This window comes from Aquarana catesbeiana, linkage group LG02 (genome assembly GCF_042186555.1).
Source record: "Aquarana catesbeiana isolate 2022-GZ linkage group LG02, ASM4218655v1, whole genome shotgun sequence".
Classification (NCBI taxonomy): Eukaryota; Metazoa; Chordata; class Amphibia; order Anura; family Ranidae; genus Aquarana; species Aquarana catesbeiana.
The window spans coordinates 742443850-742732207 of record NC_133325.1 but is presented as its reverse complement, the minus strand read 5'-3'; the positions used below and the strand labels follow the sequence as shown (position 1 = coordinate 742732207).

The 288358-nt window shown below is 43.7% G+C and overlaps 1 protein-coding gene across 1 annotated transcript; it reads left to right on the top strand.

Annotated features, from left to right (window-relative positions):
• The first annotated feature begins 59371 nt into the window (after nucleotides 1–59371).
• CYYR1 (cysteine and tyrosine rich 1) lies at nucleotides 59372–222302 on the top strand. The gene is given in 6 exon segments (XM_073617087.1): nucleotides 59372–59904; nucleotides 59906–59998; nucleotides 60000–60165; nucleotides 147565–147667; nucleotides 216860–217014; nucleotides 221775–222302. Coding segments are annotated over 6 exon segments (687 nt in total). The 5' UTR covers nucleotides 59372–59868; the 3' UTR covers nucleotides 221909–222302.
• Nucleotides 222303–288358: the final 66056 nt, after the last annotated feature.

Here is a 288358-nt window from a genome sequence, read left to right as displayed (position 1 = left end):
TATCTACTCACTGACCCAAGTTAACCTAACCAAATCCCCACAACAGGCACTACTGGGAAGTCCAGTGGAAGGTGTGCCTCGGTACATGAAAAAACTCATATCCTTTGTCTTCACAGCATCTAGAATTGCGATTGCTAGATCCTGGAGAAAACCTCTGATCCCATTTGAACTGGTAAAAGCTAAACTGACATGGATCATGATTAATGAACGCATGTCGGTGATCCTTTCGGATAAACAACAGGCTTTCGACAGGATCTGGGAACCATGGTTGACATACCTATCTGCGGGCTTTGATAACTAATGGATCTCAGAGAAGATCCCTAGGGGTGCACTCAACCCCAATTCTTCCCCCCACCTCTTCTTTTCTTCTTCTTCTGCCCCCTTGCTCTTTAATTTTTCCTCTCTCCACATTTATTAGTTTATGTAGGTTCTCCTGTCTGGTGTTATTGCCCTCGCAATATTAGCAAAGAATCAAGAAGCGATAGTAGCATAGCTGCTTGAAAGTGGGGGGGATTTGGGGGTTGGGAGCCTCTCGTTCGCAGAGTAGATCCCATCTGGGGTGGACGGGTGGGCTCCCGGCGCCACTACCTCTCTACAAGGAATACATAAGTGATAAGGTAACGATTCTGGGGCAACTAAAATGCAAGGACAGACAGATGTAGAACTGATATACTCACCAGTAAAAATGTTACATTTTGCTATATGTACTGTGTGTAGGCCATGTTGGCCGAGTTCTGTTCTCTTAGGCCCCTTTCACACTGGGGCGGTGGGGGCGTCGGCGGTACAACAGCGCTATTTTTAGCGCTGCTGTACCGTCGTTCTTGCAGCGGTATTCGGCCGCTAGCGGTGCTGTTTAAACCCCCGCTGGCGGACGAAAAAAGGTTAAAATCCCTCGTACAGCGCGGCTATAGCCGCGGTATTGCCGCAGTATAGCCGCGCTGTCCCATTGATTTCAATGGGCAGGAGCGGTGAAGGAGCGGTGAATACATCGCTCCTTCACCGCTCCAAAAAAGCGGTTTGCAGGACTTTTTTTACCGTCCTGCCTGCGCACCACTTCAGTGTGAAAGCCCTCGGGCTTTCACACTGAACAAACAGCGGAGGCTGTTTAGGGGCGGTTTGCAGGCGGTATTTTTAGCGCAATACCGCCTGCAAACCGCCCCAGTGTGAAAGGGGTCTAAATCTCTTCTACATTGTTGTTTATATTTGAGCAATATGTATTGTATATTTTTTTATACACTATATTCAATAAAAATATTGGAAAGAAAGATGTCAACCTGGGAGCAAAGTTTATAAGTGCAGTGCACCTTAAGGTTAGGAAGAATATTGTTCTGGACTGCTCTTTCACCTTCAAGAAGTGCTTGGGAAACATCCTTGCAACTTGCCACATCTTCAAAAAAACGACACTGGATTTTTCTTCATTTCTTCATGGTGAATTGAATACTGCCTGTGAATTCTGCCATCTCAGCATATTGTCTTACTGTCCATAGAGACTGGGTAGGAGGTATATTGAATTGCATATAGTGGAGGTTGAGACTCTGCTGGTATCCAGCACTTCTGGGTATGTTTATTGCCTTGTCCCTCCCGGTATATTGTGGTTTCACCTGCCAGCCACTACCTCACTACCGCTGTCAGAAATGGAACCACAGCAAGAATCCAACCATACTATAACCACAGCCTGTGACCCAGGACCAGGCATTCAAAACTCCCACAGATATGTCAGGTGCTGAAGAAGCTTCTACAGCCATCATAGTTCTTAACCTCTTTCCACCCACCATAGGCGTGCACACAGGGTGTGCCAGGTGTGCCTGGGCACACCCTAATCAACCCGTGTGTGTCCGATTCCTCCAGCTTTCTGGCGCCTCCTGTCTCCCATCTGCAGTACTACCAGCTTCCCTCCTCTCCCAGGATGTTTCAGGATGGAGAGCGGGAAAAGGGGACGGTAAATATTTCATTTATCGGCCTCTTCCTTTTATGAGTAAACACAGTGAGTGAAAGCCAATTGCTCCTGTGTTCATTCTTAACTGAAGCATAGAAAACTGTGTTTTTATGCTTCAGTTTGTGAATGAACAGGAAGCCACTCAGCACAACACTTCCCATTCATTCACTGTCCAGTGCAGCTAAGTCTGCAGATTAAGGGACTGGGAAATCTCTGTCCTCAGTCCCTTTCTCTGTCTCAAAAGTGAGTCATCAGGGAGGGGGCTCTTAAGACTATTGACATTTCAACAAAGCCCCCCAACAGGGCTGCTAAAAATAAAAAAAATTAAAATCAAAAATAAATATTTAAAAAAATAATAAATAAATAAAAACTACTGACACCATCCACTGCCCTACTGACACCAATCTATGCTCTACTGAAATCGTCCATGGCTCTGCTCATATACATGCATGTCTGTTTGTGATTTGGGGTGCACACCCTAAATGAATAGGCTGCGCACACCAATGCCACCCACCTAGCACTTTACACCCCCACGCCATACATATATGACCATGGATGACCAGAGAGTGCTGCCAGAAGTGACCTAGGTGTCAGACAGCTCTTGGTCTCTCATTATGATTGGACATTGGGGGAATGGGCTCCCAATCATGTGACCCCTGGGACAGCCAATGGCAGTGGTTGTGCGATCGGGAAGTCTATCCCGCCCCCGGGTGTATAGAACCACTTAGAGGGATGCTTGGGCTGGGCAGGAAGGGGCTAATAATAAAATGAATTAATGAAATAATATTAATATACAAATAAAAATAAGTATAATATTTAATGAATAAGAATAATTAATATTATTATTGCTATTATTATTAGTTCTATTTTAGTGTTAGTATTATTATTATTTTAGCATTATATACAGTGGGGACAGAAAGTATTCAGACCCCCTTAAATTTTTCACTCTTTGTTATATTGCAGCCATTTGCTAAAATCATTTAAGTTCATTTTTTTCCTCATTAATATACACACAGCACCCCATATTGACAGAAAAACACAGAATTGTTGACATTTTTGCAGATTTATTAAAAAAAGAAAAACTGTAATATCACATGGTCCTAAGTATTCAGACCCTTTGCTGTGACACTCATATATTTAACTCATTTGCTGTCCATTTCTTCTGATCATCCTTGAGATGGTTCTACGCCTTCATTTGAGTCCAGCTGTGTTTGATTATACTGATTGGGCTTGATTAGGAAAGCAACACACCTGTCTATATAAGACCTTACAGCTCACAGTGCATGTCAGAGCAAATGAGAATCATGAGGTCAAAGGAACTGCCTGAAGAACTCAGAGACAGATTTGTGGCAAGGCACAGATCTGGCCATGCTTAGAAAAAAAATTCTGCTGCACTTAATGTTCCTAAGAGCACAGTGGCCTCCATAATCCTTAAATGGAAGACGTTTGGGACGACCAGAACCCTTCCTAGAGCTGGCCGTCTGGCCAAACTGAGCTATCGGGGGAGAAGAGCCTTGATGAGAGAGGTAAAGAAGAATCCAAAGATCTCTGTAGCTGAGCTTCAGAGATGCAGTCGGGAGATGGGAGAAAGTTGAAGAAGGTCAACCATCACTGCAGCCCTCAACCAGTCAGGGCTTTATGGCAGAGGGGCCCGACGGAAGCCTCTCCTCAGTGCAAGACACATGAAAGCCGCATGGAGTTTGCTAAAAAACACCTGAAGGACTCCAAGATGGTGAGAAATAAGATTCTCTGGTCTGATGAGACCAATATAGAACTTTTTGGCCTTAATTCTAAGTGGTATGTGTGGAAAAAAACAGGCACTGCTCATCACCTGTCCAATACAATCCCAACAGTGAAGCATGGTGGTGGCAGCATCATGCTGTGGGAGTTTTTTTCAGCTGCAGGGACAGGACGACTGGTTTTAATTGAGGGAAAGATGAATGCGGCAAAGTACAGGGATATTCTGGACAAAAACCTTCTCCAGAGTGCTCAGGACCTCAGACTTGGCCGAAGGTTTACCTTCCAACAAGACAATGACCCTAAGCACACAGCTAAAATAATGAAGGAGTGGCTTCACAACAACTCTGTGACTGTTCTTGAATGGCCCAGCCAGAGCCCTGCCTAAACCCAATTGAGCATCTCTGGAGAGACCTAAAAATGGCTGTCCACCAACGTTTACCATCCAACCTGACAGAAATGGAGAGGATCTGCAAGGAGGAATGGCAGAGGATCCCCAAATCCAGGTGTGAAAAACTTGTTGCATCTTTCCCAAAAAGACTCATGGCTGTATTAGATCAAAAGGGTGTTTCTACTAAATACTGAACAAAGGGTCTGAATACTTAGGACCATGTGATATTTTAGTGTTTCTTTTTTAATAAATCTGCAAAAATGTCAACAATTCTGTGTTTTTCTGTCAATATGGGGTGCTGTGTGTGCATTAATGAGGAAAAAAAATGAACTTAAATGATTTTAGCAAATGGCTGCAATATAACAAAGAGTGAAAAAAAAAATGTAAGCGGGTCTGAATACTTTCCGTCCCCACTGTATTTAGTATTTTAGTATTATATAATAATAATATAATAATAATAATAATATATAGTATTATATAAAAAAAATAACAGAAAAATAAAATAAAAATAATATGAATTACTTTTCTTCTTAGGGGGTTAAAATTTGTGTTGGGAACAAAGATCCGTGACATGCACAGAGGGACAAGTACTAATGTACCTTTTTTTATACATTTTTTTTTTTTTAATAACTTGATTTTTTGCAACAGACTGGCTTTAATAAAAATATAAAAAAAAAAATAAAAAAAAAAAGGACAGCATCTCTTTAATGTGGAGATTGGGTAGCTTCTGATATGCAGGCCATTTTTTATTTTTTCTTAATATAAACAAGCACATTTTTCAGTCTAAGCAGCTAAACCTGAATTCAGTCGGTCAAACATGGATTACATACATTATGATAATAAATGCATTTGGGGTGATTGCATATCCATAGGAATATGTATTAGAACAGTGTAATCTGTTTCAGGTCCAGATAAGGGCCTGGTACATGGAGACATCCTACATACTGTATATGTAAAGAAGATTATGTGTCATGCTTAGAGTCCATGCTGAGCCTGGCTGAGAGATGTAAAAGCTGCAGAGTAGAGAACGCGGATACAGAAGCCGCCTAACATGTAGCGTTCCGGTGGGAGCTGCAGATAGAAGCGCAGCCCTAGGCACTGGAACTGCATGAGCATCTTCCTTTAGATGTGGTTAACCTCGTTTTTCTCATATAATCACAAGAAATCTTCCGGCGATGAACGTGACAAGTTAGGTATAAGTTCTGAATTCCCCTGCCTCCATCTTTACATGCCTCGTTTCATTTGAAATTGCCTTTTTTTCCCCCTCTGTACATCAATTTCATTTTTCATACGTGTGCCAATGAAGCAAAAGGACAGCGTAGTTATAGAGAAGCAGCATGTGCTTTATAAAAAAGCACCCTGTAATTTTGTGGGGGGACGAGTTCTGTAAAGCCCCAAGCTATCATTATCTTTTCCAAGGAGATTTGCTCACAAAGCTACTAGTGCTAGGGGTAAGGTTTCATCTACTTTGATTTTCGCTTAATTTAAATATTAAGATATAGTACTTAACCACTTCAGCCCCGGAAGAATTTACCTCCTTCCTGACCAGTGCATTTTTTGCGATTCGGCACTGCGTCGCTTTAACTGACAATTGCGCGGTCGTTCGACGTGGCTCCCAAACAAAATTGACGTCCTTTTTTTCCCACAAATAGAGCTTTCTTTTGGTGGTATTTGATCACCTCTGCGGTTTTTATTTTTTGCGCTACAAACAAAAAAATAGCGACAATTTTGAAAAAAAAACGCATTATTTTTTACTTTTTGCTATAATAAATATCCCCCAAAAATATATAAAAAAAAAATTTTTTCCTCAGTTTAGGCCGATACGTATTCTTCTACATATTTTTGGTAAAAAAATCGCAATAAGCGATTATTGATCGGTTTGCGCAAAAGTTATAGCATTTACAAAATAGGGGATAGTTTTATGGCATTTTTATTAATTTTTTTTTTTAAATGGTGGCAATCAGCGATTTTTATCGTGACGGTGACATTATGGCAGACACATCGGACATTTTTGACACATTTTTTCTGTCCAGTGTCATTTATACAGCAATCAGTGCTATACAAATGCACTGATTACTGTGTAAATGACACTGGCAGTGAAGGGGTTAACCACTAGGTGGCAGTGTAGGGGTTAAGTGTGTCCTAGGGGCGTGTTTCTAACTGTGAGGGGCATGGCTGTGTGTGACACGTCACTGATCTCTGCTCCGATGACAGGGAACAGAGATCAGTGACACTGTCACTAGGCAGAACGGGGAGATGCTTGTTTACATTAGCATCTCCCCGTTCTTCCTCCCCGTGAGGTGATCGCGGGGATCCCCGCGGCGATCGAATCCGCGGGACCCGCGACCCAACTCACGGAGCTTAGCGCGCGCGCCCGCTGGCCGCCTCTTAAAGGGTAACGTACAGGTACGTGATTCTGCCTCTACGAGCCCTTCTGCCAACGTATATTGTCGTGAGGTGGTCAGTAAGCGGTTAACTGAAAGCGGTATTAAACACAAAACCCAAATTTCTATATATTGCAGCGTACCGATCATTAGATTTGGTGGCTGCATTCGTTTTTCCGTTTTTAGGCTGTTTTCACTCTGTTTTCACCTGGTGATCTGGCCAGTAACACACCTCCTGTCAGGGTCGTCTTTAACGCATGGCAAAAGGGGCAGCTGTCCTGGGCCCAGTTATTGTTATGGGGCCCAAAGCAGCTACCCTTCAGCGCACGCTACCAGCAAATATTTGATAAGTGGGTGTGGGGGGGGGGGCAAGAAAATGTATGCCGAGGGTCCAATCATTATTAAAGACAGCGCTGCCTTCTGTATTAGGGTGTAACCACTCTGAATGAGCACAGGAGGCACAGCAGACAGCAGTATTGTCAGTCTGGGGTTAACAAATTGAAGCCAAACTCCAGCTCATACATTATAATCAGTTACAGCAAACATTTTTTTTTCTTTTGGGATAAAGGTTTTACATAAATAGATAAAAGCTGGTCATTTTAAGCACTCCTGCCAGTGCTTAAAGTAGAGGTAAAGCCCTTACACAGTGGAAAAAATAATTATTTGATCCCCTGCAGATTTTGTAAGTTTTCCCACTTACGAAGAAGTAAAGGGTCTATAATGTTTATCATAGGTGTATTTTAAATGATAGAGACAGAATATCAGCCAAAAAAAACAAAAGAAACACATAAAACAAATGCTATAAATTAAGTTGCGGTTTAGTGAGTAAAATAAGTATTTGATCCCCAAGCAAAACATGACTTAGTACTTAGTGGATAAACCCTTGTTGGCAAGCACAGAGATAAGACCTTTCTTGTAGTTGATTACCAGGTTTGCTCACATCTCAGGAGGGATTTTGGTTCAGTCTTCTTTACAGATCTTCTCTAAACCCTTAAAGTTTCTTGGATGTCTATTGAAAACTCGAATTTTCAGCTCCCTTCATAAATTTTCTATAGCATTAAGGTCTGGAGAATGACTAGGCCACTCCATGACCTTTATGTGCTTCTGATGAAGCCACTCCTTTGATGCCTTGGCAGTATGTTTTGGGTCATTGTCATGCTGCAAGACCCATCCACGCCCCATCTTCAGTATTCTGGTCAAGGGAAGAAGGTTCTCATCCAATATTTTACAATACATGGCCCCGTCCATTGGCCTCTCGATTTGGCAAAGTCGACCTGTACCTTTAGTAGAGGAATAGCCCCAAAGCATCATGTTTCCACCTCCATGCTTGACTGTAGGGATGGTGTTCTTAGGGTCATAGTCAGCAATTTTCTTCCTCCAAACACTGTGAGTCGAGTTAATGCCAAAGAGCTCAATTTTGGTCTCATCTGACCACAGCACTTTCTCCCAATCCTTCTCTGAATCATTTAGATGTTCATTGGCATGGCTGTACATGTGCCTATTTGAGGAAGGAGACTCGCCATGCTTGGAGGAAGAAAAATGCTGACTATGACCCTAAGAACACCATCCCTACAATGAAACACGGAGGTGGAAACATTATGCTTCTGGGGCTTTGGGGCTGTTTCTCTGCTAAAGGTACAGACTGACTTTGCTGCATTGAGGGGCCAATGGACGGGGCCATGTATTATAAAATCTTGGTTGAGGACCTCTTCCCTCAGCCAGAACACTGAAGATGGGTCATGGATGGGTCTTCCAGCATGACAATGACCCAAAAAATACTGCCAAGGCAACAAGAAGAATCACATTAAGGTCATGGAGTGGCCTAGCCAGTCTCCAGAACTTAATCCTAAAGAAAATGTATGGAGGGAGCTGAAACTTCGAGTTGCCAAGAGATAGCCAAGAAACTTTAAGAATTTAGAGTAGATCTGTAAAGAAGAGTGGTCCAAAATCCCTCCTGAGATGTGAGCAAACCTGGTAACCAAATACAAGAAACGTCTTATCTCTGTGCTTGCCAACAAGGGTTTATCCACTAAGTACTACAGTGTAAGTCAAGGAAGCCCGGAGCAATATCAGCAGGAGAATAAGCGTAGGGCGGGCATGACGGGGTTAACAGGGATTTAACAAATTTTCTAATGGGTGGTGAGTATAGAGCCGAGGGGGAGGGGCTGGAGGAGCTTTGATAAGGGGGGCCCCGCCTGGGATGAGTCACCAAAGCGTGGTGGAAAGTTAGTGAGAGCAGCAGCATGGCAGAAGTGGACAGAATCCTGGCCCAGCTTAGAGAGGAGGCAGCAGTGCGGGGGCCTGAGTGGCTACAGGCGGCGTTAGGATCGGCACTCAGGGGTACAGATGCGGCGCCTGCGCAGGCGGCCAAGAGCGGCACCAGAGCCCGCAGGACCAGACCTCCAGAGCGGTACTCGCCGGAGCGGCGGGCGGAGGTACGGCGGCAGGCGGGGGGGAGCAGGGGAGTATCTACAGCGGGCCCACCTCCCAAACGTACGGCCAGGTTCCCCAGCTGCAGCCCACCCAGAACAGATACCCGGGAACCCAGAAGAGGCAGCACCAGGCCAGAAATAGACAGGGCCGCACTGAGGCCTGGCAGACGCGGGGAGCGCGGGCGCGCTGGCCCCTCCCCCAGGCTAACTGATACAGAGCGGGGACAGCTGCAGAGCGGGACCACAGATCGGAGCTCCGGGCCTCCAGCGGCAGGAGACACACAGCGCCCTGACCCAAATCTGGGGGGGCAGAAAAAGGGGAAAACAGAAGCCGCCAGGACTGAGGTACAGCACACCGGTCCTGGTAAGGCTGTCTCAAAGTCGCCACACGGACGCGCTGCTCGGGGGAGGGAGAGGATGCCTGAGGCAGCAACAGCCAGCGGGCCCTGTGGGCTATCATCCGCGGAGGAGGAAGATTTGGTGCTGGACCTTGCGGACGATCGATCGGAGTCAGAAGAAGAAGAGGCCCTGCGTTCAGGGAGGACAGCAGAGGTGGACGGCAGACGATCGGCTGATGGGGAGTCACCTATGCAGCCCGGTAAGTCAGCAACTATTGTAACATGTTTACCAGAGTGCAGTGGGCCTAGCAGAGGGTCAGGGTCGGGGACAGAAAGGGGGGGGACAGGGGAGACCTCCGGGGGTACAGCAGGTTTGTTGGGCTTCTTGGAGGGAATAAAAGATCTAGTTCGGAAGTTTGAACAAGCAGGTAAAACAGCAGCGGGGCCAGCGGCAGCTTGGGTCCCGTCGATAGCAGGAGTGGGGGAAAATGCAGGGGCAGGGGTAAGCACAGAGATGCCGGCGGTTGCAGCGGCCGGCACGGTGCCAGCCAAGGAAGGGGAAGGGACGGTCGTTGCGCAGGGGACAGGCAAGTCGGCCGTGGCCAGTGAAACGGTCGCGAGGCAGGATATAGTTAGAATTGCGGATGCTGCAAAATGTGAAATATATGTGTGTTATGAAGGGCCGTTAGGAGCACATCTGAAACAGGAAGTCCGAGAGAAGCTGTGGAAAGGTGAGTATGTGGAAATTTTTTCCTTACTCCCTCTGGAAAAATTCAATCTAGATAGAGTAAAACCTGACGATTCCAAAAAAGAGGACGAGGAAAAAAGGAGATACCGTTTAATCCCGCGTACATTCAGCAATTGGCTGCAGGCGTTCGCCATAATGGCAAGTGTTATAGGTGAAAAACAGCCCGAACATTGTTCGGCGCTGTTTTGTTATCAGGATTCTATTGGGGAAGCATACAGGGTTTATGGTGGGACTGCGTGGCTGAGGTATGATGAGCAGTTTCGGCAACGGAGGGCAGTCCGAAAAGAGCTGCGTTGGGACCACAAAGACATCAGCCTCTGGATGCGATTAATGACGTCTGCGCGGGCACCAAACCAGTTTTTTCAGGGGGGGGCCGGCGGAACTTCAGCACAAGGACAGTCGGCCGGAAACAAAAAAGGGGTGTGCTGGCAATATAACTCAGGGATATGCAAGTTCGGAAGCTCATGTAGATTCAAGCACGAGTGTTCGGGGTGCAACGGAGCCCATTCGGCAGCCAGATGCTTCAAGCAAGCAAAAGGTCGGGCAGGGGAAGCTGGACACAAGAGGGAGGACTCCGGTGAGAGTGGCAAGGATGCGGCCGTTTCTCGGTAGGTATCCGGACAGGACTGCGGCAAAATTATTGGAAGAAGGTTTCTCAGTGGGCTTCCGAATACCCTGTGCACTGACGGTAGTTCCTCCCTTTCCACCCAACCTCCGGTCCGCTTTGCAACACCCGGACGTAGTTAGTGAAAAACTGCGTAAGGAGGTTGCAATGGGCAGGATGGCGGGGCCATTCGCGTCGGCACCTTTGGCAGACCTGGTGGTGTCACCACTGGGGGTAGTGCCTAAGAAGGAACCCAACAAATTTAGGCTCATCCATCACCTGTCCTTCCCAAGGGGGGGGTCGGTGAATGACGCCATAGATCAAGAAGCATGCTCAGTGACATATACGTCGTTTGATGCAGCCGTAGGGTGGGTGCGCCGGTACGGAAAAGGGGCACTGATGGCCAAGGTGGATATAGAATCGGCTTTTAGGCTGCTACCAGTTCACCCTGAAAGTTTTAGGCTGCTGGGATGCCATTGGGACGATGAGTTCTACGTCGACCAATGCCTACCGATGGGTTGCTCTATATCATGTGCGATATTTGAGCAATTCAGCTCTTTTGTAGAGTGGGTAGTAAGAGAGGTTTCGGGTGTGAATTCGTTAATTCATTACCTGGACGACTTCCTCTGCATAGGACCGGCCGATTCTAGGATATGCGCGATGCTCTTGGCGACGCTGGAACACATAGCAGACAGGTTCGGCATTCCATTGGCGCCTGAAAAAACTGAGGGACCTTGTACGGTCATCACGTTTCTAGGCATCGTTCTGGATTCGGAGGCCATGGAATGCAGATTACCGGAGGCAAAGTTGGCGGACCTAAAAACAGAGATCGCGAGGCTGATTGGATTGCGAAAAGTGCAACTGCGCTTATTGCAATCGGTGTTAGGCAAGCTTAATTTTGCTTGCCGCATTTTACCTATGGGGAGGGTGTTCAGTCGGCGTCTGGCAGCAAGCACGAGCGGTATTAAGTCCCAGAGACATTTTGTTCGCTTGGTCAAGGCACATAGGGATGACCTGAGGGTATGGCATACCTTTTTGGAGTCATTCAATGGCCGAGCGTTGTGGATGGCAGGACCGGTCAGTAATTTCGACCTGGAGCTTTTTACAGACGCAGCAGGGTCTTCAGGTTTTGGAGCCTTCTTCCAGGGACAATGGAGTGCGGGCCCCTGGCCACAGTCCTGGATAGCTGCGGGTTTCACAAAGAACTTGGTGCTGTTGGAATTATTTCCGGTAGTGCTTGCAGTGGAGTTGTGGGGAGCATCGTTCAGGGATCTGAAGGTGCGCTTCCATGGGGACAATTTGGGGGTGGTGCAGGTAATCAATAAAAACACGGCGTCTTCTCCGCCGGTTATTAGATTACTTCAACATTTGGTGCTGAGATGCTTACAACTGAATGTTTTCATTCACGCTGTACACCTGCCAGGAGTGGAAAATGTGATAGCTGATGCATTATCTCGCTTCCAGTGGGACAGGTTCCGACAGTTGGCGCCGGAGGCGGAGCAACAAGGAGTGCCTTGTCCAGAATGGTTGTGGGAGATTGCATTGGAATCATCACGGGATGGATAAAGCGGTCGGTAAGTGGGTCTACGTGGTCAGCGTACAAGAGGGTTTGGAAGGAGTGGTTGGCGTTTGTGCAAGAAGTGGGCGAAGAGCCGAAGGGGCGAGCAGGACGTTTGCTCGTTTTATATTACGTAGCCAGGAAAATGGAAGAGGGGGTGTCGGCATCGGTGGTGAATGCACAACTGTCAGGTCTAGCCTTCCTGTTCAAATTACAGGGGCGGCCTGATTTTACCAAAGATTTCTGGGTGCGACAGGCCGTTAAAGGTTACAGGAGATCGGTGGTTCGGAAGGATACCAGGAAGCCCGTGACATTCGAAATTCTCGAGGGTATAATAGCTAAATTGAGGGAGGTGTGTGCATCGGAATTCGAGATAAAATTGTTTACAGTAGCGTTTTTGTTAGCATTTTTTGGGGCATTCAGAATTGGGGAACTGGTAAGTCCTTCAAAAAAAGTACATGGGGGAATTGGAAGCCAGGAAGTTGAGTGTACTAGGGGCAGGCTGTCCTTGTGGTTAAGAAAATCAAAAACAGATCAGGAGGGCAGGGGGAAGCTGGTACAGGTGTTTCCAATTCCGGGTTCGCCTTTATGCCCACTGGATGCGGTAAGGGTTTTTATGCAGGTTCGCCCGGCGGGGCTAGGCGCTTTTTTGATACACGAGGATGGAACGCCATTGTCACGTTTTCAGTTTGGGGCTATATTTAGAAAATGCCTGGAGCGGTTGGGTTTAGAGGGAAAAGCTTTTTCATCCCACTCATTCAGGATAGGAGCGGCAACGGAAGCAGCGAGGCAAGGGATGGATATGGAGGCAGTGAAACGGATTGGGCGGTGGGAGTCCAACAGGTTCAGGTCTTACGTTAGGCCCCACCTGATAGTAGGTTTGTGAGGTAATCAAGTGGGCAGGACTCTTCAGTCTGCCCGGGTATGATGTTTGAAAATGATGGTCATGTTATAGTGTATGTTGTTTTTCCTCTTTTGATTTCAGGTTCGGTGACCGGGATGGTATGGATCATGGGCCATTCCTATGTCTGTTGGGGGGCACGGAGAGGGGACGTGAGGTACGATGGTAGGCAGTTGGGTTTTGATAGAAAGGAAGCCTACATTAAATGGTTTGGAGTCCCGGGAATGCTATGGGGCCGGGTGGTTCCTGAGGTGCAGCGTTATGCAGCCAGGGACAGACCGCCTGATGTGTTAGTACTACATGTGGGCGGCAATGATTTGGGGATTAGGTCCATGTTGGACATTACACGAGATATCAAATCAGATATTGACTGCTTGATGGAGCAATTTCCTGATATGATCGTGGTATGGTCAGATATAGTGGCGCGCACGACATGGCGAATGGCCAGATCGGTGGAAGGTATTAATAGAGCCAGGAGGAAGATTAATAGGGAGGTGACCAAATTTATGGTACGGAAGGGAGGTTTAGCAATACGTCATCTAGAGTTGGAATTTGAGACCTGGAGATACTTAAAAAAGGATGGGGTTCATTTAAACGAGGTAGGCATAGACATGTGGGCTTTGGGCCTTCAAGACGGTATACAACGAGCACTTCGGGTGTGGAGGGGCTTCCAAGGGTAAGGGGATTACCCTTGTTTGCTGTGGCGGACGTTGGTCTGGGCAGGAAGAAGATATCAGAAGGATGAGATCGGGACTATCGTTGGAGGGGTCCTGATGGTGGTTCCCGGTTGACGGAGGTCAGCCGGGAAGGGATAATGGGCACTGCGGTCAGGGGTAGTCTTTGAGCCAGCTTGTCGGCTTGAGGCAGTGATAATACATTTGAGAGGGACTGCAGTGCAAGAAGGTGTATTAACACAGAGGTTTATTGAGTGCCTGCTCAGACCAACGTTAGATTTCAAAGGTTTTTTATAACAGATATGTTTTTTCCATTTAAACGTTTTTATATTTTTGATATTTGAGTCATTATATTTGTTAAATAAAGTAGGCTGCTACGGCCTTTGTTACCCCAAGAGTACGGTGTGGTCTCGGTTACTGAATACGGTTAGAAGGGGGGTAGTAGTTCATGGGAGTTAAACACATCTGTTATACAACAGTCATGTTTTGCTTGGGGATCAAATACTTATTTTACTCACTAAACTGCAACTTAATTTATAGCATTTGTTTTATGTGTTTCATTTTGTTTTTTGGCTGATATTCTGTCTCTATATTTAAAATACACCTATGATAAACATTATAGACCCTTTACTTCTTCGTAAGTGGGAAAACTTACAAAATCTGCAGGGGATCAAATAATTATTTTCCCCACTGTGTGCAATCCTGATCACCAACTACGTCCAGAAACGTCTTACCTCTGTGCTTGTCAATTAGGGTTTCTCCACCAAGTACTAAGTTATGTTTTGCTTGGGGATCAAATACTTATTTTACTCATTGAACTGCAACTCAATTTATAGCATTTGTTTTATGTGTTTTTTCTGGATTTTTGGTTGATATTCTGTCTCTATCATTTAAAATACACCTATGATAAAAAAAAATCATAGACCTTCATTTCTTTGTAAGTGGGCAAACTTAAAAAATCTGCAGGGGATCAAATAATTTTTTTCCCCACTGTACATGCCATATTTGCTTATTACATACTCCTACATCCTGATTTGCAGTGCTACACAATGGTTGTGGTTTTTTCTTGCAGCTCCTTCCATTATCTTAGTAAACAAGGTAAAACTGTGTACACTTTGAAAAGGAACTTTGGCCCTGTTTTAAAAAAATGACCTTCTGAGGAAGTCCCGATTTGATGATATGTGTAAGGGGCGAAGCCCTGATGATGTCCTCATGCTGATTGACATCTTTGAGCGATCCCCATAGAGTGAAGTGGCAGCTTTAAGATTCTGGTCTGGTATTCCTTCACAGCTCTATCTCTGGTCTGCCTTTATGCTGTACTGTTTGTTGCAGTCGGCTCATTTTATAAGTGCTTTATTTAGCGGCATTTGCGTCCCATTAAATATACAGTGAGCACTATTTTCTCTGGCTTTTCTGTTTTCTTACATGGATGTCGTGCCACATGGAGTAAAAAAGAGGTAACCCTTTCCCACCATTGTGCCCATCCTTCATGAAGCTGGATGTGAGTTCATTAGATCATCCCCCACAGTTTTTTACCCTTTTGTATCACTTGACCCTCCCTCCTAGATTGTAAGCTCTAACGAGCAAGGCCCTCTGATTCCTCCTGTATTGAATTGTATTGTAATTGTACTGTGTGCCCTAACATTGTAAAGTGCCGCGCCAACTGTTGGCGCTATATAAATCCTGTATAATAATAATAATAATGTGAGTTCATCTCTTATAATAACAAAGCGCAATTAGACCTCTTATAACTTTTGGGGTCTAACTAGAAGGTGAACAGTTCACCTTATTTACTAAGCTAATGGAATATTGCCCTGCAAAGTGAACAGCTTATTTGTCTTTATGAAATTAACCACCATGTGTTGGGAATATTTTATCTCAACAGATGTAAAGAAAGGGGGCAGAGTGAATGAAAATGTGATTTAGCTTCCTCTAGTCACTAATCTGCAAAGCTCTGTATTTAAAAAATAAAATTATGAGAGAGCAAGCGTGTAAATCAGTGTCCCAGCAGTCACATCAATTTTTTTTAAAGGTAAATAGTACATTATTAATTCAAAATATGCACACACTGAACAAGCACTATACTTTCCCCTTTCAAATTAAATTCATTTTAAAACATAAAACATTCTCGCTTCTACATTATGTATATTTTCTTGTTGCTTCTACATTATGTATATTTTCTATTATGCATATTTTCTTTTCAATAATTCTTTCCTGGATTTCCCAAATAAATATTGCAGCCATCCATAGGAAAAGATGCAGCTTGAAAGTGTAATAGTGTAACCAAGTCAGCGGTGTATAAGAACAGGTCTAACAAGGCGCATAGCCAACATAGTAATACGTGAGGATGTTCTGTAGTAACAGCCATATTATTAGCTACAGTAACAGTAACGATCCCAGGGATTTTTTATCCCACGGATCGCATAGGTACCCGCTCCCCCCCCCCCCAAAAAAAAATGTGCAGGGGAGGAGGGAGTGCTTAACCACTTCAGCCCCGGAAGATTTGGCTGCTGAATGACCAGGCCATATTTTGCGATTCGGCACTGCGTCGCTTTAACTGACAATTGCGCGGTCGTGCGACGCTGCACCCAAACAAAACTGACGTCCTTTTTTTCCCCACAAATAGAGCTTTCTTTTGGTGGTATTTGATCACCTCTGCGGTTTTTATTTTTTGCGCTATAAACAAAAAAAGAGCGACAATTTTGAAAAAAAAAACATATATTGTACTTTTTGCTATAATAAATATCCCCTTTTTTTTTTTTTAAATAGCAATTTTTTTTTCAGTTTAGGCCGATATGTATTCTTCTACATATTTTTGGTAAAAAAAAAATCTCAATAAACGTATATTGATTGGTTTGCGCAAAAGTTATAGCGTCTACAAAACAGGGGAAAGATTTATAGCATTTTTATTTATTTTTTTTACTAGTAATGGTGGCAATCTGTGATTTTTATCGGGACTGCGACATTATGGCGGACACATCGGACACGTTTGACACATTTTTGGGACCATTGGCATTTATAGAGCAATCAGTACTATAAAAATGCACTGATTACTGTAAAAATGTCACTGGCAGGGAAGGGGTTAACACTAGGGGGCGATTAAGGGGTTAAATGTGTTCCCTAGTGTGTGTTCTAACTGAAGGGGGGATGGGACTGTCTAGGGGAGATGACCGATCGCTGTCCATACTTTGTATGAACACACAATCAGTCTCTTCTCCCCTCAGAGAACCGGGATCTGTGTGAAACACACACAGTTTCCGGTTCTCGCTGTGTCACGATCATCGCGCTCCGGGGGCGAGCAGGGGGCGCGCTTGCACCCCTTGTGGCCACAGGGCAAAGCGACGTAACGTAGCGTCGTTTAGCCCAGCCGTGCCATTCTGCCGCAGTAAAACTGTGGTGGCTGGTCGGCAAGTGGTTAAAGCAGAACTTCCTCTTTCAGGTGGAGCTCTGCTTTAACCACTTGAGCTCTGGAAGATTTACCCCCCTTCACGGCCAGGGCATTTTTTTGCGATGCAGCACTATGGCGTTACTTTAACCGCTTGTGGACCAGCCGCCATTGTTATACGGCGGCAGGTCGGCTCTCCTGCGCAAATTGCCATAGCCGTATGCCGGCTTGCGCAAGCGCGATTATGGGAGCAACCCGCGATCGCAGTATACAGAGGCAGAATGGGGATCTGCCTTTGTAAACGAGGCGGATCCCCATTCTGACAGGAGACATGACAGAGATCTACTGTTCCCAGTCTTCTGGAACAGTGATCTCTGTCATGTCCCTGCCAGCCCCCCTACAGTTAGAACACGCTGAGGGAACACATTTAACCACTTGATCGCCCCCTACTGTTAACCCCTTCCCTTCCAGTGTCTTTTTTACATTGATCAGTGCATCAATGTAATAATGTGACTGGTTCCCAAAAAGTGTCATTGGGGTCAGATTTGTCTGCCGCAATGTCGCAGTCCCACTAAAAATCGCAGATTGCTGCCATTACCAGTACAAACAATAAAAAAAAAAGTCCCTAAATCCATCCAATAGTTTGTAGACCCGAAAAGTTTTGCGCTAACCAATCAATATACGCCTATTGCGATTTTTTTTTTTTTACCAAAAATATGTAGAAGAATATATATATCTTCCTAAACTGATGAAAAAAAATTTTTTTTTCATATTTTTTTTGGATATTTAGTTGAAGCTGAAGTGGAGCCGAAGTGGTTAACTAATAATTGCGCGGTTGTGTGATGCTGTACCCAAAAAAATGTATGTCCCTTTTTCCCCCACAAATAGAGCTTTCTTTTGGTGCTATTTAATCACGTCTGCGGTTTTTATTTTTTGTGCTATAAACAAAAAAAAAGACAGTCAATTTTGAAAAAAAACAATATTTTTTACTTTCTCCTCTAAAACATATCCAATAAAAAAAAATGTAAAAAATCTAATTTCCTGACAGACTCCATGGCAGCATACGTATGGGTTAATCCTGCCTCTCATACCTCATAGGACCCCACTCCCATAAATCTTTGCTCCTAGCCAGAGGCCGTGTTCCTTTTTTGTCCTCCTCCTAGGACCAAGGTGTATCTTACCTTATGGATTTATCTACGGTCCGGTCCTGTCCTGGCGTGCACGATTGTCCTGATGGCGGTTCTGGAGTCCAGCATTCCCGGCTATTAGCAGGGTGGAGACGGGCTATACATGCGATGCCATGAAGAGCTTCTATCCTCGCCATTGGCAGGCAAGCGGCATTGGGCCAAACGTCCTTGCTATTAGCAGGAGGCCCCCCTTACTGAAAGCCCGGTCGTGCAATGGATGGTCGTTCCCAACCAGGATGGACCAGGATCGTGCTGGGTGGTATCGTATACAGCCTTTGCCTTGCATATTTTGATGGCAGCAGTGTCTCTGTGTGTTTTGTTTGTCTTCCTGTATTCTCCTGTTATGGCGGCTGGAGCGCATCTGCGTCTCAGTCCGCCGGGTACTTCCGGGTTCTGTGCAGCGGCCAGCCTCGTCTGAAAACGAGGCTTGGTTCGCGCACGCGCAGTTCCAGGGATAGAACGGCGATCGCGCATGCGCGCGAGTTCCGCTGGATGACGCTGGGGGGCGTGGTGACGTCATCATCGGCGCCAAGTTTAAATAGCTGTCAAAATACAGCTATTACTTGGGATGATCTGCAGATGATACGGCGGCCTCCCGGTGCAGTGATTTGTATCTGCCAAGGTAGGAAGCTATGCTGCTGGCTGTCCAGCTCTCCTGTGTCCTCTGTTAGTGTTTCCTTGGCTGATTATGGATTTTCACTACAGGTATAGGTTTCTACTATGGACGTGTCACCGCCCCCCAGTGGCCAACCCTTGCGCTGCAGGTAGGAAATTTACCTTTCCTTCTGCTTGTATTCTTTTCTTTTGGGTTGCTTTTCTATGGATTCTATTTTTTTCTTTCCTTTTCTTGCTCAGCCCTTCTAGGTCTGAACATAGGTCCTCAGCACGCGAAGATACGGATCGTTCCAGATCACATCACCAACAATCTTCATCTAGTTCTAGACGCCCTAGTTCAGCTTCTAGGCGTCATAGCGAAGAGCCCAAGTCCACGTCCGGGCGTCATTCCTACCGCCATTCCAGTCGCTCTGAGAAGAGAGCTTGCTGGGGATGTAAAGCTCAGGTCCCAGAAGGTAAATCCCTCTGTGAGCTATGTTTTTCCCGAGCTGCAAAAGAAAGGGGAGCAGAAGACCAGCAGGTAGAGGCCCTGGTCCGGAAAGTGGTTCAGGAATCTCTGATCAGAACGGATCCCATCCGCACAACTATTGCTCCCTCTGCTCCTACATTGGCTCCCGGCAGGGACGACCTTGGGGCTCCTGGTCCCTCCAGACGTAGTCCCTCTTTGAGTGAATCCTCGGAGAGTGAGGTTGAGATGAACGATCCTGGAGTGGGTTTTCATTTTTCCCTGGTACCACGGTTGGTCAAGGCTGTGAAGGATGCATTGAAATGGGAAGATCCAGTAGAAGCACCCTCTAAACAGAGGAAATACTTCAAACATCTTAAAAAGGATCGCCCAAATTTTCCCTTCCTGGGGGAACTCGGAGAAATCATTTCTGAGGAATGGGTTAAAGTCGAGAGGAAAAACTCGTTGATTTCAAAAGTGGCTAAAATGTATCCATTCAGGAGTGAAGAGGTTAAGCACCTAGAATCGGCTCCGCTCATTGATGCTGCTTTGATGAGGTTGGTGAGACATGTCACTCTCCCTCTCGAGGATACCGTCTCATTCAAGGATGGTCTAGAGAGGAAAATCGATACGGATCTTAAACATATCTACATCACGGCAGGTATGGCTTGTAAACCAGCCTTAGCCCTTGCAGCTTTGTCTAAAGCCATGGAATCCTGGTCGGATGATGTGGGTGCAGCTTTGGCAAGTGTCTCTGAAGATTTGGTTAAAAACTCACCGATTCATGAGCTGAAACTGGCGTCAGTCTTCTTGGGTGAAGCATCCCTTGACATTATTCGCCTAGTGGCACGTGTCATGCTCTCTTCAGTCACAGCTAAGCGCGCCTTGTGGCTACGCCCATGGGTGGCGGATCCTGCCTCTAAACAGGCCTGGTGCAGAATTCCCTTTGAGGGTTCTTCCCTCTTCGGGAATAAGCTGGACTCCACCATCACCCGTGCTACAGGGGGTAAGTCAGGGTTCTTACCCCAGGACCGTCGCCTCTTGGGTCAGAGAAGACCTCAACCCAGGCAAGATCAAGAGCGTTCTAGAGATGCCCGCCGCTACAAGCCCGGTCGTGAGTTCAAAAAGAACTGGAGGAGAAATCAGCCTTCTGGTCAGAAGTCCTCTAAGACAACCTCTTCTGGTGGACGGGAGGCTTCCAAGTCCTTTTGATATAATGCCTGTCCAGGCGGAGCAAGTTGGGGCTCGGTTACTCCTTTTTCAGCACGTCTGGGCAGCTTCGATCAGGGATTACTGGACAATCAAGACAGTCTCATCAGGTCATTCATGGGTGTTCAGCAGCCCACCCTTACACCAGTTTGTCTCCACAGTCCTTCCTCACCTGGAGGAGAAGAAACAAATTCTTCTATCATACACGGACTCACTGATAGCTCAAGGTGCGGCCATCCCGGTACCCTCGGAAGAGAGATTTCAAGGGGTGTATTCCCCCCTTTTTATGGTCCTCAAAAAGAATGGCTCCTGGAGGCCAGTCATCGACCTAACACACCTGAACTCCTTCATCAAGAAGGAGAAGTTCAAGATGGAATCTCTATTAACAATTCGCCAAACAATTCAACCAGGCGATTGGATGGTCTCCATAGACCTGAAAGATGCCTACTTTCACGTACAAACGTACGTTGCAAAGGACTTCCAGAAGTATCTTCGCTTTGCAGTAGATCAGAGGCATCTCCAATTTACATGTCTCCCATTCGGGCTTACAACATCGCCTCGAGTGTTTTCGAAGCTCTTACTGGCTGTCGTGGCTTTAATCAGGGTCAAGGGTATCCGATTACACCACTATCTAGACGATCTACTCCTGCTTTCACAGGACAGAGAGCATCTGTTATCGCACCAAGATCAAGTCATTTCTACTCTGAAGGAGTTTGGTTGGCTGTTAAACAGGGAGAAAAGTCATCTAGACCCGACTCAGTCTTTGGTATTCCTCGGAGCCCAGTTCGACACGATAGAGAGCACCATCTCTCTGCCTCTGGAGAAAATCCCGTTAATTCGGGACAGAATTCATCGTGCAATGTCATCGCCCTTACTCAGAGCTTCTCAGTGTCTCAGGATAATCGGCACCATGGTAGCAACAGCCCCCATGGTGAAATGGGCACAGTGGAAGATGCGCCCCTTTCAGAAGGGTTTTCTTCAGCAGTGGGATCCGGGATCTCGAGACCATCTGGTCCGGATAACCCCGTCCATGCGGGAGAGTCTCCCTTGGTGGCTACAGCGGAAGAACCTCCTCAACTGTCATTCCATAGCACCCGTTTCCTGGATCACAGTGACAACGGATGCCAGCAGCAGAGGCTGGGGCGCTCTCTGTCTAGCAGAGGTAGCCCAAGGCAAGTGGGACTTTCCATCCCGAGGTGTAGTCTCCAATGTTCTGGAACTTCGAGCTGCCTTCTGTGCTCTACGAGCCTTTCTCCACTTAACTTCAGGAGCCTCAGTCCTCCTAAGGATGGACAACACGACAGCGGTGTCCTATATCAAGAGACAAGGGGGCACACGCAGTCTCTCCTTACTGAGGGAAGTGGGTCCAATCATGTCCTGGGCTCAGACGAGCCTGACAAATCTGACGGCTGTCTATCTTCCCGGAGCTCAAAATGTCCAGGCGGACTTTCTCTCAAGGTTTGCTCTGGACAACAACGAGTGGTCTCTCCATGCAGAAGTCTTCAGTTGGATTCTATCCCTGGGAGTTACACCGGAAGTAGACCTGTTTGCATCCCCTTGCAACTACAAAATAGGGAAATACTATACGAGGTGTCGTTGTCCCCAGGCCTTCGGAGTGGATGCCCTGACGGACCAGTGGAGATTCCACAGGGCTTATGCCTTTCCTCCAGTTCCGGTCATTCTACGCTTTCTGTTGAGGCTCAGGTGGGAAGAAGTCGAGATAGTGGCAGTTGTTCCATATTGGCCCAACAGGCCGTGGTTCCCCCTCTTATTACAGCTCAGCTACCGGAATCCAATTCCTTTCCCATCCAGGTCAGATCTCCTATCACAAGGGGCATCTCTTCACCCATGCCCATCCCAGCTCCATCTGATGGCTTGGTTCTTGAGAGGGAAAGGTTGGAAGCCCTAGGATGCCCAAGTGCAGCTATTTCAACTCTACTAAATGCCAGAAGACCAGGTACCAATAGAGTTTATCAGAGAATTTGGTCAAAATTCGCAGATTATGTTGCCACCACTGACGGTTCCTGTACTGACCAAAGGATTCAGGATATTCTGGGTTTCTTACAAAAAGGTCTGGATCTATCCTTATCAGTAAGTTCTCTACGGGTTCAGGTTTCCGCAATCTCTGCCTTCACAGGTATATCCTGGGCCAGACATCCCCTTACAAGGCAATTTTTCAGAGGAGCAATAAGGATCAGGCCTCAAAGAAAGCCGAGGTTTTCCAAGTGGGATCTTGTCCTGGATTTCTTTTCTGAAAAGGAAATACGACTTGTGGATCAAGCAGCTATTGAAGATCTCTCTCTAAAAGCTGTATTCCTAGTGGCTATAACATCAGCCAAGAGGGTCTCCGAAATCAGTTCTCTAGGATGTAAAGAACCATTCCTTACCTTCTTCCCTGACCGGGTGGTCCTAATTCCTATGCTAGGAGCAAATCCTAAGGTAACATCGGTATTCCATGAGAATCAGGAGATTGTTCTGCCAATTTTCCAGACGACTGAGGACTCTAGCATTCACCCTTTGGATGTGGGAGAAGTTTTAACCACTTGACGACTGCCTCACGCCGATGTACGTCGGCAAGGTGGCACGGACAGGCAAAATCACGTACAGGGTACGTGATTTGCCTTCCGCGGGTGGGGGGTCCGATCGGTCCCCCCCCCGGTGCCCGAGGCGGTCGCCATTTCTTCCCGGGCGATGAGAGGTGAGGGGGAGGCCATCCATTGTTGGCCACCCCCTCCCGATCGCTCCCGGCGAATGAAAATGCTTCCTTTCCCTCTGTAATGTAAACAGAGGGAAAGGAAGTGATGTAATCTCTCCTCGAGCGGTCTTTTCGTCGCCGCGCCGAGGAGAGAAGACATCCAAGTAAGTCTGCACAACACTACACATTCAGTAGAACACGCCAGGCACACTTGTCACCCCCGATCACCCCCCGATCACCCCCCGATCACCCCCCTGTACCCCCTGTCACTCTGACACCAATAGCATTTTTTTTTTTTTTTGCATTGGTGTCAGTTTGTGTCAGTTAAAAGTTTTAGGGCAGTTAGGTTAGCCCCCTTTAGGTCTAGGGTACCCCCCCTTAGGTCCAGGGTACCCCCCTAACCCCCCCTAATAAAAGTTAACCCCTTGATTACCCCCCGTCACCAGTGTCGCTAAGCGATCGTTTTTCTGATCGCTGTATTAGTGACACAGGTGACGCTAGTTAGGGAGGTAAGTATATAGGTTCGCTGTCAGTGTTTTATAGCGACAGGGACCCCCATATACTACCTGCTAAAGGTTTTAACCCCCTGATTGCCCCCTAGTTAACCCTTTCACCAGCGATCACCGTATAAGTGTTACGGGTGACGCTGGTTAGCTAGTTTGTTTTTTGTAGTTTATTACAGTTTATTATAGTTTTAGGGCACCCGCCGTTTATTACCCTATAAAGGTTTAACCCCCTAATTGCCCGGCGGTGATAGAAGTTAAGTTTTTAGGATCAGATAAGGTCTGCGTCGCCCCAGGCAGCGTCAGGTTAGCGCCAGTACCGCTAAAACCCACGCACGCAGCATACACCTCCCTTAGTGCTATAGTATCTGAACGGATCGATATCTGATCCGATCAGATCTATACTCCCCAGCAGTTTAGGGTTCCCTGAAACGCAGTGTTAGCGGGATCAGCCCAGATACCTGCTAGCACCTGCGTTTTGCTCCTCGGCCCAGCCCTGCCCAGCCCACCCAAGTGCAGTATCGATCGATTACTGACACTTACAAAACACTAAGCACACATAACTGCAGCGGTCGCAGAGTCAGGCCTGATCCCTGCGATCGCTAACAGTTTTTTGGTAGCGTTTTGATACAGTCGCCAACAGTCAGGAGCTTTTTTGCCTGTGAGTCTCACTAGTGTACCCCTAAATTTAGAGGCCAAAATGGCAAATCCAAGGTACACTAGTGAAGAGGCCTACAGGATTCTGAGCATGACAGATAGTGAAGAGGAAGTCACTCATCTGTCAAGTTCAGGCTCAGAATACGAACCTGTAGAGGACAGCGGCTCCATGACAGATAGCTCTGACGACAGAGTTGTGGTCCCTGCTAGGGTCAGGCGTACCAGACCCCGAACTTATGCTGTCCTTGAAGTGCAAGAACCGCAGGGCTCTCGTATGGAGCAGAGCAGTACTAGCGCCGCTATTCCTTCTGGTGAACTGGCAAGCACCAGCGGCCTAGTACACCCTGGTCGTACATCCAGCACTGCAGTATCACGTGGTGACGTGGCGAGTCCCATAAGTGCAGTTCAAGCTGGCGAGGTGGCAAGCAGTAGTAGTGTCCCGCTGCCACCAAGAAGACAAAGACAGGCCCGTCGTGCCCATAGTGCCCTTCCTGCTGCATTGGCCAATCCGAATTGGGAACCTTCCACTTCTGCAGCACCCGTACTTCCCCCTTTCACTGGCCAACCCGGAATTCAGGTGGAAACAGTTGACTTTATGCCACTGGATTTTTATTCACTGTTTTTCACCGAAGATCTCTATAGATCTATTGTGGACCAAAGCAATTTGTACGCTGGTCAACACATCGCCGCTAATCCCCAGTCCTCCCTTGCCAGAGATTGGAGACCAATTACGGTCTCCGAATTTAAGACCTTTCTGGGCCTTTCCCTCCTCATGGGGTTGTTCTCTGCTTCCATGACCAGGGCACGATACGAGCAGATTTTGCGGTTCATGCACTTCAACGACAATGAACTCTGTCGTCCTCGTGGAGACCCTGCATACGATCGGCTCTACAAAATTCGGCCCCTCGTAAACCACTTCAACCAACGTTTTGCAGACTTGTTTACCCCCCATCAAGTTGTCTGCATTGATGAGTCCCTGATTAAGTTTTCTGGCCGCTTGTCATTCAAACAGTACCTTCCCAGCAAGCGTGCCAGATACGGGGTCAAGATGTATAAGCTCTGTGACAGGGCCACAGGCTATACATGTAGATTTATGGTTTACGAGGGAAGAGATAGTCACGTCGAGCCGACAAACTGCCCTGACTACATAGGAAGCGCTGGCAAGATAGTGTGGGACTTGGTGTCACCCTTATTCGGAAAGGGGTACCACTTGTACGTGGACAATTATTATACGAGCGTGCCACTTTTTAGTCACTTGTTTGATCAGCAGATTGGAGCATGTGGCACCGTGCGACCTAATCGCCGGGGCTTTCCCCAGCGGCTTGTAGATTCCCGTCTTAGGCTGGGGGAGAGAGCCTGCTTGAAGTATAATAATTTGCTCGCTATGAAGTGGAGGGATAAGAAGAATGTTTTCGTTCTCACCTCCCTTCATGCAGACACGATGACCCAAATTTCTACGGCGACTGGTGTTGTGGAGAAACCCCTCTGTGTCCACGAATACAACCTTAATATGGGAGGGGTGGACCTCAACGACCAGTTGTTGGCGCCGTACTTAGTTGCCCGTAAGGCCAGACGCTGGTACAAAAAAGTGTCTGTATACTTATTTCAATTGGCTTTGCTGAATGCTCATGTGCTATACAGAGCTTCAGGACAGACTGGATCCTTCCTTAAATTCCAGGAAGAGATCGTCAGAGCCCTTCTGTTTCCAGACGGTGCTCTACCTCACCTTCCCCAACCAAATGCAGTAAGCCGGCTGCATGAGCGGCATTTTATTTATGCCATCCCGAGTACCCCTACCCAACGAGCCCCCCAAAAAAGATGTCGTGTCTGCAGCAAGCGCGGATTTAGGCGTGACACCCGGACTTATTGTCCCTCCTGTCCTGGCAATCCTGGTCTTTGCATGGGTGAATGCTTTGAACGCTACCATACATTAGTTGAGTATTAGCGTAGGGTTCAGCACTGCACAGACTAGGCACACTAACACAGGGTCTCCCAAGATGCCATTGCATTTTGAGAGACCCAAACCTGGAACAAAAGTTACAAAAGTTAAAAGTTACTAAAAAAAAGTGTAAAAAAATAAAATAAAAAAAATTAAAAAAAAATAAAAACACAAAAAAAAATATAAAATAAAAAAACCAAAAATAGTTGTTGTTTTATTGTTCTCTCTCTCTCTATTCTCTCTCTATTGTTCTTCTCTTTTTTACTCTATTCTATTCTGCAATGTTTTATTGTTATTATGTTTTACCATGTTTCCTTTTCAGATTTTTCATACTTTACCGTTTACTGTGTTTTGTTGGTAACCATTTTATTGTTTTCAGGTACGCCATTCAGTTGCAGCGCGGATTTATTTATCTTGACAGCAACAGCGTTTGCTCCCACGATATATAAAGCCGTGACTCCAACGCTGTCGGAGGTGATTTCACCACCACAGTTACATACTTCAGCATATATGCCGAAGCGTGGGGGCAGAAGTGGGTGGAGGAGCGATTTGCTCCTGCCTTTTGCGGGAGGATGCCCCCATGCTTCGGCATATATATATTTTAGGCACAGGTTGCGTTAAATGTTTTATTTTTTACTATTTTTTTTTTTGTATTTGCTTTGCAGGTATGGTAAGTCTTACTGTTATACTGTAATGTTGCTTTGTTTTATTGTTAACCATCATTTGCTTAGCAGGTACGCCATTCAGTTGCAGCGCGGATTTATTTATCTTGACAGCAACAGCGTTTGCTCCCACGATATATAAAGCCGTGACTCCAACGCTGTCGGAGGTGATTTCACCACCACAGTTACATACTTCAGCATATATGCCGAAGCGTGGGGGCAGAAGTGGGTGGAGGAGCGATTTGCTCCTGCCTTTTGCGGGAGGATGCCCCCATGCTTCGGCATATATATATTTTAGGCACAGGTTGCGTTAAATGTTTTATTTTTTACTATTTTTTTTTTTGTATTTGCTTTGCAGGTATGGTAAGTCTTACTGTTATACTGTAATGTTGCTTTGTTTTATTGTTAACCATCATTTGCTTAGCAGGTACGCCATTCAGTTGCAGCGCAGATTTATTTATCTTGACAGCAACAGCGTTTGCTCCCACGATATATAAAGCCGTGACTCCAACGCTGTCGGAGGTGATTTCACCACCACAGTTACATACTTCAGCATATATGCCGAAGCGTGGGGGCAGCAGTGGGTGGAGGAGCAATTTGCTCCTGCCTTTTGCGGGAGGATGCCCCCATGCTTCGGCATATATAAATGGTGCATGTATGCCTATCATTAGAAGTGGGTGGATGAAGGGAGGTATTCTAATGGTGGGCATACCCACCGATCAATATCTTTTTTTCGTTCAGCCCACAGGCTGCATGAAAAAAAAGTTTACAATATATGCCTAACAAGGACCAGCAACGTACTGGTATGTTGCTGGACTTTGAGTGGTTATACCAGAATGATGCCTGCAGGTTTAGGTATCATCTTGGTATCATTCTTTTCAGCCAGCGGTCGGCTTTCATGTAAAAGCAATCCTAGCGGCTAATTAGCCTCTAGACTGCTTTTGCAAGCAGTGGGAGGGAATGCCCCTCCCCCACCGTCTTCCATGTTTTTCTCTGGCTTTCCTGTCCCAACATGGAACCTGAAAATGCAGCCGGTGATTCAGCCAGCTGACCATAGAGCTGATCAGAGACCAGAATGGCTCCAAACATCTCTATGGCCTAAGAAACCGGAAGCTACGAGCATTTCATGACTTAGATTTCGCCGAATGTAAACAGCGCCATTGGGAAATTGGGAAAGCATTTTATCACACCGATCTTGGTGTGGTCAGATGCTTTGAGGGCAGAGGAGAGATCTAGGGTCTAATAGAGCCCAATTTTTTAAAAAAAGAGTACCTGTCACTACCTATTGCTATCATAGGGGATATTTACATTCCCTGAGATAACAATAAAATTAATTAAAAAAAAATAAAAATGAAAGGAACAGTTTAAAAATAAGATAAAAAAGCAAAAAAATAATAAAGAAAAAAAAAAAAAAAAAAAAAAGCACCCCTGTCCCCCCCTGCTCTCGCGCAAAGGCGAACGCAAGCGTCGGTCTGGCGTCAAATGTAAACAGCAATTGCACCATGCATGTGAGGTATCACCGCGAAGGACAGAACGAGGGCAGTAATTTTAGCAGTAGACCTCCTCTGTAAATCTAAAGTGGTAACCTGTAAAGGCTTTTAAAGGCTTTTAAAAATGTATTTATTTTGTCGCCGCTGCGCGTTTGTGCGCAATTTTAAAACATGTCATGTTTGGTATCCATGTACTCGGCCTAAGATCATCTTTTTTATTTCATCAAACATTTGGGCAATATAGTGTGTTTTAGTGCATTAAAATTTTAAAAAGTGTGTTTTTTCCCCAAAAAATGCGTTTGAAAAATCGCTGCGCAAATACTGTGTGAAAAAAAAATATGAAACACCCACCATTTTAATCTGTAGGGCATTTGCTTTAAAAAAAATATATAATGTTTGGGGGTTCAAAGTAATTTTCTTGCAAAAAAAAATTATTTTTTTCATGTAATCAAAAAGTGTCAGAAAGGGCTTTGTCTTCAAGTGGTTAGAAGAGTGGGTGATGTGTGACATAAGCTTCTAAATGTTGTGCATAAAATGCCAGGACAGTTCAAACCCCCCCCAAATGACCCCATTTTGGAAAGTAGACACCCCAAGCTATTTGCTGAGAGGCATGTCGAGTCCATGGAATATTTTATATTGTGACACAAGTTGCGGGAAAGAGACAAATCTTTTTTTTTTTTTTTTTTTTTTTTTTGCACAAAGATGTCACTAAATGATATATTGCTCAAACATGCCATGGGAATATGTGAAATTATACCCCAAAATACATTCTGTTGCTTCTCCTGAGTATGGGGATACCACATGTGTGGGACTTTTTGGGAGCCTAGCCGCGCACGGGACCCCGAAAACCAAGCCCCGCCTTCAGGCTTTCTAAGGGCGTAAATTTTTGATTTCACTCTTCACTGCCTAGCACAGTTTCGGAGGCCATGGAATGCCCAGATGGCACAACCCCCCCCCAAATGACCCCATTTTGGAAAATAGATACCCCAAGCTATTTGCTGAGAGGTATAGTGAGTATTTTGCAGACCTCACTTTTTGTCACAAACTTTCGAAAATTGAAAAAAGAAAAAAAAAATACATTTTTCTTGTCTTTCTTCATTTTCAAAAACAAATGAGAGCTGCAAAATACTCACCATGCCTCTCAGCAAATAGCTTGGGGTGTCTACTTTCCAAAATGGGGTCATTTGGGGGGGGGTTTTGCCATCTTGGCATTTTATGGCCTTCAAAACTGTGATAGGTAGTGAGGAGTGGAATCACAACTTAACGCCCTTAGAAATCCTGAAGCCGGTGCTTGGTGTTCGGGGCCCCGTATGCGGCTAGGCTCCCAAAAAGTCCCACACATGTGGTATCCTCATACTCAGGAGAAGCAGCAGAATATATTTTGGGGTGTAATTCCACATATGCCCATGGCATGTTTGAGCAATATATCATTTAGTGACAACTTTGTGCAAAAAAAAAAAAAAAAAAAAAAAAAATTGTCACTTTCCCGCAACTTGTGTCAAAAAATAAAATATTCCATGGACTCAACATGCCTCTCAGCAAATAGTTTGGGGTGTCTACTTTCCAAAATGGGGTCATTTGGGGGGGTTTTGTGCCATCTTGGCATTTTATGGCCTTCAAAACTGTGATAGGTAGTGAGGAGTCAAATCACAACATTATGCCCTTAGAAATCCTGAAGGCGGTGCTTGGTTTTCGGGGCCCCGTATGCGGCTAGGCTCCCAAAAAGTCCCACACATGTGGTATCCCCATACTCAGGAGAAGCAGCTAAATGTATTTTGGGGTGCAATTCCACATATGCCCATGGCCTGTGTGAGAAATATATCATTTAGTGACAACTTTGTGCAAAAAAAAAAAAAATTGTCACTTTCCCGCAACTTGTGTCAAAAAAGAAAGTATTCCATGGACTCAACATGCCTCTCAGCAAATAGCTTGGAGTGTCTACTTTCCAAAATGGGGTCATCTGGGGGGGTTTTGTGCCATCTGAGCATTTTATGGCCTTCAAAACTGTGATAGGTAGTGAGGAATGAAATCAAAAATTTATGCCCTTAGAAATCCTGAAGGCGGTGATTGGTTTTCGGGGCCCCGTACGCGGCTAGGCTCCCAAAAAGTCCTAAACATGTGGTATCCCCATACTCAGGAGAAGCAGCAGAATGTATTTTGGGGTGTAATTCCACATATGCCCATGGCATGTTTGAGCAATATATCATTTAGTGACAACTTTGTGCAAAAAAAAAAAAAAAAAGTGTTACTTTCCCGCAACTTGTGTCAAAATATAAAATATTCCATGGACTCAACATGCCTCTCAGCAAATAGTTTGGGGTGTCTACTTTCCAAAATGGGGTCATTTGGGGGGGTTTTGTGCCATCTTGGTATTTTATGGCCTTCAAAACTGTGATAGGTAGTGAGGAGTCAAATCACAACATTATGCCCTTAGAAATCCTGAAGGCGGTGCTTGGTTTTCGGGGCCCCGTATGCGGCTAGGCTCCCAAAAAGTCCCACACATGTGGTATCCCCATACTCAGGAGAAGCAGCTAAATGTATTTTGGGGTGCAATTCCACATATGCCCATGGCCTGTGTGAGAAATATATCATTTAGTGACAACTTTGTGCAAAAAAAAAAAAAATTGTCACTTTCCCGCAACTTGTGTCAAAAAAGAAAGTATTCCATGGACTCAACATGCCTCTCAGCAAATAGCTTGGAGTGTCTACTTTCCAAAATGGGGTCATTTGGGGGGGTTTTGTGCCATCTGGGCATTTTATGGCCTTCAAAACTGTGATAGGTAGTGAGGAATGAAATCAAAAATTTATGCCCTTAGAAATCCTGAAGGCGGTGATTGGTTTTCGGGGCCCCGTACGTGGCTAGGCTCCCAAAAAGTCCCACACATGTGGTATCCCCATACTCAGGAGAAGCAGCTGAATGTATTTTGGGGTGCAATTCCACATAGGCCCATGGCCTGTGTGAGCAATATATCATTTAGTGACAACTTTTTGTAAATATTTTTTTTTTTTTTTGTCATTATTCAATCACTTGGGACAAAAAAAATAAATATTCAATGGGTTCTACATGCCTCTCAGCAATTTCCTTGGGGTGTCTACTTTCCAAAATGGGGTCATTTGGGGGGGTTTTGTACTGCCCTGCCATTTTAGCACCTCATGAAATGACATAGGCAGTCATAAACTAAAAGCTGTGTAAATTCCAGAAAATGTACCCTAGTTTGTAGACGCTATAACTTTTGCGCAAACCAATAAATATACGCTTATTAACTTTTTTTTTACCAAAGACATGTGGCCGAATAAATTTTGGCCTAAATGTATGACTAAAATTGAGTTTATTGGATTTTTTTTATAACAAAAAGTAGAAAATATCATTTTTTTTCAAAATTTTCGGTCTTTTTCCGTTTATAGCGCAAAAAATAAAAACGGCAGAGGTGATCAAATACCATCAAAAGAAAGCTCTATTTGTGGGAAGAAAAGGACGCAAATTTCGTTTGGGTACAGCATTGCATGACCGCGCAATTAGCAGTTAAAGCGACGCAGTGCCAAATTGGAAAAAGTCCTCTGGTCCTTAGGCAGCATAATGGTCCGGGGCTCAAGTGGTTAAGGCAATACCTTGAAATCACTGCCTCTTTCCGAAGATCCGATTATTTGTTTGTTTATTTTCAAGGAAAGAACAAGGGTTTGCGTGCTTCCTCCAGAGTCATTGCAGCTTGGATCGTTCAGGCTATACAAGGGGCTTATGCAGCCAAGGGTCTGGCTCCTCCAGAAGCGGTGACCGCTCATTCTACCAGGAGCGTTTCTACGTCATGGGCAGCTTCCCGTCATGTATCTCCGGAAGTGATCTGCAAAGCGGCCTCTTGGTCGTCGATCAACACGTTTATGACGCATTATTGTGTAGAACCGGCTTCCTTGTCTTCGGTTAATTTTGGTTTGCATGTCTTGTCTGTTGACGGTGCCAAATAAACCTTTTTTCTTTAAACCAGCAATTTCCCACCCGGGAGTGTATGGCTAGTCATTTCCCATACGTATGCTGCCATGGAGTCTGTCAGGAAAACGGAAAATTTATATCAAATACTTACCGTAATTTTCCTTTCCTGATGGACTCCATGGCAGCAGGAGTTCCCTCCCATTTGCTGGAGTAGGCTAAGTTACGGAACACGGCCTCTGGCTAGGAGCAAAGATTTATGGGAGTGGGGTCCTATGAGGTATGAGAGGCGGGATTAACCCATACGTATGCTGCCATGGAGTCCATCAGGAAAGGAAAATTACGGTAAGTATTTGATATAAATTTTCCGTTTTCTTCATAAATTTAGGCCAATATGTATTCTTCTACGTATTTTTGGTAAAAAAAATCCAAATTAGCGTATATTGATTGGTTTGCACAAAAGTTATAGCGTCTTCAAATTATGGGATAGAGTTATTAAATTTATATATTTTAAATTTTTTTTTACTAGTAATGGCAGCGATCAGCGACTTATAGGGAGACTGCAACATTGTGGCAGAGAAATTGGACACTAAGTGACACTTTTTGGGGACCAGTGACACCAATACAGTGTTGGATGCTAAAAAATATGCACTGACACTGTACTAATGACACTGGCAGTGAAGGGGTTAACATCAGGGGCGATCAAAGAATTAAATATGTTCCTCGGGAGTGCTTGCTCACTGTGGGGGATTTTAGGATATGTGATAGGTGATTTTACTGCTGATAGGTGATAGGTTAGGATAGGTGATTTTACTGTGAGAAGTCAGAGATCTGTGTTCCTGCTTAGCAGAAACACAGGATCTCTACCTCCCCTTCTCACAGAACGACAATCTGCTCTGTTTACATGGGCAGACCGCCGTTCTGTCTCTCTCAGGAACGATCGCCAGACCCGCTGATTGGCTCCCGCTGTGTCCAATCACAGCAGGAGCGGGTCACCGGCGGCGTGCGTCCGCGCCCCAGACCTGGAAGTGCAGACTCAAGTACAGGTACGTGATTTTGCACAGGGGAGCCACCTTGCTGCCGTATATATACAGTATACGGACGGCAAGTGGTTAAAGTGGAACTATACTCCCTCAATCAAAATGAACTATGTTTAATCTCTATGCCGCTAGCATTAGTAAATTGATAGTAAATATAATATACCTTCCTATCTCGTATGACCAAAATGATGTCATACATCCCTGGAGTCTTCATCTGCATTTCTTTTTCTTTTATATGGCAGAGAGGCTTTCTCAACTAAACACACCCTCCTGTCTGCATGCCTGAGCTAAGGGCAGATTGATTCCAGGAAGTAAATGCTACATGAATCATCCGCCCTTACTCAAGATGGCTAGAAATGTTAGAGGGCGTGTTTTGCAAAGTGAATTCTCAACCAAAAAAAACATGAAGGCATGGATGGATGGGGGGAGTTTACTTTGAATATTAAAAATGAATAAAATAGCATTTTCAGTTTGTGGTGCTCAGACACAGTTAAGTTCCACTTTAATAATATTATAAAAATTGTTGAATGAGGACCCATTTCTAGAGTTGTGAATTAATCTTATTTTTTTTCTGTTATATATATAACATTGACATATTTTACAGGTATATAGAGAGAACTGAGCCATTCACATTTAAAGTGGAGTTCCACCCTATTTTTTCACTTTGGCCCCAGGCATTGCTTACCACGATTCCATCAGTGTTAGGGAATTTTTTTTTTTTCCAAAGTTGAATTACCTTTAGGTTTCCTGAAGCGCTGCACTTCCATAGCGGTGAGGTATGTCATATCCTCCTGCCCGTTGGCTTCTGGGATATATGTGTCATCAATCTCATGAGTCAGCGGACATCCTCTGCGACACGCCGAATTTGACTGCCTGAGAGGTGCATGCTGGGTAGCCAGCTGCACCGCATCCCGGAAGAAAGTCTGACCGGGGCTTCAGATTCCCACACTGAGGATGGAAACTTACAGGATGGAGGGGATAGTGAGTAACATTGGATTTACAAGGAACACAAGCAATTACATATGCAACTTATGCCAATTTGTGTGGCATAAGCTGCGACTATTACAGGGGTGCTTTAAAAAAAAAAAATTACTGGAGCTGCGCTTTAAGGCAAAAAGCTAACATGCCGATTGGTACGATTCGTACTCCCAACCACCCCACAGAGAAAACAGATCCCCTATGAAGAGTCAAACTCAGGTCTGTGTTAAAGAGTAACTCCATTTTTGTTGAGAGGAAAAAAAACATTCCCCTTGGGATGATCTACGTACATTACAAAGATTTTAACAAACTTTGTTGCAGATTCCTACCTTTTGTTATTCTGAAGAATGACTGTGTCCATGTGCAAAGTGAATCTGAATGGGAGTGATTTTGTAATTATTAATGGCCTGCTGAACTTGCAGGATTCTAATGAAGAAAATGGCAGGGTCTGCATCCAGCAAGGGGTGTTTTTTTTTGCCCTTGCTTCACCATTCCTTGCTTTGTTTGATTTAATTTTTTTTCCTTCCCTTTGAAAAGCGAGTGATTTTGGTTGCTTTTCGTTTTTTTACATTTATTTATTTTTTTTTTCCCTTTGAAAAGCAAGTTATTTTGGTTGCTTTCTAGGGTGGTTCTGTGTAGAATATTTGCGATGTATATGCATTTATATACACAATACTTTGCCTCCGCATGATTTATATAATATGTGGACATGGTTGATTTTCATGTGTATGTGCATTCTTTCCATCATGTATGTGGTTTCCTCTTATCCTTAAACAGTTTTTAAGAAGTCTTTAATAATAAGTATTAAATCACACAATTAGACTTAATTTGTTATACAGTGATATATGTGATTTATATTGGTATATATACACATGTTTTTTCGCTCATTTTTCTATTTTTATTTTTAATACATTTCTTGTTTACATGTTTACAATGTCTATTTTTTTATTATTTTATGATCAGATGTTTTAGCATTTAAGAAATGTTTTTATGTCGGTGAAGTTTTGTGTTGATTGCTCTTTAACTACAGGTGTTTTTTGTTAGGTGTTTGATTTGATATACAACTTTATATAGCTTGTATTGTGAGCATTTCAGTTGTGAACAAGCACGGTCCTTTTCATGTGAAACGCATCAACTGATCACCATTGCAATTTTGTCTGGCTCATGACAATAAAGAAATCTCTACAGCATCTTTGGATTCTAGTGTGCAATAAATCTTTACTTCTCGATATTGCCTACAGAGATGAGCCAGGATTAGCACCTTGGACCGGGTGTGTGCATTTTTGCCTGAAGCGGTGTGTGCGCCCTTGTTCTGTCTGCATCCCTTTAGATGTGATTTCCTTTTTTGAGTATCTCACTAAAACTGACATTTTTGTTGCTGAGGATGCCCAAAATTTGACTTGTATCTTACTGACTTCTGGAAAAATCAGTAAATCAATCACACAAGCAGGTAATTGTAAGCTCCTTGAGGGTAGGGACTGATGTGAATGTACAATGTATATGTAAAGCGCTGCGTAAATTGACGGCGCTATATAAGTACCTGAAATAAATAAATAAATACATTTCTTGGGGGCATTCTGTACACATTCTGTGTACAGAACGCCTCCAGGCTGCCATATTGCATTGCATTTTTTAGAAAATCACGGCACTGCAGATTGAAAAGGAAAGGTCATTTTTAATAACATTCAATCACAATATGACTTGTGTCCCAATTGTATACACTATATTATTTTTTTTTAATTTGCTATTGTTTTCCCACGAAAGTGGAGTTACGCTTTAAATAACCCAAAATTAATATACCAACATGTTTAAGCTCATGTACAATTTTAGGCATATAAAAAAAACTTCAAACTGCAGTTGGAAGCCTCCTGGCTTCATCTGTGGTCAGACTATTTGACCGTGGGAAGGGAATTAGCCATGGTTGGACCTAGAATCACTTTGAAGCCCCTGCAATCACTGTGGCCATTTGTATCTAAAGCTGAAGGGAAAGGATTAGACAGAATCGCCAGCAACATGAGATACAGATTGATTCTACTGTGCACGTCCATAGATGATTCTCTGAAGAAGCAGATAATAAATATGCCATGAACCACGTCAGTTATTAAAGATATGAAAAAGTCTACTATCTCACACCGCCATCTCTATAAGGACAAAAATAGAAAAAATATGCTATTGTCATTTATAATGAAGTGAATCATAAAAAATGGATCTAAAAATGTATCAACGGTAATAAGAAAAATGGTTCAAATCCATGGGCTGTTTTTTTTTCATACTTATCAAAATGTCTTTATACAGACAATATGGGGTTGATTTACTAAAACTGGAGATTGAAATATCTGGTGCAGCTCTGCATAGAATCCAATCAGCTTCCAGACCACTTCCGGACCGCCCACCGCAGATATATGTCACTATTTTGCCTCTAAATACCAGGGTTATGGCAGCAGATAGTTGCCATAACCCCAGTATTTTTTTTAAATGGTGGGGAGTCCGCTTTAGCATAAAAGTGGTCTCAGTGTCAGATTCGCCGCAAGATCACTTTTATGGGCGACAGGAGAGGTACCCCCTGTCCCGTGGTCTCCGCCGCTTACTGGAGCCGTGGGTAGCAGTGGAAAGGATCCGATCCCTTGGATGGATGGGCAGAAGGTCGAGTGAGGGCAAGATGGCCCCCACTCAACTCCATGCTCTTGGAGGATCAGAGCGACATCAAACGTCACTTCCGCCCTCTGGCCTTAAAGGGGTTGTAAACCCTCGTGTTTTTTCACCTTAATGTATCCTATGCATTAAAGGTGAAAAAACACCTGGCAGGGACCGGCCCCCCAGCCCCCCCGTTTCACTTACCTGAGCCCTAGAATTCCACATGCCGGAGATGCGCTTTTCCATTGCCCGGGGGTTCTCGGCTCTTGATTGGATAGATTGATAGCAGCACAGACATTGGCTCCCACTGCTGTCAATCAAATTCAATCACTCGGCGCCGTGAGATCACTTCCTCCTCCTGCTCAAGCTGCTGATATATACTACAGGCTTATTTATAAAGCCCTTAAGGTGAGGGTACACCTGGTGGAGGGTGCGTGCACATTGCATGAAGACACTATTAGCAACCATTATCACCTATTTTATGCTATTACATAGCTCCCAACTATCCCTGATTTCGAGGGACTGTCCCTGATTTGGAGTAATGTCCCTCTTTTCCCCTCATTTGTCCCTCATTTTGGTCTGATCTATATAGTTGTATATAAAATGCACTTTTTATCTTTCAAAAAGTGTTTCTCAGTGGTAAACCTTTCATCCAAAATCTAAATTCTAAATTGCTTCATTTGTAAATGTTAAAAGCCAATATAAAGGAATGGGAGTTGCAAAAAAAGTCCTTGTGGATTTAATTAACCTTTTTTTGGGTTAATTCTCCTTTAAGGGGGTGTGTCAGGTGGGCGTGTCCTATGCCTACATACGTTTGCAAGTAGGTGTCCCTCATTCCCATCTCAAAATGTTGGGAGGTATGCTATTATAATGGACTGTTATTGTTTGCTATAAATACATCACTAAGGGTTGTGTGCAATACATGGAGCACTTTGCACTTTATTTTTGGACTATGTATTTTTATTTATATATTTTTATTTTATTATTCATTTTTAATTTTTATATATATATATATATATCACAGTGGTGTAGTGGGTAGCACTCTCGCCTAGCAGTAAGAAGGGTCACTAGTTCAAATCCCAGCCACGACACTACCTGCTTGGAGTAGTTTGCATGTTCTCCCTGTGCCTGTGTGGGTTTCCTCCGGGTACTCTGGTTTCCTCCCACACTCCAAAGACATGCTGGTAGGTTAATTGGATCCTGTCTAAATTGTCCCTAGTATGTATGAATGTGAGTTAGGGACCTTAGATTGTAAGCTCCTTGAGGGTAGGGACTGATGTGAATGTACAATGTATATGAAAAGCGCTGCGTAAATTGATGGCGCTATATAAGTACCTGAAATAAATATACACATATATATATATATATATATATATATACACACATATATATATATATATATATGCACACACACCTATATATGTATTTGTCACTTTATATTCGTATTGTAATTTGTTATATATTGATAAGCAATTAATTGTTAGTAGCACCGCACATTGTGTTTTTTAAATTTGTTATTATCACATTTGGGGAAGTGTGGGGAGTGTTGGCTGCTGTCTTTAGTTTAGTTCTATTAGCACTTTAGTTTTTAGCTCGGCAGCTCACAAGGTTTTTACATAAAGGTGAACTTAGCCTTTAAGAATAGGATTTTTTGCCAATTTAAGTAAGAAGCTCAAAAAAGTGTCAGAAATTATATGTACAATAATCAAGCGATCCATTTTTAATTTTTTAAGAAATTAGGTCTATAGACAGTTAAAGAACGTTGCCCATACCCACTCCATTAACATGAAACATCCACTATAACATTGACTGTTATGTTTCAGAAATCATTTTTATATAACGGTAAGGGATGTGTGCTGTGTGGATTGCGTCCAGTATATTTCATAGCCGCCACTGAAAATAGCCCCTAGTAATCCCATTGTTGGCCCTGGGAACTGTGGTTATATTAGGTCAGAAATGGATTGATCTCAATTTAATTAAAGCAGCATGAAGGATGTGCTGCCATTTCTCAGCAGAATTCTCTCCCACTGACATCGAGCCGCTTATTGCTGCCAGTGCTATTGTGCAGCTATTATGCCACTCGATAACCCCTAAATGAATAGTGTGCAATCATATTTACAATGACTTTCATTTTCACCCTCCAGTATATTATTTTCATCTGCCATGCGGGCTCTTAACGATTTACAGATCCGGAAATTTGCAAGGTTCACCATATTTTTCATGGGCTGTATATTGTCACGGCCCATATTTATCAAACCCCAATGTCAGGAACTGTTAGTATAGGTGTCTTGTGTGTAGTTAAAGACCACTTTTACTATTTTCTTGATGTGCATTCTTCAATGTCTCAGTCATACCTACACAAAACTACAATATCCGTAAAAATGTATATAACCATTATCATTCGTATGCATGGCATTTTGGGATTATAGGGTCCATCTATAAAGAATTAATTGGTACATTTGCCATATTTATAAGACATCTTTGTTGTATATTCCCTGGTTGAATACCCATCAACATCTGTTTTTCGATGAAAAATGTGATTGCTGTAATGTTTTCCGTATTTATAACAAGGTGAATATTACACATTTGTCATACATTTGTTGGACATTCATTGGAAACACTGTAGCATAACATTTGCCAGGCTGAGATTGCAAAATATTTAACATTCTGATTAAAATTGTAGATACATTTTGCCTATGACTCTCTTAAAGCGGTTGTAAACCTAGGGGAAAAAAAAAAAAAAAAAAACCTGCAAGACAAAGGCATAATGTGCTAGTATGCATCACATACTAGCACATTATGAAAAATTCACCTTAGAACGAAGCCCTTTTCGCGGCGGCTGGTCACCGCTGAGAGGGCTGACCTCTTCTCCCGTACTTTCTTTGGGGATCGCTGGCTCCGGCACTGTGAGTGGCCAGAGCTGCAATAACCTCACTCCCGCGCATGCGCATGGGAGCCTTCGTTTGCAGCAAGAAGCTCTGAAGTTCTGACATGGTAAGCCGGACCTTCAGAGCGCAGGCACCGTTGATGTCAGTGGCTGAATGTAGGGTGAATATCTCCTAAATGGTTCATGTTTAGGAGATATTCATTTTACCTACAGGTTAACCTTATTATAGGCTTACCTGTAAGTAAAAATCACCAAGCGGGGTTCACTGCGGCTTTAACCACTTCAGTACTGGGCACTTTTACCCCCTTCCTGCCCAGGCCAATTTTCAGCTTTTAGCGCTGTCACATTATGAATGACAATTGTGTGGTTCTTGCAACACTGTACCAAAACTAAATTTTTATCATTTTGTTTACACAACTAGCTCTTATTTGGTGGTGTTTAACCACCTACGGACCGCCCACCGTCATTATACGGCAGCATTTTGAAGACGAATATTGTTGTTATGGCAGCATTTAGCTGCCATAACTCCGGTATACACTTCTTCAGCAAGCGGTCCGCTTCAAGATAAAAGTGGTGACAGCGGCGGATTCGCAGCGAGATCACTTTATCGGTGGTGGGAAGGGGCCCCCTTCCCGCCGCGCTCCGGTGCCCTCCACCGATTACTGGAGCCGCCGGCAGCAGCAGAGGCAATCGGGTCCTTTCCCCTGCTTGGCATGGAGCTGAGTGAGGGGAAGATGGCCCCCACCCGTCTCCATACCATTGCAGGGTGGAAGCGACTTCAAAACGCCACTTCTCTTAAAGGGACTTAACAACATTTTTTTAAATTATTTTTATTATTGCATTTTGGTATAAATATGAGATGTGAGGTCTGCGGCGGATTTGCCGTGAGATCCCTTTTATCGGTGGCGGGGGAGGGCCCCCCGCTGCGATCCGATGCCCTCCGCCGCTTACCGGAGCCATCGGCATCGGCGGAGGTGATCGCGTCTTGTCACTTGCTGTGCATGGAAACGAGTGAGGAGAAGATGGCCCCCGCCCGTCTCTATGAAACTGCAGGGCGGAAGAGATGTCAAAACGTCACTTCCGCCCACAGCTCTTAAAGGGCCTTTTTTTTTTTTAAATGACAATTTTTTTTTTATTTATTACATTTTAGTGTAAATATGAGATGTGAGGTCTTTTTGACCCCAGATCTCATATTTAAGAGGTTCTGTCATGCTCTTTTTCTATTTCAAGGGATGTTTACATTCCTTGTAATAGGAAAAAAAGTGACACAATTTTTTTTTTTTAAAAAACAATTTAAAAATAAAAAGTTAAATAAATAATAATTAAAAAAAAAACATTTTTAACGCGAGCTTGCGTGCAGAAGCGAATGCATAACATGAGTAGCGCCTGCATATGAAAACGGTGTTTAAGCCACACATGTGAGGTATCGCGATCATTAGAGTGAGAGCAATAATTCTAGCCCTAGAACTCCTCTGTAACTCAAAACATGCAACCTGCATAATTTTTTAAACGTCGCTTATGTAGATTTTTAAGGGTAAAAGTTTGTCGCCATTTCACGAGCGGGCGCAATTTTGAAGCGTGACATGTTGGGTATCAATTTATTCGGCATAACATTATCTTTCACCATATAGAAAAACATTATTTTAATTTAAAAAGTGTATCTTGTCCAAAAACTTGTGCACTTGTAAGACCGTTGCTCAAATACGGTGTGACAGAAAGTATTGCAAGGGCCGCTATTTTCTTCTCTAGAATGTTAGAAAAAATATATATAATGTTTGGGGGTTCTAAGTAATTTTCTAGCAAAAAAAAAATTATTTTAACAAGTTTGAAAAATAGGCCCGGTCCTTAAGTGGCTAATAACCACTGGGTTTTTTATTTTTTGCTAAATAAATGAAAAAAAAAAACTGAAAATTGTGAAATAAAAGTTTTCTTAGTTTCTATTATAAAATGTTGCAAATGTGCTACATTTCTTTGGTGAAAATAACCCAAATAAGTGTATATTATTTTATCTGTAGGAAAGTTATAGAGTCCACAAACTATGGTGTGTATATATAGCTGAAAATTGATCAATCCTGATGTACTGACAGACTCTTTTCTTGAGGCACTAAAATGCCAGGGCAGTAGAAATACCCCCAAATGACCCCCTTTTGGAAAGTAGACAGCCCAATGTATTTAGTAAGAGGCATGGCAGGTTTTTTGTAGTCACTTTTTAAAAAAAAAATTTATACATACTGTCACCAGTGCAGTACAGAGTAATCATATAACTGGTGTGACAGTGATCAGGGACTGGTGACAGTACAAAAAAAAAAAATAAATAATTTTCCTTTTTGATTTTTAAAAACTTACTTTTTATTACATTTTTTTTCTTCTTTTACGTTTTTTTTTTTTTTTTTTTTAACACACTGTGACAAGAGCAATATAATGTTGCCATAGTTGTGATATTAACAAGCATTTCACTGAATGAAACTGAATCATTCAGTTTACTTTGTTGTGATTAAGTGCAATTGGTCAAAGCTAATCACATGGTACAGAGGGGCTCTGATTGTGATCAAATTGACCAATCACAGCTAGCAACACAATTGTACACAATGGTTGGCATGAAAGGAAGCCATTCATTGTGTACAACTGTCATGTGACCTGCTGTGATTGGTCACGGCAGTCACATGGTACCGCTGTTCTATCGAAAAATGCATCCCGTCAGATAATGCCTCCGACGGGTCTCCACATGCGCAGTACGCAACGTCACTCCAGCTGATATGTTGATCAGCTGGCGTGACGTCAACACAGCGCATGCGCAGATCGTCTGAGGCATTATCCGACGATCTGCAAAAAGCCAAAAAGAGAACGTACTTGTCAGATCATGCTTCGTTGTTGCAGGGTGTGTTTTCTGTGTGCTGCAGGGCAGGTTGTGTGTGTTGCAACCGGCTCTTAGACACAGGCAAAACCCGCCATTCAACACACTAAACTCACCCTGCAACACACACAAAATGCTCTCTTCAGCACACAGAAGACCTGCCCTGCAACAGTGAAGAAGAATCTGACAAGTACATTCTCCCCCCGCTGTTTGCATATCATCGGATAATGCCTCGGTACACAGCGCATCTCCAACATCAACATATCAGCTGGAGTGACGTTTGGGTCTGCGCATGCGCAGACACATCGGAAGCATTTTTCAACGGGAGGCAGTATTCAACAGGACACCGGCAGCGAGCCAGTACACTGATTAGTCATCGGCTGTGGACTCAGCCAGTGACAGATCACGCCACTACGTGGCCCTGCGGCCACATGATCGGCGCTTCCTGACAAGACGTCATATGACTTCCAGTCAGGATTGGAAAGCACCCGCCTGGTCATCAGTTGACTATAGGCTGGGCGGGAAGTGGTTAAAGCATCTAAACCCAAAAAACAAAATGTAATACAGTGCGACTTACAAATCCTTAAGGCTAAATTCACACCTTAGACGGATGTGGCTCACAGCAGGGATCCGGTGGGTCCCTGTTCTCCGTTTCAGGGACGAATCAGGGCCAAATTTTTGCCTGAATTTGGGCCTGAAATGGAGCCAAAGATGCACACCGTTCCTGTGCAAGCCGCTTCGCAGCCGCAACAGAGATATGTGAACCGGCTCAATAGAGAGCCGCATCCAATTGGCATAGGTGTGAACCCAGCCTATAGGTGGTGGCTGCATTCATCATTTTTTTATTCTTTATTTCCTTTATTTTCACCTAGTGATCCGTCCAGTAACACACTTCCTGTCTTAGGGCTTCTCCTCCCTGTAGAGCTGCAATGGAGCCTTGGACTGTCGCATTGTCAGTCTCTGGAGAGGGTAGTGTTATGCCTAGTACACAGAATGAGAATATCACGTGACCTCGGCCGCCATATTGGGTCAGCACAGAATCTACTTAAGATTCCAAATCCCAGGTTTGGCACGCTTTATGTGAGAGGCTAGTGTAGGGACAGGTTCCCTGTCTGGCAGGCACAGTGCATAGCAACAGTGAAAGTCCAGGGACTATGCAATCTCTGTGTAGGATGTCTCCTGTTTGGGTGTGGACCAGCCAGGCTGCATTCCCACACCTCGTTGCAGAAGCTTTTGGCATTACGATCCTCTGCTACTATTTGTAAGAGGCTCTGGTCAGCTGTGCTCTCAACTTTGGCTGGCAAACAAGACCAGTAGAACCGCTTTCTCATTAACTTGAAAGTCCCCTTGCACAATGGTCATCATGCAAGGCAGCTAGCACAGATTATGTATGCTTCTCTGGTAACAACATTTGCCACTTGTCTTTGGGAAATCCCTTTCAGTAGACCACCCCATCTACTGAAGTCAGTCCCACATCTTGTGGACCAGACGTGCTTCCTTAGGAGAGTTCTCTAGCAACAGCTCTGAGTGACCACTCTCCAGGGCTTTCAGGGCCATACTGCAAACAGGGTCTTCTATCTAGTCCTTTCTCAAGTCTTTCCTAGAAAGCTTAGGCAAGCCTCCATCTCTCACTTGAATGAGGTCACAGTAGAGTGGGGGAACACCTGCAGTGATTCCAATGGCTTCAGTGCTTGACGCTCCCTGGACACAATGCTTAACTACTTTCCATAGCTTGGACCCCTTCTGACATTAGTCAGGTCCACTCTTCTGTGGGAGTCTCATGGTCATAGGGTCTCCGTGATAGGGTGTCAACATCTCTGTTTCTGACCCCTGGACAATACTTCAGGATTAAGTGAAACCTCAGAGCAGCCAACCAGCCAGTCCAGCTTGGTTGTGGTGAGTATGTAAGTGAGTGGATTATTGTCTGCCTTGACGCTGAAGTCCACATCATGAAGATAATCTTTTAACTTGTCCACCACTGTCCACTTCAAGGCAAGGAATCCATTCCTCTTCTTCCCTGTAGCCGCTGTTGGCTGACCCAGGGAGGACGGATCACATGACCGGACTTGAGTTGGCTGAAAATAGGCAAGTATATACAGTGTGTTAAAGTATTCATACCCCTTGAAATTTTTCAAATTTTGTCATGTTACAACCAAAAACGTAAATGTATTTTATTGGGATTTTATGTGATAGACCAACACAAAGTGGCACATAATTGTGAAGTGGAAGGAAAATGATAAATGGTTTTCCACATTTTTTACAAATATCTGAAAAGTGTGGCGTGCATTTGTATTTAGCCCCCTATACTCTGATACCCCTAACTAAAATCTAGTGGAACCAATTGCCTTCAGAAGTCACCTAATTGGTAAATCGCTGTTTCTGATCACCAGGAACAGCAGATCTCTCTCTTCTCCCCGTCAGAACGGGGACCTGTTTGTTTACATTGACAGATCCCCGTTCTGGCTCTCTGTGGAGCGATTGCGGATGGCCGGTGGACATCGTGGCTGCCGGCCACGTACATCGGCTCCGGTGCCACTCCTGCTATTGCTCTTAAAGCGGCCGACATACACCTACAGCGATTCGCGCAGCCGAGCCAAACTGCCGCAGTATGATGGTGGCTGGTCGGAAAACGGTTAAAGCGGGGTTAGATTATTAGAAAATATCCCAAGCTCTGAACATCTAACGAAGCACTGATCAATCCATCATCCGAAAATGGAAAGAGTATGGCACAACTGCAAACCTACCAAGACATGGCCCATAGCTCCCAACTGTCCCTGATTTTGAGGGACTGTCCCTGATTTGGAACAAAGTTCCTCTGTCCCTTTTTCCTTCTCATTTGTCCCTCATTTTGGTCTGATCTATATAGCTGTATATAAAATGCACATTTTTATCTTTCAAAACATTTTACACAGTGCTAAACCTTTCATCTAATTTCTAAATTGCTGTATTTGTAAATGTCAAAAGCCAGTATAAAGGAATAGTAATGGTAAAAAAAGCACCTGTGGGATTAACTCATTTTTTTTTTGTATAATTCTCCTTTAAGTGGGCACGGCATGGGGTGTGTCCTATGCCTACATACTTTTTCTAATGGGTGTCCCTAGTTTCCATCTCAAAAAGTTGAGATGTATGCATGGCCGTCCACCTAAACTGACAGGCCAGGTAAAAGAGAGCTTTAATCAGAGAAGCAGCCAGGAGGCCCATGGTAACTCTGGAGGAGCTGCAGAGATCCACAGCTCAGGTGGGAGAATGTCCACAGGACAACTATTAGTTGTGCACTCCATAAATCTGTCCTTTGAGGAAGAGTGGCAAGAAGAAAGCCATTGTTGAAAGAAAGCCATAAGAGGTCCCGTTTGCAGTTTGCGAGAAGCCGTGTGGGGGACACAGCAAACGTGTGGAAGAAGGTGCTCTGGTCAGATGAGACCAAAATTTTACTTTTTGGCCTAAAAGCAAAACGCTATGTGTGGCGGAAAACTAACACTGCACATCACCCTGAACACACCATCCCCACCGTGAAACACGGTGGTGGCAGCCTCATGTTGTGGGGATGCTTTTCTTCAGCAGGGACAGGGAAGCTGGTCTGAGTTAATGGGCAGATGGATGGAGCCAAATACAGGGCAATCTTAGAAGAAAACCTGTTAGAGTCTGCAAAAGACTTGAGACTGGGGCGGAGGTTCACCTTCCTGCAGGACAATGACCCTATACATAAGGCCAGAGTTACAATGGAATGGTTTATATCAAAGCATATTCATGCGTTAGAATGGCCCAGTCAAAGTCTAGACCTAAATCCAATTGAGAATCTGTGGCAAGACTTTGCTGTTCAGAGACGCTCTCCATCCGATCTGACAGAGCTTGATCTATTTTTCAAAGAAGAATGGGCAAAAATGTCACTCTCTAGGTGTGCAAAACTGGTAGAGACATCCCCAAAAGACTTGCATCTGTAATTGCAGCAAAAGGTGGTTCTACAAAGTATTGACTCCGGGGGGCTGAATACAAATGCAAGTTGCACTTTTCAGAGGTTTGTAAAAAAATTTAAATCCATTTATCATTTTCCTTCCACTTTACAATTATGTGCCACTTTGTGTTGGTCTATCACATAAAATCCCAATAAAATACATTTACGTTTTTGATTGTAACATGACAAAATGTGGAAAATGTCAAGGGGTATGAATACTTTTTCAAGGCACTGTGTTTTTTTTTTTCACAGATTAATTAGCATAGGTGTTTCATTTTTAAGACTAGTTAGCTTGAGGCTGGAATTCTACTTTAAGCCTGGTTCTAGGCAGGTAGGCGGTGCCTCCTCTGTGTATTTCATGGCTTAATTTTCAATTTTGGCTATAATGTACTTCCAAGTTTGTCTCATGACTATATGAGCAGCATGTAGAAAAAAATGTTCAATTTGAAAACACTTCAGCATGAAATGTTAATAGACAATCATCGGCACAAACACTAGTCATTCCTCCTCACTGCAATAGTTTCTGTGTTTTGAATTTTAACACATTTTTTTCTTTTTTTTTTTACATAACCAGTGCAGAGACTGCAAGCGACTATTGAAAAATGATCACAGAAACACTTTTAGACACAGCTCGGCTTAAGTATCCTATTAATTTTAATGTATAAACCTCTTTGGGATATAAAATAATTTTCATTCTGATTCCTAAGTCGAGAATCACTACAAATTCTATGCTAGAAACTCAGTTTTTTGGTTGATGTTTTTTTGGTTGTAGAAATTATTTCTTTTAAACCGAACCCCAGCCAAAAATAGCAAGATAACAAGGAATATCCCATTAAAAGATAACATAAAACAACCAGTTTTTGCTGCAATATTCACTTTCAGTCCTGGGATTTCTCCCTCTGTATTTTTTTTCTGCTGCTAGTTGTCCCCAGTCAGATGACCAGCATCAGTCCACTGATTTTCCCCTGAGCCCAGGCTGTCCTGGAATTAGCCCACCCCCTTGACTGGATGGTGAAAAGAGAAGCAGCACAGTGATTAGCTCAGCTCTCCTTTACTCTGCTTTCTCCTCCTATCAGCACGCTCCTAGGCAGCACATAAATTGATTGGCTCTTTGTGCTGCTTCTTCCTCTCACACTCCAGCTCTGCTGTACAGGGTCTGCAAGAGTCTGAAACCAGGTCACATTCAGGTACTTACACTGCCTACGTTTAAAATTATTTTAATACTGGAATAATAATTACAGGGCTGCATTCATTTGCAATGGTGGCCGGTGGAATTTTTTTTGGGGGGGGGGGGGCGGCAAACAGTATGCCCCCCCCCGGGGGTCGGTCTGTAGCACTTACCCCATCACCAGCGGCTTCCCCTGCTTGGCAGTGGCTTCACCTGCTCGGTGGCCTCCCGTTCTCCTGTGGCCTCTCGTTCTCCGGGTCATCGTCATCCCTCCTCCTCAGCGGCCAATCGGGAGTCTCCACTTTTCGGCCAATCAAAAAACGGGTCTCACATCTGCTTCTGATTGGCCGGATTGAGGATCAGTGTTTCAACAGAAAATATTCATTCGCTGTTGTAACACACCTGGGTGGGATCGGAGCGCATCCTCTGCGTCCCAAGCCCACCCGATTTTGAAGCCTATTAGAGCCCCTGGCTCTAATCAGGTGCCTAAAAAAAACCCTGCGGCTGTATTTCATGTGCTCAGTGCCCTGAAATCAGCTGGACGCATGAATAGGGAGTGGCCACGGCGGCCATGGAAAGATTCATGCTATGCATGAATCTATCCATTGCATATAGGGGGTGGAGTGGAGAGAGGGGCCGGCGCCCCTAATGGACGGGCTGCCACTGATTATTTGCCACCTTCTATCTAGAGTGCAGCTTTAATCACTTGGCAACTGCGGTAACGTATTTAGGCATGAGCAGGAAAAGTGGGCTTGAATGTCCAGCACATATGCATCCATGGCAGACTGAGTCTGTGTGCTGAGAGCGCACTCACTATGCACCCTGAGCATACAGCTCTTGTAGGTGTCAGGGAAGGCATGTCCGTAGTACAGACGGAGTTTCGTGGCACACATACATATGCGCATGTGCAGACCAGTACATGGGCGGGCAGATGTGCATAGTCGTGGGCTTGGGAGCGAGCGTGCGCATTCGTGCAACAATGTGCATACCTGTCACTAATGCTGGTGCCTAGCGGGCTATTTAACCACTTGCCGACTGCCTTCCGCAAATATACTGCAGCAAGGTGGCTCGGCTGTGCAAACCTACGTACTTGTACGTCGGTCCGTGCATTAGATTGCCGGGGGGGGCGCGCGCGGGTCCGGCGGACTCAATGTCCGCCAGCCACCCGTGGTCGCAGTGCAGAGAGGCAGTACAGGGATATGCCTATGTAAACAAGGCGGATCCCCATTCTGACAGGGGACAATACTGAGATCTGCTGTTCCAAATGATCGAGAACAGCGATCTCCATGTTGTCCCGGGCAGCCCTTCCCCCACACAGTTAGAACACACCCAGGGAACATAGTTAACCCCTTAATTGCCCCCTAGTGTTAACCCCTTCCCTGCCAGTGTCATTTATACATTGATCAATGCATTTTTTTAGCACTGATCACTGTATTGGTGTCACTGGTCCCCAAAAAGTGTCACTTAGGTCAGATTTGTCCGCTGCAATGTTGCAGTCCCGCTAAAAATTGCAGATCGCCATCATTAACAATGATATCGCCCTTCCTCATGACCACATGTATGTGTATGTGGTCATGAGGAAGGGCGATATCATTGTTAGCCCGAAACGTCACCCGACAATACCTGATATGATGTAATTTTTTACCAATAAATTTTCACCGTTTGTGCAGCAATCCTTTTCTGATTTTTTTTATATATATATATATATATATATATATATATATATATATATATAAAATCTGCTTTTAAGTAAAACAATAACAAGTGTATATGCTGACATCTCACCAAAGCCCCCCAAAAAATTATAAAACAAAAATTGTAAAAAATTTGTAAAAAAATTAAAAAGTGTAAAAAAATAAAATAAAAAACTACTGACACCACTCTCCCCTGCCCTACCAACACTGTCCACTGCCCCAACCCCCTCCCCCCAAAAAGCATTGTGAAAAAAAAATAAGAAACAAATTAAATTGTAAAAAAATCAATTATTAAAAATAAAAAAAACTACTGACACCGTCCACTGCCACATACCACCCACCCTCTTCCCAGAAGCACTGTGGAAAAATATTAAAAAGGTGATTTAAAAAATATTTTGCCCCTGAGGGGTTGCGGGCGCGAAGTGCCACCTCCCTGAAATGAGTTTTTGCAGGTTGGGATGTCTGCATATGTCTATAGTCAGTAGGAGGAGAAATTGTGCTCCATCATTGGTGTCAATGGGGCGGGGGATATCACCCTAATATTGGTTTTAGTAAGAGGAATTGTGTCTCTTCTTGTGTTAGTGGGAGGAATTATGCCCCACTGTTGGTGTTAGTGGAAGAAACCATGCCTCATATCAGTGAGAAGGGTGGTGCCACAAGGGGCAGATAAAGGCAAGCAAAGGCCTGCAGTTTGAAGACCACTGTCAGAAACAATCCAAGTGAAAATTCTCCTCTCCCCCTCCCTCCCCGCATTCTTCTGGGATCTCATATCCAGAAGACTGCGGGACCATCACAAAGCGCAGTTGCGGTTCGAAAATGTGCAGCCGGCTGTGAAACTGCAAGCAGCACAGCTGGCTGCTCACAGTTAAGATGCCAGTGCCGGGAACCCAAAGGCGAATGAAGAACTTAGCGCAGGTGAGGAAGTCGCTGGACCCCTGGACAGGTAAGTGTCCTGTTATTAAATGGTTACTAAAACCTCGTTTTTTTTTTTTTGATAACAAAGATATCACACTTACCTCCACTGTGCAGTTTGAGTCCAGCATTGTGTCCATAGAATGCTGGACTCAGCCCCGCCCCATGGCGCCCGCATCATTGGATTTGATTGACAGCTGCAGGAGGCAATGGTTGCGCTGCTATCAATCTATCCAATCAAGAGACAACGGGCAGAGAGGTAGATCACGTCCCTGGCATGGGAACGAATGGGATGCATTAAGGTGAAAAAACACAAGGGTTTACAACCCCTTTAAAAGTCAGTAGCTGCTGACTTTTTTATTGTTTTTTTTTTTTTTTTGCTATACTATATTTTACTCTGAGGCCTGCAGCATTGTTTAAATATGTCCTTTCGCTGTCCAGGATGGTGCAGTTTGGCCCCATGGCCTTCTATGGGACTGGTGGAAGGATCAGCTCCAGTCCCATAGAAGCCTTTGGGATGGTACTGCGCATGTGCAGATACCGGATCATAAAACCAGAAGAGAGATGTAAACAATGCCTCAGACCTTGGGGTGAGATGTAGGCAAGTATAGCAATTTGGGAAGGGGGGAGAGGGGTCTAGACTTCTTCAGGGTCATGGGGGGAAAAGGGTAAACAAAAATGAAAGTCAACATGGCATTTACACATATATTACATATATATATATATATATATATATATATATATATATATATATATATATATATATATATATATATATATACTGTATATAAACGTGATGACCACCTATGCACTCCTCCTCCCAGCTAACTGCCCCACACAACCTGCACCGGGTTGAGGTCAGGCCTCTGTGCAGTCCAGTCAAGTTCCTCCACCCCAAACTCACTCATCCATGTCTTTATGAACCTTGCTTTGTGCACTGGTGCACAGTCATGTTGGAACAGGAAGGGGCCATCTCCAAATGTTCCCACAAAATTGGGAGCATGAAATTGTCCAAAATGTCTTGGTATGCTGACACCTTAAGAGTTCCCTTCACTGGAACTAAGGGGCCAAGTCTAACCCCTGAAAAACAACCCCACATCATAATCCCCCCTCCACCAAATGATTTGGACCAGTGCACAGAGCGAGTTTGGGGTGGAGGAACTTGACTGTCCTGCACTGAGTCCTGACCTTAACCCAATAGAACACTTTTGGGGTGAATTAGAGCTGAGAGCCAGGCCTTCTCATTCAACATCAGTGCCTGACATTACAAATGCACTTCTGGAAGAATAGTCAAACATTCCCATAGACACACTCCTAAACCTTGTGGACGGCCTTCCCAGAAGAGTTGAAGCTGTTATAGCTGCAAAGGGTGGGCCAACTCAATATTGAACCCTACGGACTAAGATTGGGATGCCATTAAAATTCATGTGCGTGTAAAGGCAGGTATCCCAATACTTTTGACAATATAGTGTAATGCCCCGTACACACGGTCGGATTTTCCGACGGAAAATGTGTGATAGGACCTTGTTGTCGGAAATTCCGACCGTGTGTAGGCTCCATCACACATTTTCCATCGGATTTTCCGACACACAAAGTTTGAGAGCAGGATATAAAATTTTCCGACAACAAAATCCGTTGTCGGAAATTCCGATCGTGTGTACACAAATCCGACGCACAAAGTGCCACGCATGCTCAGAATAAATAAAGAGATGAAAGCTATTGGCTACTGCCCCGTTTATAGTCCCGACGTACGTGTTTTACGTCACCGCGTTTAGAACGATCGGATTTTCTGACAACTTTGTGTGACCGTGTGTATGCAAGACAAGTTTGAGCCAACATCCGTCGGAAAAAATCCTAGGATTTTGTTGTCGGAATGTCCGAACAAGTGTGTACGGGGCATAAGTATTGCTATTTCTGTAAAGTGGTGCACATGCTAAGGAGTAAGTTACTGAACGCAGCTAGTCTGGATTCGGGAACTTATGTCTATGCACAGGTTCCAATGTATGCAAGTAGCGGCACATAGCTGCATATAGCAGTCTGCATCCATTCATATCTATGGGTAGCTTAAGGCAGAACCAGGAACCCCTGCACTCAAAAATTTGTTTACTTTGTTTACACTTTAGAAGATAATGTGCCTGTGTGCATGAGCTTTTAAAGCAATATTAAATCCAAAAACAAAATTGTAATATATTGCAGCTCACTTGTTTTTAGATGTGGTGGCTGCATTTGTTTTTAGGCTTTTTTTTTTCTTTTATTGTCACCTAGATTAGTAAGTCTGTTATTTTTCAAGTTATTTTTATAGACCAAACTGTCCAGCAAAAGTGGCAGTTAGAAGGTTGAGACAACCCATTTACTACTGACAGGCATTCTTACAATGATCAGCTTTTATTCCTTTATGTGAAACCTTTATCCCAAGAGGTTACAAAAAAAAAAAACAATGTTGTTTTAAAGTCTTAGAAAGTGTTAGTTGAAGTTCAGCTTTAGGTCCATTTAAATATGCTAGTCTAACACCACCCTCTCCCCGACTGATAATACTGCTGTCCAAAGGTATCTCTGTTGCTTCTCCATCCAGAGTGGAGACGCCCTAAAGCCTCGTACACACGATCGGATTTTCCAACGGGAATTGTGTGATGACAGGCTGTTGGCGGAAAATCCGACCGCCTGTACGCTCCATCTGACAATTGTTGTCGGATTTTTTGCGGACAAATGTTGGATGGCAGGCTTTAAAATTTTCCATGGACATTGTCTGTTGTCAGATTTTCCGAGCGTGTGTACAGAAGTCCATCGGACAAAAGTCCTAAGTCCAAAGTCCAAACACGCATGCTCGGAAGCAAGGATGAGCTGGAAGCGGTCGGTCTTGTAAACTAGCGTTCGTAATGGAGAATTAACATTCGTGACGTGGCAAATTAATATGAAATCTCGAAATGCAGCGCACAATTCTCTTCTTCTTCTATGGGATAATAATGAAGCTGCTTTGCTGGTGATACTGATTGAGTTATTGCAAATGAATTTTCAAAGGCTTTTTTTTCTAGTGACATCAAGAATAATATTATTATGCTTTTTTTTTTTTTCCAACACCATTATCCCGTCGTTTTTAAGATCAAAGATACAACTATGTTGGTGTCCCTTGTCAATTTTACATTGTATTTTTTTAAATGTAACGGCATGCTTCCATTCTTCATTTGAAGTAAAACACATAGACAAGTATTATTCTACACAATTTTTTTTATTGTGCATTTAAAAAAAGAAAACAAATAAAATTAGACATGCTATCTGCCAAAAGAAATTAACTAAAAAGTGCATTCTATGCATCCAAAATTATAGAAAATTTAACAAATCAAATCAAATCATTATTCAACCAAAAAATAAAATAAAAGCCTGATGCATGTGTCCTGCTTCTTAATATAGAGGGTCAACAATGCCAAGAGTTGGTGAAAGCAGAGGTCCGTCATCCGGAGATAATTCCGAAAAATCATCCGGATTATTCTCCTGGAGCCCCCGCAGCAAAAGCATATGACATAATTGATCACGATTAATAAAGCGGCCAATTTTTTAGTCCAAGAAATCCTCCTGGACTGATTCCGCAACATGTCTGGTTGATGAACGACCGTCCAGATACGAACTGAAAAGTACGAAATGAAAAGCACTAATCAACACTCACCAACATGAAATTAGCAGAAGGAGCCCAAAGAGTGGCGCTAAAGAGCTGAAAAACCACGTAGTACGTCACTACGTTCGTGTTTGTTGGCCGACAATTCCTTGCCGTTTGTATGCAAGACAAAATCCAGGCACATGCCTTCGGACAAAAGTCTGAGGTTTTGTCTGTGGAAAATCCGATCGTGTGTACGAGGCTTTAGACATGAAGTGTGTTACTTGCCTGATCAATAGGTGAAAAAAGACTAAAAAAAGAAAACGAATGCAGCCACCAAAAGTGACACTAAACTCTGGTTTAAAAAATTAATTTTATATTCACATGTGTATTACCCTTAAAAAAAAGTCTATTCTGTTGATCTTAGCCTCCTCCAAATCTCAAATTCCTTTTTTTTTTTTTGCTGCTGTGATTCGACTCGACTGTTCGACTGTTAGAGCAGTGGTTCTCAACCTGGGGGGTCGGCTGACGATTTGCCAGGGGTCACCAAATCCTGGGCTGTTCCTGAAGCTTGTTTTCCCAGCTTTTTTGTGGCCACCCAGCTGAGCTGTTCCTGGAGCCCGCGACCGCCCACTCAGCCTCTTCCCAGCCGCTTATTCAGTTCACGGCATGGCTGGGGGGCAGAGACTAGAGGTCAGCTGACTGGTGAGGAATGTGACGTGGTAGGGCTTGGAGGAGACCCTATCTCCTGATTTCGGCATAGGTGTCACTGCTACGAGACATCACAGAGCTGGAGACACAGTGAGTAACACTACCTGTGATTATAGTAGTCATTAAAAGTCCCCACTACAGTTCTCAGATCAGCAGATGACCTTCATCAAGAGCACCTAAGTTGGCTGATCAGAACTCCCCCCAGCACTGCCAATAACCCCATTCCTCCCGCCCTCCAAGGAGTAAGAGAAGGAATAAAAATAGAGAATACATGGAAGGGAGAGGAAAAGAGGGGGAGGAACAAAGAAAAAGGGAGAGGAAAAGAGGGGGAGGAACAAAGAAAAAGGGAGAGGAAAGAATAAGAAAAAGACGGCTTGAGAGAGGGATGGGGAAAACAAACCAGAAATTAGGATAGAGAGAGATAAAAGGTAAAGAAAGGAGAACAAAGAGAGAGTGGTACATCCTAAAATGTACCATAAGGGGTTTAATACTGTACAAGTGGAAGGGACTCAGGGAGCACTAAATGTCCGTGGGTTAGGGGTGCAAATGACTTGTTTTGCCTTGGGTGCTGACAACCCACGCTACAAAAATAATTTTACTGTTAGGGGACCCCACAACTTGGGAAATTTTATCAAGGGGTCATGTCACTAGAGGGTTGAGAACCACTGTGTTAGAGGATGACTACATTTGTTCTCCATGGTTCACTGTATGTAGGAATGTAGCCACCCTGTCTTGCTCGCTCTCAAGATGGACTAAAGACTATGGACTATGATATTTGTACTGTGGATTGAGCAGAATACATGAACGCAACTAACATGCACTGCTCTTTCCAAATAAACAAAAGTAAGGGGGGGAAAGGAGGGGTTTGGGAGTTCACAGAGAATGCTACAAGGAGGCAAAAAAAAAAAACACAGTAAGAAATAATTTCATGAAAAATAGATTACAGGGCTTGAAGTGCAAAGGAGGGATTTGGGGTTTTTAGACACCGTATCCCTCCATAAAGAGTACCTGTCACTGCCTATTACTGTCACACTGGATTTTTACATTCCGTGTGGCAGCAATAAAACTGATCAGATTTTAAAAATAATAATAAATTATAATAAATTAGAAAAAAAAATTTAAGTGAGCCCGTCACCGCAAGCTCGCACACCAAAGAACACACATACGTAAGTAGCACCCGCAAATGTAAACGGTGTTCAAATCACACATGTGAGGTATCGCCGCGATCGTTAGAGCGAGAGCAATAACTCTAGCCCTAGACCTCCTCTGTAACTCTAAACAGGTTTATTTTTGAATTAAAAAAAATTATTTTTTCCCAAAAAAATTACATTTGAAAGACCGCTGCACTAATACCGTGTGACATAAAATATTGGAACAACTGCCATGTTATTTTCTAGGGTCTGTGCCAAATATATATATTAATGTTTGGGGGTTCTAAATAATTTTCTAGCAAAAAATACAGATTTTAACTAGTAAGCAACAAGTGTCAGAAATAGGCTTGGTCCAGAAGTGGTTAAAGAGGAGTTCCAGTCACCTGTGTAAAAAAATGACTGACTTTTAAAAAACAGCCACTCACCTGTCCCAGGATCCAGCGGTGTGCTCACCCCAGTCGGTCTCACCCGCTGCCGACATCTTCACTATTGGCGCCCAGCTGTTTATGGCCTTGGAAAAAATTACTGGAATTTTATTATCCCTTTTTTTATGATGGACAACCCTACCTGTCCAGCAAAAACATGTAAATTACACTCACCGGCCATTTTATTAGGTACACCTCTTCAATTGCTTGGTAACACAAAATGCTAATCAGCCAATCACATGGCAGCAACTCAATGCATTTAGGCATCTAGACGTGGTGAAGACAACTGAAGTTCAAACCGAACATCAGAATGGGGAAGAAGTGACTTTGAACGTGGCATGGCTGTTGGTGCCAGACGGGCTGGTCTGAGTAATTTAAAAACTGCTGATCTACTGGGATTTAACACACAACCATCTCTAGGGCTTACAGTAGAGTTGCCACCTCATCCCTTTAAACCCGAACACATATGAACTAAACAGGTTCTGAGGCTAATTTAACCGCTTCAGCCCCAGAAGATTTGGCTGCTCAATGACCAGGCCATTTTTTGCAATTCCGCACTGCGTCACTTTAAAGCAGAGTTCCACCCAAAAATGGAACTTCCGCTTTTCCGGTCCCCCCCCCCCCCTCCAGTGTCACATTTGGCACCTTTCAGGGGGAGGGGGGGGAGCAAATGCCTGTCTAATACAGGTATTTTGCTCCCACTTCCGGGCATAGATACTCGAGCCATCTGCGGGTATCTATGCCACTCCCCCACCGCTGTATTCTGGTGAGACACATGGGTCCCAGAAAACAGCAGGGACCAGTTGGATAGCAGGGAACCAGGAAGTGAAGCTGCAAGGCTTCACTCCCTGATTTCCTTACCAAGGATGGCGGCAGCAGCACCCGACAGCCGCGGGATAGATCGGCTTTGGGTGCCGACATCGCGGGTGCCCTGGACAGGTAAGTGTCCATATTTTAAAAGTCAGCAGATGCAGTATTTGTAGCTGCTGACTTTGCGCAAATGTTATAGCGTCTACAAACTAGGGGATAGATTAATTACATTTTTATTATTATTTTTTTTTTTTACTAATAATGGCGGCAATCTGCGATTTTTATCAGGACTGCAACATTATGTCGGACACTTTTGACACATTTTTGGGACCATTGACAATTATACAGCGATCAGTGCTATAAAAGTTCACTGATTACTGTGTAAATGTCACTGGCAGGGAAGGAGTTCACATTAGAGGGCGATCAAGGGGTTAACCGTGTTTCCTATGTGTGTTTCTAACTGTGGATGGAAGTGTCTAAGAGGAGAGAGAGATTGGTGTTCATACATAGTATGAACACACGATCTGTCTCCTCTCCCCTGAAAGAACCGGGATCGGTGTGTTTACACACACAGATCCCGATTCTCGCTCTGTCAAGAGCGATCACGGGAGCCTGGCAGTAATCGCACCCGGCGGGCACTTGAATCGGTTCTGGGCACACGCTGCAGGCCCTAGTGGCCAAAAGGCGAAGCGACGTAAGGTAACGTCATTTCACCCAGCCGTGCCATTCTGCTGCAGTAAAACTGCGGCGGCTGGTCAGCAAGCGGTTAATGCAGATAAGGCACTAAATGAGTTTAATTACCACCTTAATCAGTCACAGAACCTGTGTTATTAATACGTGTTCTGGTTTAAAGGGATGAGGTGGCAACCCTAGTTTAGAGAGAATGGTCCAAAAAAAAGAGAAAATATGCAGTGAGCGGCAGTTGTGTGGACAAATATGCCTTGTTGAGGTCAGAGGAGAATGGGCAGACTGGTTTGAGATGATAGAAAGGCAAAAGTAACTGAAATAATGACTCGTTACAACCAAGGTATGCAGAATACCATCTCTAAACGCACAACACATTGAACCTTACAGCAGCAGAAGACCACACTGGGTGTCACTCCTGACAGCTAAGAACAGGAAACTGAGGCTACAATTCGCACAGGCTCACCAAAATTGGACAATAGAAGATTGGAAAAACGTTGCCTGGTCTGATGAGTCTCGATTTAGCTGCGACATTCAGAGGGTAGGGTCAGAATTTGATGAAAGCATGAAACCATCCTGCCGTGCATCAACGGTTCAAGCTGGTGGTGGTGGTGTAATGGTGTGGGGGATATTTTCTTGGCACACTTTGGGCCCCTTAGTACCAATTGAGCATCGTTTAAAAACCACGGCCTACCTGAGTATTGCTGCTGACCATGTCCATCACTTTATGACTACAGTGTCCCCATCTTCTGAGGATAATGCAGGATAATGCACCATGTCACAAAGCTCAAATCATCTCACCACTGGTTCTTGAACATGACAATGAGGTCCCTGTACTCCAATGGCCCCCACAGTCACTAGATCCAGGGCTGGTGCAAGGATTTTTGACACCCTAGGCAAAACCTCATTTTGACGCCCCCCACCCCTGACTCTACCCCCTTTTGCCTGCCCATGTATACCCCACCTTTTTAATGAAGTGCCCATCAAATGCAGCCTCACCAGCACCCATCAAATACAGCCTCACCAAAGCCCATCAATGCAGCCTACCAGCACCCATTAGTGAATGTATAATAATAATGTTTGCTTGCTTCTATTAATTCTGGAGTCAGGACACAGACACAGTTCTCCGCCGCTGCACCCATGACACTATGTGCAAACAGGACGGTGGCTGCATGCTGATGCTGAGACTTAAGCTGGATACACACTATACAATTTTCTGTAGATTTCTTCCTTTCGATTTACTAAAACCATATAATAAGAGTTTCAGTTTGTATGCAATCAGGCAGGCCCTTGCACTACATGGTTTTGGTAAATCTAAAGGAAATCAGACCACAAACGTTGTATAGTGTGCATGGGGTCTTAGTTGCTTGCTGCAGAGAGAAGAGAGTAGGAACACCAGTGGCCGGGTGCCCTAGGCAGCAGTGCGCCCTAGGCGGCTGCCTAGTTTGACTAGTGATAGCACCGGCCCTGGCTAGATCTCAATCCAATAGAGCATCATTGGGAGATTGTCATCATGGAAGTGCAACTAACAAATATGCAGCAACTGAGTGATGCAATCATGTCAATATGGACCACAATCTCTGAGGAATGTTTCCAACACCTTGTTGAGTCTATGCCATGAAGAATTAAGGCAGTTCTGAAGGCAAAAGGGGGCACAACCCGATAATAGCAAGGTGTACCTAATAAAGTGGCCGGTGAGTGTATATTAGGACTGGCAACAAAGGGTACCAGGCAAGGGACTGACCGTAAATGAAAACCAAAAAAGTTCTGGTTTCTAGCAATAAAAAAAAAAATGTTCTGGCACTGAAGCGGTTAAGCAAAGTGTAACACTTTTAATGCAATGTCTGGGATAAGGAACTTTACACAAGAGATAAATCAGGCTGATATCACACACACAGAGCTGCAGTCTGTGAAAAAAAAAAAAAAAGTTCAGTGCCACCCACCATGCAGAGATGTGAAATCTGAGAATGGAGGCATCAGGAAGACCTATTGGGAAACAAGAGGAAGGAGAAGGGAATTCTCACACACAAAGAGGATCTGTGGGGGGGGCACAGAGGAGTCACAGCATTGTGCAGAGAGGAGCTGCTGATGACAACAGCACACATCACACTTCCATGAGGCTGGCTAAATTCAGAAAGTTGGACCTTCAGCCTCTGCTCATATCTTCGGGACACTCACAGCTCCGATTGCCTCCAAAGTTTGGATGGACACAAGCAGCAGCTCAAGTCTGTGGATTGCTCTTGTGCTCTCAGCTCTCAGCACAGGTCAGTACACAGCAATGATACTTCTTCAGTCTATACAGCAGACTTTCTCAACCTTTTTTGTCCCAGAGGAACTGTTGAATCAATCTTCAGGTCTCTGGAAACCCATACTAAAATGAATTAATTGAGATGGGTCAGTGGGAAAGATGCCCCTTAAATTGGTGGCCAGTGGTGGTCAGAATGTCCCCCTTACTGACAGCTGAAAAGATTTTTGGGTTCATACAACTTGTTCTGTGTAGGTCCCAGAACTATCCAGGTACCATCAGATGGGGGCAGTCAGTCACAGCTCAAGGATGGTGTCCCTTACATTAGTGGCCAGTGGGAAGAATGCCTCCCTTACAGGCAGCCTAATAGATCATGGGGTCATGCCGCTGGCTCTACCAAGTTGTGTAGGTCCCAGAACTATCCAGGTACCATCAGATGGGGGTCAGTAAGTTACAGCTCAAGGAAGCCGTCCCCTACATTAGTGGCCAGTGGGAAGAATGCCTCCCTTACAGACAGCCTAATAGATCATGGGGTCATGCCGCTGGCTCTACCAAGTTTTGTAGGTCCCAGAACTATCAAGGTACCATCAGATGGGGGTCAGTAAGTTACAGCTCAAGGAAACCCTGCTAATACCAACTCATTGGGGGGTCAGGGGAAAAAATGTTCTGTAGGTCCCAGAACTACTCAGGAATCATCAGATGGGACTCAGTAAGTTACAGCTCAAGGAAACCCTGCTAAAACCAGCTCATTGGGGGTCAGGGAAAAAACATCCCTTGCATTGGTGACCAGTGGGAAGAATGCCTTCCTTACAGACAGACAAAATGACCATTGGGTCATGCCACCGGCTCTGCCAAGTTGTGTAGGTCCCAGAACGATGCAGGCACCATAAAAAGGGGGTCAATCAACCACAGCTCAAGATACCCCTTCAAAAGATAATTCATTGGGAGTCACAGAAAAAATGCCCCATACATTGGTGCCTAGTCGGAAGAATGCCTCCCTTACAGACAGCCAAAAAGATCATCAGGCCATGTCGCTGGCTCTGCCAACTTGTGTAGGTCCCAGAACGATCCAGGCACCATCAAAAAAATGTGGTCAATCAGCCACAGCTCAAACAAAAGCTAATTAATTGGGGGTCACAGAAAAATCCACGCTTATATTGGCAGCCAGTGAAAGGAAATCCCCCCCTTACAGGCAGCCAAAATATCATTGGGTCATGCCGCTGGCTCTGCCAAGTTGTGTACGTCCCAGAACCATGCTGGCACCATCAGATAGGGGGTCAATCAGCTACAGCTCAGGGAACCCCAAGGACCTCTGGAGGAACCGTAGTTGAGAAAGGCTACTATACAAGGAGTTTTAATATAAACTTACAGGTGGTGCAGAATATGGGAAAACCTACATTGTAGCGGGATGCTGACACTAGCAAAGCATTTGCAGTCTACTGTGACTTTTGGAACGCTTTGATGTAATGCTGTTATTGAATTACACTGTATATGATATTTATAAATAATGTGACCAATTGAAGCATGGTTTCAGATAGCTTCCTAGTACAGAGGAAGAGGTGACCAATCCCAAGAGGATGGTTGGCTGAAAAAATTTTCAGTTTGCTGGAAAATCTCTGGATTGTGTTTATTCATTTACCATAGGAAAATGCAGAACTAGGATCCTTGTTTCGAATTTTTGGATACTATGGAGTACTATATACTGCATGGAGTTTGCATGTTCTTTCTGTGCTTGTACAGTATATCTGTAGTGTTTACTTATCTCTCTAAAGCCCTAGGTCCTGTGTCTTCTTGCTGCTCCCTTCCCATAGATTAGCAGAGAGCTTGTCTATTCACACCACAGCTCTGCACATTCCTTCCTTCCTCTGCGGCTCTGCCTATCTGGGGGGGGGGGGTGTGCCTTTCCTCCAATCACATGTCTCACACAGTGTATGCCAAGACTTCACTCCCAGTGCTGAACAGGAAGAAAAAATTCTAACACGATTCTAATAATATAGCAAGCTGACGACAGCAGATATACATGTAAAACTTATGTAGGAGGATTTGTTTCATCCCTGTGTATCATCTGAGGCTGATCACTTCACTGGATATATGGAAGGGTTTACATCCCCTTTAAGCATTCATGAACAGCTTGCTTTTGGTTGTAATCTGGGATTGGCTACAGCTATTCACATGGTACAGGTAGCCAGTACCATGTGATTGCCTTGGGCCAATCACAGATCGCAACAATCATGACAGGTTGTTTACCTTGTTATCATGTGATCGCTATGACCAATCATATGGACCATGCTTTGTGCACTGGTGTGCAGTCATGTTGGAACAGGAAGGGGCCATCCCCAAACTGTTCCCACAAAGTTGGGAGCATGAAATATTTCCAAAATATCTTGGTATGCTGACGCCTTAAGAGTTCCCTTTACTGGAACTAAGGGGCCAAGCCCAACCCCTGAAAAACAACCCCACACCATAATCCCCCTCCACCAAATGATTTGGACCAGTGCACAAAGCAAGGTCCATAAAGACATGGATGAGAGAGTTTGGGGTGGAGGAACTTGACTGGCCTGCACAGAGTCCTGACCTCAACCCGACAGAACGCCTTTGGAAAAAATTAGTGGAGACTGCGATCCAGGCCTTCTCATCCAACATCAGTGCCTAACCTCACAAATGCGCTTCTGGAAGAATCATCAATCATTTACATAGACACACTCCTAAACCTTGTGGACAGCCTTCCCAGAAGAGTTGAAGCTGTTATAGCTGCAAAGGGTGGGCCAACTCCCTACGGACTAAGACTGGGATGTCATTAAAGTTCATGTGCGTGTAAAGGCAGGTGTCCCAATACTTTTAACAATATAGTGTATATGTAAAGCACTGTGTAAATTGATGGCACTGTATAAGTACCTGTAATAAATAAGGTCAGCATTTTGAGCATCGCTTGCAACAGTCACACCATTTAGAGGTGCAGCAATTGTGCAAAGAGATTGTCTGACGACTTGGAGCCCAAGCTTTGGCCCAAGGGTCAGATGCAACCCTTTGGCACTTGTTGTGTTGCCCTTGGACCCCAGCAGTCAATGACTGGAGTGGGAGCATTAGTTAGGTAAGGAGTAGTCACAGTGATCTCTACTAGCCTCATTTAAACGCCCCAGCCTCTCACTACATCATGTCTAGGGTGGCCACCTCACCCCTTTAAAACTGAAAACATATTAATTACACAGGTTCTGTGGCTGATTAAGGTGGTAATTAAACTCACTTGGTGCCTTATCTGCAATGAATTAGCCTCAGAACCTGTGTAATTCATATGTGTTCGTTCGGATTTAAAGTGATGAGGTGGCAACCCTAATCATGTCTATAGTCTACAACCAAACCTACACAATTATTTCCTCCAATAAGCCTGACAGTCTTCTCTAGCACTACATATACTGAACATTATGTGCGGCCCTTTGGTAATTTTATGGGCCGCATTTGAGGCCCCCTATACCTAGAAAAATTACAACCCTGGTCTAACATGTTGCAAAATCTCTTCAAACATAGTATTTGTTCCCTCTTCATTGAACAAAGAGTAAAATAAAAAGAATTGTAATCTGTGTCTACCACATTGACCTTCTGGTCTGGACTAGAAGAAGGCCGGCAGATGTCTCCTCATAGTTCTGTGTGTGGTCACCTGTACATAGCCCCACTGTGATTTGGAGTTCCTTTGGATATCTTTATATTAGAAGTCAGCCGTATGGCACAAATTCTGTGTTTATTAGTAGACAGCTGTAACAACAAGCAGGACAAGGTGTAGTCGGAGATTGTGTGCAGGCCGGCCAGGTTCCCATGTGAGCGCTCTGATAAACACTGGAAAGCAGCAATACTGGCCAACTGTCATCCCAAACCTTTCACACCACACACCTTGTTTGCTGAACTTCTTTCCATGTGTTCAATGACTTTATGACACTCTGCTGCAGTGTTGCCAACCGCCAGTATTTTTACTGGCAGCCAGTAAAAAATGGGCACTTTTCTCCTGCCAGTAAATGCCAGTGAAAGAAAAAGGTTGTCAGTAAAAAAATATGGCTGTGACGCTTGGCTGAGACTATCCGAGTGCCTGCTACAGTGTGTTCGGACTGTGCCGACATTGTGTCACGTGAAGTCATGGTGCAAGGGAAAAGCAGCCGGAGCCTCATGTGCAGGTCTGTGGAATGGGAGGAAGACAAGCCGGTAGTGGACTGAAGGGACCACCTGGCAGGGAGAGAGAGGGTCACTGTGACTCAGGGGGGGACATGTCATGTTGGTGAGGTGCCATCATCATCTGTGCTGCTGCACATTGCTGTCAGTGTCACTGTGAGTCAATTTTATGTGTGTGTGCCACCCATTTTAATTTCTTGCCCTCTCAATTCCTGTCCCTGAGCTACTTATTTATTATATCGAAAATAAAATAAGAAATATGTTTTTGCCTTAATATCTACCTTAGATCACTTTTCTAATTGCATATTGTACCTGTGTGTAGCCTAAAAACTGAAATTTGCACTTAAAACTGTCATTTTGTAACTTTTGAATATGCCAGTAAAAACTTGGCTGTGCCAGTAAACTTTGGGTGTCGTGTCAGTAAATTTCAGTCTGGTAGGTTGGCAACACTGCTCTGCTGTTACAACAACAGGACGGAAAAGTCTAATCACGAACATAACTCTATACCACAGGGCCTCTTACCAAAATGTTGATGCCTCCCCATCTATGAAAAGCATTAAAGTAGTAAATACTGACTGAATGTTTTGTTTGCTAAAGCATTGTGTATCAAAAACAGTGGTATTTTTAAAAATAAAATATTATTTTTTTACTTTTTTTCAACCTTTGCTGCATCTCAGTGCTGCTGATCTCCTGTAGACTCTTTGTAGTCACTTATTGTCTACATGCACTTTAGTGATGACTACATGGGTGTTACAAGTTTCTCCCTGGCAGGTGATGTGGGATCGTCTGAGGCGCAGAGTCTAAGTGGCACCTTAGTCTTCGCCAGTGCACCCAGCAAGGACTGATGGGCTGGAGACCCTAGTGGCCCCTAGGTTACTTTGTTGCCATCAGGATCACCCCACCAAGGGGTTTGCAGGAACAGGATGAATACAATGTGAAGATGGGATAATGGCACTACAGCTAGTCAGGGTTCCAGCAGAGGTTAAGGCTGGCAGCAGACAAGAGTAGTCAGAGTTCAGACAGAGGTCGAAACAGGCGGCAGACGAGAGTGGTCAGTGTTCAGGCATTGGTCACTGCAGGTGGGAGTAATAAGTGTACAGGCAGAAGTCATCAGTGTCCAGGCAAAGGTTGAGGCAGGCAGCAGGTGACAGTACTCACTGTTTAGGCAGAGGTCAAGGGAGGTGAGAGTAGTTAGTGTTCATGTAGGGGTCAAGGTAATTGGCAGGTGAAAGCAGTCAGTATCCAAGCAGGGGTCAAGGCAGGCGGCAGGTGAGAGTAGTCAATGTCCAGGGAAAGGTCAAGGCAGGCAGCAGGCAAGAGTAACAGGAACAGCAACTGGGCAGGAGACACAGGGCAAAGTCAGGCAATCTGGTTCAGTAATAAGCAAGAAAGGAATTAGCAATATTGTAAATGAAGGTAACTGGCAAGGAGTCACTGCATCAGTGACCATAAGGGAGTTTGAATACCTTCCTAAACTTATGTGCATGCCCAGTGCAATGGACGCATGCATGCCTTTGACCTGCACCCGTAGCCAAAAGGCCACTCTCGCTGATGGAACAAAAAAATAAAAATATCAACATGTTTTTGGGGCAACTCCACTCCCCCTTCATCGGGGCTCAATGCAGGGGGTGGACTCAAAGAAAGCGGTGACTTCACAGGGTATGGTGGAACCAGTATTGAAATCTCCACATAGAAGAACAACTTGACAGCAGATGCTGAGTAGGCATACAGGCTCCATTGCTGTTTAATGTGTTGAGCCTAACATGCATTGGCTGTTTTTATATGACTTTTTAGACCAATAATTAAAAATCTTGAACTCTTTTATCTGGTTTTTGTCTGGCTCTCTTTTCTGCATTTCTATGGTTTGAGTTCTTCCCATTGGCTGTCCATCAACATAGTCCTCGTAAGTCCCTAAGACACAAGCCATGGTGTGATAACCAGGTCCAGACTGTAGAGCTGTATCACCAATCTCCACTAATGGAAAAAGGAGCCAATGAGGGACTCCTGGGAAGGGCATTAACATTTTTAAATATGACTTTTGAAATGATACAGACATTTGAAAGCTTATTTAAAATAATTGGGTTTACAGATATTTGAAGTAACATGTGGAGCACAATGTGTTTGGGATTTAACTGTATGGGGTATTCTAGTGCGGACACCTTACAACTTAAGTCTCCAAAAGATATATGGAGCCAGCAGGTGACCCAACTGACAGCAACCACACAAAACTGAAATAAAAGTTTTGAGTAGAGCAGGCCTCATATTTCAAGTTGTAGTATACTAAACCCCTTTTCAAGAAAATGTCTAAGTAATAAATTAGGCGTCACGATTATTTAGGGGAACATAGATATAGGCTTTAAATCATTTTATGGTTGTTATATATCATTCTGTCATACTGTTCTTGTTTCTTTTTCAAATATATTAAAAATGTAGCGTTTTATAACACCTGTATGCAAGGTGACACACAATTTATACATGAATACTGCAAACAATTATGTGCGTTTTTAGAAACAATTTTATCCCTGTTTTTATGTGTTTTAAATACATTTTTTTTTTCGCTTGTTCATTAAGCAAATTTAGGCGCACTATATACAGAACATTACAATCTCACCATACAATTTCTGTACAATCAACTTTAGATTTAAAGTGGAAGCTTAAAGTGGTTGTCAACCCTTACAGACCACTTTGACCTACAGGTAAGCCTAGATTAAGGCTTACTTGTAGGTCCAAGAAATATCTCCTAAACCTACACGGTTTAGGAGATATTTGCAAAAAGACAGGCACCGTGCTGTAGACAGCGGCGCGCAGGCGCACTGAGCATGCCGCTGCTAATGGCGATATGCCGTTAGTGGTGGCTCCTGTGCGCATGCGCGACGTCATCGCGGCTCCGGCCAATCACAGCGCTGAAGCCACGATACTCGGAAAAAAGATGGACGCTCTGTAGCAAAGGGGACAGCGGTGACATAGCAGGCTCCTGTGTCAGGTAAGTGACACATAATGGATGCATAGTAGCCCATTATGCTCCCCGGCCACTGGGGAGATCATGCTCTGCCCCCCCACCCCAAAACACCTTGCCCCCATATTGATGAGGACAAGGGCCTCTGCCCGACAACCCTTGCCAGGTTGTTGTCAGGGTCTGCGAGCAGGGGGCTTATTGAAGTCTGGAAGCCCCCTTTAACAAGGGGACCCCCAGATCTCAGCTCCCCACCCTATGTGTATGGGTATCGGGTACATCGTACCCCTACCCATTCACCAAAAAAGCAGTGAAAAGTAAAAAAAAACATAAGCCAGTAAAAAAAATAGCTCTGAGCCGCCGTCTCTCCCAATGTCGTCTTCTTCCTCCTCCTCCTTGTGTCGTAGCCGCCGCCATCTTCTTCTTCCTCGCCATCGCAGGTTACCCGCTAAAAAAAAAAAAAAAAAAAAGCTGGTCTTGTTGCGAAGCTATCTTCCTCCGTTCTTATGTTCCCCGCTGTCCGGCGCCTCTTATATAGGCATGGGGCTTGGCCATCCAATGACATCGCCCAGAGAGCCCGCCGCTTGTGACGTCATGTGACGACCGCCCTTGTGACGTCACAAAAAAAGAGAAGAAATAAAAAAGTAAAACGCAAAATGCATGAAAACTGCATGCAAAAATGCATAAAAAACGCTAGTTTAAAAACGCAAATGCACTGAAAAACTTGCCTGAAAAACACAAACACATCAAACACAGTTGCATAGGTGTGAACCTAGACTTAAGGAAGATTTACAATCAGATTGTAACATGTGTGGTGAACTTTAGGCATTCAGACTGGGATTGGACACAACGCAGATCATTAAAACTGCACAAGAATTCACTCTGCATTTACATTTCATTATAATGGGTCTGTGGTCCCCAAAAGACAAGTATGGCGCATATTGTTCTAAAGCTTCATGCTCGTTGTACACAGTATATAAAGGAATCGAATGGCCGTACACATGAAGATCCAATGACACAGACCAGAATAGTATAAAATAGTATCCCTGAAAACTGTGTTAATGTTAACCGTTTCACAAAGCCACAAAGTTTCACTGCGTCGCTTTAACTGACAATTGCGCGGTCGTGCGATGTTGTACCCAAACAAAATTGATGTCCATTTTTTCACACAAATAGAGCTTTGTTTTGGTGGTATTTGATCACCTCTGCAGTTTTTATTTTTGGCGCTATAAAAAAAAAGACCGACAATTTTGAAAAAAAAACAAACAATATTTTACTTTTTGCTATAATAAATATCCCCCCAAAAATTAAAAAAACAAATTTCTTCATCAGTTTAGGCCAATATGTATTAGGCCAATATGAACACTTTTTTGGGACCAGTGACATTTCTACAGCGATCAGTGCTATAAAAATGCACTGATTACTGTACAAATGTCACTGGCAGGGAACGGGTTAACACTAGGGGGCGATCAAGGGGTTAAATGTGTTCCCTGGGAGGTGTATCTAACTGTGAGGGGAGAGGACTGACAGGCAGTAGAGACAGATGGCTGTTCCTGATCACTAGGAAAGATCTCTCTCTACTCCCTTGACAGAATGGGAATCTGTTTGTTTACATTGACAGATCCTCGTTCTGGCTCTCTGTGGAGCGATCGTGGGTGGCCGGCGGACATTGCATTGGATCATTTTTTCTGAATTTTTTTTTTTTTTTTTTTGCAGTTTACTTCCGCTTTAAAAAAAAAAAAACGGTAGTTGTTAACCATGTTGATTTATCGGAGTTCTTGTTTGTTTGATCTGTCTGATTGGACGCAGTCCTTATTTTGGATGATGATTGATAAGACCGATTAATGGTGCTGAAAAGATGTTTGGAATATAAATCGTTTTTCTAAACAGGATTGAAAATAAATGTATTTTTTTTTTTATATATATAGAACTGAATGTTTTAGAAAATGCATTACTATCTAGCTATGAGAGAGTTATTTGATTTCTATTTCATTGTGATGACCCCATCATGAAATGTATACAAGCCTAGGGGCAGACTTCTCTGCTAGAAGATCCTCCATTCATCTGGTAACACTAGAAGCATTTAAATACAATTTGTCACTTTCCAGTGCCTTTCATATGGAATGTATTCTATTCTATAGAAGTGTTTAGAGGGAAGAGTCAACATGTTTTCCTGATTTCTCCTTTGTATGGGGAGATGCATTCCTTCCAGCTTTAAGACATCATGTGAACGTGGCACGTTCAAGGAGAAGTGCTGAACGCACATGCGTGGGTAAACATCTTTACAGGAGCCATCAGCGGGTTACCTGAGCACAGCTGCATACAGCCATTCACTTGTATTGGCTGCGAAACGCAGTGTGGCGAGTCTCCGAGAGCCAGAAAGCTGCCAAGTGTATATGTACATGAGTTCTTAACCACTTCAGCCCCGGAAGGATTTACCCCCTTAATGACCAGGCCATTTTTTGCAATACTGCAATGAGTTACTTTACCTGCCAATTGCACGGTTGTGCGACATTGTACACAAACAAAATTGACGTGCTTTTTTTCCCCACAAATAGAGCTTTCTTTTGGTGGTATTTGATCACCTCTGCGGTTTTTATATTTTGCGCTATAAACAAAAAAAGACCAACAGTTGTGAAAAAAAAAAACCTATATTTTTTAACTTTCTCCTATAATACATATCCCAAAAAATATACATAAAAACAATGTATTCATCAGTTTAGGCTAATATGTATTCTTCTACATATTTTTGGTAAAAAAAAAAACCAATAAGAGTATATTGATTGGTTTGCGCAAAAGTTATAGAGTCTACAAACTATGGGATAGATTTATGGCATTTTTTTTTTTTTTTACTAATAATGGTGGCAATCAGTGATTTTTAGCGGGACTGCGACACTGCGGCAGACAGATCGGACACCTAACTGACATTTGACACTTTTTTGGGATCCAGTAACATTAATACAGTGATCAGTGCTTAAAATATGCACTGACATTGTACTAATGACACTTGCTAATATCAGGGGTGATCAAGGGGTTTAATGTGTTCCCTGTTTGTGATTACTAACTGTATGATGGACTGTGTGACTGGGGAAACACACAGACCTATCTTCTTACTTCCTAACAGAATGGAGATCTGCCTTGTTTACTTCAGCAGATCCCCATTCTGTCTCTGTGGGGAACGATCGCGGGCGCTGATTGGCTCCCCCGCTGGCCAATTGGAGGGCGTGCGCGCCGCCGGTGTTGCACCTACGAATGCTAGTGCACGAATTGCCGTACAGGTACGGTGATTTGAGCAGCCAAGCCACCTTGTTCTGCGGCGGATGGTTGGCAAGTAGTTAAGGTGGCCATACACATACATTAACTATTTCATTTGTGATCGATCTTAACCAATTGGAATAGTCACTCTATAGTCAACAACTTATTTCATCAATATACAGAACACGGGAAAGTGAATTATGATCTTTGATTTCTTGATATACCTACTACCTACTTCTTCCTGACTGTGACGTTCCTGATCTACCTACTACCTATTGAATCTGACTTTCCTGATCTGTCTACTTCCTACTGACTCTGACTGTGCTGATCTACCTACTATCTACTGATTTTGACTTTTCTGACCTACCTTGTAAGCAGGTTCAGTTAGCTAGTCTGCCACTACCTACCCACTGACTGTCCTAATCTACCTATGACTTTCTGACCTGCCTACTTCCTACTGACTATGATTTCCCTGATTTACCTACTATCTACTGACTCTGACTGTCCTGATCTATCTACTTCCCACTGACTGACTGTCCTGATCTACCTACTACCTACCGACTTTGACTTTTCTGACCTACCAGGTAAGCAGGTGTAGTTAGGTAGGTGGCTCTGGCTTGGAACAGAGCGTGGTTACAGAGGATAGTGTAATTGGGTGCTAGGTCCCTTTTTGGTAGAGCGCTCCTGAAGGAGAGAGGGCTAGGGAGGATGGCAAAAAAGGCTTATAGGCCAGCCCAAGCATTCCCTGGAGTGAGGCTATGCCCTTGTAGGACATTGGGGAGGTGTGCCCATCTAGAGATGTCTGCAGTGATCCTATCTTAGAGGGACTATCTGCAAGGCACAGTGAGTGGACACAGAAAGCCTAAGGCCAACCAGAACCTCTAAGTGAGTACTAATGACCCCAGGTGGATAGAGACTGAGCTAGGGAAGGTGGCTTGCTATATGTGCTGCTGGATGCTTTCAAATGTGACTGCTGTGGATCATCTACTATATGTGATTGACAGTGTACTGTCAAGTGACCTTGGATAGTATGTCGATGTAATGTGACTGTATTTGCCATCTTTCCACTACCATCAGAAAAGTGCAGCAATCCTACATCTGTGTGGACATTCATTCCATTGGGACATAAAGGTTATTGGCCGGGAAGGATTCATGAGGAGGTCTCTGGCATGGAGAGGGCACAAGTTAGTGGAGGGTTAAAGCCTCAAGCAGGTGGGTTGTTGTTCTGGAAGGGAAGAAGCTGAGCAGGGACTTGTGCTCTTGGTGCCCTCACATGGCCATTCACAGGCTCCCTTACATCCTGATTTACCTACTACCTACTGACTGACTTTCCGGATGTACCTACTTCCTAGAGACTCTGCCTTTCCTGATGTACCTACTGACCCTGACTTTCCTGATGTGTCTACTGACCTCGACTTTCCTGATGTGTCTACTACCTACTGACCCTGACCATAGGTGTGCGCAGCCTAATGCATTACGGTGTGCACCCTTAAGCTCAAACATACATGCATGTGTATGTATCTACATATATATGACCCCGGCACATTGATCTCCCTGCTGGCACAGTGAAAGAGAAAAGGATAAACACTTCTCTTATGGCAGAGCAGGTAAGAGGGATATCTTTCCCATGTTCCTGTTGCTACACAGAACGATAACACTAATGCGCATGGGGGGATTAGGGTGTGCCTAGGCACACCCGGCACACCCTGTGCGCACGCCTATGACCCTGACTTTCCTGATGTATCTTCTGACCCTGACTTTCCTAATGTGTCTACTACCTACTGACCCTGACTTTCCTGATGTGTCTACTACCTACTGACCCTGACTTTCCTGATGTAGCTACTACCTGTTGACCCTGATTTTCCTGATGTGTCTACTACTACTAACCCTGACTTTCCTGACGTGTCTTCTACAACTGACCCTAACTTTCCTGGTGTGTCTACTACCTACTGACCTTGACCTTCCTGATTTGTCTACTACTACTGACCCTGACTTTCCTGACGTGTCTTCTACAACTGACCCTAACTTTCCTGGTGTGTCTACTACCTACTGACCCTGACCTTCCTGATTTGTCTACTACTACTGACCCTGACTTTCCTGATGTAGCTACTACCTATTGACCTTGACTTTCCTGATGTGTCTACTACCTACTGACCCGGACTTTCCCGATGTGTCTACTACCTGCTGACCCTAACTTTCCTGATGTGTCTACTACTACTGACCCTGACCTTACTGTTGTGTCTACTATATACTGACCCTGACCTTCCAGATGTGTCTACTACTTCTACTGACTCTGACTTTCCTAATCTACCTACTACTTACTAACTCAGTGTTGAAGCCAGAAAGTTAACATAGGTGCCAGTAAACAAGCATTTTCACAAAGAGTGAAGCAATGGCTCAATTTCAGGGTTTCAGTTAAAATATGGGTTGTTTTTTTTTTACTACTTTGAAGTTACTAACTGTAATTGTCTTTATTACTGAAGCCTACAATGGATGGAAGGTAGATTTGATCTCCAGCTATTTGATTACTTGCAGACTTCAAGCACAGGACATAGCTGGGGAGGGCATTATTTACAGTCACAGCTGTTGGGTAACGGATGGTAAGGTCAGAGGTCATTTCCTGTGTAGTGTCATTTCCTGCACTCAGATGTGTGCTTACATCCTTCATTCCTCCAATTACTTCTAAATAAAGAGCCTCCTAGTAAAATTGTTGAAAGCTGACTGAAGGAATTAAAGCTGAACACCAGGCAGTTGTAAAAAAAATACAGATTAGTAGATTTTAGTGCTGAAATCAAGCAGCCTGGAGCGTAATACAACAATGCATGCTGTGTCACAGTTTTTTGGGCCCAGGGCAAAGATCTCAGTGGTGGGGCCAATGCTGTCTATTCTTAGGAAAGCTTAACCACTTGAGCCCCGGACCATTATGCTGCCTAAGGACCAGAGGTCTTTTTCCAATTTGGCACTGCGTCGCTTTAACTGCTAATTGCGCGGTTATGCAATGCTGTACCCAAACGAAATTTGCGTCCTTTTCTTCCCACAAATAGAGCTTTCTTTTGATGGTATTTGATCACTTCTGCAGTTTTTATTTTTTGCGCTATAAACGGAAAAAGACCGAAAATTTTGAAAAAAAATGATATTTTCTACTTTTTGTTATAAAAAAAATCCAATAAACTCAATTTTAGTCATACATTTAGGCCAAAATGTATTCGGCCACATGTCTTTGGTAAAAAAAATGTCAATAAGCGTATATTTATTGGTTTGCGCAAAAGTTATAGCGTCTACAAACTAGGGTACATTTTCTGGAATTTACACAGCTTTTAGTTTATGACTGCCTATGTCATTTCTTGAGGTGCTAAAATGGCAGGGCAGTACAAAACCCCCCCAAATGACCCCATTTTGGAAAGTAGACACCCCAAGGAAATTGCTGATAGGCATGTTGAACCCATTGAATATTTATTTTTTTTGTCCCAAGTGATTGAATAATGACAAAAAAAAAAAAAAAAAAAAATATTTACAAAAAGTTGTCACTAAATGATATATTGCTCACACAGGCCATGGGCCTATGTGGAATTGCACCCCAAAATATATTCAGCTACTTCTCCTGAGTACGGGGATACCACATGTGTGGGACTTTTTGGGAGCCTAGCCGCGTATGGGACCCCGAAAACCAATCACCGCCTTCAGGATTTCTAAGGGTGTAACTTTTTGATTTCACTCTTCACTGCCTATCACAGTTTCGGAGGCCATGGAATGCCCAGGTGGCACAACCCCCCCCCAAATGACCCCATTTTGGAAAGTAGACACCCCAAGCTATTTGCTGAGAGGCATATTGAGTCCATGGAATATTTTATATTTTGACACAAGTTGCGGGAAAGTGACACTTTTTTTTTTTTTTTTTCTTTTTTTGCACAAAGTTGTCACTAAATGATATATTGCTCACACAGGCCATGGGCCTATGTGGAATTGCACCCCAAAATACATTTAGCTGCTTCTCCTGAGTATGGGGATACCACATGTGTGGGACTTTTTGGGAGCCTAGCCGCGTACGGGGCCCCGAAAACCAATCACCGCCTTCAGCGTTTTTAAGGGCGTGAATTTTTGATTTTACTCTTCACTGCCTAACACCGTTTCGGAGGCCATGGAATGCCCAGGTGGCACAAACCCCCCCCAAATGACCCCATTTTGGAAAGTAGACACCCCAAGCTATTTGCTGAGAGGCATGGTGAGTATTTTGCAGCTCTCATTTGTTTTTGAAAATGAAGAAAGACAAGAAAAAACTTTTTTTTTTTTTCTTTTTTCAAATTTCAAAACTTTGTGACAAAAAGTGAGGTCTGCAAAATACTCACTATACCTCTCAGCAAATAGCTTGGGGTGTCTACTTTCCAAAATGGGGTCATTTGGGGGGGTTTTGTGCCACCTGGGCATTCCATGGCCTCCGAAACTGTGATAGGCAGTGAAGAGTGAAATCAAAAATTCACGCCCCTTAGAAAGCCTGAAGGCGGTGCTTGGTTTTCGGGGTCCCGTACACGGCTAGGCTCCCAAAAAGTCTCACACATATGGTATCCCCGTACTCAGGAGAAGCAGCAGAATGTATTTTGGGGTGTAATTTCACATATTCCCATGGCATGTTTGAGCAATATATCATTTAGTGACAACTTTGTGCAAAAAAAAAAAAAAAAAAAAAAAAATTTGTCTCTTTCCCGCAACTTGTGTCGCAATATAAAATATTCCATGGACTCGACATGCCTCTCAGCAAATAGCTTGGGGTGTCTACTTTCCAAAATGGGGTCATTTGGGGGGGTTTTGAACTGTCCTGGCATTTTATGCACAACATTTAGAAGCTTATGTCACACATCACCCACTCTTCTAACCACTTGAAGACAAAGCCCTTTCTGACACTTATTTTTTACATGAAAAAGTTTTTTTTTTTTTGCAAGAAAATTACTTTGAACCCCCAAACATTATATATTTTTTTAAAGCAAATGCCCTACAGATTAAAATGGTGGGTGTTTCATTTTTTTTTTTCACACAGTATTTGCGCAGCGATTTTTCAAACGCATTTTTTGGGGAAAAAACACACTTTTTTAAATTTTAATGCACTAAAACACACTATATTGCCCAAATGTTTGATGAAATAAAAAAGATGATCTTAGACCGAGTACATGGATACCAAACATGACATGCTTTACAATTGCGCACAAACGTGCAGTGGCAACAAAATAAATACATTTTTAAAAGCCTTTAAAAGCCTTTACAGGTTACCACTTTAGATCTACAGAGGAGGTCTACTGCAAAAATTACTGCCCTCGATCTGACGTTCGCGGTGATACCTCACATGCATGGTGCAATTGCTGTTTACGTTTGACGACAGACCGCCGCTTGCGTTCGCCTTAGCGCAAGAGCAGGGGGCGACAGGGGTGCTTTTTTTTTTTTTTTTTTTTTTCTTTATTATTTTTTTGCTTTTTTATCTTATTTTTAAACTGTTCCTTTCATTTTTTTTTTTTTTTAAATCATTTTTATTGTTATCTCGGGGAATGTAAATATCCCCTATGATAGCAATAGGTAGTGACAGGTACTCTTTTTTGAAAAAATTGGGGTCTATTAGACCCTAGATCTCTCCTCTGCCCTCAAAGCATCTGACCACACCAAGATCGGTGTGATAAAATGCTTCCCCAATTTCCCAATGGCGCTATTTACATCCGGCGAAATCTAAGTCATAAAATGCTCGTAGCTTCCGGTTTCTTAGGCCATAGAGATGTTTGGAGCCACTCTTGTCTCTGATCAGCTCTATGGTCAGCTGGCTGAATCACCGGCTGCATTCTCAGGTTCCCTGTTGAGACAGGAGAGCCAGAGAAAAACACGGAAGACGGTGGGGGGGGGGGGCATTCCCTCCCACGGCTTGTAAAGGCAGTCTAGAGGCTAATTAGCCGCTAGGATTGCTTTTACATGAAAGCCGACCGCTGGCTGAAAAGAATGATACCAAGATGATACCTAAACCTGCAGGCATCATTCTGGTATAACCACTCAAAGTTGTGAATGGCGTACCTGAAGACAAAAAAATGGTTAACAATAAAGCACAGTAAACAATAAAGTATAAATAATTACATACCTGAAAAACAAACATGATAAAACATAATAACAATAACAATAACAATAACAATAAAACACTGCAGAATAGAATACAGTAAAAAAAGAGCAGAACAATAGAGAGAGAGAATAGAGAGAGAGAACAATAAAACGACAACTATTTTTTTTTATTTTATATATATTTTTTTTTTTTTTACACTTTTTTTGTAACTAACTTTTATAACTGTAACCGGTTCCAGGTTCGGGTCTCTCAAAATGCGATGGCATCTTGGGAGACCCTGTGAAAGTGTGCCTAGTCTGTGCAATGCTGTACCCTACGCTAATACTCAACTAGTGTATGGTAGCGTTCAAAACATTCACCAATGCAAAGACCAGGATTGTCAGGACAGAAGGGACAATAATAGCGGGTGTCACGCCTATATCCGCGTTTGCTGCAGACACGACATCTTTTTGGGGGGGGGTTCGTTGGGTAGGGGTACTCGGGAGGACATAAAAATGCCTCTCATGCAGCCGACTGCATTTGGTTGGGGATGTGAATGGGGGAAGTACGGGTGCTGCAGAAGCGGTGGGTTCCCAATTAGGATTGGCGAATGCAGCAGGAAGGGCACTATGGGCACGACGGGCCTGTGTTTGTCTTTTTGGTGGCAGCGGGACACTACTTGTGCTTGCCACCTCACCAGCTTGAACTGCACTTATGGGACTCGCCACGTCACCAAGTGTTACTGCAGTGCTGGTTTGACTACGACCGGGGTGTACTAGGCCGCTGGTGCTTGCCAGTTCAATAAAAAGCTTCCAAAAAAACTGTTAGCGATCGCAGGGATCAGGCCTGACTCTGCGAACGCTGCAGTTATGCGTTTAGTGTTTTGTAAGTGACAGTGATCGATCGATACTGCACTTGGGTGGGCTGGACTGGGCCGGGCGGAGGGGCAAAACGCAGGTGCTAGCAGGTATCTGGGTTGATCCCGCTAACACTGCGTTTTTGGGAACCCTAAACTGCTGGGGACGCTAGTATAGATCTGATCTGATCGGATCAGATATTGATCCGTTCAGATACTATACCACTAAAGGAGGCGTATGCTGCGTGCGTGGGTGTTAGTGGTACTGGCGCTAACCTGACGCTGCCTGGGGCCAGTGCTTGCTAGTTCACCAAAATGCTACCAAAAAAACTGTTAGCGATCGCAGGGATCAGGCCTGACTCTGCGAACGCTGCAGTTATGCGTTTAGTGCCTTGTAAGTGTCAGTGATCGATCGATACTGCACTTGGGTGGGCTGGGCTGGGCCGGGCTGGGCCGGGCGGAGGGGCACAACGCAGGTGCTAGCAGGTATCTGGGCTGATCCCGCTAACACTGCGTTTTTGGGAACCCTAAACTGCTGGGGACGCTAGTATAGATCTGATCGGATCAGATATTGATCCGATCAGATACTATACCACTAAGGGAGGTGTACGGTGCGTGCGTGGGTGTTAGCGGTACTGGCGCTAACCTGACGCTGCCTGGGGCTGGTGCTTGCCAGTTCACCAAAATGCTACCAAAAAAACTGTTAGCGATCGCAGGGATCAGGCCTGACTCTGTGAACGCTGCAGTTATGCGTTTAGTGTTTTGTAAGTGACAGTGATCGATCGATACTGCACTTGGGTGGGCTGGGCGGAGGGGCAAAACGCAGGTGCTAGCGGGTATCTGGGCTGATCCCGCTAACACTGTGTTTTTGGGAACCCTAAACTGCTGGGGACGCTAGTATAGATCTGATCAGATCAGATATTGATCCGATCAGATACTATACCACTAAGGGAGGCGCATGCTGCGTGCGTGGGTGTTAGCGGTACTGGCGCTAATCTGACGCTGCCTGGGGCGACGCATATCACCGCCGGGCGATCAGGGGGCTAAACCTTTATTAGGTAATAAACGGCGGGTGCCCTGACACTATAAAAAATAAACAAACTAACCTGCGTCACCCGTAACGGTTATACGGTGATCAGTGGTGAAAGGGTTAACTAGGGGGCAATCAAGGGGTTAAAACATTTATTAGGTAGTATATGGGGGTCCCTGACACTATAAAACGCTGACGGCGAACCTAAATATTTACCTCACTAACTAGCGTCACCAGCGACACTAATACAGCGATCAGAAAAATGATCGCTTAGCAACACTGGTGACAGGGGGTGATCAAGGGGTTAAAACTTTATTAGGGGGGGTTAGGGGGGTACCCTAGACCTAAAGGGGGGTAATACTCACTGTCCCAACACTGTAACTGTCACAAACTGACACTATGCAGTAATCAGAAAAAAAAAAAAAAAAAAAAAACCTGCTGGTGTCAGTTTGTGACAGGGGGGGGGGGTGATTGGGGGGGGATCGGGGGGTGATCGGGGGGGGATCGGGGTGTTTTGTATGCCTGGCATGTTCTACTGTGTGTGTGTGTGTTGTGCACTCACATTGATGTCTTCTCCCCTCGGCGCTGGAACGGAAAATACCGAGCCGAGGGGAGATGACATCATTTCCTTTGCTGCTGTTTAGCATACAGCAGCAAAGGAGTGTTCCCATTGGCCGGCGGCGATCGCGAGGGGGGGGCCACGAACGGATGGCCTCCCCCTCATCTCGGATCGCCGGGGAACAGAACGGGACCGCTTTGGGCACCGGGGGGGGGTCCGATCGGACCCCCCACCCGCGAGAGGCAAATCACGTACATGTACGTGATTTTGCCTGCCCGTGCCGCCTTGCCGACGTAAATCGGCGTTAGGCGGTCCTTAAGTGGTTAATGTAATGTTTTTGGACACAGCTGATCACGTGGTAAAGAGCCTCCGTCAGAGGCACGAGGGAGAGAACACGGAAGTGTATGTGTAACCACACAAATCCCTGCTCTGTTCTGAGAAGAGTGACAGATCGTGTGTTCCTATTAGCTAGGAACCACGATCTGTCACTTCCACTAGGTCAGTCCCCTCCCCCCCACAGTTAGAACACATTTAACCCCTTGGTCGCCCCCTAGTGTTAACCCCTTCCCTGCTAGTGACATTTACACAATAATCAGTGCATTTTTATAGCTCTGATCGCTGTATAAATGCCAATGGTCCCAAAAATGTGTCAAAAGTGTCCATTGTGTTCGCCATAATGTCGCAGTCCTGATACAAATGGCTGCCATTACTAGTAAAAAAAGAAAAAAAATAGTAATAAAAATGCTATAAATCTATCACCTATTTTGTAGACGTTATAACTTTTGCGCAAACCAATAAATATACGCTTATTGCGATTTTTATTACCAAAAATATGTAGAACAATACGTATCGGCCCAAACTGAGAAAAAATTTGCTTTTTTTAAAAAAAAAATTGGGGCTATTTATTACAGCAAAAAGTACAAAATATTGTGTTTTTCTCAAAATTGTCGCTCTTTTTTTGTATATATCGCAAAAAATAAAAACCTCAGAGGTGATCAAATACCACCAAAAGAAAGCTCTATTTGTAGGGAAAAAATTACATCAATTTTGTTTGGGTGCAGCGCCGCATGACCGCGTACTTGTCAGTTAAAGCGACGCAGTGCCGAATCGCAAAAAATGGCCTGGTCATTCAGCAACCAAATCTTCCGGGGCTGAAGCGGCTAAAACACGATCACAGATTGATAACATTTTTTAAGTCCCAATCAACGTTGATTATTTTTAAGCCTTTTGCTGCTATCACTAGTACATAGATAGGAAAATATATCACATTTGCTTGTTTTAAACTTTTTTTTTTTTTTTTACACTTCTTCAGTTACTTCCTGGTTTATTGCCTAGGCAAATGATGTCATACATCCCAGGAGTCTTCAGGAAGGGTTTTCTAAGCTAAGCACACTTTCCTGCATGCATGCATGCCTGAGCTAAAGGCAGATGGATTCCAGAAAGTAAATGGTACATGAATCATCTGCCCTTACTAAAGATGGCCGCGGCTAGATATGCTAGGGTGGGGCATTTTTCAAAGTGATTTCTCAACAAAATAAAGCATGGAGACATGGATGGATGGGGGAGTTTGCTTTGAATATTAACAATGAATTATATAGCGTTTTTTGGTTTGTGATGTTCAGATGCAGTGAAGATCCGCTTTAAGTTGATCTCCCCAAAAGATGTATAAAAAAGTTTGAAAAGTCTTTCCATTACTTAGAAGACCCCTGCAATATTTTGCAATGTTCCTTTCAGTGTGTCTGAAAGGTTTTGGACACATAAATTACATTTAATTACATCAAAGATGATTTTTGTCTTTATACAAAAATGTGATTATTCCTATAACCCGCCTCACTATAACCTGTCTGCTTGTACTTTCTAGAAATAACATTCCATTTAAATGTCACATTTTCATGGAGTAACTGGTAAGTAATGTGTCATTAGAGTAAATTAACTCCAATTTGCAATACCATTTACTTATTCTAGTAATTTAACGGTTTTATATTAGCCGACTTCCTTTAGTAAATAGGGACACAATGGCTAAGTAACACAGCAATGAGAAAATCATTAACTTTAGAACGGAAGTGTTTTTAGATTGCGGTTCTTGTTATTCAGAATTGCAGATGTCTAGGAACATATTGCTGATAAAGATTATAGGGCTGGAGTAATAAGTTAGTGTCAAGAATAAGAAATGGCTTTTTTCCCTGGGAACTATTTCCCCAATACGAGTTTTTTTTTTAAGTTTGTTGTATTGAGTGATATCCTATGATTGTGTTATAGGGAATGTTATGGGAAATAACAAACAGGCTTAAAGGGTAACTCTACTTTTGTAGAATAAAAATATAGCAAATAAATTGTAATAATATAGCATATACAAATGCTATTCAAGCCGTGTTATACTTTAACTACCTCCCATCCGGCCAATGCAGATATATGGCTGGATGGGAGCATGCCAAACCAGTCACCGTGTCCCTGATCACCACCAGACCAGTCACAGTGTCTCTGATCACCACCAGACCAGTCACCGTGTCCCTGATCACCACCACACCAGTCACCGTGTCCCTGATCACCACCCGACCAGTCACAGTGTCTCTGATCACCACCAGACTAGTCACAGTGTCTCTGATCACCACCAGACCAGTCACTGTGTCCCTGATCACCACCACACCAGTCACCGTGTCCCTGATCACCACCAGACCAGTCACAGTGTCTCTGATCACCACCAGACTAGTCACAGTGTCTCTGATCACCACCAGACCAGTCACTGTGTCCCTGATCACCACCACACCAGTCACCGTGTCCCTGATCACCACCAGACCAGTCGCAGTGTCTCTGATCACCACCACACCAGTCACAGCGTCCCTGATCACCACCAGACCAGTCACCGTGTCCCTGATCACCACCAGACCAGTCACCGTGTCCCTGATCACCACCAGACCAGTCACCGTGTCCCTGATCACCACCAGACCAGTCACCGTGTCCCTGATCACCACCAGACCAGTCACCGTGTCCCTGATCACCACCAGACCAGTCACCGTGTCCCTGATCACCACCAGACCAGTCACCGTGTCCCTGATCACCACCAGACCAGTCACCGTGTCCCTGATCACCACCAGACCAGTCACCGTGTCCCTGATCACCACCAGACCAGTCACCGTGTCCCTGATCACCACCAGGTCAGTCACCGTGTCCCTGATCACCACCAGACCAGTCACCGTGTCCCTGATCACCACCAGACCAGTCACCGTGTCCCTGATCACCACCAGACCAGTCACCGTGTCCCTGATCACCACCAGACCAGTCACCGTGTCCCTGATCACCACCAGACCAGTCACCGTGTCCCTGATCACCACCAGACCAGTCACCGTGTCCCTGATCACCACCAGACCAGTCACCATGTCCCTGATCACCACCAGACCAGTCACCGTGTCCCTGATCACCACCAGACCAGTCACCGTGTCCCTGATCACCACCAGACCAGTCACCGTGTCCCTGATCACCACCAGACCAGTCTCCGTGTCCCTGATCACCACCAGACCAGTCCCAGTGTTCCTGATCACCACCAGACCAGTCACCGTGTCCCTGATCACCACCAGACCAGTCACAGTGTCCCTGATCACCACCAGACCAGTCACCGTGTCCCTGATCACCACCAGACCAGTCACCGTGTCACTGATTACCACCAGACCAGTCACCGTGTCCCTGATCACCACCAGACCAGTCACCGTGTCCCTGATCACCACCAGACCAGTCACCGTGTCCCTGATCACCACCAGACCAGTCACCGTGTCCCTGATCACCACCAGACCAGTCACCATGTCCCTGATCACCACCAGACCAGTCACCGTGTCCCTGATCACCACCAGACCAGTCACCGTGTCCCTGATCACCACCAGACCAGTCACCGTGTCCCTGATCACCACCAGACCAGTCTCCGTGTCCCTGATCACCACCAGACCAGTCCCAGTGTTCCTGATCACCACCAGACCAGTCACCGTGTCCCTGATCACCACCAGACCAGTCACAGTGTCCCTGATCACCACCAGACCAGTCAAAAATTTGAAATTTCCAATTTTCTTATTTCCGAAATTTCCAATTTTACAAAATTTCCGAATTTCAAATTATCGAAATTCCAAATTTCCGAATTTCCGAAAATTCGGAAATTTGAAATTCCGGAAATTTGAAATTTGGAAATTTTGGAAATTTAAAAATTTGGAAATTTCAGAATTAACTAATTTGTTAAAATTCGTTAAAAAACTAAATCAGAACTAAACGAATTGCACATGTCTATTCCACATCCTTGCCACTCTTACAGTAAAGAACCCTCTATGCAGTTTAAGATTAAACCTCTTTTCTTCTCATTTTAATGAGTGGCCACGTGTCTTAATAAACTCCCTTCCACGGAAAAGTTTTATCCCTATTGTGGGGTCACCAGTACGGTATTTGTAAATTGAAATCATATCCCCTCTCAAACATCTCTTCTCCAGAATAAGTTCAGTGCTCGCAACCTTTCTTCATAACTAATATCCTCCAGACCCTTTATTAGCTTTGTTGCCCTTCTCTGTACTCGCTCCATTTCCAGTACATCCTTCCTGAGGACTGGTGCCTAGAACTGGACAGCATACTCCAGGTGAGGCCGGACCAAAGTCTTGTGGAGCAGGAGAATTACCGCTTTATCTCTTGACTTAATCCCCTTTTTAATGCATGCCAATATTCAGTTTGCTTTGTTAGCAGCAGTTTGGCATTGCATGCCATTGCTGAGCCTACCATCTACTAGGACTCCCAGGTCATTTTCCATCCTAAATTCCCCAGAGTGTAGATTGCATTCATACCCCCCCCCCCAATGCACTATTTTATATTTTTCTACATTAAACCTAATTTTCCATGTAGTTGCCCACCCCATTAATTTGTTCCAATCTTCTTGCAAGGTTTCCACATCCTGGGGAGAAGTTATTGCCCTGCTTAGCTTAGTATTGTCTGCAAATACAGAGATTAAGCTGTTTACCCCATCCTCCAGGTTGTTTATGAACAAATTAAATAGGATTGGTCCCAGCACAGAACCCTGGGGGACCCCACTTTCCACCCCTAACCATTCTGAGTACCCCCGTTTATAACTACCCTCTGAACTCGCCCTTTTAGCCAGTTTTCAATCCGTGTACTCAACCTATGGTCCATGACAACGGACCTCACTTTGTACAATAAACATTTTTGGGGAACTGTGTCAAATGCTTTTGCAAAATCCAGATACACCACGTCTTTGGGCCTCCCTTTATCTAGATGGCAGCTCACCTCCTCATAGAAGGGTAATAGGTTGGTTTGGCAAGAACGATTTTTCATTAATCCATGCTGATTACTGCTAATGATACAGTTTTCTTTACCAAAATCTTGTATATAGTCCCTTATCATCCCCTCCTGGAGCTTGCATACTATTGATGTTAGGCTAACTGGCCTGTAATTCCCAGGGAGGTATTTTGGCCCTTTTTTAAATATTGGTGCTACATTGGCTTGTCTCCAATCAGCTGGTACCATTCTCGTTAGTAGACTGTCAGTAAAAATTAGGAACAATGGTCTGGCAATTACTTGACTAAGTTCCCTAAGGACCCTCGGGTGCAAGCCATCTGGTCCCGGTGACTTATTAATGTTAAGTTTTCCAAGTCTATCTCAGATTCTGTCCTCTGTTAACCATGGAGATGCTTCCTTGTGATGTGTCATGAGGATAAACACTGCAGTTTTGGTTACTGAAGCCCCCCGATTCCTTCGTGAAGACTGAGGAGATAAATAAATTCAATACTTTCACCATCTCCCCATCCTTTGTAAACAGATTTCCTTCCTTATTCTTTATGGGGCCAATATGGTCTGTCCTCCCTTTTTTACTGTTTATATACCTGAAGAATTTCTTGGGATTTTTTTTTGCTCTCCTCTGCTATGTGTCATTTGTGTTCTATCTTAGCCGCCCTAATTGCACCCTTACATTTCTTGTTGCATTCTTTGTAAAGTCTGAATGCTGATGATGATTCCTCAGCCTTGTATTTTTTGAAGGCCTTCTCCTTTTCTTTTATATGCATTTTTACATTGGAGTTAAGCCATCCAGGATTTTTGTTCGCTCTTTTAAATGTATTTCCCAATGGGATGCACTGGCTCATGCCCTTATTTAATATGCTATTAAAGCAAACCCATCTCTCTTCCGTGTTCTTTGTTCCTAAGATTCTATCCCAATTTATATCTTCTAGCAAGGTTCGTAGTTTAGGGAAGTTGGCCTCTTTTGAAATTCAGTGTCTTTGTATTCCCCTTATGTTTCCTATTTGTGTGATTTATACTGAAGCTAATTGACCTGTGATCGCTGTTTCCTAAATTGCCCCTTATTTCCACATCCATGATCAGTTCTGTGTTGTTGGTAATCAGTAGGTCTAGTAACGCTTTGTTTCTAGTTGGTGCGTCTACCATCTAACCCATGAAGTTGTCCTGCAAGACATTTAGGAACTGGCAAGCCTTAGACGAATGTGCGGTTCCTTCCACCCAGTCTATGTCTGGATAATTAAAATCCCCCATTATGATGACACTTCCCATCCTTGCTGCTAATCCAAATTGTGATAGGAGGTCCATCTCCCCCTCCTCCCTCAGGTTAGGGGGCCTATAGCATACTCCCAGTATTATTTTCCCCTTTGTTTCATCCCTTTGAAACTGTACCCATAAGGATTCCACCTCCTCCCTAGCTCCCTTAGTGATGTAATCTCTCACATTCACTTGTACATTATTCTTGATATACTGGTATACCCCTCCCCCTTTTTTACCCTCTTTATCCCTGCGATAAAGGGGATACCTCTGAATGGTTGCCAGCCAATCATGAGAGCTGTTGAACCAAGTCTCTGAAATTCCCACAAAATCTAAATCCTCCTCGTACAACAGTATCTCTAGTTCTCCCATCTTGTCCACCAGGCTCCTGGCATTGGTGAACATACCACGTAGTTTAGACTGGTCGCATACTGTTCTCTTGTTGGGTGTTCCGAGATTGCAAATAGGACTTGTTACTATACTTACCTTGGGTTTGTGTTCTTTAGTCAACCTACCACTAATGCCCCCAATACTACCCTCTGGATTATGTTCCGTGCTGACAATCTCTACCTCTAAACCCTCCCCCCCGTCACCTAGTTTAAAAGCCCATGAGACAGATATATCTGTTTGAGATATACCTGTCTCAAAAAAGTACATCAAATTTATTTGGGTACAATGTTGCATGATCACTGAGTAATTGTCATTCAAAGTGTGACAGCGCTGATATCTGAAAGCGTGGACTCGAAGTGGGTGAAACAGTCTGAACTTGAAGTGGTTGATTACAAAATACTTTTCCTTTTTAATCTGCAGCTGCTGTAATTTTCTGCAAAAATCTATGTAATATAGCAACCTGGAGGCGCTCTGTAAAAAAAATAATCTGTCTTTCTAGGTGATGTTGATGCTGAGCTAATGTGGTCAAAAGCACATCATCCTCACCCCCATTCCCACTCTGTTTAGCTAAATAGCTAACAAAGAGATGAATAGGTAAAGGGTGCCCATTGACATTGCTTGTCTCAGACACGCATTTTCAGAAATGCAGAGGGGGCGTGTTAGCTAGATGGCTTACTTGGTTCATAGATGGCTTCATTGGTTGCTAGGATGAGGCAGCCTGTCTGCACAACCTTGTGCATTTCCATGATGCATATGGCCGAGCCGCCAGCCCCATGACAACCAAAGATAATGTACTGCCAGGCTGATCTCACCATAAAAATGCATGATGCTGTGCAACCCATCCTCCTGCATTCTAGCAGTGAAAGAAGCTGAATTATCAGGTGGCAGGTGCAGAAAAGCATGTCAGTGCTTGCAAAAACAGAGGAGGTGTAACAGGTGAACTGAGTGTGAGCTGTCTAGCTGACAAGCCCCCTCGTCCTACTTTCCTAGTGAAAGCGTTCGTCCTAGGAAAGCGTCTGGTGCCCAGGACAAGCACTGTCAGCCATTGCCAGTTTGAATCATGTAAGTAGTCTAACAGGCGCACTCAGCTAAGCTCTGTCTGTCTAGTAATACCCATTAACGGGGCTTCTGTAAGGGGAGGAGCAGAGAAGAAATCAATGGCTAAAGTAAAGAGTTTCTTCACAATTCATTAGCAGTTAAAGTGAAACTAAAGTCTTGTTTTTTTTCTATAAAAATAACAAACATGTTATACTTACCTGCTCTGTGAAATAGTTTTGCACAGAGCAGCCCAGATCCTCCTCTTCTCGGGTCCCTCTTTTGGTGCTCCTGGCCCCTCCCTTCTGTTGAATGCCCCCCACAGCAAGCAGCTTTCTATGGGAGCACCCGACCCGAGCCGCAGCTTTGTAAATCCATTCAGACATGGAGCCGCGGTTTGGCCCCGCCCCCTCTCTCTCCTCATTGGCTAACTGACTTTGTCTGACAGCAGGGAGCCAATGGCGCCGCTGCTGTGTCTCCACCAATCTGGAGGGAGAGTCCCGGACAGCCGAGGCACCCGTGGACATCGCTGGATCAAGAGGGGGCTCAGGTAAGGGGGCTGCTGCACACAGAAGGCTTTTTATCTTAATGCATAGGATGCATTAAGATAAAAAACCTTCTGACTTTAGAACCACTCTAATTGGAGAGGCTAATAAAGGTATTTAAAATATATAAACCTTTCATTGTAATGCCCAAAATATAACTGTGCAGGCTTTCTTATAGAATACATATGGGTGTCCATTTTTGGTGTAACTGGTAGTAAATAAGGTGTCATTAGAGTAAATTAACTTAAATTTTCAATTCTGCATTTAACTATTCTAGGTGGTATTAAATTGTTTTCTATTAGCCAACTTTCTTTAGAAAATAGTGAAACAGCGGCTAAGTAATGCACTGTATCAATGAGAAAGCCATTGATTTCAGAACGGAGGTGTTTTTATATTGCAGTTCTTGTTTAGATTTGCAGATGTCTAGGAACATACTGCAGAAAAAGATTATAGGGTCTAAGTAATAGATTCGTGTCAAAGAATGAGAAATTAATTTTTCCTTGGGAACTATTTCCCAATACAAAGCTTGTTGTATTATATAAGTGGATTATAGGCCATGTTATGGTGAATCAGACACGTTTAGGCTTATGCAAATTTTTATTCTTATAACTGTGCAGGAATGGGTTAGCCATGCACAATATGATTGTTTTTTTGTTCATCTCCCTGGGCTGAATGAGGGTGATCACTTGATTCCCCCATCCATGCTAAACAGTGTGGATTTATTTATCGCAGGTACTTATATGGAGGATGGGGTAAACAGTTCAATCTCTGTATTTGCGGACGATACTAAGCTAAGCAGGGCAATAACTTCTCCGCAGGATGTGGAAACCTTGCAACAAGATCTGAACAAATTAATGGGGTGGGCGACTACATGGCAAATGAGGTTCAATGTAGAAAAATGTAAAATAATGCATTTGGGTGGCAAAAATATGAATGCAATCTATACACTGGGGGGAGAACCTCTGGGGGAATCTAGGATGGAAAAGGGCCTGGGGGTCCTAGTAGATTATAGGCTCAGCAATGGCATGCAATGCCAAGCTGCTACTAACAAAAAAAACAGAATATAGGCATGCATTAAAAAGGGGATCAACTCCAGAGATAAAACGATAATTCTCCCACTCTACCAGACTCTGGTCCGGCCGCACCTGGAGTATGCTGTCCAGTTCTGGGCACCAGTCCTCAGGAAGGATGTACTGGAAATGGAGCGAGTACAAAGAAGGGCAACAAAGCTAATAAAGAGAAAAGGTTGGGAGCACTGAACTTATTCTCTCTGGAGAAGAGACGCTTAAGAGGGGATATGATTTCAATTTACAAATACTGTACTGGTGACCCCACAATAGGGATAAAACTTTTTTTTTTTTAACAAGACTTGTGGCCACTCATTAAAATGAGAAGAAAAGAGGTTTAACCTTAAACTACGTAGAGGGTTCTATACTGTAAGAGCGGCAAGGATGTGGAATTCCCTTCCACAGGTGGTGGACTCAGCGGGGAGCATCGATAGTTTCAAAAATGCTATTAGATAAGCACCTGAACGACCGAAACATACAGGGATATACAATGTAATACTGACATATAATCACACACATAGGTTGGACTTGATGGACTTGTGTCTTTTTTCGACCTCACCTACTATGTAACTATATAGCGCCGGTAATTGACATATTATATATTCACATCGGTCCCTGCTCACAAGGAGCTTACAATCTAAAGGTCCCTAACATACATTCATACATACACATACTAGGGCCAATTTACCTACCAACATGTCTTTGGAGTGTGGGAGGAAACTAGAGTACCCGGAGGAAACCCACGAAGGGCACAGGGAACATACAAACTCTGTGCAGGTAGTGCCGTGGTTGGATTTCAAACCGACGACCCTAGTACTAACCACTTAGCCACTGTGCTGCCCACAGTGTGGTTGGAGGGATCTGCACTGCCATCTGTTGTATTCAGACAGCCACAGAACCTGAACAGTTTTTGGATGTGGTCACTGTTTGGTTGACAATTTTCATGTTGGGCACACAAATAATTGGCAATCCAGGATAGGGAAATGCTAAGTATGACCTTGTGAAAAGTTGTGGAGAAAAAAATATCATGGGCAAAAGTCACAAAGGGCCAGTTCACACCATGATTTGCACAGGAGCGCGCTGTGCATTCCTGTATGATTCACATGCGATTGGGGTGCAGTGCGATTTAAGCCTATTAATTTAAATAGGCTGAAATTGTGGCAGGCTGCACCAGAAGTAGTGCATGCACTACTTTATGCAGCGCCCATAGGTGTGCGCAGGGGGTGTGCCAAGTGTGCCTGGGCACACCCTAATCACTATTTGCAGTGTCGATTCCCCCTACTGCCTGGGCTTCCCCCATGTTGCATCCCCCCCCCCCCCTCCACAGTACTGCTGGCTTCCCTCCTCTCCTCTCCCCCCAGCTACTGCAGGGGATGTTTCAGGATAGAAAATGGGGGAAAGGGCTAGCATATATGTAATTTACCAGTGCCTTCTTTTTCTAAATGAACACAGTGAATGAACACACTCACTCACTCACTGTGTTCATTCATAACTAAAGCAGAGTAAACTGTGTTTACTATGCTTCAGTTTGTGAATTAACAGGAAGGCGCTCAGCACAGAGCACTTCCCATTCATTTACTGTCTAGTACAGCTGAGGCTGTAGAGAAAGGCATGCGTGTTTGAGCTTTGAGGTGCACACCCTAAAAGAAATAGGTTGCGCACACCTATGGTAGCACCCCTCTGACACTACAAAGGCAGGAAATCATCTCCAGGGGTGCATACACTACTTTTTGTGTGCTATAGTGCATTTCCAGCCCATTCAAATGAACAGGGGGTGAAAATTGTATCGCACAAGAATTGTGCAGAAATGCATACTGCATCCTTGTGCTATTCAGGTGTTAACCAACCCTTAGTTCAAAATGACAAATTGTTAACTTCTTACAGTCTTTGCACGTTGCATGAATAGACATAAAAGAAGAAGCAGATACAGGCATAAGCCTCTAATATGAAGACAATTTCCTTTGTCTCACAGGAGCCAATCAGATTCATCCATCTATTATTTATCTGTCATTTTCCAGGGAAGGTCTGGATCATGTTAATAAGCGCCGTTCCAGACAGTTCTTAGACCGGTCACTTTGTTTAACCGCTTGACGACCAGCCGCCGTCATTATACTGCGGCAAGGTGGCACTATCCCACGAATTGCCATAGGTGTAAGTCGGCACGGGCTCTCGCTTTTGTGGGCGCTCCCATTGGCCAGCGAGGAGGGCATCAGTGTATACAAGTGTAAACAAGGCAGACCTCCGTTCTGACAGGGGAGATCACACAGATCCTGTCTTTCTACTAAGCAAGAAGATGGCTCTGTGTGTTTCTCCAGTCACACAGTCCCCCCATACAGTTAGAACACACACTGAGGGAACACATTTAACCCTTTGATCGCCCCTGATGTTAACCCCTTCCCTGCCAGTGTCATTAGTACAATAAGGCCCCTTTCACACTGGGGCGTTATTGCGCTAAAAATAACGCCTGCAAACCAACCTAAAACTGCCGCTGCTGTTTCTCCAGTGTGAAAGCTCGAGGGCTTTCACACTGAAACGGTGCGCTGGCAGGAGAGAAAAAAAACTCCTGCAAACAGCATCTTTGGAGCGGTGAAGGAGCGGTGTATTCACCGCTCCTTCACCGCCCCTGCCCATTGAAATCAATGGGGCAGCGCGGCTATACCGCAGCTGTAGCTGCGCTATGCGAGCGGTTTTAACCCTTTTTCAGCCGCCAGCGGGGGTTAAAACCGTACCGCTAGCGGCCGAATACCGCCACAAAAACGACGGTAAAGCGGTGCTAAAAATAGCGCAGTTTTACTGCCGACGCCCCCACCGCCCCAGTGTGAAAGGGGCCTAACAGTGCATATTTTTAGCACTGATTACTGTAATAATGTCACTGGGCCCCCAAAAAGTGTCAAAAATGTCAGTTAGGTGTCTGATCTGTCTGCCGCGACGTCGCAGTCCCGCTAAAAATCACTGATCGCCGCCATTACTAGTAAAAAAATAAATAAATAATAAAAATGCCATAAATCTATTCCCTCTTTTGTAGACGCGATAACTTTTGTGCAAACCAATCAATATACGCTTATTGTGATTTTTTTTTTTACAAAAATATGTAGAAGAATACATATCGACCTAAACTGATGAAGAAATTAGTTTTCTTACATTTTTTTGGGGATATGTTTTATAGCAAAAAGTAAAAAATATTGTTTTTTTTCTTCAAAATTGTCGCTCTTTTTTTGTTTATAGCGAAAAAAATAAAAAACGCAGACGTGATCAAATACCACCAAAAGAAAGCTCTATTTGTGGGGGGAAAAAAGGACATACAATTTATTTGGGTATAACGTCGCACGACCGTGCGAGTTAAAGCGACTCAGTGACGTATCGCAAAAAATGGCCTGGTCAGGAAGTGGGTAAATCCTCCCGGTCCTTACGTGGTTAATGAGTTTCTCGGCTCCCCAGCACTTGTGTTTTACATCTGTGATCTCACTCAGAAGCAGAAATGCTTCCCAAGTCCTATATTTTACCTTCTCCAACAATCAACATTTCAATGGCTTCATTTTGAATTCAGGATGATTTTGCCAACATCCTTAGTAAGGAGAAGAGTGTATATCTTCCAAAAAGACCATAAAAAGCCGTGTAGGTAATGAGGTTTTAAACAGGGTGTTGGGCTGGACCATAAATCCTCCGGTGTAGCAAGTTCATAATCGGGAATGTTGTATACAGACCCATCTATAACCGACATGTGCGCTGAATAACTTCTGCCCGAGAACATTTGTCCCGAATCCACAGGGACTTATAAAAGCGATGTGATAGAACCGCCATGGAATCACAGTATGGGCAAGATAAACAATATTTCCAAAGCTCCCGTTTGCTTTATATTGATAAATGACACATATTTTCCCATTGTTGGGGATTTTATGAGATTGTCCCAGAGGAGAACTGCTTGGAAAATGGAGGTGATGGAGGTGGATGAGAACATAACACTAATTTCATAATGTTGGCTAATACATCATCAGTTTTCATTTATCAATCTTTCTGCCTCCAAACCTTTTATTACACCTGTTAACCACTTAAGGACCGAGACTCTTTTTGAGATTTTTTGTTTACAATTTAAAAACATTTTTTTTTTTGCTAGAAAATTACTTAGAACCCCCAAACATTATACATTTTTTTTCTAACACCCTAGAGAATAAAATGGTGGTCGTTGCAATACTTTCTGTCACACCGTATTTGCACAGCAGTCTTACAAGCACACTTTTTTGGGGAAAAAATACACTTTTTTGAATTAAAAAATAAGACAACTGTAAAGTTGCGAAAGATAATGTTACGCCGAGTAAATTGATACCCAACATGTCACGCTTCAAAATTGCGCTCGCTCGTGGAATGGCGAGAAACTTTTACCCTTAAAAATCTCCATAGGCAACGTTTAAAAAAATTCTACAGGTTGCATGTTTTGAGTTACAGAGGAGGTCTAGGGCTAGAATTATTGCTCTCGCTTTACCGATTGCGGTGATACCTCACATGTGTGGTTTGAACAGCGTTTTCATATGCGCTTCACGCATGCGTTCATTTCTGCACGTGAGCTTATTTATTTTACCTTTTATTTTTTATTTTTACACTGTTCTTTTAAAAAAAAAAAATTGTGTCACTTTTATTCCTATTACAAGGAATGTAAACATCCCTTGTAATAGAAAAAAGCATGACAGGACCTCTTAAATATGAGATCTGGAGTCAAAAAGACCTCAGATCTCATATTTACACTAAAATACAATTTAAAAAATGGCCCATTAAGAGCTATGGGCGGAAGTGACGTTTTGACATCGCTTCTGCCCTGCAATGTTATAGAGATGGGTGGGGGCCATCTTCCCCTCACTCGACTCCATACCCAGCAAGAGGAAACATCCGATTGCCTCTGCACTGCCGACGGCTCCGGTAAGCGGCAGAGGGCATTGAAGCACGGTGGGAGGGGGGGCCCTCTCCTGCCGCCGATAAAAGTGATCTTGCGGCGAATCCGCCGCAGAGACCACTCTTATCGGAAAGCGGACCACCGGCCGAAGAAGAAGATGACGGGGTTATGGCAGCTAGCTGCTGCCATAACAACGATATTCCTCTTCAAAGTTAGGACATGCATCGGCGTGCGGTAGTCCGTAAGTGGTTAAAGAGGAACTGCAGTCTGCTCACAAAATTTGTAATAAAAACATCTTTGTCATTCAGAAGCTTCCATCCAACCAATTTGCATATTATTTTATATAGACTGTGATTCTGTACTTTCCAAATATTCTGCAGAAATCTCCCCCCCACTGATTCTGGCTGCAGTCATTTTAACTGTGGGCAGCTGAAGCTGCTGCCTGTTCACTTCCTGAATTGACAGAGACACACAGAGGCACGCCTCCAGCTCTGCAGCTTTCATTGGCCCTCCTATGACTCACCCCCCTCCCTTCCTGGCAAACTCTCAAGAGAGTGAGAGAGCTGTGCATGATGTCATAAGCCTAGGCTTTTTACCAGACAACAAACAGAAAGTGGGCTGTATAAGGTATTTACTGGTAGGAAAAAAATGTTTTACTATCCAAAGATAAAACGACAAGGGCAGAAGATTTAATAGATGAAAAGTTGAAAATATGACTGAAGGTCCGCTTTAAATGTAGAAAACATACTGATGGATACAAAATAGAGTATTACACTCTACTAACTCCTTCTTGACGGAGGTGAAATTAGGGATACACCGATGCCATTTTTTTTACGAGTACCAATACTTTTTTTTTTAGTACTCGCCAATACCAATTACTGATACCTACTGCAACTGTTTTGTTTACACTTCAGCTGTCAGCAATGGCGCAAAGCATTGAAAAATTATTTACAAATGAAATAAAATGTATTTTTTTTTATTTGCACTTTTTTTTTAATGTGAAATGTGTAAATATATGTTAAAGGTGTAAAAATTATTAATGAACAAAGCAAACAAAAAAAAAGTTTTGATTATGAATAGTTTATAAAATAGAAAAGAACAAAAAAAAAAAATCAGCAGGAAAATAATAATATTTTGGAGAAGGAGAATAGGGAGGTAATTAAGGCTAATTAGAGTAAATTAAGGGTTAATAAGAGGCTAAACAGAGAAACATTTAATACAATGGAAACTGACTTTATCTGTAGATTGAAGTTCATCCCTTTGATCTGTAGACGCAGAAACAGAAAGATACAAAAAGAAACAATGTTTCTTTTAACCTTTTTGTTACAGCGGCTGAGCAATGTTGATAAACATTGCCAGTTTTTTTTTTTTTTTTTTGACAGCTCCAATTGCTGAGACTTGGTTTTACACTTCAGCTGTCAACAAGGGAACCCCACTGACAGCTGAATAAATCATCCGTTGTTAAGGACACAGTGCCCCGCTCCTTAACAACCAATAATATTAGGCTTTTTTTTTTTCTTCATTTCAGCTGTCATTGGGGGAATCCCTTTCACGACAGCTGAAAGAACGGAGCTGAACCGAGCTGAAAGTGTCGGATTGAGGTATCAGAGCATTTGCACGAGTACAGATACTTGTGCAAATGCTTAGTATCCGTACCGATACCAGTAATGGTGATACCCTAGGTAAAATAAATCTTAACTCCTGAACACAGTTTAGCAACTTTGTGTTAGCAAAACTGTACATATCATCACAACTAAGTGTATCCAGGTGAATTATAACTTTTTTTCAGGTCAAATGAGGCTTTTTATTTGGCAGTAAAAAGTAAAGGATTTCTCACAATTTTTTTTATAATTATCAAAGAGAACTTGTTAAAAATAATTTTAAAAAATAATAATTTTTTTAATTTAGCTGTATATTTCTTGCTATTACCATACTCTGCCACCAAAAAACAGCCCAAAACCAATACTCCCCCTTCCGACGATCGCAGTGATAACATAAGTGTGTATGTTATTTGTTGAGTGTAGTCATAGTAAGGCCCAAAAATAATAGTGCACATTTTGCTTTTTTATGCTACCTAAAACACACTGATACTAAATAAAATACACTGACCCTGACCCTAAACGTAACCCTGGCACTGACCTAGATCAAACCCTGATCTAGCTTGTGTATCTTTATTTTTATTTATTTATTTACAATTTTTTCCTCTAGCAAGTGGAAGAGAGACACAGGTATCTTTTCCCCATTCAAGAGGAGAAAACAACACAAGAGTGGGCTGTACAGTGACTGGGAACTGTGGGGGGGATTTACTAAAACTAGTGCACACATAATCTGGTGCAGCTCTGCATAATAACCAGTCAGCTTCTAAGTTTTATTTTCAAAGCTTAAGTGAACAAGCTGAAGTTAGAAGCAGACTGGTTACTATGCACAGCTGCACCAGATTCTGTGTGCACCAGCTTTAGTAAATTCCCCTCCTGTGACAGCCAATCACAGGCTATCACAGTGGTCAGGTGATCAAGAACTGGGAAGTCGGGTTCCTGATCACCTGATCATTGTGATAGCATGTGATTAGACATTAGTACAAGACATGAAGCTGTTTACTGAATACCCACTGAAAACTGTTTGAAAACCCAGCAGTGCATACACTATATTGTCAAAAGTATTGGGATGCCTGCCTTTATAAGCATATGAACTTTAACGGCTTCCCAGTCTTAGTTCGCAGGGTTTAATATTGAGTTGGCCCACCCTTTACAGTTATAACAGCTTCAACTTTTTTGGGAAGGCTGTCCATAAGGTTTAGGAGTGTGTCTATGGAAATGTTAGATCATTCTTCCAGAGGCTCATTTGTGAGGTCAGGCACTGATGTGGACGAGAAGGCCTGGCTCGCACTCTGCACTCTAATTCATCCCAAAGGTGTTCTATCGGGTCGAGTTCAGGACTCTGTGCAGGTCAGTCAAGTTCCTCCATCGCAAACTCGCTCATCCATGTCTTTATGGACAATGCTTTGTGCACTGGTGTGCGGTCATGTTAGAACAATCCCCAAACTGTTGCCACAAAAGTTGGGAGCATGAAATTGTCCAAAATGTCTTGGTATGCCGACGTCTTAAGAGTTCCCTTCACTGGAACTAAGGGGCCAACCCAACCCCTGAAAAACAACCCCACGTCAGAATTCTCCTCCACCAAATGTTTTGGACCGGTTTCATGAGAATGCCACTCTCCAGCTAAAAAGAAAATACCGGGGTTATGGCTGACAGGCTAAGCCACTTGCAAACCACACTGTAATGCGTTCGGCAAGTGGCTATTTTCTGCCACCAATATATCAGAGCATCCCTATTCACAATGGATAAAGCCAGCTGCTCAGTACGGGGCCTGGGAGCAAGTGGAGATCAATGTAGTAGCAGTGTCTGCTTAATTTTCAGTTTCCAGGGGGATCAGCCAGGTATGGTATATACATAGTTACATATGTGCATTGTTCCAGCTTGGACCATGTAAAAATATACCTTTCCTGGAATTCTCCTTTAACGTTTCCAGGTTAATACTTCACAGGAAGGATGGAGAATTGGATGCTCTTCAATCTTTCCCCACTCACCAAGCTGAAGTGTTCTTGTGTTTTTGCCTCGGTTCTGGAACCAGGAGAAGCAAGTAAACTGTGGGGACATGGTCAGGTTGAAAAAAGACACTAGTCCATCAATTTCAACCAATTAAAAAAAAAAACACAAATAGAAAACTTCCATATACGCTCTCCTATACCCACTGTTGATCCGGAGGAAGGAAAAAAAAAAACAAATAAAGCATGATCCAATTCGCTCCAGTGGGCGAAAATAAATTGCCCAGATGAGGGGAGATCACATACAAAAAGCATAGTAGAAGCAGTTGGGCCACTTTATTGTCAATGGATCACTTCTACGTTATAGCTGGCAGCCTACTGCTATTGCGGCAGTGAGTTTGTTTACATGTCGCTAGTGCCACCACTGTATTAGTTATGTCAGTGGTAGTAAATGGGTTCATCTCTCCCTTCTTTCCCATCGAAAAACGAAAAAAAAATTGCCTTTAAATATAGTTTAAAATCTTTTTACGTTGCTTTTTTTATTGAGTTTTGGTTCTCTTTTTTTATTATGTCTTGTAAATGTTTGTCAGGATAGCCCCTTATAATGCTGTGTACCGCTGTCTGTCCATTTTCTGCCAGGGGGAGAAGACAGTTTATGTAGAGCGGAATCTTGACTCTTCTGTGGAGTCTGTCAGAGAAAACAGACAACAGAACAACAAGGTCAAAGAATCTTCTCTACATTGCTCACAGACGTTCATTGTGTATTTGGCTTATCACCAACGCAAATCAGCATAATGCTGGAACAAATCACCAAATACATTTATGATTTATACATTCCATTTCCTACTTAATACTTTTATCATACTAACGCTCTGCTAAAGGCTACTGAAGTCTTTACAATTAGACAGAGTTCTGTTCTCATTTCTGGCTTGCGATAAAGAATAAGTTAAAAAGGCATAGTCCACGTTTTGGAAAAATAACAAATGCACCAACAATATTTTTTTTTTTAAATCAGAAAAAAGGGTTTATTGTGCCAACAGAAACAAAAAAAAAAAAAACACATTACATACCATATCAAAAAGAATGTAATTTGTTACATCAGCAAATCATGCATTGTGCAAATAAAGATCAATAAAACAGTGGCACCAAAAGTGCTTGACACATCTTAACTAAAAGGGAAAGAAGAGCTGTGTCGGACTGGCAAGCATGGACCCGCCGACCCAACACAGCTGAACATAAGGCCAACGGGCCATCTAGTAAACTGTATTGCCCATAGTCTGCCCAATCATATGGACTCACCCCCTTTTTAGTTAGAGGGTGTGTACAAAGATTGCCTTGCCTATTTGGAGTATACTCAAATCAGATTCCGCCCTCCACTAAATCATAAGTACCCTTTATACCTGTAATAACAGATGCATAATCAGTCATGGGGCTGCCAACCCAGGGGTTTCCAGCCAGGGTTGCCATATGGAATTAAATTTCCGAACTGCGTTTCTATGCTGTCACCAACAATATTAAAATAAAAATGTGCATGTATTACATTTTTTCATTGAAGCCTGCAATGCACTGCAACCATCATCGTGTAGCACTACCCCAGAAGGGGCTGCTGTAGGTTCAGCACAGTGCAGACAGCAACAGTCCATTCACTCTGACTCACTGAACAGTGTAGGAGATATCTTTTTTTATTTGCTTGTAGAACTGGTAACAGGAGGGGATTGAGGGTGACGTGGGATACTCCAAAACAGGAGATATTGCTAGTGTAGCACTCTGATGTTTAGGCAGGGTTGCTATCAAATTTAGTTGCCAGGCAATAGTTGCCTTGGCCAATTGTTAGGAGATCAATTGATTCCTCTCTAAACCTGGACTTGCTGCACCCTTTCTCTTTTGTCACTGGGTGGCACTTTGCTAGTGACATTAGATAAGACGGGCTATTCAAGCTCAGACATGAATGGATGGGGTGTCTCAGCCAATGGAAAGGGTTGTTCTTTGGTCCCTTAGCCTGCTGAGAGAGCCTATTTATTTGGGTGGAGTCAGGTGATCGGGGTTCTATGCCCGGACGGCTGTCTGGGTGGACATGTGATGTGCTGCCCTGGGCTGCTAGGCCGGAAGCCTGAAGCCTATCTCGGGGACGTTTAGCTGCTAGGCTGCCTGCAGACCTTTCCAGGAGCAGGAGAGCAGCATAGGGTTGGGACCGCTGGCTTGTAGTCCAACCAGAAATAGTGGTTCTGCCGGACGGGGAAGCAGCTGTGGTGCGTAGGTAGAAGGGGAAGCTGTCACCACTAAGGGGCCATCCAGCTTGTTACCAGAAACCACTGTGAGTAAGCTGAAGCCAGTACCAGAGCAGTCTTCTCGCCAGCCGGGGATGGTGAAGAAGTGGGAAAACTTCAGTAAGTGCCAAGCCAGGGACCCAGCGGGACAGCAGGGGTGATGCTTGCGGAGCATCAGTGGGTGCCAAGCCAGGGACCTAGCAGGTCAGCAGGGGTGACGCTTGAAGAGTATCTGTGAGTGCCAAGTCAGGGACCCAGCAGGAAAGTGGGGATGACGCTTGAGGAATATACTGAACACTAAAGTGGAAAAGCGCAGGGGATCCGGTGGCTATTGGATCCGAAGTCTAGTGAAAGACTGAGAGTTCATTGAGTAAAGACCCACAGTGAGTGTCTGTGGAGTAAGCAGAGAGCTGTTTGTGTTGCCAATAGTTGAATACAACTACCATTAGTAACTGCTACAAGAGTGTTGCCATAGAAGACAGCGATCCTACCAATACAGAAGTGGTGTCTGGCTGGAGGCCTTCACCTGTATAGCTGTCTTCCTATAGAAGTCTTGGAGTCTGCTAATTATCATTGCATCAACTTAAGGGTGTCCTGGCCCTGACCCTCTCTCCCACAGTTCTGTTCAAGAGACAATAAATCTCTTTGCATTCAAAAAGTGTCTGGTGCCCACCTTTTTATCTTATAGTACACCCACCATGCCTTGTAACCCACTCTACACAGAAGGATGTCAGCTGCCCCTGACTCTGGAGGTCACCATTAGGCCTCTAGAGATCTCAGACCTTGCTACACTAGCATAGGATAAATCTCACTCAGTAACAGTAGCACAACTGCAGGTAAATTGGGACAGTCTACAGATTCATGGCTGGGGACCTTTAGCACAGGTAAAGGCAGACTGGAACAGTCTACAAAGTATATGCAAAAGAGGTAACCTCACTCCAATCTTCAAAAGTATAAAAATCCATGCATAACATCACTAGGTTTTGGGCTTGGCCCCTTAGTTCCGGTGAAGGGAACTCTTAAGTCATCAGCATACCAAGACATTTTGGACAATTTCATGCTCCCAACTTTGTGGGAACATTTTGGGGATGGCCCCTTCCTGTTCCAACATGTCTGCGCACCAGTGCATAAAGCAAGGTCCATAAAGACATGAATGAGCGAGTTTGGGGTGGAGGAACTTGACTGGCCTGTAGAGAGTCTTGACCTCAACCCGACAGAACACCTTTGGGAAGAATTAGAACAGAGACTGCAAGCCAGGCCTTCTTGTCCATATCAGTACCTGACCTCACAAATGCGCTTCTGGAAGAATGGTCAAACATTCCCATAGACACACTCCTAAACCTTATGGTTATCCTTCCAAAAGAGTTGAAGCTGTTATAGCTACAAAGGGTGGGCCAACTCAACATTGAACCCTACAGACTAAGCCTGGGATGCCATTAAAGTACATGTGCGTGTAAAGGCAGACATCCCAATACTTTTGACAATATAGTGTGTGTATATATATATATATATATATATATATATATATATATATATATATATATACACGTATATATTTGTATAATTATAAACCTGGCAGTGGGGTTTATAACTGAAAATAGTTGTATCCCTTATTTTCAGACTCTAGCTCCTCTTTAGTTACAAGTCTGAGAATGTTTCTGAGCAGCACCATAGCAGTACTTCTGCAGACATGAGGGTCTACACAGACAAGGCTGTTTTCGGGCAATCAGTAAATTATATTCCTGCGCGCCGTCTTCTGCATGTGAATATCTTGTTAGGAGTAAACGAGTAAAGAAAAAGTAGCAGCTACATGGGGTGGGGGTCTGGGTTCAGATATATCCCACAAATGGTAATGGAGGTTTTGTGGTCAGTCATTTGCACTTGACAGAACATTTCATTTTGCATTTAGCAAACTAATTAGCCTTCTTAATGTGTAAATGCACAGCACATAATGGAAATGCAAATGGCTGACAAGCTTTCGTTTCTTTATCAATCAAGTGCAAATTGAGGTCAGTGGAATCGGCGAGAGACGGAATAGTTTCAGCAGATGAATAAAATGAACATGATTGAATTGACATTTTGGAGCCTGATAGGATGGTATTATGAGCACAAATATGGGCAATCCTACTGGGCATTATATTGAAAAGTTTGCTGTTTTGGGGAAAACAATAGTGAGATCCAGAAATAAAGACAGATTGTTTTTACAAATCTTGACATTTCTTGTAAAAGTTAAAGAATTCCAGGTATGGGTATTTTATTCATAGATACGCTGGCCCAGCTTGGACCAATGTAGAGCTTACCCCTGGAGAAGCCGCTGGTGATGATGGGTTCTGTGTTCTGCCATGCACTCTTCTTGGTCCCCACTGACACCACATTGCAGGTTAGAGGCCATTCACACCTGTGTGGCGTAAACCGCAGAAAAAAAAAGTGGGTCTCCGACAGATCCAAGCCATAATGTGCTAGTATGCACCGACCACATACTAGCACATTATGAGACACTTACCTGCACATGGAGCCCTCCAGCGCTGTCACAGCTCCCTGGGTGCTTCCATCTTCCATCCTTCTCCAACAGGGCTTCCATCTTCCTTCCGGGTTCACGTGCTCCACAGATCTAAAAGGCCAGGGCCGCAATGACGTTACTTGGCCACAGCATGGCGCTCTGCATTTAAAGACATACTGTGTGCCGTGAATGTAGAGAATCACTGCGCATGCGTGGGGGACGTCATTTATTGATGTGGATATCTCCGGTGCATGTTTTGGTTATATTTATTGTACGTACAGGTAAGCCTGATTGTAAGCATACCTGTAGGCAGTGACGGGGGCCGGTGGTATATTTTCCTGGGGGGGGGGGCAAACAGTGCACAGTCAGTCCCCCCCCCCGGTAAGGGTTGGGGTTGGTCACCCGCAACACTTACCCCGGGGCAAGGCTTCCCTCTGTGCGAAGGGCGTCCGGCTTCCCCTTTGTTTCCTTCTCGGCATCACGGCGGTGTCCTTGCCGTGCGTCTCCTCACTCGGCCAATAGGATAGCTTCTCCTTTAGGCCAATTTAACCCACTTCCTGATTGGCTGGGAGGCAGAGTCAGGACCCACAATCAGGACCCACTTCCTGATTGGCTGGAAGGCAGAATCAGAGCCCACCCTTTTTTGAAGCCTATTAGAGCCTCTAGCTCTAATCATGTGCTTCGAAAAAAAAACACCCCTCCATTGGAATCCATGCGTCCGGCGTTCTGCATTTAGATTAGGGGGCCGGATGCATAGATGGGGGGCGGTGCCCGCGCGCTCCTTATGGACTGGCCGCCACTGCCTGTAGGTACAAGTTAAAATAGGGACTTCACTACCGTTTTATGTGTTAGTAAGTTACCACTCTATAGTAATAAACAGAAGTTAGGCCAAACAACTGTGGTTTAAATGGATGTATAAAGCAGGGCAATTAAACAATGCATAAATCATACAACAGGCAGATAAACAGACTGCACTGTACTGGGTAGATGATCACTGACCCATAAACTGGCACTCTATAGAACAGTAGCAATGTTAAATCAAGCTATAACTAGTGCAACTAGAATTTAATTAGTGACATAAGCTAACTCAGGAGAATAAAGCTCCTTGTGTGCACACTATGCATACAGCCCTAATAGTGGGTGGGCATATGCCCATCTTTATTCCTATTGGAGAAAATCTTGTTCCGTGATAACTGTTAGGTTATATTTAGACATGCGCCTAACCATGGCAGAACACAGAATCTTGCTCAGATTGCTTTTCATAGGCCATTGACAGATGGTGAGGAGGCGATGTGACGCCTCCTCATGGCCGGTTTTAACAACATCTTTGACAAATGTGTGTTTGCTGGGCTTTTACGGCACTTCCCCATTCGCTTGATAGGATCATGTTCAGCTGCAAATCACAATATGTTGGATAGTTTTTGTTGTGCCTGAGGCATGTTAACACCCCTGTCACCCCCCTCAGTCTTACTGGGAAAGATGTGAAGAAAGTCCTCTCAAATGAGTGAAAAGATAGCAAAACTCAACTCAACCTCTGTATACTCTATTCAAAACAAAAAACAGCATTGGCTGAAATTTTACTTGAGCCTTTATCCTCTGCAAATAACCAATTAGGAAAGTCTTTAAGCTTCAACGGGTCCAGATGGAAGATGAAAACCCCCGCGGACATCACTTCCCTAAATGAACATTCATATCTGCAAGGAGGCGTCCAGCAACCATCTCTGCAGGGCGAGGGGATGTAGAAGCTGTGCTGTTACAAGACACTACACAAGGAAATGCTTTGCAATCTTGACTTTGTACGAGGCATTTCATTTATTTTCTGTCTGCCTTAAAGGCCTTCTGGAATAGAAGGCTTTCTGTAAACTGTAAAAACAATCCCATATGTATAGCCTTTGTCACTGAAAGATTGCTACAGTTTCTTGAAACTTTTATTGTTTGTACATTTATATATCAAGGGGAAATGATATATATTTATATATATCTATCTATATATATCTATCTATAGATATAGATAGATATATCTATAGATAGATAGATAGATAGATAGATAGATAGATAGATAGATAGATAGATAGATAGATAGATAGATAGATAGATAGAGAGATATCTATCTATATATAGAGAGAGAGAGAGAGAGAGAGAGAGAGAGAGATACATATATATCTCTCTCTATATATATAGATATGTATCTATATATATAGATAGATATATATATATATATCTATCTATATATATATATATTTATACTCAAAGTAGAGAATCTAGTCCAACAGCACAGTCTTGTGAAGCATCCAATACTTTAGCAGTGCTCCTGTCAATCATTTAAAACGTGACTGACATTCATATGTTGATCATATGAGAAACATATGGCTGACACTTGGTGATAAAAGACCTGATAGTAGGTGAAGATCCTAGCTGATGTTAATTTCGCGTGCACCAAGATCCACACTGCGTGAGTCACACTCCCCTAGGGGTTCAAATTCACCATCAAGAAGTATATCACACGCTTTGAATAATCAAAGAGATCTCATCCGGTTAGCAAGGGTAGCTAGAGCTGCAAGTCACTCCATGGGTCAATCGTGCAAAGAAAAGCTCCACATAGCGTGATCCCGTTTAAAACATTTATTAGCAACCCAACCCCCTTGAAAACGCACTTACAAACAGTAAACAAGCATAACAAAATGTAAAACTGCGTTGTCACCAGTCAGTAGGAGTATCCACCATCTGCCATCCGCCGCACTAGCTGCGCTGATAGTTCCTGGTTGTTCCTTCCTGGCCATGGACACACACACACGTCACTTCCGGTCGCCGTATGGTCACAAGCTGACGCACTTCGTCTTTACGACTTCGTACGAGGGCGTGGCCATACTACACTGCGTCCCAGCATTTATCGACCCATCGCTAAGCCTGTTAACCCCCCCGTGTTAGCGGCAAAACATACACACAGGGGTTTACAACATATTAAAGCTGAACTGATAGGCCAACAAATCAGTGCATTTTCATGCTGCCAAAGCGGGATATTACTTTGTAAACACCCATTATTAAACCATACATGGTGAATTAAAATATAACTTAAAAGGATGTATAACAATTAAAACATTGATGCATAACATCATGTAATCAAATAGTCCTTATGATAAAATAAAACAATAAAATAACAATATGAATATAAAATTCATGATCGGAGACCTATATCATATAATCATCATTTTAATAAATATTAGGTTATAGGACAACAGTGAAAATGTACAAAATTAATAAATATATGATCAGAGACCTGATAAATACACAACAGCAGAAAGCAACAAAGTACATAACTGTTTTTAGTAATCGCTGATAAAACAATTGATATCAAACTCTTCCACATCCAAGACCCGTCAGGTTTGCAATTTTGGGGTGTTGATCGTATTAAATGTCAGAAATCATGAATCAGACAGAAGTACAGTTAAGTCACACTTGTTTAATAATAAAAGTAAATGGAACAAACTTAGTCAAAACATAGCCAAAGTCACAAACTTAGTCAAAACATAGCCAACGGATAGTCAGACAAGCCAGAAGGTCAGAGAGCCAGGGATCAGCATAGTGGAACAGCAAGCAGGATCTGAAGCCAGAAGGAATGTCAGCCAAGCAAGTCTTTAACAGGTGCGAAGGCAGAGATTATCTGGGCTGGATGGCTTAAATAGGCAGGACTGACAAGCAGGATATCATCAACAGGTGAGTCACTGTGGAGAGATAGGAGCTGGCAATTAGCCGACAGCTGAGCGGCCAGCTCAGAGAAGGAAGGGCTGAGCCCTGACATTAAACCAGTGTGGAGAGGTTCTAATATAGTGAGGGAATTATCCAAACGAGAAATGAAATGGATATTTCTTACAGTTACACTCATGCCGAAAGGGTTAAATGTAGAACTTGATAGCAATTTCACCCCCTGTTGCAATTGGCGGGCACTACCACCTGCCAAATTCATCCTATTCAAGTGAAAGGGGCTGTAATGTAGATCATAAATATTATATGTTGTGAAATAAAAGAAACAAAGAACAACTTTCCAAAAAGAACATTTGTTACATAAAAATGATTTGCTAAGCAGTGTGTAAATGATTGACAGCTGTTGTTGATAGACAGTTGTCATGATCAGGGGTCAGGCTTGGAGACCAGTAGCTTTAGCAGTACAGAGTCTTCCACCGACCAGTAGGATAGGTATACAAGCAGGTAACCCTGGTGGATGATGCGGGCTTACACAAGGTGCGGGGTGATGGGTTTTGCTGCGTGTTAGTACCAGGCCGCGGTCTTCAGGATTGTCCCACCAGGAGGTGAGCAAGGTGAGGTCCAGTAGCAGATATAGTAGGTTGGGATAAGTAGAAGCATTGTCAGTAAACAAGCCAAAGGTCAGTAACAAGTGATTGCAGGTAGGGATCAAGCAGAAGTGTGGTCAGTAAACAAGCCAAAGGTCAGTAACAAAGTTATTGCAGGTTGAGATCAAGCAGAAGCGTAGTCAAGGAACAAGCCAAAGATCTGTAATGACTGGTAGCGAAGTTACGAACGGCAGTGGGAGTAACAAAAGCGAGATATTGGCTGGAGAGAGCACAATAATCTGGCATACAGGAAGTGCAAAGGCATGGCTTAAAAAGGAAGTTCTTGGGAGGAGCAAAGTGTTCAAGATTCAAAAGAAACAACACATAAGACAGGGCTGTCTAAGCAATCAGGCAGGAAGCTGTCCAGCATCTCAGGTGGCTCAGCAAGAAGAGTTACTGCCAAACACAGCAAAAGTCCTGGCTTCAGATCCAGGCCCTAACAATAGTCCATGCTCCGGTGGTGTACTGTCCCTGGGCATCTTCAGGTCCAGTGTAGGGCTTTGGACCCTGGTTTGGACTTGATGACTTCTGGAGTGTGAGAAAGAAGACCCTGCAGGGATTTGTCTAGCTGTGGGAAGGAGCGGGCGAGGAGATCTTCTTTTTTCCCCTAGACCAAAATGAGCAGTTAACCCTTGCAGTGCAGGCACAGCACCACCGAAAGGGATCATTTTATAGTTGCCTGGAGTTGAGCATTAAAGCGGAGGCCCACTTCCTACTGCGCATGCGCGAGTCGCGCGGCGCTTTGTGAATGGACGCCTGTCTACTGGGGGACACACATGCCCATCTCCCAGGAGACAACGCGAGGGAGGACAAGAACCGCGGAGTAGGAAGTGGCAGATTAGGACGATCTGCCTAGCAACAGCCATTTCTGGAAAGTAAAAATATTTTTTTTCAAGTGTTTTAATGTATTTTAAGGAGGGGTGTTTATTTATTTAATTTTTTTAAGGGTGGAACTCCACTTTAAGCGGTTTTTAGCCAATCTCTGAACAGCACACAACATCGCAAAATGAGTTTGTGAAGCTTGTTCAGAGAGTTGGAGAGGAGAAGGGAGAAAAAAGGGGGGGGGGGTGAACACAGTGGGAGAGGTCTGCAGGGATGTACTGGTCATCGGGACTACCGGGAGATTCCCGGTGGGCCGATGGCTCAGTGGGCCAGTTTCAGAGACAGGGAAGGAGAGATACATAGCGCCAACTGTAGCATTAAAACAACTTTTAATCCACTTAAAAAACGTTACTGACAAAGTAGGGTGAAAGGCATTGAAACACTGGCAAGAATCCAGGCTTGTCAACAATTTGAATTAGGAGCGGCCACCGGGAACCGATCGGGCCAGTAGATGCAGAGCGCATCGGTGTGTACTACTACTTCCTGGTGGCGGAGGAATGATGGCCTGAAGGATGCGTCACCTCCCACATCTTGCATCATTTCCGGATGATGACATCACGTCCGCCCCATCATGCGTTCCACCGCTACCCGGAAGTAGTAGTACACACCGATGCTCTGCATCTACTGGCCCGTTCGGTTCCCGATGGCGGCTCCTAATTCAGATCACAGTGTCTCAATGCCTTTCACCCTACTACCTTTGTCAGTAACGTGCTTTAAGTGGAATACAAGTTGTTTTAATGCTACAATTGGCGCTGTGTATCTCTCTCTCCTCCCCTGTCACGTTGTGTGTTGGGGGGGTTACAGAGCTGGGTTGGAGGTGCCCATCAAGTCATGTAGTAGCACTGCATCTGCCATCTGGTGACAAGTGACTTGGCAGGATACAGGCGACGGGGCAAGTGATATGCGGCATCTGGTGGCAGGCGACGTGGCAAGTGACAAGCTGCCTCTGCTGACAAATGACGTGGCAAGTGACGTTTTGCATCTGGTGGCAGGTAACGTGGCAAGTGACATGTGGCATCTGGTGGCAGGCAATGGTGGCAAGTGACATGCAGCACCTGGTGGCAGGCGACGTGGCAAGTGACACGCTGCATCTGGTGGCAGGCGACGTGGCAAGTGACACGCTGCATCTGGTGGCAGGCGATGGTGGCAAGTGACATGCAGCACCTGGTGGCAGGCAATGTGGCAAGTGACATGCAGCATCTGGTGGCAGGCGACGTTTCAAGTGACAAGCTGCCTCTGCTGACAAGTGATGTGGCAAGTGACGTTTTGCATCTGGTGGCAGGTAACGTGGCAAGTGACATGCGGCACCTGGTGGCAGGCAACGTGGCAAATGACAAGCTGCCTCTGCTGACAAGTGACGTGGCAAATGACATTCTGCATCTGGTGGCAGGCAACGTGGCACATGACAAGCTGCCTCTGCTGACAAGTGACGTGGCAAGTGACATTCTGCATCTGGTGGCAGGTAACGTGACAAATGACATGCAGCATCTGGTGGCAGGCGATGTGGCAAGTGACAAGCTGCTTCTGCTGACAAGTGCCGTGGCAAGTGAAACACTGCATCTGGTGGCAGGCAACGTGGCAAATGACAAGCTGCCTCTGCTGACAAGTGACGTGGCAAGTGAAACACTGCATCTGGTGGCAGGCGATGTGGCAAGTGAGGTGGCAGGTGACACACTCAAGGCTCCCACTGATTCTGCATTATGGTGAGTTGAACTATTTCATGTTATATTACAATGTAATAATAGAAATAATGCGCTTCAATCATCCTGACACCATATGAACCATGGTGCCGAGAAGATTGAAGCGCCAACACCAGGTGTTTGGAGTAAAGTGGGCCGGTCTGGATGAAGTCCAGGGCCAAATTTTTGTCCCAGTCCAGCCCTGGAGGTCTGTGTTCTTACAAAAAAGTGGAATATTTGGAAAACATCAATATCATTTTAGTTTGTATTCTCAAATCTGTATGTCTGCAAGAAGTCCAAATAGAGGTTGATGTTGGAGCTTTTGAACATATCTGTGTTGTGCAGGTTGGATTGGTGGTCGTACTCAATGTTCAGGGTCTTTGGGATAATCCAGCACTGGGAGGTAATTGGATCCAAGTACAGAATAGGGTTGAAGTTTTTTGCCCACCAAAAAAAAAAAAAAAAAAGTGAGGTCAGCAAAGGTGCCCAAGTTGGAAGGAGATGCTTGAGCAATTATTTCTCCAAAAGGTACTGAAGATATATATTTGTCATACAGCAATCAAAAACAACATCAAGGCATTTTGTGGCATGGTAATGGTCACTTCTGTAAAACAGTGTATAGAACACTAAGTAGAAGATTAAAATGAAATGGAATAAAATAAAGCATACCGTATATACTCGAATATAAGTCGAGATTTTCAGCCCTTTTTTTTAGGCTGAAAGTGCCCCCCTTGACTTATACTCAAGTCACCGCCGTCTGCCTACATGATCAGCGTGTCATGCAGACAGACGGCGGCCAGCGTGTGATACATTACATTCCACTATTCAAAAGCCGCGCCTCCTCCTTGTCTGTGATAGGCAGAACACTCAATTTCCCAGCAGTCAGTGTACAGCCTATCACAGACATTCTCTCATCCTCGTCCGTGGTATGGGGATGAGCAGATGTCTGTGATAGGCTGAACACTGACTGCTGGGAAATGGAGTGTTCTGCCTATCACAGACGAGGAGGCGGCACGGCTTTTGAATAGTAGAATGGCTGCCGAATGTTATTTTTGACATGCTGATCGGTGGATATCGCCGTACGGTGGCTGAAGATTGGCACACGGAGGCATGCACAGGACACAGGTAGGTTGCACAGGACACATGCACAGGACACAGGGACACATGCACAGGACACAGGTAGGCTGCACAGGACACATGCACAGGACACAGGGACACATGCACAGGAACACATGCACAGGACACAGGTAGGCTGCACAGGACACATGCACAGGACACGGGTAGGCTGCACAGGACACATGCACAGGACACAGGTAGCTGCACAGGACACATGCACAGGACACAGGGAGGCATGCAGCTGCTGATGGACATTGTTGACCCTCTTTTTCCACCTACAGTAGCTGCTGCATTTATCGCCCTCGGCTTATAGTCGGGTCAATAAGTTTTTCCCAGTTTTTTGTGGTAAATTAGGGGCCTCGGCTTATATTCGGAACGACCTATACTCTAGTATATACTGTAATATAAACAATGTATACCACTAAAGTAGTAATAGATAATTATAACAGTCACTATCTGAATTTTGAATAAGTAGATAACAAAAAATAAATAAAATGATTTTTTGTACTAAAACCTCCATTCTGCTGTGCGAAGATATAGGGGGATCCAGCAGAATGGAGGTTTTATTACAACAAATCATTTTATTTATTATATTGTATATTAACTAATTTTCATACCATACAAACTAATCTTGGTCATTTGATGATAAAAAATGGTAATGGTAAATGGTAGTTCTAATTTTTTACAAAATGTTTTTTACATTTTGTAAAATAAAAAAAACAAACGATGATGATTATTATATCTTCACTTGATTATTATTTCTTTATCGTCAAATGACCATGATTTATTTGTATAATATGAAAATTATTGCTGGGAGTAACATATGGAATTCATTATTAAAAATGAATGTGCAGCAATTGTGTGATTAAAACTAGTGATTAATGTTTATACCATAGGGATGAAATGATAGTGGCTCATTAGTGGATAATTACCATGTATATAGCAGAGATAAGAGGATAAGAGCCGGTATGTTAGTAAATGTATGTTTTTTTTTTTAATGAATATATAAAATTTACTGTATATATATATGTTGCCAACAAATAAATATCTAAGGGTTAGGAGGGGGATGGCTGAAGATTTAATTAAGATGACATGCATTTCACTAGATGTCGGGCTTCCTGCACTCTGCGTTCCAGCTGGTGTGCCTACAGAAGAGGGATAGAGCAATACACACAAAGAGGTTAAAATGGAACTTAACTGTATCTGAGCACCACAAACTGAAAATGCTGTTTCATTCATTTTAATATTCAAAGCAAAGTCACCCATCCATACATGCTTTGTTTTGTTGAGAAAACACTTTGAGAAACACCCCCCTAGCATTTCTAGCTGTGGCCATCTTAAGTAAGGGCAGATGATTCATGTAGCATTTACTTCCTAGAATCGATCTGACCTTAGCTCAGGCATACAGGCAGGAGGGTGTGCTTAGCTGAGAAAGCCCCTCCTCCCACAAAGACTCCCAGGATGTATGACATTATTTTGGCCAAGGCCAGAAACCGAGAAGCAACTGAAAAAATGTAAAAAAAAAAGGTTTCAAACAAGTAAATATAATACACCTTCCTATCTATGTCGCAGTGCTAGCAGCATATGGATTGAAAAAATATTTAATGTTGATTGTGAGAGTTTAATTTCACTTTAAATGATTTATCCATACTGCCCTTTTTGAGCAACTGCAACTTTTTGAGATTGGAATGAGGGACACCTATCAGCAAAAGTATGCAGGCATAGGACACGCCCCTTGCCATGCCCCCTTAAAGGAGAATTGTACAAAAAAACAAGATTGGTTAAACCCACAAGTACTTTTTTACCACTACTATTCCTTTATATTGGCTTTTGGAATTGACAAATGCAGCAATTTAGAAATTGGATGAAAGGTTTAGCACTTTTGATAGATAAAATGTGCATTTTATATACAGCTATACACAGTCAGGTCCATAAATATTGGGACATCAACACAATTCTCATCTTTTTGGCTCTATACTGTACACCACCACAATGAATTTAAAATGAGACGAACAAGATGGGCTTTAACTGCAGACTTTCAGCTTTAATTTGAGGGTATTTACATCCAAATCAGGTGAATGGTGTAGGAATCACAACAGTTTGTATATGTGCCTCCCACTTTTTAAGGGACCAAAAGTAATGGGACAGATTAACAATCATCCATCAAAACTTTCACTTTTTCTTGTCAAAAGAAGTTTATTGAGTATACAATGTTATAAAGATACATAAAGAAAGTTTACAAGGATCTATAAAGTAAGCTCATTGTTTTACAGTAGGGTTTATATAGGTAAATATCATGAAATTTCAAATATTAAACATTGGGTTCACGTAAACCTAAATTAAAGATATATATCATTTCCTTAGTTACTTTTGTAGGTATTTAAATGATTTATACCTACTATACATATTGTTTACAAGTAGAGTGTATATAGGTCAAATAAATTCTGATAATGAGCTTTAATCGTAAGGTGGAGAAAAGGAAAGAGAAAGAAGAAAAAGGGTTGAAAGGTAGAGGTATGGTCCACAAGGTTGTCCCGCTCGTCAGTTTATTATTCTTTTTAGTTCTCTTTGAAGCCTTAGAATGGGTGTCTCTGTAAGTCATTTAATCTGTTACCATGGCAACAGGACAGAGTCATTGAAGTTTGATAGGAACTGTTGTTTTATCTAAGGATGCCAAAGTTTTTCAAATTTTGGAATTTGATTTTGATCGATGGCTACCATCTTAGCATGGGACATTGTATTATTCATTCTGTGAATTGTTTCTGCTAGTACCAATGTAGGAGATTTCCATGCCTTGGCCACTGTTTGTTTTGCAGCCGTTATTAGTTGGATCATAAGTTTGAATTGAGAGAGTGTTAACCATTCCGGTTTTAGATTAAGTAAAGTTAAATATGGATCTGGTTGTATTATTTTTTTAAATATTTTAGATGCAATCACGAAGACTTCCTTCCAGAAGGTTTGGATTACTGGGCACGTCCACCATATGTGTAAATATGTGCATATTTCTGGGCATCCTCGAAAACAAAGAGTTGAGGTATTAGGTGAATATTTTGCCACTCTAGCGGGTACAAGGTACCAGCGAGTTAGGACTTTATAATTTGTCTCCAGTGCTAAGATGTTGGGTGAAGATGACTTAGATGTGAGCCATATGTTAGACCAGTCCGTGTCTTCTAAAGTTCGTCCCAGGTCCTCCTCCCACCTCTGAACGTAAGAGGGTCTATTAAGATTTGCTACTCCATATAATTGATTATAAAGTGATGAAATTGTACCTTTAGCAAATGGATCTTTTGTACAGATTGATTCAAAAATAGATAATTGGGATAATGGTATATCCCCCTTTAGGAATGGTGTATAGAAATTTTTGATTTGGAGATATCTAAATATCTCAGAGTTTGGTAGATCATATTTTTCTCTAAGCGATGGGAATGAAAGGAATGATTTAGATGCTATGAAGTCATTTAGTGTCTGAATGCCTGATGTTGTCCAAGCTTTAAAAGAATTTGGGTAGATCCATGCCGGATAAAAGGCCGGATTTCTGATAAAAGAAAGGAGAGGATTGTGTGGAGATTGTAACTGATATTTGGTTTTTAGTTTATCCCAGAGAGATAAGAAGTGTTTAGTTATGGGATTATGAATTTTAAAGCGGTCTTTAGGATCAAGCCATAATAAATTTGATATTAATAGAGGGTCATTTTCTGAAGCCTCTATAAATACCCATAATGGGATTTCCTGTTTTGCATGGTATTTGGACAGACTGGCCAAATGTGCTGCTCTGTAGTAGTTAGTAAAATTAGGGTATCCCAGGCCTCCTTTATTTTTGGGAAGATGTAGTGTGTGTATAGGTATACGTGGTTTAGAAGAACCCCATATAAACGAAGTTGCTCTTTTTTGTACTATTCTCAAAAAATAGGAAGGAATTGGAATAGGGAGGACTCTGAATAGATAAAGCAATTTGGGTAGAATAGTAATTTTGATTGCATTAATCTTCCCTATCCAGGATAAAGGAAGTTGCGACCATTGTTTTATAAGATTTGTGATCTGTCTTAATACAGGAGGATAATTGGTTGAGAATAAGTCAGAATGAGATGCTGTTAAATGAATTCCAAGATATGGGATTGATTTTTCTGCCCATGTGAATGGGAGTGCAGCCCTAGCGGGGATCAATTCCATGTTTGTGAGTGAAATATTAAGCACTAGGCATTTCTTAGGATTAATCATAAGGCCGGATAGGGCTGCAAATCCATCAAGAGCTGGTATTAAGTTAGGACCAGAGACCTGTGGTGATGATAGAAAAAGTAATATATCGTCTGCAAATATACATAATTTGTGTGTAATACCTCCTACTTCAATGCCAGTTATAGTTTGGTTTGTTCTGATGTATTGGGCCATGGGTTCGAGTATAAGGGCAAATAATAAGGGAGATAATGGGCAACCCTGTCGGGTACCTCTTTCGATATTAAAGGCTTCAGATTTGTATCCAGCATATTTTATATAGGCTTTGGGTTTATTATATAATGCTTTGATCCATGTTAAAAAGTGGGGTCCAAAACCCCATTTTTGTAATGAATATTGCATATATTGCCAGGATACTGTGTCAAATGCCCTCTTAATATCGAGAGATAGAAAACATAAAGGGATTTTCCGTTTTTTTGCAATATGTGCCAATAACACTGCCCTGCGTATATTATCGCCTGCCTGTCTATTTGGCATGAAGCCTACTTGATCTCTATGTATTAATTTTCCTATAATGCTATTAAGGCGTTTTGCTATTATTTTTGCTAATAATTTAATATCGAGGTTTAACAGAGAGATAGGCCGATAATTCACACAGGAAGTATCATCAGAAAGGGGTTTTGGGATCATACAAACAATTGCCATTAGTGTTTCTTGCCGAAAAGAATGTCCATCTAGAAGTTTGTTAAAAGTTTCAGTGAGAATGGGAGAGAGTATTTCTGAGAATGTTTTATAGTATAAAGCCGAGTAGCCGTCTGGGCCTGGTCTTTTGTTAAGTTTTAGGTCTTTTATGGCGTTAGCAACTTCATCTATAGTTATAGGCTCATCCAAACTGCTTTTTTGATTCTGAGATAACTCAGGTAAGGTTATTTTTGAGAAGAAGGATTCAGCCTCTGTAGGATTAAATTCATTGTTTGTCTTGTATAAAGTTGCGAGATGTGAGTGAAATTTATGGACTATTTTAACTGGATTACAAGTGTAAACATTTTTTGATAATTTCAAACGTATTGGTTTGAAAGATTTGTTAGTTGAATTTAATGCCCGAGCCAAATATGTACCTGGTTTGTTTGTATTCATGTAGAAATTGTGTTTGGAGCGTTTGAGGGATTTATCAACTGACTCAGTGAGAAATAGATCGTATTCCAATCTAGATTTTTCCAGATGAGATTTTGTACTCTGAGATGGATTATCTTGAAATGATATGTAGGCTGCATTAAAATTGAGTTCTAGTTTTTTTGCTAGATTTTTGCGTTCCCGTTTAAATAGTGCCATTTGTCTTTGTATTGTACCACGCAAGACAGGCTTATGAGCTTCCCACAGTGTTATTGGGGAGATGTCTGTTGTATTATTAATTGATATGTATTCCTTTAAAGCTTGTTCAATGGCCATCTGATGTAGTGGGTGTTTGAGCATTATGTCCGGTAAGTACCACGTTGGGTCATGCGCTTTTGGTATGGCTGAGGCTATAGTAGTGTATACTGCATTATGGTCAGACCACGGAATCGGAATTATATCTGATGCAATAATTTCTGGTATCATTCCTATTGTTAGAAAAATATGATCTATTCTGGTGAAGGTTTGATGAGGGTGCGAGAAATAAGTGAATTTCTTTTTCATTGGGTTACTTTCTCTCCATGAATCTACCAGATTGTATTTGGAAAGAAGTTGAGAAAAAGGTAATCTAGAGGTTATTTTGGATGGTGTAAAAGGTGATTTATCTAGAAATGGGAGGAGGACCTGGTTCGAATCCCCACACATTATCACTGTTCCTATTTTGTGTGTATTAATCACTTGTAATATATGTGAGAGGAATGGTGTAGGTTGTTTGTTAGGAGCGTAGTAGGAAATCACCGTGATTGCTGTATCCATTATATAACCCATGAGTATCAGGTATCTACCTTCTGGGTCTTTAATTTCTGATGATAAGGTGAATGGTGTGGATTGGTGAAATGCAATTAGAGTTCCCCTTTGCTTGGTACAGGCAGAAGCCGTGTAAATTTGTTGATAAAAAGGAGAAATATATTTTGGAGTAGAATCTTTGGTGAAGTGTGTTTCTTGGAGGCATACTATGTGAGCCTTCTTGTTATGGAAAGTACGGAAGGCTTTGGTCCTTTTTTGAGGGACATTTATTCCCTGAACATTCAGGGAAAGTATATTCAGTGGTGCCATGGCAATAGATCAAATAGTTTTGACTTACTTTTTGTTATGCAGAGCTGACTGCGCAGATCAACCTGTGTGGACTGAAGAGATGAATAGATAGAAAAGAAACCAGTGAATTCTGGAGTAAAGAGTAAACAAAAAACATATGAGATTAGATGATACATTGTATAAATTATTTTTTGCAAGTAATCACAATTTACCCGTGAAAGAGAATAAATATCTCTCTCAGGGGAATAAGTGCCTTCGTCACACTCCCACATAATATGGTTGGGAGAATGAGGAGGGCTAATGGGGGTACACGGATCTTCCGCTTACAGGAGAGAAGTGCTATGTCAAAAGACATCAAAATGATGTTTCATTAATTGGAGTGCAGAATATAGTTTTTGTTGAAATTATTTATTCCAGGGTGGTTGTATATGGTTAGTCTTGCCCTAGGCTAAATAATTCATTTAGAAAGGTACTGTTAATAACTTTGGTATTGATGAAGATAGTTTGAATTATTTTGGGATTTTAACCCTTTTAGAGTAAACAATTACATATTTTATTCATATGTAACTGTTTAGATATGTTAACTCATAAAATTGAGGTTGTATTGCTTCAGATTAGAATAAACAAAAACATAATTCTAGGAACTAGTTAGGTAATAATATATTTGTTTTAAGAAAAGAAAGAAAAAGCTTCCATTACTTCTGGATTATTGAACATATTTGTCCCAAAAAGTAATAAATCTATTGTTATTACCTGATAATATATAACTGAACAAGAATTTCCTTATTTCACTTATATATTCTAAGGCTATATGAATCAGAAGTAATAAGAAATATAACTGGAATGTAACATGATCCCACACAGTGTGTGACTATCAGAATGCAGTTACATTCAGTTATAAATACAGGTTTTTTATAGAGAACCATCTCTTAGTATAATAAATGAAGAGATATCAGGAATTAGGATGTCAGTCCATTGAATCTTCTTGGTCCATGGATGATGTGGCATAACGGCCTCTTTTGTGAGAATGATGATTCCCATTTTGTTCTGAAATTTTCTGGGTGCTGCCTGAAGGTGAAGATGACGCCATTCTTCTGCGTGTGGGAGTGTTGCTGCTTGTGGGTTCTGTCAGATTTAATTTTAAAAGGGTTTGTTGTAGTTCATCTGCTGATCTGCTTCTGTAAATTGTACCTTGGTAGTTAAATCTGACTGAAAAGGAGAAGCCCCATTGATACATAATGTTGTGGCGTTGCAGTTCCATTAGTTGGGGTTTCATGGATCGTCTTTTAGTAATAGTAAGTTGGGATAGGTCAGCAAAAATTTGATAATTGTGTCCTTGAAAATTAAGTTCCTTTTTTTCTCTTGCAGCAATTAGTATTTGTTCTTTCGTTCTGTAATAATGAAATTTTGTGATTATATCATGTGGGGGTCCATCTTTCTTTTTGGCTGTGAGGGCTCTGTGTACTCTGTCCAGTTCTAAACGTTCAATAGGGATATCTGGCTTTAGTTCTTGTAATAGAGCAGTAATAGTAGATTGCAGGTCTGTCACAGTTTCAGGTATTCCCCTTATGCGCAAGTTTGAACGTCTGGCTCTATTTTCGTAATCTTCGAGCTTAGTTTGAAGTATTAAATTCTCTTTTTTTAATTGTTCCAATTCTGTTATATTTTCTTGGGTTGTAATTTCAATTTCATCCATTTTTATTTCTAAGGCTGCGGTGCGGTTTCCCAGCTCTCTTATTTCTTTGGTTAGGCTTTTTGTTATTTGGTCTGAGGTTTGTTTTAAAGCCTTATGAAGCATCTTTTCAAATTGTAATAATATTACTGGGGATACTGAGGAGGCTTGTGGAGAAGTTTGTGAGAGGATTTGTTCTGTATCTGACTCAAATGGAGAGTCTTGCTGTGACATTTTCTGTCTGTGAGAGCGCCCTGATGCTGTATCTTGTGAGGTGACTGGAGCTGCTTCAGCTGCAGTGAGTGCCTGTGAGCTCTTTGTGAGGTGATTTTTATTTCTGCCACGGTTTCCTCCCAGTACCATATTTCCTGCCCAATCTTTCACAGTTTGTTCCCTGGGGCAAAAAGGTTCAAATGGATACCTTTTGAGCCTGCAGGCTCCGCTTTGTCCTTCTCTTCTCTCCTCAGCGGTGTGGAGCTCTAACAATGCATGTCTGCTCTGCTAGGCTCCGCCTCCTGCCCCCCAAAACTTTCACTTTTTAATACTTGGTTGCAAATCCTTTGCAGTCAATTACAGCCTGAAGTCTGGAACGCACAGACATCACAAGACGCTGGGTTTCATCCCTGGTGATGCTCTGCCAGGCCTCTATTGCAAATGTCTTCAGTTCCTGCTTGTTCTTGGGCATTTTCCCTTCAGTTTTGTCTTCAGCAAGTGAAATGCATGCTCAATCGGATTCAGGTCAGGTGATTGACTTGGCCATTGCATAACATTCCACTTCTTTCCTTTAAAAAACTCTTTGGTTGCTTTCGCAGTATGCTTCGGGTCCTTGTCCATCTGCACTGTGAAGCGCCGTCCAATGAGTTCTGAAGCATTTTGCTGAATATGAGCAGATAATATTGCCCGAAACACTTCAGAATTCATCCTGCTGCTTTTGTCAGCAGTCAGATCCTCAATAAATACAAGAGAACCAGTTCCATTGGCAGCCATACATGCCCACGCCGTGACACTACCACCACCATGCTTCACTGATGAGGTGGTATGCTTTGGATCATGAGCAGTTCCTTTCCTTCTCCATACTCTTCTCTTCCCATCACTCTGGTACAAGTTGATCTTGGTCTCATCTGTCCATAGGATGTTGTTCCAGAACTGTGAAGGCTTTTTTAGATGTTGTTTGGCAAACTCTAATCTGGCCTTCCTGTTTTTGAGGCTCACCAATGGTTTACATCTTGTGGTGAACCCTCTGTATTCACTCTGGTGAAGTCTTCTCTAGATTGTTGACTTTGACACACATACACCTACCTCCTGGAGAGTGTTCTTGATTTGGCCAACTGTTGTGAAGGGTATTTTCTTCACCAGGGAAAGAATTATTCGGTCATCCACCACAGTTGTTTTCCGCGATCTTCCGGGTCTTTTGGTGTTGCTAAGCTCACCGGTGCGTTCTTTCTTTTTAAGGATGTTCCAAAAAGTTGATTTGGCCACAACTAATGTTTTTGCTATCTCTCTGATGGGTTTGTTTTGTTTTTTCAGCATAATGATGGCTTGCTTCACTGATAGTGACAGCTCTTTGGATCTCATATAGAGAGTTGACAGCAACAGATTCCAAATGCAAATAGCACACTTGAAATGAACTCTGGACCTTTTATCTGCTCCTTGTAAATGGGATAATGAGGGAATAACACACACCTGGCCATGGAACAGCTGAGCAGCCAATTGTCCCATTACTTTTGGTCCCTTAAAAAGTGGCAGGCACATATACAAACTGTTGTAATTCCTACACCATTCACCTGATTTGGATGTAAATATCCTCAAATTAAAGCTGAAGGTCTGCAGTTAAAGCACATCTTGTTTGTTTCATTTCAAATCCATTGTGGTGGTGTATAGAGCCAAAAAGATTAGAATTGTTTCGATGTCCCAATATTTATGGACCTGACTGTAGATTAGACCAAAATGAGGGACAAATGAGGAGGAAAGAGGGACAGAGGGACATTGTTCCAAATCAGGGACAGTCCCTCGAAATCAGGGACAGTTGGGAGATATGGGTTTATCTCAATCCCCCAACTGCTACTTTGTCTGGACAGCTTGGTCTGCTAAAGTGGTTATAAACCTTAGACTTAAAATATGAAAAATGATATACCTCCATAGTGTGTACTTCCTCTGCTATCACCATGACTCACTTCTAACAAGTTTTGACACCAAGAGAAAAAAAGATGGCGGGGGAAGCTCCAGCACATAGTCTGTGATTTACAGCCTCAGCACTGTTCCTGTGCATAGCTCCCAACTGTACTTGATTTTGGGGGCATGTCCTTGATTTGGAACTAAGTCCCTCTGTCCCTCTTTCCTCCTTATTTTTCCCTCATTTTGGTCTGATCTATATAAACTATATTGTCAAAAGTATTGGGACGCCTGCCTTTACACGCACATGAACTTTAATGGCATCCCAGGTAGGTTAATTGGATCCTGTCTAAAATTGTCCCTAGTATGTATGAATGTGAGTTAGGGACCTTAGATTGTAAGCTCCTTGAGGGTAGGGACTGATGTGAATGTACAATGTATATGTAAAGCGCTGCGTAAATTGACAGCGCTATATAAGTAACTGAAATAAATAAATAAATAAAAATAGTCCATAGCGTTCAATATTGAGTTGGCCCACCCTTTGCAGCTATAACAGCTTCAACTCTTCTGGGAAGGCTGTCCACAAGGTTTAGGAGTGTCTCTAAACAGCCTTCCCAGAAGAGTTGAAGCTGTTATAGCTGCGAAGGGTGGGCCAACTCAATATTGAACCCTACGGACTAAGACCGGGATACCATTAAAGTTCATGTGCGTATAAAGGCAGGCGTAGCAATACTTTTGACAATATAGTGTAGTTGTATATAAAATGCACTATTTATCTTTCAAAAAGTGTTTCCCAGTGCTAAACCATTCATCCAGTTTCTAAATTGCTGCATTTGTAAATGCCACAAGCCAGTATCAAGGAATAATAGTGGTGAAAAAAAGCACTTGTGGGTTTAAAGCGGTTGTATAGTCTTTTTTTTTACCTTTACCTACAGGTAAGCCTATAATAAGGCTTACCTGTAGGTAAAAAAAATATCTCCTAAACCTTCAGCCCGGGTTCACACCTATGCGAATTAGAGGTGCGTTTCCGCACCTCTAATTCGCATAGCAGGAGAATGTGACTGGCTCCCTATGGAGCCAGTTCACATATCTCCGGGGCGGCTGTGGTGCGCACTGCACAAAAACGCTGTGCGTCTTTGGCTGCGTTTCAGGGCCGAATTCAGGCATAGAATCGGCCCTGATTCGTCCCTGAAACGGTGAACAGGGACGCACAGCGCTCCTGTGCGATCCGCAGCCCGTTGTGGTGTGAACCCGGGCTTACGGTTTAGGGGATATTCCCCTTGCTATGCGCCGCTGACTGCAGCGGCGCATGCGCACAGGGGATTCTCGGCTGAAGCCCGGCAGCTGCCGGACCTTGCCGAGTAAGAAATCTCCCGCGCGCTCCAGCCACTCACAGGGCTGGAACCGCGATACCCGGAAGACACGCCGAGGCAACATGACAGCTCCCTCGGCGTGGACCAGGTAAGATACTGACGCCTCGTTATAAGGTAAGTATTTCATAATGAGCTAGTATGCGGTGCATACTAGCTCATTATGCCTTTTGCTTTACAGGGTTAAAAAAAAAAAAAAAAAATTGCGGGTATACAACCGCTTTAACTCTTTTTTTTGTATAATTGTCCTTTAAGTGGGCGTGGAAGGGGGCGTGTCCTATGCCTATATACTTTTTTTAATAGGTGTCTGTCGTTCCCATCTCAAAAAATTGGGAGGTATGCCTGTGTGCTGTGTGAAGGGGTGGGGGGGGGGTTTCCCATCCCTCCAATCAGCTCTCAGAGCTCTCCTCTCTGAGCTCCGCAGAGTGCAATTTTAGCTCTCCGCCCTCTTTTTTCTGACACCTTTAACAAGCTTTAGAAGTTCTGGACTTTGAACAGCTGTAGCGAAGAGAATACTGTAGATAAACAGGTACAACGTATGGGGGATTTGTCTCATTTCTGTGTATCACCTGAGGCCAGTCACTTCACTGGGTATATGTGAGGGTTTTAGCTTTAAGAAGGGGTGGGCTCCCTCCAGGCAAACCTGACCTTAATCTGCTACATGTGCTCCAACTTGGTAGACTCTGAAAATGATACAATTGGGGCCGCAGTACACAGCGTAGCCTTGACATAGGCACTGCGGCTTATGCATATATTTGTGTGCAAACAAAACCTTCTGTTTTTAACATGAATTGTTAGACAGGGTCAATTTGGTTGTTTTGCAGGCTGGCTGGTAAGTGTGCTGGGAAATCTTTGTTTGTGAAATATGTAAGGGTTTACAACCACCTTAAAGAAAAATAACAGAATTAATGGCTTATAAGGTGAAAATGAAGGATCAAGAGCCTAAAAAAAATAATGCGACCACCACATCCAAGAATTGGTGAGCTGCAACTTAAAAAAATGTTTTTTGGTTTGACACTGCTTCAAGGTAAACTCTGCATAAAAACATTTATACACACACACTGTTTATTATTCTATATATATATATTTTAAAGCACACATTTATCAACTTACCAGCTATTATCATTTCATCCTTATGATATAAATATTAATTACCTACTAATGAGCCACTATCATTTCATCCCTATGGCATAAACATTAATCACGAACTTTAATCATGCAATCAATGCTCTAATAAGAATCATTTTTCGTAATGAATTTTCTAAATATTTTATACATCATGCCCTGCATTAGCTAGTTTACATATCACGTAAACTATGTAAATTTAGTAATTTTGTGATTATATAAAAATAATAATCATGTAAGTGAAAATATTACGATCATCATGGTCTAATTATTTACAAAATCTATTTTATTATCTTATAATAGCTTTGTCCTAGCATAACACTACAATGGATATAAAAAGTCTACACACCCCTGTTAAAATGTCAGGTTTCTGTGAAAAAAAAATGACACAAAGATAAATCATTTCAGAACTTTTTCCACCTTTAAAGTGACCTATAAACTGTACAACTCAATTGAACAACAAACTGAAATCTTTTGGGGGGGAGTAAACTGAGGATGTAGCTGTGTTCAGAATACACAGTACACACCTGCCATCATTTAGGCCTGATTCACACCTATGCAGGTTGCAGTTTGCATATTGCAGGTGCATTTTGCGTTTTTCAATACACATCTTTAAACCATTGAAGTCTATGGAACCAAAAACCAGAAAAAAACCCTGGCCCTTTCCATAAAATGCACAGATGTGAACTACATCCATAGGAAACCATGTTAAATGGACCTAATGGACCTATAGCAAAAGCCATGGTCCTCAGAGAGCTTCCAAAGCATCAGAGGGATCTCATTGTTAAAAGGTATCAGTCAGGGGAATGGTACAAAAGAATTTCCAAGGCATTAGATGTACCATGGAACAGTCATCATCAAGTGGAGAAAATATGGCACAATAGTGACATTACCAAGAACTGGTCGTCTCTCCAAAATTGACCAAAAGACGAGAAGAAAACTGATCAGGGAGGCTGCCAAGAGGCCTACAGCAACATTAAAGGAGCTGCAGGAAAATCCGGCAAGTACTGGCTGTGTGGTACATGTGACAACAATCCCCCATATTCTTCATATGTCTGGGTTATGGAGTAGAGTGGCAAGATGGAAGCCTTTTCTTACGAAGAAAAACATCCAAGCTGGCTAAATTTTCCAAAACACATCTGAAGTCTCCCAAAAGCATGTGGGCAAAATGTGTTTTGGTCTGATAAAACCAAAGTTGAACTTTATAGGCCATAATTCCGAAAGATATGTTTGGTGCAAAAACAACACTGCCCATCACCAAAAGAACACCATACCCACCGTGATGCATGGTGGTAGCAGCATCATGCTTCAGGGATGTTTTTCTTCAGCTGGAACAGGGACCTTAGTCAAGGTAGAGGGAATTATGAACAGTTCCAAATACCAGTCGATATTGTCACAAAACCTTCAGGCTTCTGCTAGAAAGCTGAACATGAAGAGGAACTTCATCTTTCAGCATGACAATGACCCAAAGCACACATCCAAATCTACAAAGGATTGGCTTCAGCAGAAGAAGATTAAAGTTTTGGAATGGTTTTGGAATGGCCCAGCCAGAACCCAGACCTGAATCCCATTGAAAATCTGTGGTAGTATCTGTGATAGTAAAAAGTATTAGTTTAAGGATGTGCACACTTATGCAACCATATACATATACACATGATATACTGACAATCTGTCTCATTTCTTGAGACACTAACAAGTCAGGAAAGTACAGATACCCCCCAAATGACCCCTTCTTATAAAGTAGACATTCCAAGGTATTTAGTAAGAGGCATGGTGAGTTTTTTAAGTTGTAATTTTTTTCCCACAATTATTTGCAAAATGAAGATTTTTTTTTTTTTTTTTTCTCAAAAATTGTCATATTAACAGGTTATTTCTCACACACAGCATATGCATACCACACATGACACCCCAAAATACATTCTGCTACTCCTTCTGAGTATGGCGATACCACATGTGTAAGACTTTTACACCTCCTGGCCACATTCAGAGGCCCAACATGCAAGTAGCACCTCCAGGCGTTCTAGGGACATAAATTACACATATAATTTCCTGACAACCTATCACACTTTTGAAGGCCCTGGAGCACCAGGACAATGGAAACAACCACAAAATTACTAAATTTTAGAAAGCAAACACCCCAACATATAATCTATGAGGCATAATGAGTCTTTTGAACATGTCATTTTTTTCCACAGGTTTTTGTAAAATGTGGAGAGAAAAAAAAAACAAATTTTTTTTAGTTGTCCATTTATAAGATATTACTAACACATAGCATGTACATAGCAAAAATGACACCCCAAAATAAATTTTTTACTCCTCCTCAGTATGGCGATACCACATGTGTGAGACTTTTACACAGCCTGGCCACATACAGAGGCCCAACATGCAAGTAGCACCTCCAGGATCCACTGATAGCGTGGCACTGATGAGCACTCACTTATGGGCACTGATTTGCACTATTGGGCACTGTAGTGGCACTGATGAGCACTGTAGTGGTGCAGATGAGCACTGTAGTAGCGCTGATGAGCACTATAGTGGCACTAATGTGGTACTGATCGGCACTGTAGTGGCACGGATGGCACTGTAGGGCACAGATGAGCACTGGTGTGGCACTGATGGGCACTGTAGTGGCACAAGTGGCACTGATAGGCACTGTAGTGGCACTAATGAACACTGTAGTGGCACAGGTGGCACTGATGTGGCACTGTAGAGTACTATAGTGGCACTGGTGGCACTCTAGAACACTGTAGTGGCACTGTAGGGCACAGATGACCACTGTAGTGGCACTGATGTGGCACTGATGGCACAGATGAGCACTGTAGTGGCACTGATGGCACAAATGAGCACTGAAATGGCACTGAGGGCACAGATGAGCAGATGAGTACTGTAGATCACTGGTGTGGCACTGATGGGCACTATAGTGGCACAGGGGGCACTGATGGGCACTGTAGTGGCACTGATGGAAACTGTAGTGGCACAGGGGGCTCCGTTGTGTTACTGTAGTGGCACAGGGGGCACTGCAGTGGCACAGGGGGCACTGATGGGCACTGTAGTAGCACAGGGGGCTCTGATGTGGCACAGGGGGCACTGATGTGTCACTGTAGTGGCACAGGGGGAACTGATGTGGCACTGTAGTGGTACATAGGGCTCTGATGTGGCACTGTAGTGGCACAGGGGGCACTGATGTGGCACTGATGGGCTCTGTAGTGGCACAGGGGGCACTGATGTGGCACTGTAGTGGCATGGGGGGCACTGTAGTAGCACTGGTGGCACTGTAGGGCACTGCTGGGCACTGTGAAGCACAGTAAGAATCAATTAGACTTACTGTGCTTCACTTGATCTCTCTTCTCTCCTCGCACACTGTATCGATGTAAGGAGAGGAGAGAGCTGAACCCCTGCATGACCTGGATTATTTACATTGTGATCGCGTTTACCACGATTTGTGATACGCCGGGTCCGATGAACCCGGCAAGCATGGACACTTCCGCGTGTGCTCCCCAGGGGGCGCGCGGGAAGCGCAAGTTCGGGAGGAGGTCCCTGGACACCCTCCCAAAACTAGCTGACCGTGCTGTAGCTGTCTTTCGGCTATGGATCAGTAGGCAAATGGTTAAAGTAGTTGTAAATGATCACCTTGTAAAACAACCCATTCAGTTTAAAATAGAAATGAAAGGTAAAATATTTGTGTATACATAAAAAAAATTACAAAAACCTTTTTTTCTCTTTTTAATAAGTAATTACATACCCTGTATTTCCTCTGTTCTCAGCTGCATAAGCTGGGGGGAGGAGAAACAGCAGCATACTGAGATTCCCAGCGAATGGATGTGCATCGGGGGAGCAGGACAAGTCTGATCATTGGAGGAAAGCACACTGAGCTCCCAGCATAGCTAGAGAACTGACCATGGTGTGTTCTCCTGCTTAGTGTGGTCAGTTTTTAATAGGAAAGCCCTCTAGAGGGACTGGCAGAAAAAACAGTGAATTCACATAAAGGAAGCAATACAACAGACACATATCAGAAATATAAAATGTTATGCCCTGTACACACGGTCGGACATTGATCAGACATTCCGACAACAAAATCCATAGTTTTTTTTCCGACGGATGTTGGCTCAAACTTGTCTTGCATACACACGGTCGCACAAAGTTGTCGGAAAATCCGATTGTTCTGAACGCGGTGACGTAAAACACGTACATTGGCACTATAAACGGGGCAGTAGCCAATAGCTTTCGTCTCTTAATTTATTCTGAGCATGCATGGCACTTTGTGCGTCGGATTTGTGTACACACGATCGGAATTTAAACGATCGGATTTTGTTGTCGGAAAATTTTATATCCTGCTGAGAGCAGGAAATTCCGACGGAAAAAGTCCGATGGAGCCCAATTTCTGACAACACAATCCGATTGCACTTTTTCCATCGGAAAATCTGACCGTGTGTACAGGGCATTAGAGTAACAAACACATTCATGTTCTATATCCTATTCTAAAGAAGTGGCCATTATGCCCCGTACACACGGTCGGATTTTCCGACGGAAAATGTGTAATAGGACCTTGTTGTGGGAAATTCCGACCGCGTGTAGGCTCCATCACACATTTTCCATAGGAATTTCCGACACACAAAGTTTGAGAGCTTGCTATAAGATTTTCCGACAACAAAATCCGTTGTCGGAATTTCCGATCGTGTGTACACAAATCCGACGCACAAAGTGCCATGCATGCTCAGAATAAATAAAGGAGATGAAAGCTATTGGCTACTGCCCCGTTTATAGTCCCGACGTATGTGTTTTATGTCACCGCGTTCAGAATGATCAGATTTTCCGACAACTTTGTGTGACCGTGTGTATGCAAGGCAAGTTTGAACAAACATCCGTCTGAAAAAATCCTAGGATTTTGTTGTCGGAATGTCCGATCAATGTCCGACCGTGTGTACGGGGCATAACAGTGGTACGAAACGAATAGATGGTGTTTTTGATGGCTGTATGACAATAAATAGCTACATTCTGAAGAAAGAATGAGGCTGATTTACTAAAAGCAAACAGATAATTTGATCAGATTAATTTGCAAGGGAAATTGCACTTTGCAAGGAAATTTTCTCCCGAGCCAAATGAATAAGGGAAAGCTCTGCTGGCCTTCATCATCCAACCATGTGCAAGCAAAAATTCAGTTTTTTAAATTTTACTTGGACATGATTGAGTATGATTGGGTATTGTTTGCAAAATTAAGTTTCTACTCATTCATTGTTGGTGATTGGTATTCATTAAAGAGGAAGTAAACCCTGATGGGTTTACTTCCTCTTTGTTTCCTTGCAAAGGTAAAGCATAATGGGCTACTAGGCATTGCCTAGTAGCCCATTATGTGTCACTTACCTGACACAGGAGCCTGCGATGTCACCGCTGTCCCCTCTGCTACGGAGCGTCCATCTTCTTTCCGGGTATCGTGGCACCGGCGCTGTGATTGGCCAGAGCCGCAATGACGTCACTCCCGCGCATGCGCACGGGAGCCTCCACTAACGGCATACCGCCGTTAGCAGCGGCATGCTCAGTGCGCCTGCGCGCCACTGTCTACGGCGCATGCGCTGTAGACAGCGGTGCCTGTCTTTTTGCAAATATTTCCTAAACCGTGTAGGTTTAGGAGATATTTCTTGGACCTACAGGTAAGCCTTAATCTAGGCCTACCTGTAGGTCAAAGTGGTCTGTAAGGGTTTAAAACCACTTTAAGTTGTTGCGAAAATTCCCTTGCAAATTGAACAGCCTTATTTGCCTTAAGTAAACCAATTCCAATTTCTCAAGCATGTTTTTTTAATTGTGGTGCCTCTGCTGACCTCACCTCTAGTTTTTTTTCTTCTACAAAATGAGTTGTTCATAAATATGCAGCCATGGCAGCAAACAGCTATTGAAAAAAAATTGTGCACCTGCACATTGTGCACATGTCATAATGTGCTAGTATGCATTGTTTAGAAGATATTTACACTACCTATAGGTAAGCCTTATTATAGACTTACCTATAGGTAAAGAGATGGTTTACTTTCACTTTAACCACTTAAGGATCAAGCCTATTTTTTCCACTTGGTGTTTACAAGTTAAAATCATTGTTTTGCTAGAAAATTACTTAGAACCCTCAAACATTATATATATTTTTTTCACACACCCTGGAGAATAAAATGGTGGTCGTTGCAATACTTTATGTCCCACCGTATTTGTGCATCGGTCTTACAAACGCAATTATTTTGGAAAAAATACACTTCTTTGAATAAAAAAATAAGAAATCAGTTAAATTAGCCCGATTGATTTCTATATTGTGAAAGATAATGTTACGCCGAGTAAAAGATACCCAACATGTCATGCTTCAAAATTGCGCCCGCTCCTAGAATGGCGACAAACTCTGACCCTTAAAAATCTCCATAGGCGACGTTTAAAAATTTTTACAGGTAACCAGTTTTCATTTACAGAGGAGGTCTTTTGCTAGAATTATTGCCCTCGCTCTAATGATCGCGGAGATACCTCACATGTGTGGTTTGAACACCATTTACATATACACTTCTGCGCGTGAGCACGGAGGGATGGGGTGTTTTAAATTTTTTTTCCTTTTTTTCCTCTTTAATTATTTTACTTTTTAATTTTGTATTTTAATAACTGTCCCTTTAAAAAAATGTTTTGGGTCACTTTTATTCCTAGGAATGTAAACATCCTTTGTAATGGGAAAAAAGCATGACAGGGCCTCTTTAATGTGAGATCTGGGGTCAAAAACACCTCAGATCTTACAATTACACTTAAAAGCAATAAAAAAATAAAATAAAACAAAATGTCTTTTTTTTAATAAAAAAAAAATTATCCCTTTAAGGCCGTTGGGCGGAAAAGACATTTGACATCGCTTCCGTCATCCAGTGGCACAGAGTCGAGTGGGGGCCATCATTCCCTCACTCGACTTCCTGTCCATCAGGGAACAGCATCGGATCGTCTCCGCCACTACGACGGCTCCAGTAAGCGGCGGAGATGAGCGGGATGTGGTGGGAAGGGGGGCACCTCTCCCGCCGCCGATAAAAGTGATCTTGCGGCAAATCCGCCATGGAGACCACTTTTATCGTAAAGCGGACCGCCAGCCGTGAATAAAAATACTGAGGTTAAATCAGCTATCTGCTGCCATAACAACGGTATTTAACGTCAAATTAGCAACGTATATCCATGGTGGGCGGTCTGGAAGTGGTTGTAAAGGTTGAAGATATTTTACCTTAAAGTGATACTAAAGTCTTGCTTTTTTGTCTAAAAGTAACAAACATGTTATACTTACCTGCTCTGTGTAATGGTTTTGCACAGAGCAGCCCCGATCCTTCTCTTCTCGGGTCCTCCACCAATGCTACTGGCCCCTCCCTCCTGTTGAGTGCCCCCACAGCAAGCAGCTTGTTATGGGAGCACCCAAACCATTCAGACACTGAGCTGCGGCTCGGCCCCTCCCTCTCTCTCTCCTCATTGGCTCACTGACTTCGATTGACAGCCAGCGGGAGCCAATGGCGCCTGCTGTGTGTCTCAGCCAATCAGGATCCCGGACAGCCAAGTCTCTCATGCAACATCGCTGGATCGAGTTGGGGCTCAGGTAAGTATGAGGGAGCTGCTGCACACAGAAGGTTTTTTTATCTTAATGCAGAGAATGAATTAAGATTAAAAAAAGTCCACCTTTAGAACCACTTTAATGCATTCTCTGCATTTAGGTGTAACTCCCCCCTGCTCCCTTAAAGCAGTTGTATATCCGCAAAACAAAACAAATGAAAAACCAACCAAAAAAAAACCTGTAAGATAAAGGCATAATGAGCTAGTATGCACCGCATACTAGCTCATTATGAAATACGTACCTTAGAACAAGGTCCCTGCATCACATCCCAGTCAACACAGAGGGAGCTGACATTTTCCCCCCTGCTTTTCTTCCGGGTTTGCGGCTCTGACGCTGTGCGTCCTTCACTGGACCTTCATTGTGCATGCGCCGCTGACGTCAGATGTAGGTTTATGAGATATTAATTTTACCTACAGGTAAGCCTTATTATTACTGTGCCCATCGAATGCTGCCACTCCCCCCCCCCTGCCCCACCAAGACAGGGTAAGTGCCGGGCAGACGGCGGGCGGGGGCAGTGACAGCATTCGATGGGCACAGTGGGAGCATTTGATAGGCACAGTGGCAGCATTTGATGGCACAGTGGGAGCATTTGATGGGCACAGTGGCAGCATTTGATGGCACAGTGGGAGCATTTGATGGCACAGTGGGAGCATTTGATGGCACAGTGGCAGCATTTGATGGGCACAGTAGGAGCATTTGATTGGCACAGTGGCAATATTTGATGGGCACAGTGGGAGCATTTGATGGACACAGTGGCAGCATTTGATGGGCAGTGTGGCAGCATTTGATGGGCACAGTGGCAGAATTTGATGGGCACAGTGGGAGCATTTGATGGGCACAGTGGGAGCATTTGAGGGCACAGTGGCTGCAATTGATAGGCACAGTGGCTGCGTTTGATGGGCACAGTGGCTGCAATTGATAGGCACAGTGGCTGCGTTTGATGGGCACAGTGAGGCTGCAATTGATGGTTTTTTTTCCAGAATTTTTCAGTTTGTCTGTGCCCCCCCCAAAACAATTTTGAGCACCCAGCGCCACTGGTGCTGGCAGGGGACCCCAGAAGAGGAGGATCGAGGCTGCTCTGTTCAAAACCATTGCAAAGAGCAGGTAAGTATAGGCATGTTTGTTATTTTTTTTATATATATATAAAAAAAAAAAAAAAAGATCACTTTAATATAAAGATACAAGAGGCCAACAGATGATTGAACTGCAGATTTTCAGTTAAATCGATCAGGGCAAACGCTGCTCATCCTCACCTGCAGCCTCGGGTTATCCTTCATGGTAGAAGTTCACTTTCTTGGTTTCTTCCCTCAAGGCGTCTCTCTGAACCTTCCCGAGACAAGACACAGCTAATGTGCCCTTTCAGCATAATGTGACTTCGCTATTTCCAGATGCTGCAAGCTGTTTTTGGCAAAGGTGACGGAGATTCAGACTCTACACCCTGAGCATGTGATTTCACACCAGCAACATTTTGTCATCAATTTTATATACTAATTTATTTTTAAGACAGAATATGACTGTGTCTTCTTTGTCCTACATTAGATAGGAAGAGGCACCCATGCATCAGTGAAGATAATCATATGTTAAAGTGCATGTAAAGGATCAATGTTTTTTACCTTCATATATTCTGTGCATATAGGTTAAAAACCTTCTGTGTGCAGCAGCCCCCCAATACTTACCTGAGCCCCATCTTGATCCAGCGATGTGCACGAAAGCCTTGGCTATCCTGGGTCTCTCCTTCTTCATTGGCTGAGACAGTAGCAGTAGCCATTGGAGGGAGGAGAGAGTGGGGGCAGGGCCGAGTCGTGCTCCGTGTGTGAACGGACCCACGGTGCAGCGACTCGGGAGCAAGTCTGCGGGTGCCCCCATGGCAAGCTGCTTGCTATGTCGACACTAGGCAGGAAGGAGGGATCGGAAGCGCCGGTGGGGGACCCGAGAAAAGGTGGATTGGGGCTGCTCTGTGCAAAACCATTGCACAGAGCAGGTAAGTATAACATGTTTGTTATAAAAAAAAAACAACAAAAAAAAAAAAAAAAAACAAGCCTCTAAAGCTTGTTTGGCTGTACTTCACTTGTGGATTGCAGGAGTGCATTTCGTTCTGCACTCCTGCGACCTGTCTGGGAGGAGGACAGGAGGAGAGCTGGAGTCATCTGCCGGGGTCTGCTGAATGCTGAGTCTATGAAGTTAGGCTGCACATGCTCAGTTTGTATTGTATGTGATCATCACAGGGCCAATCAGCACTGTCCAGACAGAGGGTCAGAGGTCTTGCAGTTTCATAGGTCAGTCAGAAAACTCCTCCTACAAGCTTTAACCAGTGCTTGGCTGGACACTGATAGAAGTCACAAGACTGCTATATACTGCTGATGAGAAAAGGTATTTAGTAGTTTGTATTCATAGTTGCCAACATTGCAAAAAAAAAATGTGGGACACTTTTTTGGTTGTAGGCGGAGCCGTACAATAATTAGGGGGTGGGGCATGCGCTGCAGGCGTGGCTTCGAGCACCGTAGCGAAAATGGGCGTGGTTTACGCAAAATAGTGGGCGTGGCTTAAATGGGCATGGCTCAAGGGGGTGTGGTTAGAGTCTGAGATGAATAAGGGATGGAGAGGGAAAAGGGAAGAGAGGAATGAAGGGGACAGCAGCCCCAGATCCTACACAACAATAGAAATATGTGTATTCTAGAAAGTTTAACAATCAGCAGATAAAGATACTCCAACACCTGGTGTTAGCTCTTCAATCATCCCGGCACCATGATTGTTATGGTGTCAGGATGATTGAAGCACATTATTTCTATTATTACTATTGTAATATAAAATGAAATCATTCAACTCACCATAATGCCGAATCAGTGGGATCCCTGAACGTGTCACTAGCCACGTCGCCTGCCACCAGCAAAGTCCTTCCTTGCACCAGGGGTCCCCAGCAGAGTCCGTTCTTGCATCAGGGGTCCCCAGCAGAGTCCGTCTTTGCATCAGGTGCCCCCAGCAGAGTCTGTCCTTGTATCAGGTGCCCCCGGCAGAGTCCCTCCTTGCATCAGGTGCCCCCAGCAGAGTCAGTCTTTACACCAGGTGTTCCCAGCCTCAGTCCTTAAATCAGTGTCCCAGGCAGAGCCATAGTTACCCCCCCTGTACATAGTTACCCCCTCCCCCTGTACATAGTTTCCCCTCTCCCCCTAGTTACCCCCCCCTGTACATAATTACCCTCCTGTGCATAGTTACCCCCCCTGTACATAGTATCCCCCTGTACATAGTATCCCCCTGTACATAGTTAACCCCCTCCTGTAAATAGTTAACCCCCTCCTGTAAATAGTTAACCCCCCTCCTGTACATAGTTAACCCTCCCCCTCCTGTATATAGTTACCCCCCCCCGTGCATTAAAGTTAAATTGCTGCAGAGAGAAGAGCCAGTGGCATCACTACAGCTGGTGTCACCCTCAGTAAAGACCCCCCCACTAAGTACAGACCGCCCCTCCCAGCAGTATAGATCCTCCTCCCTCAGTACAGACCCCCCCACTAAGTACAGACCCTCTCCATCAGTTTAGACCCCCCTCAGTATAGACCCCCCCTCATCAGTATAGACCCACTCAGTACAGACCCCTCTCAGTGCGGTTCCCTCATCTATCAGTATAGACCCCCTCAGTGCAGACTCCCCTCCATCAGTGCAGACCCCCTCAGTGCAGACCCCCCTCCATCAGTGCAGACCCCCTCAGTGCAGATCCCCCCCCATCAGTGCAGACCCCCCTCCATCAGTGCAGACCCCCTCAGTGCAGATCCCCCTCCATCAGTGCAGACCCCCTCAGTGCAGATACCCCCTCCATCCGTGCAGACCCCCCTCCATCAGTGCAGATCCCCCTCCATCAGTGCAGACCCCCCTCCATCCATGCAGACCCCCCTCCATCAGTGCAGATCCCCCTCCATCAGTGCAGATCCCCCTCCATCAGTGCAGACCCCCTCAGTGCAGATCCCCCTCCATCAGTGCAGACCCCCTCAGTGCAGATCCCCCTCCATCAGTGCAGATCCCCTCAGTGCAGATCCCCTCAGTGCAGATCCCCCTCCATCAGTGCAGATCCCCCTCCATCGGTGCAGACCCCCCCCATAACGCCCCCCAGCACATGACATGTCCATTAGAGCAGACAGTGGGATTGACTGGCAGCACTACGGCCCCTGGGAGGAACTGGTACATTTTCTCTCACTTGGCATTTCCTCACTCTTGACGGGCCGATTGTGTTTGTGCTGTGTCTGGCCGCCGGTGCTGTGTGTTCAGTGGAGAGGGGAGGGGCCGATCCGTGCAGCTAAAGAAGCCGATTCATTGGCTTCTCGGATCGAGCCCCCTTCCTCTCTCCACTGAACACCAGGGGGAAGATCTAGCGGCGCCGCCGGTGGCCATTTTGATGGAGCCAGCTGCTCAGAAAATAAAATAAAAACCAAACATTCCCGATTTTCCCAAAAATCCCGATTCGGGACAGCCTCCGATCGGGACGAGGGTCCCAAAATCGGGATTGTCCCGGGAAAATCGGGACTGTTGGCAACTATGTGTATTTACTAAAATAATTGTATTTCCATGTTCTGTGTATTGTAGGAGAACAGATACAGTGAATGCAGGGTCCTGGGTTTAGTAACATTTTAAGTTTAAGCCCAGCTCAAAAGAAGAGAAAAAGCCTCATAGCATACACAGTAACAGAAATGTATTTACTGTATTAAAGAACATATTTGTTTTTAACATGTGTATCTCACAGTAGCAGGCACGTCCAACTACCCAGCGCGACTCCCCCTCTCACATATCAGTAAGACATGCAGCCAAACAACACCACAGGGAGAACAGTAGAAGCCAGCAACTCACTATAAAACATGCTCTCTCTCCTGAGCCCATGAAGCTCCACCCTACACGTTTCCCCGTTATGACATCATCAGAGGCATACATACAGTAGTTAGATTATTCCAAGCTGGAACAACAGAACTATGCATAAAATATGCATCCCTGGAATTCATCTTTAACTGAGAGTGAACTCTGATGACTTTAACCATCTTCTGTTTTGGTAGAAGAGACAGGAATCTTGAGAACTGTTGTGTTTTGCAATTAGATATATGCAATTCTAATATATCACAAGTCACTGCTATGTTATTTTTTTACATAGCATTTTTACAGATCTGCGCATGCTTGTACCAGGCCAGTGACTCACCATTAGGGATCGAACCGATATCATTTTGTCAGTGCCGATATGATACCGATATTTCGGCCACCTCTCAGGCCAATAGCCAATATTGTCTGCCCATATTCTGTACATTTAAAAAAATAAATTGCACTTTTTTTTTAATCACTGTTATTACTATCACAAGGAATGTAAACATCCCTTGTGACAGTAATAGGCAATGACAGGTACTCTTTATAGAGGGATCTGGGGTCTACAAGACCCCAAACCCCTCCTCTGCACTTGAAAGTATTCCAAACGTCAAGATCTGTGTTTTTGAATACTTTATATTTTCGAAAACTGGCGCCTTTAAGATGCCAGTAATCCAGGAAACTATGTCATGACATTGCTTCCGGGTTACTAGATCCGAGAACCGAACGAAGCAGGCTTTGTTCGGGACTTCGGCCAGCCGGCAAATGTACCGGCTGGTTGTTCTGGCCTCCCGGTGGGACCGGAGAGCCCGGGTGAGCGGGGGAAGGTAGCGGGAGAGTGGAGTTGTCCCCTCCCACTGCTTGTAATAACAGCCAAGCGGCTGCTGACCCGTATTGGTTGTTATTAAAATAAAGCCGACTGTCCGGTCTAAAGAACGGTACCGGGGTGATGCCTGCAGCACACCGGTAAAACCCCTTGAAGCAATATCGGTAATATCGGGTACGTTTGCACCCGATACTTCAAATGAATATCGGCCGCCGATAACCGCTCCCACCGATAATCGTTTGATCCCTACTCACCATAAAGCAAAGGAAGCATTACGATTGATGACCCTGTAGCTCTTAAAGTGTTACTAAACCCAGGACTCTGCATTCATTATATCTGGTCTCCCACTGTACACAGAATATGGAAATGCAATTATTTTTGTAAATTTAAAGCGGGGTTCCACCCAAAAATGGAACTTCTGCTTTATGGGAAGGTGACCCCCTGACATGCCACATTTGGCATGTAATTTTTTTGTTGGGGGAGCGGATTCCCCTTTTTTAGAGGGTTCCAGCTCCCACTTGCTCCCGGCATACCGCAGCGCCAGGAGCAAGTTCACCTCTCCCCCCTCCCTCTCGGCAATCATCTGGGACACGTCACAGGTCCCAGATGATTGCCCGTTCAGTCACGGCGCCACGCGGCTCTCAGCCGGGTGCCCACAGTGACAATGCCGGCTCCGCAGAGAGGAGGGGGAGATGAGCAGTGATTTGTTTCCTATGCATCGCCGGACCCTGGGACAGGTAAGTGTCCGATTATTAAAAATCAGCAGCTGCAGTATTTTTAGCTGCTGACTTTTAATATTTTTTTTTAAGCGGAACTCCACTTTAAACTGCTAAATACCTTTTCTCATCAACAGTATATAGCAGTCTTGTGACTTCTATCAGTGTAGGAGGCATTTTCATTCTCCTCTGACTGTTCTATGAGGCTGCATGACCCCTGATCCTCTGTCTGGAGAGTGCTGATTGGCCCTGTGCTGATCACATGCATCCTCCCAAGAAAAAAAAAATCTCTAGCAAGACACACCAAACTGAGCATGTGCAGAGTGACTCCAGGGCTCTGTTCTATCAGGAGATGGATTGGGGACAGTGAAACAAGGGGAGGAACAGAGAAGACAGGTTCAAACAGCCTTTTTACACAATGCGGAGGATTAACCCCTTAGGTTCCACAGTGAGTAAAACAAGCATGCTTTACTGCATATACAGACTGATTTTACTGTTGTAGGTTTAGTAACTCTTTAACTGCAAAAACACATCAACAATGGCAGCTCCCACATTTCTATATTTGGCAGCTTCATTTTAAATGACCACCATTTTCTGCACACCAGCTGAAATTTCAAATCAGACTGGCAGCTGGAGGGTCTAATATGGATCGGAGGAGGAGCAGAGCAGGAATGTCTACACCCAGATCATATCTACAGTCTACCCGATCTACAACTTCTGTACTGCAGTGCCTACTAATTCTTCAAATTAGGTTTTTCTTTTATTAGTAGAGAGTATCTTTAAACGTTGATGAGATCCATCTGTGTGGAAGAAAACACAGTTTAGAAATAATCAAGTTAATTAAAAGTTAAAGGAGAGAAAAAATATCCTAGAAACCTCTTGAAATGCTGCCATTCAGCCATGAATACAGCCATTTTCAATTAACCTTGTTCGCCTTATGCGACTAAATTGTAAAATAATGAAGCCGTTTCTTTCCCTGTAATGCAGCGGAGATGGCGGTCGCCGTACACGGCTGCCTTTTCACCGGCTGCAGCAGGAATCCTCGGCTGTATTATGTCACTCAGCCGTCCCAGGGCAGCTTCCGCTCTCACCTTTTACTTGGCAGTTCTGGGACATTAACCCAGTTTATGGACAATTTCATTATCAAGCTAATTTAATGAATCTGTTTTTACCTTGTAATTGGTTAACACGTAGTGTTTAACAGAGGGGGGAGAAAAAAAAAACAACAGCAGCTATTTCATATCCGCTAGTGAACACAATTAGATACAGGAAATTAGACTTAATAATTAGAAGTGTTGATTGAACTGAGGAACTGGCAATGAAGGATGATCCTTGTCGGTGAGGATTCTATATGCCAAAAAGTGGAACTGGACTTTTCTTTTATATTTATAGATGGGCCATTGTCATATTCTATTCTATAACTGGGTTTTAAAGGAACAAAATACGGAGGCTTCTACTTTTTTGTCTGGCTGTCATGCTGATCCAATGAAACCACCTGAAACTAGAGCTGTACAATCAATCGTTAAGAATCGAGATCGCAATTCTTCCCCCCCTCGCGATCTTAAAGCATTTTCCTGATTCTATGTAGTACAAACATATCATACTTACCTCCACTATGCAGCTTGTTTTGCATAGAGTGGCCCCGAACATTCTCCTCTGGGGTCTCCCGGCGGCTCTCGCGGCTCCTCACCGCATCAGATAACCCCCTAGGAGAAGCGCTCACCCAAGGTTGTTACCTTGCGGGCACGCTCCCGAGTCCACAGACACAAATGCCGGACTCGGCCCTGCCCCCCGCGTCATTGGATTTGATTGACAGCAGTGGGAGCCAATGGCTGCGCTGCTATCAATCTATCCGATCAAGAGCCGGGACCCCATGGAGAGAGGGACGGCGCGTCCCCGCCGAGGAGATGAAGGGACTCTGGTATGTAAAGCGGGGGGGCTAGGGGGCCGGTGACTGCCAGATGTTTTTTCACCTTAATGCATAGTATGCTTGGGTCCTTGCTTCATATATTACAGATGCAGCATTCTGCTACTCAAAATATGGAGGTTGACCAGGAAGTCCCTCCTAGTTGCTTGTCTAGCCACTGGAAGAGCACCCAGGCACTTTGGCGGCTAGGGAGGCCATATGGTTGAGACCCTGTCGAAACTGTATACCCTGAACAAGCTAAGGGTCAACCTGCTCCTACATACTGTAGCATCTGCAGGTGCCGGCAGAGCAGCAATAATCAGCCCATGTACTGGGTGAGTCTAATGGGAATGGTTTAATAACTATCAACCAGCTGCTGCACCTGCAGGACTCTGAGTTTGGCTAGTGTCCTGTTGCAGATCGGAAGAGGTTGAACCCTTTTGGGCCCTCTTTGAGATCTTTAAGACAGAGTCCATTAAACAGTACAACCCCATGGCTGGATGCTGTTGCTGGATCATCAGGATGCCTATCCTATCCTCACACCTTAGAGGGAAAGCAAAGCCAACTTTCTCCATCCCAACGGTTACTGTACCTGGGGGTGCTCTGCTAGTTCCTCTGGTTTACTTCCATCAAAGGAAGTGGTGATAGTCAGGAACAGAATTCTGAGGATGGATACTTCCACTTGTTTGATGGCTTCTCAGTGCCTCAGTCATCTGGGCACAACATCATCATGCATACAGATGATTCCTGGGGTGCATGGGTACCTGCGCAAATTTCAACTAGAAAATGCATCTCCTTACAGTTTAGCAACAGGGCAGCAGTTGCCTATATTCAGCTCCAGGGTGAAACTCGCAGCAATATGCTATTGAGAGAGGTGAAACCCATAACGCCGGGGGGGGGGAGATCACCAGCAAAATTCCGGAAGCAGTTTACCTCCCAGCGTATTTTTTTTTAACACGAGTGGGTCTACGTCCCAGGTCTTCTCTGAGCTGGTCCACAGGTGGGGCCTACCACAGACAGACCTCCTCGTTTCCCACAGTAATCACAAATTTTTGTCTGGATTTGTTTCCGTACACCAAGGCGCAGGGAGCAGACGCTCTGGTCTCTCCCTGGGACTGCAATCTAACCTATATATTTTTCCCCAACATTTCCTGTAATTGAGATTCCTCTTGAGGCTGTCAAGGGAGAACATAGTTGTCATAGCCAATCCTCCATATTGACCAGGAGGCCCTCGGTTTTCCCTGGCCATTCATTTCAGGATACAGAAGACATTTCCCCTCCACAACATACGCAGACTGGGGCTGCAAGCAGGGGCACTAAAGGGGGAGGATGGGCAACTCCGGTTGTTCCAGTTTCACTCCAGAGTGATCTCTACTTTGTTGTGTGCGAGAAGACATTCTACTTACAACATCTAGGCCTAATTCTGGAACAAGTTTGCTTTTTCTTGGTAGGGCGAGACATTGATCCTACTGCCCTTCCAGTGTCAGCTGTTCTATACTTCCTCCAGGCCTTAGCTTATCCTCACATAGCTCACGAGTGTGGGCTATATCGGCAATAACACATTTAAATGGGCCAAGAATCCTTCCGTTTGCACAACGAGGGCAGTCGTGAGGAGTCGGTCACCAAGGAAGAAAGATCTATTGGAGTTCCTGGATCTCATATCAGTTTAACCGTTTGTTCCAACAGAGCAGTGTTCGGTTCAGGCCATCACTTACAAGGCAGTATCAATTGCAAGAACTTTAAGCAGAAAGTTATCAGGGATTCAAGCTCTTGAAGCTTCAAAGTAAAAATAAATATATATATATTCCTTTCTTTCCAGAAAGAGTACAGTTGGGTCTTGTAGATCATCCTGCATCAAACGTAGCAACAGCCTGCTACCCTGTTTCCCTGAAAATAAGACCTAGCGTGATTGTCGGTGATGGCTGCGATATAAGCCCTACCCCCCAAACAAGCCCTAGTTAAAGTCCTTGTAGGTCTTATTTTCAGGGTAGGGCTTATTTTCGGGGAAACAGGGTAGGGCTTATTTTTGGGTAGGGCTTATATTGCAGCCATCACCGACAATCACGCTAGGTCTTATTTTCGGGGAAACAGGGTATTTAACAGACAGCTGAACATTGCCTAACTTTCCAGAACACACAGGAAAGTCACACATACTGTTCATTTTCAGAACTTTAAAGTAGTATCTGTCCACAATTGTCCCTTTCAGGTCATCTAAATAAACCTTTTGTCATTCCAGCTGGGAATCATCAAGGGAAAGAGGTTACTGCCTGGATCCTAGCAGGCTTGGTTCTGCATATAAGACTAGGGGTCGCGAGCCTCCGTCAGTGGCGGCAGAGCACTCTACCAGAGCGGTTGAAGCCTCATAGGCAGCACATTCAAGAGGATCTATGGTACCCATCTGTAGAGGGGTATCGTGGTCGTTCCAACATTCCTACTCAAACTTGACGGAATAGACCTGGGGGCCTAGTCATCGGGGGTCTTTGAAGGAAGGACTATTCAGTCCTCTGTCTCATCCTAATTAGAAGATTGGTTTGACAAGTAGATCCCACCCTGTCAGCTAGTTATTTATCACTAGTATGCTGCCATGTTGGCATCAGGAAAACGGAAAATTGTATCGGATGCTTACCGTAATTTTCCTTTCCTAAAGCCAAACCATGGCAGCATGCGGTCCTACCCTTGTTTGTACGTTTCGGTATGTAGCTAATTACAGAGAATGGAGTGGGTCCTAACTAGGCCTTTCATTTATGCTACTCACTGGTCCTGAGGGAGTGGTCAAGAGGCAGAGCTCTTTCACTAGTATGCTGCCATGGTTTGGCGTCAGGAAAGGAAAATTACGGTAAGCATCCGATACAATTTCACGTTTATTTGCTGGAAAATTACTCAGAGCACCAAAATATTCTATTTTTTTAGCAGAGACCCTAGAAAATAAAATGGCAGTGGTTGCAATATTTTATGTCACACTGTGCTTGTGCTGCGGCCTTTCAAACACAATTTTTTTTGAAAAAATACACTTTAATGAAAAACAGTAAAGTTAGCCCAATTTTTTTGTATAATGTGAAAGTTGATGTTAAATAGATACGTAACATGTCATGATTTAAAATTGAAAACTCACAGAATGGCGACTACGGTACTTAAAAATCTCCATAGGCGACGCTTTAAAACATTTTAACGGTTACCTATTTAGAGTTACAGAGGTGGTCTTGCGCTAGAATTATTGATATCATGACATCGCTTCCTGGTTACCATAGCAAAAAAATTGTGATTCTCATTTTAGCCAGAATCGTGCAGCTCTAATGTCCTGCAATGCAAAAATGACCCCAACGTTGACATGTTCTGAGTAGGCGGAACTGAAACTATTAGGGTGATCATAGACTAGCTAAAGGCGCCCATAAATGGAGCGATTTACTTTACTGCAAACACGGGGCCATTGCATTCTCCTGGCATTCTCCCAGCCGCTTGCAATAATCACATGTAAAATCCGACAAGTTGTCAAAAACCCCAAATCTCTCATTTACCTTTTAAAAGCAAATGATCAAAAAAAAAAAAGATTTGCTAGGCCCGGGAACTGGAAGTGATGTCATGACATTGCTTCGGTCATCCAAGGAGATAAAGATGAGTGGAGGCCTCTTCTCCATACCCAGCTACCGCCAGTGTCGGATCGCTCCTGGGCTTCACCGATTGGTCAGGTAAGGAATGACCAGGGAAGTGACAGGGGCACCCCTCCCACCGCCTCTAATAGTGATCCTACGGTGAATCCACCCACGGGACCACTTTTGACCAGCTGCCATAACCCCCGGTATTTATTGTCAAACAAATTACGTATTTTTACTATGGGCCGGTCGGCAAGTTGTTAAAGGGGATCTTCAGTCATACCTGGAAAGTGCTTCCAGACCACCCCTCCTCCACTCCGCAACATGTATAGAGGGTTTAGACCCGCCCCTATACACATAATTTTTTTTATATGTATGTTACATATCCCAGGAGACCATACTGTGTAATTCACAGAGGAGGAAAGGACGGTCAGTGGCATGTCATTGGGAGGCCCTATCGTTGAACCCGGAAGAGTCAGCGGGCCACTCGATCAAGTCAGAGAAAACATGGCGGTGCAGGATGCAGCAGTGGCAGGGCATGACAGGATCTCAGCAGGACAAAGAACTTCATAAAAAAAACTTGAGGGCTAATTAGCAATCAGCAACTGTTAAAAGAAACATTTTGACCAAGAGTATGTAACATACAGCACATCATAAAGGTTACAGAGGTTAGATTATGTAAAATAGTGCTCCTCACATTGCTGGTCAGTGGAAGACCACTGTTAGTGGTCAATGGGAGAAAAATGCCCGGCATCATTGGTTAGTGGTAAAAAATTCCTGATGTCATTGGTCAGAGGGAGAAAAATGACAGTCATCATTCATCAGTGGTAAAAAAAACCTGGCATCATTGATTAGTGGAAGAAAAATTCAAAGCATCTTTGGTCAGTAGGACAAAAAATCCTGGCATCACTGGTCAGCCTGAGAAAAATGCTTAGTGTGATTAGTCACTGGGAGAGAAATGCCTGGTGTCATTGGTCAGTGGGAGAGAAATGGTTGGTGTCATTTCTCAGTGGGACAGAAATGGCTGGTGTCACTGGTCAGTGGGACAGAAATGGCTGGTGTCATTGGTCAGTGGGAGAGAAATGGCTGGTGTCATTGGTCAGTGGGAGAGAAATGGCTGGTGTCATTGGTCAGTGGGACAGAAATGGCTGGTGTCATTGGTCAGTGGGACAGAAATGGCTGGTGTCATTGGTCAGTGGGAGAGAAATGGCTGGTGTCATTGGTCAGTGGGAGAGAAATGCCTGGTGTCATTGGTCAGTGGCAGAGAAATGGCTGGTGTCATTGGTCAGTGGGAGAGAAATGGCTGGTGTCATTGGTCAGTGGGAGAGAAATGTCTGGTGTCATTGGTCAGTGGGAGAGAAATGCCTGTTGTCATTGGCCAGTGGGAGAGAAATGTCTGGTGTCATTGGTCAGTGGGAGAGAAATGTCTGGTGTCATTGGTCAGTGGGAGAGAAATGGCCAGTGTCATTGGTCAGTGGGAGAAAAATGGCCAGAGTCATTGGTCAATGATAGAAAAATGAAAATGCCCAGAATCAATTTACATGACAAATTTAGAAAAACTCCTCTCCTCCTTATTGTGTGTAGCACTTACCCCAAGAGCAGTGTTTCTCAACCTTTTTTCAGTCAGGGCACCCTTTAAAAATTATGGACAGTCTTGAGGCACCACATTCTAAAATGTAAAAACTAGTCTCTTCTACTGATGACGCCATTGGTCGTTAGGGCGCCAGAAGCTAGAAGGTTGTAATGGTGCACAACGAAAACCTGTGGTTTTGTGTAACTAAAAGGCAGCCTTCCACACACCGGCTTGTATACAGTTTTTTGGGCAATTTTTAGGCATTTTACCAAGGCACCCCTGAAGAAACCTCAAGGCTCCCCAGAGCCTGGGCACCCTGGTTGAAAAACGCTGCCCCAGAGGAGTTGCTTGGTATAACAAGTTCTCTGTTCTTAGCCACAACTCTGTAAACAGCTTTGTCCCCTCTGACACACATGGTTAGATAATAGGATGCTGCAGACCCTATGTGAGCAAAAGTATCAGTATCTTACACACAACTAAGTCAAGGTATAGCACCAGGCTACTTAATTGTAAGTAAAACATGTACATTGTCACAGGACAAAAGTGAATAGCAATGCACAAATATATATCAGCATGTGGAAGAAATGCTCACAGCAAGCTGAATGAGATATAACTAGGTTATAGCAGTTCAGTCCAAGGCTCCTTTCACACGACAAGCCCGCTTGGATCCGCCTGTCCGTTTTTCAGGCGGATCCGAGCGGGCCACCTATTGACACCTATGGGCAGGCAGATGTCAGTGGAGATGTGTCCACTGACCCCTGTCTGCCATCGGATCAAGACAGACGTATGGCCATATGTCTGCCATTCGTCTTGGCGGATCGGATGAGATCTGATGAAAACGGACATTCTGTCCATTTTTGGCCGCTTTCCCCATAGAGATCAGCGGAGCTCTGACAGGCCCCTCCCCATTCAGTGAGCAGAGACGGACCTGTCATCTGCCGCTCAGCTGAGATCAACGGAGCAATCTCCCGCTGAGCTGGCGGACTCGGCTGAAACAGATCCACCTCGTGTGGAAGAGGCCTAAATCACTTTTCCACTGAGCAAGATAGCCTAAATAGGAACAATATTAACAATGAACAGTATCAATAATGATAAATAATCCCACGGTAGCTCCTCTGCAATCAATGGTCAATAAATGTCTCAGAGTGTACATCATCCAATGTATATATGTATCTCAGGACATATATATATATATATATATATATATATATATATATATATATATATATATATATATATATATATATTAGGGTTGTCCCGATACCACTTTTTTAGGACCGAGTACAAGTACCGATACTTTTTTCAAGTACTCGCCGATACCGATTACTGATACTTTTTTTTTAATGTCACGTGACAGTTTTTTTTTTTTTGCTGTTTTTTTTAGGGGGGGGGTGAACGTTGTATGTGTGTGTTTTTTTTTTTTTTACAATTTTTATTTTTTACGATAATATTTTTTTATTCTTTATTGTTTTTTTTTGTTTTTTTTTAATCAGCCCTTTTGGGGGGCTTTGGTGAGATATCAGGGGTCTTAACAGACCTCTGATATCTCCCCCTTGAGACAGAGAAAGAGACCGAGGATAGAGATTCCCCAGTCCCTTTCTCTGCAGCCTCAGCTGCACTGAGAATGAATGGAAAGAAGACAGCGGCTCCTCTCCATTCATAAACTGACACATCGTAATCACAGGAGATTACAATGTTTCAGTTATGTGAATGGACAGAGTCAGCTGACTCTATCCATACACAAAGGAAGGAGGAGGGGGACGGAGGAACTGAGGGGGAGAACGGAGGGGGACAGATAAGGAGAGAGGAACGGAGGGGGAGAACGGAGGGGGACAGATAAGGTGAGAGGAATGCAGGGGACAGCGGAGAGGCACAGAGGAACGGAGGGGGCATGGAGGAGGATGCAGTGACAGTCAGCAGTGAGCGATCACCGCTGTATGTCACTAAAGCTGCTGAAATCCGCTGGGGGAGAATCTTGTAACTCCCCCACGCGCCGATCACAGCTGTCCTCTAGGTATCGGGGGAAGCATCGGGAGCATTTGCCCGAGTACAAGTACTCGGGCAAATGCTCGGTATCGGTGCCGATACCGATACTAGTATCGGTATCGGGACAACCCTAATATATATATATATATATATATATATATATATATCCTAAGAGAAGTACCTCTGGCTATTTGTAGCTCAGTTTAGGGTCTGTATGAAGCAGTTTGTAAGTATCTGGCTCCTGACTTACAACCTTCAGCCGGCTAATTTGTGGGGCCCTTTCTTTAAGGTGGTGCACTCCAGTCCAGGCTACATCTGGCAGGTGTATACCTTGAAGCACAGATCTCTTAGAATGTAGGCTCTAACGAGCAGGGCTCTCTGATTCCTATTGTATTAGAATGTATTGTAACTGTACTATCTGGCCTTATGTTGTAAAGCGTAAACTGTCTGCGCTATATAAATCATGTATAATAATAATATGCACTCTCCGGTCCTCTCACAGCAAGAGGAAGTCTTTTTCTCCTATGCCTGGGAAAACTGCTTATGCCGCATACACACGAGCGTAATGTCGGACAGAAAAAGTCCGACAGGAGCTTTTCATTGTATATTTCGATCGCGTATATGCCTCATCGGACTTTTTCCGTCGAAAATTCTGATGGACCTAGAAAGAGAACATGTTCTAAATATTTCCGACGGAACCAATTCCTATCCGGAAAACCGTTCGTCTGTATGCTGTTCCGACATACCAAAAACGACACATGCTCTGAAGCAAGTACGAGATGGAAGCTATTGGCTACTGGCTATTGAACTTCTTTTTTCTAGTCCCGTCCTACGTGTTGTACGTCACCTCGTTCTTGACGGTCGGACTTTGGTGTGATCATGTGTACGCAAGACAGTTTCAGGAGAATTCCGTCGGAACTCCTTCAGAAAAACCTTCATGCCCCGCACACACGGTCGGACTTTATTCGGACATTCCGACAACAAAATCCATGGATTTTTTCCGACGGATGTTGGCTCAAACTTGTCTTGCATACACACGGTCACACAAAGTTGTCGGAAAATCCGATCGTTCTGAACGCGGTGATGTAAAACACGTATGTCGGGACACTAAATGGGGCAGTAGCCAATAGCTTTCATCTCTTTATTTATTCTGAGCATGCATGGCACTTTGTGCGTCGTATTTGTGTACATGCGATCGGAAATTCCGACAACGGATTTTGTTGTCGGAAGTCCTATCAAGGTCCTATCACACATTTTCTGTCGGAAAATCTGACCGTGTGTACGGGGCATCAGAGCTTATTCCGACGGCAAAACAGGTTGTGTGTACAGGGCATTACTCTCCCCTACTCTTAAGCGACTCTCTCTGAGAATCGTAGTCCATTGCCCCATTTACCCCCATGGCAAGGTCCTTTCCCAGCCTACATCTCCCACAGTTCATTGCGGCCTGCATTGAGTCCTTTCCGTTTCTGAAGTCCCGCTAGCTCCCCCTGTTGAGTGGTGGCTGAACAGCTTTAAAGCCAACATAAAAATCCTGTTTAGGCACATAAGGCGGATGCAGCACAGTGTCTGTAGTTGCTCTCTTTGCCAGCTAAGCACTTTCCTACATATAAAATTATTATTATTACCATTTTTATTGCATAACCTGGCTGTAATCAAGAATTGCAATAGCATAACATGGAAAATGTCAAACACATTTAACTGGACTCTGTAATAATATGTTGTCTGTTCCAAATTTCAAACTTTTCCATTAGCTTCAGTTCCCATCAAGCTATTTTCTTTCAGCTAAATTATCCTTGATAATGGAGACAGCTATCCTTTCCCAGGATTTATGATGTTCTAACCCTGCTGATAAATAACTCAGACATAAAAAAAAAGAAAAGAAGAGTTCCTAGTTGACCATTACATGTGATGGCTGTCAAGGGTTATCTTTTACTTGTTCCCTCCATTTAGGTACAGAGTTATCTGTTTGCTATTTTCTGTATTATAACATGTTTCATTTGCTTAGGTGTCTTTATATGCATTTTGATTCACCGACTCATATTGATTTATTGTTTACTTAGACCCCTGCTGTGCACACTGTGGAACTGATTGCAAGTCCTATTGCTGTGATGGAAACCCTCCATACTGCTGTTCCTACTATGCCTACATTGGAAATGTCCTCTCGTAAGTATAAATCTATTTACAATTGTGTGCTTTTATTTTTATTGAATATTACTGGTCATGTCTGGTTATATAGTATCTGTAAGACTATGTATCTACTCTTTTATTATTCAGAAGTGCATTACATACAGAGTACAGAGTTCAGGAGTTTGCTATGTACAGGGTGCAGAGTTCAGGGGTGCGCTGTGTACAGAGTGCAGGGTTTAGGGGTGCAGAGTTCAGGGTTACCCTGTGTACAGAGTGCAGGGTTTAGAAGTGCACTCTGTACAGAGTGCAGAGTTAAAAGGTGTGCTGTGTACAGAGTGCAGAATTTAGGGGTGCTCTATGTACAGAGTGCAGAGTTCAAGGGTGCGTTGTGTACAGAGTGCAGAGTTTAAGGGTGCGCTGTGTACAGAGTGCAGGGTTTAGAGGTGTGCTATGTGCAGGGTGCAGAGTTCAGAGGTGCGCTGTGTACAGAATGCAGGGGGTAGGAGTGCACTATAAACAGAGTGCAGTGTTCAGGAGTGCGCTGTGTACAGAGTGCAGGTTTTAGGGGTGCAGAGTTCAGGGTTACCCTGTGTACAGAGTGCAGGGTTTAGAAGTGCACTCTGTACAGAGTGCAGAGTTAAAAGGTGTGCTGTGTACAGAGTGCAGAATTTAGGGGTGCGGTATGTACAGAGTGCAGAGTTCAAGGGTGCATTGTGTACAGAGTGCAGAGTTTAAGGGTGCGTTGTGTACAGAGTGCAAGGTTTAGAGGTGTGCTATGTGCAGGGTGCAGAGTTCAGAGGTGCGCTGTGTACAGAATGCACGGGGTAGGAGTGCACTATAAACAGAGTGCAGTGTTCAGGGGTGCGCTGTGTACAGAGTGCAGAGTTTAGGGGTGTTCTATGCACAGTGTGCACCAACAACCCACTGCCCACTACCCCCAAAGCTTCCTTGCATCTCTACTCTCTCCTACTTCTCCCTATGTAGGTGGCTCTAGTACCACCCTGTGTAGACAGCTCTCTCTTCTAAACACAATTGAAAAATTGCTGCGCAAATACTGTGTAACATAAAAAGTTGCAACGACCACCATTTTATTCCCTAGGGTGTCTGCTAAAACAATATATAAATTTCTGGCAAAAACATGATGATTATTACATGTAGGAGAGAAGTGTCGGAATTGGCCTGGGTGTTTTTCACAAATCACTTGTTGCCCGAAAAGGGCCAGGAGCTTCTTTTTCAGATGACAAATGTTCATGGGGCAGTGCATTCTAGTGAACAGGTTGCCCTATGCCGCACACAGAATCGCGTAAAAATCACACGTTAAAATCACATAGCAGGAGCGCTCGTTCCCCACTAAACGATAAGGTGATCGGGGCCTAACATATGGTGGAAGAAGCTTCTAAAGTTGGCAATATACCAGTAGAATTTTATAACAAAATTTTCATTTCGGAACATTTGTCCAATTTTCTAATGGTTAGTGGGATCAAATCGATATTCAACCCCAGCAATTAAAAAAATGAAGGTGCAAGATGAAAATTTTTTCTTAAGGCCCCTTTCACACTTATACGACTTCAAAGTCGCGTGATTTTACCGCGACTTCGCGGCCGCTATTTTGCAGCGATTTAGCCGCGATTTTACCGTGATTTTGACGAGATTTTGGGAGCAGTACTACTTTGTATGACTTTGCCACAACAATGGCATTAACCATTCTCAGCTTGTGCTTACAAAGTAGTGCTGAAATTGTGTCTATATTATTCAGGTACGATTTGCATGCTACTTGAGGGTTTAACATTGAGGTCTATGGAGTACAAATCGTATGGAAGTTGGACCAAAGTAGTGCAGGGACTACTTTGAAGTCGGCACGACTAAGGCCCCTTACACACTTATACAACTTGTCCCACGATTTTGTACTGCAAAATCGCATGACAAGTCATTCTCCATGATTTTCAATGACTACCATTCATATTGGCACGACTTTAAGTCGTGCCGACTTGAAAGTAGTCCCTGCACTACTTTGGTCCAACTTCTATGCGAGTTGTACTCCATAGACCTCAATGTTAAACCCTAAGCCCCGGTTCACACAGGGATAAGCCCCCCGCCCGCAGACCCCGACAACCAACGGCCAGGGTTGTCGGGAAGAGGCCCTTGTCCTCATCAACATGGGGACAAGGTGCTTTGGGGTGGGGGGGCCGCAGGGTGCCCCCCATGCCCCAAAGCATCCACCCCCCATGTTGAGGGCATGCGGCCTGGTATGGTCCAGGAGGGGGCGCTTGCTCGTCCCCACCCCCATTCCTGACCGGCCGGGCTGTGTGCTCGGATAAGGGTCTGGTATGGATTTTGGGGGGACCCCCACGCCGATTTTTCGGCGTAGGGGGTTCCCCTTACAATCCATACCAGACCTAAGGGCCTGGTATGCCCCTGGGGGGGAACCCACGCCAGTTTTTTTATTTAAAACTTGGCGTGGAGTTCCCCCTTTGGCAAAGTCGTACAAAGTAGTACTGCTCCCAAATCGCGGTAAAATCGCGGTAAAATCGCGCGACTTTGAAGTCGTATAAGTGTGAAAGGGGCCTTAAAGTCGTGCCAATATGAATGGTAGTCATTGAAAATCATGGAGAATGACTTGTGGGACAAGTTGTATAAGTGTGAAAGGGGCCTAAGCAAATGAAATTCTATCAGTGAATGTGTTTTTTCATTTGGAGAAAATCATATAAAAAAAATCAGACATATAATCTTGTAAAGTGCCACACAAACTGTTGGCACTATAAATCCTGTATAACAATTTGCCGACCGCATAATGCCGTTATACAGCGGCAAAGTGGCTCTCCTGTGCTGGATCACGTACCTAGTATGTGATCCGACACTTCGGGGTAGAGGGGGGAGCTGCTTATGCTGTGAATAGTCACAGCACAAGCTGATCAGCGGGTGCCAGCCAATGGATGTCCGCCAGCACCCGCTGATCTGCGAGGAAACAGATGTAAACAAGGCAGAGCTCTGTTCTGTCGGTGGGGATGTGCTGGATTTTGTTTCCCTGCGAAGTAGGGAACAAAATCCAGCACTTCCCTTAGTAAAAGCACCTCACGGTGCACATAAACACTGGTTAGGCACACAGTTAACCCTTTGATCGCCCCTAGTGTTTAACCACTTCCCAGCCAGTGCCCTTAGTACAGTGACAGTGCATATTTTTAGCACTGATCACTGTATTACTGTCACTGGTTCCCACAAAGTGTCAAAAGTGTCAGAATGTCCTTCGCTCCATTACTAGTATAAAAAAAATCCAGTATATATACCAAAGTTTGTAAACGCTATAACTTTCACGCAAACCAAAATACGCTTGTTAGAATTTTTTTTTCTACCAAAAATATGTAGCAGAAGACATATTGGTTAGAAATGCACTGAAATTTCGGCGGCTAAAAATGGTGAATGGTGTTAGCGGCATTTTGCCGATTAAGAGAAAAGGTGCTGATAACGGCACCGAAAACGCACACGATTTTGCTGTGATTTTACTGCGATTTTACCATGATTTTACTATGCTTATGGTGTGTTTTTCATAGGTCATGTGACTCATAAAACCGCATCAAAACCGTAACATGGGCGCGTTATTGATGCGTTCGTGCTGCGTCTTCAATGCATTTCAACGAGGAGGTGCGGTTTTTCTAACTGACCAAAAATGCAGCAAGCAGGATTTTTAACACTGCAATGGAAGCGCAACGGACCAGTGTGAAGACATACATAGGATTTAAAGGGACGCATTTTTCTAGAACATTTCTTGCGCTAAAGGTGCCAATAATGGCCAACAATAAATTCATATTCATTAAATTTCATTATATTAATTAAAAAGTGGAACATAATACAATTATATCTAAAAATATTTATATTTTTTGTAAAAACTTTGTATTTCGAGTGCATCCTGCATTTTTGGTTTCGGAACCAAACCTTCCATTCGGTGCAACTCTAACATTGGTCTAAGATTATGAAGAAATTTGATTTTTAAAACTTTTTTAGTGGATATGTTTTATAGCAGAAAGTAAAAAAATATTGGTTTTTTTTTTTCAAAATTGTCGGTCTTTTTTGGATATAGCGCAAAAAATAAAAAAACTTTAAAAAAAGAAAAAAAAAAGGGGGGGGGGGGATATTTATTAAAGCAAAAAGTACAAAAAAAATGTGTTTTTTTCAAAATTGTCGCACTTTTTTTGTTTATAGCGCAAAAAATAAAAACCGCAGAGATGATCAAATACCACCAAAAGAACTCAATTTTATTTGGGTACAGCGTTGCACGACCGTGCAATTATCAATTAAAGTAACGCAGTGCTGTATCGCACAAAATGGCCTGGTCAAGAAGGGGGTAAATCTTCCAGAGGTCAAGTGGTTAATAATGATAATAATAATGATATTGTAATGAAAACTGTCTATTATGTCTCGGATTCCAATCAAAGGGCAAGTCTGGACGAAAGCTAAGGACTTTGCAAAGAAATGTGACTGCATCCAATTGGGAAGTTCTGATTCTGTCATGTGACAAGGTCAGCCCTTTCCTGATTGGCTGCAGATTCAGAACGTGCGATTGGTCACAATGGGTGAGTACATTATGTGAACTGGGGGAGAGTAGAGCAGTCAATGCCTGAGCACAGCATGTGAGCGGAGCCTGCACTCCACACCTGGAATGGCTCCATGGTATCCAGTGATCTGGCAGACAGACCAACAGGCCAATGAATGGCAAAGCAGGTGAGAGGTTCAAGGCGGGGGGGGGAGGAACAGGAGAAAGTGTCAAAAAACTTACAAGTTTATTAAACTGATATATACGAAAAAAGTCATCTATTGCAGCTTACCAGTCCTTAGATGTGGTGGCTGCATTTGTTTTCTTTTATAGGCTCCGTTCACTTCTAGCGATTCAGATTTGCCGCGATTCTGCCCACTAATTCCAAATCGCACTGCAATGCTGTCAAAACGCAGCAGGCGTGTTTGAGTGCCATTCATTTTCAATGGCACCTAAACGTGATGCGGTTTTGCTGTGCAATAAATTGCGCTGAAAATTGCAACAAACTGCATCATGCAAAGCTCCTGTCCCTTTTTGGGTAACAAGCTTCATACGTTTTGCTGCAATTGCTGTGCGATTTTTTTTTTTTTTTTTGCGGTAAAACTGCACCGCATGTGCTATTGAAAGTGAATGGCTCCTGAACATGCATGCTGTGTTTTGCCAGCAGTGCGATTTGGAATCTTGGGCTGAATTGCTAGGTGTGAAGGGGGCCTAATGCTGTCCATACATTATACGAAAAATCGGCCGAAATTCAGACCGTCGTATTTCGGCTAGTTAATGGGCACAAAATCGATAATCGGGATGCCGCAGTTATACAGCTCGTACATGGCGTTCTGTGGGTGCGCACGCCCATTGGCCAGCGGGGGGGGGGAGCCAATCAGCGGGTCTGGTGAACTCGATGCCGCCTGCGATCATTCTCCGCAGAGGCAGAACGGGGATCTGCCTGTCTAAACAAAGCAGATCACTGCCATTACAACTGAAAAAAAAAATGTTCCCTATTTTGTAGACACTATAACTTTTGTGCAAACCGATCAATATACGCTTGTTGTTTTTTTTGTTTTTTTTTTTTACCAAAAATATGTAGCAAAATACATATTGGCCTAAATTGATGAGGAAATTAGATTTTTTTTTTTTCTTATTTTATTGGGTGTGTTTTATAGCAGAAAATAAAAAAATCCTTTTTTTTTCTTTTTTTTTTTTTTTTTAATTGCTGCTTTTTTTTGTTGTTGTTGTTTATAGCACATCAAATGCTACCAAAAGAAAGTTCTATTTGTGGGGAAAAAAAGGACTTTTTTTAGGTACAGCTTCGCATGACCGTGCAATTGTCAGCTAAAGTAACGCAGTGCCGTATCGCAAAAAATGGCCTGGTCATTAAGGGGTGTAAATGCTTCTGGGGCTGAAGTGGTTAATGGGCACAATTCGACAATCGATTTGTGACATTTTTGAGCCCAAACAAATTGACGGAAGAGTTTGTTAGCCCGGGTTCACACCTATGCGAATTAGAGGTGCGTTTCTGCACCTCTAATTCGCATAGCAGGAGAATGTGACTGGCTCCCTATGGAGCCAGTTCACATATCTCCGGGGCGGCTGCGGTGCGCACTGCACAAAAACGCTGTGCGTCTTTGGCTGCGTTTCAGGGCCGAATTCAGGCATAGAATCGGCCCTGATTCGTCCCTGAAACGGTGAACAGGGACGCACAGCGCTCCTGTGCGATCCGCAGCCCGTTGTGGTGTGAACGCGGGCTAAAGCTTCTGCCGAATGGACAATGAATTGAAAAGTTAATGTGTTTCCCGTCCGTTAAAAAAGGAACTGTTGGTACAGCACATGTGTTTATCGGAAGATAAAAGTTCGTGTCAACAATAAAGAGCATTTTTTCCTATGAATGTTCCTTGAAAAAAAATTTAATTTGGAAAAATAGAGACCAAAATAATGCAATAATAAAAACAATTAAAGTGATTGTAAAGTCTTGTGGGGTGGTGTTGTGTGTGTGTGTGTTTTTTTTTTTTTTTTTTTTTTTTTTTTTTAGAAAAAAAAAAAAAAAATGTTATACTTACCTGCTTTATGCTGTGGATTTGCACAGAGCAGCCCAGATCCTCCTCTTCGGCACTCCTGGCCCCTCCCTTCTGTCGAGTGCCCCCACAACAAGCAGCTTGCTATGGGGGCACCCTAGCCGCAGCTCCATGTGTCCATTCAGACACGGAGCCGCGGTTTCGGCCCTGCCCACTCTCTCTCCTGATTGGCTAACTGACTTTGACAGCAGCGGGAGCCAATGGTGCTGCTGCTGTGTCTCAGCCAATGAGGAGGGAAAGTCCTGGAGTGCTGAGGCATTCATGGACCGCTGGATTGAGAGGTGGTTCAGGTAAGTATTAGGGGGGCCGAGGGGGGCTGCGCACACACAGAAGGCTTTTTATCTTAATGCATAGAATGTATTAAAGAGGAGGTCCAGCCTGGGTGAAAAAAATTAAGTCAGCTGCAAATACTGTAGCTGCTGACTTTTTTAATATTAGGACACTTACCTGTCCAGGGAGCCCGCGATGTCGGCACCCCAGCTGATCTTCGGATCGACTCCCCGGGTGCTTCCGCTGCCATTCCTGATAAGGGAACCAGGCAGTGAAGCCTTTCGGGGCTCCCTATTGCGCATGCGAGAAGTGCGCTGCGCTTTCTAATTGGCCCAGCGGCAGGGGAAGGAGAAGAGGGGGGCCGAACTTCCGCAAAATCGGGATCCGTGTACGTGGTCCAGTGCAGGAGAGTCTCCTTGCCGCCATATATGTACAGTAAATGGTTGGCAAGCAGTTAAAGGAGAACCTGTCACTATAAACATGCTATCACATGAGATTGTTCCCCTGTGTGAAAGCAATAAAGATAAGTGAAAAAAAGTGTAAACAAAAAATGAAGTACACCCAAGCAGATAAATCGCCTACGTATCAAAATCTCGATTGCGCCACACATGTTGCATATCACCACATATGCTGGGATAGGAGCAAAAAATTCCAAGGCCATTATTCAGTTTTAGCCGTATTAAAACCAAAAATGTAATATATTGGATGGATCAGTTCTCTTCTTCTTCTTTTTTTTTTTTTTTTTTTTTTTTTTAGCCTGGTTGTGCCCAAGTCGATCCAATCAGCCTTTTTGGGATAAAGGTTTTGCATAAATAAAAGCTGATCATTTTAAGCACCCCTGGCAGTGGTAATTGGTTTGTCTCATTCCTGTAACTGCAAGAGAGCTTGTTTTGTTGAAAAAAAACAGATTCACTGGTTGGATCATCAGATGTAAAAAAAAAAAAACAAAAAACGAATACAGCCATCACATCTGATGCCGTGTACACAGGGGCTTACACACGGGCGGACTTTCTGACCAGACTGGTCCGACAGACCGAATCCGGCGGACAATCCGACCGTGTGTGGGTTGCATCAGACTTCCGACGGACCGTTTCAGTCGGAAATCCAACGGACTTAGATTTGAAACTTCTTCAAATCTTTACGTCGTAACTCCACCGGACTCAGTTCCTGACGGAAAGCCCGTTCGTCTGTATGCTGGTCCAACGGTACAGATACGACGCAAGGGCAGGGTACTGCATCTCGCGCTCGCTGCAATAGGAAAAACAATTTTTCCTATTGCGGTGAGCGCGAAGTATACCAGGCCCTTAGGTCTGGTATGGATTTCAAGGGGAAGCCCCTACGCCGAAAAAATGGCGCGGGGTCCCCCCCAAGATCCATACCAGACCCCTATCCGAGCACACAGCCCAGCCAGTCAGGAAAGGGGGTGGGAATGAGCGAGCGCCCCCCCCCCTCCTGAGCCGTACCAGGCCGCATGCCCTCAACATGGGGGGTGGGTGCTTTGGGGAAGGGGGGTGCCCTGCGGCCCCCCCACCCCAAAGCACCTTGTCCCCATGTTGTGAAGACAAGGGCCTCTTCCCGACAACCCTGGCCGTTAGTTGTCGGGGTCTGCGGGCGGGGGGTTTATCGGAATCCGGGAGCCCCCTTTAATAAGGAGGCCCTGAGATCCCGGCCCCCCACCCTATGTGAATGAGTATGGGGTACATGGTACCCCTACCCATTCACCTAGGGAAAAAGTGTCATACTCATTCTCATAGGGTGGGGGGCTGGGATCTGGGGGCCCCCTTATTAAAGGGGGCTCCCGGATTCCGATAAGCCCCTCGCCTGCAGACCCCGACAACCAACGGCCAGGGTTCTCGGGAATAGGCCCTCCCTTGTCCTCATCAACATGTAAGACCATGAATGGGCAGATACAAAAACTGGAAGGGGGCAAATGTAAGACCATGAAGGGGTGGATATAAGACCAGGAGGGGGCAGATACTAGATACTAGAGAGTGGAGCAAATGTAAGATCATGAAAGGGCGGACTGAAGACCAGGACAGGGGCAGATGCTAGAACCGGGGAAGGGGGGGCAGATGTGAGACCATGAAGGGGTGGGAAGAGGGGAAGATACTAGACTGGTGGGGGAAGAGGGGCAGATGTAAAGCCATGAGGAAATGGAGACAAGACCAGGAGGGGGCAGATACTAGACAAGAGGGGAGGGGGGGCAAATGTAAGACCATGAAAAGGCGGACACAAGACCAGAAGGGGGCAGATGCTAGACCCGAGGGGAGTGGGGACAGATGTAATACCATGAAGGGGTGGATACAAGACCAGGAGGGGGCAGATACTAGAGAGTGGGGCAGATGTCAGACCATGAAGTGGCGGACACAAGACCAGGACAGGGGCAGATGCTAGAACTGGGGGGAGGGGGGCAGATGTGAGACCATGAAGGGGTGGGAAGAGGGGAAAGATACTAGACTAGGGGGGAAAAGGGGCAGATGTAAGACGATAAAGGGGTGGATACAAGACCAGGATGGGGCAGATACTAGACCAGAGGGGAGGGGGCAAATGTAAGACCATGATGGGGCGGATACAAGACCAGGAGGGGGGTAGATGCTAGACAAGAGGGGAGGGGGGGCAAATGTAAGACCATGAAAAGGCGGACACAAGACCAGAAGGGGGCAGATGCTAGACCCGAGGGGAGTGGGGACAGATGTAATACCATGAAGGGGTGGATACAAGACCAGGAGGGGGCAGATAATAGAGAGTGGGGCAGATGTCAGACCATGAAGTGGTGGATACAAGACCAGGACAGGGGCAGATGCTAGAACTGGAGGGGGGCAGATGTGAGACCATGAAGGGGGGGGAAGAGGGGCAGATGTAAGACGATAAAGGGGTGGATACAAGACCAGGATGGGGCAGATACTAGACCAGAGGGGAGGGGGCAAATGTAAGACCATGATGGGGCGGATACAAGACCAGGAGGGGGGTAGATGCTAGAACCTGGGGCAGGGGAGCAGATGTGAGACCATGAAGGGGTGGGAAGAGAGGAAAGATACTAGACCGGGGGAAGAGGGGCAGATGTAAGACCATGAAGGGGTGGATACCAGACCAGGATGGGGCAGATACTAGACCAGAGGGGAGGGGGGGCAAATGTAAGACCATGAAGGGGCGGACACAAGACCAGGAGGGGGGGCAGATGCTAGAACTGGGGGGAGGGGGGGAAGATGTGAGACCATGAAGGGTTGGAAAGTTGGGGAAGATACTAGACCGGGGGGGAAGGAAGATGCAAGACCATGAAGAGGTGGATACAAGATCAGGAGAGGGCAGATACTAGACTTGGGGGGAGAGGGGCACATGTAAGACCATGAGACAGAGACAAAACCAGGAGGGCAGATACTAGAGGAGGGGCAGATGTAAGAGACCAAAGGTGGTTCCTCAAGAAAAGGTTGTTTTGGGCTCTTTCCCCTAGTTTTGTTTTGGTATATTGCTAGGTTCAATACTGGGGACCCCACCTTTAGATTTAGGTGAGACGGTGCTCCTCAACTGATTGGTCCAAATTATTAGGCCAATCGGAATCCTGCTTCATGTGTTTTTAACCCTTTATTTGATGGGGCAGATGTAAGACCATGAGTGGGCAGAGGGAAAGTCTCATACTGGATGACTGCACAGATCTGGAAGTAATACACAAAGCACACCAAGATTAATTTAGGCGATGTTTGTGCTATCCTGGAGTTTGGATTTAGGACTTTGTATTTTTTGCTGTCTATTATTTATATGTATTTAATATTTGGGACATTAAAGTCCTGTAAATATTAGCACCTGTGATCAGTTCTTGGATCATCTGTAGCACTGGAAGACTCTGCCGAGGTGTGAAAATGTCACAGCTCCACTCCCAGCATTGACGATAGGAGACTGGAGGAGTAGATAGATGATATTCTTCTGCCGCTCTCCTTGATGTTCAGTGAACTTTACTTCAAATAAAATCTGCTATTAGCGGAGCGCAGGCTGAGCGGTGCTGGGTTATCGTCAGAAAGCAGACATCCTGAGCTGGAGACGCTCAGGGGAAATCCCTATAGACTTCATTATTATGTGCGCATCACAAGGCATGAAATCAGCCTGCCGTACAACGCCTGAATCCTCCATACTGCACAATCTCTCGTCTTTCCTGTCTATTTGTACCATTTCAGGCATCATTTCATTGCTTCTTTATACAGACTCCTAAGCTCAGGGATGTTCAATCGGCGGGTAGCCATAGGCAGTCTGTATAGACCAATGAGAGCAACTCTGGGATGAGACATAAGGACCATGAGAGCACCCAGGGCCTATCGACTTCTTCACTGGTCCCTTCTTTGTCCCTCATCAACCTGCTAATGAGAATTTAACTACTTAAGGACCGAGCCTCTTTCTGAGATTTGGTGTTTACAAGTTAAAAACAGGTTTTTTTTTTGCTAGAAAATTACTTAGAACCCCCAAACATTATATATATTTTTTTTGCCAACACCCTAGAGAATAAAATGTTGCAATTGTCGTTGCAATACTTTCTGTCACACCGTATTCGCGCAGGTCTTACAAGCGCACTTTTTTTTTTTAAAAATACACTTTTTTTAAATTAAAAAATAAGACAGTAAAGTTAGCTGAATTTTTTTTTTTTTTTTTTTATATTGTGAAAGATAATGTTACGCCGAGTAAATTGATACCCAACATGTCACGCTTCAAAATTGCGCCCGCCTGTGGAATGGCGACAAACTTTTACCCTTAAAAATCTCCATAGGCGACCTTTAAAAAATTCTACAGGTTGCATGTTTTGAGTTACAGAGGAGGTCTGGGGCTAGAATTATTGCTCTCGCTCTACCGATCACGGCGATACCTCACATGTGTGGTTTGAACACCGTTTTTATATGCGGGCGTATGCATTCCCTTCTGCATGCAAGCTTAGTGGGACAGGGCGCTTTAAAAAAAAAAAAATCTTTTTTTTTTTTACTTATTTTACTTTTTTATTTTTACACTATTCTTTTAAAAAAATAAATTGTCACTTTTTTATTCCTATTAAATGTCTCTTTAAGAGCTATGGGCGGAAGTGATGTTTTGACGTCGCTTCCACTTTGCAATGGTATGGAGACAGGTGAGGGCCATCTCCCCTCACTCGTCTCCATACCTCACAGGACCCGATCGCCGCCGATAAAAGTGATCTTGCAACAAATGCGCTGCAGAGACAGCTTTTATCTGAAAGCGGACCGCCCGCTGAAGAAGAGGATACCGGGGTTATGGCAGCTAGCTGCTGGCATAACGATATCCCTCTTCAAAGTACTGACGTATAACGACAGCAGGCGGTCTGTAAGTGGTTAAAGGATAACTCCACTTTCATGGGGAAAAAAACGGCAAACAAAAATAAATGTATAGGGTATACAATGCCAACACAAGTCATATTGTAATTGAACGTTATTATTAATTATCTTTTCTTTTCAATCTGCAGCTCTGTGATTTTCCGTAAAATGCAATATGGCAACCCGGAGGTGTTCTGTACCGAACGCCCCTGGCCATGTCATTTCCTGCTTGTGTGATTGGCTCAGAAGTCTGCACTTAGATACAAGTCAGATTTTTGCACCCACTGCAACAAAAATGTCAAAAAAAAGGGAAATCGGGAAATCTGCCACTTTCCTCAGTGGAGCCCTGCAGATGCAGCAGCTGATTGATAATTATAAAACAACTCTCATACAGATGTACTCTGCACACAGACAAACAAACAGCTATTTTCTTCAGAATAACAATAGGTAGGAATCTGCAACAAAGTTTGTTAAAATCCTTACCTTGATCACCAAGAGGGGAATGCTTTGTTTTTTTTTCTCAACAAAAGTGGGAATACATTTTAACTACCTAAGGACTGCCCGCCCGCAATGTACTGTGGACGGGAGACCTGTACAGACAAAGCGGCATACTGGTACGTTACTTCCTTTTTCTGGGTTTAAGGCACGCGTTTGCGCCAACCCCCCCCCCCCCCTCCGCCGAAATCCACTGTGATTGTACACAGTGGGAGTCTGCCTGCTGATCGCCTGTGTCCAATCGCAGCCCAGAGCCGTGTGTTGACAATCAGAGTGAAAGATCTCCTTGCTTCTTATCCCTGCAAAGCAGGGATAAGAAGCAGAGATCTTTAGTTAAAAGCAACACACATTACACATTGTTAAGCACACATTTAACCCCTTGATCGCCCCTAGATGTTAACCACTTCCCAGCCAGTGTCATTAGTACAGTGACAGTATATCGTATTACCACTGATCACTGTATTATTAGTGCCACTGGTGATGTCAATGGCAATTTTGTCAGTTCCCCCCAGTGTCAGTTAGTGTCAGATTACCTACCTATCACAGTCCTATTATACTTCGCTGATCACCACCATTACTAGTTAAATGTATAAATAAACGAATGTATGAGCTGTCTAAACCTTTAGTCTAGGTTCGTATATGTGCAGGTGGTTCCCACTCTTCCGGCAGCTGAAACCACCCGCACAGAAGAACACACTGGATGCGTGCAGGTGCCATTAATCCTTCTAGCACGCCGTACACACTGGAAATGACACCCGCACTGGCAATCTGCTTGCAGACTGGCTGGTGTGTGCTGGAAATATGCACCTTGCTAGCCACTTGCCAATATGTACATATACGGCTTTAAAGTGGCTTACCTGGGTTATGGCTAAAGCTATTGGCCATAAACCAGCAATTTTTAGTTATCCAATGTTATTTTTCAGTCCAAAATGTTTTCAACAAAATTCTCTCATAACAGCAATCTGTGCAGCTGATTGGTTGCTAGATCACTTTAAAAAGCAGCGGGATGCAACCCCCCCCCCCCCCCCCCCCCCGGGGTTGCCAGTGTTTCTCGGGCTTTCCGTTTTTACCGGCAAGCCCAGGAAATGATCTGATCTGACGGGCCGTGCGGGTGGTCACAGAGGTGAGGAGAGACCGGATCGTCTCTTCCCACCTCTATGATCTAGGAGGACCGGAGCGACATCATAACATCCCTTCCAGTCTAGGGTGAAAGAAAATAATTTTTTTTTTACGCATAACAAAACTGTTTTATTTAAATATTTTTTTTATTTTTATTAATTTTTTTTTTTTTGATCGTTGACCCCAGATCTCTCCATGAAGAGGTCCTGTCATCCCTTATTTCTATTACAAGGGATGTTTACATTCCTTGTAATAGGAATAAAAGTGATCAAAAATAAAATCAATAATCGAAAAAAAAAAAAAAAAAGTAAAGCACCCCCATCCCTTTGTCCTCGCACGCAGAAGCAAACGCATGCGTAAGTCACGCAAGCATATGTAAACGATGTTCGCGCCACATGTAAGGTATCGCTGCGAATGTTAATCTTCTAGCAATAAATACTGATTTTTACTTGTAAACAAAAAGTGCCAGAAACGGCCTGGTCCTGAGCCTGGTACACAGTAGTAGTTTTTTTTTTTTTTTCCTTCAACCCTGTACTAATTATACAATGTTAGTACAACGATCTCCCCTGCTGTGCTATTGTATTCTGACAGAACACTCTGGACAGCACTCTCAGCCTTTGACAGACCTTTTTTCGGTCATGCACCTTTCGACAGAAGCCAACCCGGCTGCAGTACACATGGGCTGAATGCTGCCAGACAGTTTCTAGTCAACCAGCCGATGCCGCCCAACATTCAGCCCGTATGTACTAGGCTTTAGGCTGGCCATACACTATTCAATTTTCCTGTTCAACTTTCCTTTAGATTTACCAAAACCATATAATAGGAGGTCAAACCTAAACACTTTAAATTTGGATGCAATCAGGCAGGCCCTTGTACTACATAGTTGAAGGTAAATCTAAAGAAAATTGAACAGGAAAATTGTATGGTGTATGGCCAGCTTTAGTGACTAGTCATTGATTGCTGGGATGTGCTGGAGACCTCAGTGCTGGGCTTCAGGTGTGTCTCTTTAGTTACCTCCAGGCACTCCTGCCTGTAATCCAACTATTTCTGTGTATATTCCAAGATGAGTGCTTTGTTTTTAGGCCCGGTTCACACTTGTGCGATGCGGGAACACCGCCAATCCACTATGGGTTCCCGCATCGCACAGACTCGCATGTCAGTTCACACTGCCATATGCGAATCGCTGGGGAGTGTCAATACATTATTAACGACACCCCCAGTTCAGCTTGCATATCGCACTGCGAACTGATAGTTCGGATTCAGGTCCGAACAGAAAAAAAGGGTCCTGTGCGTGTATGGACCGAATGAGGTGCGATATCAGCCATACTATCTGTATGGCTGACATCGCACCGCACAGACATTGCATGTAATGTGAACAGCAGTGCGCTGTGAATTACATGCGATGTCTGGCATCGCACAAGTGTGAACCGGGCCTTAGGGTGCTTTCACACTGGGGTGGTGCAAGTGTTAGTGGTAAAGCGCCACTAGTTTTAGCGGCACTTTTTGGCCTCTAGCAAGGTGCTCTTAACCCCGGATTCAGCAGTACTGCCCATTCATTTCAAGGGGCAGGGTGTATACAGCGCTCCCGAGTCGCCCCAAAGATGCATATATAGGAGGCACGAGAGGTGCTTTTAAAGGAACTATTTTTAGCACTGAAAAGTGCCCCAGTGGTTCTCAGCCTCAGTCCTCAAGTAGCCCCCAATGGGCCATGTTTTCAAGGTTTTCCTTTGCTTTGCACAGCTGCTTTAAATCAATATAAATGACATAGTATTGCTAAAAGCTATTTTATCTAAGGGATGTTCCCAAACAGGGCCCATTGGGGGTACTTGAGGACTGAGGTTGAGATTCACTGGTTTAGAGCACAGGGCATGCTTTGTAGAGGTGCCTTGACCAGTCTAGCTCCTCTTTTAAAATGCAACCCCTTGATGCCGCCTTCCAGATGCACTTTAAGTGGACTTTAAAGGCTACAATCGCCTTTTCCATTAAAAAAAAGCCTATGCCGCCAAGGGGCCCCAGTAGGTATTAAAAAAAAATGTGCAGCTTTAAAAAATGTTCATTAATTCCATTGTCATACCTGTACGCCAGTCGTGCCCTCCCAAAAGCCTGGCCGAAAAGCTCCTAGTAAGCAATACCCACATCCTGTCTTGTTGCAAGGACCCGAAAACCATTGGTTTTCACTTCTGTAATGCTGGAGTAAGCGTCCAATGGTTTTCACACCCTGGCAACAAGGCAAGATGTAGGGATTACCAACGTGGAATTTTTCTGCCAGGTTTCCAGGAGGACCCAAGCGACCTGTGGGTATGAGAATAAAATTGGTGAACATTTTACAAAGCTGTACAAATTTTTGTCTCAGTATGTCTGGACACACAACCTTATTCCACTGTGGACATAAATGACACACGCTGGAAGGGCTGACTATTTCTTTATTTTAGATTTATGTAATGCTGCTGTTGGCTATGCACCCTGCTATATCTATAGTATATAAATAAGTGTCACACTGCTCTCAATATTATACAAACTATAAATATTCAAATTAAACAAATGGCCAAAAATGGTGATTTGTTCAATTTGAATATTTATCATTTGTATAATATTTAGAGCAGTGCAATATATAGATATAGCACATGACAGTGATCGCAGGCAGCTCATAGAAGCTATTTTTACAAAAGGGCAGCGCAGGAGTATAGACTCACAGCTCACATAATTACCCTACTAGATCTTCCTTGGGTAATAGTGCTTGACAAGATGATGACCATTAGTTTAGTATTTGGATGCAGATTGTCCTAACCACTTGCTGACCAGACCTTTTCTGGAACTTTTTTTGTGTCGTGCTGTATTTGCACAGCGGTCTTTCAAACAAAATTTTTTAGGAAAAAATATACTTTCGTTTTTTTTTTTGTGTTGGTTTTTTTTTTTTTTTTTTTTTTTTTTTATTCATTAAAGTTAGCCCAATTTTCTGTATAATGTGAAAGATGTTACGCTGAGTAAAACGATATCTAACATGTCATGACAAACTATGGTAGTTAAAAATCTCCATAGGCGACAATTTAAAAATTTGTAATGGTTACAAGTTTAGAGTTACAGAGGAGGTCTAGTGCTAGCTTTGCCCAAAAAAACTGTACACAAGCCAGCGGAGTGGATCAAGTCTTCCTTTTTTAGTTACACAAATTGTTCAACAAGTTGTTCACTATTACACCCTTCTGGCAAGGAGGACGTTGGGTGCCTGCATCTTTGTTTGCCCCTCCACTTTAAAGTAAATTAGGACAATATGTGACACATGGGGGTCTGTGTATTAAAAATTCACAGCGAATTCGTTTTTTGTGAACTATCGGGCTACTTCCTATTCTGGTTAAATGTTTTTTTCATTGATTTAGAATGGAAAATACCACATTTGACCAGTAGATGGTGCTAAGTGTCATAGAAATTCCTTATATTACTTAGCACCATCTAGTGGCCAAATACGGTATTTTCAGTTTAAAATCAAGCCGAGAATATAGTGTGTATGTGTGTGTATATGTATATATATATATATATATATATATATATATATATATATATATATATATATATATATATATATATATGTATATATATATATATATATATATATATAATATTCCTTTGAGACAGTAGCCTCATAATTATTATTTTTTTTTTTTTTTTTTTTGCCCCAATCGCACAGAACAAATGTACATAAACTTTCATAGATATGTCAATTTTTTTATAAATACCTAGAATACTGTTCTGCACACGTCTCTGATGAGCCGTCAAAAAAATAAAGTATTGTTTATTAAAAAAGCACCCTGACTACAATCTAGTTGTATATTATATTTTTCCCACAAAGGTTGTTACCTTCCTTCACTACACATCTGTCTTTAGTAAGCCAAAGAAAACTGTACAGCCAGCAGCTGTGCCTTCTATTAGGAGATGTGTTTTAAGGCCTCAGTGTGCACTCGGCGTCATTAAAGTTTAAAAGCTAAAACAACCTGGGCTGGAAATGCAGGTGAAAGAATGCGTCTCTCCCCAATGCCGGCGTACTTATATATTCAGTGCCTCTGCTGGGTACGTTAATGATATTTATTTCTAACACTCTTCTACTTGGTGGAATAATTAAAGACATCCATAAAGCCACTAAGTCAGCGTAGTCTGTGTTGCTTTTAAAGGAGGACAATTGAAATTGCTGCTAGCTGTGGAGCATTGAAGCTGTATGGGGAAAGTGGGCCACAGTCAGGAGAACTAGAGATGGTACTGTTCAGGCAGAAGGGTGCTAAGATTTGTCATACTGGGTGCTTTTATTGAGTCTTATATGGGAACGGTGAGATGGGGCGATTGGAGGTATCTAAGGGCAAGTTCAGATGGGTGTTGAGATCTGTCCTCCATGCGGAGCCTCTGTCTGCTGTATGTGAATCCACCCCAGAGCTGTGCACAGGCAGCCCATAGACGTGGATGCGGAACGCATCGGCTCCAGAGACAGTCGCCTGTCAAAATTTGACATGCACTATATTGTCAAAACTATTGGGACGCCTGCCTTTACACGCACATGAACTTTAATGACATCCCAGTCTTAGTCCGTAGGGTTCAATATTGAGTTGGCCCACCCTTTGCAGCTATAACAGCTTCAACTCTTCTGGGAAGGCTGTCCACAAGGTTTAGGAGTGTGTCTATGGGAATATTTGACCATTCTTCCAGAAGCGCATTTGTGAGGTCAGGCAGTGATGTTGGAAGAGAAGGCCTGGCTCACAGTTTCCGCTTTAATACGACCTAAAGGTGTTCTATCGGGTTGAGGTCAGGACTCTGTGCAGGCCAGTCAAGTTTTTTTACTTCAAACTCGCTCATTCGTGTCTTTATGGACCTTGCTAGTTCTAGTGTGTATTTATATCCCGCCACCATTGTGTTTACCTGGTTAGTGGGCATGGAGAAGGAGGGAGTGGGCTGTCATTTACCATACCTCCCAACATTTTGAGATGAGAATGAGGGACACCTATTAACAAACGTATGTAGGCATAGGACACACCCCCTGCCACACCCCCTTAAATGAGAATTAACCAAAAAAAAGAATAAATAAATCCACAAGGGCTTTTTTTTTACCACTACTATTCCTATATATTGGCTTTTATGTATAAATGCAGCAATTTAGAAATTGGATGAAAGGTTTAGCACTGGGAAACACCTTTTGAAAGATAAAAAGTGCATTTTATATACATCTATATAGATCAGAGCAAAATGAGGGACAAATGAGGAGGAATGAGGGACAGAGGGACATTGCTCAAAATCAGGGACAGTTGGGAGCTATGCATTTACCACTGTGTATATGCCCACATGTGTGACTCTGACATCTGAGCAGCCCATGTGACTATAGAGAGGAAATAATCAGCATAGAAACTCCACTGAAAACTGAGCATGTGCAGAGCTGCCAACACTGCTCTGCGACATCTCTAGCTGAATTGGGGACATTGACAAGAGGGGGAGATAACAACGAGATCTTTTGCAGGATACAGAAAGCAAATCTCATAGTGACTGAGTGAGTATGACCAGCATGTAATACACCATTTATTGATAGTTTTTAATGATGTGGGTTTAGTGAAACTTTAAAGCTGCTAAATGTTGACATGCAATTCAGCCTAAAAGTAAAAATGATAAATAATAGAGACTAGTGTCTAGGGCACCAGCCACCCCAATCACAGCCCTGGGCAGAAAACAATCAGAGGTGCAGTTCACATTATAACAAAGCTATGACCAGCATTCCATTCCTCATTGTGTCTATCATCACTGCCATAAAGATGTTCTAGTTATAGCGTGGGTTTGCCGGTTGTGCATCCTGTAGTGACGCAGACATTCATTCTGCATCCTGTCCAGGGATATCTCAGAGGATGCAAGTCACAATCATCAGTCTGGCCTTCTGGGACTTTGCCTATTCCCTTCTACAGATCTTTATCCATCCAAACACCGAGCAAAGTAGAACATTCGTCAAATGGATTGTCTGTCCAAAGCATCTCTCCCCATTTCATCAGAGATGTATGTTTGCTGCAGCTGCTATGAAGAAGATGGCCCTGCGTGGATGGAGCCAGATTCACATCCTTTTAATAACAATTTGGAGAGTAAAGAGTTTACAGCAGATGAAACCGTTGTTTTAACAGCTGCTGTTTTCTTGCCAAATTGACTCTATAAGCAGTATCTGTTTACCTCCTCACCTGCTTTTATGGAGCTGCAGTGCAATAAATCTCAGCTTGAGGTACCTTGGAGACATAAGAAAGATAAATGTAAAAACATGCAAGCCAAAATATATTCTCATCATTTATGGAAAATCTGGAATCCCCATAGGACTGTACAGAGTCCAAGGCCAAAATGGATGCTCTATATGAGTGGGTAGGGGTTCAGTGTCCTATCAGGTTTTTCTGACTTCCAGCCACACCAGAAAGAGCCCAAATGTCCTAGTCTGAAGCCACCTCCCCTCTGTAAAAGTCCCCTCACCCCTGTAAAAGTCTTCCCCCCCGGCCTAACAACACTTGGGTTTATTTATAACAAATTTGTGTCAGACTTCTGGCCAAAGCTTTTGTGGCCATACTTCTCTTGTGGGTCACTTATGTAGTGCTACCCCAATAGGGACCCCGGGTACTAGCTGGTTCTTCCCCAAAGGTTTAGAGACTGCCCCCCCCCCAAGCTCCCCTCATTCCTGCTCCAATAAACAGTCTACGGATTGGCTTTTTTTTTTTTTTTTTTTTTGCTTGAGATAACTTTTCGGGTTAGGGTATGGGATACTCCAAAACGATTAGTATTCAGCAATGAGAGGACGATCTTCTCCTTAGGTGGTTATAGGGGTTGGTCATTCTTAGGCTTGGTTCACACTGCCGCAACCTGAGGTGCCACTTTGCCAGGTGACTTCCTTGCGACTTGGGTACTACTTTGATAGAAGTATAGAATCAAAGTCCTATAGTAGTCAACTAAGTCGTACAGGAACCTTTTATAAAGTCAGAGTGACTTCAGTAGTGCTAATTAAAGGTGAAGTACAGCTAAAGCTTGTTTGGCTGTACTTTTCCTGTGGATTACAGGAGTGAACTTCGTTTTGCACTCCTGTGACCCGTTTTCAGCTGACACCAGCTCTCTGCTCAGGGAACCCTGAGAACCGAGCGATTGGTAGTGTTTGATTGCTCGGTTCTCAGTGTTAGAGCTGGCGAGTGACAGATGCAGCATCGGACTGATGCCTCTACCTAAGTAAGTATGATGCGGGGGGGGGGGGGAGTCCATACTTTTCTCTTAGAAAATTAGTTTCGGATTAGTTTGTTCATTTTGTTATAATCGTTGTGTTAGAATAATTTGTTTTCGGAAATTAATTTCATATATTCTGATTCATTTCCTATATTCATTATTTTCAAATAAAATTTACATTTGAAAATGAATTTGAAAATGGAATCCTTTTGCAATAATTTTAGTAAGATATACAAGTGAAATAAGATGATGATGATTCCTACTTGGGCTGCATATTCTAGAATAAATTAGAATAGAAGAGAGTCTCTTCTATTTTTATTCTCGTCTACGCTATACTTTTTCTATTCTGTTTTATTCTATTCTATAAAGCAGCCTAAGTAGAAATCATCCTATTTCACTTTTTTACCTTATTGTATTTATTGCAATGTTTCCTTTTTGAATTCAAATTCATTTTCAAATTGGGATAATTTGTTTTGTTATTTTATTTTTGGATTTGTTGAAATTCGGTACTATTGTTCGGAAATTCTGATACATCTGAATAACAAACTTTGTCCGAATTTAAATTCGTAACAAAATGAATCGCACATATCTACTGGGGATCATAAGGCAGGTTTCTGAGAGGTCTAAGGCCTCACAGCTGAAAACCAAGTGGCAAGTCTATGGCATCTGGTTACCTTGCGCCAACACACAACTTCTGGTACCCAGTGCAATCTCCTGAACACTGCACAGTCACAGGGATCAGTTTAGGGTCTTCATTCAAGTCCCCAGGGCATTCGCCACCTTCCAACCTCTTACAGACATGGTCCAGTAAGCGAGACTGCACCTCTTGAGATCAGATCTCCTGTGGTGAGTTTCTACAATTGGCTCCAAGCTAAGTCCATCCAGACCCTCAGCCCTGACAGCAGTAAGGTCTCTGGAGCAGCTGTACAGTCCATGGGCTGCCTAAGGGCAGTAGCTCGTCTGGATCCGGAACCCCCCGGGGGAAAAGGAACCCAGCTCTCCAGTGCTTTAGACTGTTTATCACCATCCCAACCCTATTCTGGACACTCCTCCCCAGGGGTTGGCTGGAATCTGATAAATATCCAGGCTGATTTTGTATCTCTCTCTCTAAGCTCTGGAAGCGAACGAACTCTCAGCCCTCAGGCTCTGGAAGGATCCCGACCATATTGTCAGAATCTACCAAGATGCCTGATTGACACCTGGCTCTACACTCAGCATGAATTATTATTATTATTTATTATTTTTTTCTGTTCCATTTGTTTAGATGCGGCATTCGTTATTTCGGATAGTTTGTAACTTCAGATAAGTTTGTATTCGTTACGTTCACTAACAGCCAAATTTGAAAGGAAATTCCAATACCTATAATTTAATAGTTAGTTATTAGTTAGTTAGAAAATTCGAAAGAATAATTTTCAAATTTACGAATCACAACAAATGACCCAAAAAACGTAAACAAAAAAGAAGCACATGTCTGTCTAGTTTTCAGTTTTTGCAGTAGTTGGCCTTTAAATAGTTAACAATTTCTTTGAATCCCTAACAGATGTAGGTGCGTGTCTTTATACATGAATAGAAAGTATTTTTTTGACTATGAAAGCTTTCTTTTGAAATCTGAAGAATTCCGGTGTTTCAGTAAGAGCTTTCACAAAAAGAAGTTAATCTGTTTGCAAAAGCAATGTTATGGAAAAAAAAAAAAAACTCGTCATATCAAAGTGTGCGGTCTCTCCAACATCAAACGACCAGACCCAGCATTCAGGAACCTCTGTATAGCAGATAGCTTAGGGAAGGATGCCGTTGATTGACTAAAATTCAGGGTGCAAAATCTGGTGTAGCATAGAAACCAGATAACTTCCAGGTTACATTGCAGTTAGAAGCTGATTGGCTACCAGATTTTGCACTCTCCATGTTAGTAAATCTATGTCCTAGCTACTACTTGACTAAGCCAGCTCACCTGTAGTAATGGGACTAAAATTTCAGCAAACTTAGTGATACTAAAGTCTTGTATTTTTTTTTCTATAAAAATACCAAACATGTTATACTTACCTGCTCTGTGTAATGGTTTTGCACAGAGCAGCCCAGATCCTCCTCTTCTCGGGTCCCTCTTTGGTGCTCCTGGCCCCTCCCTCCTGTCGAGTGCCCCCCACAGCAAGCAGGTTTCTATGGGGGCACCCGAGCAGCAGCTCCCTGTGTCCATTCACACATGAAGCCCTGGTTCGGTCCCACCCCATCTCTCTCCTGATTGAGGTCAAAGTCAGTTAGTCAATTGGGAGGGAAAGTCCCGGACAGCCAAGGCACTCGTGGACATGGCTGGATAGAGATGGGGCTCAGGTAAGTATTGGGGGGGGCTGCTGCACACAGAAGGCTTTTTACAACCACTTTAAAGCAGTGCTCCAGCCCCCCCCACAGAAAAATTTAAGTCACCAGCTATACTTGACTTTTTTTTATTATGACACTTACCTGTCCTGGAATCCAGCGAAGTCGGCACCCCAGCCAATGTTTCCATGGCAACCCAGCCTGTAAGGAAATCGGCAGTAAAGCTTGCTTTCTGAATGGCCGGCAGGGGGGAAGGAGGAGGGGGGATCGAACTTGTAATGTACCTCGCCACAGTAAGGTCCAACGAAAGTGGGGACAGGTACCTGTCACAAAACAGGTACCCCCCCCGCTCCCCACCGAGAGGTGCCAAATGTGGCTCCGGAGGGCGGGGAGGAGACAGATAAGCAGAGCTTCCACTTTCAGGAGGAACTCTGCTTTGAGTACACATTTGCTGATTGCTTCCACACTCCCCCAGTAACGGGGAGGGGGTCCCTTTTTTGTCTCCTATGTGCCATTTTTTTTTTTTTTTTTAATGTTTTAACCACTTAAGGACCAGAAGGATTTACCCCCTTAACGACCAGGCCATTTTTTGCGACACGGCACTGTGTTACTTTAACTGACAATTGCACGGTCGTGTGACCCTGTACCAAAATAAAATGGCGGCCCTTTTTTTCCCACAAATGGAGCTTTCTTTTGGTGGTCTTTGATCGCCTATGCAGTTTTTTATTTTATGCGCTATAAACAAAAAAAGACTGACAGTTTTTTAAAAAAACAAAAAAAACAAAACATTATTTATTTTTGTTATAGAACGCACCCAATAAAAAATATTACAAATCTAATTTCTTCATCAGTTTAGGCCAATATGTATTCTGCTAGATATTTTTGATAATAAAAAAAAAATCCAAATAAGCGTATATTTATTGGTTTGCGCAAAAGTTATAATAAAGCTGCACCCCAAATATTGTGTAGGTGACCTACTGTGCAAATTCAAAAGGTTGTGGTAGGGGGCGCCGTGAAATAAACTTCATAATGAACTAGGGCTGGGGAAAAAATTGATTTAAATCTTGTATCAAGTTAAGAGGTCAAATCGATTCAAAATTTAAGCAAATCAATTTTTTTTAGATTTTTTTTTTTTTTTTTTTCACCGCGCCGGTCCTGAGGAACTGCGGGCAGGAATTTTTAGGTGAGGCCGCCGCTTCGGCCTAAAAACTCCTGCCCGCAGCTCCTCAGGACCGGCGCGGTGTCCAAAAAAAAAAATAACTCGATTTGGATCGTGAATCAAGTTTTTTGTTTTTTTTTTTTTTTTTTTTTTTTTAAGAAAATCGCAGATTTTTTTTTTTTTTTTTTGGAAAATCTCCCAGCCCTATAATGAACCCATCATAAGGAATACATAGTGGAAAAATATATATAAACAAAATGTCTGTTAAAAGTTATAGCGTCTACAAAAGCGAGGATAGATTTATTGCACTTTTTTTTTTTTTTTATTATTAGTAATAATAATAATAATTCATTTTTATTTTTTTACTAGTAATGGTGGTGATCAGTACCTTTGACACTTTTTTTAGGACCAGTGACATTATTACAGTGATCAGTGCTAAAAATATGCACTGATCACTGTATGACACTGGCAGGGAAGGGGTTAACGTCAGGGGCGATCAAGGGGTTAATTTTGTTCCCAGGGTGTGTTTACTAACTGTATGGGGGGTGGTCTGACTGGGACAACACAGATCCGTCTTTCTGCATAGCGGGAAGACCAGATCCTGTGTCATCCCATCAGAACGGAGATCTGCTTTGTTTACATCGGCAGGTCCCCGTTCTGTCTCTGTGGGGAACGATCGCGTGTGGTCGTCCGACATTGCATCCGTCGGATCCGCTGATTGGCTCCCCCGCTGGCCTATCGGCGCGTGCCCGCACAGGCTAGTTCACAAAACAATGTACCAGTACGTTGTTTCGCGCAGCCGAGCCACCTTGCTGCAGTATAACTGCGGCGGGTGTTTATTTTTTTACAATGAAAAAAAAAGTTACACCCAAGCACATAACCCCCCCAACAACAGAATTTTTGAAGCCCCCACATATACGCACATACAAAAGTAAACGCACGCATCGGGGGCTTCTGTACGTGAAAATGCCGGATATTTCTACGGACCTCCTCCGTAACACTAACCTGATGACCTACAGGGAGCTTGCCTATGGAAAATATTGAAGTTGGTCGCCATTTCAAGCGAATTTTAAGGTTTGACATGTTGGGTATCTACTTGGTGCAAGCAGTCTTTTTATATTTAATTTAAAAAAATTCTGTAGTTTATGTGCCCTAAAATTAACTTTAGTGTATTTTTTTACTGACATGGAATAGAATGGAATAGAATAAAATAGAATATAACCATCTTCTGAAATTTAAATAGAAATTAATAGAATAGAAAATAATAGAATTAAAAAAAATTGAATTAAAAAAACAATAGAATAGAAAAGAATAGAATAGATTTGAATAGAAAATAACAGAATAGTATAGAAAAAACAGAATAAAATAGAATATAACTATCTTCTTATTCTATTCTTTTCTATTCTATTCAAATTTGAATTGATTCTATTTGAATTTTGGGAAATAGTTATATTCTATTTTATTTTATTCTATTGTTTTGTTTTTGTTTTTTAATTCTATTCTTTTCTATTATAGTCTATTCAATCCTTTAATTTTTTTTCTGTTTTACTCAATTATATTCTATTTTAATTTCTGTTATATCCTGTTCTATTTTTTTCTATTATATTCCTTTATTTTCTATTTTTTATTCTCCTATTCTCCACTGTCATATGACGTGATGGACTTTGAGCGGGGATATCTGAATGATGCCTGTAGCTACAGACATCACTCAGATATTGCCGTTTTCAGCCGGCGATTCCCTACACCATAAAAATGATCATAGCGGCTGTTCTGGTGCTTGATCGTTCTCGACGCGAATGTTGGAGCGAGAGCAATGATTTTGTCCCTAGACCTCCTCTGTAATTCAAAACATGTAACCAGTAAAAAAATTTCAAGCGTCGCCTATGGGGATTTTTAAGTACCGAACTTTGGCGCCATTCAACGAGCGTGTGCAATTTTGAAGCGTGACATGTTAGGTATCTATTTACTTGGCGTAACTTCATCTTTCACAATATGCAAAAACACTGGGCTAACTTTACTGTTTTTTTTTTTTTTTGTTTTTTTTAGCACAACAAACTGTTTTTTCCCCCCAAAAAAAAGGCATTAGAAAAATTTCTGCGCAAATACCGTGCGAGATAAAACGTTGCAACAACCGCCATTATATTCTCTAGGGTCTTTGCAAAAAAAACATATATAATGTTTGGGGGTTCTTGGTAATTTTTTAGCAAAAAAATGATGATTTTTACATGTAGGAGAGAAATGTTAGAATTGGCTTGGGTGGCAAATGGTTATATTTGGTACTATTGTAATTCGAATACATCCGAAAAATGAAAATTCGTCCCGAATTTCAATTCAGAACAAAACAAACTGCACATGTCTACACTGGAATACTCCAGAGCTCCAAAGGATCATGTACTATGGTAGAGGCAGGTATTTTCACAGGAGCTTGAACTCGAACACAACTAAGGCATGGAATTCAGGACAAGGATACAAAGTTAGAAAAGCATAAAATGTACTTGTAACAGGAAACAAAGAACAATGTAGTGTTGAGAATAACAAGTATATTCCGGGATGCTGGAAACATGTAGTATCCGTGCCTGCTATGCTGCTGAATACACCCGGCCTCATCAACACCCAACGTCAGAATGCTACACTTCAATACATGTGAAGAGCTTGTTCAGACTAATATGGTCCACAGGGACTTGCCTGGAGCTTCTGGGCTTGGTGCCTTGGGAGGCCTCTATTCCTTTTTTACAGCCATCGGAGCGCCCCTATCCTATCCTATCCAAAAATACTGCAAAAAGCTCCCAAAGTTGGAGTTGGAGTGGGTTGGTTTGTTAAGCACTTTAGGACCGCCCACCTCACATATATACTGCGGCAGGGCGGTTCTATTGCGCGAAACGACGTACCTGACGTCGTTTCATGCAATAGATACTGGGGGGCGATGTCCGCCGGCCACCCGCGATCGCTGCACAGAGAGGCAGAACGGGGATTTACCTATGTAAACAAGGCAGATCCCCGTTCTGACAGGGGACAACATGGAGATCTGCTGTTCCTAGTGATCAGGAACAGCGATCTCTGTGTTGTCCCAGTGAGCCCAGCCCCCACACAGTTAGAACACACCCAGGGAACACGGGTAACCCTTTTATCTCCCCCTAGTGTTAACTCCTTGTCTGCCAGTGTCATTTATACATTGATCAGTGCTTTTTTTTTTTTTTTTTTTTTTTTTACTGATCACTGTAATAATGTCACTGGTCCCCAAAAAGTGTCACTTGGGGTCAGATTTGTCTGCCGCAATCCCGCTAAAAAACGTAGATTGCCGCCATTACCAGTAAAAACATTTTAAAAAAAGTCCATAAATCTATCCCCTATTTTGTAGACGCTATATATTTTGCGCAAACCAATCCATATACGCTTATTGCGATTTTTACATATTTTTGGTATAAAAAAACCTTAAACTGATGAATACATAGACCAGAACGTGCTAAGAATAGGTAAGTATCATCATCTTCCTTCTACAGGGTAGTCAGTATAGGTGTTAGAAGTTGGGAAGGTGAGTCAAACGTTCCACATCAGGGCATAGAAGAACATCCAAACGCACACCCAACTGAGGTTCATCGGAGTCCCACGGCATCAGGCTGCTTGGAGAATGTAGGCAACCAATCTAACCCACACATGTCCAGACGATCTTCCCACACAAGCAAAGGCCTTGGCTGGGCTATAGCCATCTGCTTGGTTTTGCTTGCCATCTGGTAAGCAAGTTTTTTATAAGGTGGTGGCACTTATTCGTTGATCAGGCTCACTTGGGTGTGTGTTTGGATCCATTTAAACTGTCATTAATCTATTTTCCTGACGTCTACAAGCTATTGTTGGGTTGAACCTTGAAACAGCGCAGCTTCTCTTCTGCATTCTGTTTTTGTGTAACTCGCAATAAGTTGCTGCTCTTTGGACTCTTTTTTTCCTTCCCTTTCTTTTTAATCAACATTTGCTATCACAACAATAATCAAGTGTGGTTTTTTCCTTTTAAATAGGCTCTGCCTGACCCAAGATGGCTGCTAAAGTCACATGGGGCAGCAGCATCCAACTGGTTGCTTCCACAGTGACCCAGGAAACCATAGAGGAACTGTGTTCCTCCTGACTTCCTCTCCACCTGCAGTGCTGCTGTGGGAGAGCGCCACCTGCAGTGAAGAAAGTAGACTGCAGTTTGTTACAAGGTTCACATATGCTTTAGGCTTAGTTAGCTCTAGTCCTGACTTCTACTTGATAAGGCCTAGACACTTGGTTGTATGATCCATGGGGAAAGGAAAGACCAGCCAATATAAAATGTGATACTCCCCTCCAACAGAGATCACATGATCAAATGCCTAAGAACAGAACCCCATTGCAAGTGGAATAAGGGAAGAGCAGTACTGAATAGCAGTGATTAGCATCCAAGTAAATAGTTAAACAGTCTACAGCAGGGGTCTCCAAACTTTCTAAACAAAGGGCCAGTTTACTGACCTTTAGGGGGGCCAGACTGTGGCCGTTGGGAGTAAAAAATGTCCTATCATCAGTGGGAGTAAAATAATCCCTCATCTTTGGTGTAAAGTGAGTGGAATTTTGTCCTGTCATTTGTCATTGGAAAGAATTGGGCCCCATTGTTGGGTGTCATTGGAAGGAACTGTGTCCCATCAGTGGGTATCATTGGAAGGAACTGTGTCCCATCAATGGGTATCATTGGAAGGAACTGTGTCCCATCGTTGGGGGTTATTGGAAGGAACTGTGTCCCATCGTTGGTGCCATTGAGAGGAGTTGTGCCCCATCATTGGGAGGAATTGTGCCCCATTGTTGGTGTCACTGGGCTCCATTGTTGGTGTCATTGATAGGAATTGTGCACAGTCGCTGGTGTCATTGGGAGGAATTTTACCCCTTCGTTGGTGTCAGTGAATGAAATGGTGCCCCAAGGACTGGATAAAAACAAGCAAAGGGCCGCATCCATTTGGAGACCACTGGTCTACACAGCTACTACTACTGATTCTTTTGGCAAAATCTGGTAACATTCTTTCCACTTTTTATAGTTGGGTTCAGTGTTTAGCTCCAGTAGTTTATGGGAACCAAAATGCCAGAAATGGCAAAAAGCTTTTTGTGTAAATGCTGACAAACAAGTGTTTCATGGGTGATAGATTAAATTTAACATGTTTCCATCAAAAAGAAAAAATACAATTTAATGATTTCAAACTCAGCAACTCGACTTCCACCACATTGCTCTTAAGAATTGATTTTTCTTCTTCCTGAGATGTTATATTATTAAAGGTTGTTGTTGTCTTTATGAAAAAAACATGTTCTTCCTCCCATGTCTCCGCAAATTGATATTTTTCAATGGTCAGCATGACTGATGTGTTTTATGTGTAGCGCAAACGTGATTCTATATTTAGTTTCCCAATTGTCTTCTGAATGGGAAAATAAAGGCTCTTATTCATGTAATGACGTTCTAGCTGGGTTCATCGCTGTCCCTGTTGGCCTGGTTGGAACAGTTGGTGCCGTTTTCGAGGAAACGCAACCAGAGAACCTGGGATGAGAGTAGATGTGTATTACATAGATTTTCATACCAGACGCATGAACAGTATGGAACTCACAAGAGATAAATACATTTGTTACTGGTAAATAGTTAAATCCGTTGCAGACTTCCTCATCTAGTGTACCTTCTCATTATGATTCTATGGGGAATACACACATACAACTGAGACAGGCGTTCTCTACTACAACACAGCTCGACAGCCCCTTGACTGCTGTATACATACTGTATATGTGTCAGCTCTACTGCACTTGGTATGGAAGGCTTTGGAGGAGCCTGCCACAAACAGAAGGAATGCTCTTGCCCCCAGCTTGGCCTCTTTATGACACCAATGCAGTCCACCATACAGAAGGTTTGCCCAAAATCATACACTGCTGTTCAGCTCTTATGATGGTCTCCTGTGCACTATCTTGAACACCATGTGCACAGGTCTCCACTGTCCAACCCAACAGACCAACTTTAACACCTCCTGCCCGGCCTATAGCAAAATGACGGCCGGCGGGTGGCTTTCCCACCCTGACTGGATGTCATATGTCGTCTTTCACATCACACCGCACGTGCACGCCCCCAGGGGCACGCAGCATGGCAATCGGTAGTGAGCTGTGTCCCTCGGTTACAGCGCATCACCGATCACGGTAAGGAGCCGATGACATAGGACACAGCCGATCACATAGTAAAGAGCCAATCGCAGCCGATCACATGTAAACAAATGCCGGTTATCGGCATTTCCCTTCCTCAGTTCTGTCAGTAGTGTCCTGATTTAAGGAAATCCGATAACCACTTTTCCAGTTACAGGAAACATTTACACTGATAATCGGTGCCCTGATTATTAGTGCAGCCCCATCAATGCAGCATATCGGTGTCCATTGGTGCAACATACTTTTAATAATCTAGTGTATTGGGACGCCTGCCTTTACACACACCAGGTTAATGGCATCCCAGTCTTAGTCCGTAGGGTCCAATATTGTGTTGGCCCATCCTTTTGCAGCTATAACAGTTTCAACTCTTCTGGGAAGGCTGTCCACAAGGTTTAGAAATGTGTCTATGGGAATGTTTGACCATTCTTCCAGAGGCGCATTTGTGAGGTCAGGTACTGATATGGACGAGAAGGCCTGGCTCGCAGTCTCCGCTCTAATTCATCCCAAAGGAGTTCTATTGGGTTGAGACTGTGAAGGCTAGTCAAGTTCCTTCACCCCAAACTCTGGTGCGCCGTCATGTTGGAACACAAAGGGGCCTTAAGAGTTCCCTTCAATGGAACTAAGGGGCCAAACCAAACCCCTGAAAAATAATCCATTCCTCCACCAAATGATTTGGCCAGTGCACAAAGCAAAGTCCATAAAGACATAGATGAGCGAGTTTGGGGTGGAGGAATTTGACTGGCCTGTACGGAGTCCTGAACTCAACCCAATAGAACACCTTTGGGATGAATTAGAGCAGAGACCGCGAGCCGGGCCTTCTCGTCCACATCAGTGCCTGACCTCACAAATGTGCTTCTGGAAGAATGGTCAAACATTCCCATAGACGCACTCCTAAACCTTGTGGACAGCCTTCCCAGAAGAGTTGAAGCTCCTATAGCTGCAAAGGTGGGCCAAGTCAATATTGAACCCTGTCATTAAAGTTCATGTGCGTGTAAAGACAGGTGTCCCAATACTTTTGGTAATATAGTGTACATACAGAAATGTCTGAAGTTTTAATTTTACATTTTTTTTTTTTTTTCACAAAGGGTATTCTGTCTCTTCTGTTGACTGACCACCATTCATTCTAGTAGTATTCTCAGCCCAAGTTGTTGTGATGAGAAAGGGGATGGGTCTATGATGGGTCCAGGAGAGGGGATGGGTTGGGATGGGACCAGGTGAGTGGATGGGTCTATGATGGGTCCAGGAGAGGGGATGGGTCTATGATGGGTCCAGGAGAGGGGATGGGTTGGGATGGGACCAGGTGAGTGGATGGGTCTATGATGGGTCCAGGAGAGGGGATGGGTCTATGATGGGTCCAGGAGAGGTGATGGGTCTATAATGGGTCAAAGTGAGGGGATGGGTCTATGATGGGTCCAGGAGAGGGGATGGGTCTATGATGGGTCCAGGAGAGGGGATGGGTCTATGATGGGTCCAGGAGAGGGGATGGGTTGGGATGGGTCCAGGAGAGGGGACGGGTCTATGATGGGTCCAGGAGAAGGGATGGGTTGGGATGGGTCCAGGAGAGGGGATGGGTCTATGATGGGTCCAGGAGAGGGGATGGGTTGGGATGGGTCCAGGAGAGGGAATGGGTTGGGATGGGTCCAGGAGAGGGGTTGGGTCTATGATGGGTCCAGGAGAGGGGATGGGTTGGGATGGGTCCAGGAGAGGGGTTGGGTCTATGATGGGTCCAGGAGAGGGGATGGGTTGGGATGGGTCCAGGAGAGGGGATGGGTTGGGATGGGTCCAGGTGAGGGGATGGGTCTATGGTGGGTCCAGGAGAGGGGATGGGTTGGGATGGGTCCAGGAGAGGGGTTGGGTCTATGATGGGTCCAGGAGAGGGGATGGGTTGGGATGGGTCCAGGAGAGGGGATGGGTTGGGATGGGTCCAGGAGAGGGGTTGGGTCTATGATGGGTCCAGGAGAGGGGATGGGTTGGGATGGTCCAGGTGAGGGGACGGGTCTATGAACTCGCAGTAAGGAGTTCTGCTTTAAGCAGATTGACTATTTTTTGGCTTTTTTTGTACTATTTGTTGGATAAGGATAACAATTCACTTGTTGGTATATTAGTTACCATTTTACTAGAATACAGGCACTGGGGTCTGAATTAAATTTCTCTTAGCAGCTGATAACCTGTAATTTATGTGACAGATAATAACACAGCAGTATTATTAGTAATGATGCGGATCACGTCTGGATGGTGGCAGCGCTGGGGTCAGGACAATTTAACCTGTCAGTTTTAATTGAAGGCTAATTAATTTAAATCCTAACCTAAGAGGCAGGAGAGGTGACTGCAGCAATCACTATTCGGGGCTTTGTACTTTTCTACTACGTGGGTTAAATTATTCCAGATACACAAATAAAATTAAATGGGAGGAATGCAATCAAATACAAAACCTTTATAAACTAATAAAAAAAAATTAGTGGTCTAGCTTGTTAAAAAAAAAAGAAAGCAGCATCCAACCCACTTCCTGTGAGCCCACACCTTCATAGACATGCCCCCTAGGGACCATGCTGGGCTCACAGTACTGCAGGACAGCAATGTGCTCACAAATCATCATGTGAGTGTCAAACTGTCCAGGAGGAGGAGCTGCCCACGCTGCCCCTGGAGGAGCAGAGTCACAACCCATGATGCCACCAGACTGGCCTAATGATTGTAGGAAAAAATTAGATAATAATAATGGGATTTTTTTTTTTTTCAACAAAGGTCTCTGCAGCGCTGTAATTTTCAGTAAAATTCAATATGGCTACCTGGAGGCGTTCTATACACAGACGGTGTACTGAACGCCCCCTGAGAATGTCATTTCCTGCTTGTGTGATTGGCTCACTGATATTTTCCCAGAAGTCTGAACTAAGATAAAAATCAGATTTTTGGTATCCCCTGCAAAAAAAATGTTAATTTTTGTTTAGATGCGCCCAAAGGGAAATCACATCTAAAGGGATGCAGACCTTGCAGCTTTCCTAAGAGCCCTGCAGTTGCAGCAGCTGACTGATGATTCAAATACCCCTACCATTAGATTCACTGTGCACATGGACACAGACAAACAAACAGCTATTCCTTCAGAATAACAAAAGGTAGGAATCTGCAACAATGTTTTGGTAAAATCCTTGTAATGTACATAGATCACCCAAAGTTACTCTTTATGGTTATACAAATATCTTCTCAATGCAATATCCGGGAGTATTCTTACATGAACCATGGTCACCTTTCTGTATTTCTTCCAGACATCTTCTGTTCTTTGCCTCTGTGCAGACGCTTCCTGTAATAAAGACCGGTCACTGCTGCTCTCTCCCCTTGTGCAGGATGACTGGTCTTGTCTCCGCCCCCTCATGTAGTTTTTTGTAGACAGCCTGTAGTGGAGAGGACCTATTGGTGTCCACCTACAGCTTTGCTCTCTACAAAGACTATGAACAAGCACAGTGATGATCACTGCTAATTTTACAAGGTAATATCTGGGCATTTGGAAGAACAAAGTTGATATATATCCTTTTGTGTTGGCTTCAATCTATAGTACTTTTAAAGTTCCTTATAGTAGATGTATATTGTATCTGAATGTGATCAGCATAATATAAAAAATATGGCACAATTGAGTCTAGATGACAGTGTTCCAGAGCAGGTTGAATCAGTGCTTTTTATTGCTTATATTTATAGCGCAAAAATGTAAAAACCGCAGAGGTGATCAAATACCACCAAAATAAAGCTCTATTTTGGGGGGAAAAAAGGACATAAATTTTGTGTGGGTACAACGTTGCACGACTGCGCAATTGTCAGTCAAAGCGTTGCAGTGCCGTATCGCAAAAAATGGCCTGGTCATTAAGGGGACAGATCCTCCCGGGGCTTAAGTGGTTAACTTGAGAGGGGGGGGGGGGGGCTGAAGGTTTAAAATAACATTAAAGTGTTCATATAGCCAAAACTTTTTTTTTTTTTTTTAAGTCCTGGAAAGAGTGGGGAAAAGTTAAAAACCCTGTTAGTTATTTTTTGCGGTCTGTGTCTCACTGTCAAGATTCATCCTATTTGTCCTGGGGAAGTTCTACCACAGAAACAGAAAGAGATGAGAAAAAAAAAAAAACATTTTTGAGTTGCTACCTGAGCAAAAGGTGAGGTTAAATCATGCAATGTGGCACCTTTTCCCCAGGCAACAATGTAAGCGGGCAATTTCACTTACATAGAGATTTCCTTTCACTTCCTGTTTTGTGCGTCTGGGAGACACTGACAACAAACAATAAGGGCTAGTTCACACTAGATGCAGTCCAGGTCCCTTTTTTTTTTTTTTCCGCATCAAAAATTCATGAACTGTGTTTAACATTGATTCCAATGGCCCTAGTTCACACCTGCTCCAGTGCATTCAACAAAAGTAGAGTATGTTGTGTTTTTTGTTTTTTTTTTCTGTATGGAACGCATCTGAAACGCAGCAAAATGCATCATAAATGCACATGTCCTCAATTGAGATGAAGAAAAAAATGAAGGTGAAAAACGCACAGGAATGCATCAAAACGTGCATGTAGATACGCATCCAGAATGCAGAAATTGTGATGTGAACTGGCCTTAACAGGGTTTGGAAGCTTTCCCTACTCTGCAAAACTGAAACAGCCCAGAGAACTATGGAAGGTGCAACTGCGGACATGTTTTTAAAAGTGCAGCTTTCTGGGCCATCACCTCTTTTCTTCACTACTTCGTTAGTCACTGGTTTGTCTCATTCCATTAGCCTATGGTGATCGGCTTTGTCAGTACAGTAAAGTGGTCCAGAGCACCACCTGGCTCCCAGCTAGTGGTCCAGAGCACCACCTGGCTCCCAGCTAGTGGTCCAGAGCACCACCTGGCTCCCAGCTAGTGGTCCAGGGCACCACCTGGCTCCCAGCTAGTGGTCCAGGGCACCACCTGGCTCCCAGCTAGTGGTCCAGGGCACCACCTGGCTCCCAGCTAGTGGTCCAGGGCACCACCTGGCTCCCAGCTAGTGGTCCAGGGCACCACCTGGCTCCCAGCTAGTGGTCCAGGGCACCACCTGGCTCCCAGCTAGTGGTCCAGAGCACCACCTGGCTCCCAGCTAGTGGTCCAGAGCACCACCTGGCTCCCAGCTAGTGGTCCAGGGCACCACCTGGCTCCCAGCTAGTGGTCCAGGGCACCACCTGGCTCCCAGCTAGTGGTCCAGGGCACCACCTGGCTCCCAGCTAGTGGTCCAGAGCACCACCTGGCTCCCAGCTAGTGGTCCAGAGCACCACCTGGCTCCCAGCTAATGGTCCAGAGCACCACCTGGCTCCCAGCTAATGGTCCAGAGCACCACCTGGCTCCCAGCTAGTGGTCCAGGGCACCACCTGGCTCCCAGCTAGTGGTCCAGGGCACCACCTGGCTCCCAGCTAGTGGTCCAGGGCACCACCTGGCTCCCAGCTAGTGGTCCAGGGCACCACCTGGCTCCCAGCTAGTGGTCCAGGGCACCACCTGGCTCCCAGCTAGTGGTCCAGAGCACCACCTGGCTCCCAGCTAGTGGTCCAGAGCACCACCTGGCTCCCAGCTAGTGGTCCAGGGCACCACCTCATTCCCAGCTAGTGGTCCAGAGCACCACCTGGCTCCCAGCTAGTGGTCCAGAGCACCTCCATGTCCTCTGTGTGGCATCGCTAACCAAAAAAAGATCGCTGACATCCTTAGGAGGTGTGGATTTTCACCTTAAGCTCCAGTGGCTTTAAACAAGTCATCCTTATTGGGTCCAGCTAACCAGAGGTCATCTGGGGACAGAGCTTGTACCCCCTTATCATCCTGTTGCAGCAGAGGGGGTACTGCTACTCTGCAGTATAGTAAACTGGTGAGCGGTCCTTTTTTGAAGTTTGGACACCTTTTTACTAGTTCGCTATTATGCTGTGAAAAGTGAATATTCACCAGCTGGAGCGAATTATGAGGTCCCCTCTGTCGATATCACAGGCAAATTTGGATTTTCCATTATTGGCTCATCTGCAGTCCTGACAATTCTCTGGTGCTCTGCTTGTTCCAGGTCAGTAACTCACAAAGTACTGATGGAGTACAGCTCCAAGGTTTCCATTTTCAAAGATGATTTAGCAGTTGTAGATGAAAAGAGCCTGTCAGCGTAGAAATATGACAAGTCAGAAAGTCAAATCAATTTAAACAGAATTTTAATAGTCCCAACCTAACTTTCTTCGTGTGACCTCTTGGAGGGACTGCAGGGAAGAGCTGCAGTACCATTTGTATGACTGCTTGTCAGGGAACAGCGAAGTTCATTATGGTGGGAGCAGTGTCAGGGTTTAGAAATAGGTTTTCATTTCATAATTCAGTCTGTCTTCTTATGCACTACATGAAGTTATACATTCTTGCTAGATGATCAGAAGCATTTGCATGGTGGGGCTGTGCCGGCATTGCGTTGGTTAACAAGTTTTTTGTCTAGGGGATTGGAGAATTGAGATATATTTACCTAATCCTCCGATCCTCCCAGCACAAGACTGGTCCCTGTGGCATGAAATTGTCCAAAATGTCTTGGTATGTTGACGCCTTAAGGCTAGGTTTCCACTATTGCAACCCCAAAGTCGTGCGACTTTGCAGTGCGATTTTTGATGCAATGTCATGTGACTGGTGAGAACCATGGGAGAACAAGTTGCACAAAGTAGTACAGAAAAACTTTTTTGGAGTTGCTGCAACTTGAGTTGCACCAATTAGAACGAGGACCATTGAAATACATAGATTTTGACTTGCCATGCAACTTCACATGTGTCAAGTCGCACAACAACCCGCAGTAGTGGAAACAGAGCCTAAGAGTTCCCTTCACTGGAACCTTTGGGCCAAGCCCAACACCTGAAAAACAAAACCCCACACCATATTCCCCTCTCCACCAAATCATTTGGACCAGTGCACAAAGTAAGGACCATAAAGACATGGATGAGCGAGTTTGGGGTGGAGGAACTTGACTGACCTGCACAGAGTCCTGACCTCAACCCAATAGAACACCTTTGGGAGGAATTAGAGTGGAGACTGCAAGCCAGGCCTTCTCGTCCAACATCAGTGCCTGACCTCCCAAATGCGCCTCCAGAAGAATAGTCAAACATTCCCATAGACACACTCCTAAACCTTGTGGACAGCCTTCCCAGAAGAGTTGAAGCTGTTATAGCTGCAAAGGGTGGACCAACTCAATATTGAACCCTACGGACTAAGACTGGGATGTTCATGTGTGTGTGTAAAAGCAGGCGCTCCCCATACTTTTGACAATATAGTGTACGTGTGTATGCTCTTCGGCAAGGAGTTAAATTAAAAAGCGTTTGCTCTGATCTCTCTCTTTAGAAACCCCATCGTGCTCTCGGAATCCTTTGTCATAGGTAAAATTTTTTTTTTTTTTTGTAAAATAAATATTATATAACTAAATATTAAAATAAAAACCGTTACCAGTGTAAAATGTAAACATCGGTTTAAAATGTAAAAGCCATTACAATTTCCTTTTAAAAGGCATATTCAGGAATAAAAAAAACTCCACCAAAATGATCTGCGCCCCTCTGTGTTCCTGTATTACTCCTCCTCTTGTGGTGGTTTCCAAACAGCAGCAGAAATGTTGGTTTTGGATAGACCGGCCCTTTAAATCATGCCCTGTAAGTGAAGACAGACCCAGAATTTACAGTTTCCAATATAATGAAACACACAGAGCTGAGATGTTCCCCGCTGCAATGAACTTATCTCTCAGGCTTCAGTAATCTGTCTTCTGCAGACAATCTAAACTTAAGCTATACCCAGGAACAGAAGTAATGTTCTTCCAGCAGATGTATTGATATTTGCATTTATTTTAAATCACAATGCCAGTGATGGCAATTCATCAATAGCACATGCCATATGCTATTTATATAAGCCATGGCACGCTAGGACGGGTAAAATCCCGCCGCCAGGCTGTAGTCGCACACCCTCCTTTTCCTGGTTTCTAGGCAACTATTCTAACACATTGGCTGCCTTGTGAAGAGGTTGAGGTAAGGATAGATAATTGTGCTGGAACCATGAGATGGCCGTAAACATCAACTATCTGCTTTGTGGTTTCCCCATTAGTGGTGATTGGCTATCAGGTCTTTTGAACATGATGATATTTCTATATGTAAGGCTAAACTCCTGGAAAATGTCGAAATACATTGTTTACATATAAGGGAGCTATATTTCTTTTATAATGGATATAATTATGTTCAGCCAGTCCTGAGATTTACACAGACCTGCTAACCTGTGATCTGTCTTTTTTTTTTTTACTGCAGTTAAAGCCCAACTTGGGAAAGTATACATTGCCATGGTAAAATTCATACAACATAATGTGTTTGGCAGGTAGAACTGCTGCCAAACGCAACTCAATGAGGTGAATGGGACCATGGCGTAACTGCTTGTAATGCACATGGTATAGCAGGCTTTCAAAGGTAAAAACGGGCATTCTAGAAGCTAGTAGGCTACATGTCGCTTCCGAGCCCCCAATTAACTTTCAAAGGGGCAGTAAAACTCTAAACAACCCCTCAGTCATCTCTGTAGCTATAGGCATTGTGGAGAAATTCTTGAATTTTCTTCAATGTTTACAACAGATGCACTGAAATATCAGCTATTTTTTTTTTTTTTTATCGAAAGCAGAATCTTGGCAGCCTGTCAGCCTTCTGATGCTGACAACCAGCTGTTTCTGAGCTGTAAAGCTCATCACACACGTTGCTATCCGACTATACAATCAACTTTAGCTCTATCAAAACTATCCTCTTGCTGACCAGGCCTTTTCTGGAGCTTTTTGTTTCAAAATTTAAATTTAGTATTTTTTTTGCTCGAAAATTACTTAGAACCCCCCCCCCAAAATAAATAAATAAATATATATATATATATATATATATATATATATATATATATATATATATATATATATATATATATATATATATATATATATATATATATATATATATATATATATATAATATATTTTCAGTGGAGACCCTAGCGAACAAAATGGCGATAGTTGCAACATTTTATGCCACGCGGCATTTGCGCAGCGCTCCAAAAATACACTTTGATGAATTTTTTAAAAAGCCGTAGTTACCCTAATTTGCGTTGTTTTAACTGACAATTGCGCAGGCATACGACGCTGTACTCAAACGCAATTGATGCCCTTTTTTTCCTCACAAATAGAGCTTTCTTTTGGTGGTATACGATCACCTGCGTTTTTGTTTTTTTGCACTATAAACAAACAAACGTGGCAATTTTGAAAAAAAACCTAAATTTTTTACTTTCTGCTATAATACATATCAAAAAAAAAAAAAAATTAAAGAATCTAATTTATTCATCAGTTTAGGCCAATATGTATTCTTCTACATATTTTTTGTAAAAAAAATTGCAAAAAGCGTATATTAATTGGTTTGTACAAAAGGTATAGCATCTACAAAATAGGGGATAGATTTAGGGACTTTTTTAATTTTTGTTTTTACTGGTAATGGTGGCAATCTACGATTTTTTTATTTTTAGCAGGACTGAGACATTGCAGTGGACAAATCTGACCCCAAGTGACACTTTTTTGGGGACCAGTGACACCGATACAGTGATTAGTGCTAAAATAATGCACTGATCACTGTATAAATGACACTTGCAGGGAAGGGGTGAACACTAGGGGGGCGATCAAGGGGTTAAATGTGTTCCCTGGGTGTGTTCTAACTGTGTGGGGATTGGCTCACTGGGACAACACAGAGATCGCTGTTCCTGATCACTGGGAACAGCAGATCTCCATATTGTCCCCTGTCAGACCGGGGATCCGCCTTGTTTACATAGGCAGATCCCCATTCTGCCTCTCTGTACCCACGTGCATTCCCCCAGCATGTAGCGGGCCCATACTATCACATGCACAGACCGACCTACATGTACGTCAGTTTGCGCAGCCGAGCCGCCTTGCCACAGTATATATGCGGAAGGTGGTCGGCAAATGGTTAAAAAAAAAAGAGAGAGAAAATGTTTATGGCGCGGGACCCAGAAGTGCGTCAGCCGCTGCTCCAGTCCTCCAAGGGCATATACACAAGTGGCGGGACGCGGCGGGAAGGGGGGGACCACTTTTATCTTACACAGAATTGCCCATGGTAAAAACAATGCTGGGGTTATGGCAGCTAGCTGTTGCCTTAACACCAGTATTTAACGTCAAAGTAATGATTGTATTTTTACTATGGTCCAGTCGGAAAGTGACTATACAATGGATTGGTATAAAATCAGGCAGGCCCTACATAGCTGTCAGGGAAAGTCAGATTGTAACGTGTTTTTTAGAATGAAATCAAAGCAGGCTTTAGAATCTTTGTTGTGATCTTTGAGAATTAATTGCTTTACAGTACATGTAGCTATAAAGGTCAGTGATGGCTTTTTTTAAAGTTCTTTTACTGTTTGTTAAGAATGTGATTGTAAATATTTGAATGTCTATAGTCTTAGCAAAGTTACTGGCTTTGTTGGCTAATTCTTACTATTCAAAATCACTTTTTCAAAAAAGGAAATTAGACCTGTCATTTTATAATGACTTTTTTAAATAATTGTTTATTGTATTAATATTTTATATAACAGACAGCATAAAAAAAAAAAGTCAGTGACCGCGACATAACTCATACATAAGAGATTAGGGATGATGGAAAAATGCGCTTTAAATGAGTTAATGGAGGACATGTGAGTACTGAGAGAGCTGAAGCCTGCTGGGTCATGTGAGGCATAAAAAATGAATGAACATTGGATATTGATTATGATGACTTTATAACACAGAACTCCTGGGAAAGTAAAAATCCTCCTTTTATGGTTTTAGTGCACCAGCCACAAAATGTTTGTTTATGTATAATTTGGACAAAGTAGAGAGTGTGACATCACCACCCCATTTTTTTACCTCGTCCAATCAGAGTGGTTTGCATTCATTTTTCTGAATGACATCCATGCCGAGCAGCCCGCTAGACATGTGCACTCGTTTTTCGTTTCGTAGTTGTGGGTTTTTTTTTTTTTTTTTGGGGGGGGGGGTTTATTCGTTTATCGGGTCATTCGTATGATCATAATTTCGAAAATAAGAATGAAAGTTCAAAAGAATAATTACTATTAAATTATATTTCCTTTCAAATTTGGCTGTTAGTGAACGTAACGAATACGAATTTATCCGAAATAACAAATGCCGCATCTAAACAAATGGAAAGGAACAAATTAATTATTAATAAATAATAATAAAAACTTTTATTTATTAATAATTTGTTGCGTTCCATTTTGTTTAGATGCGGCATTCGTTATTTCGGATAAATTAGTATTAGTTACGTTCACTAACAGCCAAATTTGAAAGGAAATTCCAATACCTATAATTTAATAATTCCGTTTTATTATTAGTTGGTTCAGATTTTTGGATTTCCGAACTTACAAATATTCTGAAAAATTAGTTAAACGTGTTTTCGTCAATTCGGATATTTCCGAATGAATTAATTTGTCGAAATTCGTTAAATGGATTTGGAACGAAACGAATTGCACATGTCTACAGCCCACCTTCTGTGTTCACAATGCACCAGGTTAGCTGCTTGGTACAGGGCCCAAAAGTGGAGATCACTGGAGTCTCCAGGGACATTGGCCAGGTATCATATATGCATAATTAGGTCCAAGTTGCACCAATCTATGCATAAAATGTCCACACCTGGAATTGTTAGCCAAAACTTTTTTTTTTACTTCATTTTGGATAGGGTGGGGAAGCGTGTTTTTGTTTTTTTTTTTGTTTTTTTAAATTGCGGTCTGTATCTTGGTTGGGGAGATTCACAAAATTCTGAGTTGTCTCTAGGACAGCAATAAGTGGGAAATCTTCCAATGGGGACACTTGTTCCAGTGACACCTGTCCTCTTCCTTCCGTTTATGTCTGCAAGACAGGAAATGAAGGCAGATCTTCCCAAAGGAACTTGAAGGTTGTAAACCTCCAGAAAAAAAAAAACCCTGCAAGACAAAGGCATAATGAGCTAGTATGCATCGCATACTAGCTCATTATGAAATGCTTACCTTAGATCGAAGCTGTTGCAGCGGCCCCCCGCACACCACTGACGCGGCTGACATCTTCCCCCGGAGTTTCTTCTGGGTTCGCGGGCTCCGGTGCTGTGATTGGCCAGAGCCGCAATTATGTCACTCCCGCGCATGGGCGCAGGAGCCACCGTTCATGGCACAGTGGCCGTTCCTTTAGAGCGCATGCAGCAGTGATGTCACCAGCTGCATGCAATGTAAATATCTCCTAAACTGTATGGGTTTTAGGAGATAATTTCACTACCTATAGGTAAGCCATGTTATAGGCTTACCTATAAGTAAAGTTCTGCAGAGGGAGTTTACTTCCTCTTTAAAGCGGATCTTCACTGCATCTGAGCACTACAAAGCAAAAACACAATTTTTTTAAATTCATTTTTAATATTCAAAGCAAACTCCCCCACCCATCCATGTATCCATGCTTTATTTTGGTGAGAAATCACTTTGAAAAACACCCCCTAGCATTTCGGACTGTGACCATCTTCAGTAAGGGCAAATAAATAATGTAGCATTTACTTCCTGCCCTTAGTTCAAGTATGCATGCAGGAGAGTGTGCTTAGCTGAGAAAACCCCGCCTCCTCCCATCCTGAATACTCCTGGGATGCATGACACTATTTGCCTAGGCAGGAAAACAGGAAGTAATTGGAGAAATGTAAAAAAAAAAGTTTAAAACAAGTAAATATGATATTCTTTTCTATCTATTTACTAGCAGCATGAGGATTAAAAATAATGAATGTGGATTGGGAGAGTGAAGTTCCACTGTAAGCTGGTCATAAATGAATTCTGAACTGGCTGAATTTCAATCCTTCTATGTCCATTTCTGCTCGACTGAAGTCAATTTAACTGATTGCCGACCGTATACTACACATTAAGGCAGCTCTCCTGCACGGGATCACGTTCCTAGTACGTGATCCCACATGTCTGGGGGTGCGCATGCGCGCTGCCGGAAACCCGATCCTGCTGTGATTAGACACAAATTTAATTAAAGTTAATTAACCATAGGGCTGCTCAGTGAACTCCAACCATCTGCTAGCCTGCACCTGACACTTCTCCTTATTACACACCTTACTTATTGGACCCATGAGGATTATGATTTGAAGCTTGCCAATCCATTTTTACTTGCAATTTGCATAACTCGGAATACCAATTGGCATGTATTCTTTAAGTAGGTGCTAGGTTGTATGTATGGGTGTATGCGCAGGTGTGAGTCCCGTTCATGGACAACGTTTGTCTTTTTTTAATTGTGGTTTGGTAAAGGTCAATTCACTAAATATTTTGTATGGTGCTGTTTTTCTATAATAAAACTGTTTTTTATTCAACTGCTGTGTCCCACTAATGTCACCTTCTTGGTAGGTTCTCTCCCCTTCCTTTTGTTATATACAAGCTTTAACTAGGCACTGATAGAAGTCACAAGACTGCTATATACTGCTGATAAGAAAAGGTATTTAGCAGTTTATATTTACTAAAATAATTCCATTTTCATGTTCTGTGTACTGTGGGAGACCAGATATAGTGAATGCAGGGTCCTGGATCCTGGGTTTAGGAACACGTTAAATGTGTTTAACCCCCTCCTGTCTGCTCTATAGCTAAAAGACAGCTACAGCGTGGACCTAATTTGCCGGGAGGGCGTCAATAGACATCGTCCTATGCTCGAGCGGCTGCGCACCCCCTGCAGGACGCACGGCGCGCTCTGTGATCAGCGAGTCTATGAGAATCGGCTGCTCGGAGTAAGGGCTTGATCTCGACCCCTTACCACGTGATCAGCTGTCAGCCAATGATAGCTGATCATGTGATGTAAACAGAGCCGTTAATCAGCTATTTTTTCTCCTCACGCTGGTAGCGTGAGGAGAAAAAAAAAAGCTGATCACCGGCGGCTGTGAGAGGGACATCAGTCCTAATCATGGAGAGCCTCTGCAGAGGATTCTGTGCCCACCAGCGCCACCTACCCGTGCCACCTATAAATGTCACCAATCAGTGTCGTCTTATCTGTGCCTATCGGTGCCCATCAGTGCAGCCTCATCAGCGAATATCACTAAAGGAGAAAAATTACCCATTTGCAAAATTTTATAACAAACTATGAAACATGTTGTGTTTTTTTTTTTTTTTTTTTTTTTTCAAAAACTTCTGTCATTTTTTTTGTTTGGCAAAAAATAAAAACCCAAGTGGTGATTAAATGCCACCAAAAGCAAGCTCCATTTGTGTGAAAAAAATGATAAAAATTTCATTTGAGTACAGTGTTACATGACTGCGCAATTGTCATTCAAAGTGTGACAGCGGCGAAAGCTAAAAATTGGTCTGGGCAGAAGGGGGGTTTAAGTGCCCAGTAAGCAAGTGGTTAATAAATGCCTTTGAATAGGATAACATGAAATGTTGGATTATTATTTGCATTGTTTTTTTTGTTTTTTTGTTTTTTGTGTTTTTTTTTTTTTTTTTTCAATTTATCATTGCAACAGAGGAGTATGAAAAAACGGGCATCAATTAAGTGCCCGCGGCATGGGATTGTGGCTGGCAAAAGAAATTTAAAATAAAAAAAAAAAAAAAATAATATATATAATGGTTACTGTTCCTTTAAATGGAGGAATAAGACAGGCATGTGGATCACAAGCGGGAAAAACGTGATCTACAGGCGGGAAAAACACGTGTTTTACGGAGTGATACACGTGTTGGGGGGGCTATATAAGACCCTCGCAGTAAGCTCCAGTCACAGTTGACCCCACAGCGGCTGGACGAGCTCCATAGGCTATAATACAGGGCTATAATACTGGAGCTCGTCTGCCGTTTAAGGTCATGAAGACGCTGGTGAGGAGGGTCCTCGAGAAGGCGGCGTCGGAAGGAGGAGAAGAATGGCTAAAGAAGTGCCTGGCGGAGTTAGAAGCAGACCCGGCATCGGAAGAAGGCAGAGAGGATCCAGCGGAACGTTCGCCGGCTCCAGCTGTGGAAGTTTTACAGAGCCTACCGCCGCATAGTGTTAGCCCAGTGACTCACCGCATGCCAGCTAACAGGCAACAGCGAAGCCGCCCGCCGGAGCGTCCTTCTACGTCAGCTTCTGGGTCGCGTGTGGAGTCCCGCCCATCGGTGGATGTCGTTGCGGATGATGTCGTTCCGCATCAGCGCAGTGGCGGTCGTATCCGGAAGAAGAAGAGGGCGTTTTCACCATCGCCTCTTCGTAATAGAGATGGGCGGGGAAGCGCTCATCTATCCCCGCCTCAGGGGGAAAATAATATCTCTCTCTCTCAACAGGTACCTGCGTCATCTGTTGCCATGGCGATGGCATCAAGAGTGTCCAGGCTTGATCAGCTGGACGAGGTAATCACAGAATCAGATGCTAGATCAGCTGCTGTAATTAGTGAGGATCATCAACGGACACCTGATCTTCAGGATGCTACTGGAACAACCCCTGCTGGTGAGTCAGCGCAACAACTTCTCATAACCAAATTGCTTGAATCCTTGTCTAAATTTACAGCTTCTTTAGGTAATACACAATTACAAACACCTGTCAATTCACCAGCTAATGTTTGGTCAAGCAATGCTTCATTACCTGTTACTTCACACACTACGGTTACCACGACGGCTGTTAATAATACTCCAGATTATTCTACTAGGGCACATTTGTTATCTCCTGTGCCTGAAACATGTTTCAAAGAAGTTTTGCCATGTGAGATATCACCGTTAGGTTTTCATTTGGCTTCAAATTTAAAAGAAAAAATCTGGAAAGGTGAATTTATTGATCTTTTGACATTATTACCTAGTAATAAAGAGTTATCTATTAAATATGATAAAAGAAATGATGATGAGGATAGACGTCGTACAGCCCCTAGATCTTTTCATAATTGGTTACAAGCCTTTTGTATATTTTCAGCTGTCATGGGTGAAAAGTTCCCTGACAAATGTAGTGGTCTATTCCAACACCTAGAGCACATTCTTGAAGCTTATAAAAATTTTGGCGGTTTTGGTTGGTACAATTACGATGAATCATTCCGCCAAAAAATGGCTGTTTACCCTTCTCTCAAATGGGGCATGAAAGATGTTGGCTTATGGCTAAATCTAATTCTTCCACAAAAACAAGTAGTTGCAAAACAACCTCTTATCAATGCTAACACGTCCGCAGTCTATAAGAAGGGTATTTGTTATGCTTATAATGAGTCCCAATGCAAGTGGTCAACTTCGTGCCGTTATAGGCATGAGTGTTCTTTTTGTTTTGGGTCTCATCCTTTAGTAAAATGTTTTAAAAGAAGCTATTCCAACATACAATCCCGGGATAGTCCAAAAAGCTCATACACCAGTGAAGCTGGAAAGAATGTACCCGTGGTTACTTCTCTACCCAGACAAGGAGAAAGCGGGAATTTTAATTGACGGTTTTTCTTCCGGTTTTAGGCTTCCTGTTTTTTCTGGTCCTGGATGTTGTATGGTCGATAATCTAAAATCAGTCTTTTTTCATAGTACGGTGGTTAGGAAAAAGTTAATTAAAGAAATCATAGCTGGCCGGGTGGCTGGCCCTTTTGTATCCCCTCCTTTCAAAAATTTTCGTATATCCCCATTGGGTTTGGTGCCGAAAAAAGAACCAAACTCTTATCGTCTTATTCATCATCTTTCTTTTCCCAAAGGTAATTCTTTAAACGATGAAATTGATGATTCTTTATCTTCGGTAAAATATGCTAGTTTTGATGACGCTGTTTCCTTAATAAAGAAATTTGGTGTTGGTGCTCTGTTGGCCAAATCAGATATTAAGGCTGCTTTTAGATTATTACCTATTGCACCAGAGTCTTTTAATTCTTTAGGTTTTTGTTTCGAAGGTTATTTTTTCTACGACATGTGTTTACCAATGGGTTGCTCTTTATCATGTCAGTATTTTGAAACGTTTGCTACTTTTTTGCAATGGGTTATTCTGCATGAGTCAGGTTTTGAAGGAATAATCCATTACTTGGATGATTTTCTTTTTATAGGTCCTCCTGATTCTCCGATATGCGCTCTGTTGTTGCAGTTATTTTTAAACATCTCTCATAATTTTGGCATTCCTATTGCATATGAAAAAACGGTTCTTCCTTCTCCGATTATTGAATTTTTAGGTATAGAAATTGACACTGTCTTATTTCAGTTTCAACTTCCTTTATTAAAGATTAATCGGATTCAGGAGTTGATTTGCCTCTTTTTGCGCAGAAAAAAGGTTCTACTAAAAGAACTTCAGTCCTTTCTAGGCTTATTAGCCTTTGCTTCTCGAATTATGCCGGTTGGCAGAATTTTTTCGAGGCGGCTGTCTATGGCAATGTCGGGGTTTAAATCTCCTTTTTCACACATTCGTCTCACAACAGATCTTAAAGATGATCTATTGGTGTGGTCTCAATTTCTTTTAGATTATAATGGTCGTACATTTTTTCAGGAAGAACTTGTTTTTTCAGCTGATATGGAATTGTTTACAGATTCTGCGGGATCATTGGGTTTTGCTGCCATATGGCGCACTCATTGGTGCTGTGGTTCTTGGCCTCCTTTTTGGTTTTCTAGTAAAGCCACAAAAAACATTGTATTATTGGAATTATTTCCGATAATTGTGGCTTTTGAACTATGGGGAGAATTCTTTCAAAACAAACGAATTTTAATCCATTCCGATAACAAAGGAGTAATTTTTGCGATAAACTGCCTTTCTTCTAAATCCATATCTGTCATAAAAATTTTGCGTTATTTCGTATTTTTATGCTTAAAATGGAATATTTGGGTTAAAGCAAAACATGTTCCTGGTAAGCAGAATGAGATAGCTGATGCATTATCTCGATTTCAGATGGCTCGTTTCAGGCAGCTTTTTCCCGAAGCGGACCTAGTTGGTTTCAAATGCCCCAGTCATCTATGGGAATTGATTTAACCCCTGTATGTTCAGCTATTCAGCATTCTTTAGCCTCTAAAACATGGACCGAATATTTGGTTGCATGGAAAAAATGGCTATTGTTTAATGTTGAAATGGGCTTCTCTGGTTTTTCGCCTACGGAACAAACAATTTTAGCATATTTTTGTTATCTTATGCAAAAGAATTTTTCTTACAATCATATTAACAAGAGCTTAGCGGGAATTTCATTCTTCTTAAAACTTCATAATTTACCTGTTTGTACTAATTTCTTTATGGTACGCCAAGCTCTTAAGGGTTATAGAAAGAAAACTTTTACACCAGACATGCGTAGGCCTATTTCATTGGATATCCTGAGGAATATTTGTTTAGCAACCACACAGGTATGCAATTCGGAATACGAAGCGCTATTACTTCATTCAGCGTTTGTTTTAATTTTTCTTTGCCGCACTTCGTATTTCGGAAATGGTCCCGGCTAATAAGAAAGGTAATTCAGGGTTAATGTTTAACGAAGTATTGATTTCCCAAGGTAAAGTACAAGTTTTTATAAGTCGATCAAAGACGGACGTTAATGGTAGAGGTAACTGGCTCAGTTTATATGCCTGTGGCGACTCCATTATTTGCCCTTATACAACTCTTTCTAAATATCTCTCTTTTCGACCTTCGTGTTCGGGTAATTTTTTGGTTCATTTGGATCATTTCCCACTTACAAAATTTCAATTTTCAATTTTATTACGACGATGTTTGTCTTATTTAGGCCTCTCTCACCTTAAGTTTTCGTCGCATTCTTTTCGCATTGGAGCCGCCTCAGAAGCAGCTAGACTGGGCCTTGAGGATGCAGTTATTATGAAATTAGGGAGGTGGGAGTCCAAGAGGTTTAATCTTTATGTTCGCCCTAATTTATTTCTTTAATTTCATAGGTTGCAAGTCTTACATTTGGATTATTGGACACTCGTTTATTCATTGGGCCCACAAAAGAGCTTCCCAGCGTTGCTATACTTCCAATTTATCTTTATCTCCTGTTTCTTTTAGAGTGATTTGGAAGGGCATTCGTGGGCTTCAATGGAATAATCTTTTCTTTCATCTTTCTACATTATCTCAGTCATGGCCCTCTCCAGATATATTGATAGTTCATTTAGGGGGTAATGATGTAGGTAAAATACCAACTTTAGATTTACTTTTCATGATGAAGCGTGATTTACATCGCATACATCTCTCTTTTCCGGGTACTCGAATAGTTTTTTCTGAAATGGTGCCTCGTCTTGTGTGGTTGTCTTCTCCAGAGACAAAGCCTTTGGAGAAGATTAGAAGACGTGTGAATCATTCTATTGCAAAATTTATGCCCTTCTTGGGTAGTTTTTCTTTCAGACATGTCGATTTGGAAGGGGGTTTTTCGGGCCTTTACCGACAAGACGGAGTTCACTTGTCGGATGTAGGCCTGGATATTTTTAATTTAGGTTTACAAAACATGTTAGAAATGGCCGCGGTGGTGGGGTAGGCCGTTTTTTGTTTTTGCTAACAAAAACCGGCTGGTGGGGGACTTTGATGAATGATTTTATTCTTGGTACTCGCTCGAGTTCTATAACTGAGCGAGATATTGATATATGTTTTATTGAAATTAATAAAGAAATTTAATAATTTATTTATGTCTTATTTATAGAGTTGTGTTTATACCAATAAAGGTGCCGCGGCCATTTATCACCATTAAGTTAAGTCTGAGTGTGCATTATTTCGTTAATTGAGATTCTTTTGTACAGCCTACATTCCCATGAAAAAACGGGCATCAATTAAGTGCCCGCGGCATGGGATTGTGGCTGGCAAAAGAAATTTAAAATAAAAAAAAAAAAAAAAAAAAAAATAATATATATAATGGTTACTGTTCCTTTAAATGGAGGAATAAGACAGGCATGTGGATCACAAGCGGGAAAAACGTGATCTACAGGCGGGAAAAACACGTGTTTTACGGAGTGATACACGTGTTGGGGGGGCTATATAAGACCCTCGCAGTAAGCTCCAGTCACAGTTGACCCCACAGCGGCTGGACGAGCTCCCCACCCCTCCCACCCTTGTCGCAGCACCTGTTATGTGGTTTGTCACCCTTGGATCAAGGGGGGACTTTGATGAATGATTTTATTCTTGGTACTCGCTCGAGTTCTATAACTGAGCGAGATATTGATATATGTTTTATTGAAATTAATAAAGAAATTTAATAATTTATTTATGTCTTATTTATAGAGTTGTGTTTATACCAATAAAGGTGCCGCGGCCATTTATCACCATTAAGTTAAGTCTGAGTGTGCATTATTTCGTTAATTGAGATTCTTTTGTACAGCCTACATTCCCATGTGTTTTCTTGAGTTGTGATATTACAGAGCATCTACTGACTAATAGTATTTTTCCGATAAAACAAATGTCAAAAACACGTAATCCAAAAAATTCTGTCATCTAGTCTTGCTTGATTACTTATTGCAAGCAATTGCTTATCCCAGTTATTAACCCTATAATGAGGCGGCTGGACAATACATTATATTTTGGTGGATTGTGAAAAGGAGCCAGATAATTGTTTAGCTGAGTCTGATAATGAATTTGGCGAATGGAACGCTCGCAGTTTCAGTGTTTAATCCGCATGACAGCTTCCCTGGCAGAAAGTGTATCTGTGTGGCTGGGAATGGAGTGTACATAATAAAGGTCAGGTAAGCAATTATTTTTAAAGTCCACTGACTGGTGGTAGCAAATCACTAAGTGACTCGCATTTCATTTTGTTTACAAGAAATCGCGGTAAAATATTCGCTAGCACACTATTATTTTGTACTGGGAACATACTGATTTTAAACAGCAATATCTAGTAAAGTATATCGTATGCGCTACAAGGCTGGGTAAAAATTATTTTTAAAGTAGGATACTAGTCAACATTCCAGATGCATGAAAACAAACGTTGCCACAGCCTGAGTAGAAAAGCCTGTCCCCTGCCAAGATGCTATAAAATGGAACTGTTGCCCTCTGTGTGGAAGCAGTGGTCTCTCTGCAAAGATCCAGCATGCCCCCCCCCCCCCCTCCTGCTGAGTCAGACCTGTAGTTCTCCAGTCACTGAAGCTCATGCTCCCTGTTGAATGGAGATTTGCCCACTGCTTCTACACAAAGTATAAGGGTTCTCCCCATCCCCCTCCTCCCCCCATCACATTTCACCTTTTTATAAAAAGATGTGCATTTATTATTTTTATTTTTATTTTTTATTGGGAGCCTGAAAAGCATTGCTCCAGCAAATCATGGGTGCAATGCAGGGCTCTTGCAGACTCTGTAAGCTGTCTGCCCGTACAGCCAAGCAGTTACACACTAATGCCCCATACACACAATAGGATTTTCCGACAACAAATGTTCGATGGGAGATGGTTGTCGGAAATTCCGACCGTGTGTAGGCTCCATTGGACATTTTCCATCGGAATTTCCATCACACAAAATTTGAGATCTGGATCTCAAATTTTCCGACAACAAAATCCGTTGTCAGAAATTCCGATTGTGTGTACACAATTCCGACGCACAAAATTCCACGCATGCTCGGAATCAAGCAGAAGAAGCCGCACTGGCTATTGAATTTTTTCTCAGCTCGTCGCATGTGTTGTACGTCACCGCGTTCTTGACGTTCGGAATTTCCGACAACATTTGTGTGACCGTGTGTATGCAAGACAAGTTTGAGCCAACATTCTTCGGAAAAAAAATCCACGGTTTTGTTGTCGGAAAATCCTATCGTGTGTGTACAGGGCATAACAGGAAGCATCAATGAACTACTACAGTGCTCACCAGTGCCGTGGTAGTTCATTGAGAACTACAAGCTGACAGGCGCAAAGGCTGCTGGACCTTGTAGTTTTCCATTCACAGAACTCTGTGAATGAATGGCGGGGCGGATTGTTACAGAGAGCGGGGGGAGAAGATCCCCTGGCTGGTGGATTTGTTACTTCCTGAAAATGGGTGTAACATGTTTTAAAAGGTGGATTTATCCTTTAAGTTGCAGCATATTCCTGGCAGATGGATTTTCAGAGGGGTGGCAAAGGCTGCCGCATTTGCAAACTTCACTCAAGGGTTAACTGCTCATTTAGGTCTAGTGGGTCTAGAAAAAGCAGTTTTGCTTTCCCAATTCTCATGTGCAGCATGCAGACCCTGCAGCCTCTTAGGGGACATAAGGGAGCTATGTTCAGGTGGTCCTCTGATGTCATCAAGTACAATGCACATCCCATTGCCCAGCAATGGACTTAAAGTGTCACTAAACCCACATTATAAAAAAAGTGGAGGAACCCTCGGCAAAACGTCTGAGATCTCGGGGAACCCCTAAAAAAAATTTTCAGTTCTACAGCTCTCAGAACATCGGATCTGATCAGCAAACGGTAGATATAACCATGTTTATTGTAGAAATAGCTTTAAATAATGGAATAAAAATTAGAACTCACCTAACACCAACATTATAGTGTGAACAGTACGCAAAGAAATCAGTTGTTTTCTTTATGTCCCTGCAGAGACCTGCGTTAGAACAAGCCCAAAATATTTTAAGCAAGCAAATTTGCACATATTTTCCATTTTTTGCACATATGCTATGAACTAGGCCTTATGCCGCATACACACGAGCGGACTTTTCAACGCACTAGGTCCGACAGTCTTTCCGACGGACAGCGAATGGACTTGCCTACACACGATCACACCAAAGTCCGATGGATTCGTACGTGATGACGTACACCGGACTAAAATAAGGCAGTTCATAGCCAGTAGCCAATAGCTGCCCTAGCGTCGGTTTTAGTCCGTCGGACTAGCATACAAACGAGCGGATTTTTCGACCGGACTCGAGTCCGTCGGAAAGATTTGAAACATGTTTTATATCTAGGTCCGTCTGACTTTTGTGGAAAAAAAAGTCCGCTGGAGCCCGCACACGATCAAATTGTCCGACGGAGTCCGGTCCGCCGGACTAAGTCCGCCGGAATGTCCGCTCGTGTATACGCGGCATAACTGAACTTTAATATGCACATGATACCAATGCTCATTTTCAATGTGCACTGACAGCGGGTACTGTCAATGTGCATTGATGCCTATATAATTTAGTAATGGCGGTGATCAGTGACTTATAGCGGGATGTCAATATTGCAGCGGACAATTTGACATCAACTGACACACTTTTGACTCTTTTGTAGGAACCAGTGACACTAATACAGTACCCAGTGCTAAAAATATACACTGTCACTGTACTAATGACTAGGGATGTTCCAGAACATGCGAACAGGGAAAAAATTTGTTCGAACATGCGAACACCGTTAAAGTCTATGGGACACGAACATGAATAATCAAAAGTGCTAATTTTAAAGGCTTATATGCAAGTTATTGTCATAAAAAGTGTTTGGGGACACGGGTCCTGCCCCAGGGGACATGTATCAATGCAAAAAAAGTTTTAAAAACGGACGTTTTTTCGGGAGCAGTGATTTTAATAATGCTTAAAGTGAAACAATAAAAGTGTAATATCACTTTAAATTTCGTACCTGGGGGGTGTCTATAGTATGCCTGTAAAGGGGCGCATGTTTCAGTCTGACAGCAAAATGACATTTCAAAGGAAAAAAAAGTCATTTAAAACTACTCGCGGCTATTAATGCATTGCCGGTCCGACAATACACATAGAAGTTCATTGATAAAAACGGCATGGGAATTCCCCACAGGGGAACCCCGAACCAAAATTAAAAAAAAAAATGATGTGGGGTTCCCCCTAAATTCCATACCAGGCCCTTTAGGTCTGGTATGGATATTAAGGGGAACCCCGGCCAAAATAAAAAAAAAATAAATGGCGTAGGGTCCCCCTCAAAATCTATACCAGACCCTTCAGGTCTGGTGTGGATTTTAAGGGGAACCCCGCGCCAAAATTAAAAAAAAAAAATGGTGTGGGGTCTCTCTAAAAATCCATACCAGATCCTTATCTGAGCACGCAACCTGGCAGGCTGCAGGAAAAGAGGGGGGGACGAGAGAGCGCCCCCACTCCTGAACCAGGCCACATGCCCTCAATATTGGGAGGGTGCTTTGGGGTAGCCCCCAAAACACCTTGTCCCCATGTTGATGAGGACAAGGGCCTCGTCCCCACAACCCTGGCCGGTGGTTGTGGGGGTCTGCGGGCGGGGGGCTTATCGGAATCTGGAAGCCCCCTTTAACAAGGGGACCCCCAGATTCCGGCCCTCCCCCCTGTGTGAAATGGTAAGGGGGTACAAAAGTACCCCTACCATTTCACTAAAAAACTGTCAAAAATGTTAATGACGAGACAGTTTGTGACAATTCCTTTATTTAAATGCTTCTTCTTTCTTCTTTCTTCTATCTACTATCTTCCTTCATCTTCTTCTTCTTCTGGTTCTTCCTCTGGTGTTCTTGTCCAGCATCTTCCTCCGCGGCGTCGGCGTCTTCTTCCCTTCTCCTCGGGCCGCTCCGCATCCATGATGGCATGGAGGGAGGCTCCTGCTCTTCTCTTCATCTTCTTCTCTTCATCTTCTTTTCTTTTCGGGCCGTTCCGCATCCATGATGGCATGGAGGGAGGCTCCCGCTGTGTGACGCTTCTCCTCTTCTGACGGTTCTTAATTAACGGGGGGCGGGGCCACCCAGTGACCCCGCCCCCCTCTGACGCACGGTGACTTGATGGGACTTCCCTTTGGCGTCACGGGGAATGCCACGGGGAAGTCCCGTTATTTAAGAACCGTCAGAAGAGGAGAAGCGTCACACAGCGGGAGCCTCCCTCCATGCCATCATGGATGTGGAGCGACCCGAGGAGAAGGGAAGAAGACGCCGACGCCGCGGAGGAAGATGCTGGATGAGAACACCGGAGGAAGAACCAGAAGAAGAAGATGGAGGAAGAAACCGAAGGAAGATAGAAGAAAGAAGAAGCATTTAAATAAAGGAATTGCCAAAAACTGTCTCTTGTCATTTTTAACATTTTTGACAGTTTTTTAGTGAAATGGTAGGGGTACCCCACTTACCATTTCACACAGGGGGGAGGGCCGGGATCTGGGGGTCCCCTTGTTAAAGGGGGCTTCCAGATTCCGATAAGCCCCCCCGCCCGCAGACCCCCACAACCACCGGCCAAGGTTGTGGGGATGAGGCCCTTGTCCTCATCAACATGGGGACAAGGTGTTTTGGGGGCTACCCCAAAGCACCCCCCCAATATTGAGGGCATGTGGCCTGGTACGGTTCAGGGGGGCGCTCTCTCATCCCCCCTCTTTTCCTGCAGCCTGCCAGGTTGCGTGCTCGGATAAGTTGATAGCCGCGAGTAGTTTAAATGACTTTATTCCTTTGAAATATCATTTTGCTGTCAGACTGTTCTAAACACGGGAAACGTGCCCCTTTACAGGCATACTATAGACACCCCCCCAGGTACGAAATTTAAAGGGATATTACACTTTTATTGTTTCACTTTAAGCATTATTAAAATCACTGCTCCCGAAAAAACAGCCGTTTTTTAAAACTTTTTTTTGCATTGATCCATGTCCCCTGGGGCAGGACCCAGGTCCCCAAACACTTTTTATGACAATACCATGAATATAAGCCTTTAAAATTAGCACTTTTGATTTCTCCCATAGACTTTTAAAGGGTGTTCCGTGGCATTCGAATTTGCCGCGAACACCCCAAATTGTTCTCTGTTCGGCGAACTTGCGAACAGCCCATGTTCGAGTCGAACATGAGTTCGACTCGAACTCGAAGCTCATCCCTACTAATGACACTGGCTGGGAAGGGGTTAACATCTAGGCCAATCAAGGGGTCTAAATGTGTGCCAAACAATGTTTACTGTGTTTACTGTGTGTACTGTGTGCTGTTTCTACTAGGCAATGTGCAGGTTTTTATTCCCTGCTTTGCAGAGAGAGGAAAAAAGCGCATCGTTGCTGCAAGTAGAGAGCCCTGTGTTGTGCAGCTATCATTGGCTTAGCCGATCGGTGGGTTCCAGGCATAAATCATTGGCTGGGACCTGCTGATCGGCTTGTGCTGCAGCTAATGACAGCACAGACAGGGTGGCAGGAGCCCCCTACCAGGAAATACCAAATCACAGACTTGTCCGTGATTTGGCACAACAAACTCGCCTGCCGCAGTATAAGTGCAGTGGGCGTTCCTGAAGAAGTTAATGAACATTTTATAAAGCTGCAGTTTTTTTTATACCCTACAGGGCTCCTTGACTACATAGGCTATTGTATGAAATTGGTGAACGCTAACCAACCAAGCTCCTTCTCTTGGTGGTCCACCCATGGTTTCACAGAGGTCTGACATTTTCTCTCCTCTCGCATTCTTCCCTCCTGGTCTACCTTTCAGGGTACCCATGAGGCGCTCTCTGCGGAATTCTTTCTTCATTGAAACACAACTCCTATCCTTTTTCAGAAAACATTTTTTTGAACAACTTTTGATTTATATGGACCTTTGGGTTATCCCATTAGGTCGCCCAGTAGACAGCTAGTACCCATAAAAGCTTCTTAATTGTTATGCTCAGTGAACTATACCTCTGTGCGGGTGAACGTTTGTCAAGATGTTATACTTATTACAATTAAAATAATTCTACCAGAAAATGGTGAACGTAGCCTTTAATCCTTTTTTGATACCACTGACATAAAGCTCACAGCAGAGGCAGCGAGCACTTTCCTACCCGCTCCAGGCGGCCACAGCTGGGAATGTATGTGTACTTTACAAGCCGACTGTCTTCTTTCTGAAACCTCTCAAGGTGCCTCCAACAGAGGGGTGGCACTCCACTAGCTGTCTCAATAGGAAGAAATTCAAGCAAAGAGAGCGAATGCTGCCAAATAATTAAAGTGCTCAGGAAGTGTACGAGGGATTTGACTCATTTTAGGATGCATAACCACATTTCAGCCTTTGTGAATTGTGTGTGCTACTCCTTATAATATTATTGTTATGTATTTATACACATCTTTAAAGTGGTATTTAAAAAAGTACAAAACTGTTTGTTATATCCTTTAATAAAATATCCATTATGACTGCTTGGTGTGTACCTTGTGCTAAAGAACTCTGCAGACAACAGAATCTACAATAGATCGCTAAACCAAAAGAACATAAAAATTCAACACAATATGTATACAGTGCTTGTGTGTGTGTGTGTGTGTGTGTGTGTGTGTGTCATAGATATAGATAGATATATATAGATATCTCTATATAGATCTATATAGATATCTCTATATAGATCTATATAGATATATATATTTTTATATACATATAGATAGCTAGTTATATATAATATTTTTTTTTTCACATTTTTTTAAATGTTATTTTTATATTTGGAAAAATGCCTAAATCTGTGGTTTGTAATCCTGTGGAAAGGTCTGATGAGCAGGGGATTAAGGGAAGGTATGGATTGGGTTTTATGGCAAAAGTCATCTTACCTTTTTTAAATAAGCCTCTTTTCCCATAATTTTTTTTTTTTTTTTTTTGGAAAATGTGTTTATTCAAACATTTTTGTAGACATACAATACAACACAACACATACAAAACTTATCTACCAGCCCCCCCCCCCCTTGAATTCCCCCCACCCCTACCCCCTCCCTGTGCATTTCATACAGTACAGGAGCACAATCACCTTTATCAACTTCGTCACAATAACAATGTTTTCCTTGGATCTCATGCATTACACCCTCTTGCAGTTTAACTATGGTTTAGAGTGGGTCTAAATCTCAGTAGTTCCTACATTAGAGTGTCATTAGCGTCAACCCAGCACTGCCACACCTTCTCGAACTTTTTAGGACAACCCCTACTTAAGTATGTAGCTTTGTAAAGTGGCAGTGCCTTGTTGACAACGTCTTTCCAGTAGGACACCATTGGTGGTTGAGGCTTTTTCCAGCATAATAAAATGGCCATGCGTGCATAAAACAATGAAAGAGATATCATGGTCCTATGAGCTCTACGCGGTGCTATCTCCTCCACTAGGCCCAGCAGACACACCGACCCTGTAAGCGGGATAGGTATGGTCAGTAAGGCTTGAATGGTACGCGTGACCCCCGTCCAGAACTCCCGAATCAGCCGGCAATGCCAAAATATATGGTCAAAGTATGCAGGGTCAGCGGTGCATTGCTAGCACTCAGCTGTGTCAGTGCCATATATACTGCCCAACCTTGCTGGGGTATAATATACCCTGTGTAGTAGTTTAAATTGGATGAGCCTATCTCGAGCTGACACTAGAATCCCAAACAGGTGGTCCCACATATCATCCCAGTCATCTCCTCCGAAATCAGGTATTAGAGCACTCTATGTATCTCTGCACTTACTAAGCATTTTTGATCTTTCTACGAATAGTTCTTTATAAACTTCTGATAGAGGTTTTTTTAAATTTTCCTCACATAGTAAGGACTCCAAAGGAGATGACCCCAGCACCAGAGCATCAGATCTAAATCGCGTCCGGAACGCGTACCTTAGTTGTATGTAACGAAAGAAGTACCAGTTAGGCAACCCATATTTGTCCTTCAATTGGTTAAAAGTGAGTAATTTCCTACCCTCAACTATGTGTTTCAGTTGTTTTATACCCACCCGTGCCCAAATGATGGGGTCAAGTATCGTACCTTAATGAGGTAATATAGGGTTAAACCACAATGGAGTATCCGGTGACCTTACACCTATCTCAGATTTTATCATCACCTGTGCCCTGTCCCACGCGCGAACCGTGACGCGCATTGAACCAGTCAAAGTTGACGAAACTGGGGCACCCCTGTATAACAGAAAAGACAGGCTTTCATATGACCCCACATGAGCAGCTTCCAACACATTTGCTGCATCCCCATCATCACGTAGTAGCCAGCGTCTAGCGACCACCATTTGCCCCACCATAAAATATTTAAAGAGGTCTAGAAGGGTCAGCCCACACTGTCCCAGTCCCACCCTGTCCCACCCTGTACTGCAGACCATAGAAAGGAACCGAACAGGCTGTTCACACGTTTAAAGAATGAAGAGGGGATCCATATCGGGGAATTTCTTAAAGTATAGAAAAACTGGCAAAATCTTCATCTTAAGAAGATTAACCCTTCCAATGAGTGAAAGAGGCAAATGCTTCCAAGAGTCAAGCTGTGTTTTAACCTTGGTTAGTAACGGAAGGAGATTCAGTGACATGTAATCTCCTATTTTAGAAGTTATGTGAATACCGAGGTATTTAAACTGTGATACCCAGATAATGGGAACCTTTTTTGTCGCCAGAGCCTGAGCACCCATGTCAATGGCCAATGCATTTGATTTCTCCTGTAGAAAGAGAAGCATGTCATCTGCATATAAGGCGGTACATTCACGGATGCTTCCTACCTCTAATGCCTTTACATCAGGTGATTTCCTAAGCGCTATGGCAAGTGGCTCTATCGCCAGGGTGAATAATGATGGTGACAGAGGGCACCCCTGATGCATTCCCCTATTCACCGCAAACTGGGGTGAGACTGACATACCTAACTTGATGGCTGCCACTGGCTTACTGTAAAGCAAATATATCCATGTCCTAAACACGTCCCCAAACCCCATATGTCTCAACACCGCCGACATGTAATTCCAGTCCACGGAATCAAAGGCCTTAGCCATGTCGAGAGACACCACCACTTTAGCCCCATGATTAACATGCTCAATTTGTAGGTGTGTGAACAGCCTGTGAAGGTTTGTGTCCGTCGACTTCTGGGGGATAAAGCCTGTTTGATCAATTGCCACTAGAGTAGTAATAACCTTTGACAGCCTTGTGGCTAATATTTTTGTCAAGATCTTAAGATCCTGATTCAAAAGTGCTATGGGTCTATAAGAAGAGCAGGTTAACGGGTCCTTACCCGGTTTTGGCAGAAGGATAACCTGGGCCTCCAATAGCGAGTCCGGGAGAATCTTTTTTTTTTTTTCTAAACAGAAAAGAAAAAGAGACCTAAGCCGTGGAACCAGGGCCTCCAGATATGATCTGTACCACTCTATACACAGCCCATCGGGGCCTGGAGATTTGTGCGGAGGGAAGGAACTAATTGCTATTTCAATCTCCTTCTCTGTTATCTCAGCCTCCAAATCATTCCTATCTGATTCCGACAGTACAGGTATATCTAAGGTGGACAACAGTGTCTCCGATTCTTGTGCGTTGTAAGCAGGGATAGGGGGATATAGTGTCTTGTAGTATTCCACAAACGTATCCAGAATATCAGCTGGGTCCGTAAGAACACCCTGGCGATTTTTAATACAAGGTATGTTTGTTTGCATTCTTTGTTCTGCTACTAGAGTGGCCAGTAACTTCCCATTTTTGTCACCCTGTTCAAAGATGGACTCAGACCTCCTTGTCCAGGAAGTATCTGTTAGCTCTGTAAAGTGCAGCGCCAAAAGACGGTGAGCCTCCAATAGCTCTAAAGTAGGTGATGTCTGGTTATTTGCATGAGCTAATTCACGCGCCCTTTCCTCATCCTGTAGTTCTTGGGTTTTAGTATTGAATAACTTACGTGCCTGTTTGATGGCTGATATATATTGTCTCCGCATACATGCCTTAAAGGTGTCCCACACAATAGGCAGATCAGCCGATTCAAGGTTGTCCTCCCAGTAACCAGAGAAGTGCAGTGCCACCTGAGAGGATACTGACTCTACCTCCAGCCAGCCCGGGTTTAAACTCCATGCTCCACCCCTAAGCCCTGAGGGCAGACCAAGTTGCACAGATAAGGGCATATGATCTGAGAGGCCTCCAGCAAGATAATTAGCGCCCCGTACTAACTGCAGCATGGGACCATTGGCAAATGCCAGATCTATCCGTGAGGACGATCTGTGGGTTTTTGATAAATGGGAGAAACTCCTGGTGGTTGGATTTTTCCACCTCCACAGCTTTGTCAAAGAAGCCGTGTCTGCCCAGGCAGCCAAATCCACTGATGCCGCTCTGGACGCGTTGGACGAGTCCAAGGCGGTACATAAGATGGCGTTGAAGTCACCTGCTATCAATAGGGGGAGATGTATGAAAGGAGCCAACTTACCCAGCAGATCATACAGCACCTGAACCTGGAATGGGGGAGGAACATAGAGGTTCACCAGCACCATTTTATGCGTATACAGATCAGCCACGACAATTATGAACCGACCACCCGGGTCAGTTATGACCTGATGAATGGTACAGGGTACCGCCTTGCTGATCAGGATAGCAACTCCTCTGGCGTATGTGGAGTATGTGGCGTGAAAAGCACGCTGAATCCATGATCTACGCAAGGACAACACTCTGTTCCCATCCAAGTGTGTCTCCTGTAAGAACACCAGCTGTGGTTTGACCGGTTTCAAGTATTGGAACATCAAGGCTCGGCGGAACTTATCGTTTAAGCCTCTGACGTTCCAAGACACCACGTTAACAATTGACCCCGCCATAGTCGTATATTAACAAAACATAGAAATCACCATATACCATAAAATTTAGCATGTGTGACCAATAGATCCCTGTATTTGGTATGTATACCTGAATACTAATGTCACCAGAAACCCAATATGGAATATTGCACATTCTTCGAACAAAGTTCCCAAGTCCCATGTAACCCCCTGCTGCAGTGTTAAGAAACCAAAAAAAACTATGCACCCAGCTTGTTCCCAAAACTTGTCTCCAAACAGTGAGAGAACGTGAGCATAAAAAAAGGGGTCATAACAAAACAGAAAAAAACAAAACAAAAAGCGAAAAATTAGAAAAATCCTGAGTCCGTCAGTCTGGAAGACATCGTTGTCCGTGCCTTTTTTTTGCTCCGTGCCTTCAGAGCGGAATCATTGCATTCCCTTTGATGGGAGAGGAAGGACCTTTCTGTCCGTCAGGAAACATTCAAGTTCAAGAGAAACTAGCAGGTGAGGACCGTTAAGATGCAGGATGTGTGCTGGGAGTAAACAATAACTAGCTGATACCTTGTGCAAGGGCATCATTACCCAGTCTCCTCCATCTTGAGCATGGAAAAGAGGACCACCCCCCCCCCACACACCCACCTACCTACCCACTCGAAAACAGGCAAAAAGATGAATGGAAACAGAAAAAAAAAACAGAAACAGTCCCGCACCTGCAAAAAAGAAAAAACAAACAAAAAAGGGAAAGAGACATACTCCAACCGCTGACAAGTTAGCTTCTTGACTCACAGCCCGTCGATCCAATCGTTGGCATCCATAGGTGTGTTAAAGAAGCGAACCGTGCATTTGTAAGAAAATCGTAGCTTGCTGGGGTAGAGCATACTATATTTTATATCCTTTTCTCTCAGCCTGGGTCTCACCTCATTAAAGGATCTGCAGCGTTTCTGAACCTCGGCTGAGAAATTTGGGAAAAACATCACATTGGTGTTTTCATAAGGTATTTCTGGGTGCTTCCGCGCCTCCGCCAGTATCATATCTCTGTCCCGAAAATTCAAGAACCGCACCAAAAATGGTAGCGGATGTGCACCTTCAGGGCGATGACACGTGGGGACTCTGTGGGCCCTTTCTACCACGTATGTGGGAGGCATGTCAGGAAGGCCTAGCAGGTTCTTGAACAATGATTCAGCGAATGAGGCAGGACGGGAGCCATCAGCACCTTCCGGGAGGCCCACCACGCGGATATTATTACGTCTTTGCCTATTTTCAGCATCGTCCACTTTAAGGACCAGGGAACTCTTTGCCCATTGTAAATCTGTTATCTGTGCAGCCTGGGTGCCCTGCTGAACTTTCACCTCTCCAATCCTGCCCTCTGCCTCTGACAGCCATCCCTTGATCTTGTCCAAATCATGGCGGATCAGCGTGCCTTCAGACACCATGTTTTTCACCTGTACCATCAGCATGGTCTTAAAACCATCTATAGCCTCTAGGATGGGTTTAGTGATAGCCTCCGGGGCTGCCTCCAGTAGGTTAGGGGATAATGGCATGTCCTGTTCGGGAGCAGGAGATGCTATGGCTGCATAGGTTTTCACTGGCCTCGGCTGCGTCTCTCGTCCACGCTGTGTTCCTGATGTGTTAGGCAAGATGGCGCCCGGTGAATCCGCGATCCGCCCCCTTCCCGAGCGCTGTTGTTTCGGGTCTTTTAGCACCTTACCCCAGCCCTTTGCAGACATTCTTACGGTCCACGGATGGTCCAGTACTCCAGGTGAGTGAAAGGGAGGTCCCCCTGGCGGAGAAGGAGTGAAGGAACAGGGTAATTTTCACGGATGTGCACGGAGCTCTAGCAGCACACGTCTTCTCTGGCTCACATCCCAGCCACGCCCCCTCATAATTTTGTTTTTAAAAAAAAAATGTAAAGTGTTGTGCAAACTGGCTCTATATAAATTCTGTATGATTATTTATTACAGGTACTTTCTATAGCACTGTTAATTTACGCAGCTCTTTACATATTTATTATACATTCACATCATAATGATACTATAAAAGAAGAGTTCCAGTCTGGAAAAAAAAAAAAAAATAATAATTAAAAGTCGGCAGCTACAAATGCTGTAGCTGCTGACTTTTAATATAAGGACCCTTACCTGCCCAGGGATCCTGCAATGTTGGCACCCCAGCTGATTCATCAGTCGGCTTCGGGTGCAGGCGCCAGCATCTGTAGTAAGGGAATCGGGAAGTGAGGCCTTGTAGCTTTAGAGCCTGTTTCCTACTGTGCATGCGCGAGTCACGCTGCACTTTCTGAATTATATATGTATTTAATTATAGTTTAGAATTAGGAGATTATGTTTACTGATCATGTCTTTTATTGTTATAATTGAGTACACTATGTATACCTCCTCATTGTGCAGCATTCTAGGCTTTAGCTCGGCTTCAAGTATTGTTTATCCGTTGCTATGTCAACGGCGTACATATAAACTGAATGGCTGGCACCGGACTCCTCATCCCTTTGATAAAGTCACGTGGTGTGACGCAACGCGTCAGGGTAGGAGGAGTCAGGTGCCTACGCTTCTCGGGGACGGCCGAACCCGGAAGCCTCACACATCTACTGTTCGCTGCTAATTTTAATGTAAGTTGTTATAGTTTTTGAATAAACGGATATTTCATACTGCACCATGAGACCTCTCCTTTGTTTTTAAACAAACTGCTGGGACTGCTGTGAGTGCTGGGAGCTGCGGGAAAAGTTGCAGAGAGACGGATTTATCTGTTACCTAAGAAACACTGCAGAAAATACATCCTCTCCTAGAATACGTATCCGCTTCACTTGGCCCATTGGGGGCCGCTGCTGGAGGTGAGAGGCTGGGGGAAACACTTGAGAGATGCACTAGAACGTGCATAGAAGAAAAAACACCAGTCACTGCACATTTTGCACCATATTTAAAGACTGTTTTTTTGGAAGTCACTCAGCACTACTGCACTTTCTATATGGACTAATCGCACTATTGTCACCATTTGGGACAGTGTCTCTTCTGTGGGATTACTTGTCCTATTACATTTGATTTTTATTTATTTCTATTTATTTAATTATATGGTTTTTTATTTTTTTGTTTTCACAAGTATTTTCAATTATTATTAATTATAGATTGGATTTAGATATGACTGCAACATTATTATGGGATTTACTTTTATATTGCAGATCAGATGGGAATTTTTGCTGACCGTATAATTATTTTTTTGCACTGTATGCTATTACATTCACTTTGTAGTTCACGTTGATGATTTATATACTTTGTTATTTAGCACCAGAAATGATTTGATCTCCAGCCATTTTCTGTGAGACATTGGACGCCATATGTGTGTTGGTCTTTGGAGCTTTTCAGTCTGGGAAGTCAGTGTTTTATAATTTTTTTACCACTTGAAGATGGGTAGTTGACATTTATTTATTGAGCACTGAGATTATTTATTATTTTGAGCATTCGATTGCTGCTTATTTGCACTGCAGGAATTTTGTTTTTGATATATTCATGCATGGTGATATTTTGAGGCTTTAAATTTTGTTTCTGGTATTGTATTGGGTGGAGTCCCATTTTTGCTTATTTTATCCTTACAGTTTAGTTCATTTTAATTGCGATTTTGGATTATTGATATTTTGTACTGATTGATGGAGTAGCGCCACATATCTCTACTGAATTTCTGAATGGTCCCGCTGTCTTCTGGGACCTCTGTGTGTCCCAGGAGGCAGCAGGGGGAGGGGGGGGTTGAAGGAGGAAGGGCCGGAAATGACGTAGATTGCCGTGCTGTGATCTTACCCAGAAGTGGTAGCGGGTACCTGTAAAAACCAGGTATATACTGACCCTTTCTACACAAACACTAATTACAAGTAAACAGATCACAGGTGAGGATGGTTACTTTTAATAGCCATTCAAACCCCTTTGTGTCAACTTGTGTGCATGTTATCAGGCCAAAATCACCAGGGTATGTAAACTTTTGATCAGGGTCATTTGGGTAGTTTCTGTTGCCATTATGTTTTAAAAAGAGTAAATACAGTTGATTGATAATAAATGGCTTCAGCCAAACACTAATCATGAGTGAAAGAAAAGTTTTTGCGTTATCATTCAGATTCTCTGAAAAATGGCCAAGAAATCATAAATTCTGCCAGGGTATGTAAACTTATGAGCACAACTGTAGCTCCCAACTGTCCCTGATTTGGAACCAGTGCCGGGACAAGGTCATCCGGTGCCCAGGACGAAGATGGCAAACTGCGCCCCTTTTTTTGGTGGTATTTGTACACCACTGGGTGTTTTAGCTTTTATTATATGAATGAGAAAAAACTAACATTTTGAAAATTAAAAATATTTTTTACTTTCTGCTATAAAACATCCAATAATTTTTTTTAAAAAATAAGTGTGTGTCAGCCACTTCCATACCGGGCCTTTTTCTGTTAACTTTTTGTTTACAAGTTTAAATTTTAGTATTTTTTGCTAGAAAATTAATAAGAACCTCCAAACATTTATATATGTTTTTTTTAACAGAGATATTAGGTAATGAAATCGCAGTTGTTGCAACTTTTTACAAAACTCGGTATTTGCGCAGCAATTTTTCATGAAGTAAAAAGAAAATAACACTGAAGTTAGCCCAATTTTTTTTGTGTAATGTGAAAGATGTTACTCTGAGTAAATAGATACCTAACACATCACGCTTTAAAATTGTGCACACTCATGGAATGGCGCCAAACTTTGGTACTTGCAAATCTCCATAGGCGATGCTTTAATTTTTCTTTACAGGTTACCAGTTTAGAGTTACAGAGGAGGTCTTGGGCTAGAATTGTTGCTCTTGCTCTAACGCACAAGGCGATACCTCACATGTGTGATTTAAACTCTGTTTACATATGTGGGCGTGATTTATGTATGTGTTTGCTTCTTTGCGCAAGCACGTGGGGACGGGGGCGCTTTTTAATTATTTTTTTTATTTAATTTTTTTTTTTTCTTTTTTTACACTTTCTCTTAAAGATTTCTTCTCCGGACTGGAAAGATTGAGATAAAAAAATAAACTGTCTTGGCCTTTTCAGCTGCGTCCCCGGCATTGTTTACTTCCGCTGACCCAGATATGACGTCATAATGGTCAGTCTCTGGCTCGCCGATTGCACAGGCGAGCCAGTTGAAGCGCGGGAGGGGGAGTGGTCCACGCCCGCCGCCTGTAAGAACGTTCAAGCGGCTGAACTGCCACTGTGATTGTTCTTACGGTGAAGGGAATCACCGGCTGAAAAATGAGGCCTGCAGCTGCAGGCATCACTCCGTCCCACTCAAAGTCCAGGATGTCCTTGGGCTGGAAGTGGTTAATTGGTTTGTATGAAAGCTATAGCGCCTACAAATGATGGGATATAATACAGGAATTAATTTATTTTTTTTAGACTAGTAATGGCGGTAATCCGCAACTTTATAGTGGGACTTGACTAATCGCCAGTGACATCACCAGTGCCACTAATACAGTGATCAGTAATCATTCTTTACACTGCCACTGTACTAATGGCATTGGCTAGGAAGGAGTTAACATCTAGGGGTGATCAAGGGGTTAACTGTGAGCCTAGCAATGTGTGCTGCTTTTTACTATTGATTGATTTGTTTATTTTTCCTTTTCACTAATGCATCAGTGACCAGTGCCAAAACATTAACCCCCTCATACTGCATATTACAAAGACCAGTGGTAATTAACCTCCCCCTCCCCAATTCGAACAGTTAAGCAGATTGACACCTGCAGATTAGTTTACTACTTGTGTGATGCACACTCGCTTCTTCCTCTAGATTGCTGCTGCTGGACCTGCGAGTGCACTTCATCAGTGTTGCCAACCGTCAGTATTTTTACTGACAGTAAAAAACTGGCATTTTTCTCCTGCTAGGAAATGTCAGTGACAGGAAAAGGTTGCCAGTAAAAAATATGGTTGTAATGCTCGTATTCTCAGTTCCGGTCTGGAGCCATCAGAGGCAATCTGAGTGCCCGCTACAGTGTGTTCTAATGGCACCGGCGGGAGTCACGTCTGGCGAAAGCGTTGCCTGAGCTGATGTCATGGCGCAAGGGAGCTGAGCGGCCAGAGCAGGTCTATGGGATGGGAGCAAGGCAAGCCGGGAATGGGACTGTCAGTGCTGTTTGGACTGATGAGACCACCTGTCATATAGAAAGACTGTCACTGTGACTTGTGAGGGGACGTGTCCTGTCGGTGAGGTGTCATCATCGTCTGTACTGCTGCACGCGCCTGTCCGTTTCATGTGTGTGTTTCCCGCCCATTCTAATTTTTTGCCCTCCTGAGTCCTGTCCCTGAGCTACTTACTTACTATATCAAAAATAAAATAAGAAATATGTTTTTTGCCTTAATATCTGCCTTAAATCACATTGCTAATTGCATATTGTACCTGTTTGTAGCCTAAATACTGAAATGTGCACCTAAAACTGTAATTTTGTAACTTTTGGAAATGCCAGTAAAAACTTGGCTGTGCCAGTAATTTTTGGGTGTCGTGTCCGTAAATTTCAATCTGCTAGGTTGGCAACACTGCACTCCATGCTCCTCTCCCATCCCGCCACCGGCTGGCCTCTCACTGACGTCACGCCGGGCCTGGACTAGGAAGCGCCTGTCAGGTGGATATACTCTGCCTGACAGGGAAGTAAAGGGCCGGTCCGTCCTAGGCTTGTGCAAGAGCGCACTCGGCACATTACTGTAACTATGTAGCAGTAGCGCGGCCGGCGTGTACAGTCAGACAATGTACTTGTGCAGCCAGATTGTAGCAGCACACTGCGGGCACTTCCCCCCTTTCTCCCGTAAATTTTTTTGCCCCCCCCCCCATACCTGCCCTGTTTGGAACAAAGTCCCTCCATCCCATGTTCCTCCTCATTTTGTCCTTTTTTTCCTCCTCGTTTTTTCCTTTTTTTTTCCTCCTCATTTGTCCCTTTTTTCCTCATTTGTCCCTTTTTTTTCCTCCTCATTTTGTCCCTCATTTTGGACTGATCAATATAGTTGTATAAAAAAAATACACTATTTATCTATCAAAAAGTGTTTCCCAGTGCTAAACCTTTCATCCAATTTCTAAATTGCTGAATTTGTAAATTTCGAAAGCCAGTATAAAGGAATAGTCGTGGTAAAAAAAAAAAAAAAAAAAAACACTTGTGGGTTTTACTAATCAGTTTTTTTTAAATGTATTTCTCCTTTTAAGTGGGCGTGGCAAGGGGTGTGTCCTAGGCCTACATATTTTTTGCTAATAGGTGTCCTTCATTCCCATCTCAAAAAGTTGGGAGGTATGCCTACAAGATTGGAGATCATGATCCATTACCATTATTTGTAAATTCCATGCTGTGATCTTAAACTTACAGCAGCAGGTTTATTGGATACCCAGGTCTATAACCTTCAACAGGTACACTTTTTACTAATGTTAGAAGGACTTGTTCTTAACCTCTCATTTTGTGTGTTTCAGTGGCACAGCGATAGCAGGAATTGTGTTTGGAATTGTGTTCATTATGGGAGTTATCGCCGGGATCGCAATCTGTATCTGTATGTGTATGAAGAACAGCCGAGGAACCCGTGTAGGAGTTGTCCGAACACATATCAATACCATCAGCTCATACTCGGGTAAGGGGGACGTGTGCCACTAAAGAGATACTCTAGGCTCGGAGAGCATTCTTGGCCTGAAAAAGGGAAAAAATAATATATTGCAGTTTACTGGTCCTTAGATGAGGTTGCTGCTTAAGTTTTTTTTTTTTTTTTTTTTGGACTATAAACATTTTCAGCAAGGACAGAAAATAGCTGTTGATCTTGCCAGAAAATGCAATCTCCTGCCTCCAAAGCTCCAAAGAAAGCACAAACATCCTCTTTCTTGTGTAAATTACTAATCCCATCAATCCCTCATTCATAGAGATGAACAAAGGCAGAAATGTTTGAAGTCCAACCTATGTGAAAGCCATGGCTTCCTCCATAGGTACAGTGAACAAATTGGGGTAGACATAAAGGCATCCCAACTGTCCCTGATTTCGAGGGACTGTCCCTGATTTGGAGCAATGTCCCTCTGTCCCTCTTTACTCCTTATTTGTCCCTCATTTGTCCCTCATTTTGGTCTGATCCTCATAGTTGTATATAAAATGCACTTTTTATCTTTCAAAAAGTGTTTCCCAGTACTAAACCTTTAATCCAATTTCTAAACTGCTGCCTTTGTACATTTTAGGAGCCAATATAAAGAAAAAGTAGTGGTAAACAAAAGCCCTTGTGGATTTAATTAACCTTTTATTTGGTTCATTTTCCTTTTAAGGGGGTGTGGCAGGGGGCGTGTCCTATGCCTACATACATTTGTTAGTAGGTGTCCCTCATTACCATCTCAAAATGTTGGGAGGTATGCAAAGGAACAGGAAGGAAGTTTGTGGTAATCACAGCATATTTTCTTTATTAATGTGTCATCTCTTCTGTCTTATTTTATATGTTTACCTTTATTTTACAGTGCTCAAGGGAGTTAATGGACACTCACTCACTATTACACTATTAACCCCCCCCTTAAAACATTAATATACACCTAAAAGTGAAAATTTCTGTAACAGAAATTTGGGAAAGCTAGCATGCTATGGACATGTGCGAAAAATAAATATTAGAGGTCTGTTTTAACTTTGCAGGCTTTAGCACCCTCTAGTGTGTGCTACTAGTAGTGTGAGTATACCCTGAGTCATGTTAACTGGTGAGTCTGTAATTGGGTCAGGGTTAGAAGAGTTCAGGGCTGGATGACTCATCCTGGCCGCTCGCTGGGTGGAAGATGGAGAAGCAGTGCTGAGAAGAGGCTGTGCTAATTTATCCACAAAGGGATAGGATATTCCTAGCCTGTAATGGGCTACTGTTGAATTGACAAAAGACTGTTAATTCCACCAGAGTGATCAGCACGTGCTGTACATATGTGAACCAAGTTTGTGCAGGAGGAAGGAAGAAGAGGATTACTTCGTAAAAAGGGAGGAAGGTGTCCCCTTTTTGTTCTGTGTTCTGGACATTTTCAAGTTGGGCATCCCATAATTTTCCAACCCCATCCAACCGGTATACACCGCTCCTACAGCGCCTCAAAGATGCAGCTTGCAGGACTTTTTTTGGCGTCCTGCCAGCGCACCACTCCAGTGTGAAAGCACTCGGGCTTCCACACTGGGGTGAGAGGAGAGGCGCTTTACAGGCGCTTTGCAGGCGATATTTTTAGCGATATAGCGCCTGTAAAGCGCCTCAGTGTGAAAGCAGCCTTAGTGTAAATGTTCCCTGTCACAGGAAATTTTTGTTATCGGCTTTCCTTTCCTGAGACAGTGACAGCACTGAGGAAAGGAAATGCTGATAACTGGCATTTGTTTACATTGGATGAGCTGTGATTAAACACAGCTGATCACATAGTAAAGAGCCAATATTGTCTCTTTACCCTTATCGGTGATGCAATATGTCCGAAGGTACACCGCTCACCTCTGAACGCCACGCTGCACGCTCCTGGGGGGGCGCATGATCAGGAGGACATCATATGACATCCACCCAGGAGAAGCGTCCTGCCCATCAGTCTGTTATAGGCCAGGCGGAAACAGGTAAAAAAAATAAAATAAAACAAGGAGATGGACCTGTGTCCCTTGAGGCTCATCAAAAAGAGGGGAATTGTCAGAGATTCATATTCATTGAAGGCCTGAGAAGTTGTGAACATTGACCATATATACCAGGTGTTTGTATACTGTTCCAATCTGACTTTTTTTTTTTTTTTTTGACAATCCAGAATATGGAAGACTAAGTAAAAATGTCTGATCGTAAATGGCATAAACACTGATGTAACTATGCTTACACATGTATGTTAATGTTTTCAGCAGTTGTTACTAAAGTTTGGGTGGATAGGAATGGTGGTTGCATTTGCCTTCAGGTCTGGTTAATACTCTGTAACGGTCTTTTTCTATGATGAAAATATTGTAATAGGTAGAGAATACTGCAGTGAGAATTATTCTTAACACACAAAGGATTTCTACAGACAATGTGTTACCCCAGTTAATAGAATAATCGCAAAATGTTACACAAAAAAATTGTCGTATTTGTCTTTGTTGCAGTAAACATTTAAATAAAAGTAATTGGCTACACTTCATTAAAAGCTAATGTCATTCATCAACTGACATTCTAGTTATAGGGCCAGTCTGGCCAAAACTGATATTTGGCTTCTGGTAGATAGTGGATGGTTAAAGAAGTTGTGAACATATTAAGTTCGCTCATGGACTCCTTCAATGAGATCTCTCCATCTGTGTTCCTGGCTCTGCATCCTTGTCATATTAAGGGGTTCCCACTCTCCCTGCTGAAATTTATTTTATATTGTAAAGAACAATAGAGGAGGAGATGGAAAACACAAAGGTGGGTGTGGTACTATCCAAAACTCCAAGGTGGACAGGAATACAGTCCGGAATTCTGGCAGGTAGATCTCACTCTTGGAGTATCCAAGACATACAGGTGCATCTCATAAAATTAGAATATCATCAAAAAGTTAATTTATTTCAGTAATTCAATTTAAAAAGTGAAACTCGTATATTTTGTATAGATGCATTGCACACAGAGTGATATATTTCAAGTATTTCTTTCTAATAATTTCGATGATTATGGCTTACAGTTAGTAAAAACCCCAAATTTCAGTATCACAGAAAATTTGAATATTACATAGGACCAATAAAAAAAAGGATTTTTAATACAGAAATGTTGGCTTACTGAAAAGTATGTCCATGTACAGTATAGTATGCTCTCAATACTTGGTCAGGGCTCCTTTTGCATGAATTACTGCATCATTGTGGCATGGCATGGAGGCGATCAGCTTGTGGTACTGCTGAGGTGTTATAGAAGCCCAGGTTACTTTGATAGCGGCCTACAGCTCGTCTGCATTGTTGGGTCTGGTGCCTCTCATCTTCCTCTTGACGATGCCCCACAGATTCTCTATGGGGTTTAGGTCAGGCGAGTGTGCTGACCAATAAATCACAGTGAAACCATGATCATTAAACCAGGTATTGGTACTTTTGGCAGTGTGGGTAGGTGCCAAGTCCTGCTGGAAAATGAAATCAGCATCTCCATAAAGCTGGTCAGCAGAGAGAAGCTTGAAGTGCTCTAGAATTTCCTGGGAGAGGGCTGCGCTGACTTTGGACTTGATAAAACACATTGGACCAACACCAGCAGATGTGCATGGAAACTTCACACTGGACCTCATGCAACTTGGATTCTGTGCCTCTCCACTCTTCCTCCAGACTCTGGGACCTTGATTTCCAAATGAAATGCAACATTTTCCACAGCCCGTGATGATTTGGGGAGCCATGTCATCTGCTGGTATTAGTCCACTGTTTTTTATAAAGTCCAAAGTCAGTGCAGCCCTCTAGAGCACTTCATGCTTCCCTCTGCTGACCAGCTTTATGGAGATGCTGATTTCATTTTCCAGCAGGACTTGCCACTTGCCCACACTACCAAAAATACCAATACTTGGTTTAATGATCATGGTATCGCTGTGCTTGTTTGGCCTGCAAACTCACCTGACCTTAACCCCATAGAGAATGAGACACCAGACTCAACAATGCAGACAAGCTGAGGGCCGCTATCAAAGCAACCTGGGCTTCCATAACACCTCAGGAGGCTGATTGACTCCATGCCACGCCAGATTGATGCAGTAATTAATGCAAAAGGAGCCCCAGCCAAGTATTAGTATAGTGCATACTATACTGTATATGGACATACTTTTCAGTAATCCAACATTTCTGTATTAAAAATCCTTCAATCCTTCTTCCTTTTTTTTTTTTTTGTCTGAAATTGGTGAAATACTGAATTTTGGGTTTTCACTAGCTGTAAGTCATAATCATCAAAATAAAAAAAAAAAAAAAAGAAATGCTTGAAATATATCTGTGTGTAACGCATCTATATAAAATATGAGTTTCACTTTTTGAATTGAATTACTTGAATGAATGAATTAACTTATTGATGATATTCTAATTTTATGAGAAGCACCTGTATAAATGAGCCAGGGGTCTCCAGGCTCCACCTACAACTAAGATGTGACTTTTTTGTGTATTGACCTTTTAATAAACCAGAACAACATAGAGAAATGGCCACCAAAACACAACTGTAAGTCCAGCCCCCGCGGTTGAGTCTGACATTTAATTTATTTTCAGTTGAAATGAATTCATTCCGAATAGAGAAAGCAAATTGGGAACAAAAGCAAAGTTGTTGTCCATGTTGACCAATCGGAGTCCTTGTTTAATCAACAGCTCCAAGTTTGCCTTCATTTTCTTCCACTTTAAGGACATCCCCTCCAGTGTGTGCAATAATTTAATACCGATGTTATTTTACCTCTTTCTCATATATTTTATTGTTGCTTTTCATTTTAGTTTCTCCACCACCATATAGTTATGAATATGAGATGGAGTATCCTGTGGACCTTCCTCCACCCTACACGCCGTCTGCATCAGTACCTGTACAATATCCTGCTCCACCTCCTTACCCCGGGACTCCAGGGAAATAACATTCCAACACAAGGCCTTTCCATGCAATATTGTTAGAAGATGTTCTATATTGAGGACCTATGGAACCATGCGTAACAAGAGTCAGCGCAGTCACGAGTTCTGTGCAATAGAAAACAATTGCAAAGCCATATACCAGCCTTATGTCCTGAAGTGCTTGAATGCAGCCATCTCGGACCACCCATGATTGGGTACCATGTTATGCAAAATGTTATTTATTTCTGTAATGTGTGAATGAGAAGAAGGAAACCCTTTTTAAGAAGCAATAAGATGAATACATCTGCCAGACAATTTTCCAATGTTATTTTTATGTGGTCTTTGAAAAATGAATGTAATTTGCCAAATATCTAATTTTTTGTTTTCTTTTTTTAATAAAAACAGAAGCATTTCTTTTAATTTGTATGCCTAGTATGTGTCATTATATATACATATACAGTGGGGACAGAAAGTATTCAAACCCCCTTAAATTTTTCACTGTTATATTGCAGCCATTTGCTAAAATCATTTACGTTCATTTTTTTTTCCTCATTATTGTACACACAGCACCCCATATTGACAGAAAAACAGAATTGTTGACATTTTTGAAGATTTATTAAAAAAGGTAAAACTGAAATATCACACGGTTCTAAGTATTCAGACCCTTTGCTCAGTATTTAGTAGAAGCACCCTTTTGATCTAATACAGCCATGAGTCTTTTTAGGAAAGATGCAACAGGTTTTTCACACCTGGATTTGGGGATCCTCTGCCATTCCTCCTTGCAGATCCTCTCCAGTTCTTTCAGGTTGGATGGTAAACGTTGGTGGACAGCCATTTTTAGGTCTCTCCAGAGATGTTCAATTGGGTTTAAGTCAGGGCTCTGGCTGGGCCATTCAAGAACAGTCACGGAGTTGTTGTGAAGCCACTCCTTTGTTATTTTAGCTGTGTACTTAGAGTCATTGTCTTGTTGGATGGTAAACCTTCGGCCCAGTCTGAGGTCCTGTGCACTCTGGAGAAGGTTTTCGTCCAGGATATTCCTGTACTTGGCCGCATTCATCTTTCCCTCGATTGCAACCAGTCGTCCTGTCCCTGCAACTGAAAAACACCCCCACAGCATGATGCTGCCACCACCATGCTTCACTGTTGGGACTTTTTTGGACAGGTGATGAGCAGTGCCTGGTTTTCTCCACACATACCGCTTAGAATTAAGGCCAAAAAGTTCTATCTTGGTCTCATCAGACCAAAGAATCTTATTTCTCACCATCTTGGAGTCCTTCAGGTGTTTTTTAGCAAACTCCATGCGGGCTATCATGTGTCTTGCACTGAGGAGAGGCTTCCGTCGGGCCACTCTGCCATAAAGCCCCGACTGGTGGAGGGCTGCAGTGATGGTTGACTTTCTACATCTTTCTCCCATCTCCCGACTGCATCTCTGGAGCTCAGCCACAGTGATCTTTGGGTTGTTCTTTACCTCTCTCACCAAGGCTCTTCTCCCCCGATAGCTCAGTTTGGCCAGACGGCCAGCTCTAGGAAGGGTTCTGGTCGTCCCAAACGTCTTCCATTTAAGGATTATGGAGGCCACTGTGCTCTTAGGAACCTTAAGTGCAGCAGAATTTTTTTTGTAACCTTGGCCAGATCTGTGCCTTGCCACAATTCTGTCTCTGAGCTCTTCAGGCAGTTCCTTTTGACCTCATGATTCTCATTTGCTCTGACATGCACTATGAGCTGTAAGGTCTTATATAGACAGGTGGGTGACTTTCCTAATCAAGTCCAATCAGTATAATCAGACACAGCTGGACTCAAATGTAGGTGTAGAACCATCTCAAGGATGATCAGAAGAAATGGACAGCACCTGAGTTAAATATATAAGTGTCACAGCAAAGGGTCTGAATACTAAGGACCATGTGATATTTCAGTTTTTCTTTTTTAATAAATCTGCAAAAATGTCAACAATTCTGTGTGTTTCTGTCAATATGGGGTGCTGTGTGTACATTATTGAGGAAAAAAAACAAACTTAAATGATTTTAGCAAATGGTTTTATTTATATATATATATATTTTTTTTTTTAATAAATTTTTATTGAAAGGTGTAGCATACAGAGAATGACATCGAAAAAAGAAAAAACAGTATCATTGTATTTTGTGTTTTATACAAAAAAAAGAAAATAACAAAGAAAAACATCAGCTCTATACAGAGGTAGAAAATAAAGAGCAGTTGGTAAAGACAAGTAACCTGGGGAATGGGAAGAAAGTTGACCTTTTATGTGGGAAAAGGGAGGTAAACTGGATGGATCTAGGTGGGGGTGGGGGGGGGGGGGGGTTCCCTGAGGTTGCTAACAAAGTATTACTGGATGTACCCCCCGTAGGGTAGGGGGGGGGGGGGAGAGAGGGGAAGAGTTAAGTAGATGCGGATTAAACAACATCAGGGGGGGGGGTGAGAAGGAAGAGCACCAGTATCAAGTTTTAGATGAAGATAAGCAGCCTGTGGGTAGAAAATGCAGGTTAAAATGATAACTATAGGTTAAGATGATAATGCTGATTATGATTTTTATGTTGATATCGTTTATGTCTTTTGTGACAGTTGTGGTCACCACTTTTCTGTATGTAGAGAATATGGAGTATTTGGTAAAGGAAAGAGAAAGTCTCCAGATGGGCTATCTCCGTGGGAGAGAGTGCCGAGGTCATGAAAGTTCCCCATTTGTGGTGGAAGCGTGTCCTGATTCTTTCATTCGTGAAGTCCGTGTTGATCCTGTCTTTATAGAGCAGCTGAAGGAGGTCCCTTTTAATCTGGGAGGTGTTGGGACAGGAATTGGAGATCCAATTTTTTAATATGGCTCTTCTAGCGAAGAGGAGGCATATCAGAATCCAGTCCTTGCATGAAGGGGTAGAGATTGAAGACCAGGGTAGCAGTTGGGGATCCCAGTGTCCAAAAATGAGGAGTAGGGGGTCCTTGGGTATTTTTAGCAGGGTCACCTCGAATATGTATTGTAGAACTTGGTCCCAGAAGCTGGATATGTATGTGCATGCCCAGAAGCGATGGGTCAAGGAGGGTCTGGGGTGAATGCATAGGGGGCACGTGGGGGAGGTTTGAGCTTGTTTGTTCGAGAGGAAAGGTATATGGGCTCGGTGGGCGATCTTAAGTTGGGTTTCCCTCCAGGATTCATTGGGTACCAGCTTGTGAGTAGTGTTGAGGCCTTGAAGAATTTTGTTGACCAAGTCGGCCTCCGGGAAGTCTTTTGTCCAATTAGCCACTGAAGAGGTCTCCAGTGAGGGAATGGCTTTTAGGAGGAGAGGCTGATATATGTCTGAAATTTTATAGGAGCCTTTTGAGAGAAGAGAGTCCGATAGGGACGTTTTAAATCTTTTTTGATTGTCTCTGCAAACGTTTTTGAGGAAGCTTATACATTGACCATAATGGAACACGTGTGACTGTGGAAGTTGGAATGTCTCCGCTAATGACTTGTAAGGAATGGGGCGGCCGGATTCTAAGTCACAGAGCGAGGAAAAGTTGGAGATGCCCTTATGTTGCCAAGAATTGTATGGTTGACGTTCCAGACCTGGGGGAAAGCTCGGGTTTCCTTGTATTGGGAGATGTCTGGAGATGAATGGTGAAAGTTTGAGGGTTTTCCGGATCTCCCTCCAAGCAATTGCTGTGTCCTGGAGTAGTAGGTTGTGTTGAAGGGGTGGAGGGATGGTTTTCCACTTGCAGTGTAGTAGGGCTACCAGGGAATATGGGTTGACCATTTCGGTTTCGAGGTAAAAGTTGGAGTAGCGAGATGTTTGTGCTACCCAATCTAGACTTATCCTCAGGAGGCAGGCTAAATTATAGATCCTGACATTAGGGAGACTAATACCCCCTTCGCGCCTGGGAAGATATAGTTTCGAGAGTGCAATTCGTGGTCGCTTGTTCCGCCATAAAAATTTGGATATTGCCTCATTTAGAATTTTTGTATCTTTATGTTTCAGGAGTAAAGGAATGGTTTGTAGTGGATAGAGTAGGCGGGCGAAGCTGACCATTTTCACTAGATGACATCTTCCCAGTAGCGAGAGAGGGAGATCCATCCAGTTTGTTAGTTCCTGAGAGATCTTTTTGAGTAAAGGTGGGTAGTTGAGGTGATAGAGAGAGGAGGGTAGTTTTCCTATTCTTATACCTAAATAGGTGATGTGGGAATGTGCTACCGAGAATATGGAATTCTGTGTCCAAGGAGGATTGGATACGGTGCCTAGAGGGAGGATTTCGCTTTTATTATAGTTTATGCAAAGGCCTGAGCATAATCTAAATTGGTCAAAGATTAGCTTAATCGTGAACATGTCAGAGGAGGGGTTTGCTGTGAATATAAGGACATCGTCAGCAAAGAGTGAGGTGCGGATTTCCTGTTTGCCGATAGGGATGCCATTTAGTGGGGCTACATGTGATAGGTACCTGGATAGTGGTTTTAACGCGATGTTAAAGAGGAGAGGTGATAGGGGGCAGCCTTGCCGAGTTCCTTTGTATAGGCGGAATTCTTCTGATAGGAGACCTGCCGCTAACAGTCTAGCGGCTGGGGCGGTATACATAGTATTAATAAGATGGGTGAAGGAACCGGAGAATCCCATTTTGTTCATGACCAGAGAAAGCCATTCGAAGCTGACATTATCGAAGGCTTTCTCCGCGTCCAAGGTGATAATAGCATATTTACCCTCTGAGTTGTATTTGGCGTGTTCCAGGGCCATCATTACCTTCCTGATGTTCATGGTGGCAGTTCTGCCTTTCACGAACCCTGATTGGGCAGGGTGTATCAGAGAGGGAATGCTGTCCGCTAGCCTTGTGGCAATGATTTTGGAGAGGATTTTGACATCTAGGTTTAGCAGCGAGATTGGCCTATATGAGCCTGGTTCTTGGGGTTCTTTACCTTTTTTGGCTAGTAATTTGATAGTGGCTTGATTACCCGTGGGTAGGTATGTTCCCCCTGACCATATGAGTTGATAAACCTCAAGAAGTGTGGGTTCTAAGAGTAGTTGTAGTGACTTGTAGAATTCTCCCGTGAAACCGTCAGGGCCTGGGGCTTTGGAAGGGGCTAGGTTTTTAATTGTAGCGGAGATTTCAAGGGGGGATATTGTGACGTTTAGTGCTTCTAATTGTGCGGGAGTTACTTGAGCGAGGGTTACCTTTTCAAGAAAGGATTGTGCTTGTGTTGGGTTTATGGGATCTGGTCCGTATAGGGATGAGTAGTATTGCAGCATAGTTCTATTTATGTCTTTTTGGGTGGTATTTATGTTGCCTAGAGAGTCGCGGAGGGATGAGATGTGTGTCGGTCGGTAGGGTCCCCTACATAAGTTGGCAAGGAGTTTACCTGCCTTGTTGCCGAATTTGTGGAGGGTGGCATCCATGTGTGCTTTTTTGGTTTTTTCTAGAGTTTCAGCCCAGGTATCAAAAGATTGTTTTGCTGACAGCCATGCCTTCCTGTTGTCATTGGAGTTATTAATGTAGAGTGATCTTTGGGCTAGGTGTAGTTGGGAGCTGGCTTGTTTGTATTTATTGAGTGCGTTTCTTTTAAAGGAAGCTGCATATGAGATTATGCGGCCTCTAAGGAATGCTTTGCCTGCTTCCCAGAATAAATTGGGGTTGTCGGAGTGCTCGTCATTGGTCGTAGTATATTCTGACCAGACGTTTTCCATGTACTGACGGAAGTCAGAGTTGTTATGGAGATATGAAGGGAAGCGCCAAATTTTAGGATTCGGGTGTAGGTCAGGGTTATCAATCGTGGTCGAGATAGGTGCATGGTCAGATATGGCAATGTCGTGGATGTCAGCGTCTGATATCAGTGGTAGAAGGTCGTCTGAGCAGAAGAGATAATCAATTCTGGTAAATACGTTGTGGGGGTTGGAGTAAAAGGTAAAATCTCTATCTGCTGGGTGTCGGAGTCGCCAGATGTCGTGTAGGTGGAGAGATTCTATTGTTGAGGCTAGTAGAGTTTGTGAGTCGGGATCAGAGGGGAGATGTATGCGTTTTGAGGTGGATCTGTCATCTATCGGGTGTATCGTGGAGTTAAAGTCTCCGCCAGCAATGTGCGGGAGGGTCGGGTCGCTGAGGAGCCATGTTGACAATTCACTATAAAATTGTTTTGTGGGGTTGTTGGGCGCATATATGTTTGATATTATCATTTCCTTTGTTCCTACTTTGATATGGGCTGAGATAAGGCGACCCTGTGCGTCCGCTTTGGTGGATAGTACCTCACATGGCAGGTTTTTGTGGATGAGAATCAGGACTCCTGCTTTGCGTCCATTAGAGTCTGAGCCTAATACTGTACCTACCCATAGTTTTTTCATTCGGTGGAAGTCAGGGGTGGAAAGGTGGGTTTCTTGGAGTAGGGCAATATCAGTTTTAAGTCTTTTGAGGTGACGGAGGATTTTCATTCTCTTATTAGGTGATCGAAGTCCCTTAACATTCCAGGAGACTAGTTTCATATGGGGGGGGTCACTGGGGGGGTATGTGAAGATATTGTATAGTTTTCGCCTATTGATAGGTGGTGGTGTGGTGTGAAAGTAGGCTGGGATGTAGAGGGGGTTTTTATGTTTGAACGATGTTTTGTTAGATCATTAAGGGCGTGTGTGACTTGAAATGGGGGTGCGTGGTGTAAGAAGGGGTGTAAAAGAGAGGGGGTAGAAAAGAGAAACAATAAAACATATTCAAAGAACTTCACTTTTTTCCACATGGAGTCGTCTGTGTATTCCAGCTCCCATCGCAGGACTCAGAGGCTGTTATATTTGAAAACCCTTGCTAAAAGGGTGAGTCGCCTTGGCAGCTTGAGTTGTGCAATAATTGGCAGGGGGGTTGGAAACACAGGTGAGCCAGGGGAGCGAGTCAAAACCTTAGTTATCACAAAAAAAGAACAAATTTACCAGTTATTAAAATGTAAACTGTAAGTATAAAACATAAGAGAAAGAGAAAACGCATGGCCTACCAGTAGCTGTCATGCCTGATAAGGAGGGAAGAACAAATTTGAAAGAGAACCCTTTAACTTCGTCTCTAAAATGGGATATCCCGTTAAGAGTCAGATCACCATAGCCGTAGGAGCGAGGCGGTATGGGGTGGCAGTATGGGACTGTGCTTGTGGTCTTCAGTGTGGAGTGGAGCGGTGTTGGTCCGGTAGTGATGCTCTGAAGCGTTTTGGAGAGTCTTTGCGTGGGCTCCTTTGGTCTAGGGCACGGTTGATAGGGGCGGCTCTAGGAGATGGGTTGAGGTTTGGGCCTGAGTGTAGCGAACGTAGGAAGGCCTCAGCTTCTTTTGGGTCTTGGAAGGAGAGTTGGTCGCCATTTGGGGCTTTGAGTCGGAGGGTAGCCGGGAATGCCAAAGTGAATTTGAGTTGTTGATGATGCAGTTCCGAGCATATCCGTTGAAAGGCTTTCCTCTTCTGAGACACTTCCATAGAGTAATCTGCGAAAATTAGGATTTTCATGCCGTCGATTTGAAGAGATCTGGATTGCCTGAATTTTTGCAGGATGTAGGCTTTATCCGAGTAATTGAGATATTTTGCGATTATGGGACGGGGCGATTTGCGTTCTGAGTTAAAAGATCCCATGCGATGTGCCCGTTCTACTGTGCAGGGGCCTGGCAGTCCTAGAGCTTCAGGGATGCGTCTGGCGCATAGGTCTGTGAGGGCTGAGGGTTGCAGCGATTCAGGGACGCCCACAAATCGCAGGTTGCTTCTTCTGGATCTATTTTCCAAATCGTCCAATTTTTCTAGGATATATTTGTTGGTTTTATTTAGGGCCTGTATTTGGGATTGGGAGTGGAACAGTTCTTCCTCTACATTAGTTATGCGATGTTCAGTTTCATTAAGTCTGGAGGCATGTTCCCCTAGTTGGGCTTGTAGTTGCTGCATGCCTGCGCTGACTGCTTTCTCCACCGAGGCTGTTATCATAGGGGAGAGGAGGGCTGCCACAGCCTGAGCTATCATCTCTATGTTGGATGTGCTAGGTGGATTTGTGTGTTGTGGATTTGTGTCAGCAGGTGAGGAGGGGGCCGCAGCGCCGCTTACCTCCATGTCAGGCTCTGGCTCTGTGTGAGGCTCCGTGCAGGCCGAAGCCGGGGCCTCGATTTGCGGCTGTGGGGCCCGCGCGGCCGCGTACGATCGCATGCCGGTTTTTTCTAGAAATCGGTCCATCCTGTGCCCTGGGGTGGCGTGGGGTAAGTGGCGGTGTTTTTTCCGGGTTTTCTGGCTTTATAAGCAGGTTTTGGAGTCGAGCTGCGGGAGCTGATGAGGAGAGCAGCTACTCCATGCGGCGCCGGAACCGGAAGTGGTTTTATTTATATTAAAGCCATTGGCTGAGATCTGTGAATTATGTGAGCAAGATGGAATTAGGGGATGTATTGATTGTTTTCCTACTCATGATTTAAAGTGCAAGTGTAGGCAAGAGGAATATATTGATTTTTTTTTTTTCTTACTCATGCTGTAAAGTGTAAATGTAGGAAAACATAATAGAACCTAAGTTAATCCAGTTATGCAATTAAATAATGCATTAAACTTAAAACAACTGTCACTTTAACAATTCGGGGCAAAATTACAGGTCTTAAAAGAACAACCCCCACCCACTGGTATTTTCCCTCTACCAGCATCCCTGCCACTTTGTTTCTCCGTCAGGGCCAGGAGTCCAATACCCTTTGTAAGCTCTGTGTCAGATGGTGTTGGAACTTACACAGGGTTAACAACTCCCTCCCCTCCTTCAGGTGACATGGTTGGGACTGGCAATTTGACACTTAGGCCCAAGCTCTGCATTCTGGGTCACATGCTCCCCCATACCTAGAAGGGCCAGGTATTTCTCCAGGGCTCTGATGGAACAATTGAATGCCACAAATGTGAGTATGTACTGGTGGGGGTAGTTCTTAGTAGAGAAAAAAAAAACATTATAAATTCCTTCTTTCTCTCTTTTATAAGGGATCATATTCCCTTTGTTCTCAGCTGCATACAAGCTGGGGGGAGGAGAAGCAGCAGCACACCGAGCTTGCCAGTAAATGGCTGTGCAGCGGGGGGGGGGGGGTGTCAGGACAAGTCTGATCATTGGAGGAGATCACACTGAGTTCCCAGCATAGCTAGACAACTGACCATGGTGTGCTCTCCTGCTTAGTTTGGTCATTTTTTGAAAGGAAAGGAGAGGGACTGGCAGGAACACCAGGGATTTCACGTAAAGGAAGAATACAAAGCGAACTGGCTACTTTCTCATACAAGTACATGGTACAGCAGCCACATATCAGGAATATGAAGTGTTAGGGTAACAAACACTTTAACACCGACAAGGAGAGGCAGTACTGAAAGCCAATTATACTTTATTGTGTTGCATGGTGCAATGAATCTAATAAAATAAATTTGATTGGTGGAGAAGGAACAGAGATGACCTGGTGAGCTCCTTTTCCCTCTCTATCCAATCACAGCCTTGACCAAGCTGTATTGAAAAAAGAAAATGGTTAGGACTGTGCATAGTGTCTGGATTTAAAAGCTCTCTGTGATTATCCCTTTTGGAGGCTCCAAAATCTAGACTGCTTAGTAGGTCGAAATCATTACAGCAAATGATAACTGAAGTTGCCTGTGGGTAGGTGCGGTGTGTTGTAGTGGCAGAAAACACTCAGAGTCTAGTTGCAGAGAAACTGGAATATATTGTATTTGATTGTGAAGAAAACAATCAGCACCAAAATTAATAAATAACTTCCTCTTATAACAGGCTAAATGTGTAAAATTACCAATATATGTATGTGAATGCACAGCTGCTGAACATTTACAGTGATGCACCACACCAAATTCAATATTGTTTTCTAAATAGTGCAGCGCTGTGCCTTATTAAACAATGTGGATTCAAAATTTATATTGAACATTTCATAATCAAAAAATTTGAAAAAATTTAAATATCAAAAAAATATAAAAAAACAAAAAAATCCAAAACAGTTCATCTGTGTCAATGCTTCCAAAGCAATCACCGCTGTGTGTGTTCGTCTTCAAAAGGACCAATATCCAGTGCACACCTTCACCAGCTAAAGTGCCTGCTCACCTCAAAGATGAATGTAAATGCATAGACTAATCACTCCTCGTGTCCACCACAATGGATCAACTTTACTCTCCAATGGTTATCCTACAGTCTCCAGACTGCTCCTCTGTGTGGGTAATCAGCGTTTGAGTTGCCGACTGACAAAAACCTTCCTTCACTTTCTCATTAGTGCTCAATCCCGCTTTTACTTCCATAGGTTGAAGACATGCATCAACAAACACAGGTGTCATAGTGTACTCTGTATGTTTATTAAAAGCCCCCCAAAAAATCTACTTACAAGATAAAAACGTTAAAACAGCTTGTCTCAAATCATCAATTCATTCACTGCAGATCTACACTCACGATGCTTCACAGATTCGGCTCCTCCGCTCTAAACGCGTGTCGGCCCCTCATTGGCCTTCATCAATACTGATGAAGACCAATGAGAGGCTGACACGCGTTTAGAGGGGAGGAGCCGAATCTGTAGCATCGTGAGTGTAGATCTGCGGTGAATGAATTGATGATTTAAGACAAGCTGTTTTAACGTTTTTATCTTGTAAGTGGATTTTTTTGGGGGGGCTTTTAACCACTTAAGGGCCAAGCTTCTTTCTGAGATTTGTTGTTCACAAGTTAAAAACATGTTTTTTTGCTACAAAATTACTTAGAACCCCCAAACATTATACTTTTTTTTTTCTAACACCCTAGAGAATAAAATGGTAGTCGTTGCAATACTTTCTGTCACACTGTATTTGCACAGTGGTCTTACAAGCGCACTTTTTTTGGAAAAAATACACTTTTTTGAATTAAAAAATAAGACAATAAAACAAATAATGTTACGCCGAGTAAATTGATACCCAACATGTCACGCTTCAAAATTGCGCCTGCTCGTGGAATGGCAACAAGCTTTTTCCCTTAAAAATCTCCATAGGCAACGTTTAAAAAATTCTACAGGTTGCATGTTTTGAGTTACAGAGGAGGTCTAGGGCTAAAATGATTGCTCTCGCTCTACCAATGGCGGCGATACCTCACGTGTGTTTTGAACACCGTTTTCATATGCAGGCGCTACTCACGTATGCATTCGCTTCTGCACGCGAGCTTTTATTTTTTATTCTTACACTGTTTAAAAAAAAATTGTCACTTTTATTCCTATTACAAGGAATGTAAACATCCCCTGTAATAGAAAAAAGCATGACAGGACTTCTTAAATATGAGATCTGGGGTCAAAAAGACCTCAGATCTCATATTTACACTAAAATGCAATAAAAAAAAATTGTCACTTTAAAAAATTTTTTTTTTTTAAATGGCCCTTTAAGTACTGGGGACGAAAGTGACATTTTGACGTCTTTTCCGCCCTGCAGTGTCATGGAGACGGGTGGGGGCCATCCTCCCCTCACTCGTTTTCATGCACAGCAAGTGACAAGACGTGATCGCTGCAGACGGCTCTGGTAAGCGGCGGAGGGCATCGGATCGCGGCGGGAGGGGGGGGGCCCTCTCCCGCCACCGATAAAAGTGATCTCGCGAAGTATAGTCCCTGAGACAGACAGGTGGCCTGTCCTACGAAATGCGCACCAAGCCCAGGAGCCAGGGTCTTAAATAGACTCCGCTTGACACAAGATGGCAACCAGAGTCACATGGGTCACCAGCATCCAGTCAGGTAACTGCCCCCCTGTGACCCAAGAAACCATAGAGCAGGGATGCTCAACCTGTGGCCCGCCAGCTGCTGCATAACTACAAGTCCCATCATGCCTCTGCCTTTGGGAGTCATGCTTGTAACTGTGAGCAGCTTGCAATGCGGCTTGCAATGCATCATAGGACTTGTAGTTCTGAAACAGCTGGAGAGCCACAGGTTGAGCAACCATTCCATAGAGGAACCATGTTCTTCTTGACTTCCTCTCCCTCTGCAATGACACTGCAGTTAAGCACCACCTGCAGTGGAGAAAATAGACTACACTGGCCTACATGCCAGTTTAGCTAGCATTGCAAAACATGGATCTTCACCAGCACACCTTGGTATAGTGCTCATCTTGTGCTCTATTCACCTAGAGACCGACATTTCGGGACTTTATAGGATTCCTTTGTCAAGACAGAGTGACTCTTGAAAAAAGGAATTCTCGGAGATCCCGAAACGTTGGCTGTTAATCCTGTTACTCTGTGTGGATAAAGGACAAGATTATCATTATAAGGTGTGCTGGTGAAGATCCTTATTTTACAATGATTGTATGCTGGCACCATCCACCAATTTGTGGCTCTGTGGCCGAGCATGTAAAGGGTGTGGATACAATACACCTTCTCTGTAGCTTAGCAAACAGGTCTTTTCACAGAAGGCTTGTTTGTCAAGGGAACCCAATTTTCAGGCATAAAAACGTTAATTGTTTGCCTATCATTCTTATTCTTTAGCTTCTTAACGCGGAGGTAAACCCATCATTTTACCAGTTTAAAAAAACAGCTTCATTCCCGCCACATGCTGGAAATGTAACACTCCCATTTGTTGTGCTCTCAACCAAACTATCCAAGGCCTGGTGTCACAACGGATCACATGTGCAGCATCACATCATGGCAGTTGTAGATTAAACCGAGGCAAAGATGGCAGCTTCCTTGGCTGAAAACGATAGGGGGGGTTTACTTACACTTTAGGAAGAAACCGGTCTTGAAAAATGTATGCCAGTTGTGAAGTTAGAACTCCCAAAGCTGCGTATGTGTTCCATACGAGCGAGTGATGAAGCTGTCAACGTTATAGCTACGCAGCTTGAATTTTTAGAAGCTGCTTAAGAATGTAGGCAAAGATACTTTTCTCATGACAGTTTCCTTTTCATTTTAGACATGTGACTTTCTCATAATTAAAGCAAGGAAACACAAGCTGGACTTTTGACCAGGTATTATATAAACCTACTAATGAGTTTTGTCTTGACTTCAAGAACCCGAATCTTCCTAATGGTAAGAAGACAGCGCAGTTGCTGGAGGCCATAGAGGTTGGACTTGTAATCTGACAACTTTTCGACAACCATGTTGAAAGATTTTTTTTTGTACTAAGCACATAAAATATGTATACATAACAAATTCTATAGCTCACTGAAACAAACTAGGCTGTTGTAGTCTCAGCAGAATCCGAGCTACTAATGAGAATCTGATGACATGTGCCACCTTGATATACAAGAAAATAGACTTCACTATTTACTCTGCTGGTTCAGTCATGACAAACTAATAGTGAGCTGGGAGACTTGTTAAAATCTCCTGATATATATTGTAGCAGTTCTTCCCCTTCACCAGTTTTGGAAATCTAATAAGCCTCCTCTAGTTCCCTAGAGGCTTGTCCAGAAATAAGAGGGGGAATGCAGTCAAAAAAAATTTTCAGTGAATATACGTGATAAAAGGTTTTGGTCACATAATGTCTAATCACATACTGGGCTGTTCTGTATACTGCAGAGAAAGTCATTCTCCTTATCCCAGTCTGGTTTGACAATGCCGCTATCACACCCCCCCCCCCCCAGGGGTCATCTCCATGATGCCCTGGGCTCATAGGAAGTGAATGACGATGGATGTCATTCATTCAGTCGCTGGAGAGGAGTATTGTAATAAGATCTGCTCTTTTTACTCTTCAAAGTAATGAGATTTAAACAAATAAATAAAATTTGACTTTTGACTGCATTCACATCTGAGCAAAGCAGCGTAAGCAGGATAGTAAATCGTATCCACAGCGCTACAATTCATCTGTAGTAAACACAATTCCTATACACTTGTGACAATAAAAGACATAACACCAAATAATATATAATTAGTCAATTATGATGATTTTCTGATATCCTTCCCATAAAGTGCATACGGTGGGGAAAATACCTATGTGACCCCCTGCAGTTTGCCCACTTACAAAGAAATGAAGGGTCTATAGTTGTTATCATAGGTGTATTTTAAATGATAGAGACAGAATATCAACCAAAATCCAGAAAAAACAAATGTGATAAACTGAGTTGCAGTTCAGTGAGTAAAATAAGTATTTGATCCCCAAGCAAACATGACTTATGATCCTTGTTGGCAAGAACGGAGGTAAGACGTTTCTTGTAGTTGGTGACCAGGTTTGCACACATCTCAGGAGGGATTTTGGTCCACTCTTCTTTCCAGATCTTCTCTAAATCTTTAAGGTTTCTTGGCTGTCGCTTGGCAACGCAAAGTTTCAGCTCCCTCCTTAAATTTTCTATGGAATTAAGGTCTGGAGCCTGGCTAGGCCACTCCATGGCCTTAATGTGCTCCTTCTTGATATGATAAAAATTATAGACCCTTCATTTCTTTGTAAGTGGGCAAACTACAAAATCTGCAGGGGATCAAATAATTATTTCCTCCCACTGTATATCAATATGCAAAATCAGCCCATCACTACAACTCCATCTATAACAAAAAGTGCTCAGTGCATATAACATCCAGCAAGTGCTTCCATGAACCCCCTCAAGTGCTCCCACACTCACCAGAAGCTTTTGACCCCTTGCTATTAACATAAGAGTCAAAAAACCTTTAGACGTTATCCTGGCTTCCTCTCTACACTCGTGTATTATTCGCTTCTCCTCCTGGGCTCTCTCTGTGTTTAGCTTTCGTGTTTATGAGTATTACTTCATAAATGCTCATGCAGCATGAAGGACACAAGGGGAGAAGAATCTACCATTGTGCAGTATTTTAATACCTAAAGACGAGCATATATAAACATTGCACTCACATTAAAACAGTACAAATCAGCCTCTACCAGACCAGGAAGTGACGCGGCCAAGCCGGAAGTGACGTCACCAGAAACCCCACCCAACACATTTTGCCACTCCTACAGGGCGTCAGTGCGATGTTTTTAAATGCTCATTTTTAAGTAATAAAATACTGTACAATGGAAGATTCAGCTTGAGCAAGCCTAGGCGACTTATGAACAGCATCTACAGGAGGGTTTCTTGTAATAGCAGGGACAGAGCGTGTTTCTATGAATAAGAAAGCGTAAGCAGAGCATATTCCTTGTGAGAGGAAGAAGTTCTTCAGGCGTAAAGAGAGAGAGAAGTTCTTCAGGTGTAAAAATAAGTGCAAAAATGCACACAATTCAGGCTTCATGCATTTACAGATGCTACCATGGAAGTCTATGGGACCAAAAATGCCTGAACATGCTCAAAAAAAAAAAGCACATGTACTCTTGAAAATGAGGCATAGAGTGTAGGCCAACTGAGTGTAAGTGTGAACAGAAAGAATGGGATTCTGCATAGTCAGGCATAGTCAGGCATAGTCAGCCATAGGGAAAAAATCAGTGAATTGGGGATTACAGTGGAATTCCTTCCCAACCAATCTTTTCCAAGAAATATCCCCTCCCCTTTCTGTTACATATCCTGTCAACCCTATGTAAAAAAAAAAATATCCTATGTAAAAAACTATTTTTAGTGCGCTCCAGTCTGGTCACGTAATCCCACAGCTCCGGCTCCCCTAGTCAGTAAGCGTCTGGCAGCAAGGGAGAAGAGTGTGCGCTGACAACGATAAACAATAAGAAGGCGCTTCTAAGTGCAGTATCCCAGCAGCTTGATAAGCATAAGGTTAAAAACACTTACAAGATCATGTATATAGGCAGGCTCATCAAATCAATTATTCCGGTTCCTGTCACTTCAATCCACAATGCTATGCCAACCAGCAGCTGCAGAAGGAGGGGAGAGCGTGGGGGCAAGATGGGCGCTGCACTTCCAGAACCACCGTAGAATGCACGTGCGCCGCGTGGGATGCACATACCAGAAGTGACACCAGGTGGGGTGGTTACGCATTTCGGAGCATGTGCAGTAGCTCTTTCCTCAGAACTGTTTGAATACTGCGCCTTCTTGTTGTTAATCTTTGTACCAGAGTTGCTTCTCATCTTTGAAGTTCTGCTCCAGTGCCATTCCAGTCTCCATACATCTGCCCCATGATGATCCTTTGATTACAGCTTATTGGAAGATCCTTGACAAAAGTGCCCTATTTATCCTCCTCTTTTTCTTTTTGGACTGGAGCGCTGACAACAGCTGGGCTATGGGAACCTATAAGTGATGTCACGGCTCCCAGAATTTCCAGCCATTGTCGAGCATTCCCTCTTCTCCCCTGCAGCCAGCTGCCTACTGACACAAGGGATCATTTGAACTTTGTGGTTGGAAACAAATGCTGCTTATACAGACTGCTGTTTTTTACATGTTTTTTACATGCTCGTTTTTATCTGATGAAATGTGAGTACCATGGATTTTTCTTTGAATAAATATGACCCTGGTTTAATAATACTACACCATGAGGAGTTCATTCTTTTATATTTTATGCATGCACCACTGATTATTTGGTGGAACTACAAGACCCAGCCATCTGTGATCTCCATTAATGGTTTCGTGGCTCTGTGGATTTATCATGCCTGTTTGACCACCTGTGATTAAGTGGTCCATTCTTTTTGGTAAGAGGCCTGGTGTGTTGATGTTCGGTGGAGGATAAGTCTGTATTCAGATAATTTGTATTTCTGTTTATACTGTGGGTGATTCCAGCATTTTCTCCTGAAAAAGGACTTTATTTTAAACACTATGGACTTTTTATTTGCTATACTACATTTATAGCGCTGCATATCATTATATTTTTCAGATTGGTGCAGGCTGAAAAAAAGGTACAGATGCCTTTATTTACAGATATACAGATTTTTTTTTTACATAGGGTAGACAGGATAGGTAGCAGGAGGGGCTAGGGGACATCTTTATGAATAGTTATGGTTAGGCAGGAATGCCACTTTAATGTTCCAAAGATGGAACTAAAAGCTGGCATTTGGAACCTGAACAATTGCACAAGCGAAACCCAGAAACTTTTATTTTGGGCTATATACACTATATTGTCAAAAGTATTGGGGCGCCTGCCTTTACACACACATGAACGTTAATGGCATCCCAGTCTTAGTCCATAGGGTTCAATATTGAGTTGGACCACCCTTTGCAGCTATAACAGCTTCAACTCTTCAGGGAAGGCTGTCCACAAGGTTTAGCAGTGTGTCTATGGGAACCATTCTTCCAGAAGCGTATTTGTGAGGTCAGGTACTGATGATGAATGAGACTGGTTGCAGTCTTCGCTCTAATTCATCCCAAAGGTGTTCTATTGGGTTGAGGTGCAGGCCTGTCAAGTTCCTCCTCTCCAAACTTCCTCGTCCGTGTCTTTATGGACCTTGCTTTGTGCACTGGTCCAAATCATTTGGTGGATGGGGGATTATGGTGTGGGGTTGTTTTTCAGGGGTTGGGTTGGCCCCTTAGTTCCAGTGAAGGGAACTCTTAAGGCATCAGCATGCCAAGACATTTTGGACAATTTCATGCTCCCAATTTTGTGGGAACAGTTTGGAGATGGCCTCTTCCTGTTCCAACATGTCTGTGCACCAGTGCACAAAGCAAGGTCAATAAAAACATGGATGAGCAAGTTTGGGGTGGAGGAACGTGACTGGCCTGACCTCAACCTGATAGAACACCTTTGGGATGAATTAGAGCAGAGACTGCGTGCCAGGCCTTCTCGTCCACATCAGTGCCTTTACTCGCAAATGCGCTTCTGGAAGAATGATCAGACTTTCCCATAGACACACTCCTAAACCTTGTGGACAGCCTTCGCAGAAGAGTTGAAGCTGTTATAGCTGCAAAGGGTGGGCCAACTCAATATTGAACCCTACGGTCCAATACTCCAATACTTTTGACAATATGCTGTGTATCTATATCTATATCTATCTATATATATATATATATGAGCCCCACTACAAGAATTTATCTTTTCGTGAAGCCTCCTATTTAGCATTAGGCAGAGACTGTTCCGAAAATAGCGATGTTTTCTTTCTAGCAGAGTACATAAATTAGAGGCAGGTGATCCGTATGTCTGAGCTGTGATAATGCGCCACAGGCAATGGATAATAGAATAATTTTAACCTACTTTCAATCTGGCTAAGTATATTAATGTACAGTGTGCAGGAAATCCATTGAATTGATGTCTATTTCACAGCAAACAATGCAGCAGAAAATTGTCACGGGGCCTGTTCATTTCACAGTTCTCTCTTCCTGGAATGTCAATGCGCACACAAGACTTGTCATCGCTGTATTATACACATTCTGGTTTAAAATTAATTACTTCGTAAACACAAAAGGAAAAACCCATGCTGTGTATCAGGATGATAAAGAAACATAAAACAAAGGGTGGATTAGGCACGCAATTTTACAATGAGCTTTTGAAATATGTGATTTTGGGGGGGTGTGGGTTACAAAAATTTTATAATTATCAGCTCATCTTATGCCCTGTACACACAGTCGGACTTTCCGACGGAATATGTGCGATCGGAGTGTGTTGTCGGAAATTCCGATCATGTGTGGGCTCCATCGGACATTTTCCATCTGAATTTCCGACACACAAAGTTTGAGAGCAGGATATAAAATTTTCCGACAACAAAATCCGATCGTTTAAATTCCAGTCGTGTGTACACAAATCTGACGCACAAAGTGCCACGCATGCTCAGAATAAATTAAGAGACGAAAGCTATTGGCTACTGCCCCGTTTTTAGTCCCGACGTACGTGTTTTACGTCACCGCATTCAGAACGATCGGATTTTTCGACAACTTTGTGCGACCGTGTGTATGCAAGACAAGTTTGGCCCAAAATCAGTCGGAAAAAATCAGACGGATTTTGTGGTCGGAATGTCCGATCAATGTCCGATCGTGTGTACAGGGCATAACAGGTCCCGTTTTCTAGGGACAAACCTGAACTAAAGGTAATCTTTGGGAGAATGAGTTTATGGGTGAGTTATGGATCAAAGTATCAGCAAGAGCCTGCCAGTCAACAACCTGAAAGAGTACACATAGAAGCCTTGTGTGTTAACACACACCCCCTAATCCACATAACAAATAACCCCCAGAAAAATCTAAAATATTATTCAAATTACTGTTATCCAACCAGCAGTACAATATATTCCACTAAAGTAGTAGTAAAGTATAATTAAACCCTCTAACCAAAACAGAAGGAGTAGTGCACTGTCTTAAAGTGGTAGCAAACCCTTACATATACCCAGTGAAGTGACTGACCTCAGGGGATACACAGAAATGAAATAAATCCTCCTACATAAGTTGTACCTGTTTATCTGCAGTCTTCTCTTCTCTACATCCATTTAAAGTCTAGAGTTTATAAAGCTTGTCTGAGAGTTATGAAAAAAGGGGTGGCGAAGAGCCGAGATTACACTCTGCAGAGCTCAGTGAGGAGAGTTATGAGAGCTGATTGGAGGGAACAGACACACCCCCCTCACAAAGCTCACAGGAACAGAGCTGAGGCTTTCGTTCTACTGGAGGTCCCTCCCATCACCTTTTGTTCTCTTGGTGTCAGGAAAACTTGTCAGAAGTGACTCATACTGATAGCAGAGGAATGAAACAGCAGACAGAAATTACACTTAGTGCTCTGGACTGAGACAAGTACACACTATAGAGGCGTATGCTTTGTTCATATTTAATGTCTGAGGTTTACAATCACTTTATAGAATAATTCCAGACATCGGTATGTCTTACATAGTTACATTGTTCCAGCTTGGACCAATGTAACTGTGTATATACTTTACCATACTTGGCCAATAAGCTAGAAGATGGAAATCACTGAAGTAGACACCGCTATCCCAGTGATCTCCACTTGCTTCCAAGGCCTGTGCTGAGCGGCCGATCTAGCGCATTGGTGGAGGTGGAGAGGAGGGGTGGTGCCGTCACTTCCTGTGTTCACAATGCATTAGGCCAGCCACTCAGCAGGGAACCCAGAAGCAAGTGGAGATTACTGGCGTAGTGTCTACTTAAGTGATTTCTAACTTTAAGGGGCATCAGCCAGATATGGTATATACATAGTTACATTGGTCCAAGCTGAAAAAAAAAATAAAGGAACACTTTTTAATCAGAGTATAGCATCAAGTCAATTAAACTCCTGGGATATTGGTCTGGTCAGTTAGGTAGCATAGTTACTTAACTTGGTAATCAGTTTCAGCTGCTTTGGTGTTAATGAAATTAACAGCAGGTGCACTAGATGGCCAACAATGAGACGACCTCCAAAACAGAAATGGTTTTACAGGTGGAGGCCACTGACATTTTTTTTTTCCTACTCATCTTTTCTGACTGTTTTTCACTAGTTATGCATTTGGCTAGGGTCAGTGTCATTGCTGGAAGCATGAGGCGATACATGAACCCTATAGAGGTTGCACAGGCAGTCCAACTCCTCCAGGATGGCACATCGATACGTACAATAGCCAGAAGGTTTGCTGTGTCTCTCAGCATAGTATCAAGAGCAAGGAGAAGATTCCAGGAGCCAGGCAGTTACACTAATGCGTACACACACTCGGAATTTCCGACAACAAATGTTCAATGTGAGCTTGTTGTCGGAAATTCCAACTGTGTGTAGGCTCCATCAGACATTTGTTGTCGGAATTTCCGACAATAAAAATTTGAGAGCTGGATCTCAAATTTTCCGACAACAAAATCCATTGTCGGAAATTCCAATCATGTGTACACAATTCCGACACACAAAATTCAACGCATGCTCGGAATCAAGCAGAAGAGCCGCACTGGCTATTGCACTTCATTTTTCTCGGCTCGTCGTACGTGTTGTAGGTCATCGCGTTCTTGACGTTCGGAATTTCCGACAACATTTGTGCGACCGTGTTTATGCAAGACAAGTTTGAGCCAACATCCTGTGTTCACTGTCTGGCATTGTGGAGCTCGATTGGCATTTGACATTGAGCACCAGAATTGGCAGGTCCACCACTGGCACCCTTTTCACAGATGAGAGCAGGTTCACCCTGAGCACATGTGACAGACATGAAAGGGTCTGGAGAAGCCGTGGAGAACATTATGCTGTCTGTAACATCCTTCAGCGTGACCGGTTTGGTGGTGGGTCAGTAATGGTCTGGGGAGGCCTATCCATGGAGGGATGCACAGACCTTACAGGCTAGACAATGGCACCCTGACTGCCATTAGGTATCAGGATGAAATCCTTGGACCCATTGTCAGACCCTACACTGGTGCAGTGGCTTCTGGGTTCCTCCTAGTGCTTGCCTCATGTGGCAAGAGTATGCAACCAGTTGCTGAAGGAACTGATACCATTGAACGGCCCCCACACTTGCCTGACCTAATTCCAATAGAACAATTCTGGAACATTATGTTTTGGTCCATCCGACCTCGCCAATTTGCACCTCAGTCTGTTGTGTTCTGGAGCTCAATGATGCCCTGGTCCAGATCTGGAAAGAAGTACCCCAGGACACCATCCTTCATCTCCTTAGGAGCATGCCCCAACGTTGTCAGGTATGCATACGAGCACGTGGGGGCCATACAAACTACTGAGTACCATTCTGAGTTGCTGCAATGAAATTTCAGCAAAATGAACTAGCCTGCTGCATCATTTTTTAATTTTAATTTTCGGGTTGTCTTTGAATTCAGCCCTTTATAGGTTGATAATTTTCATTTCCATCAAACGCTGTGGCATCCTTTCATTCCTAACACATTTCTCAATCCATATCAGTATAGATATCTAGCATGATATTTTTCCCATTGAGATCTGACGTGTTTTCAAAGTGTTCCTTTCATTTTTTTTTGAGCAGTGTATAACATACCAATGCCTGGAATTTTTCTTTAAAAATTTGGCTCTGATTTTTTTTTTTTTCAATTAAATTTAGCTTTTTTTCAAATTGAAAACTCCAGTGCCATGTTCATTGCTACAGTCTTGTCCCTTTTTGTGTTCCTTGTTGTGGGTGTACATCACTTTCTATGACATGGCAGCCAATCAGGGAGCAGGAGTTGTTGCCATTCCAAGGCCTGGTTCACACCTGTGTGGTCCAGTATGTCCATATTAGGAGTGTTTTGTTTTGTTTTGATAAAAGCCCATCAAAGATGCAGCAAACACACCTACAAGGTACTGATATGAAGAGGGGACTTCAATAGATGAATAGTGTGTGGGGTCCCTTGCACATTGTCAGAAGCAATGTTATCCTATGGAAGGAAGTCCATCAACAGGCACCTACTGGTAGGATCAACCGGGACAATTAAAGAAATACAAACGGGGGCGTGTCCGGATGTGAGCAGCGGCGGACGTGTTGGAGAGGAGCTCCGGGTATCCTGAACACCATCCTCTGCCATCCGTGCCATCAATTAGTAAAAAAAGCCAGAATACCTGCCTGTAGGCTTCTCCTACATCATCTGCTGCTCCCTGTGCCTATATTGCAAGTCTCGGGCCCGTGATCTTCTGGGGATCCATTGATGATCCACGGCTGCGGCCGCCGCCATTTTCCTGGGTCACAGCAAGCTGGAGGAAGCTGTTCCTGGCCTGGTGGAGAGGTAGGGGAACTCCTTATCATCCGACCTACCCCCCCAGGTGTTTCTCAGAGCCGGATGGTCCGTGGGGCCGTTTAAATCGTCCGCCGCGGGCGCGGCCTAGTGCGGCCTAGTGCGGCCTAGTGAAGCCTCCAGGCCACCGCACTTTCCTACGCCGCCGGCCGGCGGAGGAGCGCCGCGGCCGGCCTGCTTTGTAATCAGGAGCGGGGACACTGCTGCGCTCACACATCCCACCATCCCTTCACCATCCTGCAGGAAAACGGCTCAGTTGGCTGGTGGTGGCTGTCATACGTGGCTGGCTGAGGAGTCCTGGGGCCCAGCATCCTGATTCGCCCCTCTGCCTTCATCTTGGCTACCTGGGCCTCTCCTGCATAGTGCCCACGATCGGCCCTTCCCACTGGATTGTCACTGTTAGCAAGTTACACGGGGGGCTGCTGGCAACTACTGCCCACCTCTCTGCGCTGCGGACTTCTGGGACTAAATACCTGCGGCATACCTGTAGTACCCTTCTGACCGCTGCACTGGGCCCTGAAGTCTATCCTCTGTTGGGACTGGGATCCTAAAATCTGTACTGCACTGCTGCCCTGGAAAATACCCCAGTGGTGAACACTATAACAGTGACTGACTGGCTGCTGTGTGGCTGTGGGGGTGCCCTCTCCCTCCCCTCATTCTGATTGTACACTGAAGGCTGACTATTACCCAGCTCCATTTTATCAACCTCTTGCCTTCAGCTTCATGGGCCCTAAGCAACGGCCCAAAAATTCATCCACACCAGGCCGCTCGGCCCCTGTACCGGCTACACAGCCTGACTCTTCTCTCATAGGGAGGCTGCAGGAACTGCTGACCGAATTAGCCATGGAGCACGAGGCTTCGCCGAGTGCGACTCTCCCTGCCCCACCCTCCCAGGACAGCACCGCATTGATCCTGGCCGCCATTGAACAAAGCAAAACCTCCATGCTGGTGAGAATAGACCGATTAGCTGAAGAATGTAATCTCATTAGAAACGACCTGGATAAGATTAGGGGCAGGCTGACTGAATCGGAAACCAGAATTTCTGCCACTGAAGATCTTACAGCTACCCACTCCAATACCATAGCGGAATTGCAACGCACAGTACAATCGCTTGTCGCCAAAGCCGATGACGCAGAAAACAGGGCGAGACGCAACAATGTTCGAGTCCTGGGTCTCCCTGAGGGGGAGGAGGGTGACAGACCGGCGGAGTTCGCGGAAGAATTCTTCAAAAGTCTGCTAGGCCTCGCAGATATCTCCCCGACCTATGTCGTTGAGCGTGCCCACCGTGTACCCACGGGACGCATTATCCCTGGTGCGAATCCCCGACCCTTCTTGGTTCGCTTCCTCAACTTCAGGGACCGAGACAGGATTCTTTCCGCAGCTCGCAAACATCCTTCGCTCCAGTATGGCAATTCTGCAGTCCTATTATTTCCGGATTTTTCAGCTGACCTGCAGCGCAAGAGGAAGTCCTTTAATGACGTCCGTAGACGCCTACGCGAAAAGGACATTAAATACAGTATGTTGTACCCCAGTCGTCTCCGGGTCCCCCATAATGGCTCGGTCAGGTTCTTCGACTCTCCGGCTGATGCAGATGACTGGCTAAACAACCTGGGGTGAGCACCAGATATTATCCCTTACTACAAGTGGCTCCCCGATAGAATTATTATGAAAACTATCTCCCTTCCGGATCCGGGCTCGTGGGGATTTTGTCCAGTTATCAGTCTGTTGTATAGCCCCCTTGGGTCTTACCACCTAAAGTTGTTGCTAATTGACTCCTGAACTCCCATGCAGGACTTACCCGTTATGCTGGGTGGGAGACCAACCTAACCCCGGGAGCTGGCATGTTTAATCTACAACTGATTATGATTTTTCTCTTGCAAGAGCCATTGATCACTGGAGATTCCTCTAGTTCAGGACTAGACATGCAGTACTTTTACATTCTTCTACCCCGGAGCTACCTTGTTGGACACACCTCACTACAGTATCTACCCCCCCCAGTTTTTCTTCACGCCAATTGAAGAGGCATCAGCGGCACTGAATCGCCGCACTTTGGAACTTTTCACAAAAGTCTGAAGTTCTAGGAGTTTTGAGTTCAGGTTTTTGGGTATTAAACTGGCCATAGTTCTGTTTTTCTTTTTTTCTCTGTTAGGGGTATTTCATGGTCAGTAGGGAGTTTACAGGTTACTGTTTCTGTTTAATTTTTTTTTTGTACGCTCTATGTCCACTGACTGAAGTATATATATATATATACATGTGTTCTGTCAATGCTCACCATGCCCAGTGTAAAATTTGTTCTCCTCTTTGCATTCTCCCTTGGGCCCAAAATGGCTGATCCCTCACACGTAGGTATCATTATGCTGCATTATAAATTGCTATTGCCTTTATGGAGTTAAAACTGATAACATGGAATGTACGAGGTCTTAATAATAAGGTTAAAAGGGCATTAATGTTCAAATACCTGAATAATCACAAACCCCATATCTTGTTCCTGCAGGAGACCCATCTCCTGGGGAATAAGATCCTAGCACTACGTAGACCCTGGGTACGGCAAGCATTTCATGCAACGTACTCCAGTTACGCCAGGGGAGTGGCCATCTTATTAAACAAATCCCTTGCATATAAGGTCCTACATCTACAAACTGATCAGGAGGGCCGATTCATAATCCTCTTACTGGAGATCAGAGCAGTGGTCTATGCTTTAGTAAATGTATACATTCCCCCTCCTTTCAACCAACAGGTCCTCTACAAAATATATGAACATTTAGCTACACTACAGTTCTCCAGACTTTACATAGCTGGAGACTTTAATTCTATTCTGGACCCATCTCTGGACTCGTCCAACCCAAATAGGGTGTTTTCACCGGACCTACTTCAATGGGCACAAGCACTTAATTACACTGAGATCTGGAGATGGAAGCACCAAACCACTAGGGTTTACTCCTTTCACTCCACCACTCATAAATCAGGCTCCAGGATCGACCTGGTCTTTGGCAACACCTGTGCACTGGCGGCGGTGAGGGGGGTCTTGTACTTACCTGCGGGCCTCTCTGATCATGCGCCCTTAGAGGTCACCTTGGGGTTGTCTGACACCAGGAGTCGAGACTGTTGGCGTTTAGCACCAAAATGGTTACAGGACACGAGGGTGGAGGAGGAAGTCTCTCCTAAACTACAACAATATTGGGAGATCAATGAGAACTCAACCTCAGCACAGGTAGTCTGGGACGCCTTTAAGGCCAACACCAGGGGTGAATATATTTCAGCTATCAAGACGGTTCGTTCTGAGATGTCCTGTCAGGTCCAGGCCCTTGAGGAGGGAGAGGCTAAGGCAGCGGAGGCTTTTTCTGGTTCCCCGACTCGGGATCACTTCAGCCAGCTAGCTGAGGCAAGAAGAGCATTGTCTCTACATCTTGCATCGGCCACGCATCTGGATTTAAAATCTCTGGCGGGGAAGATCTTTGAGTCCGGAGACAAGAACAGCAAGCTTCTAGCAAATTTAGTTGCGGACTCTAAAATGCAGACGGTGGTGTCAGAAATACGTGGTTCGGATGGTCAGGTGCTTTCTACTCCTGAGCAAATTTTGGATGAATTCAGATCCTTTTATGAAAAATTATATGAAGCAGTCCCTGGCTGGCCTGAGGACCGGCGTAGGGAGTTTTTACATTCCCTGCACCTACCCACTCTTTCACAGGAGGATCTTGAATTTTTAGATAAGGATTTTACCACTGAGGAGATAGAGGCAGCGATTTGTTCATTCCCCAGTGGAAAAACGCCGGGACCAGATGGCCTGCCGGGTGAATGGTACAGAATGTATGCCTCTTTAGTTGCACCAAAACTGTTGAAGGTCTTCTCTGAAAGTAAAAGGCAGATGTCCTTGCCCCCTTCTATGTACCAGGCACACATAGTCCTCATTCCTAAGCCCGGCAAAGACATATCCCTCTGTACTTCCTATAGGCCGATCTCCTTGCTAAACTATGACCTCAAGATCTTGACAAAAATACTAGCGACCAGACTGCGGACGATTCTACCATCCCTGATTAATATAGACCAGACTGGTTTCATGCCAGGGAAATCAACAGATATAAATCTACGTAGAGTGTTTACACATCTTCAGCTGCCTCCCACTGAGTCCTCCACGAGGGTATTGGTTGCGCTAGATATTGAAAAGGCATTTGATTCGGTGGCATGGCCTTATATGTCTTCGGTTCTTGAGGTTATGGGTTTTGGAGAAGAATTCCGTAGGTGGATCGATATTTTGTATAAGGACCCAACAGCGCAGATAAAACTTAATGGTGCTCTGTCGGCACCTTTTTCGGTGGGAAGAGGTACGAGACAAGGTTGTCCGCTGTCACCGGCTTTGTTTGCCTTGGTGATGGAACCACTTGCTTCGGCCTTAAGACAGGCAGAGGGGGTTAGGGGCATACAGGTGGGATCCATACATGAGAAAGTGGCTTTATACGCAGATGATCTCATTCTTTTTTTGAATGACCCTGCTCAATCCCTCCATGAGACGCTGACCATTCTTTCAAATTTCAATAGTTGCTCGGGACTCAAAGTGAACTGGGAAAAATCCCAAATATTACCGATAGATATAGCCGCAAAGGACATAGCAGATCCCAACCTTCCCTTATTATGGACAGACAAAATTAAATATCTAGGCATCCACATTTCCACATTTACCTCTGATTAATATACCCTTAACTTCGAACCACTGATACAAATGATGAGGACAAGACTGAAGGCTTGGGCACATCTCCCCCTCTCTCTAATTGGGAGGATTAATTTATTCAAGATGAAACTACTGCCCGCTTTTCTCTATGTTCTTAGACACGCCCCTATCTGGATTCCAAAAAAAGTTTTTTGCCTGATAAATACCATTCTATTATCTTTTCTCTGGGGAGCCGGTCAGCCGAGATTTAGGCTGGCGGTGCTACAGAGACCTTGGGGGGAGGGAGGCCTGGCTTGCCCTGACCTCCATTCTTATTTTGTGGCGGCTCTATTATCACATGCCCACAACTGGCTAGTCTCTGATGAGTCCAATGCAGCAGTGGTTCTAGAAGCAGCACATCTGGGGTCATACGAGGCACTACGGAACTTACTTTACCGGGGTCCTAGGGCTCCCTTCCCTCTTACAACGGCAATGAAAGCGGTTATACGAGCGTGGTCGGTGGCCAATTCCATGCACCCCACACCTTCTGGACACATATCCCCGCACAGCCCTCTTTGGTTTAACCCGCAATTGTCAGAATTTGGGTCCATTCCTGACCCTAGTATATGGGCATGCAAGGGCATCAAATATATAAATCAGATCTGTTTGGATGGCCGAATGCAGACTTTTGACGGGTTGAAACAACAATATGATTTACCCAACTCTCACCTGTTTAGATTCCTGCAGCTTAGACACGCCTTCAACACCCAGTTTGAGCATGCCCAAGTGGCCTTTTACACTTCAAATCTGGAAACTCTGCTCAGGGACGAAACTCTAACTAAGCCCTTATCCACCATATATAAAGCGTTAGTCCCTAATGTACACACGGGATTAGAAAACCTTAAGGCAAAGTGGGTGATTGACTTCCCTACACTAGACTAGAAGATTGGGAGGAACTGTGGGAGTGCCCCTTTTCACAGCTAGTATCAGCTAGAGACAAGTTAGTGCAGTTTAAAATAGTACATAGGATATATTACACACCCGTGCGTCTACACAAAATATATCCATCTATTCCTCCCTCCTGCTGGAGATGCAACTCATCCTCAGCGGATTTCATACACATATTTTGGAGCTGTCCACAGATCGAAATTTTTTGGGTTGAGGTAACCAATTTTATTTTGACTGTCACCACTGTTCCTGTACCACTGTCTGTAGAGGTATGTTTGCTGGGACTTGTGGAACCCCTGGCCCCAAGCCGGACTATTAGAACCCTGCTAGGATTACTACTTTATTATGCCCGTAAGTCGATAGTACTCAGATGGAAGGCCTCATCCGCACCCTCATTACAATTTTGGAAGAGGTTAGTGAATGCGGCTCTACCACTATACAAGGCTACCTACCTGTCACGTGGATGTGCCAAAAAATTCCACAAAATATGGGATATTTGGACGGATTCCCTGTCCACTAATGCAGACTCGATGGACGATTAGTAATGTTCTACTAAGTACCGTGAATGACCCAAGAGGCATCTCCGATCTCATAACACCCCTGAGATGCTCGGTCAATAGTCAGGAGGAGGGGGGGAATGCAATTATGTATCTATAATGTACACTTTATTTCACAAGAACCTAAAGTGAGCTTTGTAGGATATATGTGGAATTGAAGAATTGCTTTGAATTTTCTACACAGGTGGTCGAGCGTACAATGGTTTAGGTAGTTTATGTGTGTTTTTTTTTTTTTCTCATCTTATATCTAGTTTTGTAGTTGTAGTGAACGAGCCTGGGTATGCCCAATAGGCTCTGTATTGTTTTGTTCTCACTTAAAATTATAATAAAGATAACTTTAAAAAAAAAAAAAAGAAATACAAACTACAAGTAAAACAAAGGACTAGAGGGCATTTTTCTGGTGCCCGTAAATGTCCGTGGAAGACGAACGGTGCCAGTAAAAATGGCTGTCACAGGCTCAGATGAGAACTGCGCATGCGCAGCGCCAACTCCGGAGTCCAGAAATCCCTGAGACAATCCGATCATGAGCCCGCCCCACACCGCCCCGGCTCGCGCTGGCTGATGATGTCATACCGCAAGCCACCTAAAATGCCAGGAGCCGAGCGGGAAGACAGAGTTTACATAGACATTGTGCAATTGAGGCGGAGACAACAGCACCGCGAGAGATGGACACCGCAGGGCGATGCGAACCAGGCTGGGCCAACCCCCTGGATGGACACGTAATGCCCCCTGACCAGTGCCACTGACCAGCATTGAGCACCTTGCCTTGGCTGCAGCCCCCTTGTTTTGAACTTGTTTTGTTTTTTGAGTTCCACCACTGGACCCTGTCCCCTGGCCTGGCTGCAACATCTATCCATTCATTGCAACTGGCTGCCACAGACAGGCACAGGCAGCAGTTTCCAGACAAAAATGGCAGTGGTGAGATTGTACAAAATCATTGTATGCAATCTCTGTCTGCTGTCTCTCTGATATCTCCTGTATCCTGTCCGCATGACCATCTCCTGTATCCTGTCCGCATGACCATCTCCTGTCCGCATGACCATCTCCTGTATCCTGTCCACATGACCATCTCCTGTCCGCATGACCATCTCCTGTCCACATGACCATCTCCTGTCCACATGACCATCTCCTGTCCGCATGACCATCTCCTGTCCGCATGACCATCTCCTGTATCTTGTCCACATGACCATCTCCTGTATCTTGTCCACATGACCATTTCCTGTATCTTGTCCACATGACCATCTCCTGTATCCTGTCCGCATGACCATATCCTGTACCATGTCTGCAATCTCTGACCATCTCATCTTTTATCACGTCTGCAGTCTCTGAAGGGGAGCCTGGAGAGGAGTCAAAATAATAATAATAATAATAGCACTAGCTACATGTTTATAGTTTAAATATTAAAAGTTGCACAGTTTAGCACCAAAAACAGCCATTTTAGGTACTTTTTTGAAGTGCCAGTAAAAAATTGGTGTCGTTTGTAATTTTTACGCATCTTGCCAGTAAATTTCACTTGGGGGGGGGGGTTGGTAACACTGATGTCCATGTTCAGTGGAAGGTAAGGTCACAGACTTAAATTTTTATTCTTGGGTTTACCCGTCTTGACTGGAGGAGCAATAAGGTCATTTGTGTGCTGTGATATATACAGTTGTGCTCATAAGTTTACATTCCCTGGCAGAATTTATGATTTCTTGGCCATTTTTCAGAGAATATGAATGATAACACAAAAACTTTTCTTTCACTCATGGTTAATGTTTGGCTGAAGCCATTTATTATCAATCAACTGTGTTTACTCTGTTTAAATCATAATGACAACAGAAACTAGACAAATGACCCTGATCAAAAGTTTACATACCCCAGTTAATACCGTATATTGCCCCCTTTAACATCAATGACAGCTTAAAGTATTTTGTGGTATTTGTGGATGAGGCTCTTTATCTTCTCAGATGGTAAAGCTGCCCATTCCTCTTGGCAAAAAGTCTCCAGTTCCTGTAAATTCTTGGGCTGTCTTGCATGAACTTCATGTTTGAGATCTCCCCAGAGTGGCTCAATAATATTGAGGTCAGGAGACTACGATGGTCACTTCAGAACCTTCATTTTATTCTGCTGTAGCCAATGACAGCTCGACTTGGCCTTGTGTTTTGGATCATTGTCATGTTGGAATATCCAAGTACGTCCCATGCGCAGCTTCCTGGCTGATGAATGCAAATGTTCCTCTAGTATTTTTGGATAACATACTGCATTCATCTTGCCATCAATTTTGACCAAACTTCCTGTGCCTTTATAGCTCACACATCCCCAAAACATCAGTGATCCACCTCCGTGTTTCACAGTAGGAATGATGTACCTTTCATCATAGGCCTTATTGACTCCTCTCCAAATGAAGAGTTTATGGTTGTGACCAAAAAGCTTAATTTTGGTCTCATCACTCCAAATGACGTTGTACCAGAAAGTTTGAGGTTTGTCTCTGTGCTGTTTGGTGTATTGTAAGCGGGATACTTTGTGGCATTTGCAATAATAGTAATAATAGTAATGGCTTTCTTCTGGTGACTCGACCATGCAACCCATCTTCCTTCAAGCGCCTCCTTATTCTGCATCTTGAAACAGCCACACCACATGTTTTCAGAGAGTCCTGTATTTCACCTGAAGTTATTTGTGGGTTTTTATTTGCATCCCGAACAATTTTCCTGGCAGTTGTGGCTGAAATATTAGTTGGTCTACCTGACCGTGGTTTGGTGTCAACAGAACCACTCATTTTCCACTTCTGGATTAGAGTTTAACACTGCTGATTGGCATTCTCAATTCCTTGGATATCTTTTTATATCCCTTTCCTGTTTTATACAGTTCAACTACCTTTTCCCACAGATCCTTTAACAATGCTTTTATACTTTAGTACTCCAGCACTGGAAGAAAGATGCAAGGGTCTGTCAGGAGTCTTAGAAACTCATTAACCTTTTACACACACACACACTAATTACAAGCAAACAGATCACATGTGAGGATGGTTACCTTTTAATAGCCCTTCAAACCCTTTGTGTCAACTTGTGTGCATGTTATCAGGCCAAAACCACCAGGGTATGTAAACTTGTGATCAAGGTCATTTGGGTAGTTTCATTAAGATTTAAAAAGAGTGTAAGAGAACTGTCAGGATGCGCCCGGCACGCATGCGCACATTCACGGGCATCGGCAGATTTCCTTGCGCAGGAACACACATCTGGCCACAATTGGCGCCTGACAGCTTATTTAAGGGTTGCTCTGATTTCTGACAGGTGCTGCTTGATCTTCAGCTGTGTCCTGAGATTCTGAAACCCTGTTAGTTTGACTTGACTTCCTGTTGCTGTAACCCTGGCCTTCCTAACCCTGTTTCTGGACTCTGATTACTCTGATTACAGGTTCCTGATCCTGGCTTCCTGTTTGACCTTGCTCCTGTTTATACCTTGGTACCTCGCTGCCCGCCCGTTACTGAACCCGGCTTACCTGATGACCTCGCTCCTGTCTCCTGTTTGGCTCCACGCTGTTTCCGAGTACCCGTGCTGGCCGTCCATCCTCTCAGCTTTGCTGGTTCCAGCTCTTCACCAGAAACCCTGCCTGCACTTCCCAGTCTGCAACACTTCCAGCAAGTTCTGCACGCAGCATTCACAGGCACTCGTGTTCCTCCTGATCCTTGCCACCATCTGTTCCATCTCCAGTGGGGCTTGGATTGGAGATTCAAGAGAGGCTGACCTCATTTCGGACTCCTACCAGGTACGTGACAAAGAGTAAATACAGTTGATTGATAATAAATGGCTTCAACCAAACACTAACCATTAATGAAAAAAATGTTTTTGTGTTATCATTCATTTTCTCTAAAAAATGGCCAAGAAATCATAAATTTTGCCAGGGTATGTAAACTTATGAGCACAATTGTACGTAAGTCAGTATTAACTGTTCCTAAGATTTTACTTGATTGGTTTATTTATTCTAACAGAAGCAACCCAGCTACAGTATGAAAACATGTTATGTAGAAAGATAATCATCAATCCCGCTCTGACACATTACTTAATGAGAGGGAAGATTTGCCCTACTGTTCTTCACCCAGCCGTGTCCACTGGAGCAATAAGATTGAAATAAACGTAAAGCATATGGCAGGTGGCCGTAGGCTAGTTTAATCTTAATTTCATGTGACAGTCTTCTGCAGGAAAGAGGGACAATGGGTGTGTTGTAGTCCAAGGATGTTATCAGATATTTCAAAATTTTGAAATGGCATTATAAGCTAAATTAAAAATTGACTCTTTTATAGCCCCCCGCACACACGCATATAGTTTCAAATTGTAACTCATTTGAAGGGACTGGCCCTTCTATTTTAGAACCAAATCCCTCTTTCCTCCTCAGTTGTCCCTCTGCATGCACACAAGAGCAATCACACATCCTGCTCTTAAGCAATTGGTTGGTGGGCTAAAGATACGCAAAGTCATTTTATCAATTTTAGGATAATAAAATTTTAAACCTGGTAATGTATATGCCCTGTAATCAGTTTTAGCTGTTTTTTTTTACTGTAATCTGGTGTGCCATTAAAGAGATTTTCAATATTGTGTGGTGTATACTGTCAATATTTTGAGGGCCACCATTTTTTTCCAGCACTGCCCTGCACTGTCCTCTTCCACTCCTCCATGATGATATCACGGTGGATGTTAGAGACCGTGCACTCCTCCACCTTCCATTTGAGGATGCCCCACAGATGCTCATTAGGGTTTAGGTCTTGAGACATGCTTGGTCAGTCCATCACCTTTACCCTCAGCTTCTTTAGCAAGTCAGTGGTCATCTTGGAGGTGTGTTTGGGGTCGTTATCATGTTGGAATACTGCCCTGCCGCCCAGTCTCCGAAGGGAGGGGGTCATGCTCTGCTTCAGTATGTCTCAGTAAATGGCTGCATTCATGGTTCCCACAGTGAACTGTAGCTCCCCAGTGTCGGCAGCACTCGTGCAGCCTCAGACCATGACACTCCCACCACCATGCTTGACTGTAGGCAAGACACACTTGTCTTTGTACTCCACACCTGGTTGCCGCCACACTAGCTTGACACCATCTGAACCAAATAGGTTTATCTTGGTCTCATCAGACCACAGGACATGGTTACAGTAATCCATGTTCTTAGTCTGCTTGTCTTCAGCAAACTGTTTGCGGGCTTTCTTGTGCATCATCTTTAGAAGAGGCTTCCTTCTGGGATGACAGCCATGCAGACCAATTTGATGCAGTGTGCAGCATATGGTCTGAGCACTGACACGCTGACCCCCCACCCCTTCAACCTCTGCAGCAATGCTGGCAGCACTCATATGTCTATTTCCCAAAGACAACCTCTGGATATTATGCTGAGCACGTGCACTCAACTTCTTTGGTCGACCATGGCGAGGCCTATTCTGAGTGGAACCTGTCCTATTAAACTGCTATATGGTCTTGGCCACCGTGCTGCAGCTCAGTTTCAGGGTCTTGGCAATCTTCTTATAGCCTATGCCATCTTTACTTAGAGCAACAATTCTTTTTTTCAGATCCTTAGAGAGTTCTTTGCCATGAGGTGCCATGTGGAACTTCCAGTGACCAGTATAAGAGAGTGAGAGAGATAACACCAAATTTAACAAACCTGCTCCCCATTCACACCTGAGACCTTGTAACACTAATGGGTCACATGACACCGGGGAGGGAAAATGGCTAATTGGGCCCAATTTGGACATTTTCACTTAGGGGTGTACTTACATTTGTTGCCAGCGGTTTAGACATTAATGTCTGTGTTGAATTATTTTGAGGGGACAGCAAATTTACACTGTTATACAAGCTGTACACTCATCACTTTACATTGTAGCAAAGTGTCATTTCTTCAGTGTTGTCACATGAAAACATAATAAAATATTTACAAAAAATATGAGGGGTGTACTCACTTTTGTGAGATACTGTATATACTAATATACTCTAATTCCGGAAATACAATATAATTCTGAATTCAAACAAAATTTTGTTTGCATTGTTTTTATATAATTCATATTGGGGATGATTACTAAAACTGGAGAGTGTGAAATCTGGTCCAGCTGTGCATGGTAGCCAAACAGCTTCTTCAACTTGTTCAATTAAGCCTTGTCAAAAAAAACCTGGAATCTGGTTTCTGTGAAGACCTGCAACATATTTTGCACTTTCCAGTTTTAGCAAATCAACCTCATTGTAGCGCTCACCCTCAAAAGAGCAGATGGATTCCACAGATTCTTCTCCCAAGTGTGTGCAGAAGCAGCCAAGCACACAGCAACAGTTCACTCATTCTGGCTCAGAAATCAGTCTAGGGCAGTGGTACCCAACTCCTGTCCTTAGGACCCACTAACAGGCCAGATTTAAAGTATTGCCTTGGGGAGATGCAGACTAGAATACTGCAATCACTGAGTAGCAAATGATATCACCTGTGATGTATTTCAGTTATCTTGCAAACCTGGCCTGTTAGTGGGTCCTGAGGACAGGAGTTGAGAACCACTGGTCTAGGGGATGGGATGTATTTTTTTATAGTTTATTACAGAAAATTGTAACTAGAGAGGACAGTGGGCCGTGGGATACTTCAAAACACCTAAGCACAAAGTTGCGGAGGACACTTCTCTAGGTGACAGCAACACAGTTTTTCACTATCAGCTGTGGAGCAGGAGAATATCGAGCACAGAATTAGTAGTGACACCTCTCCACTAGGTAGTAGCAACAGTCTTTCACGTCCAGCTATAGACCAAGAGAACATTGGAGAATGGGTAGAACATGAAAGTAGACTGGAACAGTTTAAGTTTCCTGCAGCTGATGACCACAAGATTTTAGGCAGTTTTTTGGCAGTTTTTTGGCACTGGAGCAATCTGGGTCCTTGCAGCTGAAGACCACAAGACAAAATAGCAAACTAGGTACACAGGAGCAGTTTTTAACATCCACAGCTGGGGACCATAGAAAAACTGCAGCTCAGGAGATTGAGCTCTACTCATGAAACCCAGTAAAAGGAAAGCCTTGGGCTTGATCCAGGGGAGGAAGTAGTCCGGCAGCCAGTCAGGAAAGCTTCGGGGCTTAGCAGCTCGCTGAAGCACACGGTCCCCTTCCTTCAGGAGAAGAACACATCACACCTCCACAGGGACTGACTGAAGCCAGTGCCAGATATAGACCTTGGGGAGCCGGGGGCACTTCAAGTTTGGGGGTCTCTCAACATAAAAATTAAATTATATGACTAATAAAAAGTGAACTGAAATAAATGATAAACCGCATTTGTTCTAAAAAATATGTAAGTTAAGTTCCAAAGAAGACACTTTTTTTTTCTCTCAATTTTATTTACCGTAAGAATACACATTACACAGTTAATTGGAACTGGCAAGTCATACATCACAGTTATTCATCACGCTACAATATTTACAAAAAGTCTTTCTTCCTGCACTTAGCATCTGCAAAATCTTTAACTCATCAAACTGTATCATAATTAGGACACTGCTCTCGATATCCAGTAGGCATAGAGCACTTAGTCTTTCATGGGTCATCGTGGTTTTCAGATGATTCTTTATCAGTGCCAATTTGCTGAATGACCTTTCTCCCAAACAACTAGTGACTAACATATATTTTAATAGCTACCTTAACACCTGGAAAGGTATTGTACATGTACAAGTATATGTAATAAAACTGCCTGTTGAGTTGGAGTAAGACATGACCTGAGCTTGGCATTGCTGAAGTCTTGAGGGAAAATAAGTTTCATTTTTTTATGAAGGAAGTCTGGAGCCCTCTCTGTTGGTGGAGGGGGGGGGGGGCAATTTCCCCTTTTGCCTCCTTTATATCCGCCACTGGCTTAAGCAAGGTAAGAGCCCAGCCTGGGCATTTCAATTTCCCACCCTGAACTCTGGAAAGTTCTCAACAGGCTCAGGTGGAATCAATTGCCCAGGCTGTGGAGCCAGAAAAGACCAAAACAGCAGATCACAATTTAGTGTGGCTACAGAGCAAGTCACACTAAATGCTACAATATCATATGCTTATGTATTACTTATCATACTTTCCTACACCATACATACAAGGTGTGTCTAAAAATTTTGGTGAATGGTATCAGAAAACAAACATAGCAAAATATACAAACAAATCATCTGGCAGTGGAGGCTGGTGCTCCATTTTTTGAGGGGGCGGCAAACAAACCACCTGACCCTCAAACCCCCCCCCCCGGTCATTCGCCCATCTGCCCACCAGCCCTGCACTTACTGTCAAAAACCATGAATCAGACCGAGACAGAAGTACAGTTAAATCACACTTGTTTAATAATAAAAGTAAATAGAACAATCTTAGTCAAAACATAGCCAAAGTTCTGTAACTGGAATGAATAGTCAGACAAGCCAGAAAGTCAGGAAACCAGGAATCAGCGTAGTGGAACAGTAAGCAGGATCTGGAGCCAGAAGGAATGTCAGCCATGCAAATCTTTAACAGGAGCGCAGGAGAAAGTCTCTGTGATGTTGACGAAGGCGAAGCCAGAGATCATCTGGGCTGGACGCTTAAGTAAGCAGGACTGATGAGCTTGATATCATCAACAGCTGAGTCACTGTGGAGAGATAGGAGCAGGCAATTAGCCGACAACTGAGTGGCCAGCTCAGAGAAGGAAGGGCTGGGCCCTGAACCTGTATAGGGTGAGGATGTGGCACCGAGGTGGTAAAACGGTTGCATCTAGGTCGCCAGCAGCTTCGGCGGCTTCCCCCTGCGTCTCCTCCTTGACGGTGCCCCCCCTGCTTCTGCTCCCAGCCAGCCAATACGATTGCTTCTCCTCTCGGCTAACTGGGTCTGAAGACCCACTTCCTGATTGGCTGACAGGAGAAGCAGGAAGACAATAGTGAATATTAACTCGCTATTGTCCCATAAGGCTTTTTGAAGCCAATCAGAGCCTCAGGCTCTTATCATGTGCTTAAAAAAAAAAACATTGAAATCCATGTGTCCGGTGCCCTGCGTGTAGATTAGTGGCTGGGTGCATGGATTAGGTGGGCAGCGCCATTGTGCACCTAATGGAGCAGTCGCCACTGTTTTTTGGCCTTCAAAATAAACGGCATCCCTCACAACACACTTTTGGCAATATTCATAAAGCTTCTGTCAGCAAAGGCCTCTTTAGGAATTGATCATAGAACCGCTGTCACACATTCTTGGATTGCCGCTACGTCCACAAAATGTGCGCCTTTCATGACGCTCTTCAGGAGGGGAAACAGAAAGAAGTCTGCAGGCGCCATTCCATCACTTGCCGTTTGGATTCCGGATCAAACTGGTAGAACCAGGTCTAATCTCCTGTGACAATGGTTGGCAGAATGGATGGATCCTGGTCACACATGGTAATTAAATCGCCAGAGGTTTCCATCTGTTTTGCTTTCTGTTCGTCTGTCAGCTTGTGTGACACAAACTGTTGCTATTTTCCACAATTTGTAGCAGAACTTGATGTTTACTTATCTCTGGAAAGCCATGTGCATGGGCACGCACCTGGCCCGTGTTGCCATTGAGTTATTGGACCATTCACCAAACTTTTTAGACACACCTCGTATTTGTTGAAACAAACAAAAATTATAACCCAAAAATTCTACTTTTGGAATAAAGTTTTTTTTTTGCACATGCAAATTATTTAAAAAAAAAAAGATTTTTCAAGACTGGGGACCATATATAATGTTAGAATTTCATTAATTAGAGAAGAAAAGTTTTCCACCTTTTTTCTTCAAGCTTTTGACTCTCCTCACTTGTTGATTTATCTCTATCAACAGAAAATGGAACAACGTTTCCACAAACAAAACTCTTATGCCCCGTACACACAATCGAATTTTCCAACAACAAAACCAGGATTTTTTTCCGAAGGATGTTGGCTCAAACTTGTCTTGCATACACACGGTCACACAAATGTTGCCTGAAAATTCCGAACGTCAAGAACGAGGTGACGTACAACACGTACAACGGGACTATAAGAAGGTAGTTCAGTAGCCAATGCGGCCCCTTCTGCTTGATTCCAAGCATGCGTGGACTAATGTGCGTCAGACTTGTGTACACACGATCGAACTTTCCTTTGTTGTCGGAAAATTTGAGAACCTGCTCTCAAACATTTGTGTGCGGAAATTCCGACAGCAAAGGTTCGATGGAGCATACACACTTTCCGACAACAAGCTCACATCGAACATTTCCCGTTGGAAATTCCGATTGTGTGTACGCGGCATAACAGTTTATGATGGTCTTTATTTTTTATTTCTAAGGTGTCAATATAGTCCACAGTACTTTACATTTTACAAAAAACAAGGATTAACATAATGTAACAAACAATAAAACTGTTGGGCAGTTTGCTCACCTTGGTTTGGATGGAGAGAACCAGTAAATAAATACATATTGTCAAATATGGTCCTTGGTTTTCTATACTTATAGTGTTTTTATGGTCCGATGCTTATACTAGATATAATATATGTATAAAAAAATTGAGTTGGGTAAATCAGATAATGCCTGTTGCTGGATTATCATACGGCAAGAAGCTTTTTATGTCTTATATTTTCAGGGCCTGTTTTAATGCCGCATGTCTCTCTTCAGTAGTAGGCTAACAGCATTTTAAATGTCATTAACATTAGAGAAGGAATATACTGCTCTTGTGATGATAAGGAATTCACATTGATTTGTGGCAGTAGGGATACAGTTTAGAAATGTCATTCCAGGGGATAGGGGGGATGTTATTCTATGATAAATAATATTTTCATTGTACAAAAGCATAGAAACTATAGAGATCGGGACTGCGCTTATTCATTACCTAAGCGTCGCTGTGTGAAACGCGTCTACCTGTACATGTTTGCCTGTACTGTGGTGGTATTCATGTTACGGATTTTACAATAAAGAGATTCATCACTACCTCGGTGTCCATTCCTTTTATCTAAATTGCTTCCCCTTTAGCTGTAAAGGCAGCAGCCAGGGGTGTACACATATCATGGCAGGAATTATACCCACTGTCAGATTTGGCAGGCACTACTACCGGCCGAACACAACCCATTCAAGTGATTATGGTCGCACTGCAACCGCCATGCAACCGTACACAATGAAAGCAGTAGTTTGGCATTTAAGATGTAGCACCCTCTAGTTTACAGTTCTAGTTATGTAAATTAATGCTTACTCAGACCAGCCCTCTATCGCCTCCCCCTGGTTCTGGAGGTCCATGGAAACGTCTAGAAACTAGTGGGCGGAGATGAAGAGGCAGGGTCTGAATAGTAATGAGAATTTTGACCAATCTCCAGGTAGGAGAACTGGCAGGGTGGTTAGACTGGCCCATAAATACTGTATTGAGGAGCCTAGCCAGTTGGGGTTGATGTTGTCAGGTGGAAAATGGAGTGCTGAGGTTGATGTTGTGAGGCCTGGGAGGGGTCCCTGGTGCTAGAGGGCTCTGCCCCCAGGCTGGGGCTGAATAAGGAAGGAGAGGAAGCTGAGGAGACGCCCTGTCTGGCGTGGGAAGGTGTGTCCAGCAGGAGGCTTGAACAACTGTCTTATCTGAAGCAGTAGGTTTCAAGGGACAGTGTGAGTACCTCAACACCCCCAGGGTCTACAAGGAAGAAGGCTGCCAGATGCAATATCCAGCATGCTTTCATGGGAGAGTGTCACAGCTAACCTAAATCATTTGCTCTGGGACACTTTTCAAGGCAGTCTGGTGGGCTGTTATTTTCTACAAATGTTGGGACTTTGTGAGTTTCACCAAGGGGACATAGAGCCCATGTAAGTGTTGGGACTTTGCTATATTTCAGCAAGGGAACATAGAGCCCATAGAAGAGGAGATGTTGCTATTGATCCGTCAGAGATTGATTTCACTCTGAAGGATGTACAGTCCAGGATCTGCATTTTTGTGTACATAGAGAAGGAAGTTTGTCCTCAAGTTGTTCTACCACGTCAAGTTGGGCATCCCATATTTCCTCATCCCCATGCAAGATGTTTCCCTCAATGAACCAACAAAAACAAGCCCATTAACTAGTTACTGTGTGAAAGTTGGAAAATGCATGTTCCCGGCTGTGCAGGAATAGGGGGACCCAAAAATTCAGTGGCCCTCTAGGGGGTAGAGCTACATGGGGATTAAAACAGATGGTGAGAAGGCAATACACTGCTTTCACACTGCTCATCAAGTGCTCTCCAAGTGCCGATCACTCTTCAGAGAGCACCCCAAGTATAACCGAGGCCTAACAGACAGCTAAAAAGATCATCGGTGTGTCATTCAGCTGGTTCCACCAAGTGGGAGGTCAATCAGCCACAGATCAAAGAACCCCTGGACACCTCTCTGGTTGAGAATGGCAGGTTTAGGAAGCTTAATGCAAAAGACTACTTACCTTCTTACTTTATCCTGTAGGTTTCTTCCCTGCTGGTTCTGGGATAGATGACAATATTTAGTATGTGATAATGTTGAGGGCCCACTCAGATTCCAAGGCTGATGCAGGAGCAAGAAAAATTGCCAGCTGCCCCTAGCTAAGGGATACACCTACTAAATAAAATGTATTTTGGACTTTCACTGTCCTTGTGCTTTCCACCTTCCTTCATGATCTGAACCCAAGAACAAACATGTAATATATTGCACCTTACCGGTCCTTAGATATGGTGGCTGCATTTGTTTTAATTTTTCAAGTACAAAAAACACCTGTTGATTCTAAAAGAGAACCAGTATCTTTGTGACTACCCTTGCACCACACTGAAAACTGAACTAAAATGTTATCCTCTGTAATATACATAGCTCCTCTTACGCATGTACTGGAGAGGAGGAGAAGAGTTTGTAGTCCAAATCAGGAGAGCAGAATAGGGTGACAACATTCTTCATCCATAGATACAGCATTGTCACCCTAAAACAGAAGGTGAGAATAAAGAGAAAAAAAGCCTGAAAATGAAAAATCATAGAGCAACCACATCTAAGGACTGGTGTGCTACAGTATATTACATTTTTGTTTTTGAGTTTAGACATTCTTTTAAGCCCAACTCCAGGAAACTAAAAAACTCTACCTTGCAGTGGAGCTGCCCCTAGGGTTGCCACCTTTTCTTCAAGCCAAACCCAAACACTTTAGCGGCACATGCCATTTTTTTTCCTAGATCAGCAGTCAGCACCCCACATTAGCTCAGAGTCCCCTTATTTCAGTGCCCCCACCCCCCATAGAGACCTTTATTAGAGAGAGACCCCCCTTATAGCATCCTATTCTGTTGTATTGTCTATGCCTTACCGGCAGGAGGGACAGTCACTGGAGCTGCTGTGTGAGTGGGAACCGGCCGGAGTTAGGGCATGAAGCTGCCTGGGAAGCGGAGTGGTTCTAATAAAAACCCACGTGTGTGTACAGCGGCAAATGTGTCATTGGTTGCTAGGATGCCAGCAGTCCTAGCAACCAATGACTGCAAAGCATTCACAGACTGGGGGGGGGGGCGAAGGTAGAAGGAGAGGGTGCACAGGAAGAGGATACCCCCCACTGAGTTCCCACACTGGCTCCATCCCCAGGACAGATACCCAATGGCAGTGCCGGGACAAGGTCATTCAGTGCCATGGGCAAAGATGACAAACTGTGCCCCCCTCCCCCATGTGTACTGACAGTTCACATCTCGGTAGCAGTGTGGCACCCGCTGAGAATGAAGGCAGCTTCTCTGTCTTTCCCTCTCCATGATATGTCATATAACAAGGGGAGACAAGGAGAAGGCAGTCTGCCCTCACTCCCTAGTGGCACTGTGCTGAGACTGAGGTGTGTTTTCAGTAGGCATCCTCTTTCTAATGCCCACAGTAGGTATATGTAGGCAATATGCTGCCTCCTCACCACCTGTTTTGAACCCCCCAAGCTGCACTACAACTGTGGGCATTGCATGCAGTTGCGGGGAGTTTGCAGTGTGGCCCCATTCACTTGAACAGGTTTTCTTCAGCAGACGATAGTGCATGCTGAAAGTGACGGGAGGGGGTATAATTCCTGCTACAACTGCAAACCAAATATTGCAGCAGTGCCTTCCATACACCTCCAGCTGCTAGCTCTTCAGCTTAAATGGGGGGAATGATAGGGAGCCGTACAATGAGGCTCAGCAGCATGTTTTATTGCCCCCAACTGCAATTCTAAATGAACCCAAGGCTAGGTTCACACTGTTGCGGGTGGTTGCATGTGCGTGTAAATGGCACCTATTCCCACACCCACAACCACTTATAGGGAAAGTTCCCAGTTTTTTTACAGACACGCAAGGCTGCCATTTATTCTTATTGGCACCCCCTAACGCATCTCAAGATGCAGCACATTTTAAGATGTGGGAAATTGCATGGTGCAAAAGCTGAGACTGTTTTCCTGAAAGTGCAGGGACCTTTTTCCTGTGTTTCCTGCAGGTACAGCAGCCCATTTAAATGAATGGGCTACTGTACCCACACAAATACAAGTCACAGCAAACACATTGGTGTGAATCTGACATAATAGTCAACTAAATGGAAATACATATAGCACAGTGCCTCCAACATAATTCACCAAACAGCACAAAGTCACTTTAAAAAATATTTTCACAGAGTACTCTCCTTTTTAGCAAACATATTCACAGTGCTCAGAAAAGTGCAGATAATAGTTGCATTGTACCTGTAATTCGTCTGTGTTCTTGGGTTTAATCTCTGCATCTTCAGTCGGCTTCTGTCCCAGTCTGTCAGCCCGCCCACCGCATTGCTTTAGTATTCTTAGCTCTGTTGGGGATGTAGTTCAGACATTTTCTGCATCTTCTGCAGGCTTCTATCCCTGACCACTGGCCTACCCACCACCTGTAGCACTTCCCTACACATGTAGCACTTCCCAAGACTACGTTCCAGCGGGCTGGTAGGAGGTGGGTAGGGACAGAAGATGCCGATGGAGGTGGTGGGCTGAGAGTATGGGACAGAAGCTGAGAGTTTGGATCATGCAGGGGGAACTGAAGCGGCCACTGCGCCTCCCTCAACACTGCACCCGGGGCAGGAAGGTGACCCTTTGGCTTCCCCCCTTGTGTACCGGCCCTGCCTGACAGGTTGGAACTGACTGTGTCTGGGTATCAGGAGGACAAGAACCCAGGCACAAGTGCCTAAACCCGAACTGTCCGGGTCATTCCCATACGGGTGGCAACCCTAGCTGCCCCACACTGTAAGGATTAACTGTTTCTTTAGGTCTAGAGGGCATGGAAAAGTAGATATACTTACCCAATCCTCTATTCTTCTATGCTGTTGGACTGGTCCCTGCAGCATCTTCTCACCCACGTTCTACCTGTCTAAGGTTTGGACCTCATCAAGACCAATGCATGGGGGAAAGCCGTCAACCATGAAAGCAGAGGAGTGGGTAAGTAAAAGTGCTTTTACTTTCCCCTAGACCTACATGAGCATCTAAGCCCTGCAATGCGAAGAATTTTATGATTTCCTGGAATTGGGCTTCTATCTGTGATTGGAATATGGGTTGCTTTTTTTGCACCCGTCCTCCAGAGAGCTGTGCAAATCCCTTTGTATTGGACAAACTCTGATCTTCTATTGATATTTAAAGGGCTCAGTGCTCTGCTGTCGTGAAAACAATTAAAAACCTGACAGAGGGTCTAAAGCCTCGTACACACGATCTTATTTTCTGCAGACAAAACCTCGGACTTTAGTCTGAAGGTGTGTGCCTGCATTTTGTCTTGCATACAAAGGGCAAGGATTTGTCGGTCAACAAACACGAACGTAGTGACATACTACGTGGTTTTTCAGCTCTTTAGCGCCACTCTTTAGGCTCCTTATGCTAATTTCATGTTAGTAGAAGTTTGTTGAGTGTTGATTCGCGCTTTTCATTTAGCGCTTTTCAGTTCGTGCTTTTCAGTTTGTTTCTGCACGGCCATTCGTCAACCAGCCATGTTGCGGAATCGGAGGAGATAATGTGTTATTTATTATTGGCTTTGGAGTTATTGGCCCAGTTATTTGACCAAAGTCCAGTTCAGGAACAGGAGGAGGAGGTTTTCTTGGACCAAAAATTGGTTGTTTTATTAATCGTGACCAATTATATCATATGCCTTTGCTGCGGGAGCTCCAGGAGAATAATCTGGATGATTTTCGGAATTATATCCAGATGATGGACCCCCTATATTAAGAAGCAGGACACATGCATGATGCTTTTATTTTATTTTTTGGTTGAATAATGATTTGATTTGGTATATTTTCTATATTTTTGGATGCATAGAATGTACTTTTTGGTTAAGTTCTATTGGCAGATAGCATGTCTAATTTTATTTGTTTGCTTTTTTAATGCACAATAAAAAAAATTGTGTAGAATAATGCTATGTGTTTTACTTTAAATGACAGTTTGGGAGTAGGCAGTTACATTTAAAAAAATACAATGTAAAACTGACAAGGGACACCAACATAGTTGTATCTTTGATCTTAAAAACTACGGGATAATGGTGTTGTGGTAACTTGCCCAAAAAAAAAAGTATAATAATATTATTCTTCATATCACTAGAAAATAAAAGTCTTTTAAAATACGTTTGCCATAACTCCATCAGTATCACCAGCAAAGCAGCTTCATTATTATCCCATTAAATAAAGAAGAAGAGAATGTGCACTGCATTTCGAGATTTCATAATTTGCCACGTCACGAATGTTAATTCTCCATTACGAACGCTAGTTTACAAGACCGACTGCTTCTGGCTCGTCCTTGCTTCCGAGCATGCGTGTTTGTACTTTGGACTTTTGTCCGACGGACTTGTGTACACACGCTCGGAAAATCCGACAACAGACATTTGTCCGTGGAAAATTTTAAAGCCTACCATCCAACATTTGTCCGCGGAAAATCCGACAATTGTCCAATGGAATGTACAAACGGCCGGATCGGCCGGATTTTCCGCCAACAGCCTGTCATCAAGCATTTCCTGTCGGAAAATCCGATCGCGTGTACGCGCCTTAACTCTTTCCTACTCTATGAAAAATAATAAAAAAAAGTGTGAGTTTTAAAAAATACTTTAAAGGAAAGTGGGTATGTGTACAAATAGGAATGTTGGTAGATAGCGATGAGAGAGGAGAGCAGGCCTCCAGACCTCATGGTCTTATAAAGAATTGTCCTCAGTATATAGACCCTAGCTTGCAGCACTCATAAATAGCACTTGTAAATACTAAAAACGAAAGAGGCTCTTGTATTCAGATTAAAATTCTATACATGATGTTGCAGCTGAATTTAGCCACCTTCAATCACAAGTCAACCACTAAATATATGTTCTTTTCTTTTCTAGGGAACAATAGTATATTTTATGAGTAGACATTTTGAGTTACAACTGTAATGTTTACCAGACAGTCATTTTTTTATTTCACATTTTACATGCTCGTTGTTTCATATTTTATAGAGCAATTCCAGAACAAATGTGAACTTAGTCTTTGAGTTATTAATACTGTGTTCGGCAAATGCTGCACCTGTGCTAGAGTCAGAAAGTTCACTTCATTTTTCTTAATCTCAGTACACTTACTGATCTATTCAAGCTGAACTCCAACCAAACTTCTAAGTACACTTCTAAGTAAAACTTTTTCCTCCCCTACTCTGATCTTTAACTTAGTATGGATTCCTCCCACCCATAGCCCCCTATCACTGAGCCCACATTACAGCATTGACCCCAGAGCAATAAAGCTTTGAGATTCAGTTAAATGATTCCAGCAAATTGATCTCACCTTCTGCTCCTGGGTATTCTTCATAATCCAATGTTCCTTGTGGTGTTAGAAAACCCTCTAATCTTTTCTTGGTGGTTTACTAAAGGTAACATACATGACCACTTAGCATGAAAGGAGCACTGGAAGTTCCCTCACACATGTGGGTGGGGCTTACCGCGCCCAAGTGGGGACCCAGAGAGAGGGCAGGCCGAGACTACCAAACAACACAAACAACACAAAGCTGGCATTTAGGGCAGCACTCCATCTTAAAGTGTTACTAAACCCAGTAATATGCAGTGCCCACAGCTTATAAATCTTCTTTTTATATTAAAATACTACCACTATATACATTTTTGGCTGATCTGTATACCACGGTCACATGATAACCTGCAGAGTTTGTCAAGAGCTGTGTGTTCAGGTAGGAGGAGATTTCCACTATAGCCTGTATATACACCTACATGTGTGATGTCATGTGACCTGGCTAGCTCTGAGAACAAGGAAATGTTCTCTCCAGCAATAGAGACCAAACTGAGCATGTGCAGGAGGACTAACCTCACTGTATTTTCTGGCCTTGCCAAGAGAAACAATGCAGAAGGGAAGCATCTGTCCATATAGGATCAAAGAGCCTTTATATACAGTGCAGAGGATTAACCCCTTAAAGAGGAAGCAAACCCTGATGGGTTTACTTCCTTCTTGTTTCCCTGCAAAGGTAAAGCATAATGGGCTACTATGCATCACATAGTAGCCCATTATGTGCCACTTACCTGACACAGGAGCCTGCGATGTCACTGCTGTCTCCTCTGCTACGGAGCATCCATCTTCTCTCCGGGTATCGTGGCTCCAGCGCTGTGATTGGCCTTAGCCACGATTACGTCACTAACGGCATATCGCCGTTAGCAGCGGCATGCTCAGAGCGCCTGCACGCTGCTGTCTACAGCGCATGCACCGTAGACAGCGCTGCCTGTCTTTTTGCAAATATCTCCTAAACCTTGTAGGTTTAGGAGATATTTCTTGGACCCACAGGTAAGCCTTAATCTAGGCTTTCCTGTAGGTCAAAGTGGTCTGTAAGGGTTTACAACCACTTTAAGTTCCACAGTGAGTATAACAAGCATGCTTTTCTGCATATAAAGACAGAATTTACTGTTGTGGGTTTAGTAACACTTTAAAAGTGATGCTTCTCTACAAGTGTACACAATTGACTCCTTGTAATTAGTGGCCCAACTTCTGTACTCTTTAGATGGTTCACTCCTAAATATCATATCCTCACCACACTCTATGCACTCCGGATAAGAACTCTTCAATACACTTCATAACTCCTCTCTCCTTTATAGCATTTCTGAGCCGGTACTGCTGAGTCTGTCCTAGACCCAGAACTGGGGTTCCGATTGGTAGGGAAGAATCCTAAGCACACAAAATCCTTCACTACTGGGGCCTTCCGTCACCTTTGCCAAGTTGCTGCTACCTGACTTGATGGCTGCTTATGTCCCCTACACAAGCCTTGTTCTTTATGATAAGTCATTCATGCACCCCTTTAAGGTTGTCCTCAAGTAACTTCAGACCAGTCAACACAAGATGTCTTCCATATACATTTCTGTACAAGATCTTCTAAGTGCCCATTAGTAAGTATCCTGGTGCCCCTCGGTGCCCTTTGAGGTAGTCATACCTTATCAAGATGAAATAGTCCTAGAGTCAATTTAGCAGTGGCAGAAGGGTGGGTTACCAGCCCGGCACTTACCCCAAGGATGTCACGGACATCGCTTCCCTCCAGGCAACGGGCAGAGGATTCCCAGCGGCTGTTTATTTCCTACCTCCTCCTCGCCTTCTCCTTTTTGGCCAATCAGGAAACGGGTCTCTGCGCCCCAAGCCCATCCTTTTTTGAAGTCTATTAGAGCCTCTGGCTCCAATCACGTGCTTAAAAAAAAAAAAAAACCTTCAAATCCATGCATCCGGCACCCCGCATATAGATTACGGGCCAGACACATGGATAGGGGGGTAGCGCCCCTGTGGACCCAAAGGATGGGCCACCACTGCTCACATTAGAATATTCAGTTACACAAAGAAATGTAATAAAACAACCAAAACTACAATCAGAGCCGTCTTTAAGGCAGGGCAAAAAGGACAGTTGCCCTGGGACCTGTCATTGTTGTGGGGCCCAAACCAGCTGCCTTATACTTGCCAACTATCCCAGTTTAATTTCCCTCATCCCTTGCGGTTTTAGTCCCATGCTGTGTCCTGATATCTCAGTGTGAAGTTCTGTTACTAATGCCGGCCAGCTCTGCCCTATTGTTGTGTACAGACGACTCATATGCAGACCCTGTGTTTACTTGTAAATACCAGCATTGATATGTAAATAGCAGCAGCATTAATATGTAAATAGAGGCGGTATTCATGTGTATATCTGCCCCCTGAGGTCATATCCACCATCACCTATACTGAATGCTGCCCACTGGGGAGATAAAGGGGCATGCTTGAAAGTTCTGCCTACAACTGTGGTCATTAAGCCTACCATCAGCCTTTTCTGCAAAGGTAAGCAAATTAGTGGGGGGATGGTAGTGTGGGGTGTGCAGAGGTAGACAGAGAAGGAATTACAGTTTGGGGTGCACAGGTGAGCAAGGAGGGCATGTATAGAGGTAAGGAAGTCGGGTGCAAAGATGAGCAGAGGAGGCAGGTAGAGTTAAAGGGGAAGGGGATTGGAGTGGAGAGGATGGGGGAGGTTTAGGGTGCAGAGGCTAGCATGGGTTTTAGGATGCAAAGGTGTACTGACAGGGTGTATAAAGATGTAGGTCACATGTAGCCCAGCCTATTCATTTCAATGGGCTGCTCTATGCGCTACAAATGTGGAAGAAAGTCCCAAACCCTTTTTCAAAATCCCACGGTGCCAAGACACGTCAGCAGATGCTAAAGGGCAGCACGTTTCTGTGGTGACAGGAAAGCGATTTTGCATGCATTCCCGACACACACAAATGTGAACACAGGCTAAATGTCTCAGTTACATTGGTGGTCAGTGTAAATCTTCTCATTACATTGGTGCTTGGTGTAGAATCCTTTCATTCACACTAGTGGCCAGTGTGAATGTCGCCCTTACATTGGTGGTCAGTGTAAATCCCTCCTTACATTGGTGATTACTGTGAATGCTTCTATTACATTAGTGGTCAGTGTAAACCCCTATTACATTAATGGTCAGTGTAAACCCATATTACATTGATGGCCAGTGTTGAAATGCCTCTTTATATTGGTAGTCCATAAAAAAAAAATCAGCATTGCCATTGATCACACCCTCCCCTCCCCCCAGCACTGCCACTGATCCCAGGAGTCCTAGGATCCCTAGGTATTTTCTGTCTATTAATGGGTCCCCTCACCTCCGCAGTCCATTGTGTGCAGGCAGTGAGGAGATGATGTGCTGTAACCTCTAGCAACCAATCAGTAAGCAATAATGATGTGCAGTAACCTCTAGCAACCAGTGAGCAGTGTTGATGTACAGTAATCTCTAGCAACCAATCAACAAGCAGAAATCATGCAAGCAACTAATCAGTGAGCTGTAATGTGTTCTGTAACCTCTAGCAACCAGCCAGTGAGTGGTAATGATACACTATAACCTCTGGCAGTCAATCGCAATTGCTGCCTGTTCTGATTCAGTAAACGGATTTTAAATCTAGCTGTATTTATTGTATGTCTCAGAGCAGGGGGAGAACAAAACTGCATGGGGGGGGGGCAAGAAAATTTTTGCCCAGGGTTCAATCAATATTAAAGACGGCCGTGACTACAATGATTAAATAGAGAACATAGAAAAATCCCTTGGAGACACCTGCTTACACACGCATGTTTTAGACTACTTCAGATTACGCACTTTATATGTACACTCCTCAAAAATGTCACAATTGACCCAACCCTTTCGACCCTCTTTGAAAGCCTATATATGGCCTTAATTTCCTTTTCCCCTCAGTTCTAAACCTCACTATATCCTTACCTGGGACTGAAAACTTGGAAAACACTAGGAATTTCAGACTGGAACAAAATCTGGTCAGCTGCTGCCACTTGGTCTTCTAATATTATAGTTCAAGAAAATGGCCATAAAGTACTGTTTTAATGGTACATGACCCTGAAGCAGATATCTAAATTTACACCCACGTTCTCACCTTTTTGCTGCCATGGCTGTGCAGTTCTGGGAACAATGTACCTTATCTGAAGGCAATGTTCCAAGGTCCAGCGTCTTTGGATGCGGGCGTATAATTGATTTTGTTTTGCCTTTAACACAAATATCACTCAAAGCACTACCTCATAGACCCATTGCTGATCTTACTCAAGTTAAATAGAAACTGCTATCTTTTATTTTTCTTGCCCCCCATCAAGTTATTGCTAGAGTGTGGCAGCAGCCAACCCTGAATTTTCCATTGGTGAAGCAGCAGGTTAAGGGCACTACGATTCATGAAAAACGTACTTCTATATTAAACAGTATGCATTCAAAATTTCCTAAAATTTGGTCCTCCTGGTTAGAAAACAACAGTGACCTTGCTCTTGCCCGATCACTGCTCTCTCTTTGAACAAAGAAAGGAATTATGTAAGTAGCTGTACCTGGCTGGGTCATTACCTCTCCATTTTTCCTCCCCCTACTTTCTCCTTCTTCTATTCCCTTCCACTCCTTCCATATCTTCTTTCTCATCTTCTTGTGTTGCTCGCTATTGCTGTACATCTGGTCTTTCCATATCTTCCGTTGTTTGATAACACTTGTTTTTACCTACCTTATTTAGTATGGACATTGTAGGAGCAATCCCTTCTACCACTCGCATCTATTTTCAAGTCCTCGTCCTCATAGAGTTGATCAATACTTGAGACCAGTTTGCCAGTGATGTTAACATTTGTAAACTTCTATTGTGATTTCCTAATCATCAGTATGAACACTGTCTGCTTTTCTATTCTTTGTCTTGTTACGAATTACTTATTGCACTTTCCATTCTCTTTTGGATTGTATTTTCTTGTTCAAAACTCAAATACACTGTTTTACCAGCCACAGAATTTGTATTTCTGTCAAACCAGTTCTGAGATTTACATAGCTCTGCCATACAACACAGCACTGTCTAGCAGAGCAGAAGACCTGATTTTTCTCTGCTGTTGTCAAGTAACACTTACAGGTCTCATTCCTCCCATTCTTTGTTGACAATGGGGGAGAAGCAACAGACCGATGAGGTCACCTCTCTGTTATTCTACTATCCTATCACCATGTTCCCTGTTAGCACATGAGCACTGTATCACAACCGACTGGCTTTGTGTGCTGCTACTCCTTCTCTATAAGTCTGAGCTCTGTTGTTCTAGAAATTGCAAGAGGCTGATACCAGGTGAAATTCTGGTACTTACACTGCATACATTCAAAAAAATACATTTATTGATGCAATAATAGATACAGAACTGCATTAATTATTTTTTCTCTATATGTGTATTAAAGCGTGTGTTACCTCCATAATTTAATATTCCTGATATGTGTCTGTTGTACCATGTGCTTGAATGAGAAAGTATCCTGTTCTCTTTGTATTGCTTTCCTTAATGTGAAATCCCTGGTGATCCTGCCAGTCCCCTTGCTTCCCTAATAAAAACTAACCACTAAGCAGGAGAGCACACCTTGGTCAGTTCTATAGCTGTGCTGGTAACTCAGTGTACTCTCCTGCAATGATCATACTTGTCCTTAAAACCTCCCCCCCCCCGCACAGATGTTCACTGGGAAGCTCAGGGTGCTGCTTCCTCCCCCAGCTCTTATGCAGCTGAGAACAGGGGGAATGTGATCACTTATAAACATGGGAAAAAATGTTTGTTTTTTTTAATCTATACAAAAATATTTTGCCTGAATGGGTTGTTTTGTAAGGTGATAGTTACAATCACTTTGAGTCTAGTTTTATAGGATGTAGCACTGATACCCTAAGCAGCTGCTGATTTTCTTGTGTGCCCTCCTAGGCTTTCTACAGGTGATTTGCCCTGTAGCTCCACCCAGACACTCACCTACCCACCAACAGTGCCCGACTATCAAGCATCTAGGGCAGGGTTTCATAACAGGCACAACAGGACACATTACGTTGGGGGGAACATCAGGCACATTAAATAGGGGTGGGGGGAGCAGGGCACATTTAGGGGGAGCAGCAGGGCACAATATGGGGTACAGCAGGGCATACTATGGGGAACAACAGGGCATATTACATGAGGTAGAAGGTGGGGACGTGCAGTGAGGTCAGTGGCTAGTGAGGCACTGGCTAGTATCAGAGCCAGATACACACAAGTTACATACGCCACGAACATTAGAGCGAGAGCAATAATTCTAGCCCTAGACCTCCTCTGTAACTCTAAACATGTAACCTGTAAAAAAATTTAAAGCGTCACCTATGGAGATTTTTTAAGTATTGAAGTTTGGTGCCATTCCACAAGTGTGCGCAATTTTAAAGCCTGACATGTTAGGTATCTATTTACTCGGCGTAACATCATCATTCATAGTATACAAAATAAATCAAAGCTAACTTTAGTGTTTTTTTTATTATTCATTAAACTGTTTCTTTCCCCAAAAAAAGCGTTTGAAAAATTGCTGTGCAAATACCATGTAACATAAAAAGTTACAATGACCACCATTTTATTTCCTAGGGTGTCTGCTAAAACAATATATATATAATGTTTGGGGTTTCTGAATAATTTTCTAGCAAAAAAAATGATGATTTTTACATGTAGGAGAGAAGTGTCAGAATTGGCCTGGGTGGCAAGGGGTTAATTACCATAAGTAAGTATACATAAATATACAAATAATTATTATATATTGTTGTTTAAGGTAATTTACTATATTTTCAAAAACTGTACTCAAGCAGGTGGCTTAACAGACAAATTACTGAAGTTTGAAGTTATAACTTCAAACCAGTAATTTCACAGTAAATAGGTAAATAATAAATGATTATCTTATAACATATAGCATAATAATATATGATTTAGCTTGTACCTTTTCAGCAGCAGTAGATTCTCATTCTCCCTCTTAAAGCGGGAGTCCCGCGAAATTTTTATTTTTAAAAGTCAGCAGCTACAAATACTGCAGCTGCTGACTTTTAAAATAAGGACACTTACCTGTCCCAGGGTCCAGCGATGTCGGCACCCGAGGCCGAACCGTCCCTCAGTCCTCGGATGCTGCTGCCGCCATCTTTGGTAAGGGAATCAGGAAATGAAGGCTTGTGGCTTCACTACCCGGTTCCCTACTGGGCATGTGCGAGTCGCGCTGCGCAATCCGAATGGTCCCTGCTGTCTCTGGGACCCGTGTGTGTCACAGCAGACAGCGCGGGGGGACGGGAAGTGGCGTAGACTCATGTGGGAGTCTATGCCCGGAAGAGGGTGCAAATACCTGTCTTAGACAGGTATCTGCACCCCCTCCCCCCTGAAAGGTGCCAAATGTGACACTGGAGGGGGGGAGGGTTCCGAAAAGTGGAGGTTCAATTTTTGTGTGAACCTCCGCTTTAACTGTGTGAGAAAAATATGGGATTGTGGGTAAATCTTATACACATAAACACATGTTTCTTCCTTGTAGTTAAGAGGGCTGGGCTGGAAGCAAGTATTTGTCTTTTAGACACATGCCCCTTCAATGACACTGCTCTGAGTGAGAGGCATGCCTCCACTGCAGCATTTTTATTGGACAGCTTGGACCAATGGTACTTTACCATTGGTCCAAGACTCCAAGCTGTCCATATAGCTCAGTGCCTCTGACAAGAAGTGAGGAGAGGCACTATGAGCAGAGGCGGCTCTAGGCTTTGTGAGGCCTTAGGCAAAACTTAGACATGAGGCCCCACTCACGCCCATAATGGGAAAAATAATTCAAGCAAGAAAAATGTCTGCAGAAAGATGCACGGATCTAGCGTATAGGTGATCAGTATCACTTCCAGGGCACCCTCCTCACCCATCAGACATATGCAGCCAATGCCGGGGGGGGGGGGGAGGGGGAGGTGAGAAAGAGAGAGGGGTGATAGAGAGATCCCTAGCCCTGTCCCTGTCTGCAGCCCTTTCTGTGCCCCATGTCCCAGTCTGCAGTCCCTGCCTGTGGGAAGGTTTGTGTGATGCTTGGTACAGTACCTTCCATGCCAGCAGGATGTTCATCACAGCCAGCAGCAGGCAGGGTCCATTCTTGTTTTCCGGGTGGGGACAGTGTTCTCCTCCTTCCAGAGGATCTGTTTGCTGTGAGATTGAGTGGTCCCTGGCCGCCAGCACCTTCTGCCCGTCTTTGTTTTCTGGGCCCCAGTCTGCCTGTTCTCCGGCCCTGGGAGGTCTTCAGAGCTCTTCTCCTCCAGGGCTATCGGTCCTTGCTGCCGATGCTGCTCACCTTCCCCACCATGCCTGGACTGGGGCAAAAAAAGGGGCCCAGGCATTGTATACTGAGCAATCCATGAGACTGGTCCCCTCCCCGCTCTCCACCCTGAGAGATCCCCTACAGCAACAGGTGGGAGAAAGGAACTGGAACCTTGCAGAGCTGCGGGAGGTGAGGGGGGCCGAGAGCACATTGGTGGCGGATAGCATGGGAGTGAGGCAGAGAGCACTGGGGGGGTAGAGAGCAGCCAGGCTGAGAGCACTGGGGGGGGTGTAGAGCACGCGGGGCAGAGAGTAGGGGGGAGCAAGAGAGCACTGGGGGAGCGAGAGAGCACTGGGGGGGCAGAGAGCACTGGTGGGGGGGGCAGAGAGCACTGGTGGGGTGGCAGAGAGCACTAGGGGAGCCAGAGAGCACTGGGGGGGGGCAGCAAAGAGAATGGGGATGGAGAGCACAGGGGCTGGGGAGCACGGTGGGGTGGAGAGCACTAGGGAGAGGAGCCTTGGAGCACTAGGGGGGCCGGAGAGCAAGGTGCCGCAGAAAGCACTTGGGGGGAGCCAGGAAGCACATGGGGGGCAGAGAGCACTGGGGGAGCTGAAGAGCACTGTGAGGGGGAGCTGGAAAGCATGGTGGGGTGGAGAGCATGGAGGGGCAGAGAGCAGTGTGGGGGGGGACTTGAGAGCACGGTGGGGTGGAGAGCATAGGGGGGGAGCCAGAGAGCACTGTGAGGGGAACTGGAGAGCACAGTGGAGAGCACTAGGAAGGGGAGCCAGGGAGCACATGGGGGGACCGAAGAGCACGGTGTGGTGAAAAGCACTGGGGGGAGCCAGGGAACACATGGGGGGGCAGAAAGCATGGTGAGGTGGAGAGCATGGGGGTGGAGAGCAGATGGGGGTTGAGAGCATGGTGGGGTGGAGAGCACTGGGGGACCGAAAGCATGGTGTGGTGGAGAGCACTGGGGAGGGAGCTGGAGAGCACAGGTGGGCAGCAAGGGAGCACATTGGGGGACCGAGAGCAAGGTGGGGTGGAGAGCATAGGGGGGTGGAGGAGATCATGGGGGGTGGAGCCAGGGAGCACATGGGGGGACCGAGAGCATGGTGAGGTGGAGAGCACAGGGGGGACGGAGGAGATCGTGGGGGGCAGAGCCAGGGAGCACATGGGGGAATGGAGAGCATGGTGGGGTGGAGAGCACTAGGAAAGGGAGCCAGGGAGCACATGGAGGGGGAAGAGAGCATTGGGGGAGCTGAAAAGCAAGGTGAAGTGGAGAGCATGGGGGGGTGGAGATCAGATGGGGGGGCTGAGAGCATGGTGTGGTGGAGAGCATTGGGGGGGCGTAGAGCAGATGGGGGATCGAGAGCATGGGATGGGGAGCACAGGGGGGGCCCAGAGAAGATCATGGGGGGCGGAGCAAGGGAGCACATGGGGTGACGGAGAGCATGGGATGGGGGACCGAGAGCATGGGGTGAGGTGGAGAGCACAGGGGTGGCCCGGAGAAGATCATGGGGAGCGGATCAAGGGAGCACATGGGGGACCGAGAGCATGGGGTGGAGTAGACAGCACAGGGTCAGGTCGGAGGAGATCATGGTGGGCGGAGCCAGGGGGGCAGCAAAGAAAGCTGGATAGGAGGAGCGGCGGGGCCGCTGCATATAGAAGAATTGATCTTTCCATATTCCTCCTGCAGCCAGTGAATGCTGTTTCTCCTACCTCTCCTGCAAACATTTAGCGGCTGCAGGAGGAATATGGAAAGATCAATTCTTCTATACCCAGCGGCTCCGCCGCTCCTCCTATCCAGGAGTACAGGAGGGCTCAGGGCTGCATGGCCAGGCACTCACATTCTTTCCGGACGGATGGCCAGGCAGCATCAGAAGATCGGATCCATTGAAGCTCCTTCACAGTCATGGGGCTGCGCTGCTGGGTAGTTTCTGCCCCTGACTGCTGAAGTGTATTGGCGGTCGGGTCAGGGGTGAGCGGTGCAAACTGAAGGAGCAGCTCAGCAGCTGTGTGCCCTATGGCTGCCCGCACGCCTTGCTGAGATCGCACCTGGAGTCGGCTGCTGGCACCTAGAAGTCTTTGCTGTTTCGCTCCCTGCACCTGCTGCGATCAGACCGGGATGCTCCATGATTGGTTCAGGGGACCCTCAGGCAGAGCCCGATTGGTCAGTCAGCCCCTGGGCCACGGAGACCCTGCGGCGGGGGAGGCGGAGCCGCCGCCGCCGACATTAGTATTGATCACAGGCAAATTAGGCGCTCGCGAGGCCCCTGTGAGTGCGAGGCCTGAGGCGGCTGCCTAATTTGCCTAATTAGAGAGCCGTCTCTGACTATGAGTTCATCCTCTCAGTCTGCTGCAGAGTGTGCCAGCTTGTATCTCCACTGCAGCATTTTTATTGGACAGCTTGGATCAATGGTACTTTACCATTGGTCCAAGACTCCAAGCTGTCCATATAGCTCAGTGCCTCTGACAAGAAGTGAGGAGAGGCACTATGAGTTCATCCTCTCAGTCTGCTGCAAACAGAGTGTGCCAGCTTGTATTTAACCTGGCAGCTCTGTATTTAGCTTCTGACAGGGTGCACGAGGAGCCCCATATCTCCGGAAACCATAGATGATAGGAGCTCCAACTTGACCAGTGGTGGGGTAGGACTTCAGCTACCTACCCCCCAATTTTTTGCTGAGCTATGACCCTCGGAGTCAATCTTTTTTTTTTTTTTTCATGCTCAAGGCAGGTGAGGTTCTGCCTCACCTGCCTCCCCTGACTGCACTTCCCTGGTAGGAGGGCATATTATGGAACACAGCAGGACACCTTATTGGGCACAGCAGGGCATGTTACAGGGAGGCAGAAGGGTACATTAAGGGGCACAGCAGGGCACAACATAGGGCACTTTAAGATATATTACATGGGTGCGGGAGGGCACTTAATGGGGCACAGCAGGACACATTATTGGAGAAAATCAAGGCATATTACATGGGGACAGGTAGGCACATTATGGGACACAGCAGGGCATATTATATGGGGCAGGAGGGCCCATTATGGAGAACAGCAGGGTATAATACATGGGAGAGGGGGAACACTATGGAGTACAGCAGAACACATTATGGGGGGGGGCAGGGGGGCAGATTACAGGGGGGCAGCAGGGCACATTATGGGGCACAGCAGGCCATATTACATGGAGGCAGGAAGGTACATTATATGGGGCACAGCAGGGCATATTACATGGGGGCAAGAGGACACATTAATGAGCACAGTGGGGCAGAGGAAAGTGGCTGTGATGGGTCCTCTTGTGCCATGCTGTTCCCCGCTGGCCCGTCCTCCCCTCTCATCCATCCTATGTGATGTTATATACAGTGATACTGTCCACTGCCCTACTAAAAATATCCACTGCCCTACTAACACCATCCACTGGCCTACTGACACTAACCTCTGCCCTGCTGACACATCCACTGCCCTACTGACACAATCCACTACCCCACTGACACTGTTCACACACTGTCCACTGCCCTACTAAAACGGTCTACTGCTCTACTGACTGACACTGTCCACTTTTAAGGTAGGCTAAGTTTATATTTTTGCAGTGAATATTTTTCTAAGATTTCCTTTTTTTTAGTGAGGCCTTGCTAGTTAATTTTTTTTTTTTTAAAAGGGCACCAAACCACGGTTATCTTAGATCTCTTTTAATGTTGTTCGGGTAGATCATCACCTCTTGACAATTGCCTGCCCTTGTTATACACTATGTCAATGAGGAAAAGCACTTGCCTCATCCCCCTGCATAGGTAATTTAGTAAACTCAGAGGGTCCAGGACAGTCGGCAGGAGCCAACCCAGGCCCGCCCTGGGCCCTCTGTGCTTCTGGTTTCACCTGCACAGGGTAATGGGGCAAGCATGTGGTGGAAGCGGCAGGGGCCACAAGCTTCAAGTTACACCTCTGCAGGCTAAGGTGCATATCTACCTTTAAGTATCTTCAGACCCGCTCACAGCCTAGTTGTGGACCTTTATAAGCAGGGCACGGCAATGAAATAAGTAGGATACTTTAAGATGCTGAAAAAATGAGGTTCCCAAGCAATGTCCACTTGGCAGCAGCTTCTCCTAACTGCTCAAGGACACTCTTTGGCATAGCTGACTCCTCTGAAGATGCTCCTTCTGAGTAGCCACCATTCTGTTTTTCGGAGCTGAGAGAAAACCCAAAGAACCTAGAAATTATAAACAATCAGAGCTCAAGCAGCTAGGGCCAAGATGTCAACACAAAATTTAAACAAAGGACACTCTAGTTAACGACAGGGTCCCTACAAGAATAATCCTAATTTATACTAAATACATGGTCAAATGTCTTCTGTGGAGAGAGAAGCAAGAATCAAAGTACTGCACATCACCGTCATTGTAGGTCAAGTTTTATGGCAGGTTCCAACCAGCTACCCATTGATTGATGACATATCTCTCTGGAAGGATATCAGCCTGTCTGCTTAGCAACTGTTGAGATGAAATCTCAACCACATACTGTAAAATGTAATATTTTCAGTCATTCAGATTTGTCACATGATTTATAGGCCACCAAGTTTGTAGCTCTAGCAAGCAAGAAGCAGAGCATGGCAAATAATGAGCAAATATGGTAACCGTCACGTAGAAATGGAATTGCAAACGATTTATACATAGAAATACATTTTGTAAGAATTTACATATATAAGATATACAGTACTTATAACAATGTACAAGCTATTATTTTTTTTGGAGTTTTGGATAGAGTAGTAGAAAGTGCAGGAGTGGTGACAAAACTTTTTTTTTCTATTGTTTATTATGTATTATAACCTCTGGCAGTTGTTTGCCTTCTGTGTTCCATTGAGATTCCCCTTTCTCTTCACTTCCTGCCCCATAGCCAAAACAGTAAGTGAGGGGAAATCACTCCAAAGTGAAAGAAGCCCTAGTGTCCCCATTGGAAGATTTCCTTTCTACTCCTGTTTTGGTGACCACACAAAATTGGGGATTTCTTTAACTTTCATTTTTGGTGACAAAGATCAACTAGACAAATAGAGATGGTGGATCTCCGTAACCAGGACACAGACAGCAATAAAACTTGACAAGTGTTTTCGTCCCCCTCTACTCTAAAATCTAAAAGTAAAAAAAAAGTTTTGCCTTCAGTTATACTTTAAGACTGCAGTTAGAATCCCAAATGACAGTAATTTTCGAAAGGAAAGAAGAAAAAGTCCAAACAAGATAAACAGTTCTATGGTTGATGACTGCAATTTATTCCCGAAAAAGTACTCAGTGGTGAAATTACACTTTTAATACGCGTTTCATCACGTAAGTCTGCAAAAATAATTATGTAAATGAAGAAGCTTTTATACAACATATTGACCTTTGCTTTAAGTATTCTATGTAGAACAATGGATATTTTGGAGATGCATACAATCCTTTATTTTTGTGAAGAAGTTATACAATGCTCCATGTCTGAAATATTACTCATTGGAAATGCTTTGATTGCAAATGCCACACAAGCTACCTGACATTTATCCTGCTGCAATTTTCCACTAAATTTCACAATTTTATGGGTTGTTCTAATTGCGTAGGATTGTTTTTCTTGCTGTATTTCATTCAAAATGCAAATACCACAATATTAATGTATTTTATTCAAATACCAACATACCAAAACAAAGATCACTGAGAAGATAAAACCTGGTGGACACAGAAATAAAAAGTTATCATAAATGATTTTATAGATTTATTTGACCTATGCTCGTCATTAAAACCCAATCTTTTTTTTATACTTGCCTTCTTCAGATGTCACCCACATGACCTGCAGGTTCCTCTTTCTCTTTAGATCCTCTTCCAACCTACTCTCGCTGATTAAACACTTGCTGACCGCCATACATATAAAACGTCCAGTCGGCAAGTGGTCAGGAGCATTGCTGCAGCTGCATAGCTGATCTTGGTGTCTTTTTTACAGCTAGCAATCAGCTGTTTACTAAAAGTGATCCGGGCGGCTCTACAGCCACCTGAACACTTTTACATTGCTGCCAAGGGACACTCTTCTCATCTTGCCACCACCTGTGGTAGTTCCCAGGCTTTTAAGTTCCTCCAGGGAGCCCAGGATCGCTGTAAACAGCTAAGATCGGTGAACACAAAGGAGATGGAGGAACATCCCCGATCTCCTCCTTGCCACTGCATTTATGTGTAACGTGGTTGGCAAGAGGCTAATTTCATATTACCTTTTGATAGTGTCTTTGTGTGCCTCAAAACATACTCTCTTCGCTATGTAGTATGAAGATGCAATATTTAAATATCAAAAGGGCAAGAAAAGTAAAGCCTTGTTTCTTTTTGTGTCTTCCCTAAAGCTGGCCAAACGCAGACTGAAATTTGCTCCATGGGGGGCTCTGTACCACCAGGCTCAACAAAATTTTTCAAGCAACTTTTGTTCATGTAGCCATAAAGAAAATTGGGTGATCTGCGGTCATGTTCTCACTCTCACTTAGAGCCAATGTGGGACAGATGCTGCAGCATGGAATATGTAAACTTCTCCTTTAAAGCCTAGTACACATGGGCCGAATGTTGTGGCGGCAATGGCCGGTTCAATAGAAACCGGCAGAAATTTGACCCATATGTGCTGCAGCCAGTCCGACAGAAGCCAGCTGTTCGGACTGCTTCTGTAGAAGGAGCATGACTGAAAAAGGTCTGCTGACCCGTTCCCGATCAGAGCTCTCAGCCATTGACTGAAATGTTCTGACAGGGGCCGCCCCCCTGTCAGAACACAATATCTCAGCAGGGGAGATCGCTGTACTAGCATTGGATTGTTAGTACAGTGACTCTGACCTGATCTGCCAGTTTTTTATTCTTTCAACCCAGCGGGTAGTGTGTACAAGACTTAAGTCTCGCCATATTTCAGAAATAAAACTTATTAAGCATTCTTTAAATGTTGAACTGAATTAACAGTAGAGTACTCTGGTCCAACCAGATATAGTACAGACAAGCTGTAGAGCTTACAGAGGACATGTAGCCATTCATATCAGCCTCTCATCCCAGTGGAAATCACAATTTAATATCTCTGCCATACATTGTCATATATGAGCATGCATATACAGCTGGTCTAGGTTTGGCTAGAAGCTAATTAACTTACCAGGATTAGGAAGGGCAAAGCAAACACAGCTGCACTGAGCAAAGAAAACCAGCAGAACATTCACCCTCTGTCTGGAGAAGGTAGGTGGCATATGTATATAATTTAACAATATTGAAGAGTTAACATCTCTAAATATAAAAAAAAAATGACCTTTCTACCTGCTTCCCTTTTATAGAAGTGAGATTACCTGTAGCCTGGTACGTGAGATGCCTGTGGGTGATCCTGTTCAGTAGATGATAGTGATCGATAGCACTTACTAGGAGCTTCTACTGCATTGTCAGATGCTGCTGGCTCAGACCTGCTAAGCTATACCACATTACTACATGTATACTAGCCTACCCTGGCTGCAGCCATGGGAAAATGCAAAATGCGCCAAAAAAGCAAATGCCTAGTTTTTGCCATGTTTTGGGTTTTCCCGCGGCTGGCGGCCAAAATGTTCAGGAAAGGGAGGTTTAACCTCACCTAAACGCGGCAGTTCCTAAACTCTGCTTAAAGCCTATGTGTACATGGACACATAGGCTTTTATAGAGTTGAGTTTAGGAGCTTTGGCAAAAAAATTACAAAGGCTCCTAAACTAGTATAGGAGCTGCCAGTGTACATGAAGCCTATAATGGAGACAGAAGAGGAGGAATGGCTTCACAAAGGCTTTAACATCAAAATCCATTAAGAGCTCTAGAAAGGTAATGTCTTATTTGTCTTTACCCAACAATTTGTATTGTTTCTAAAAATGGAATTTAGAACAGGTTCTTGAATCTATCTGATCAATTCTGCTACCAAAGCCGGCCATAGATGGTTTGAATCTCAGCCATTTCAGCAGGGACCAGGCAAGATTCATACCATCTATGGGCAGGCTGATTGTACCCAAATCGATCCACCAATCGACTTGGGTACAATCAACATTTCAGATTTTTACATGTGATTATTGCCAGCGGACAGAGCCGCTAGTAGTAATCATTGTGTTCTTCCTGTGGTTGCAGGAAGAAAATCAAATCATCTATGGCCTGCCTTACAGTGGTTGGTCAGTAAAGCTGGCCACAGATGGACTGAAATTCAGCCAATTCAGCAGAAATTTCGATCCATGTGTGGCAGTCCCTGTTTGACAGATGGAGAAAACCATTTGTTTTCCTTATCATCTATGGCCAGCTTAGCAACAAAGTTTATGAATATCAAATATTAATAAAAATTTAATATTCATACTTTGTTGATATTGGTTCTATGGATTTTTAAATCATGCTCGTTGGTCTCAATATAGGACTTTCATGTATATATTTAATCTCTTCACATTCATTTTGACCTGAAATATTTTTCACATTTGGGGACATTGGTGTTTATATATGTATTCTATATTATTATATATCACTTGAAGACAAAGCTGCATTTTGCTTCTAGGCGGGCCAGGGGTGAGGTTGAGGGCAGGGTCAAAGGGGGCCCTGTTAGGTAGGCTGTAAGGGCCATGTGATTTCTAACAGTAACCCTGACCACAGTTGACTTGAATGGGGTGAGTTTGGTGGCCTGCTAAACGTGCCAGTTGATATAGACATGTCCATCAGCAATGTTAACTTGCCAGTGGACAGACAGGGGGCCTGTTTTCACCACCCCTCTACCGTCCTTTCTGTGAAGGAGGCCATAGGAAATAATGGCCCAGCACAAGCCCTGCCTCCTTCTATGGTCATTTAGGTGTCATTTTTTGTCCTGTTGAGTTTAATGCAGCCAATCTACGGGATGGCCTGTGGGAATGATGGTTCCTCCTTTTACAGGAAAGTGGTCATGTACTACATTTTGCTGCACATAGGCACTCCATTTAAGAAAGTATAAATGTGCACAAAATACCATTAAAGCATTGGCACTGTTCATGACACAAACTAATTATGGCATATAAACACAAAGGTATTTTAAAGCGCTTTTGGCTATTTTTGAAAATAATAGACATTACCAGGGACAACACCTAGACGACTTGCCTTTCCATGGGTCTCTGAATCCAGATCATGACTGTGCAACATAACCTGCAATGACAACCACAGGGATGCAGAAAGTAGGACATGACATCCAGGGAAAGCTTAGCTGAGTGCTTGTATCCTCGGAGCTGATTAGTTACACCAGCGAAACAGAGATGGGGTGTTGAGATCAAGAGAATGCCCTGATTGCCACACACCATACAAACCATCAATTGACAGCAGCCCTAGCAAGCTCTGCCTAAGCCATGCCCCTGGCAGGTTTCGTCCCACCCCCGGGGCTTACTCATGGACCTCCATGAATAAGCCCCTGGGGCGGAGCGAAACATGTTGGGGATGTGGTTTAAACGGAGCTGCCTGATCTTGCAATCACTTATATAACAGCTTTTTATGGTGTGCGGCGATCTAGGCATTCTCTTGATGGGGACTCTCACCCATCCTGCACCCACATCGGAATCCACCGGACAGAACTACAGAGGCCTGAGTGGGAACCCAAAGCTTTACCTAGGTTCAGAGATGGGGTGTTGTTGGTTCTAATTGGGGCACCTCTACAATCAGTGATTTTTTTCTGTGAAAGTGGAAACCTTCTTAAACAAATGGGTAAAATAAGTAAAGAGAAAAGTAGAAAAGAAATTGCTCCATGAATTTTTAGACTTTTATTAGGTACTGTTTTTGTGTCACTAGGACAAGAAGCCAACCACTACAAGTGATGCAATTCATTACAACTGTATTTCCTCCCAATATTCACACAGAAAGCTGGAAATGCCAAATTGTCAACCTCAAGACTATAAAGCCTCTGCAAATTAAAAAAAAGAGAAATACAAAGTGCAAATGAATCGATGCAATATAAGCTTACTTGCATGTTTTTCTCCTGTCTGGGGATCTCACATGGATAAAATAGTAGCATTTCCATGTTGTAGGGTCCCAAAGCAGAAAAACACACCGCTGCTTCTTAATAAGGTTCTGTCTTTCCAGTCCGTTATTACAGGAATATAATGCTCAGCTGGGTGCATCGTGCTGACATCATGTGTGCTGAAAAAGCACTTTCATCTACTGATCTTCCAGCTAAGAACAATATCAACAAAACCTAAGCTCAACATAATTATAATTAGAGCTTCTATGACTGTGCTGCTGCAAGCTAAGCTCAGCTTGGGGGTTCCTTCAATTAAATCAATAAGTCTAACATAAAGCAAATATATGGAATATTCTGTAAAGAAAAGAACACTTTATTGTTTTCTTTCTCTAAAAAAAAAGGCCATCAACACCCAAAACTGATATTTTTGCTTTTACTATTTTACTATTTCACTATTTCAGACATTCTTATTTCTTGGCGAGTCTATAAGAGAGAGATCCTCAACCGTTCCAACCAAATGTGATTGCCCCTTCCTTCTCCAGTAGGGGTAATTTACTAAAGATAAATAGACTCATTTATTTATTTTTATTTATTTATTTCAGGTACTTATATAGCGCCGTCAATTTACGCAGCGCTTTACATATATATATATATATATATATATATATTATACATTCACATCAGTCCCTATACCCTCAAGGAGCTTACAATCTAAGGTCCCTAACTCACATTCATACCTATACTAGGGCCAATTTAGACTGGATCCAATTAACCTACCAGCATGTTTTTGGAGTGTGGGAGGAAACCTTTTCACTTTGCAGTGGTAGTTGCACTTTGCAAGGGAATTTTCCCTACAGCTTATACATGAGGTGAAGTCTTGCTGACTTCCAACATCCAATCGTGTGCAAGCAAAACTGTTTGTTTTTTTTTTACTTTCCTTGCACCTTATTGGGTATTCTTTGCAAAGTGTAAATTACCCACATTCACTAAGCTATAGGGAACATTTCCTTGCAAAGTGAACAGCCTTTTGACTTTATTAAATCAACCACATAGAGTCTCTATAATGTAGACAGATCATTTCTAAATCCAACTTATCCAGAGTGAGATTTATTATAGGGAATTTTGGAAGGGTGTGAAAACACAAATGCTGCAAAGAAATGTCAGCACTAAGGCCTTTTATGAAATAAAAGATGCTCAGGGTGATTCATTCTTCCAGTGCCCCCCCCCCCCCAAAAAAAAATCACATTTGGATGTTGGTGACCTTTAACCCATTTATTGCAACCACTATAAATACTAAATACCACTCTTTCTGGTTATATATCATAAAGGTCACAAAATTAGAACTGTTTGCATTAGCATCAATTCAGGCTTAGTTTACACTTGTGTTGAGGGGGGGGGGGGGGCAGTAAAAATAGGTGGTTGAGCAGAATTTTGACCTGCCCAACTGCTGCTCTTGAGCAGCAAAGGTAGCCCTAGGGATGTATGTATATGTTGCAGCCGCGATGCCCCCTGTCATGTTTGGCAGGCAGAATGTGACCTATTCAGATGAATAGGGCCACACAGCAACTAAATCATAGCCTCATGGTTGTTGTGTGGTATTTGGCTATTAGAACGTGTAAACAAGCCCTCACAGTGATTTATATAACTCAATGGGTGAAATCTCATCAACCATTGTATTGACCACTGTAACTGATTGGAGAGGCTGTAATACTGAATATCACCAGCGGGTGTCACCAGGGGTAAAATCTAAAATAGAAACACTGGATGTTAGTATAAATTGACAGATGCTAGCAGCAAGTGCTCCTTTATATTAAATTCATGGTTTATGCAATTATTTAGTACAAAGCTGTTTTTCCTGGGAATCCCATTTTAAGGGGACAGCTAATTCACTTAAAAAGCGTAAACCAAATTGTGGTATTTTTATTACCGCCCATAGCAAAAGAACATTGGTTCAGAAGAGAAAATAACCTAAAGAACATTCATTTTTGACAAACTCACACAGAACGCATATACATGCAGATTCTCGGGAGAACTGACTATGCAATTTTTTTATGAATAGACCCCATTATTTTATATTTGTATTTTACGGACAGAATTTAAAAATTTACAAAAATGTATTCTTACTTTCATGTGAAATAAACTAGATTGGCTACTCTTGTGGAATTATGTTTTGGAAATTTAAACGTTTTTGGGGATCTG